Source organism: Hyperolius riggenbachi, chromosome 12 (genome assembly GCF_040937935.1).
Source record: "Hyperolius riggenbachi isolate aHypRig1 chromosome 12, aHypRig1.pri, whole genome shotgun sequence".
NCBI lineage: Eukaryota > Metazoa > Chordata > Amphibia > Anura > Hyperoliidae > Hyperolius > Hyperolius riggenbachi.
This window is the reverse complement of record NC_090657.1, coordinates 219054238-219317146: the sequence shown is the minus strand read 5'-3', so window position 1 is coordinate 219317146 and position 262909 is coordinate 219054238. Positions and strand designations below refer to the sequence as shown.

Here is a 262909-nt window from a genome sequence, read left to right as displayed (position 1 = left end):
GTTTAGGAAGTAAGTAACAGTTCTTTATATTAAGTCTCGCAGGGTCACAGTGTGTGGTCGTCCTTCAGGACAAAGAAGCTGACTGCCCCAGCGGGAAACATAGAAGGACAAAGAAAACCCCTTTCCAGGTTTTATCTATACAGTCTCTGAGGGTGGCCAGGTCTGCTACAGGCAGTGGATAAATTTGTCCAAAAGGTACCGTATCTTTGCCCCAGGCAGCAAGACAAGACAAGACAAATAACATTTATATTGCGCTTTTCTCCTTGCGGACTCAAAGCGCCAGAGCAGAGCAGCAGCCACTAGGGCGCGCTCTATTGGCAGTAGCAGTGTATAGGTCCATACTCACGGTAGACGGCTGTCGCCGCAACCGTGTGGCACACGCATGTTGCGGCGACAGTTCGCCCGTGTGTATGACGCGCGCGCCCCGAACCGTCGCCCGTCGGAGCTGTCGCCAGGCGATTGACATGTTCACCTCGCCGCAACTGTCGCTAATCCCGCATGTGTATGCGGGCTAGCGACAGCTACCCACACACAGCACACGGAGCTTCCGGCGGGGGGGAGGAACCTCGGCGACAGCTTCCGCCGCATCGCTAATCCCTCTGCTGCCGTGTGGATGCAGAGGGACTTGGCGACGAGCTGTCGCCGAAGTGTCGCGCACACGCTCCCGTGTGCAGCGACAGCTACAATTGTCCCCCCGTGAGTACTTAGCTTAAGGGAGACTTGCCAAAGGTCTCCTACTGAATTAGTGCTGGCTTACTGAACAGGCAGAGCCGAGATTCGAACCCAGGTCTCCTGTGTCAGAGGCGGAGCCCTTAACCATTACACCATCAGCCAACTGCTTGTCTGACAATCCAGCAGCATTGTCAGACAAACGTAAAGCTGAATATTCACCTGATGAAGGAAGATGGATTACAGCGATGTCCCACCACGATGAGCGCTAGTCGATCCATCTGCCTGCTGGTGTCTATGCACAACGTTACACAACGGGAGCGAACGGAAAGTCAAGCGATCGCGGTACTTTGTGCAGAGTCGACGCACGTTAGTAAACATTGTTAGCTGAACGTACGCCTGTACCCATGTCGCAAGGTCGTGGAAAAGACTATTTGTGGCTCAAAACAATCAACGGGCGTTGGGAAAATTGTCAGAAAATCGTGAGGTGTGTACGGCCCTTAAAGAAAACCTGTACTGAAAAAAAGTTCCCCCAGAGGGTACTCACCTTAGTAGGGAGAAGCCTCTGGACCCTATCGAGGCTTCCCCTGTCCTCCTGTGTCCCACGGCGGTCTCGCTGCAGCCCCCGGAACGCACAGGCGACAAATCCGACAGCCTGTTCAATATTTACCTTTCCAGCCTCCAGCGGGGGCGCTGTTGCGGCTCTTCTGACGGAGATAGGTGAAAATAGCCGATCTCCGTCGGGACCGATCTACTGCGCAGGCGACTTGCGCCTGCGCAGTAGAGCGTGCCATCGGAGATCGGCTATTTTCACCTATCTCCGTGGGAAGAGGGGATACTGCACCTGCGCTGGAGCCAAAAGGTAAATATTTACATCGCCGCCGCTCCGGGAGGACTTTCTCCACCGCTGTGGGACCGGGGAGGACGGGGGAAGCCTTAATAGGATCCGGAGGCTTCCCCCACCCGAGTACCCCCCAGGGGAGTTTTTTTCATTACAGATTTTCTTTAAATGCGATGGTGGAATGGCCAAACCACAAAACATTTATATTGCTCTTTTTTTCTGGCGGACTCAAAGCGCCAGTGCTGCAGCCATTCTGCAGCCATGCAGCCTACTCTGAAGGCAGTAGCAGTGTTAGAGAGTCTTGCCCAAGTTCTCCTACTGAATAGGTGCTGGCTTACTGGTCTGGAAAAGCCAAGATTCGAACCCTGGTCTCCCGTGTCAGAGGCAGAGCCCTTAACCAGCACACTATCGATGACAACCTTCTTGTCAAAAACATCCAGGTAGTCATGGTACACTGGTGGCATCAATTCTTTTTGCTCATTTTCCATTTAGAGATAGATTTGGGGAAGCATTATTGTTATTATGTTTTATTTATATACAGTAGCACCCCGGGGCCTAGCAATAGCCATAGCAGATGCAACGGGGCCCTGGAGCATAGGGGCCGGAGCATAGGGGCCCAGGTGGTACTTAATGTATTAACCATTAACTCTCTGGTGTTTCTCTACCCTCTGACTTTGTCTCAGTGCCCATGAACTGTGTGCAGTGTAAATTGCATGAGAATGGAAATTGCCCAATTAACTAATGCTGGGTACACACGGTAAGATTTTCCGTGCGATTTTGCGACCCGATCGTTTTTCCCGCAGGATTCCACACTCGATTCTGCGCTCGATTCTCTTAACTTCATTCGTTTTTCTGATCTTTTTCCATTCACCGCTATGAGAAATCGAGCGCGGAAACAATCGGGAGCAATATTGGACATGACGGATTTTATCTAGCGGATCCATCTATCGCACGGAAAATCGTACCATGTGTATTTATGCCTAATATCCAGAGGGTAGGAGCAGATGGCATTGCTTAAAGCGGTATTGTCACCATAAAAATCAAATTTCAACAGCAACTGGTCTGAGTGTATTAAGTTATAAAGATGCTAATCCTGCATTCAAAACTTTCAAAACGTTTTCTGCTGTTATGATTTGGAGTTATCATATACCTTAGGCCTCGTTCACATCAGGGCCGTTTCTGTGCGCTTTCCACAGCGCACTGCCCTGTGCGTTCAGCAAGGTATTGATTTTTCCATGTAACTAAATGTAGCTGGTTCACATCTATGCGCTGCGCTGAGCAGCGTTACAGAAACGTAGTGTTGCAGGCATTTCTGTGCGTTGAGCTGGAAAGCGCACAGCAATGCAAGTGAATGGGTCCGCTTTTTTAGCGCATAGAAGCGCGTACAAGCGCATAGAAGCGCATGCGTTTTTTACCCCTAATTGGAGAAAAAAATACATTTACATACAAAAACAAAGTTTTATTGACAACTGCTGCTGCTACAGTAAGCAAAACGTGCTTTAAAGAAGCGCAGCGCAACGCACAGAAACGCGGACTAAAGCGCGCACAAGCGCATGCGTTTTTTACCATGCGCTTTAACACGTTTTTCAGCGCAGCAGATGTGAACGAGGCCTTAGGAGCACTGGCTCTTTAGTAGTCGGTGCCAAAGAATTGCATGCTGGGCGTTCTTTTTATCTATAATATATTCCTCCTCTTCCCTTTATTTCCCTGTCTGCTGCTTATCTGAAACCTGATCCCCTACTCACTTGTATTTACAAGCAAGGCTGAGGTGACTCAGTGATTGGAGGAGACAAGAAAAAAAGTAAAGGGCAGAAATGACATCACGAGTTAGCCTTAACTGTGGGCAAAAGACATGGCCCCCACCAGGAACAGAATTCTCATCATTTACTATATAACATTCACTGAAATCAAAACGTGGACAGTACAATACATGTGTTATGTAAGTAGATCAAGTATTTATCTACTTATATATGTGTTTTTTTTCCCTGGAATAGTATGGCTGATCCTACTGCTTTAACCTGTTCAGCCTTCAGTCATTTTTCACCTTATGCATCCGAGCAATTTTCACCTCCCATTAATTCGCCAATAACTTTATTACTACTTATCACAATGAATTGATCTATATCTTGTTTTTTCCGCCACCAATTAGGCTTTCTTTGGGTGGTACATTTTACCAAGAATTATTATTTTCTAAATGCATTTTAATGGGCATATTAAGAAAGAAATGGAAAAAAATCATTATTTCTTAGTTTTCGGCCAGTATAGCTTTAAAATAATACATGCTACCATAATTAAAATCCACTTATTTTATTTGCCCATTTGTCCCAGTTATTACACCGTTTTCATTATGCAAATGTTCAAACAAATGCATTCACAGATTCACTCATCCAGGCACCACTGTTATCCCTACAGCTGAGTTAAAAGCCGGGGTCTTAGTTCACAAAGGAATGCATTTTCTTGCTTAGTCACCTTATGCTGGTGTCTGTGCATGGTGCGCATGGATACATTACGTTAGCTCCCTTGTGCGATTGGTATGATGCACTATCTGTCCCAGGAGAGGACGTCAGGATGTGTGCTCCTAATCCTTAGATGGGTTTGATGCAATGAATGTTTGCATGTCTGCACTATGCATGTTACAGGGCCAGAGTTAGGACACCTACGTTTACCTGGGTACTTCTGCGCAGTGTAGGTGACTAAGCAAGAGAATGCATTCTTATGTGAACTAAGAACCCGGCTTTTAACTTAGCTGTAGGGATAACAGTGGTGCCTGGATGAGTGAATCTGTGAATGAGTTTGTTTGAACATTTGCATGCGAGTGTGCGAAGGGTTACAGATTTATGCTGTTTCTGGCCACACCCCCTTCAGCACCTCCCTTTCCTTAATCACTTATTTAATGTCCTAACTAGAGACGATGTGCCTGGATATATGTGTTGTTTTCTTGTTACTGACCCCTGTGGCTAGGGTCTAATCCAGTGCACTCCCTCCTTCCCCTGCATGTGTTTTTGTCAGCATGCACACAGCTTATGCTGGTGTATGTGCATGGTGCGCATGGATACATTACGTTAGCTCCCTTGTGCGATTGGTAAGATGCGCTATCTGTCCCAGGAGAGGACGTCAGGATGTGTGTTCCTAATCCTTAGATAGGTTTGATGCAATGAATGTTTGCATGTCTGCACCAGGGCCGGCCTTTGACCTGAGCGACCGGTGCGATCGCTCAGGGCGCCGGCTTCCAGGGGGCGCTCCTGCCGCCTGTGTTTTAATTTGGAAGCTGCGCCCCGGCTGTGTCCGTCTCGCATAGCCCCCCCCCCCCTGCCGCTGCTGGGCAAACATGAATGATGCGGCCACCGTGATGGAGGGGGGAGCCGCGGGGAGGGCAGCCCGTCCTCTCCCTCCCTCCTCTCCGGGCGCTCTCCGTGCTCGTGCTCCCCCCTGCAGCAGAGAGAACAACTCACCTCCCTGGTTCCGATCGGCGGCGCCTCTCACTTGCCGCTGGTCTCCTCTTGTACATTGTCACTGATACACACTAAACTTCCTGCTTAACAGGAAGTTTAGTGTGCATCAGTAACTATGTACAAGAGGAGACCAGCGGCAAGTGAGACACCGTGAGAGGCGCGCGATCGGAACCAGGGCAGGGAGGTGAGTTGTTCTCTCTGGCTCTGCTGCAGTCTGCATCGGAGGGGGGAGCACGGAGGGTAGCCCGGAGAGGAAGGGAGGGCTGCCCTCCCCGCGGCTCCCCCTCCAGTATGAGGGGAGGGGGGGGGGCACCTACCTACCTACCTACCTACCTACCTAATCTATACTGGGGGGGCAGCTACCTATCTAATCTATACTGGGGGGCAGCTACCTATCTAATCTATACTGGGGGGCAGCTACCTATCTAATCTATACTGGGGGCACCTACCTATCTAATCTATACTGGGGGCACCTACCTATCTAACCTATACTGGGCAGGGGGGGGTCTACCTATCTAATCTATACTGGGGGCACCTACCTATCTAACCTATACTGGGGGGGAAGCTACCTATCTAATCTATACTGGGGGCACCTACCTATCTAACCTATACTGGGGGGGAAGCTACCTATCTAATCTATACTGGGGGCAGCTACCTATCTAACCTATACTGGGGGCAGCTACCTATCTATACTATACTGGGGGAACCTACCTATCTAACCTATACTGGGGGGGCAGCTACCTATCTAAACTATACTGGGGGCAGCTACCTATCTAACCTATACTGGGGGCAGCTACCTATCTATACTATACTGGGGGAACCTACCTATCTAACCTATACTGGGGGGGCAGCTACCTATCTAATCTATACTGGGGGCAGCTACCTATCTAAACTATACTGGGGGCAGCTACCTATCTAATCTATACTGGGGGCAGCTACCTATCTAAACTATACTGGGGGCAGCTACCTATCTAACCTATACTGGGGGGGCAGCTACCTATCTATACTATACTGGGGGAACCTACCTATCTAACCTATACTGGGGGGGCAGCTACCTATCTAACCTATACTGGGGGCAGCTACCTATCTAACCTATACTGGGGGGGGGGGCAGCTACCTATCTAATCTATACTGGGGGCAGCTACCTATCTAATCTATACTGGGGGCAGCTACCTATCTAAACTATACTGGGGGCAGCTACCTATCTAACCTATACTGGGGGCAGCTACCTATCTAACCTATACTGGGGGCAGCTACCTATCTAACCTATACTGGGGGCAGCTACCTATCTAACCTATACTGGGGGCAGCTACCTATCTAACCTATACTGGGGGCAGCTACCTATCTAACCTATACTGGGGGCAGCTACCTATCTAACCTATACTGGGGGCAGCTACCTATCTAATCTATACTGGGGGCAGCTACCTATCTAATCTATACTGGGGGCAGCTACCTATCTAAACTATACTGGGGGCAGCTACCTATCTAACCTATACTGGGGGCAGCTACCTATCTAACCTATACTGGGGGCAGCTACCTATCTAACCTATACTGGGGGCAGCTACCTATCTAACCTATACTAGGGGCAGCTACCTATCTAACCTATACTGGGGGCAGCTACCTATCTAACCTATACTGGGGGCAGCTACCTATCTAACCTATACTGGGGGCAGCTACCTATCTAATCTATACTGGGGGCAGCTACCTATCTAATCTATACTGGGGGCAGCTACCTATCTAATCTATACTGGGGGCAGCTACCTACCTAACCTATACTGTAGGCAGATCCCCCCCTTTAATGTATATAGGCTTAGGCTACTAGTCTTACAGTCGCAGATCTCCTTTTAGTGTATTTAGGCAGCAGATCCCCCCCCCCCCCATTAGTGTATGTGTGTGGTGCGCTCACACGCGAAGAGGATTAATTTGGGGGGGGGGGCACCAAAATCTGGTTACGCTCAGGGCGCTGTGAAACCTAAGGCCGGCCCTGGTCTGCACCATGCATGTTACAGGGCCAGAGTTAAGACACCTATGTTTACCTGGGTACTTCTGCGCAGTATAGGTGACTAAGCATAAGAATGCATTCTTCTGTGAACTAAGACCCCGGCTTTCAACTTAGCTGTAGGTATAACAGTGGTGCCTAGGTGAGTGAATCTGTGAATGCATTTGTTTAAACATTTGCATGCGAGAGTGCGAATGGTTAATAGATTTTTGCTGTTTTCTGGCCACACCCCCTTCAGCACCTCCCTTTCCTTAATAACTTATTTATTGTCCTAACTAGACTTGTTACTGACCCCTGTGGCTAGAGTTTTAATTTAGTGCACTCCCTCCTTCCCCTGTTTGTGTTTTTGGCCTCAATTCACTAAGCTTATCTCCTGTCTTTAATAATTTTTCTAGAGTTATCACCATGGTGATGAGGCATGGAGTATTCAGGAAACATTTTACCTCAGGCAAACCTAAAGTTAACTCTTCTGTCTTTAAGTTAACTCTTCAATCCTTAAAATAACTCCAGAATTCTAAAGTTAAAGACAGGCTGTTAATTAACTGCGCGTGAAAATAACTACAGAGGAGGTAACTTCACTACAGAGGAGGTAACTTAAGGAATGAAGAGATAAGATAACTCTCTCACTGCGTGTTGGCAAGTTTACTCTTGCCTTAGGGCTGGTTCAGACAGACGCTTGCGGAGCGTTTACCGCAAGCGTTCGGACCGTCACGGTAAACGCTCCCATTCAAGTGAATGGGAGCGTTTACACCGCGCTTTTGCGCGCTTTTACCCGAACGCCGCGTTCGGGTCCCGATTTTCGCGAGTGTTCGGGCTGCCCCTGGAAGCAACATGTAGCTTCCAGGGAGCGGCCAACCACGACGGCTAATGTTCCCCTATGGAAAAAAAAAACCGCGACCGCATCACGACGCGACCGAAGGCTACTGAAAGCCTGACCGCGCAGCCACCGCAACGCCCCCAGACGCGACGCTACGCAGACGTCCGTCTGAACCAGCACTTATTATCTCCAGCATGATCTTAGTGAATTGAGGCCATTGTCAGCATGCACACAGCTTATGTTGGTGTATGTGCATGGTGCGCATGGATACATTACGTTAGCTCCCTTGTGCGATTGGTAAGATGCACTATCTGTCCCAGGAGAGGACGTCAGGATGTGCACAGCTTATGCTGGTGTATGTGCATGGTGCGCATGGATACATTACGTTAGCTCCCTTGTGCGATTGGTAAGATGCACTATCTGTCCCAGGAGAGGACGTCAGGATGTGTGCTCCTAATCCTTAGATAGGTTTGATGCAATGAATGTTTGCATGTCTGCACTATGCATGTTACAGGGCAAGAGTTAGGACACCTACGTTTACCTGGGTACTTCTGCGCAGTGTAGGTGACTAAGCAAGAGAATGCATTCTTATGTGAACTAAGAACCCGGCTTTTAACTTAGCTGTAGGGATAACAGTGGTGCCTGGATGAGTGAATCTGTGAATGAGTTTGTTTGAACATTTGCATGCGAGTGTGCGAAGGGTTACAGATTTATGCTGTTTTCTGGCCACACCCCCTTCAGCACCTCCCTTTCCTTAATAACTTATTTATTGTCCTAACTAGACTTGTTACTGACCCCTGTGGCTAGAGTTTTAATTCAGTGCACTCCCTCCTTCCCCTGTTTGTGTTTTTGGCCTCAATTCACTAAGCTTATCTCCTGTCTTTAATAATGTTTCTAGAGTTATCACCATGGTGATGAGGCATGGAGTATTCAGGAAACATTTTACCTCAGGCAAACCTAAAGTTAACTCTTCTGTCTTTAAGTTAACTCTTCAATCCTTAAAATAACTCCAGAATTCTAAAGTTAAAGACAGGCTGTTAATTAACTGCGCGTGAAAATAACTACAGAGGAGGTAACTTCACTACAGAGGAGGTAACTTAAGGAATGAAGAGATAAGATAACTCTCTCACTGCGTGTTGGCAAGTTTACTCTTGCCTTAGGGCTGGTTCAGACAGACGCTTGCGGAGCGTTTACCGCAAGCGTTCGGACCGTCGCGGTAAACGCTCCCATTCAAGTGAATGGGAGCGTTTACACCGCGCTTTTGCGCGCTTTTACCCAAACGCAGCGTTCGGGTCCCGATTTTCGCGAGGGTTCGGGCTGCCCCTGGAAGCAACATGTAGCTTCCAGGGAGCGGCCAACCACGACGGCTAATGTTCCCCTATGGAAAAAAAAACCGCGACCGCATCACGACGCGACCGAAGGCTACTGAAAGCCTGACCGCGCAGCCGCCGCAACGCCCCCAGACACGACGCTATGCAGACGTCCGTCTGAACCAGCATTTATTATCTCCAGCATGATCTTAGTGAATTGAGGCCATTGTCAGCATGCACACAGCTTATGTTGGTGTATGTGCATGGTGCGCATGGATACATTACGTTAGCTCCCTTGTGCGATTGGTAAGATGCACTATCTGTCCCAGGAGAGGACGTCAGGATGTGCACAGCTTATGCTGGTGTATGTGCATGGTGCGCATGGATACATTACGTTAGCTCCCTTGTGCGATTGGTAAGATGCACTATCTGTCCCAGGAGAGGACGTCAGGATGTGTGCTCCTAATCCTTAGATAGGTTTGATGCAATGAATGTTTGCATGTCTGCACTATGCATGTTACAGGGCCAGAGTTAGGACACCTACGTTTACCTTTTCTGCGCAGTGTAGGTGACTAAGCAAGAGAATGCATTCTTCTGTGAACTAAGACCCCGGCTTTTAACTTAGCTGTAGGGATAACAGTGGTGCCTGGATGAGTGAATCTGTGAATGCATTTGTTTGAACATTTGCATGCGAGTGTGCAAAGGGTTAATGTTTTTTTCTAATACAAGCCGTCGGTCTTTCTAACGGGGACTTAAATCAATGAATGGAACTGCGTTCCTATTCATCGATATCCGGGCTAACGGCGGCGGCATAGGAGTGCGCGGGCGCGCGCATGATCGGCCGCAGGAGCACGTAGCAGCGCAGCAGCAGCCTCTTGGACGTAGCAGCTACTTCCAAAAAGCTAAAGTAGTTAAAGAGAAACCATAACCAAGAATTGAACTTCATCCCAATCAGTAGCTGATACCCCCGTTTACATGAGAAATCTATTCCTTTCATCACATAGATCATAAGGGGGCTCTGTATGGTTGATTTTGTGGTAAAATCCCTCCCACAGTGTGATGTCAGGACAATGGTCCTGGCAGTTTCCTGTCTGTGAACCTCATTGCATTGTGGGAAATAGCTGTTTACTGCTGTTTACAACTGCCAAAAACGCAAGCAGGATCTCCTTCCAGTGACAACACCTGCCAGCAGTAAAAATGTCACCATGTGATAAATGTCAGAATGTAAATCAGGGAGAGGAAAGATTTTACAATGGGCAAACACTGACTAAATCATTTATACATAATAATTGTAAAAATGAAGCACTTGTTTATTGCATTATTTTCACCGGAGTTCCTCTTTAAGTTATCCCCCTATACATTCCTAGTAGTTTGAGTCACCTTGAGCTGCTTGGTTACTCTTTAAGTAAGAAGAGGGAAGCCCCTGAATCCTGTCGAGGCTTCCCACTGTGACCTCCGGGCCTCACCAGCTGCTGCCCGGAACCAGTGGCAGCTCCAGCTTCAAGTTTTGGGGAGACACAAAGGTCCCAATTGGGTGGTCAAAATCGATGTTTGTATGGCAAGCATTTTAGATTTTTTGCTTAAAGAGACTCTGAAGTGAGATGAAAAATGGCTTTTTAGCTTATATTCTACATGGGCATGTTTGCCCCAGCTAAAATGCCGCTATCCCGCGGCTGAACGAGGGGTCTTTACCCCCCAAATCCCCCCCTGCAAAATCCACGACCAACTTGGTCATAGATTTTGCTGGTCATGGAGGTAGAGCTTTCGGCTATAGCTCTGCCTCTCAGCGTGTCTCTCAGCGGCGGATCTCCTCCTCTCCCCGCCCCTCTCAGTGAAGGAAGACTGAGAGGGGTGGGAAGAGGCGGCAATCAGCGCTGATAGACGCGCTGAGAGGAAGAGCTATAGCCATTAGCCCTGCCTCAACAAGAAGCGCTCCCCGGACACCATGGAGGGGATTTGGGGGGTAAAGACCCCTCGTTCTGCTGCGGGATAGCAGCGTTTTAGAAGGGGCAAACATGCCCATGTAGAATATAAGCTAAAAAGCCATTTTTCAACTCACTTCAGACTCTCTTTAACTCAGGTGATAATATTAATGCTAACTAGTAACCAAATGTAAATATCACAAACAGAACTCAGATTGAAGAAAAGTTACCTACAGATGTACTTGGTTAGTTGGTTGGCATGCTAGGACCGGGGGATTTTCCAGTGATCGGTGCTGCGTGGGCTCTCCAGCCCGCAACACCAATCAGGTATGTGGCAGGGCGATCAGACTTCCCCCCTTTTTTCCCCACTAGGGGGATGTCCTGCTGGTGGGGTCTGATCGCCGCCGGCTATTATTGATTTGCGGGGGAGGCTCCTCAAAGCCCCCCTCCACAGCGTTTTCCGCCCTCTCCTAAGTTCCCTCCCTCTCCCTCTGTGCTGCGCAAGACGGATATCCATCCTGCGCCTCTTAGGATAGGCTTCTGCCTATCAGATGCCGGCGATCCCCGGCCAATCAGAGGCCGGGGATTGCCGATCTGCCTTACGGCGCTGCTGCGCAGCAGCGCCGTATGGTGTAAACAGCGGGGTGAACTGGCATGGAAAGTTTCCATGCTATACCACTAACGACCCGCCGACACCTATCGGCGTTAGGCGGTCATTAAGTGGTTAATCCTTACTTGCTAACAAGCTGCTACTGCGGGGACAGATCACAATCGGATGTTGGCGTTATCTGCATTACTATGCACTGCAGATCCCATTCACTACAGTGAATGGAATCTGTGCTGCGATTCCCGACAATGCGCATATGATGGGAACAGTAGAAGGGCTGTCTATGCCCTTATACCGTTCTTGCGCGTCGCACACTATACATGCTGCCAAAATGTGCACAGCAGCGCGCATAGTCTGAACGAGCCCTAAGCTTTCAGCCTTTAACACCTTTTTTATCATTCAGGACATTTCTATAGCACATGAAAAATGCATGCCGACAATCTGTTTCATTATTAACCACTTAAGCCCGAAGGGTTGACATTTTTTTACATCCGAGCAACTTTCACCTCCCATTCATTTGCCAATATCTTTATCACTACTCATCACAATGAATTGATCTATATCTTGTTTTTTCCGCCACCAATTAGGCTTTCTGTGGGTGATACATTTTGCTAAGAGCCACTTTACTGTAAATGCATTTTAACAGGAACAATAAGAAAAAAACGGAAAAAATTCATTATTTCTCAGTTTTCAGCCATTATAGTTTTAAAATAATACATGCCTCCATAATGAAAACTCACGTATTGTATTTGCCCATATGCCCCGGGTATTACACCATTAAAATTATGTTCCTATCACAATGTATGGCGACAATATTTTATTTGGAAATAAAGGTGCATTTTTTCAATTTGCGTCCATCACTATTTAGAAGCCCATAATTTATTAAATCATATAGATATACTCCTTTGACATGCATATTTAAAAAGTTCAGACCCTTAGGTAACTATTTGTGTTTTTTTTTTTTTTTTTATTATTGTAATTTTTTTTTTTTTTTTAATTTAAACTTGTATGTGGGTATTTTTTGGTGTGGGAGGTAAACAGGGAATTGTAAATGTTTGTAAATGTATTTTATTCAGGTGTAAGTGTTTTTGGTGTAGTTAGCTATTTGGCCACAAGATGGCCACAATCAAAAAGTCCTGGGAGCGATCGATCTCGCTCCCAGGCAGAAGAAAGAAGACCAGAGCTCAGAGGGGGGGGGGGTCCGATCAGCGAAAGGGATTTATAATCCCTTTCACTGATCGGTGGGCTAGTGGCCAGCAGCGGGGGCGCGCACGGAGGGGGGCCCGCAGGAGAGCGCGCGACCCGCGGGAGTGCGCGCAGCCTAACTGGACGAAAATTTTCGTCCAGTTAGGCTTAAGTGGTTAAAATAAACTTTCATTTTACCTTGTATTTTACATTCAAAGTAGATTAATTACCCTGTTTCAGCAGGGCTGCCCAGCCGTCCACAGCCGTAGAGCTTTCAGGTTCCTAATTGTTTTATTGGGCTAATTACCAAGAGGTAAACAACGCTATTAGCCAACAAAGGGGGTTAGTAATTAGGACTGTTTCTTCAAAGACCTAGTTTGTGTCAATGTGTCAAGATAGCATCTCTGACTTCTGTAAATAAGGAATGTGAGAAGGGGAGGGGGAACATGGCAGCTTCTATGCCAGGAGAAATTCCATTGAAAGAGAATGTGCTCAGTTCCCTTTAAGCCTCCTTCAGACTCTATCCCTGTTGACTGACAATGCTAGAACATGCAATCAAAAGGAGATAAAGAGTTTTTTTTTTTTTTTTGCAAATCGAAGTGTCATTCAGATACATTAAAGGGACACTGTAGGGGGGGGGTCAGGGGAAAATGAGTTGAAGTTACCCGGGGCTTCTAACGGTTCCCTGCAGGCATCCTTTGCCCGTGCAGCCACTCACCGATGCTCTGGCCCCGCCTCCGGTTCACTTCTGGAATTTCAGACTTTAAAGTCTGAAAACCACTGTGTCTGCGTTGCCAGGTCCTCGCTCCCGCTGATGTCACCAGCAGCGTACTACGCAGGCCCAGTATGGTCTGTCCCTGCGCCGTGCGCTCCTGGTGATATCAGTGGGAGTGAGGACAAGGCAACGCAGGCGCAGTGGTTTTCAGACTTTAAAGTCTGAAATTCCAGGAGGGCCACTCAGGGGGATTCTGGTGGGGGGGGAAGGGGGGGGAGGGCTGTGCCCCAGTGTAGTGCAATTCATGCCAAAGTTTGAATCCACGCTCCTCTTTGTGAGCGAATAGTTCCGGCGCACTACGCAGACTCGTGCACGGCAGGGAGTACGGCCATGATAACATATCCAGCAAGCTCTTGTCAAATATGTTTCAGGGGTCCGCACACAACAACAGTGAGGGCCAGGAGGACGTAGGGAGCCTCTTCTTAGGTAAGCATCTTTTTTTTCCTATGCACCGGGCACGCTTTAAAGAGGGACTCTAGTGAAAATAACATAATGAATACAATTGCTTATTATTTACAATATTCATTGAGGGCTGGAACCCACAGGAGCGCTTTTGGCAGCGTTTTGGCAGCACTGCGATACGCTAGCAGTTTGCCAAAACGCTGGGCTAATGTTAATGGATGGGGCAACTTCCACAGGAGCGTTTGCGTTTCTCAGAAACGCAAACGCAGGACGTGCAGCATTTTGGGAGCGTTAGCGCTTCAATGTAAAGTATTGAACCGCTAGCGGAAACGCTCAGCAAAACCTAAACTGAGCGGTTTTGCTAGCGTTTTGCGGTTCAGCACACTGTCTGGGCTAGTGCACACCAAAAACCGCTAGCAGATCCGCAAAATGCTAGCAGATTTTAAACGCTTTATCTTATTTTTCTGTAGCGTTTCAGCTAGCATTTTGCGGTTTTGTGAAGCGTTTTTGGTGTAGTAGATTTCATGTATTGTTACAGTAAAGCTGTTACTGAACAACTACTGTAACAAAAAACGCCTGGCAAACCGCTCTGAAGTGCCGTTTTTCAGAGCGGTTTGCGTTTTTCCTATACTTAACATTGAGGCAGAAACGCATCCGCAATCCAAAATCTGCAGCAGCCCGGGAGTTTGCGTTTCTGCAAAACGCCTCCCGCTCTGGTGTGCACCAGCCCATTGAAATACATTACCCAAGCGTATTCGCAGCCGCAAGCGGATCGCAAACCGCAGCAGAACCGCTCTGGTGTGCACTAGGCCTACCAAAATGAAAAATAATTCACAGGACCAATCAGGATAAAAACGCAAAACGCAAAACGCTAGGCACCCGCTGGGGAAAAAAATACAATGTTGCAAAACACGACCAAAAACGCGCATGAATCCGCTTGCAAACCGCTCAGACAAAACGCTAGCGGTTGCGTTTTGCGTTTGCGGTTTTCAGTGGGTTCCAGGCCTATAAGATTATTTAGTCAGGCCTGGTGCATACCAAAAACCGCTAGCAGATCCGCAAAATGCTAGCAGATTTTGAAACGCTTTTTCTTATTTTTCTGCAGCGTTTCAGCTAGCGTTTTGCGGTTTTGTGTAGCGGTTTTGGTATAGTAGATTTCATGTATTGTTACAGTAAAGCTGTTACTGAACAGCTACTGTAACAAAAAACGCCTGGCAAACCGCTCTGAAGTGCCTTTTTTCAGAGCGGTTTGCGGTTTTCCTATACTTAACATTGAGGCAGAAACGCATCCGCAATCCAAAATCTGCAGCAGCCCGGGAGTATGCGTTTCTGCAAAACGCCTCCCGCTCTGGTGTGCACCAGCCCATTGAAATACATTACCCTAGCGGATCCGCACCCGCAAGCAGATCGCAAACCGCAGCAGAAACGCTCCGGTGTGCACTAGGCCTCAGTGTTTGCCCATTTGTAAAATCTTTCCTCTCCCTGATTTACATTCTGAAATGTCTCAAAGGTTCTGCAAGGTACCATACATGGTACAATTTTATCATTTTTTTTTCAAAATTAAATATTTTTTTTCGGTTATTCTTTTAAATCGAATATAAAGATTTTTCCAGCATGTCCGATCGGATTTTTTATTGAAAAAACGGGATAAACTATTCTATTTTCTTGATTGAAAAAAATATTCTTTTAAACTTTCATTCCATTCGATCGTTTTGGTCGAATAAACAGGAAAATTGAATGTATTATTGTACAATGTATGGACACCTTTACTGAGAGTTCTATGCACAGATACAGAGGGAGATACTGCTTGCACTGCAATTGGAACAAAACGTTATTTTCCACAATGCAACGAGTTTCACAGACAGCAAACTGTCAGGACCAGGGTCATGACATCACACTGTGGGAGGGGTTTCACCACAATATCAGCCATACAGAGCCTCCTGATGATCTATTAGAGAAAAGGAAAAGATTTCTCAGGGGAAAGGGGGTATCAGCTACTGATTGGAATAAAGTTAGTTCCATAGTTAAAGTTCCTCTTAAAGTTCTGCTTTAACTATCAGGGAAAGTGATAGTGTGGGCTTTGAAAGCAGCTAAATATCAGCTGAAATTGCCTCTAGGTAAGCCTGCAGACTGGAAAACACTTTAGCAGGAAGCAATGTGACGGGAGCCTGTCTAGCCGCAGACGCGCGTCTGTTTATCGCTGTACCTTATGTGAAAATCATCATGCAAATTGTCCCGGAATGCCGGAGTTATTTGTGTTCCGATTTGGCTAAATCTCCCATTGTCTGGATTCCTGGAACAACCGGCCCATTATGCAAAAAACATATATATCCCTGACCTTCGCAGCGCTGCACTTTGCATGTCTGGTTTTGATTTGGAGGTTAAACCTGAGATATGACAAAGATTGGAAGATACACAGGCTGACCTGCACTAGGGGGAACCCGAATCCCTCAAAAATGGTGTACGCAATCGGGGAAAGGGACATTATCAAACATCCTACAAACATTTATCAATGCTGTTCAAGACTTTTATTTTAAAGCAATCCCTTACTGAGCATGTGCAGTCGGGCTCGTGCAGCTACTGTGCGGCCACACTGCAGGAAGAGGAGCTGCGCGACCCCGTTATGCAGGGTCGGACTGGGCCACAGTAGTACAGTTTTTTCTCTCGGTGGGCCCCGCCTCCACGTCTCTGGTGGGCCCCCCCTCCTTGTCTGACAGCTCCAATTGCTGCCTGCAGCACAAAAATTCTCTTCTCAGTGCTGTAATCACTCATGCTGAGAGCAGTGGCGTAGCTAAGGAGCTATAGGCCTCGATGCAAATTTTACAATGGGGCCCCCCAAGCACTCTATACATAACAAATGATATGACGCACCAAAACCTGCCAATGGCAACTACAGTGTCAGAGGTGCAAGAAAAGGATGTAAAATAGCTTGTTAATGATTACCACTGTTCAAAGTATCTATAGAAGTGATTATTATGAGCAAAGGACCAATAGAGAGGTAATACTGTAGTTGAGGGAGGCCCAAGGGCCCCGATGCGGTCTCAACCTCTGCAAAGTAGGGCATTACTTTATATTGAAGGAGGGGACTCTATGCAAAGTTTTGCTGGGCAGCAGTGTCTCTGAATTACAATGCTGCTAAGATCATGTACATTTGGCCCTGTCCATAATACATCATGACCACACCCACCTTCGGGTGCATGGTCACACCTTTTTCCCCCCGCAATCATGGGATGTGTGGGCCCCAGATTGAAATTTCTTTGGTGGGCCCCCAGTGTCCCAGTCCGACCCTGCCGTTATGATTAGTAACAATGCCCTGTCGCTAATCTTCCGGGGCGGTGCGCTCAGCGACGGGGGACACCAGAGCAGGGAGGGAAGCCTCAAAAGGATCCTGAGGCTTCCCTCTCTTTAGGTAAGTATGTAATATTTTACCCGAGCTTCGGCTCGTGTACAATTTTACCACCTAAGTGGTTTGAGATGTTATATCTAAGTCCCACAGGACTTCAGTTCATGCTCAGGGACGTAGATATTCACCTATTGCGCGGTTACTTGTCGCCGCCCCCGTTAGAGGGGAGATGAGTTACTCTAGGTCCTCAGGTCAATGATTGCCAGCATCAATGAGATACCGCGATCATTTGTAACTTCCGAAGTAAAATGTCCCCTTATTACTTACTGTTAGCGTATGTATAGTATGCTAATAGGAGATAATGCGCAATGACATCTTGGGCTCGATTCACAAAGCGGTGCTAACCCAGTTAGAGACTTTAGGCGTGATAACCATTGCACCACGCTGGTGAAAACACAGTTTAGGCGTGATAAGTTTAGGTGTGATAAGTTTAGGTGTGATAAGTTTAGGCATGATAAGTTTAGATAAGTTTAGATTGCACCACGCTGGTGAAAACACAGTTTAGGCGTGATAAGTTTAGGTGTGATAAGTTTAGGTGTGATAAGTTTAGGCATGATAAGTTTAGATAAGTTTAGATCGCTTACAAAGTCCCGCACGCAAAGCAGCGCCATTAAACTCTATGCACAGTGCACCAGACTTTGCTAGCGCAAAACTTTTGATCAGCTGTGCACTGCGGTGCTAACGCAGTTAGTGCTTAAACTTATCATGCCTAAACTTATCACACCTAAACTTATCACACCTAATCTTATCACACCTAAACTTATCACGCCTAAACTTTTAGGCGTGATAAAGGGCTTTTCACCAGGGTGCTAACTGTTAGCACCGCTTTGTGAATCAGGCCCCTTGTGGCCAAATAGTAAAATTACACCTACATTCATTTAGTTTAATAAAAAGACCCATATATACATTTAAAATTAAGCCCATACCTCCCACCGTTTCCCATAGTCACCTAAATAAATTGCATGCATATAAAAAAAATGAAAAAAAGAAAAATGCATAAATAGTTACCTTAGGGACTGAACTTTTTTGATATGTATGTCAAAAGGGTATATGAATGTCATTTATAAAATTATGGGCTTGTAATTAGTGATGGACGCAATGTTGAAAAAATGCACCTTTATTTAAAAATAAAATACTGTCACCATACATTGTACTAGGGAAATATTGTAAACGTTTAAATAACTCGTGACAAATGGGCAAATAAAATGTGTGGGTTTTAATTACAATATCGTGTATTATTTTAAAAATATAATGGCCGAAAACTGAGAAATAATTATTTCCAATGTTTTCCTGTTAAAATGCATTTAGGTTAAAATAATTCTTAGCAAAATGTACCACCCAAAGAAAGCCTAATTGGTGGCGAAAAAAAACAAGATATAGATCGTTTCATTGTGATAAGTAGTAATAAAGTTATGAATGAGAGGAGTGCTGACAGGTGAAAATTGCTCTGGTACAGAAGGGGAAAAACCCCTCAGTAGTGAGATGGTTAATGTTATTAGAAATATATATATAGAATGCTCAGAAACAGGGCTTGTTCTAAACACAATGGGGCCCTGGGCAAGTATTAAATGGGCTCCCCCCAAAAGCGACCTTAGGTAGCCCCTTTGTTGCTTCCCGGAAGCACACAGACTGATGGAGGAGCATACTGGCCAGACAGGTGGGATCGATCGGCTGCCAATACTCTGCCGGGGCTCTGGGAGACAACTATACACTTCAGAATCACCTTTATCCGTTGAGTATACCAAATGACATACCAGGAACTGTTTTTGGTGCACATGTTGATGGCAGTTTTACATAAGACACCGACATAGCATAGACAGCATGAGAAATGTTCATGAAACAGAAATAAGAAGCATTCATTCAGAGCAAAGGGGACAGGGGTTGGGTGTCACAATACTGTCCAGGGATTAGCGCGGCGCCGTCGGGCTGACCTGTCGGGGGTGGAGACCCGTAGGAGTACCACCTGGGGGAAGAAGGCGTTTTTGCGCCTAGTGGTTCTGGAGGGAGTGGCTCTGATCGTCCCGATGGGAGGAGCAGAGGAGCATACCAGATGAGGGAGGAGCAGAGGATGGATTTCACAGTAGCTCACGTGGGATACCAAATTTTTATCAGTTGGCACAAAAAGAATAACCGCTGCTATGCTTTCTTCTGAATGTTAGAAGAAGGCGCCCTGATATGAGGAGATTTGGGTGGGGGGGTCCCGTCTGCTGGATATTGGGGCTCTGGGCAATTGCCTCTATAAAAGTGCTTATCCTGGACAGAAATGAACACTTTCCTGCAGAGTCTTGGAGAGGCGGCCTTCTTACCGTGCACCTGAGATGGAGGAACAAGACTCTTATGGCCCGTACTCACGGGCTGCAAATGTTGCCTGTCGCCAGCACACGTGAGCATGTGGGCGACAGGCCGGCGACAGCTCCTCGCCAGGTCCCTCCGCGTACACACGCGGAAGAGGGACCAGCGGCGAGGCGGAAGCTGTCGCCGACGTTCCTCCTGCCTCCGCCGGAAGCTCCATATACTTTAATGGAGGTTGCTGTCGCTAGTCCGCGTACTCACGCGTACTAGCGACAGTTGCGGCGGAGGTGCGGCGGCGACTGTCGCCATGCGATCGAAACTTTCAATCGCATGGCGACATGAGCGACGGGCGACAGTTCGGGGTGCGCGCGCGTGCAACGGCCCATACTCACGGGCGACCTGTCGCCGCAACACGCGCGCGCCGCGTGTTGAGGCGTCAAAAGTCCCTCGTGAGTATGGGCCATTACTTACCTGGAGCTTCTTCCAGCATCCGTGGTCTGTCAGATTCCTAGGGTTCCCTCTGTTGTGCTGCTGCAGCAAAAGTTTGCAACTGGCTGAATGTAAAGAATAGTATTTACCATGTGTCACGGACGGTTGCGGGGACGCAGGCGCGTCCTGGAACCGCCCGTGAAGAAAAGAACGATCGCACTCGATTCCTGCATCAATTGCGCCTCAGATCAATAGAACCAAGATTTGACGTGTAGTATCCCTATGCCTAGGAACAGCTGGGGGATCTGTCTTAGCTGAAGTGACAGCCTGGGGGGAAGGTGTTAATTAGCTTGGACATATTCCCTGTGGAAGGCACAATTTCCCTTTTGGTTCTGGGAACCAGGTGACACTTAGCTGATCTCATGGAGATGTTAATTAACCAAAGGATGCCTAGGTGCAGCCAAGCAGGCTACAAATCCACGGGAGGTCTTGACACTTTGCTCCCTAGTAAAGATCAAAGGAAAGTCAGCTGTTAGCAGCTAGAACACAACCTCAGTCTCATGGCATAATCCATAACTTCCCAGATCTGTCATATTTCTGGGGTTCCTGAGATGGCAGCTTCGCCAAACGTGGGGGAAGTGTAGCATGAGCCCCGGTGCTGGTTCTGAGGAAGTTTCAGAACATTCTGAGGTAAGGACTGCCAGTTAGGCAGTTTGAAAATGCCCTGATGATACCACAGGGGTCCCACCCCTCATGTCTGGTATCAGGGCGCTGGGTAAATCGAGACAGACCTGAAAATGTTAATAAATCTGCCCTGACCTGTACGGTTCTGTGAGATAGAGCCCATATATGGGTAGATATGATTTCTAGCCCCAGTACAAGGGGAGGGCTCATCTCATCTTTGAAGGGGGTGTATGGCTCCCCGCCCTCACTCCCTCCTACTGAAGCAGGGGCATAAGAATGGCTGAGGACCCAAACTCAGTGTCCTCCACACTGAACCATCTTGAGGATATGCTGGCATCCACCTGGTCTGAACTCTGAACTCTGGACTTTGAAACCAAGAACTTTATGATTCTTCCCACAATAAGGACATCTTTCCAGGAACTAAGTATTTTTCTCCCTTCTTTTATTTTTCATACTGGCTATTACTGTTTTAATAATTGTTGATTTTAATAATTGTCTGTATATATTAATTATTTATATTGCTGTGAATAAAAGACTTCCTCCAAGTCATTCACTGTTTCGCTACCCTGCTTATCAGCACACACAGAAATGATCCCGGGTCTCTGAAGATACGCTACTGTTTGTTTGTTGTTGGCTAGACAGAATATCGTGTGTTTAACCGTTTTATCCGCAGGATTAGTCAGTCAGTTAGTGGGCCCCACGGTCCCATGATAACCGCGGTGGTGGCAGTTTACTCTGAACCAGTGGATGAAGTGGTAATCACCCGTGTCTCACAGGCTTCCTTCTGAGTTGTCTGCGGCTAATTCTTAACGGTTCCTGCGCATTGACTGCGACCAGAGTTCGCACGATCTGTGCGCTGGCACCGTTTAGAAGGCTAAGTGCGGTCAGCCACTAGGGCTCCTGTGACAGTGTTAGGCAGCGGTTGGGACCTGTGTTGTGCTGAAAGTATCTACGATAGCGCTAGCGCTATCGAGAAACGAACTAATTCGTTGGTGTAGCTGGAAGGCAATATATTTTTTATATATACAGAGAGACTGTGTAGCCAGTACCCCTCCCCAAAAGTTTTATTTTATTTGGCGTGAAAATGTCCGGGAACTACAAGAAAATGTGCCTGGCGGACCTGCAAAATCTTTGCCAAGAGAGAGGCATTGATGTCGGCCGCAAGAAACAAGGGGACCTGGTAACGGAATTGTTTCAATGGGATACCCAGCAACTGCAGGAGCTGGATGTGTCTGCTGAGGTAGTCACTGACCCATCTGACTCAAGGCAAGGGGAACCAGAGACTGAGACTCCTGACCGTACAGAGGTTGTGCATCCTGAGGGCCCTGCATCAACAGTTACGCAGGAGAATGTCAGTGTGGACCCCAATCCCAGAGTTTCTGAAAGTACTCGCCTGGAACCGGCCAGTACTGGACTGTCCGTTTGTACTGATCCGCTAATGCAGCAGGCATTACAAAAGCTGATGGAGACTGACCTGGACAAGTACCTGCAGTACATGCGTGAGGAACGCCAATCTGCAGAACGCAAGGCTGCTGCTGCTGCTGCAGAACGCCACGCGGAGAGGGATGCCGCTGAGCGGGAACGCCAACGACAGCATGAGCTAAACATGGCAAAAGTGCAACAGGCCAGCCGGAGTTCACCGCCCAGCCTCCCTGCTGAAGGAGCTGCACCACCCGTAAGTGCAAAGTTTAAATTTGCTAATATTGAAAAAGACACAGACATTGACTTGTTTTTGCGGTCTTTTGAAAAAGCATGCCGTCAGTATCGTCTGTCCCAAGACCAGTGGGCCAGACATCTGACACCTTTGCTGCGCTACAAAGCGCTTGATGCCTTCGCAGAATTGCCTGCGGAGAAGGATAATGATTATGCTGCTATAAAAGACGCTATCATTACTAAGTACCAGCTGACGCCAGAAGCCTATCGGAAAAAGTTCAGGGCCTGGCAGAAAAAGTCTTCTGATTCGTACCGAGATGTGGTCAGCAGCTTGCTCACCACACTCCGCCAGTGGACACTAGGCCTCACCAAAGGGTCTTATGATGTCCTGGAGGACTTGATAGTCCTGGAACAATTTCGGAACATTTGCCCTGCTGATGTACGCCAGTTTGTGCTAGAACGCAGGCCGGCTTCAGCAACTGTCGCTGCAGACCTTGCTGAGACTTTTGCAACTACCCGGGTGGCTGATACCCGCAGGACTGTCCCATCCAGCTGGAGAGGAGGTCAGCCCAATACCTCGGCAGACCCTCCTGCCCCTGTGAGCCGTCCGCCACAGAGGCCACCCAGCGCAGCTGCTGCACCCAGGCCTGCAGCGCCTGGAGAGGTCACCTGTCACTACTGCCGCCAGCCCGGACACATGAAATTCGACTGTCCGGAGCGGAGACAGACACCACCAGCACCTGGATCATCTGCATCACCTGTACCTCACCCACAGCAGAGGCAACCCGCCAGCGAACCACAGCCTGGATCATCAGATTTTGTCCTGTTTGCCCGCGGAAAGGAAATCCGCGACCGAACCGACCAGCAGCAACTTGTTAGAGTGAACGGCAAAGTTGTCACCGGATTCCGAGACACCGGAGCTGACATCACGTTAGTTCACTCACACCTTGTACCAAAGGAGAGCATCAGCTCCAGCCGATCCCTTGCCCTTACTGGAGTAGAGGGCACCCTTTTCCACATAGCCCACGCAAAAGTGAAGCTGGATTGGGGAGTGGGAGGAGTCCAAGAACGGGTTGTTGGGGTTATGAAGGATCTCCCAGTCCCTGTGTTGCTAGGGACTGATTTGGGCAAGCTTGTGTCCTACTATGAACCTGCCACGACCGCCTTGTCGCTCACGGAAGGAGACGGACTCTCCACCCACCACCAGGTACTTTATACACTTGGGGGAGCACCAGGGGGAGGTGGGTTGAATGTGCCCAGTTCAAGGGTACCAGGTTCAATAGTGCCTGCTTCAAAGGCACCTGAGTTTGATGTACAGACTGTCTGTTGTGATGATGCTGTAGCTGTACCTGAGTTTACTGTACAACCTGTCTGTAATGAAAAAATGTCTATACCTGTCAATGTCATTACTGCATGCAATGATGATTTGAGTAATGTCCGTCTGTGCCATTCTGACAGTGTACCTGTGCTAGCAGTACCGCGCAGCTGCACTGCTCAGAACCCGAGCTCAGAACAGGTGGAGGGGGTTCCGGCCTCCTCCCCCTCCTCTGACCGCAGGGATGAGACCTTTCAGCCGCTGGCCTCGTGTGACATGAGCCAGTTGGCTGAAACTGACAGCGCCATATTCTCAGCCGCACTACAAAGTGACCCAAGCCTGGAGGTATTCAGGCAGCAAGCCGCTGAGCCCCTCGCAGACGGGGCCGCTTTCAAGGTGTACTGGGAAGGTGGGAGACTGTACAGTGAGTCTGTACAGCCCCCTACAGGTAGATCCCACGCGAATACCAAGTGGCTTGTGGTCCCGAGTGCGTTCAGGGGACATGTGCTGAAATCCGCACATGGTAATCCTCTGACAGGGCACTCGGGTCTCCGCAAGACACTCGCCGGTATTCGGAACCAGTTTTATTGGCCCCGGATGAACAGGGATGTAGCAAACTACTGCAGGGCATGTGCCGTCTGTCAGGAGCTGGGAAGGTCCAGGGATTCCCGCGGGGTTCCCTTAGGTCCACAGCCACTCAGCAGGGGAACCCTGCGTAGGCTGGCTGTTGACCTAACCAACCCACTGCCCGTTGTCAGCAGTCCCGGCAGACACCACGTCCGACTGCAGTGGCGCAAACGCCCTGTCCAGAACGGTCCATGTTGGGTCAACCCTGAGGGTAGCAGACCGCGACCGGTCCAGGGGAACCGAGCCACAGGCTCCAATAGGTTTTCCCGCCGTACCGGCAACTCGAGGCCCGTCAGCCAGGTTAGCGGCGCCGCCACACATCGTGCGGATGAGTGGCTAAGCCACGGACAAGGGGGAGGGCTGTCACGGACGGTTGCGGGGACGCAGGCGCGTCCTGGAACCGCCCGTGAAGAAAAGAACGATCGCACTCGATTCCTGCATCGATTGCGCCTCAGATCAATAGAACCAAGATTTGACGTGTAGTATCCCTATGCCTAGGAACAGCTGGGGGATCTGTCTTAGCTGAAGTGACAGCCTGGGGGGAAGGTGTTAATTAGCTTGGACATATTCCCTGTGGAAGGCACAATTTCCCTTTTGGTTCTGGGAACCAGGTGACACTTAGCTGATCTCATGGAGATGTTAATTAACCAAAGGATGCCTAGGTGCAGCCAAGCAGGCTACGGATCCACGGGAGGTCTTGACACTTTGCTCCCTAGTAAAGATCAAAGGAAAGTCAGCTGTTAGCAGCTAGAACACAACCTCAGTCTCATGGCATAATCCATAACTTCCCAGATCTGTCATATTTCTGGGGTTCCTGAGATGGCAGCTTCGCCAAACGTGGGGGAAGTGTAGCATGAGCCCCGGTGCTGGTTCTGAGGAAGTTTCAGAACATTCTGAGGTAAGGACTGCCAGTTAGGCAGTTTGAAAATGCCCTGATGATACCACAGGGGTCCCACCCCTCATGTCTGGTATCAGGGCGCTGGGTAAATCGAGACAGACCTGAAAATGTTAATAAATCTGCCCTGACCTGTACGGTTCTGTGAGATAGAGCCCATATATGGGTAGATATGATTTCTAGCCCCAGTACAAGGGGAGGGCTCATCTCATCTTTGAAGGGGGTGTATGGCTCCCCGCCCTCACTCCCTCCTACTGAAGCAGGGGCATAAGAATGGCTGAGGACCCAAACTCAGTGTCCTCCACACTGAACCATCTTGCACTCATCAGATGCCAGCTTGAGGATATGCTGGCATCCACCTGGTCTGAACTCTGAACTCTGGACTTTGAAACCAAGAACTTTATGATTCTTCCCACAATAAGGACATCTTTCCAGGAACTAAGTATTTTTCTCCCTTCTTTTATTTTTCATACTGGCTATTACTGTTTTAATAATTGTTGATTTTAATAATTGTCTGTATATATTAATTATTTATATTGCTGTGAATAAAAGACTTCCTCCAAGTCATTCACTGTTTCGCTACCCTGCTTATCAGCACACACAGAAATGATCCCGGGTCTCTGAAGATACGCTACTGTTTGTTTGTTGTTGGCTAGACAGAATATCGTGTGTTTAACCGTTTTATCCGCAGGATTAGTCAGTCAGTTAGTGGGCCCCACGGTCCCATGATAACCGCGGTGGTGGCAGTTTACTCTGAACCAGTGGGTGAAGTGGTAATCACCCGTGTCTCACAGGCTTCCTTCTGAGTTGTCTGCGGCTAATTCTTAACGGTTCCTGCGCATTGACTGCGACCAGAGTTCGCACGATCTGTGCGCTGGCACCGTTTAGAAGGCTAAGTGCGGTCAGCCACTAGGGCTACTGTGACACCATGGTGCCAGGCTTCAGACACAGGAAAATATGTTATAGGCACAGTATGCTTATTGTGAGGGTGCCAGACCATGGATTTTTTTAAAAAAAGAGTTTAAAGGGGCACTATGGTGAAAAATTTTAAAATTTAAAATAGGTGCAAACATAAACAAATAAGAACTACATTTTTTTTCCAGAGTAAAATGAGCCATAATTTACTTTTCTCCTGTGTTGCTGTCACTTACAGTAGATAGTAGAAATCTGACAGAAGCGACAGGTTTTGGACTAGTCCATCTCTTCATGGGGGGAATCTCAGGGATTTATTTATTTTCAAAAGCACTTAATGAATGGCAGTTGCTCTGCCAAAAAACTGTGTAGGGAGCAGGGAGGCTGGCCAGCCTCATTGTTTAAATCCTTTTTAGAGAATATCTTTATGAAGAATAAAAGCCTTGCTGAGAATCCCCTATGAAGAATGGACTAATCCAAAACCTGTAACTTCTGTCAGATTTCTACTACCTACTGTAAGTGGCAGCAACATAGGAGAGAAGTCATGTATGGCTCATTTTACTCTGGAAAAAATGTACTTCTTATTTGTCTGTGTTTGCACATATTTTACATTTTACAATTTTTCACCAGAGTGACACATCTGTGCTTGTTGAAAATAAAAAAAATCCACTTACCTGGGGCTTCCTCCAGCCCCTGCCAGCCGTCCTGTGCCAACGCCGCAGCTCCGCTCACTGCCAGTGGCCCGGGGTCCCCTCCGGTGCAGGATGTCCACTGCGCCTGCGCGAGCAGCTCTCAGAGTCGCAATTACATCATCCAGACTGTACTGTGCAGGCACAGATGTTCACAATCTAATGTCCCTGCAGCAGTCTAGGGCCAATGTTTTGGGGATGCAGTTTCACCTTTCATACTGCTTTTTTGGGGGATTTAGTAGGAAACCAAAGCACCCTGAGGAAACTCTGCAGACACGGATCAGTTCATTTCGGCGCGCGGCTCTGAGAGCAGCTATGCTATGATGCGCGCCCCACGTAGCGGTAATTTGGTGCTCAGGCGGCTGCCAGAGCCCTGTATTTAACGCCACCTCGGAGTTTAGCGGCAGTGGGGAAAGCCGCCATTCGGCTCTCCCCGTGCTGAACTGAGCGGCGCCAACATAAAATGCACCCCTGCAGACATAAGGAATCTATACTAATGTTACAAGAAGAATTGGTCAATAAGATGCTAATTATTTGGAGTTGATGCAATTTAGATTTTTTTTTTTTTTGCAGCTATGAAATTCAACCAATGAAATGTGTAAAAAAAGTAACATAAAGTTGACATCAACCTGAGATTATTATAGCATATCACTGACCATCTGGCAAGATGAGAGAGTATAGTAGAGTACATGCTGCTCTCTTCCTCTCCCCGCAGCCGCAGTACTGCATGTCCAGCTAAATATCAGTCTGTTATAACAGGTCAACTGGTTCCCTCCCAAATGTCGTTTTACGTTTAGTACACACCCATTTAAAGAGACCCTGGAGGGGATGGCCCAATCCACGAGAGGAGGGTATATAATCTGGAGGTGTGTCAAATTTTAGCAGCTATGATTGAGAACCAGTCTGGTTCGAAACATGTCAGTTGTATGATGTGGTGATTTGGATACGTCCATAATAAAATTATTTGTCTTTTATGGACATTGTGCGGACCTTCCCTTGTTTGACATTTAAAGAGACACTGAAGCGAAAAAAAAATTATGATATTATGATTTGTATGTGTAGTACAGCTAAGAAATAAAACATTAAGATCAGATAAATCAGTCTAATTGTTTCCAGTACAGGAAGATTTAAGAAACTCCAGCTGTGAGGCCCGGTTCACACTTGCGGTTCTCTGCCAAACGGACCAGATGACCTGACTGGATCCGGACCGGATCCGGATCGGAACCGTACGGTTCTGATCCGGATCCGATCCGGATCCGGTCAGGTTGCATCAGGTGTTCATCAGGATGCGATCCGGATCCGTTTGGCAAAAGTTAGTACAAACCAAATAAAATGTTGGGGTCTGGGAGGTCAGCAGAAGGGGGACCTGTGGAATCAGGCCCTCCGCTGTTTAGCACTCACCTCCACCTCCGACATGCTGCCAACATCTCCAGCTCGTTTAAAGCCACTGCTGATCCACTCCAAAATGCTTGCCCATGTGTCCCCATCCAAAATCCCCGCTACAATACGCATAGGAAGTGGGGTAGAACATCCGGATTTTTAGCCAGTGTGTTGTGCGCTCTCCGGTTCTCATTGCTTTGTATTGGCCGGATGGTGCAGTCCGGCTCCGCCCCGGATACGGCTGCCAGAGGAGCCGGACCAAAAAATAGCGCATGTTGGGTCTTATGCCGGAGTCCGGATCCGGTCCGGATCCGGTTCGGACGAAACGGACGCATGTGAACGCACGCATAGGCTTTCATTGCTATGCCGTGCGTCCGTTCCGTCCGTCCCGCATGCGGTCCGGCTCCGGCATGGCGATTCCGGACGGCGCCCGCTAATGTGAACCGGGCCTTATCTCTATACAAAAAAGCCATTAAGCTCTACGACTTTCAAAGTCGTGGAGAGGGCTATTTTCTGACTTTTATTATCTCAACTGTTAGTTAATTTCTTACTTTTCCTCTGCTAGAGGAGAGGTCATCAGTTCACAGACTGCTCTGAAAGAATCATTTTGAATGCAGAGTGTTGTGTAATCTGCACATATTATAGAATGATGCAATGTTAGAAAAAACCTATACCTGAAAATAAAAAATATGAGAATATTTTCTTTGCTGCTAATCTTCTAGTAATTATTCATAGTACACAACCAATTCATTATATCATATTTTTTTTTTTTCGCTTCAGTGTCTCTTTAATAATGGTAACTTATGATCATTATTGACCTTAGGAACAAGCTCTGTACAGATAGGCTGTTTGGGTAAGTGGTGTGTTCTGCTGTATGAAGAGGGGAGGGGGGAGAACTCACTAATGGCATCATGGAGAGTTCCTTCCTTTGAAGTCCCAGAATTAACAACAGGTGGCAGGTATCTGCCTGGACAAAGCACTACAGGGGAGACCAGCGATACTGTACACAAAGTAGACTTGGAGCACAGAGGCGCCTGGTGCATCCCTGACCCTAGGCTGTTTATACTCCTTTTTATTGCCTGAAGAAGCAGGATTATACCTGTGAAACCCATTGCAGCACTTTGTAGAGTATCTAATAAATTTATGTCATTTTGAAATTGACAGTTTATGTGTCTACTTTAAAGCGGAATATAACCCTGCATTTCAACTTTGCTCTAAAATATTATTTACAGCATATTATATTCAAAAAGTATTTTTTTTTACTAGACCAGCATTGGAAGGGTTAAACACAGAGGTTTCAAGTTCCGTGGAGAGATATGCAGAAGTTCAGATTGCTACATTCTATTTAGTTAGATGTATCTATTGATAAATGTTACACACTCTTTGGCTGTCCTCCAAGCTCCTTCTCAGTCATAGAGAGTGAGTCACATTCAACACTTAGATACATTTATGTAAACAAAATGTATCTATTTCAGCTTCGGATACGTCTGCAGAAATCTCCAGGAACTTTAAAGAGGATCTGTAACATCAAAAGATCCCCTGGGGGGGTACTCACCTCGGGTGGGGGAAGCCTCCGGATCCTAATGAGGCTTCCCACGCCGTCCTCTGTCCCACGGGGGTCTCGCTGCAGCCCTCCGTACAAGATGACGTCATTATTTACCTTCCCGGCTCCTGCGCAGGCGCTCTGACGGCTGTCGGCTCCGAACTACACGGAAATACCCGATCGCCGTCGGGTCTGCTCTACTGCGCAGGCGCAAGTTTCCGGCGCCTGCGCAGTAGAGCGGACCCGACTGAGATCGGGTATTTCCGTGTAGTTCCGAGCGGAAAGCAGCCACAGCGCCCCTGCTGGAGCCAGCAAAGGTAAATATTGATTTTACAGTCGGGTCTGTCGCCGGCTGTTCGGAGGGCTGCAGCGAGACCCCCGTGGGACAGAGGACGGCGTGGGAAGCCTCATTAGGATCCGGAGGCTTCCCCCACCCGAGGTGAGTACCCCCCAGGGGATGTTTTTGAGGTTACAGAGTCTCTTTAAAGCCCTGTGTAACCCTTCCAATGCTGGTCTAGTAAAAAAAAATGCTGGTTGCATATAATATACTGTAAATAATGTTTTAGAGCAAAGTTGAAATGCAGGATTATATTCCGCTTTAAGGAGGTAAGTCCAACACTGCCTTCCAAGCGATTTTTAACAATTTTAGCTCATTTTTACTCTTTTGCCGCCTCTGTTTATTACATTGAACAAAGTAAACCTGAGATAATTTGAAGGCCACCATCCAGCTGGGTCGTGGACAACTGCGCATTGCGCGGTACCGGCCGCACGCACCACCCCATCACGCCCCCATAACAGTTCTGCATAAGTGCAGTTGCAGGCTTCATTAACTGCGCATGCGTTGCACTCTCCAGGCTACAGGAGCGCGATCCAGTGGTGCGCATGGCTGGGACCGCGCATGCGCTGGGGCTGACAGCTGTGCAGCTGAGGAGACCGAAAAGATGGCGAGGGGACAGATGGATTATAAGGGGCTAGGAAAATCCTTTTATCCTATCCTCACAGGTACACTTTAAAGGGGACCACTAATGATACAATTTCCAGATCGTTTATGAACAATTTTTCATATGAACGATCTAAATTATAAGTTTGGGACCACTAATGGACAAAAATCACCTAACCAATCTGAACGGATTAATGAAATAGATTCGAATTTCGGATCAATTTCATTAATCTGATCGGATTGTTAGGTGATTTTGTCCATTAGTGGTCCCAAACTATTATTTCCGATCGTTCATACGATGAATCGTTCATAAACGATTATTCAGGAAATTGTATAGTTAGTGCCCACCTTAAAGCGGACCCAAACCAAACATTTTTTTAATTCAAAATATTTAGTTGCACCACTCTGACACATACAAATATAAATAAACACTTCTTCAAGCCTATGAGCATTTCAGTGCATGCTTGTCACCCTTCTCTTTGCATAACTAGGGTTATACAGGTGGCAGCCATTAGCAATTCCTCCTTTGCCAGACACCTGCTACTACTCCAGTCTGCCGGATACTGTCCCGGCAATATGAAAGGAAGAGAGCGGTTTCTCCAATAAATGTAAAATATTATATATTTTGTCATCATGCAGCTGAAAAAAGGCTGCTATTTATTATTATAATTTAGAAAATAGATTTTATTTCTGAAATCTTGTATTTTTAATTTGGGTCCACTTTAAGGCTTGGTTCAGATGTGATGGCTGTCAGCGCCTTTTCTGCTACTGAGATGTTCAGCATTGGTTACTGGCGTTTTGTCATCACACTGCACTTGGAGACCATAGGGGGACACGGAGGTGCATCAACGCAGTCGTCTTGGATGCTGCTACATGCAGACAACGGGATCATGGCTGTATTTGTACTCTTTAGTGCCCAAGGCCACTGTTAGCAGCAGCCCCCTTCAGTATAGATAGCCAGATGACCCCCCCCCCCTTCCCAGTATAGATAGCCAGATGACCCCTCCACTTCCCAGTATAGATAGCCAGATAACCCCCCCCCCCTAGTATAGGTAGTCAGATGACCCTTTCCTCTCCCCCCAGTATAGGTAGCCCACGTTGACCCTTTCCCATCCCTCCAGTATAGGTAGCCCATTGACCCTTCCCCCTCCCTCCAGTATAGGTAGCCCATTGACTAGAGATGTAGCGAACGGTTCGCCGGCGAACGGTTCCAGGCGAACATTGGGGGTTCTCGTTCGCCTGCGCCAGGCAAACCTTTGCGGAAGTTCGATTCGCCCCATAATGCACTATGAGGGTCAACTTTGACCCTCTGCATCACAGTCAGCAGGCACATTGTAGCCATTCAGGCTACAGTAAGCCCTGGAGCCCCACCCCCCCTTATATAAGGCAGGGTCCGGCGGCCATTACACTCACTCGTGTGCCTGCTATTAGACAGACTAGGGCGAGCTGCTGCAGACTTGTTCTTCTAGGGACAGATTAGTTAGGTTCTTGGCTACTTAGTTTGCTCCTGGCTGATTGTTATTGCTTTTATAGCACCCCTCAATAGCTCTTGTCAGAGCTCATCCTGTACTTTATTTTTTTTACTTTGTCAAACTGACACTTTTGTTGCATGCACAGCCTTGCTAATTGATAGTGTGTGTGCCACTGCCAGCAGCCCAGCACATTCAGTGACTGACTGCCTGTGTGTGTGACAGGGAGCTGCACATTGTACTACCCAGTACTGCATATACCCCCAGTACCTGTTGTGTTTACTTAACCCACCTCATCACTGCATATACCTAGCTTTGTGTTGAGTGAACCCAGCTCACTGCATCCTACTACTACCTGTTGTGTTTACTTAACCCACCTCATCACTGCACATAACTACCTGTAGTGTTGAGTGAACCCAGCTCACTGCATATACCTACTACCTGTTGTGTTTACTTAACCCACCTCATCACTGCACATAACTACCTGTTGTGTTGAGTGAACCCAGCTCACTGTATATACCTACTACCTGTTGTGTTGAGTGAACCAAGCTCACTGCATATACCTACTACCTGTTGTGTTGAGTGAACCCAGCTCACTGCATATACCTACTACCTGTTGTGTTTACTTAACCCGTTGCTCAGGCTCCACACCGGATTCAAACCCCTCATTCCCCGGCCATTACCCGGGGTCACAATGGCAGACTTGCCCGCCTCCACAGGATTCTCATTGTAGCGGTACTGAACAAGTACACAGCAAGTAGAAAATGTAATTTAAAAACAAAACGTAAGCTTTCTAACAATGCCATGGAAAGTTGATAAGGCAGTCAGACATTACCTGACATCACTGAGTGAGGAAGAGCAATCTCGCCATGGTGCGCACCAGTCCAGCATGGCCGTCACTACACAAACAGCTGTTTGCGGTGCGTTACACAGTGAGTTTGGTGTGTCAGTGTGAAGCAGTACTCTAATTACACTCCCTGATTGATGTATACACATGCAAGATGTTTGAAAGCACGTTAGGCCTGCAATTTAGCATTCAATGTGATTTCTGCCCTTAAAACGCTGCTTTGCGTCACATCCGGATTTTTCCCCGGGACTTTTGGCATGTATCCCACTCCGCCATGCCCCCCTCCAGGTGTTAGACCCCTTGAAACATCTTTTCCATCACTTTTGTGGCCAGCATAATTTTTTCTATTTTTCAAAGTTCGCCTCCCCATTGAAGTCTACTGCGGTTCGCGAACTTTTCCGCGAACCGAACCTTCTGCGGAAGTTCGCGAACCCGGTTCGCGAACCGAAAATCGGCGGTTCGCGACATCTCTACCATTGACCTTTCCTCCTCCCTCCAGTATAGGTTGCCCATTGACCCTTCCCCCTCCCTCCAGTATAGGTAGCCCATTGAACCTTCCCTCTCCCTCCAGTATAGGTACCCCGTTGAGCCTTCCCTCCAGTATAGGTAGCCAGATGACCTTTCCTCCATGCTCCTCCAGTTTAGATAGCCTGATGACCCTCCACTCTCTCCAGTATAGGTATCCTGATGACCCCTCCCCCCCTTTCCTCTTGTATAAGAAGACAGATGACGCTTCTCCCCCTTCCGTATAGAAAGCCTGATGACCCCCCCCCTTCCTCCTATATAGGTAGTGTTATGATCGCTTCTGCAGCGTTTACTGCTGACTGCAGTGGTATTGCAAACCAAGCAGTTCTAATGTCATTACATGCATTTGCTTGCATAGTTTGGTTTGCACTTAAACTGGTTGCTGATTCCATCTGCAGTCGCTCTGAAGTTGATGACAGTTTAATATGCTTTTGTGTAAACAAACATTGTCTGCTGCAGTGGAGGGGCGGTCCCTTTCCTGCAGGCTGCATATCATTGTCTGCCTTTTCCTGCTATCAGCCTGTGATTAATTACCATTCACTTGTGTGGGAATCTGCAGGTCTGCTCCCATTGGATGACCTCAGTATAAAGAACTGCTTCCTGCAATGCCTCATGGGCTATCATAGTCTCAGATTGTATCTGTTACTCTGCTCGTGCCCCACCTCGTTCCTGGTCCGTGTGGACTGCGCTGACTCCTGCGAAGGGGTCAGCGAGTCCTCCTAGTTCTGCTCTTGTTCTAGAAGTTGCTACTTGCTTGTCTTGTGTCATATATTGGTTCATCGTCAATATATACGCATACTTGCGCATTTTGTTATTTTCCTTGTATTTGTGTTACGTTGATATATCAGTGTCGCTGATGTATACGTACACGAACTGTTTGTTTCCTGTGTTCAGTTGGTCAGTTTTCCAGCACGTTTTGGTAGTTTGCGCGTACCGTGAACACCCGTGCTGAGCTAGTTATCCTGTTCCTGGTCCTGTTTGTGGATTGCGTTCATCTCTGCGAAGAGATAGCGAATCCTTCTGAGTCCTGTTCCCTGTATTACTCCAGTCCTAGTCAGCGTTCCTGCTTGTGTCGTGTATCGGTTCATTGCCGATGTATACATATGTTAGTCAGACCTTACAAAGGGTTTCATTGATAGCTGTAATTGTAATACGCTAGGAAAACATACTTATTGTATGTTTATCTGTGTTACGTTCATCTGTCTCGATCCTGCTGTTTTCTGGCTGTCCTGTCCTGTCTTTGTGAGGCACGCCATCGCCGCAACGCATTGGCTGCCTCATTCCAGTCTGTCTGGTTTTGGACGCTTGCTGTCGCTAAGTAGCCGCTAGCTAGCAAGCGTTCATTCTGTCTACTTGTTCTGATCTCCTCAGTCCTGGTTTATGCGCTCAGCGCTACTTTGCGCTGAGACGTTATTACGAAAGTGTTGTTTGTGGCTGTTCGGATCTGCACCGGCTCTGTGCGCCACAATCTCCTATTGGAGTCAGTCCTCTCCTCCACTAAACTAGGGATAGCCTGTTTCCTGGTGCTAGTGTGTGTACCTCCTTCACGTCAGCTTATGTGTTGTATGCTGACTGTGGAGATTACACCTCCAAGCGTGACAGGTAGCCAGGTGACCCTTCCCTCCTCTTCCCCCTAGGATAGCCTGCTGCCCTATCGCCCTTGATCCTGTGGTGCCCTAGGCCATGGAATATGTGGCCCTGGCTTAAATCCGGCCCTGAACGGGATCTACCGTGGCATTTATTCAAACACCGGAAAAATCTGTACCCATACTTTACACTTTCACACCTTTGAATGGGCAGTGGCTGATCACTTTGAAATATTGCTTTGAACCAGCTCTTATATCAGGAACATTTTCTTCCAGAAGATGAAAAATCAAAATTGTATACATAGCTTTAGATTATGGAAGGCAAATATTATGAGCTCCTTTGAGGGAAAGTCGCTAACATGACTATATACTTTGCAAAGTGCTGCAGAAGATGTGAGTGCTAGATAAACAAATAATCTAGTAATACTATGATAGGACATTAGACTATGGTAGGATTAGATTGTGAGCTCCTCTGAGGACAGTCAGTGACTTGACTATGTACTCTGTAAAGTGCTACAGAAGATGTCAGTGCTATATAAATACATAATAATAATAATAATAATATGATAGGGACATTAGACTATGACTGTGGTAGGATTAGAGTGTGAGCTCCTCTGAGGACAGTCAGTGACATGACTATGTACTATGTAAAGTACCACAGAAGATGTCAGTGCTATATAAATACATAATAATAATATGATAGGGACATTAGACTATGACTATGGTAAGATTAGAGTGTGAGCTCCTCTGAGGACAGTCAGTGACATGTAATATGGTACACCTGGCTGTGCAGTAATAAGGCACACCTGGCTGTGCAGTAACAAGGCACACCTGTCTGTGCAGTAATAAGGCACACCTGGCTGTGTAGTAATAAGGCACACCTGGCTGCGCAGTAATAAGGCACACCTGGCTGTGTAGTAATAAGGCACACCTGGCTGTGCAGGAATAAGGCACACCTGGCTGTGCAGGAATAAGGCACACCTGGCTGTGCAGTAATTAAGCACACCTGGCTGTGCAGTAGCAAGGCACACCTGGCTGTGCAGTAACAAGGCACACCTGGCTGTGTAGTAATAAGGCAAAGCTGGCTGTGTAGTAATAAGGCACACCTGGCTGTGCAGTGATAAGGCACACCTGGCTGTGCAGTAATAAGGCACACCTGGCTGTGCAGTAGCAAGGCACACCTGGCTGTGCAGTGATAAGGCACACCTGGCTGTGCAGTAATAAGGCACACCTGGCTGTGCAGTAACAAGGCACACCTGGCTGTGCAGTAATAAGGCACACCTGGCTGTGCAGTAGCAAGGCACACCTGGCTGTGCAGGAATAAGGCACACCTGGCTGTGCAGTAATAAGGCACACCTGGCTGTGCAGTAATAAGGCACACCTGGCTGTGCAGTAACAAGGCACACCTGGCTGTGCAGTAATAAGGCACACCTGGCTGTGCAGTAGCAAGGCACACCTGGCTGTGCAGTAACAAGGCACACCTGGCTGTGTAGTAATAAGGCACACCTGGCTGTGTAGTAATAAGGCACACCTGGCTGTGCAGTAATAAGGCACACCTGGCTGTGCAGTAATAAGGCACACCTGGCTGTGCAGTGATAAGGCACACCTGGCTGTGTAGTGATAAGGCACACCTGGCTGTGTAGTGATATGGCACACCTGGCTGTGTAGTAATAAGGCACACCTGGCTGTGTAGTAATAAGGCACACCTGGCTGTGCAGTGATAAGGCGCACCTGGCTGTGCAGTGATAAGGCGCACCTGGCTGTGTAGTAATAAGGCGCACCTGGCTGTGCAGTGATAAGGCGCACCTGGCTGTGCAGTGATAAGGCGCACCTGGCTGAGCAGTAACAAGGCACACCTGGCTGTGCAGTAATAAGGCACACCTGGCTGTGCAGTAGCAAGGCACACCTGGCTGTGCAGTAACAAGGCACACCTGGCTGTGTAGTAATAAGGCACACCTGGCTGTGTAGTAATAAGGCACACCTGGCTGTGCAGTAACAAGGCACACCTGGCTGTGCAGTAATAAGGCACACCTGGCTGTGCAGTAGCAAGGCACACCTGGCTGTGCAGGAATAAGGCACACCTGGCTGTGCAGTAATAAGGCACACCTGGCTGTGCAGTAATAAGGCACACCTGGCTGTGCAGTAACAAGGCACACCTGGCTGTGCAGTAACAAGGCACACCTGGCTGTGCAGTAACAAGGCACACCTGGCTGTGCAGTAGCAAGGCACACCTGGCTGTGCAGTAACATGGCACACCTGGCTGTGTAGTAATAAGGCACACCTGGCTGTGTAGTAATAAGGCACACCTGGCTGTGCAGTGATAAGGCGCACCTGGCTGTGCAGTGATAAGGCGCACCTGGCTGTGCAGTAATAAGGCGCACCTGGCTGTGCAGTGATAAGGCGCACCTGGCTGTGCAGTGATAAGGCGCACCTGGCTGTGCAGTGATAAGGCGCACCTGGCTGTGCAGTGATAAGGCACACCTGGCTGTGCAGGAATAAGGCACACCTGGCTGTGCAGTAATAAGGCACACCTGGCTGTGCAGTAATAAGGCACACCTGGCTGTGCAGTAATAAGGCACACCTGGCTGTGCAGTAATAAGGCACACCTGGCTGTGTAGTGATAAGGCACACCTGGCTGTGTAGTGATAAGGCACACCTGGCTGTGCAGGAATAAGGCACACCTGGCTGTGCAGTAATAAGGCACACCTGGCTGCGCAGTAATAAGGCACACCTGGCTGTGTAGTAATAAGGCACACCTGGCTGTGCAGTGATAAGGCACACCTGGCTGTGCAGTGATAAGGCACACCTGGCTGTGCAGTAATAAGGCACACCTGGCTGTGCAGTAATAAGGCACACCTGGCTGTGTAGTAATAAGGCACACCTGGCTGTGTAGTAATAAGGCACACCTGGCTGTGCAGTGATAAGGCACACCTGGCTGTGCAGTGATAAGGCACACCTGGCTGTGCAGGAATAAGGCACACCTGGCTGTGCAGTAATAAGGCACACCTGGCTGTGCAGTAATAAGGCACACCTGGCTGTGCAGTAATAAGGCACACCTGGCTGTGTAGTCATAAGGCACACCTGGCTGTGCAGTAATAAGGCACACCTGGCTGTGCAGCAGTAATAAGGCACACCTGGCTGTGCAGTAATAAGGCACACCTGGCTGCGTAGTCATAAGGCACACCTGGCTGTGCGGTAATAAGGTACACCTGGCTGTGCGGTAATAAGGCACACCTGGCTGCGTAGTCATAAGGCACACCTGGCTGTGCGGTAATAAGGCACACCTGGCTGTGCGGTAATAAGGCACACCTGGCTGTGCGGTAATAAGGCACACCTGGCTGTGCAGGAATAAGGCACACCTGGCTGTGCAGTAATAAGCTCCTCCAGTTTAGATAGCCTGATGACCCTCCACTCTCTCCAGTATAGGTATCCTGATGACCCCTCCCCCCCTTTCCTCTTGTATAAGAAGACAGATGACGCTTCTCCCCCTTCCGTATAGAAAGCCTGATGACCCCCCCCCTTCCTCCTATATAGGTAGCCAGGTGACCCTTCCCTCCTCTTCCCCCTAGGATAGCCTGCTGCCCTCTCGCCCTTGATCCTGTGGTGCCCTAGGCCATGGAATATGTGGCCCTGGCCTAAATCCGGCCCTGAACGGGATCTACCGTGGCATTTATTCAAACACCGGAAAAATCTGTACCCATACTTTACACTTTCACACCTTTGAATGGGCAGTGGCTGATCACTTTGAAATATTGCTTTGAACCAGCTCTTATATCAGGAACATTTTCTTCCAGAAGATGAAAAATCAAAATTGTATACATAGCTTTAGATTATGGAAGGCAAATATTATGAGCTCCTTTGAGGGAAAGTCGCTAACATGACTATATACTTTGCAAAGTGCTGCAGAAGATGTGAGTGCTAGATAAACAAATAATCTAGTAATACTATGATAGGACATTAGACTATGGTAGGATTAGATTGTGAGCTCCTCTGAGGACAGTCAGTGACTTGACTATGTACTCTGTAAAGTGCTACAGAAGATGTCAGTGCTATATAAATACATAATAATAATAATAATATGATAGGGACATTAGACTATGACTGTGGTAGGATTAGAGTGTGAGCTCCTCTGAGGACAGTCAGTGACATGACTATGTACTATGTAAAGTACCACAGAAGATGTCAGTGCTATATAAATACATAATAATAATATGATAGGGACATTAGACTATGACTATGGTAAGATTAGAGTGTGAGCTCCTCTGAGGACAGTCAGTGACATGTAATATGGTACACCTGGCTGTGCAGTAATAAGGCACACCTGGCTGTGCAGTAACAAGGCACACCTGGCTGTGCAGTAATAAGGCACACCTGGCTGTGTAGTAATAAGGCACACCTGGCTGCGCAGTAATAAGGCACACCTGGCTGTGCAGGAATAAGGCACACCTGGCTGTGCAGGAATAAGGCACACCTGGCTGTGCAGTAATTAAGCACACCTGGCTGTGCAGTAGCAAGGCACACCTGGCTGTGCAGTAACAAGGCACACCTGGCTGTGTAGTAATAAGGCAAAGCTGGCTGTGTAGTAATAAGGCACACCTGGCTGTGCAGTGATAAGGCACACCTGGCTGTGCAGTAATAAGGCACACCTGGCTGTGCAGTAGCAAGGCACACCTGGCTGTGCAGTGATAAGGCACACCTGGCTGTGCAGTAATAAGGCACACCTGGCTGTGCAGTAACAAGGCACACCTGGCTGTGCAGTAATAAGGCACACCTGGCTGTGCAGTAGCAAGGCACACCTGGCTGTGCAGGAATAAGGCACACCTGGCTGTGCAGTAATAAGGCACACCTGGCTGTGTAGTAATAAGGCACACCTGGCTGTGCAGTAACAAGGCACACCTGGCTGTGCAGTAATAAGGCACACCTGGCTGTGCAGTAGCAAGGCACACCTGGCTGTGCAGTAACAAGGCACACCTGGCTGTGTAGTAATAAGGCACACCTGGCTGTGCAGTAATAAGGCACACCTGGCTGTGTAGTAATAAGGCACACCTGGCTGTGCAGTGATAAGGCGCACCTGGCTGTGCAGTGATAAGGCGCACCTGGCTGTGTAGTAATAAGGCGCACCTGGCTGTGCAGTGATAAGGCGCACCTGGCTGTGCAGTGATAAGGCGCACCTGGCTGTGCAGTAACAAGGCACACCTGGCTGTGCAGTAGCAAGGCACACCTGGCTGTGCAGTAACAAGGCACACCTGGCTGTGCAGTAATAAGGCACACCTGGCTGTGCAGTAATAAGGCACACCTGGCTGTGCAGTAATAAGGCACACCTGGCTGTGCAGTAACAAGGCACACCTGGCTGTGCAGTAATAAGGCACACCTGGCTGTGCAGTAGCAAGGCACACCTGGCTGTGCAGGAATAAGGCACACCTGGCTGTGCAGTAATAAGGCACACCTGGCTGTGCAGTAACAAGGCACACCTGGCTGTGCAGTAACAAGGCACACCTGGCTGTGCAGTAGCAAGGCACACCTGGCTGTGCAGTAACATGGCACACCTGGCTGTGTAGTAATAAGGCACACCTGGCTGTGTAGTAATAAGGCACACCTGGCTGTGCAGTGATAAGGCGCACCTGGCTGTGCAGTGATAAGGCGCACCTGGCTGTGCAGTGATAAGGCGCACCTGGCTGTGCAGTGATAAGGCGCACCTGGCTGTGCAGTGATAAGGCGCACCTGGCTGTGCAGTGATAAGGCGCACCTGGCTGTGCAGTGATAAGGCGCACCTGGCTGTGCAGGGATAAGGCACACCTGGCTGTGCAGTAATAAGGCACACCTGGCTATGCAGTAATAAGGCACACCTGGCTGTGCAGTAATAAGGCACACCTGGCTGTGCAGTGATAAGGCACACCTGGCTGTGTAGTGATAAGGCACACCTGGCTGTGCAGGAATAAGGCACACCTGGCTGTGCAGTAATAAGGCACACCTGGCTGCGCAGTAATAAGGCACACCTGGCTGCGCAGTAATAAGGCACACCTGGCTGTGCAGTGATAAGGCACACCTGGCTGTGCAGTGATAAGGCACACCTGGCTGTGCAGTAATAAGGCACACCTGGCTGTGCAGTAATAAGGCACACCTGGCTGTGTAGTAATAAGGCACACCTGGCTGTGCGGTAATAAGGCACACCTGGCTGCGCAGTAATAAGGCACACCTGGCTGTGTAGTAATAAGGCACACCTGGCTGTGCGGTAATAAGGCACACCTGGCTGTGCGGTAATAAGGCACACCTGGCTGTGCGGTAATAAGGTACACCTGGCTGTGCGGTAATAAGGTACACCTGACTATATGGGCAGTGGGCACAGCGTGTCTGTGGATTGTTAGGGGGCGGGGCTTCTTCTGGCATCACACACCGCCAGGCGCTGCTCTCTCCGCTCAGTTTTGTCCGCCTGTCGCTGTTTCAATAAAGCTGATTGAAAGTTTCCGCAGCGTCAGGAATCATGGCGGCCAGCGGGGCCGGTGTGACGGTGTTGGCCCCCAATGGGAGGCGGCACACCTGGCTGTGTAGTAATAAGGCACACCTGGCTGTGCAGTGATAAGGCACACCTGGCTGTGCAGTGATAAGGCACACCTGGCTGTGCAGGAATAAGGCACACCTGGCTGTGCAGTAATAAGGCACACCTGGCTGTGCAGTAATAAGGCACACCTGGCTGTGCAGTAATAAGGCACACCTGGCTGTGTAGTCATAAGGCACACCTGGCTGTGCAGTAATAAGGCACACCTGGCTGTGCAGCAGTAATAAGGCACACCTGGCTGTGCAGTAATAAGGCACACCTGGCTGCGTAGTCATAAGGCACACCTGGCTGTGCGGTAATAAGGTACACCTGGCTGTGCGGTAATAAGGCACACCTGGCTGCGTAGTCATAAGGCACACCTGGCTGTGCGGTAATAAGGCACACCTGGCTGTGCGGTAATAAGGCACACCTGGCTGTGCGGTAATAAGGCACACCTGGCTGTGCAGGAATAAGGCACACCTGGCTGTGCAGTAATAAGCTCCTCCAGTTTAGATAGCCTGATGACCCTCCACTCTCTCCAGTATAGGTATCCTGATGACCCCTCCCCCCCTTTCCTCTTGTATAAGAAGACAGATGACGCTTCTCCCCCTTCCGTATAGAAAGCCTGATGACCCCCCCCCTTCCTCCTATATAGGTAGCCAGGTGACCCTTCCCTCCTCTTCCCCCTAGGATAGCCTGCTGCCCTCTCGCCCTTGATCCTGTGGTGCCCTAGGCCATGGAATATGTGGCCCTGGCCTAAATCCGGCCCTGAACGGGATCTACCGTGGCATTTATTCAAACACCGGAAAAATCTGTACCCATACTTTACACTTTCACACCTTTGAATGGGCAGTGGCTGATCACTTTGAAATATTGCTTTGAACCAGCTCTTATATCAGGAACATTTTCTTCCAGAAGATGAAAAATCAAAATTGTATACATAGCTTTAGATTATGGAAGGCAAATATTATGAGCTCCTTTGAGGGAAAGTCGCTAACATGACTATATACTTTGCAAAGTGCTGCAGAAGATGTGAGTGCTAGATAAACAAATAATCTAGTAATACTATGATAGGACATTAGACTATGGTAGGATTAGATTGTGAGCTCCTCTGAGGACAGTCAGTGACTTGACTATGTACTCTGTAAAGTGCTACAGAAGATGTCAGTGCTATATAAATACATAATAATAATAATAATATGATAGGGACATTAGACTATGACTGTGGTAGGATTAGAGTGTGAGCTCCTCTGAGGACAGTCAGTGACATGACTATGTACTATGTAAAGTACCACAGAAGATGTCAGTGCTATATAAATACATAATAATAATATGATAGGGACATTAGACTATGACTATGGTAAGATTAGAGTGTGAGCTCCTCTGAGGACAGTCAGTGACATGTAATATGGTACACCTGGCTGTGCAGTAATAAGGCACACCTGGCTGTGCAGTAACAAGGCACACCTGGCTGTGCAGTAATAAGGCACACCTGGCTGTGTAGTAATAAGGCACACCTGGCTGCGCAGTAATAAGGCACACCTGGCTGTGCAGGAATAAGGCACACCTGGCTGTGCAGGAATAAGGCACACCTGGCTGTGCAGTAATTAAGCACACCTGGCTGTGCAGTAGCAAGGCACACCTGGCTGTGCAGTAACAAGGCACACCTGGCTGTGTAGTAATAAGGCAAAGCTGGCTGTGTAGTAATAAGGCACACCTGGCTGTGCAGTGATAAGGCACACCTGGCTGTGCAGTAATAAGGCACACCTGGCTGTGCAGTAGCAAGGCACACCTGGCTGTGCAGTGATAAGGCACACCTGGCTGTGCAGTAATAAGGCACACCTGGCTGTGCAGTAACAAGGCACACCTGGCTGTGCAGTAATAAGGCACACCTGGCTGTGCAGTAGCAAGGCACACCTGGCTGTGCAGGAATAAGGCACACCTGGCTGTGCAGTAATAAGGCACACCTGGCTGTGTAGTAATAAGGCACACCTGGCTGTGCAGTAACAAGGCACACCTGGCTGTGCAGTAATAAGGCACACCTGGCTGTGCAGTAGCAAGGCACACCTGGCTGTGCAGTAACAAGGCACACCTGGCTGTGTAGTAATAAGGCACACCTGGCTGTGCAGTAATAAGGCACACCTGGCTGTGTAGTAATAAGGCACACCTGGCTGTGCAGTGATAAGGCGCACCTGGCTGTGCAGTGATAAGGCGCACCTGGCTGTGTAGTAATAAGGCGCACCTGGCTGTGCAGTGATAAGGCGCACCTGGCTGTGCAGTGATAAGGCGCACCTGGCTGTGCAGTAACAAGGCACACCTGGCTGTGCAGTAGCAAGGCACACCTGGCTGTGCAGTAACAAGGCACACCTGGCTGTGCAGTAATAAGGCACACCTGGCTGTGCAGTAATAAGGCACACCTGGCTGTGCAGTAATAAGGCACACCTGGCTGTGCAGTAACAAGGCACACCTGGCTGTGCAGTAATAAGGCACACCTGGCTGTGCAGTAGCAAGGCACACCTGGCTGTGCAGGAATAAGGCACACCTGGCTGTGCAGTAATAAGGCACACCTGGCTGTGCAGTAACAAGGCACACCTGGCTGTGCAGTAACAAGGCACACCTGGCTGTGCAGTAGCAAGGCACACCTGGCTGTGCAGTAACATGGCACACCTGGCTGTGTAGTAATAAGGCACACCTGGCTGTGTAGTAATAAGGCACACCTGGCTGTGCAGTGATAAGGCGCACCTGGCTGTGCAGTGATAAGGCGCACCTGGCTGTGCAGTGATAAGGCGCACCTGGCTGTGCAGTGATAAGGCGCACCTGGCTGTGCAGTGATAAGGCGCACCTGGCTGTGCAGTGATAAGGCGCACCTGGCTGTGCAGTGATAAGGCGCACCTGGCTGTGCAGGGATAAGGCACACCTGGCTGTGCAGTAATAAGGCACACCTGGCTATGCAGTAATAAGGCACACCTGGCTGTGCAGTAATAAGGCACACCTGGCTGTGCAGTGATAAGGCACACCTGGCTGTGTAGTGATAAGGCACACCTGGCTGTGCAGGAATAAGGCACACCTGGCTGTGCAGTAATAAGGCACACCTGGCTGCGCAGTAATAAGGCACACCTGGCTGCGCAGTAATAAGGCACACCTGGCTGTGCAGTGATAAGGCACACCTGGCTGTGCAGTGATAAGGCACACCTGGCTGTGCAGTAATAAGGCACACCTGGCTGTGCAGTAATAAGGCACACCTGGCTGTGTAGTAATAAGGCACACCTGGCTGTGCGGTAATAAGGCACACCTGGCTGCGCAGTAATAAGGCACACCTGGCTGTGTAGTAATAAGGCACACCTGGCTGTGCGGTAATAAGGCACACCTGGCTGTGCGGTAATAAGGCACACCTGGCTGTGCGGTAATAAGGTACACCTGGCTGTGCGGTAATAAGGTACACCTGACTATATGGGCAGTGGGCACAGCGTGTCTGTGGATTGTTAGGGGGCGGGGCTTCTTCTGGCATCACACACCGCCAGGCGCTGCTCTCTCCGCTCAGTTTTGTCCGCCTGTCGCTGTTTCAATAAAGCTGATTGAAAGTTTCCGCAGCGTCAGGAATCATGGCGGCCAGCGGGGCCGGTGTGACGGTGTTGGCCCCCAATGGGAGGCGGCAGACGGTGAAGGTGACGGCGGGGACCCCTCTGCTGCAGGTGATGGACAGGGGGGCGGGGAATTGTCTCTTCATGAGAAAAGCACCTCTGCCTGGAGACCGCTCCATGATAGCACTACTCCTGCGGCTAGGGGGAGGCACACTCTTCTGTCAGCCCTGCTCTGCGGCACAGTGTATCTGCTTGCCAGGAATCCTCCTTCACCTAATGACTGCTCACGAACAATGATGGGGCCAGAGGCTATACAGTGACATTGGCCCACCCCCTGCTGATTGCCTGTTTGTTTTGTGTGATGCTTTCCTGGAGGTTGGGGGTCAAGGCCCCCTTGACGCTTGACAGGCCCTAGGCACATGCTTAGTCGTATGGTGGTCGGGGGAAAATTAGTTGAACTTACCTGAGGCGTCTAATGGTCCCCCGCAGACATCCTGTGCCCGCACAGCCACTCACCGATGCTCCGGTGCTCCAACACTTTATCCTACACGTCGAAATAACCTACATCCCATAGACTTTTACTATCCCTTCCCCTCCCCCAACCCCAACCCTAACCCTAACCCTCCTGCTATACGTTTGATAGTGGATGTAGGCAAATTCGACGTGTAGGTTATCACGTCGGAACACCGGCCCCGCCTCCGGTTCACTTCTGGAATTTCAGACTTTAAAGTCTAAAGACCACTGCGTCTGCATTGCCGTGTCCTCGCTCCCGCTGATGTCACCAGGAGCGTATTGCGCAGGCACAGACCATACTGGGCTTGTGCTATACACTCCTGGTGACATCAGCGGGAGCGAGGACATGGCTACGCAGGTGCAGTGGTTTTCAGACTGAGATTCCAGAAGTAAACCGGAGGCAGGGCCAGAGTATTGGTGAGTGGCTGCGCAGGCATAGGATGGCTGCGGGGGACCATTATGCTGGATACACACGTTGAGATTTGCCGTTCGATTCCCGGGATCGAATCGATTATTTCCAACATGCTCGATTCGGATTTCGATCGTTTCTGCCGTCGATTTGGCATACTTAACATGCAAATTGACAGCAGAAACGATCGAAATCCGAATCGAGCATGTTGGAATTAATCGATTCGATCCGTTTGATCCCGGGAATCGAACAGGAAATCTCAACGTGTGTATCCAGCATTAGAAGCCCGGGTAAGTTCAACTAATTTTCCCCCAATCCCGTACAGTATTCCATTAAAGTACACCTGTAGTGATAGTTGCGTATGTGTGTGTACAGGAGAGCCTCTGGATGCTCCAGGGGCTTCCTTGATATCCAAGACCATTCTCTTGCACTTCATCTTTACGGCTGCACTGCACAGGCGCCAGTAGGATATGCACCCGTGCATGAGCACAGAGCCACTTGTGCATAAGGAGCTATTGGCACAGGTGTGGGTACCTGCGAGAAGCAGACAGTTTGGGTGCCACTATTGAGTATCTATTGAGTATAATGTTTATTGGCGGCAGCTTGTTGCGAAGACATAAATTTGGGCGCACAGAAAAGTTAGTGTCTACAGAAGTAGATAGTGGATACAGCACACTTGGTACAGGTGTTAGGTGTACGGGGGGTGGGTTATTGCTAGGCATAGGTGGGGTAGCTTAGGGTTAGGCGTAGGTGGGGAGTTAGTGCTAAGCATAGGTGGGTAGGTTAGTGTTAGGTTGAGGCGGGGGTTAGTGATAGGTGAGGGGAAAGGAGTAGGTTAGATGTAGGGGGGCTGCAGTTAGTGGTAGATGCGGGGTTAGGGGTAGGACAGTGTTAGGTCTACATGGGGGTTAGTGCTAGGCATAGGTTTGGGGGAGTGTTAGTGTTAGGTTGAGGCGGGGCTTAGTGATAGGTGAGGGGATAGGAGTAGGTTAGATGTAGGTGGGGCTGCGGTTAGGGGTAGGACAGTGTTAGGTCTACAGAGGGGTTAGTGCTAGGCATAGGTGTGGGGGAGTGTTAGGTTGAGGCGGGGCTTAGTGATAGGTGAGGGGATAGGAGTAGGTTAGATGTAGGGGGGGGCTGCAGTTAGTGGTAGGTGGGGTGTTAGGGGTAGGACAGTGTTAGGTCTACATGGGGGTTAGTGCTAGGCATAGGTGTGGGGGAGTTTTAGTGTTAGGCATAGGTTGGTATTATGGGTAGGTTGGTGTAAGGTCGGGGTGGGAGGTTGAGGGTTAGTGTTAGGCATAGGAAGGGATAGGTTATTGTAGGTTATTTAAGCACTTGAAAAAGACCTTTGTGTCAAAATGTTGTGCTCTGCACTGTGGTATCATAATAAACAGGCCAAGTGGCCGCTAAATCCAGGTTGAGACCCAGTTTTTTTCTGTCTGCATGTCGAAGTCACCCTGTGGTGGGTAAGGGTTTTGACTGGTTGACTCCCTGGTGCTATAATTATAGGGTTGTAGTGTTGAGCTATTTACACTGTTATTGTAAGAGGAGGGTCAGGTAAAGTTATAGTATCAGTAAAATTACCGATATTCTACTATTGGTGTTATCCAGCGCTCAATAGTAGAGTATCAGTAATATTAGTATCTCCGAAAGGAGAAATATCTGTCCAGTGGGTGAACAGATCTCAATTAAAATGTACTCAGTAGTGTGGAGGACCCTATCGTGGAAACTTTGGATAAGTTCATATTGCTGTCGGGTGTTCTGTTGAGATGTTTCTCTGGATACTGTCCTTTTCACAGGAACTAGAATAGTGCAAAGGGGCTACTCAGAGTTGGAATCTGTTCACACTGTGTGTGAAATCGAACCGCGTGTATTTTGGTGATTGCAAGGGCACTGTTATTAACAACAACAACAACAAATAACATTTGTAAAGCACTTTTCTCCCGTAGGACTCAAAGCGCATAAGCATGGCTCAGACCATTGTGGTACAGAGGAAGAATTTTATAAATCTGGAAATGCCAGGCTAAACAGGTGGCTTTTCAGTCTGGATTTGAATAGCTCCAGGGATGGTGCTGTCTTTACTGGGTGTGGCAGGGAGTTCCAAAGAGTAGGGGCAGCATGACAGAAGGCTCTATCTCCAGATTTTTTGAGGTGCACTCTGGGAGTGACCAAGTTTATAGAACTTGCTGATCTGAGGTTGTGAGAGATGTGGTGCAGCTTTAGCAGGTCCTTCATGTATCCAGGGCCCAGATTGTGCAGGGATTTGAATGTCAGCAGTACATTAAGGCTGGGTCCACTCTTTCTTCCACATAAAGCGTCAGCGTTTTTTTCTATAGATCATTTTCCGCATTTAGGGCTTGTTCACACTATGGGCTTGATTCACTAAAACTCATATCATGGCCGTTTTCACGCGCATTTTTGCGTGCGATCGGGAATTTTCATGCGCAATCGTGAAAAATCGTGTTTTTGTGAAATTCGTGATCACGTGAAAATGCGAGTGAAAAACGACCGTGATAGGAGTTATCACGGTTTAGTGACTGCAGCCCAATGCGTATTTTTTTCTTAAGCGCTGGTGATTTTAGAAATCCCCTAAAAGCGCTTGTGCAATGATTTCCTATGAGAGTGTTCACAGCTGAGCGGTTCAATTCCGATCCGCTTACCAGAGCGCTGCCTGTAGCATTTTCTGAGCATTTTTGGTCAATGGAAGGTGTAGGGAAATCGCTAAGCGCTTTGTATAGCGATTTCCTGAGTGCTTTTAAGAATAAATACAGAGGGCCTGATTCACAAAGCGGTGTAAAGTGTTTGCACGCCTGTAAAAAGCCCTTTATCACACCTAAACTCAGTTTAGGCGTGATAAAATGAAACGTGCGCAAAATTCCAGCGCGTAAAGTCTTGCGTGCGCAATCGCGCGGCGCACGGGGCAGTACGTGCGATGCGCCCATTAATCCCTATGGGCGCTGTGCGTGGAATTGCGCGATTGCGCGCAGGACTTTGCGCGATAAAGAGCACAAAGTGGTGCTAACTCAGCGGTGCAAAGGTTATCACGCCTAAAGTCCTTTAGGCGTGATAACTGAGTTATCACCACTTTGTGAATCAGGCCCATTGTATTTATTCTTTTCCGGGTCAAAGAGATCACTTCCTGACTTGCATTAGGAAGTGAAAATCTCAATCGCTAATCAAAAGCGCTTACGCAATATCGCTCAACGCTCAGAAAATGCCGGGAATTGCTTGAAAAAATTGTGCACAAAAGCACTAAGCCCTTGCGATCATGCTTGCGATTTATAATGTGAACATAGCCTAAGTGTGCATTTTAATGTGAGCGTCGCTTGCCGGCAGTCTGTGGGAATTGCACATGGTGTGTTATTGTAAGTGGCAGGGCTGCAACACTTTCAAATGCATGAGAACCACACAAATGAAATGTACACATCCTGTAAGGAAGCATTACATGCAATTTCGCATTGCTGAGTGTGAATGTGGTGCAATGCAATTTTAACCTAGTCACAGAAGTACTGCATGGAACGTTTTCTTTCATTTGCAATTAAGTTAAATCAATGGCTTGTATGCATTGCTATACAATTTTTACATTTTTCTTTTTGCGATCTTCTATGTAAAATTCTCCTAGTGGAGATGGGAGGTCAAGCCCTACACAGCGCACTCAGGAGGAGGTAATCTAGTCCATCATGGGCCTATTCAAATAATTTATGTCTGGGTTCAGGGGAAAAACAAAACAGTGTTCCACGTGAACCTGTTTTGACTCCACTATGGAGACCGACATTGTTTCCTCCTCATTGAAATGTTAAAGGACACCCGAGGTGACAATATACTGATTAGATAAACAATTGCATCTATCATCCTCCTCCTAGAAATGACTTTTATAGATATCCCACAGTTTTATTTTATATTTAAGGTCGCATTCACAGTGGGACGTTGCGTTTTAATGCTACGTTAACGTCGCAGCGTGTCTATGTTAAGAGGTAACGCACTGCAAGCAGTGAGTTACCACAGCACAACATTTTTCAACGCGACTTTAACGTCGCACTGTGAATGGCAGATAGGATTAGCATTGCGGTAAGCTGCGTTATAAGACTTTATAACGCATGACCATAACGTCTCACTGCAGTGTTCTCCCCAGAATTTTTTCTAGCCGGGTGGCATGAAAAAGTAGCCGGGTGGGGCGAGATGAGAGAATGCAGGGCCGGTGCTTCTGTGTGCAACTCTGATTACAGAATAGGAGGAGGTGAGCCGATAACAGCCGGGTGCTCACCAAAACTAGCCGGGTGGAGCACCCGCCTAAAAGAGCCTGGGGAGAATACTGCACTGTGAATGCGAGCTTAATCTACTTTTTAAGTTTTTACTGTTGTTTCTGCTCAATGACACATTCACTGAAGTATGCCAGAGCTAAAAATCTATGAACCATTGATTATTTTAACTCTTTCCTGCTCCGAGAAACCATTTCCAGCAAGGAAAGTGTTTTATAATTGTAATTTCTTATCAGTGAGGGTCACACCTTAGTCTGACTCAGACAGGAACTGCCACTTACATACCTGATGTTTAAAGGGGAACTGAAGTGAGAGGGATATGGAGGCTGCCATGTTTATTTCCTTATAAGCAATACCAGTTGCCTGGCAGCCCTGCTGATCCTCTGCCTCTAATACTATTAGCCATAGCCCCTGAACAAGCATGCAGCAGATCAGGCGTTTCAGACTTTAAAGTCAGATCTGACAAGACTAGCTGCATGCTTGTTTCTGGTTTTATTCAGACACTAATGCAGAGAAATAGACCAGCAGGGCTGCCAGGCCACTGGTATTGATTAAAAGGAAATAAATATGGCAGCCTCTGTATACCTCTCTCTTCAGTTCCCCTTTAATTCTTTGAGGCAGAGAAAAAACAAACAAACAAATAAAAGCCCCACAGCATAGTTATTTGTGTGCTTGGCACTGTACATACACATCTATCTCGTCATGTCACATGTCACTTTGGGTATCCTTTAATTTATTGTTGTGATGGCCACTAGAGTTTCTAGTGTGCACACGAGGGAGTATGTGGATCAGATGGTCTGCTGTAACCATTTGGTCATATTAGTGTAGGCTCATTAACATGGAGAGCGTGGCCCTTAAGGCAAATTTCCATCGCTCTGCTGCAAAGCTGCAGACAATCGCTAAGCCTTGCCATGCACAGATATAGGGAATCCTTGTAAAATTCTGCACATTCTTCCGGATTCTGGTGTAGTGGAAATAGGCAGGTGTTTGTGTTGTCAGTTCACAGCTATCTCAGGCTGCTGCACAGGTGTCATCACCACTGCTTATGTTTGGTCACAGTGTTTGCCTTGCAGTGCAGATACTGGGGGGGGAAGATTCTGTGAAGATAGTAGAGGTGCGTACACACATGCGACTATAGTCGTTTGAAACGATCGTTCCCCGATCGTTTCAAACGACGATCGTTTAAAAAAAGCAGCCAACGACCATTAAGTCTAACGACGGACAAGCTAGATCGTTAAAAACAAATGATCTAGCTTGGCGGATTTTTTCCAACGACGATCGTTTGTAAAAGTAGTACATCGTTGGAAAACGGTGGTTCGTACTAGGCTTGACATGCGCATTTCGCTATTTCTCCATGGAACTTTTCATTTTTATGCGCAGGCGCAATAGTTGCTTTACGTGATGTAACGTTCGTTCTAACGATCAGTTCGTTACACGCTTTTAAACACTAACTTTACTTAGGTCGTTCTTTCGTCAATTAAAAGTTCGTTCGTCGTTCACCACGAACGATCGTTGTCCCAAGTGTGTACCTAGCTTTAGAAATGCATGGGGCTTGAGTCACAAAACCGTGATAACTCAAATATCGCACCTTATCACAGTTAACACGCCTTATCAGAGTAGCACAGCGAGCGCTATGAACTTATGCCTGCTAATTGGCAATGATGAGCGCTCCACTCGTCCTGCCCTGAGCCCCTGCGGGTTCTTAGTGCTCGTTATGCTACTCTGATAAGGCATGTTAACTGTGATAAGGTGTGATATCTTTGATAAGGTGTGATATTTGAGTTATCAGTTTAGTGAATCAAGCCCCTTGAGTGACTGTTTTGTGTGTTGAGATTTTTATCACCTTTGCCACACTGTTGTCACTTTTTCAACTGCCTGTATGTACCTGATCATTAAAGGTGTCCACACATCAGACCATGTATGGGCAGATCGACCAAGAGACAGATCTCTCTCTGAGCAGTGTTCTCCCCAGAAATGTTTTCCAGCCGGGTGGCATGAAATAGTAGCCGGGTGGGGCGAGATGAGAGAATGCAGGGCCAGTGCTTCTGTGTGCAACTCTGCTTACAGAATAGGAGGAGGTGAGCTGATGACAGCCGGGTGGTCACCAAAACTAGCCGGGTGGAGCACTCGGCTAAAAGAGCCTGGGGAGAACCCTGGAGAGAGATCTATTGTCTGTACTTCCACCTCAGGCCGATTCCCAATCGATTTCAGCTTGAAGTCTCTCGGGAATCAGCCTTGTGATTTATAATCAGTATTTGATTTATAATGTTTCCAGGCATAAGCCGCCATAATACAGTTCAAACTGATACTTGTAGTATTCATTCATCAAATTGTTGTCTTTATTTGCTCATCTAACACAGTAACCAAGCTGCTCGGGGTGGCCCAAACCACTAGGAATGTTTTAGGGGCATAAAAGAGACGGAAAAGCCCTCCTACTAATAAGCAATGCTTGGTAATAAATTGGTCCCAGTCACTTCTCCATCAGGGGTTTTATTGTTGTGTTTTGGTTTGTGTCTGTATGATTAATGGGCACTCATCCCCTTTTCTTCCTGCTAGCAGTCACTAATCCGCTCTTTCAGATGAGTTGCCCATCAGCAATGTTTGACGCGTGCTTTGTGGGTTTTCCATTGCAGGTGCTGGAAGAGGTCTGCAAGAAACAGAATTTCAATCCCAGGGAGTACAACCTCAAGTGAGTACAATCTGCATTATATGCTCATCTCGCATCTCAGTGCCCGGATCTTCTCCTGAATACAGACTGTGTGCAACTTGTATAAAGTCAGGGCTGTGGAGTCGGAGCAATTTTGGGCACCCGGAGTCTGAGTTGGAGTCGTGGTTTCATAAACTGAGGATTCGGATGATTTTTGTACAAAATCCACAGCCCTGTTAAGTATTAGACTAAGGAGTCGGAGTCGAGGAGTCGGAGCCATTTTGGGTACCCGGAGTTGGAGTCGGAGTCGTGAAGATTTTTGTACCGACTCCACAGCCCTGTATAAAGTCTCCCACATTTCGGTGCTGCATCTTGGAACTTTCTGTTTTTGCTGTGAATGATCGATATATTTCCCAGCTCTATTGCAATTGTAGGCAAACAATTCATCTTGGCACTTAGAAATTTTTGCTGCGAGTGGTCAGTATATTTCCCAACAGGTAAAATTGTAATTGTATTAAATAAAGAATAGACAAGCACCATATAATTTCCATATTACATAAGTAATCAATCTAGGCATATACTTGAGGCAGGGAACACACTTGTCTTTCAGTTTTCTGCGCGCGTTTTCCTGCATACTTTTTCTGCACACCAAGTGTGTTTCCATGCAGGAAAACGCGCGCGTTTTTTCACAGCAGCTGATGTAATTGATAGAGAAAACTGACATAATGTGCAGAATCAGGATGCAGAATGTCAGTTTTTTTTCTGCGTGCGAACAACATATTAAGTGTGGACTAGCCCATTGATTAACATGAGTTCTCAGTTTTTCTGTGCAGAAAACGTGTACGAAAACTGCCAAGTGTTTTCCCTGCCTCAAGGTGGGAGGTATAGGCCTGATAGGCCTGGTGCACACCAGAGGAGTTTTTCTGAGCGTTTTGAGTTTTTGAAACCTCCTGCTAATGTTATCCTATGTGCTGCTCGCAGCATCAGCGGTTTTAGACATACCTTCTGCACGAGTCCGATGTCTGCCAGCTTGTGTGCACGGCATACTTCCTGGTTCCTGTATGTCACATGACATACTCACGGGCACAGAGGCGTATCTAGAGGGGTGCAGGCAGGGCTCATGCCATGGGCGCCACAGCACCATGGGCGCCATGCCTGCCCCTCATGCCTCCCCATCACTCAGACCTCCAATCAGATTCTTACTGTTATCTGGGGAACATGGCTACTTAACCATGTAGGGAGCACTTAGCTTAGTGTTAGAACAGAGGACAAAGAGGGAGTAAGAAGACATTTCCCAGAAAGTAACTTCAGCAGTACCTTGAGCAAAAAAACACAGTCAATCATAACACCTGTACATGAGAGAATTGAAAGGATGCTACTTTCAGTGGGGATGGGGGGGGGGGGGGGGCACAATTTCAGTGTTTGCCATAGGCTCTATATTACCCAGATACACCCCTGCACGGGCACAGAGAAGAGAGACCCAGAGCGGGTACAGATAAATGGCACACAGACACAAAGGGGCAAAAAGAGACACAGAGGGTGCACAAAGATAGATGGGGACAGAGAGGCACAGAGGGGAACAATGCTTGATTTGAAGGTAATCGTGAATTGAATGGAAATCGCGATTTTTGGACAGAAAACGCTCAATGCAATTTTTTTCCTAAAATCGCTCAGGCCTACTCCCCACCCCCTCCCTAATATCTAGCTTAACACCAACCAGTGCAAAAATACTACCCTCTCCTCCAAGCCTACCATCATCGCTCACTTTCCCCAGTGCTAAATACATTTCCCCCTCCAAAGTTGACAACATTCCCGTTACCCGGTGCTAAATGTAATTCTCCTGACACCTAACCATAGCCAAGTATTTTATGTTGGCGCCGGTCGCTGGGTGGTACCCTGTGATGGTCGCACGTGGCCACGCCATGAGTGTGACTTTTCCTCAAAGGAAATCGATTCCGGACGTTGGCAGATCGGGGGAGTTTAGTTCTCCCAGATGCCTATCTTCTGATTAGTCTGACCTGCCGAGAATCATGGCAATCCATATTCATGAATTTCATAGCTCTTGGCAGGTGGTTCCCGGAAAGATTTTACACGTGCGTCACGCGGACATGTGTTTTTTCAAGTCTGATGTACAGAAAATTCCTGCCCGCCTAATCAGTTACTAAGGTCTGTTACTGCCATTTGTAGCCGACAGTTCAATGAGTTATTTTCCACTTTTTGAAAACGAACCCACCTAGTTTTCAAGGCTGAAGATTAAAACCCCTGCTATGTAAGAACTTTATACGCAAAACTCAATTCCAGAAGCTGTTTTCACTTCTCCCTTCAAATGAAAAATACAGCTGTGGTGGCTAATATCATTTTTTATTTTTTTTTTTATTGCGGGGTGGGGGCTTACAAAGTTACAAATGATTTCATCTTGATTTCCTTAAAGCGGGACGAAACTCAAAATCAATTTTTTTGCACGTTATTAAGCACAGTAAAAAAAGAATAAGAAACGGTATAAGACCGATCTGATGCGATTTGAAGGCATGTTTATACTTCACTGAGGCTAACTAATAACATTATTGCCGGTTTCAGGACAAATCAGATTAACTTGTAATTACCGTATATACTCGAATATAAGCCGGCCCGCGTATAAGCTGAGATACACACTTTTATCTCAGAAACCAGGAAAAAGTGATTGACTCGCGTATAAGCCCCTATCCAGTATAGCTCCTTCCACAATAGCCAGATGTGCCCCCAGTGCAAGTCAGCCCCCCTCCCTATAGCCAGATGTGCCCCAAGGATGATAGAGCTGTGTCTTAAGATGCCACTAGATGGCGTCATAGATATGAGACAGAGATTGTCACACAGGAAGAATCCACGATCATTGCACACCGCTGACACGTTACCTGCACACTCTGCTCCACAAGCCAGGGGACACAGGTAGTCTTGAGCAGCGCACTCTGCACACCATGTTGCAGGGGATGGGGGCACGGACACAGCAGGGAGCCAGCTGGCAAGAGCAGGATCACTAGTGCACGATCCTTACACTCCTCTGCCAGTAACAACCTGCTCCACCATCCATTCTGCTCCACTGACTCACATATAAGCCGAGGGGGTAACTTTTCAGCACATTAGGCTTATACGCGAGTGTACACAGTAAGTAATTACTGAGCCAGTAAAGGAGAGACAAATGTCTGCTTCCCCCACCTGGGTACAGCAGAAACGTTAAGGTTCATGCACACATGCGACAGCTCATCATACACATGTTGTAAATGTAAACAATAATCCTCACAACGGATGTGACAACATGGATTGGGGGTTTTGAGCTGAGAATTCTCGCTGGAGTTACCTTTGCACTTTGTTGTCAGCAATAGTCATATGATCTGTCGTTCAGTGGATGTTTCTTATGACTTTAGTCTGGTGTGTGTATAGCTTTAGAAGCCCACTTTAAAGGGAACCTAAACTGAGAGGGATATGGATGTTTCCTTTTAAACAATACCAGTTGCCTGGCAGTCCTGCTTATCTATGTGGCCTCAGTAGTGTTTGCATCACACACCTGAAACAAGCATGCAGCATTCCAGTCTGACTTCAGTCAGAGCACCTAATCTGCATGCTTGTTCAGGGGCTGTGGCTAAACGTATAGAGACACAGGATCAGCAGGAGAGTCAGGCAACCGGTATTATTTTAGATGGAAAAATCCATATCCTTCTCAGTTTAGGTTCCCTTTAAAGAGGAACTGTAGTAAAAATAACGGAATAATTGCGCTTTTTTTTTTTTTCTCCTACAATATTAACGTATAGATTATTTAGTCAGTGTTTTGTCCATTGTAAAATCTTTCCTCCTTTCTACATTCTGAAATTTACCACAGATGGCGACCTCTTTAGTCCTGTCAGATGCAGCTGTACGGAATGTTTGTTTGTTAGAATTTCAAAGCCAGAGAATATAATGCCTAGTCTCCCATAATGCTCTTGGAGGAGAATTCCACAGAGCTAAGCAGCCTAGGCTAAACATCACTGGGAAAGCAGGGCTACATATCGATATTCAGCAATATACAGTATAAAGTGTTTCAGATGCTGAAACCAAGATAATTGCTACAAAAGTAGGCATCTTGAATAATTTTCTGCATTTCTGCTATATGTCACTACAGGTCCTCTTTTTAAAGTGGGCCTGAACTCAGAATGTCCTCTCTGCTCTAAAAATAAATACGCAACAGCATAATACACTTTAAGGAAAACATTTCTTTCTTACAGCTGATAGAAATTCTGCAATAACTTTGCAGTGTGTTTATTTCCTGTTTTCATGGAAGCAGACAGAGGGTTAACCTCCTGTGTTTACAAATCAGCTGCTCTGCAATGGCAGAGTAGGTTCCTGAGCTGACACAGCTAAGGGATCAAATTACAGTGGTGATTAGCCACAGATGAGGGGTGATTAGACAGGCTAAACTCTCTAAATACATACAGGGTGTATTTCTCTGTTTTCCTTCAGTCCTGTGCAAGAGTTCAGGTCCTCTTTAACACGCATGAATATTGTGTATAAGAGACATAAGATGACAGCCATATTGTAATAAGAAATGGCTTGGAGGGGAGGGTATGGAATATCAGTTCTGGGCACCACATTACAGGAAAGATATATTGCAGTTTTAGAGCAGGTGCAGGGACGAGCTACAAAATTGATACGCTTACCCAGAAAGGTTAGATAAAATGGGTTTATTTAGTCTTGAGAAAAGACGCCTTAGAGGAGATCTAATTAACATGTATAAATACATCAGAGGGCAATATAATAGCTTGGCGGATGAGCTTTTTGTCCCTAGGCCTTCTCAAAGGACTAGAGGACACGATCTGCGCATGGAGGAATAACATTTTAGCCATTTATTTAGGAAATGGTCCTTTACAGTAAGAGTGATTAAGATGTGGAATGCATTGCCACAGTAAGTAGTTATGGCAAACTCTATACCTGCAGTTAAAGCGGGCTTAGATGTTTTCTTTGCATTGAAAGACATCCATGGCTACAATTACTAGGTAATGCCTAATGATGTTGATCCAGGGATTTTATCTGATTGCCATCTGGAGTCGGGAAGGAATTTTTCCCTTTTGGGGCTAATTGGACCATGCCTTGTAAGGGTTTTTTCGCCTTCCTCTGGATCAACAGGGATATGTGAGGGAGCAGGCTGGTGTTGTACTTTGTTCTCTGGTTGAACTCGATGGACATACCGGTATGTCTTTTTTCAACCAAAATAACTATGTAACTATGGTATTGCTGTTAGTTATGAAATAGTTTCCTTGTGTCTCAGGTTTCAGAGGACAGTGCTGGATCTCTCTCTGCAGTGGCGATTCGCTAACCTCCCCAACAATGCCAAGCTGGAGATGGTGAGCCGCTCCACACAGCGGGCCGAAGCAGAGACTGCGGTGAGTCCCAGTCTCCGGAGGGGGGGGGGGGGGGGAGGCTGGGGGTTAATGTGCACAGTGTGCTGACAACTGTTTGTAGGATTATCACGGGGCTCCTCTGGAAAGTGCCCACCCCTGCTGAGGGTCCTCCCCTAGCATCGTTCATGCTCCATGGAAAGTGCCCACCCCTGCTGAGGGTCCTCCCCTAGCATCGTTCATGCTCCATGGAAAGTGCTCACCCACGCTGAGGGGCCTTCCCCAGCATCGTTCATGCTCCATGGAAAGTGCCCACCCCCGCTGAGGGTCCTCCCCTAGCATCGTTCATGCTCCATGGAAAGTGCTCACCCACGCTGAGGGGCCTTCCCCAGCATCGTTCATGCTCCATGGAAAGTGCCCACCCCCGCTGAGGGGCCTTCCCCAGCATCGCGCATGCAACGCTCCACACAGCGGGCCGAAGCAGAGACTGTGGTGAGTCCCGGTCTCCAGGAGGGGGAGGGGGGAGGCTGGGGGTTAATGTGCACAGTGTGCTGACAACTGTTTGTAGGATTATCACGGGGCTCCTCTGGAAAGTGCCCACCCCTGCTGAGGGTCCTCCCCTAGCATCGTTCATGCTCCATGGAAAGTGCCCACCCCTGCTGAGGGTCCTCCCCTAGCATCGTTCATGCTCCATGGAAAGTGCTCACCCACGCTGAGGGGCCTTCCCCAGCATCGTTCATGCTCCATGGAAAGTGCCCACCCCCGCTGAGGGTCCTCCCCTAGCATCGTTCATGCTCCATGGAAAGTGCCCACCCCCGCTGAGGGTCCTCCCCTAGCATCGTTCATGCTCCATGGAAAGTGCTCACCCACGCTGAGGGGCCTTCCCCAGCATCGTTCATGCTCCATGGAAAGTGCCCACCCCCGCTGAGGGGCCTTCCCCAGCATCGCGCATGCAACGCTCCACACAGCGGGCCGAAGCAGAGACTGTGGTGAGTCCCGGTCTCCAGGAGGGGGAGGGGGGAGGCTGGGGGTTAATGTGCACAGTGTGCTGACAACTGTTTGTAGGATTATCACGGGGCTCCTCTGGAAAGTGTCCACCCCCGCTGAGGGTCCTCCCCTAGCATCGTTCATGCTCCATGGAAAGTGCTCACCCCCGCTGAGGGACCTTCCCCAGCATCGTTCATGCTCCATGGAAAGTGCCCACCCCACTGAGGGACCTTCCCCAGCATCGTTCATGCTCCGTGGAAAGTGCCCACCCCCGCTGAGGGACCTTCCCCAGCATCGTTCATGCTCCGTGGAAAGTGCCCACCCCACTGAGGGACCTTCCCCAGCATCGTTCATGCTCCATGGAAAGTGCCCACCCCACTGAGGGACCTTCCCCAGCATCGTTCATGCTCCGTGGAAAGTGCCCACCCCCGCTGAGGGACCTTCCCCAGCATCGTTCATGCTCCGTGGAAAGTGCCCACCCCCGCTGAGGGACCTTCCCCAGCATCGTTCATGCTCCATGGAAAGTGCCCACCCCACTGAGGGACCTTCCCCAGCATCGTTCATGCTCCATGGAAAGTGCCCACCCCACTGAGGGACCTTCCCCAGCATCGTTCATGCTCCATGGAAAGTGCTCACCCCCGCTGAGTGTCCTTCCCCAGCATCGCGCATGCTCCATGGAAAGTGCCCACCCCCACTGAGGGACCTTCCCCAGCATTGTTCATGCTCCGTGGATAGCGCCCACCCCCGCTGAGGGACCCTCCCCCGCATCGTTCATGCTCCATGGAAAGTGCCCACCCCCGTTGAGGGACCTTCTCCAGCATCGTTCATGCTCCATGGAAAGTGCCCACCCCCGCTGAGTGTCCTTCCCCAGCATCGTTCACGCTCCCCAGCATCGCGCATGCTCCGTGGAAAGTGCCCACCTCTGCTGAGGGACCTTCCCCAACATCATTCATGCTCCATGGAAAGTGCTCACCCCCGCTGAGGGGCCTTCCCCAGCATCGTTCATGCTCCATGGAAAGTGCTCACCCCCGCTGAGGGACCTTCCCCAGCATCGCTCATGCTCCATGGAAAGTGCCCACCCCCACTGAGGGACCTTCCCCAGCATCAGCATCGTTCATGCTCTGTGGAAAGTGCCCACCCCCGCTGAGGGACCTTCTCCAGCATCGTTCATGCTCCATGGAAAGTGCCCACCCCCGCTGAGTGTCCTTCCCCAGCATCGTTCATGCTCCATGGAAAGTGCCCACCCCCGCTGAGGGACCTTCTCCAGCATCGCTCATGCTCCATGGAAAGTGCCCACCCCCACTGAGGGACCTACCCCAGCATCGTTAATGCTCCATGGAAAGTGCCCACCCCCGCTGAGTGTCCTTCCCCAGCATTGTTCACGCTCCCCAGCATCGCGCATGCTCCATGGAAAGTGCTCACCCCCGCTGAGGGACCTTCCCCAGCATCGCGCATGCTCCATGGAAAGTGCCCACCCCTGCTGAGGGACCTTCCCCAGCATCACTCATGCTTCATGGAAAGTGCCCACCCCCACTGAGGGCCCTTCCCCAGCATCGCTCATGCTTTATGGAAAGTGCCCACCCCCACTGAGGGACCTTCCCCAGCATCGTTCATGCTCCGTGGAAAGTGCCCACCCCCGCTGAGGGACCCTCTCTTGCATCGTTCATGCTCCATGGAAAGTGCTCACCCCCGCTGAGTGTCCTTCCCTAGCATCGCGCATGCTCCATGGAAAGTGCCCACCCCCGCTGAGGGGCCTTCCCCAGCATCATTCATGCTCCGTGGAAACTGCTCACCCCCGCTGAGGGACCTTCCCCAGCATCGTTCATGCTCCATGGAAAGTGCCCACCCCCGCTGAGGGACCTTACCCAGCATCGTTCATGCTCCATGGAAAGTGCCCACCCCCACTGAGGGACCTTCCCCAGCATCGTTCATGCTCCATGGAAAGTGCCCACCCCCACTGAGGGACCTTCCCCAGCATCGTTCATGCTCCATGGAAAGTGCCCACCCCCGCTGAGGGGCCTTCCCCAGCATCGTTCATGCTCCATGGAAAGTGCTCACCCCCACTGAGGGACCTTACCCAGGATCAGCATCGTTCATGCTCTGTGGAAAGTGCCCACCCCCGCTGAGGGACCTTCTCCAGCATCGTTCATGCTCCATGGAAAGTGCCCACCCCCGCTGAAGGACCTTCTCCAGCATCGTTCATGCTCCATGGAAAGTGCCCACCCTCGCTGAGGGACCTTCTCCAGCATCGCTCATACTCCATGGAAAGTGCCCACCCCCGCTGAGGGACCTTCCTCAGCATCATTCATGCTCCGTGGAAAGTGCCCACCCCCGCTGAGGGACCTTCCCCAGCATCATTCATGCTCCGTGGAAAGTGCTCACCCCCGCTGAGTGTCCTTCCCCAGCATCGTTCACGCTCCCCAGCATCGCGCATGCTCCATAGAAAGTGCCCACCCCCGCTGAGGGACCTTCCTCAGCATCATTCATGCTCCGTGGAAAGTGCCCACCCCCGCTGAGGAACCTTTTCTAGCATCATTCATGCTCCGTGGAAAGTGCTCACCCCCGCTGAGTGTCCTTCCCCAGCATCGTTCATGCTCCCCAGCATCGCTCATGCTCCATGGAAAGTGCCCACCCCCGCTGAGGGACCTTCCTCAGCATCATTTATGCTCCGTGGAAAGTGCCCACCCCCGCTGAGGGACCTTCCTCAGCATCATTCATGCTCCGTGGAGAGTGCCCACCCCCGCTGAGGGGCCTTCCCCAGCATCGTTCATGCTCCATGGAAAGTGCTCACCCCCGCTGAGGGACCTTCCCCAGCATCATTCATGCTCCATGGAAAGTGCCCAACCCCCGCTGAGGGACCTTCCCCAGCATCGCTCATGCTCCATGGAAAGTGCCCAACCCCTGCTGAGGGACGTTTCCCAGCATCATTCATGCTCCATGGAAAGTGCCCAACCCCTGCTGAGGGACCTTCCCCAACATCATTCATGCTCCATGGAAAGTGCCCACCCCCGCTGAGGGGCCTTCCCCAGCATCGTTCATGCTCCATGGAAAGTGCTCACCCCCGCTGAGGGACCTTCCCCAGCATCGCTCATGCTCCATGGAAAGTGCCCACCCCCACTGAGGGACCTTCCCCAGCATCAGCATCGTTCATGCTCTGTGGAAAGTGCCCACCCCCGCTGAGGGACCTTCTCCAGCATCGTTCACGCTCCCCAGCATCGCGCATGCTCCATAGAAAGTGCCCACCCCCGCTGAGGGACCTTCCTCAGCATCATTCATGCTCCGTGGAAAGTGCCCACCCCCGCTGAGAAACCTTTTCTAGCATCATTCATGCTCCGTGGAAAGTGCTCACCCCCGCTGAGTGTCCTTCCCCAGCATCGTTCATGCTCCCCAGCATCGCTCATGCTCCATGGAAAGTGCCCACCCCCGCTGAGGGACCTTCCTCAGCATCATTTATGCTCCGTGGAAAGTGCCCACCCCCGCTGAGGGACCTTCCTCAGCATCATTCATGCTCCGTGGAGAGTGCCCACCCCCGCTGAGGGGCCTTCCCCAGCATCGTTCATGCTCCCTGGAAAGTGCTCACCCCCGCTGAGGGACCTTCCCCAGCATCATTCATGCTCCATGGAAAGTGCCCAACCCCCGCTGAGGGACCTTCCCCAGCATCGCTCATGCTCCATGGAAAGTGCCCAACCCCTGCTGAGGGACGTTTCCCAGCATCATTCATGCTCCATGGAAAGTGCCCAACCCCTGCTGAGGGACCTTCCCCAGCATCGTTCATGCTCCATGGAAAGTGCTCACCCCCGCTGAGGGACCTTCCCCAGCATCGCTCATGCTCCATGGAAAGTGCCCACCCCCACTGAGGGACCTTCCCCAGCATCAGCATCGTTCATGCTCTGTGGAAAGTGCCCACCCCCGCTGAGGGACCTTCTCCAGCATCGTTCATGCTCCATGGAAAGTGCCCACCCCCGCTGAGTGTCCTTCCCCAGCATCGTTCATGCTCCATGGAAAGTGCCCACCCCCGCTGAGGGACCTTCTCCAGCATCGCTCATGCTCCATGGAAAGTGCCCACCCCCACTGAGGGACCTACCCCAGCATCGTTCATGCTCCATGGAAAGTGCCCACCCCCGCTGAGTGTCCTTCCCCAGCATTGTTCACGCTCTCCAGCATCGCGCATGCTCCATGGAAAGTGCTCACCCCCGCTGAGGGACCTTCCCCAGCATCGTTCATGCTCCATGGAAAGTGCCCACCCCCACTGAGGGACCTTCCCCAGCATCGCGCATGCTCCATGGAAAGTGCCCACCCCTGCTGAGGGACCTTCCCCAGCATCGCTCATGCTTCATGGAAAGTGCCCACCCCCACTGAGGGCCCTTCCCCAGCATCGCTCATGCTCTATGGAAAGTGCCCACCCCCACTGAGGGACCTTCCCCAGCATCGTTCATGCTCCGTGGAAAGTGCCCACCCCCGCTGAGGGACCCTCTCTTGCATCGCTCATGCTCCATGGAAAGTGCCCACCCCCACTGAGGGACCTACCCCAGCATCGTTCATGCTCCATGGAAAGTGCTCACCCCCGCTGAGTGTCCTTCCCCAGCATCGCGCATGCTCCATGGAAAGTGCCCACCCCCGCTGAGGGGCCTTCCCCAGCATCATTCATGCTCCGTGGAAACTGCTCACCCCCGCTGAGGGACCTTCCCCAGCATCGTTCATGCTCCATAGAAAGTGCCCACCCCCACTGAGGGACCTTCCCCAGCATCGTTCATGCTCCATGGAAAGTGCCCACCCCCACTGAGGGACCTTCCCCAGCATCGTTCATGCTCCATGGAAAGTGCCCACCCCCACTGAGGGACCTTCCCCAGCATCGTTCATGCTCCATGGAAAGTGCCCACCCCCACTGAGGGACCTTACCCAGCATCAGCATCGTTCATGCTCTGTGGAAAGTGCCCACCCCCGCTGAGGGACCTTCTCCAGCATCATTCATGCTCCATGGAAAGTGCCCACCCCCGCTGAGGGACCTTCTCCAGCATCGTTCATGCTCCATGAAAAGTGCCCACCCCCGCTGAAGGACCTTCTCCAGCATCGTTCATGCTTCATGGAAAGTGCCCACCCCCGCTGAGGGACCTTCTCCAGCATCGCTCATACTCCATGGAAAGTGCCCACCCCCGCTGAGGGTCCTTCCTCAGCATCATTCATGCTCCGTGGAAAGTGCCCACCCCCGCTGAGGGACCTTCCCCAGCATCATTCATGCTCTGGAAAGTGCTCACCCCCGCTGAGTGTCCTTCCCCAGCATCGTTCACGCTCCCCAGCATCGCGCATGCTCCATAGAAAGTGCCCACCCCCGCTGAGGGACCTTCCTCAGCATCATTCATGCTCCGTGGAAAGTGCCCACCCCCGCTGAGGAACCTTTTCTAGCATCATTCATGCTCCGTGGAAAGTGCTCACCCCCGCTGAGTGTCCTTCCCCAGCATCGTTCATGCTCCCCAGCATCGCTCATGCTCCATGGAAATTGCCCACCCCCGCTGAGGGACCTTCCTCAGCATCATTCATGCTCCATGGAAAGTGCCCAACCCCTGCTGAGGGACCTTTCCCAGCATCGTTCATTCTCTATGGAAAGTGCTCACCCCGCTGAGAGACCTTCCCCAGCATCGGTCATGGTCAGTGGAAAGTGCCCACCCCCGCTGAGGGACCTTCTCCAGCATCGTTCATGCTCCATGGAAAGTGCCCACCCCCACTGAGGGACCTTCTCCAGCATCGCTCATGCTCCATGGAAAGTGCTCACCCCCGCTGAGGGACCTTCCCCAGCATCGCTCATGCTCCATGGAAAGTGCCCACCCCTGCTGAGGGACCTTCCTCAGCATCATTTATGCTCCGTGGAGAGTGCCCACCCCCGCTGAGGGGCCTTCCCCAGCATCGTTCATGCTCCATGGAAAGTGCTCACCCCCGCTGAGGGACCTTCCCCAGCATCATTCATGCTCCATGGAAAGTGCCCAACCCCCGCTGAGGGACCTTTCCCAGCATCGCTCATGCTCCATGGAAAGTGCCCAACCCCTGCTGAGGGACGTTTCCCAGCATCATTCATGCTCCATGGAAAGTGCCCAACCCCTGCTGAGGGACCTTTCCCAGCATCGTTCATTCTCTATGGAAAGTGCTCACCCCGCTGAGAGACCTTCCCCAGCATCGGTCATGGTCAGTGGAAAGTGCCCACCCCCGCTGAGGGACCTTTCCCAGCATCGTTCATGCTCCATGGAAAGTGCCCACCCCCGCTGAGGGACCTTCCTCAGCATCATTCATGCTCCGTGGAAAGTGCCCACCCCCGCTGAGGGACCTTCCTCAGCATCATTCATGCTCCGTGGAGAGTGCCCACCCCCGCTGAGGGGCCTTCCCCAGCATCGTTCATGCTCCATGGAAAGTGCCCAACCCCTGCTGAGGGACCTTTCCCAGCATCATTCATGCTCCATGGAAAGTGCCCAACCCCTGCTGAGGGACCTTCCCCAGCATCGTTCATGCTCCATGGAAAGTGCCCAACCCCTGCTGAGGGACCTTTCCCAGCATCGTTCATTCTCTATGGAAAGTGCTCACCCCGCTGAGAGACCTTCCCCAGCATCGGTCATGGTCAGTGGAAAGTGCCCACCCCCGCTGAGGGACCTTCTCCAGCATCGTTCATGCTCCATGGAAAGTGCCCACCCCCACTGAGGGACCTTCTCCAGCATCGCTCATGCTCCATGGAAAGTGCCCACCCCCGCTGAGGAACCTTCCCCAGCATCGCGCAGGCTCCATGGAAAGTGCCCACCCCCGCTGAGGGACCTTCCCCAGCATCGGTCATGGTCAGTAGAAAGTGCCCACCCCCGCTGAGGGACCTTTCCCAGCATCGTTCATGCTCCATGGAAAGTGCTCACCCCGCTGAGGGACCTTCCCCAGCATCGGTGATGCTCCATGGAAAGTCCCCACCCCCGCTGAGGCACTTTCCCCAGCATCGTTCATGGTCAGTGGAAAGTGCCCACCCCCGCTAAGTGTCCTTCCCCAGCATCGGTCATGCTCCATGGAAAGTGCCCACCCCCGCTGAGGCACCATCCCCAGCATCGTTCATGCTCCATGGAAAGTGCCCACCCCCGCTGAAAGAACTGTACAGCGTAGCAAGCTCAGGGAACAAAGGGGGACATTTATTTAGGGCTCGTTCGGACTATACGCGCTGCCGTGCGCATTTTGGCAGCGCGTATAGTGTGCGATGCGCAAGAACGGTAGAAGGGCATAGACAGCCCTTCTACCATTCTCATCATATGTGCTGTGCAGCAGCGCAATTGCGCTGGCGCCTGCTGCATGCATTTTTGGGAATCGCAGATCCCATTCATTGTAATGAATGGGATCTGCAGCGCAGCGCATAGTAGCGCAGATGGAGTGCGATCGGACGTGTTGCGTTCCGATCGCACAGCCATCTGCGCTAAATGATGTGAACAAGGCCTAAGAGTGTCTGAGAAATCCGTGCAGAACTGTCTCAGGCATCCTGACAAATCACTAGTGCAGTTTCCTTTTTAAGCTGTTCTTAAAGGACCAATGTCTTGAAAAGCTCAGCTCGGGATTACCGCCAGCGGGGTTAAACTCTTCTTAATCTGTGGCAGTTTAGGGATGGATTTGCACTTTTCTTAACTGTAGTGCAGCTCTAGAAATTCACGCAAAACTACATCTATTAAGTAGAATTTAAAGAGAACCCGAGGTGTGTTTAAAGAATGTTATCTGCATACAGAGGCTGGATCTGCCTATACAGCCCAGCTTCTGTTGCTATCCCAAACCCCACTAAGGTCCCCCTGCACTCTGCAATCCCTCATAAATCGCAGCCATGCTGTGAGGCTGTGTTTACATCTGTAGTGTCAGTCTCAGCTGCTCCCCCGCCTCCTGCATAGCTCCGGTCCCTGCCCTTGTCCCTTCCCTCCAATCAGCAGGGAGGGAAGGGATGCAGGCGGGGACTGGAGTTCTGCAGGAGGCGGGGAGAGCAGCAGACTGACACTATAGAGATAAACACAGCCAGCTCTGACAAGCTGTTTGTCAGCAGCGTGGCTGTGATTTATGAGGGATTGCAGAGTGCAGGGGGACCTTGGGGGGGGTTTGGGATAGCAACAAAGGCTGGGCTGTATAGGCAGATCCAGCAGCTGTATGCAGATAATATTCTTCAAACCCACCTCGGGTTCTCTTTAAGAAGTTTCTTAATATCATGCAGAACAGTTCCCCCTGCTGGTTAGTACAGTTTAAGAAGAAAATCTGGCCCACACGCTGCAACTTCCTGCGAGCTGATTGGTAGATGTGAGTTATATGTACAGTGTATAGGTGGGCCATCAGTAACATGCTTTGTGCCGCTCTGTGTTCCTGTGCAGAAAGTTCGGGTGGCCCTGCAGCTGGAGGATGGAGCCAGGTTACAGGATGAGTTTTTATGCAGCCAGACCTTCTGGGATGTTTTGGTCCACTTTCCACAAATCAAGTGAGTTCTAACAAAATTTGATTAATAAAACCTTATATATTATAATGTTACAATAACAGGCGGGGCTTGAACAGCTCAGAGAACTCCGGCGGTACTTAACCTCCCTGGGGGTAATCCCAAGCTACGCTCGGGCTAGCAGGTATTTTTACTCACCTCCCAGGGGATCCAGACATCGGTAGCCGTTCTCCTTCCTGCCCTCGAGGCTCTGAACCACTCTGTGGAGAGATCAATGATGACTATCTCACCAGAGTTACAGCGCCACCCGGAGGCCGAAGGTAAAATTGCAGCGCTGGAGCCCAGGAAGGTGAGTGAGAGCTTAGACTGCTGCAGCCATTTTGGCGACTTGATTTTTTTTTTCTTGATTTTGGGGTCTGAACCGTTTTTTTTTTAAAAAGACCCAAAAATCCGCAAATAAATATACCGCCGAGAGGGGGTTAAAGTGGCTATACATCAGGAAACTTGGCGGCTGATCGACTATCTAATTCAATTATTATAATCGAATGCCAAGTGCATGCGTGATTGACGATGTGACCAATTCTGGCCTGAAATTGGTCGCACAAATTGGCTGGATGTGCTGAAAGATGTAGGGCTGACTGCGAGCGCTATCAGGACGAGTGATGAACGCTACGAAACCCCCAACAATGTCCCTTCTAATGTTCAATGTGAACCATCATCCAATCGGAGAAATCCCAAATACATAGCATTAGTAAGGAGGCTTTTTGGCCTCTTTGTAACCCCTTACACACGCTCCCAGAGTTCTGGTTCATTATTCTATCTTTCGTTGTGTACGTAGCTTGATAGATGCTGTTGTGGCAGCTCTCCAGCAGATGCCACAGAGATGCAAGGTGGAAGACCTCATGCGATGCCATCACCAGACCTTCAGGGAGGTTTAAACTTAAAGTACTATTTGGAGGCTTCCTTAAAGAGAATCTTTATTGTTAAAATCGCTCAAAAGTAAACATACCAGTGCGTTAGGGGACATCTCCTATTACCCTCTGTCACAATTTCGCCGCTCCTCGCCGCATTAAAAGTGGTTAAAAAACAGTTTTAAAAAGTTTGTTTGTAAACAAACAAAATGGCCACCAAAACAGGAAGTAGGTTGATGTACAGTATGTCCACACATAGAAAATACATCCATACACAAGCAGGCTGTATACAGCCTTCCTTTTGAATCTCAAGAGATCATTTGTGTGTTTCTTTCCCCCATGCACTGAAGTTTCAGGCTGCTCTTTTCTTCCTGCAAACAGCTTTGCCCTTGTTTGTAATTCCTCAGTATGTGAAAGCCCAGCCAGCTCAGAGGACGATTTATCCAGCTTGTAAAAGATAAGAGAGAAGAGAGAAGCTGCTCTAATCTAAATAACACACAGGCAGTGTGCAGAGAGGGGCCTGGAAGGGTGAGTTCATAGCAGAACCACAACACTGAAGAACTTGGCAGCCTTCCAGACACAGGCCGACAAGTCTGACAGGGGAAAGATACGTTGATTTATTACAGAGACTGTGATAGTAGAACGTGCTGCAGTAAGCCAGAACACATTAGAATAGCTTTTGGAACTTGTAGGATGATAAAAAACAGGATGCAATTTTTGTTACGGAGTCTCTTTAATATAAAATACTTAAAAGCTGTTTACAAAGTAGAGGCAGTGTTGGGCTTTCCTCTCCAGAAGAATCAAGTCCGTGTTGACTGGGAAAAAGGTTTCTATACAAGCACTTAGAGACTCTGAAGCCTCTTAACATTCATCTTTTTATTTAACAATCCCCATCTACACTATCGCCCTATCTAAAATGCCGCTATCCCGCGGCAGAACGCTGTGTTTAACCTCCCCTCCCCCCAAACACCGGGGCAAAAATCCTTTTTTCTGGTCGCAGATTTTGTTGCCCGGGGAGGCAGAGCTTTGAGCTGTAGCTCTGCCTCCATTCGCGTCAATCAGCACTAATCGACGCCTCTCCCCCGCCCCTCTCAGTGAAAGAAGACTGAGAGGGGCGGGAGAGGGGGCGATCAGCGCCGATTGACAGGAGTAGAGGCAGAGCTACAGCCCAAAGCTCTGCCTCTACTAGGAAGCGCTCCCCCAACATTGCCCCGGGGATTTGGGGGGGGGGTTAACACATTATGCCGCGGGATAGCTGCGTTTTAGATAGGGTGATAGTGTAGAAGGGGATTGTTAAATAAATAAAGAGGAATTTTAAGGGGCTTCAGACTCTCTTTAAAATGTACAATGCGTTTCGCTGCATCTTGTCTGCTTCTTCAGGTCAATCTGACAGTAGTGGCTTACAACTCGGTTAAGGAGCGTGTGCGCCCCAATCAGGGATGTTTCAATCATCTGATCTGACTGCAGTGCATTAATATTTGTTTGGCTGCTGTGTCTTATATCATCATTTCTTATTACGCAGTCTAATAGCGTATTCAGTTTAAAAAAACAAGTGAGGTGCGACACCGCTGGCTGCCCTTCGCGCTCACGATGTGATGCCGTCTGCTTTTCAGGTTTACAATTGTTTGTGTTTTTCAGGGCGTGTCTGGACGAGGTCCCTCCTGGAAGCGTTGCTGTTTGCATTTATATGCGAGATGAGGTAAGACTATCTGCTGAGCGGAGAAGACGGGAATCCAGACAGCTCATTAATGATTCACCGTTTCCATCACTCTCAGCTCGTACCTCCTGTGTCCTCTCCAGTAACCCGCGTATTAGGGCGGATGCAGAGACCACCACCCATTCCCTTTCATGTGGCCATAAAAGATCACCTTTAGGAGGGCCTGGAAAAGAACACAAGTGACTTCACTAGAGATGTCAGGGTGTTATGTAACGGCACAAAAAAATGTTTTCCAGCAGCCTTAAAGAGGAACTCCAGTGAAAATAATGTAATAAAAAAAAAGTGCTACATTTTTACAATAATTATGTATAAATGATTTAGTCAGTGTTTGCCCATTGTAAAATCTTTCCTCTCCCCGATTTACATTCTGACATTTATCACATGGTGACATTTTTACTGCTGGCGGGTGATGTCACTGAAAGGAGATGCTGCTTGCTTTTTTTGGCAGTTGGAAACCGCTGTAAACAGCTATTTCCCACAATGTAACGAGGTTCACAGACAGGAAACTGCCAGGACCATGGTCCTCACAGTTTCCTGTGGGAGGGGTTTCACCACAATATCAGCCATACAGAGCCCCCTGATGATCTATGTGATGAAAGGTAAATATTTCTCGTGTAAAAGGGGGTATCAGCTACTGATTGGGATGAAGTTCAATTCTTGGTTACGGTTTCTCTTTAAAGCAAACCTGAACCGAAAAATAAAAGTCCAAATAAACCTACACAGGTCATACTTGCCTCCAATGTAGTCTACTCCTCAATCCCTTTCTCCTCTCCTGCGTCTTGTTTGTCCACTGTGATCAGTGGATTTCTCCGTCCTTCATTGTAAAAATGGCCATTACCACTTCCTGGGCAGCACACTGTTTAAACTGTAATATCGCCATATAAACATGGACATTGCTCATCGGTTTTCAGTTTCAGTTATAACTGACAGGCCTCGTTCACGTTACACGCGGCAACGTGTGCAGGAGGCAGAAATGCAAGACATCAGAAGTGCATAGACTGCACTGTCTCATGCTCACATTGCATGCGTGGCGGACCAATGCGGTCCACGAACGCATGCTGCAAGCATTTTTTGCCCAAGCGCATGTCTGTCAGCCACACAACGCATGCAAATGCAGATGGCGTGCATTCGTACGCATTGCGGTTCCGATCACACGGCCATCTACATTGGTAATGTGAATGGTGCCTAACTGATATATAACTGACAGCAACTGGTATATTTCAGTTCTGACAAAATCTTGTCTGAACTGGAAGGGATTGTAAGAAGAAAATAGTGAGCTTCTGAGAGGAACTGGCGGGGAGGTTAGTATGTAATCTTCATTTGCGGCTACGTCATGTGTTTATTTTAAATACTTTTACTCGGTTCAGGTTTCCTTTAAAGGGCAACTGAAGTCACTCCATGGAAATCTCTGAAAAAAAAGTCTAACCTCTGCTTTGAACTGAAATGTGAAAATAAATCTGCCACTTGCATGATATATTTCAAAAATCACATTGAAAAAGTTATGAGTAGTCAGCATCACTGCTTGTACATAATATACAGGGCGGTGGGAGGGGCAGGACTGACATCATGTCTTGCTGGTGGAAAGCTCCCTGTAGGCGTACAGGTGAAAAGCCGGGGGAAAACTTGGTTGCAGGGTAAAGGTGTGTGTGTGTGTGTGCGTGCGTGCGTGCGTGCGTGCGTGCGTGGCCCTGTTCCCAAATTTCCCCACCGCCTTTCACAGTGTGCTCCACCACAGCTGTAATTCACATTGCTGCCTATGGCGGTGCACAAATTTACCGGTTCATCTAGCAGTACCTTTTCATGGACTGCAAAGAGGGTGTCGGTCTTGGTTCAACATCTGCACAGTACAAGTGACACTAAACGGTAGTGGGCATATCTGGTGAGGGGCCCTCCCTTGATGGACTCCAGTACCTGAAGATAAAACAGAAAAAAAACAGGAGTGCTCATATACTGTAGTATTTATAGAACAGTGGGATAAGCAAGCAGAGTGCTACTTACAAAGGTGGGTTGCTAATAGTGACCACAATGAAAGAGGTCTACAAATCGCATAAGCTGTACAGGTTCTATCACAATTTATTAATCAGGCTTGGGCACTTTTCCCTATAAGGCACTCACACAGGTGATAGCAAAAATTCAGTTTTGGGGTATCCAGGAAGCGTAGAGAGCCAACTAAATCCAAGCTGTACATGGAGAAAAAACAACAACAAAGATATGTTTGCTCTATCCAGGTTCACCTGTCTATATGCTGGCTGCCTAATTGAAATGGCATAGCAAAATAGCATCCCTTTGCCAGAATACGCAGGGTCTAAAACCAACTTACCAAATCCCTGCAGGAGTTGGTGCACGCAAAGTCCACTGCTTCTCAACAGGGGTGTTGCGTGTAGGCCTCCTATGCCCCCAGGACTGGCCAGAGCCTAGGGGGGACCATCTGCGCGGATCCCCAAAGGAAAGACTATTTGCAATTTGCATATTGCCCTTGGTTGCAAGATGATGCATGTCCTGGGCGGGACCACACCATAATGTGAGGCAGTGGGGAGGGAAGGCGCAGACAGGCCCCTCAAGTGCTGCCACCACTGGGGGTACCACCCTTTCCCCCAAAAAGGGAAAGAATTGCAACTGCCCATGGAGAAAAAATTAGTTTTGGGGTATCCCGGAAGTGTAGAGAGCCAACTACTGTAAATCTAAGCTGTACTGTTAATTATAGGTGGATTTTTAATTTCTTCAGTCCATAGATAGCTGCTTATGCTAGATGCCTGTCATCTGCCAGAATCCACATTTTAATCATCTCTTATCTCTCAGGTGATTGGGGAAACATCATTGAAGCAAACAACCCTTCAGTCTTTGGGACTCACATGTGGAAGTGCCATAGTCAGGTAGGCGAGATGGAGTTGACCTTCTTTATAAGACTTTTCACTGAGTACGTTGCCAACACAGCCATTCAGATTTCCTTACATGCAAAATCTGATTGGTGACTATGTAGCCCATGTTTCTTGCCTTGGACACTTTGATAACTGAGATCTTCCATTCCACTTTTGTTAGCAGTTTCTAATTCTCATACAATTTTTTTTTTCAAGGTTCGTAGTGCGGAAATGTGACACACCTCAAAGCAGACCGCCTTCAACAGTGCGGGAGGGTGCAGAACGACACTTGGATATTAACCCCAAGACAGAGTCTCGAGGTCCTTCAACAGAAGAAGTAAAGTCTGTTGTAAGCCAGGAAGCAAGGACATCTTTAGACACAACAAAAGGAGAATCTACAGTAAAAGCAGCTTCTTTAGAGCTTACTGCAAAAGACAACCTTCCTACAGAATCTGCATCTGTTGAGGCTATAAAACGAGAAGTCTCCATAGAAGTTCCAAGTTCTGAAACCACAAAGCAAGAACCTTCTGAAGCCACAAATAGAGAACCTTCTAAGGTGACAAAGATTGAGTCCTCACCGGAAGCTGCACCTACAGAATGGACTTCCTCTGTACAGAGAGTACAGCCCAGCATGGACAGTGTCAGGCCAAAGTCTTCATCATCACAATTAGCACAACCCCCTTCTGTACCGCAAGCGACTGCCTTTATCCCATTCCAAGGAGGAGGCCATCGACTTGGAGGTGCCAATGTCCCTGGGACTTCATTTGAAGCCGATTTTCAATGTGCCACCGGTCATGAGCCTTTCCAAAGTCCAGAACATTCCAAGCCAAAGAAATCGAAGACTGACCAAGAAGATGATTGGTCAAAGGTGAGAAAGTCACTAAGAGTACAACCATAGTCAGCCTGCTAACAGGTCTCCTTCCCAGAGAAGCAGCTCTATGGTCACATTGTGTTCTTTTTACAGAAGAATACAGCATTAGTAGTTTTTAACCTTATTTTTAGCCCCACTTAGTTCTTATTTTACTTATTTCACTAATATTTACTGCACACAAATGTTATCATAGCTGAACTGACCGACTTGAGATGGGATTAGAATAGCTCTGATATGTCACTGCTGTGTTTCTATCAGGTCATCAATGAGATGCTAATGATTTCGTATTGCATGCAGATTTAATTGACGTAGTAGCACAGTGGCGTAGCGCATAGCACTTTTGCAGGATTCCTGTCGGTCCGCACATGCGCCCCGCGACGCCCCGCACTTCATTGTTTAGGTTTACTGCGTCGCTCCAAGGACGTGTATTGCTGCATGATCAATGCGGTAGCCACGGATCATGCGGCAACACTGCAGGCTGTGCGTCGGGAGTGCGGTGGGATTAACACTTCCAGTGCACGGCAGTAAGTGTAAAAGGCCCCATTCACTTGCATTGCTGCGGTAAAACAGGGTAGCGCAACGCACACTTGCAATTCAAGTGTAAAAGGGTCCTCAAGGGGTGTACATATACCATATTTTTTGGACTATAAGACACACCTAGGTTTAGAGGACAAAAAAGATATACTAAGACATAAGCGATAAAGAGGAAAAAAAATATATACTAAACCTGATGCAACCATGGTGAAAGGGCATATTGTGGATTATACCCCCTTTGTACCTCTTGTGTCACCCTGTGTCCTCCTCTTTCCCCCCTTGTGTCCCCCATATGTCTGCCTATGTCTTCATTGTGTTCTCTTCTATGCCCCTTTGTGTCCTTCTCTATGTCCCTTTGTGTTTCCCTGTGCCCTCCATTTTTCCCCGTGTCTTCCTGTGTCCTCCGTTTGCCCCCCATATGTCCGCCTATGTCCTCATTGTGTCCTCTTCTATGTCCCTTTGTGTTTCCCTGTGTCCTCCGTTTGTCCCCGTGTCTCCCTTGTGTCCTCCGTTTGCCCCCTTGTGTCCTCCTATGCATGGGCACAGTACAGGGAGTCCCTGCATTTGGGCTATAAGACGCAGCTTTCGCCACTTTTGGGTAGAAAAAGTGAGTCTTATAGTCCAAAAAATACAGTATGTGCGCCGCCATTGAGTTGGGTGCAGGGTAAGACAAATTAAGTCTCGCCCTGCTGTCGCTCACATTTCCAGCGGCATTAAATTCTATTCCCCCACCGAGTCGTAGCAACTCGGAGGGAGATGTAATTTGAGGTCCGCCGATTGCCTGAACCCCGAAATACCCCTGCGTACTATTGCATTACCATACCTCCCCAACTTTTGAAGATGTGAAAGAGGGACACTTAAGCCACGCCCCCTGTGTGGCCTTTAGCCACACCCCTGCTTTTGCAGGAGGGTGACAATGGGAGCAAAGAGTTTGTGGAGGAGGGTGCCAGTTGGTGGGAGAGGATGACACTGGGTGGAAAGAGGTGGGTGCCAGTGGGTGGGGGAGGAAGGAGCCAGTGGGTAGGAGGAGGGTGATAGTGGAAAGTGGAGGGTGCCAGTGGGCAGGGAGGAGGATGCCACTTGGTAGACGGAGGGTGCCAGTGGGTGGGGAAGAAAGGTGCCAGTGGGTAGGAGGAGGGGGTCAGTGGGTAGGAGGAAGGTGCCACTGGGTGGGGAAGAAAGTGCTAGTGGGTAGGGGTGTTAGTGGTGGGGAAGTGGGTGCCCGTAGGTGGGGAGGAGGGTGCCACTGGGTGGGGGAGAAAGGTGTCAGTGGGTGGGGAGGAGGGTGACACTGGTTGGGGAGGAGGGTGTCAGTGGGTAGAGAGGAGGGTGACACTGGGTGGGGAGGAGGGTGCCAGTGGGTGGGGAAGAAGGTGCTAGTGGGTAGGGGGGTTGTCAGTGGAGGGGGGAGAATGCCCTTGGGTGAGGAGGAGGGGGCCACTGGTTGGGGAGGAAGGTGCCCGTGTGTGGGGAGGAGATTGCCCTGGGCAGAGAAGAGATGAAAGAAATGATCGAGGAACCAGCCGCGTCAATAAGGGATGCAGGAGCCGGCTTCATTCCTCGCTCCCTCCCTCTCTCAGAATGCCCACCTACTGTGAATGCGTGTCCCCCTGTATGCAGCGTTTGGGCAGCGGAGCGGGCAGTCATCTTACCGTTGATCCACGCGTAACGGCAACTGGAGTCTCTGCTTCCTGTTTACTATGACGTCACAGGAAGCAGATTGAAGATGGATGCCGGTACGCATCGATCAACGGTAAGATGACTGCCCGCTCTGCTGCGCAAACTCTGCATACAGGGGGAGACACATTCACAGTAGGTGGGCATTCAGAGGGAGGGAGCGAGGAATGAAGCCGGCTCCCGCATCTCATTGGCGTGGCTGGCGCCTCGATCATTTCTCCACAAGGGATACAAGGGGGGGAACCCGGGATAGCCCCCCCAAATCGAGTTAGTCCCGACTAATCCGGGAGGGTTGGGGGGCATGCATTACTGCTATTGCGGCACCTGTTTTCGGTGCCTTGTGCTGAAACTGCCTGCTTTGCTCAAGGGACCTTGTCAAATAGATTACTATATCATCAGTTTACTGTACTATATCAGGATTGGTCATACATTGTATATTCATACAGCCACATGGTTGGAATCCGGGGACTGAGATTACTATATCAGGATTGGTCATACATTGTATATTCATACAGCCACATGGTTGGAATCCGGGGACTGAGATTACTATAGCCAGGTTTACTATATCAGAGAAATTCGACTGTAATAATAATGGAATGCAAATTATATGCAGCTTTCAATGCACCAGATACATTTCCTGATAGTCATTGGCCCAGTTCCAAGTTGCATACAATTTGCAGTAAGATCTGCATGAGTTTTGGAGTTATTAGCATGTTATCGACCATCTCTAGTTGCTGATTTTTATAGAAGCTCTATTGAATTTGTAATTGTACGGAGGTGCTGGCTCTTGTAAGGAATGTGTGCTGTAGAATCCTCCAGATGCTGGCAGAGCTCCTTCTAGAATAGCCACACACTCTCATACCCTCTTTCCTTGAAATTAAAGGGACTCTGTAACAAAAAAAAAAGTCCCCCCCCCCTCCCCCCCCCTTTTGGCCTAACCTCGGGAGGGGGAAGCCTTATGCTGCGTACACACTGGCGACTACGGTCGTTTGAAACAGCTAATTAACGATCGTTCCGCCGACAATCGGGAAAAAAACTTTACCCAACGATCATTAACACGAACGACATCGGGAAGATGGAAATATCCAACCTGACGGATCGCATCTACCGACAATCGTTACAAAACTATAGTGTGTACAGACATCGGCCGAGAACGATCGTTACAAGGGCCAATGCGTTGAATTCTGCCCAGCTTCCGTACTTCCTTTGTAGCGCGGCCCGTAAAGATTGCTACATTGCTCATTTCAATTAAACTTTCAAGTTAAAGAGACTCTGTAACATGAAAAACCTCCCCTGGGGGGTACTCACCTCGGGTGGGGGAAGCCTCGGGATCCTAATGAGGCTTCCCACGCCGTCCTCTGTCCCACGGGGCTCTCGCCGCAGCCCTCCGAACAGCCGGCGACTGTGCCGACTGTCAGTTCAATATTTACTTTTGCTGGCTCCAGCGGGGGCGCTGTGGCGACTTTTGGCACGGAAATAGACGGAAATACCCGATCTCCGTCGGGTCCGCTCTACTGCGCAGGCGCCGGAAACTTGCGCCTGCGCAGTAGAGCAGACCCAACGGCGATCGGGTATTTCCGCCTACTTCGGCGCCGACAGCCATCAGAGCGCCTGCGCAGGAGCCAGGAAGGTAAATATTGCGTCACCGCTGTACGGAGGGCTACAGCGATACCCCCGAGGGACGCAGGACGGCGTGGGAAGCCTCATTAGGATCCTGAGGCTTCCCCCACCCGAGGTGAGTACCCCCCAGGGGCCGTTTTGTCGTTACAGTTCCTCTTTAACAATCCTATATTTGTACCTATTGTAACTCCATGTCAGTGTTTTTTTTTTTTTTTTTTTTTTATTTTATATAAATATGTACGCAACATTTCCTTCTGATCGTTCTTTTCTGCGAGAACTATCGTTAAAATGTGTATGATGATCGCTGCATCCCATCGCTGCATTCCAATCTTTCCAATATTGTTTGTCTGGTAACCATCGTTCCTTGCAAACGATAGTTATCGCAAGTGTGTACGTAGCATTAGAGTCCCAATGAGGTTTCCCCCCTCCCTGTAGCTGCAGGCAATCCAGCTCGACAAGCTACATTTATTTACCTTCCCTGGCTCCAGCGGGGGCGCTGTTGTGGCTTTCAGCACGGAGATGGGCAAAATTAGCCGATCTCCGTCGGTTCTGCTCTACTACGCAGGCGCAAGAGACTTGCACAGTAGAGCGGACCGACAGCGATCGGCTGTTTCCACTTAACTCCGAGCGGAGAGCCAATACTGCGCTGGAGCCAGGAAGGTAAATATTTACATCCCCGCTGTTCCAGGAGCTTTTTCGCCGCCGCAGCGGGACACAGGAGGACGGGGGAAGCCTTGATAGGATCCGGAGGCTTCCCCCACCCGAGGTGAGTACCCCCAAGGGGAACTTTTTTTTCTCGTTACAGGTTTTCTTTAAGACATCCCTAGAGGGAATTTTAAGCATGCTCGAAATATAAGCCCTACCCCAAAAGAAAGGCTTAGCAACTGTAAGGGGAAAAAGGTATGGCAACTTGTGTTATTACTGGAGCTGAAGTTCTTGCGGGTGGGACCAGACTCCATCTTTGGGCCAATCCCTGCACTTGCTGCTACTCAGTGAGTGGCCCAGTAACACAGCCATGGTCTAGGAGATCAGCTGCTCCAGCAGAAACAAGTTGCTGTACTTCCTAATAGGCTGAAGATCAGGAGCTCAGCGCCATGTAGCTGGGAGTAAGAGCAGGATGCAGGAAAACACAGCAGTTGCTATGCCACCCAAACTACAAATATGAATTGTTTAAACCTGCCTATAAAAACTCTGATTTACCCAGGCTGTGGTAAATCAAAAGTTCATGTAACATAGTCTAAAAGTGAGAGGAATACAAAGGCTGTCCTCTTCATTCTCTAATTAATAAACCGCACCAGGGCCCTTATTCAATTCACTTTTTATTCTAAGTTTTCTCCTAGGAGATACAGTAATTTTTCTTCTTCTGTTTAAAATAACTTAAAATAATAGTGGAAAGAACAAAGTGTGCAATCGGAAATGCCTTTTTATAGCTTTGGATAAATTGTTTTATATAGGACGACGTATATGCGAATAGGGGGTAGTCCATGTTCAGCTTTTGCCCTAAAACCTGTGTCCTTTTTATTTGCTATTTCTCTAAGGGTAAGCCTTGATCATCCACTGGCCAGCGAGCAGAACAATAGGCTTAAAGGGACCCCGAGCAGTCAATAAAAAATGAAATTGGTACTTACTTGGGGCTTCCTCCAGCCCACCGTAGACCGCGAGGTCCCCTGGCGTACTCCTGGCTCCTCTCCCGATGCTGCTGGCGGCTCCGTTACCAGTGACTTTCGCACACAGCACATGTACGGTTATCTAATTCTGAATCGCGCATGCGCAGGACTGTCACACCGGCTGGGATGGCGCGTTGCGGCCGGTGTGATGAGTCGTACCATGCCCATCCAGGAACTGTACTGCCGACATTCAGCCCGAAAGTAGCCGGTAATGGACCTGCCAGCGGGACCGGAAGAGGAGCCAGGAGGATGCTGGGGGACCTCGCTGCCTACGGTGGGCTGGAGGAAGCACCAGGTAAGTACCAGTTTCATTTTTATTGACTGTTCAGGGTCCCTCTAAAGGATACCTGTCATCGAAACATAAATACTGTGTTAAATCTGTACCAGATTGCTCCCTGATCTTAAATGCAATTATCCTGCATTGCTGATTCTGCTCTTGTGAAGGAACCAGATCCTACAGCTTCCTATTGTTTACATATACTTCTCCACTGTGGCTTGTATACAATGTGTTGCTATAATATCTGCAGTCAGACAGCAACCCTCGTCTCAGTTTCTATAAAGTCTCCACCCCTGCTCATCTCTGTGTGAAAGCCTTATTCGCTTATCTGTAGTCAGATTTGATAGTTGTTTTGTCAAAATAATTTCCTGTTCCTATCTTTGCTCAGGAGCAGATGGGCGTTTACAGGAGCAGGAAGTACAGAGCAATGATCACACCTGATGAGCAAGTCATGTCAGTAAAGCTGTCACACAGGGGAGCGGATATGCAAGAGCTGGTGTACAGTGTGCACAGTATACAGTACAGACAGGAAGGACTCTATGCAACTTTCAGATATGCAAGGGCTGGTGTACAGTATACAGTACAGACAGGAAGGACTGCACTGAGCAATGATCACACCAGATCTACAGGTCATGTCAGTAAAGCTGTCACACAGGGATGCAGATCTGCAAGAGCTGGTGTACAGTGTGCACAGTATACAGTACAGATAGGAAAGACTGCACAGAGCAATGATCACACCAGATCTACAAGTCATGTCCGTAAAGCTGTCACACAGAGATGCAGATATGCAAGGGCTGGTGTACAGTGTGCACAGTATACAGTACAGACAGGAAGGACTGCACAGAGCAATGATCACACCAGATCTACAAGTCATGTCAGTAAAGCTGTCACACAGGGATGCAGATATGCAAGGGCTGGTGTACAGTGTGCACAGTACGCAGGCTGCTGCACAGGGAAAGGGTTTGTAAATAAGACTGCCAGGGGTCATCTGTCTTCAGTAGAGTAAAATATATTGTGGTTCAGCCTGTTTTTGATGCTTGGTTTTCCAGCCAATAGACAGAGAGACCGCTGTGTGCCATATGGATCTGGACCAGAACATCTACGCCAATACCCAGGAGCTGCCCGATGACTTTTTTGAGATCACGGTGGATGACGTGAGACGGAGATTTGCTGAACTCAGGAAGGAAAGGTAATAACGAGGAGGCCATGCGTGGCAGCCACGTCGCCGTGTCCTGTGTGTGTGTCTGCTGCCGTGGGTGGGCGTCTGAATGTTTTGTACATACTCGATGGGGTAATGCAGAGGTGAAGAGCGTGAGGTATGGTCCAGCAGCTGTAATCCAATCCTAGAAGCAGAGAGAGGTCACAGGGGGGAGGATCATTGATGATATGAATTGATCTATTTAATATTTCTAATGTATGTGTTATTTTTTTAATACATAATTTACATGACCCAACAATAGTTTCTTCCAGTCTACTTTGATTCAGTTATATAACTCTTTAGGGTGAAGCGGGTCATTTTAGTGCATGCACTGCACCGCGTTGCGCCTGACTTTGGTGCAGCCATAGACATAATGTCCATGGCCACGCAAGGGTAATTCAAGGATCCCCCGGACCCCAAATTACTTCTCCCTCAGAGTTCCTACGACTTGGAGGGGGAAATAGCAATTACCGCCGCTGGGCACCCCCTGCTCCAAAAATGCATATTGGTGTGTAAACTCCCTCCCCCCCAAGCATTTTGGAAATCCAGGGATTATTTTCTCTGGCTTTGGAATTCTGCGAAATGAACATTCAGAAACCATGCACCTGGCAGGACTAAAGCTGTTGCCATTTGTGATACATTTCAGAGTGTAAATCAGGGAGAGGAAAGATTTCACAATGGGCAAACACTGACTAAATAATTTATAAATCATAGTAAACTAAGCAATTGTATTAATTATGCTATTTTCACTACTGTTCCTCTTTCAGTGTCCTTTGTTAAAGGGAACCTTAACTGAGAGTGATATGGATACCAGTTGCTTGTCAGTCCTGCTGATCTCTTTGGCTGCACTTGTGGCTGAATCACACACCTGAAACAAGCATACAGCTAATCCATGCACACCTGATCTGCATGCTTGTTGAGGGGCTGTGGCTGAAAGTATTGGCAACACAGGATCAGCAGGAGAGTCAGGCAACTGGTATTGTTTCAAAAGGAAAAATCCATTTCCTTCTCAGTTTAGGTTCCCTTTAAGGGCTCATTCACACTTACTGTATTTTTCGGCTTATAAGACGCTCCGGAATATAAAACGCACCTAGGTTTAGAGGGTAAAATCCAGGGGTAAAAAAAATATATATACTAAGCCTGGTGCTAGTCCCTGAGCGTCTTGTAGATCTCCCCCAATTATTGTGTACCCAGTGTGTCCCCTTCCGTCTCCAGTGTCCACCCCCCGTGTGTCTCCTGCTCCCCTGAGTATAATTAGCAGTATCGGCAGAGTGTCTCGCCTAATCCATGGCTCCAGCGGTGATCGCAGACCTCTTCTCTCCCGCACTGCTCCCGTAGTGCCGGCTTCTGCTGATGACGCGATCACTAGGGGAGCAGTGCGGGAGAGAAGAGGTCTGTGATAGCCGCAGGAGCCATGGATAAGGTGAGACACGCTGCCGATACTGCTAATTATACACAGGAGAAACAAGGCAGGGGGGGAGCCAGAAACACATGGGGGGACAATACAGGAAGTCCTCGATGTCGCGGTGGGTCGGTGGTTGTATTGGCATGCATTCGTAAGTCGGGGACTCCCTGTAATCTGCATATAAGATGCAGGAACTTGTTCTCTACATCTTTTTGGGGAAAAATTGCATCTTATATCCCGAAAAATACAGTATGTGCATTGCTGTCCATTATAACACACCGCACACAGTGCCTGTAATGCAGGTAGCATGAGTCTTATTCACCTTTATGCTACCACTCACACTACAGTGTGCATTCCTGTGCGCTGCATTAGAATGTATTTTTTCAATGCATGAAAGCCCCCGACGTATGCGTTTTAGCACGTCGTGACGCGTGCTTCCCTGCCTTGCAATACATGCATAAAAATCGCGTTCATGCATGGGATGCCCAGTGTGAATGAACCCTTAATAAAATGAATAAGACAGGGAGAGGCTATGACTTGCCTGTAATCTCTCTCTTGTATCTGCTCAGACAGCGGCTGGAAGAAGCTCCGCTGATAACGAAAGCTCTGCGGGAAACGCAAATGAAGGAGAAGATGGAGAGGTACCCGAAGGTAAGGAATCTGACCCTGACACATCCCAGGCTTGTGAAATCCCTGCTGTTTACATTCTTTATCTGAAGACTGTGTGAGGAAATTGGCAGGACGCTGCTGTGGATTATCCCGCAGAACAAGTGTGGGAGGATAATGCAGAGAGCAGCGCAGGAAGTCAGCTGGGAAGCCTTTGATTTGGAAGGCCGAGGCTCTGCTCTGGCTGTCATGAAGCTGGCTTGGCTGAGGTGGGGGGGATTCTGGGACTCGCCAGCCTGGAACAGAGGAGCAGGCCGCAGCCTGAACTGCGCAGGAATGCCTTTCAGAATCAGACGTGCTCTGCTGGAATATGGGAATGTTTCAGGACTTAAAGGGAAACGCCATATTTACTAGAAAGTTGCCTTAAAATGTACCCGAGGTGACATGTGATAGGAGATAAACGTGTATATGTACAGAGCAAAACCGATTAATAACCAGGCTGTATTACTTGCTTTATTTTGCTGCTTGGAATAGTTTAATTTCTAGGCATGAAAGTGACAGCTTCTGTCTTGTCAGAAATATAGTGAACATCACTGATAAGCAAATTACAGAATAGTTGCCGTGGCAGAATATAACTTCCGAGGGCAGGGCGAGATGAAATACATGAACTATTGACCTTCTTTTCTAACTCTGGGACACTTAATAGGCTGCCACTCATTAGAAGACCTTAAAACATTCAACCTACTTTATAAGTGTTTAAATATAACCCCCCCCCCCCCCCCTTAAAAAAAAAAAATTAAATACAAAAAAAAACACTTTTAGGAGTAGGAAGATAAATATAAAGGTTTATCTCATCAGCTTATTTTCACCTTGGGTTACCTGTAGTGGGGCAAAGAAGTCATATTCACCTAAGAGGTTAGGCTCAGGATCCCATAGAGCCTTCCTGGTCCTCTCTGCTCCCCCCCCCCCCCCGTTCCACTACCACCCCCTGTTGCAGCATAAGCAGTTAAAATCTAACAGAACTGACAGGTTTTGGACTTGTCCATCTCCTTATGGGGGATTCTTGGGGTTTTCTTTGTTTTCAGAAGCATTTCCTGAACGACCGTTACCAAGTCTAATTTCCAAAATAGTGTGCAAGTGAGTAGGGAGGCTGGCTGGTTTCTTATTATTTTGGCAGTTAGACTGATGTTTAGGAAGTGCTTTATAAAAACAAAGAAAACCCTAAGAATCCCACAGGAGGAGATGGACTAGTCCTAAACCTGACGGTTCTGTCAGATTTTACCTGCTTACTTTTTTTTCGCTGGAGTGGTCCTTTTAATGTCCAAGAAGCCTTCTGGTCTGAGTATTTCCCAAGACGAGCAAGCGTAAATCCGTACTGAAGCTTGCCCGAGGAGGAGGAGAAGATGCAGCTGGTGGCAAATTTTGAACGGGAGTATATTGGGGTAACGAGGAGACTGTGAAAGCACTGTGAAGATTCTATAGGATCCAGAGCCTTCCATCTCCATAGGTGAGTATCTAACTTAAAGTGATTTTCTTCACTTCACTTCAAGTTTGAGAAGCTCGGGTTCAAAACTATCACCATTTAGAGAGTGAAGCCTCCGAAACCTAACGAGGCTTCCATCGGTTATTCCAAGCCCTCCGTTGCTGACTGCGTGGCCCCCCTTTTCATCAGAGCCATGCAGTTCCTCTTCCTGGGTGAAGTGCGTGCAATGGCCACGCGAGCCCATGCGCAGGAGCACGTTGCCCACACGGGCAGGCTCAGTCGGCCATTGCGCGCACTTCAACCAGGAACAGGAACTGCGCGGTCCCAATGTGATTAGCGACAATGCTATAGTCGATAATCTTCCGGGGGGACCGCGCTCAGCGATGGGGGACCACAGAAGAGCGAAGGAAGCCTCAATAGGATTCTGAGGCTTCCCTCTCTTAAAGGGACTCCGAGCACCTCTCATGGGCATGCCTTTAAAGAGACTCCGACCAGAACTGTAAAGTATTTAAACATGCATACCGTTCTGTAGCTTGTGCTCTCCTCTTTTATTTGATGCCTGAATTGCCATTCTACACCAAATAGTTTTTGTTCAATTTAAAAATCGCTGCTGCCATCTTGGCTATGTTATAAGTTCTGGGTCACCCCTGTCTTCTCTGTTAGAGAAGTGCATCACTGAATGAAGCAGGAAGAGAAAGTGACACACATGGCCATTGCAAGAGGCTCCTCCAGAGGGGTCCTAGCTTTGTTAGCTAGGTTCTAACTTTGTTGGAAGTCGTCTGCCTTAAAGAGGAGCTGTTAGCTATAGGGATTTAGAGAAAAAAAAAACATATCAGTAGCTAAATATTGGCTTTTCTTGCATTACATATGCATTTCACTGTCCACGTTTGGATTTCACAGAATTTTCATATAGTATTTACAGAGATTGATGCTCCTGACAGCTCATGGCAGGTTCCATGTTTGTCTGTCTTCTATGAAGCCAATTGTGATGTAATACCCTCCCTTACCTTGCTTCCTGATGTTTAGACTCACAAAAAAGATCAGGATCAAAGATCCTAATGGTTCATGATCTGGACAACACTACTGTGCAGTGAATATTAAGTAGCCATGTGGCTAGGAACAATAGCGGACTCATGCAGTATACGCTAACAACATGTGCCCTGTGATTTTTCAGTACTGTGAGTTAGGCTGCTGTAGCATGAGCCTGTAACTTCCCACTGTGAAAGCAGCCTTAGGGCAGGATAGGGAAATGAAGGGGATGACCCAAGGTACTGCAGTGGGGAGAAGAAGCCGCCCCAGAATGCTTTGCAGTATCTGTTATGCGTCCTGCCGGCCTCCTTAGGAGCTTGGGAATAACAGCCTTGCTGTTCAGCAAACCTCAAAGTAAGAGAGATTTTTAACTTCAGTATTGCCTTTTTGGCTTCCTTCTAAATTGTTTAACACAGGAGAATAGAGATTTAAATTAGCTTTTGCAGCCTGACAGTTACTCTTTAAAGGCATGCCCATGAATGGTGCCCGGAGTCCCTTTAAGATAAGTAACTCATTTTGTGTACCTGAGCTTTGGCTCGGGTACACTTTTTAAAGAGGCACTGAAACGACATATACCGTAGTAGAATGTAATACATTATTCAGGATACCAAATTTTATATTAGTTTCAGCTTCAGAAACACTTCCTATATCTATCTATCTATCTATCTATCTATATCAATCTATCTCTGTATATTGGTATGTAACCGCGCCCTCCCAGTGATGTTTTGACCTGGAGGAACCTCGCCACGATGAAAGGGTCTAGTACAGAATGCCTTTGCATGAAAATCATTTTGGAAGCAAGCATTCTCCATTAAAGGCCCATACACACATCGGATTTCCGCGAACGACGGGTCGTTTGCACGGCCCGTCGTTCGGCCGCTAAATCGGGCGTGTGTACAGACTGTCGTTCGCTTGATAAGGGTGAGTTTGCGGATCGCTCAAACTCACCCTTATCAAGCGAACGACAGTCTGTACACACGCCCGATTTAGCGGCCGAACGACGGGGCGTGCAAACGACCCGTCGTTCGCGGAAATCCGACGTGTGTATGGGCCTTAATGCACTGAATGCAGATTAATTCAACTGCATGCTAATTTCATGCAAGTTGTTTTTATCATTACTAGAGTTCCTGCTTGTTGGGAGTTTCTGTGTGCAGAGGGTAATCACTATTTGTATGTAAATTGACCACTCCCCTCAGCACCTCCCTTTCCCATTTAATTCATGGGCTCTCAATAGGATGAGCCCAGCTTCCCATGCTTGTGTGTAGATTCTTGGCAGTGATGGCTCTGACCTGCTGCTTCCGCCAAGTTTAGTCTAGCATAAATACAAGGCTCAAATCTAAGCAAAGGGAGAGGGAGAAATGCAGAGGGAACAAAAACAGATGAGGGGAATAAGGTTCTCCCGATACAATACGTCACACTGCTCCTATCCCACCAGGACAGGCTGAAGGTAAGCACAGACAGGCTGGAAGTAACCATAGACATTTGTACAGGATGAGGTCAGGGTAGGCTGAAGGTAAGCAGAGACATTTGTACAGGATGAGGTCAGGGTAGGCTGAAGGTAAGCAGACATTTGTACAGTATGAGATCAGGCTGAAGGTAGGGAGAGACATTTGTACAGGATGAGGTCAGGGTAGGCTGAAGGTAAGCAGAGACATTTGTACAGGATGAGGGCAGGATAGGCTGAAGGTAAGCAGAGACATTTGTACAGGATGAGGTCAGGCTAGGCTGAAGGTAAGCAGAGACATTTGTACAGGATGAGGTCAGGCTGAAGGTAGGGAGAGACATTTGTACAGGATGAGGTCAGGGTAGGCTGAAGGTAAGCAGAGACATTTGTACAGGATGAGGTCAGGGTAGGCTGAAGGTAAGCAGAGACATTTGTACAGGATGAGATCAGGCTGAAGGTAGGGAGAGACATTTTGTACAGGATGAGGTCAGGGTAGGCTGAAGGTAAGCAGAGACATTTGTACAGGATGAGGGCAGGATAGGCTGAAGGTAAGTAGAGACATTTGTACAGGAAGAGGTCAGGCTGGAGGCAAGCAGAGACATTTGTACAGGATGAGGTCCGGCTGAATGTAGGGAGAGACATTTGTACAGGATGAGGTCAGGCCGAAGGTAGGGAGAGACATTTGTACAGGATGAGGTCAGGGTAGGCTGGAGGCATGCAGAGACATTAGTACAGGATGAGGTCAATGTAGGCTGAAGGTAAGCAGAGACATTTGTACAGGATGAGGTCAGGGTAGGCTGAAGGTAAGCAGAAACATTTGTACAGGATGAGGTCAGGGTAGGATAAAGGTAAGCAGAGACATTTGTATAGGATGAGGTCAGGCTGAAGGTAAGCAGAGACATTTGTACAGGATGAGGTCAGGCTAGGCTGAAGGTAAGCAGAGACATTTGTACAGGATGAGATCAGGCTGAAGGTAGGGAGAGACATTTGTACAGGATGAGGTCAGGGTAGGCTGAAGGTAGGGAGAGACATTTGTACAGGGTGAGGTCAGGATAGGCTGAAGGTAAGCAGAGACATTTGTACAGGATGAGATCAGGCTGAAGGTAAGCAGAGACGTTTGTACAGGATGAGGTCAGGCTGAAGGTAAGCAGAGCCATATGTACAGGATGAGGTCATGGTAGGCTGAAGGTAAGCAGAGACATTTGTACAGGAAGAGGTCAGGCCAGGTTGAAGGTTAGCAGATACATATGTACAGGATGAGGTCAGGCTGAAGGTAAGCAGATAAATTTGTACATAAGGTCATGGTAGGCTGAAGGTAAGCAGAGACATTTTAAAGGAAGAGGTCATGCCAGGCTGAAGGTAAGCAGAGACCTTTGTAAAGGATGAGGCCAGGCTGAAGCTAAGCAGAGACATTTGTGCAGGAAGAGGTCAGGCTAGGTTGAAGGTAAGCAGAGACATTTGTACAGGAAGAGGTCAGGCTAGGTTGAAGGTAAGCAGAGACATTTGTACAGGATGAGGTCAGGGTAGGCTGAAGGAAAGAAGTTAAGGTTGGGGAGTTATTCATAGAGCACAGCAGACTGCTTTGTTGTTCACGATTATTGTTCTGTTGAGGAATAGATATGGCTGTTCTATAGAGCAGGGGTCCCCAACCTTTTTAAGCCCGGGGCCCACTATCCTGACCAAACTTTTCTCTGGGGCCCCCTGGGGGAAGGGGGGGCGTGGTTAGTGGCGGCGGCAGCACCCCATCTTTTCCCTGATTTTGAGTGTAGTGTATATACTGTAGGCAGGCCCAGATTTACATCACAAGAGCCTTTAGGCACAGATGTCCTGGCACCTTAGACTTCGCCCTCCATGAATCTACAAACCCCCACCGAACCGCATGGAAAAAATGTGCTGGCTGTCCTCCCTTACTTCCCTTGCCCGTCATAGGTAACTACAAGTGTCTCTTAGCATTAGGTAGCCAGAGGTACCCTCAGTGTTAGGTAGCTAGAGGTGCCCCCAACTGAAGGGGGATCTCATCAGTGGAATGCAGAAAGTTACACTGTCATTTACACATTTACATTGGGACTCTGCACAGGGAAGGTGGCACTCAAGGAGGGGAGTGAACCGCCTTTCCATCATCAGGCGCCTGTAGGCACTTGCCTACAGTGCCTTATGGTAAATACGGCCCTGACTGTAGGTAAGTAGGTATCTAGGTATAGTTGCCCCCAGTATAGGTAGCTAACACAGTTGCCCCTGTATAAGGACTATAGTTGCCTCAGTATAGTTAGTTAGGTAGTATAGTTACCCCAATATAGTTAGTATAGTTACCACAGTATAGCTAGTACAGTTACCACAGTATAGCAAGTATAGTTACCCCAGTATAGCAAGTACAGTTACCACAGTATAGCAAGTACAGTTACCACAGTATAGCAAGTACAGTTACCACAGTATAGCAAGTACAGTTAGCCCAGTATAGCAAGTACAGTTAGCCCAGTATAGCAAGTACAGTTAGCCCAGTGTAGCAAGTACAGTTAGCCCAGTATAGCAAGTACAGTTAGCCCAGTGTAGCAAGTACAGTTAGCCCAGTGTAGCAAGTACAGTTAGCCCAGTGTAGCAAGTACAGTTAGCCCAGTGTAGCAAGTACAGTTAGCCCAGTGTAGCAAGTACAGTTACCACAGTATAGCAAGTACAGTTACCACAGTATAGCAAGTACAGTTACCACAGTATAGCAAGTACAGTTAGCCCAGTATAGCAAGTACAGTTAGCCCAGTATAGCAAGTACAGTTAGCCCAGTGTAGCAAGTACAGTTAGCCCAGTGTAGCCAGTACAGTTAGCCCAGTGTAGCCAGTACAGTTAGCCCAGTATAGCAAGTACAGTTAGCCCAGTGTAGCAAGTACAGTTAGCCCAGTGTAGCAAGTACAGTTAGCCCAGTGTAGCAAGTACAGTTAGCCCAGTGTAGCCAGTACAGTTAGCCCAGTAGTTACCCCAGTATAGCTGCCCCAGTGTAGCTAGCAGAGGTGCCCTCTCCCCCCCCGCGGCCGCCGCTCCTGTTACCTTATGAGCGGGCGTCCGCTTCCTTCCTTATATCCCTCCAGCCTCGGCTCTCCTCTTCGCAGCATGTCGTATTACAATTACAGCAGCGCTTCCTGCACGGCTGCTGTAAGGAGGAAAGGAGGTGGGGTAGCGGCTTCCTGTAGCGGCGATACGCATCACCGTTACTATGGGAACCGCTGTCCCGGCTCCCTTGGCTCCTTACAGCAGCCGTGCAGGAAGCGCTGCTGTAATACGACAGGCTGCGAAGAGGAGAGCCGCGGCTGGAGGAATAGAAGGAAGGAAGCAGCGGCCGCGGGGGGATAGGGAGAAGCCGCGGCCCCCCAGAAATCTGCCCAAGGACCCCCAGGGGGCCGCGGCCCCCAGGTTGGGGACCCATGCTATAGAGGGAATGGGAAGGTGACTGGATTACATAAGGTTCACCTTTTTATGTTGATAGTAATATACATCCCTGATCAGAGTGTACTGTATTTTTCGCTTTATATTAAGGATGCTCTCCAAACAACCATTGCTTGTGTTGCATGGAAATCTATACAGTATATTGTATGTATATTCTGTTATATGGGAGAAAGTCATAGGGTCCTATTTCTTTGTATATATTTTTTTTTACAGTTTTTCTCTACTGTATTAACCCCCTTGGCGGTATGAAAAATAGCGCCAGGGGGCAGCGCAGCAGTTTTTTTTAAATTTTTTTTTTTTTAAATCATGTAGCGAGCCCAGGGCTCGCTACATGATAGCCGCTGCTCAGCGGCATCCCCCCAGCCCCGCCGATCGCCTCCGGCGATAGGCGATCAGGAAATCCCGTTCAAAGAACGGGATTTCCTGGAGGGCTTCCCCCGTCGCCATGGCGACGGGGCGGAATGACGTCAGCGACGTCGGGACGTCATTGGGAGACCCGATCCACCCCTTGGCGCTGCCTGGCACTAATTGGCCAGGCAGCGCAGGGGTCGGGGGGGGGGGGGGAGGGGGGGGCGCGCGCGCCGCACCGGATAGCGGCGATCGGGCGCGCGGCGGCGGCGATCGGGGTGCTGGCGCAGCTAGCAAAGTGCTAGCTGCGTCCAGCAAAAAAAAAATTATGTAAATCGGCCCAGCAGGGCCTGAGCGGCACCCTCCGGCGGCTTACCCCGTGTCACACACGGGGTTACCGCCAAGGAGGTTAATGTTAAAACTGTGTCCCTCAATAAAGGTTCTTTTTGAAAAGTATTTTCTGGCAGATTATAAACCATTAAAGGAGAGTTTCAGGCTAAACAAACATACTGTCATTAAAGGAATACTATCGATTCACATATTTTTCCAATTGACACAGGAATTGTTTGGGAAGTGCTGCTAAGTACTGGTGTATACATTTTAGTAGCAACCTCTTTGTTTACTGTTATCAAAATACATTCAAACTTTACTGATGCCAAAACTGACCTCTGACTGAGCCATGAGGAGAGGGGAAATTCCCCTCACACTTGATCAGTTAACTCTATGTGTAGCTCTGTGTGTGACAGAGAGAACAGCTGCAGCTCCTGTGTCCTGTGTTTCTGACTGACATGACTGAAGAGAGCAGAGGAAATGTAACTAATTGTCACAGCTTTTCATACTGTTTTTTTTCCTTTCTGAGAGTCCTCTGTAGTCTGATATGCAACTCTGGCTGTGCATTGTAGCAGACACCCCTTCTGCAATTGATTTTTCCCAATATAGCTAAATACTACCCTCAATAAATTACAGCTTTTGCCTCTGATATTTAACATGAAAAGTAGGAAAATGTTTACACAGCTACTTAGACATTATTTGCACACTGTAATTTTAGAACACTTGGGTATCGATAGTATTCCTTTAAGTTACATTAGTTATGTTAATTTAAATAGATGGGTAATATACTCTCTTACCCACCCTGTTTTAAAAGAACAGGCAAATGTTTGTGATTTATGGGGCCAGCCATCTTTGTCCTGGGGGCAGCCATGTTTTTGGTTGAAAGGAGGTGACAGGGAGCATGAGACACAGTTCCAACTGTCCTGTGTCCTGGTCACCCCTCCCTGCTTTGCACGCTAGGCTTCAAATCTCAAATTAAAAATAAATTGCACCAAAACAGCAGAACGAGAACAACGTCATCAGAAATCCCATCATGCTTTGCACAGCATCAGGGGAAAATGTCTGGGCAGTGTTGTTCTGCGCAGCTAAAAATGAGGCTTGGGTAAGAAAAACAAAGTTCTGATGCAGTGAAACTGTTAAAGTGTAACTGTCGGGCTTAAAAAAAATTTCAATTCTTAATTTTTATCTGGTAAACAAGTAAGTAATAAGAATGCTAACCAGGCAATCCAAAAGTTAAAATCTCTATTACTTTTCTCTTTTTTTTATAAATGATCATTCCCCAGTTTACCTGACTCTTATTTGGTACTTTGCCACACAAAAGAAGTTGCAGGGCATGCTGGGTTGTCTTTTTTTTTTTTTTTTTCCCTCAGACATAACTTATGTACAGTAGAAAAAAAGGACAACCCAGCATGCCCTGCGACTTCCTTTTGTGCGGCAACGTACCAAGTCAAGTAAACTGGGGAATAATAATTTATAAACAAGAAAAGTAAGAGATTTTAACTTTTGGATTGCCTGGTTACCATCCTTATTACTTGTTTACCAGATAAAAATAAAAAATTGATTTTTTATTTTTTTTGCCTAACAGTTACACTTTAAAGAAACACCAAGCCTTTTCAGTGCTGCTGAGTAGATTTTTAGTCTGGAGGTTCACTTTAAGTATTTACCTGTTTTGTTTTTTTTCCAGTCTCTCTAAAAAGTTAAGGCAATTCATTAATCTCGTTTTCCTAATGCCTTCCCTCCAGCGGGGGAAATTGACCGGAGAGCTGTAAGTTCCTGGGGAATTATTGATCCCTTGATCAGTAAGCAGCTTGTGTGCAGAGACACAGGCAGCAGGCTATAGCTGCGGCTTTCCATTCATGATAGGCGTTTGATTTCCAGCGACGGCCGGTGTACACACAGCATTTGTGCCACTGGACCCGGGGGCAGCCCCGACATCTCTGCAGCCTCTCTGAGCTCCGGCCAGCATGTGAGGAAAGATCTACAATGATGTGTGTAAAAGGCAAATGCTGGAAATATGTTCCGGAGATGGAATGACTCTCAAACAGCCCTGAAAGCCCGGCAGTGTTGGTGCACAATCGCAGCAGTCACATGTCTGTAAAGGGACACATCCAGAGATGTCATATCATAAGTTCTACTATTTCCAGCACATGGAGGGTGGATTATGGGGGGAGGGGATTGTAGCTAATCTGCCTTATTGTTGCCAATTCATTTTGTTTCCTGAAGCTCAGTCTATAGAAGTTGTACACTGAATGGTCTACTCTACACCACAGGTGTCAAACTCTGCTCTTCAAGAGCCATATCCATGCCAGTGTTTACAATGGGCTGATGAATGGACAAATGTACTTGATGACCACACCTTTCCTGATTCAGTGCCAGCAATTAATTTAACTACTTCCAGACCACAAGGCTCTGTTGTCTTAAAGGAACACTATATCGCAAAAATCCTAAAATTTTAAATATATGTAAACGCATAAAAATAAGTATGTTTCTTCCAGAGTAAAATGAGCCATAAATTACTTTTCTCCTATGTTGCTGTCATTTACAGTAGGTAGTAGAAATCTGACAGAACTGACCGGTTTTGGGCTAGTCTTATCTCTCCATAGGGGATTCTTAACATGGCTTTTATTCATTATAAAGACATTCTCTAAAAAAAGATTTATACAGAGATGCTGACCAGCCTCCCTGCTCACTGTACACCTTTTTGGCAGTTGGACGAAGCAACTGCCATTCACTAAGTGCTTTTGAAAATAAAGAAAACCCTGGGAACCCCCCAATGGGAAGATGGGCTAGTCCAAAATCTTTCGGTAATGTCACATTACTACTAGTTACTGTATGTGACAGCAACATAGGACAAAATTAATGTATGGCTCATTTTACTCTGGAAGAAACGTACTTCTTATCTGTATGTGTTTACATGTATTTTAAAGCTTTAAGATTTTCACGATAGTGGTCCTTTAAGGACCAGAGCCTTTTTTTTCATGCAGCCGGTCTGTGATTGGCTAACAGTGATCACAGTGATCGCCTGGTAAGAAGCCAATGAAAGTGGCTCCTTACCAATAGGAGGAAGCTCGGCTGTCATATGACTGGGGGCACCTATATGTGGCTACCTGTACTGGCTGCACCTATACCTGGCTACCTGTACTGGGGTCACCTATACCTGGCTACCTGTACTGGGGGCACCTATACCTGCCTACCTGTACTGGGGGCACCTATACCCAGCTACCTGTACTGGGGGCACCTATACCTGCCTACCTGTACTGGGGGCACCTATACCTGCCTACCTGTACTGGGGGCACCTATACCTGCCTACCTGTACTGGGGGCACCTATACCTGCCTACCTGTACTGGGGGCACCTATACCTGCCTACCTGTACTGGGGGCACCTATACCCAGCTACCTGTACTGGGGGCACCTATACCTGGCTACCTATACTGGAGAGCACCTATACCTGGCTACCTGTACTGGGGGCACCTATACCTGGCTACCTGTACTGGGGGCACCTATACCTGGCTACCTGTACTGGGGGCACCTATACCTGGCTACCTGTACTGGGGGCACCTATACCCAGCTACCTATACTGGATACACCTATATCTGGCTACCTGTACTGGCTGTACCTATACCTGGCTACCTGTACTGGGGGCACCTATACCCAGCTACCTATACTGGATACACCTATACCTGGCTACCTGTACTGGGGGCACCTATACCTGGCTACCTGTACTGGGGGCACCTATACCTGGCTACCTGTACTGGGGCACCTATACCCAGCTACCTATACTGGATACACCTATATCTGGCTACCTGTACTGGCTGCACCTATACCGGGGGCACCTATACCTGGCTACCTGTACTGGGGGCACCTATACCTAGCTACCTATACTGGATACACCTATATCTGGCTACCTGTACTGGGGGCACCTATACCTGGCTACCTGTACTGGCTGCACCTATACCTGGCTACCTGTAATGGTGTAATGGGAGCACCTATACCGAGCTACCTATACTGGATACACCTATATCTAGCTACCTGTACTGGCGGCATCTATCCCAGGAAATTCATACAGTATCTGGTATTGTTGCATTTAGCAGAATCAGGGCTTTTACAAACCGTAACATTTTTGTCAGTAAATGTAATTCTTTGGAAAAAAAAAAAGCACAACAGAAAAATATAAAAAAAATTTTTTTTTTTCATTTTTATTTTTTTTTTTTTTTTTACATATTTCACTCAAAAATTTTATCTCCAGAAAAAGCACATTGTTTGTGTTCAAACCCAATTCATCACGGAAAAAAAATATATAATATGTCCTATTTCATGTAGGTTTTCTTGTCAAAAATTCTAAGTAAACCTAATGCGTGTAAATTGTCTAAAAACTGCTTGGCAGTAGAGGTTCTCGTTTAGGACAAATTGACTGGCAGGGAAAGGGTTAACCAGTGGTTGTGTTAATAATCCAGGCATTTGCTAGCCCAAGCTTCTGCCTCCTGGGTGAAGCTAATTAGCCAGTAAGGATTTTTTTTTCTTTCTGATCATTATCTGTTAGCATCAACAGGGAGTACTGCTGAGAGAGGTCATATTAAATACCATGCAACCATACCAACCGTTACGTACAAAGCGACGTACTACAGGGCCTCTTTAAATTCTGCTCAGGTGGATGAAAGTTACAGAGAATGTTTGTGTTAAGGTTGTTTTTGGTTCTGTTTTGACCTTTTCCAGCCTTGTGTAGAGAGGAAAATCGACACATGACCGCGCTCACGACATTCTAATTCTGCTTCTTCCAGGAGATATGAAAGCGGCCCTGTAATCCAGACAAATGACTGTTTCCACTCCACAATCCCTTTCATCTTCCCTCGCTGGAACCTTTTGTATTTACGTTCTGTTTTTCCTGTAATTCCCAATGTCGTTACTGCTAAACTGGGAAAGGCGTGCCGTCATGTTAAATGTAAAGCCGAAAGGGGGGGGGGGGGGGGGGTTACAGAAGGGGCTTCACATCTCCTGGGTATTTCTGGGTCTCTGTAATTAGGAATGATACTTGTTTTGTTGCTAAATCCGCTTGCATTGGCTTTCAGACAGCCTGCTGTGACCTGTGGTCTTAAAAGGTTTTATTGGTACTAAGAGGCTCACTGAGTCGCCCCGACGCCATCTGGACTGTCCTGCGCAGGCTCAGAACTACTACGCCTGCGCAGTACAGTTCGGATGACATCAGCGTGACTCTGAGAGCCGCTTGCACAGGCGCAGTGGATCTCTTGCGCCGGAGGGGACCCCGGGCCACCAGCGGGGAGCGGAGCTGCGGCAAGGGCACAGGACGTCTGGCAGGGGCTGGGGGAAGCCCCAGGTAAGTGGATTTTTTTTATTTTTAATCTCGGATGTGTCCTTTAAGTGAGAGGTATATGATGACTGCCATATTTTATTTCCTTATAAACAATACCAGTTGCCTGGCAGTCCTGCTAATCTCTTTGGCTGCAGTATTGTCTGAATCCTACACCTGAAATAATCCAGGCCAGTCAGACTTCAGTTAGAGCACCTGATCTGCTGCATGCTTGTTCAGGGTCTTTGGCTAAAAGTATGAGTGGCAGAGGATCAGCAGGACAGCCAGGCAATGTGCATTGTGCAAAAGGAAATAAATATGGCAGCCTCCATATCCCTCTCACTTCAGGTGTGCTTTCAATCATCACAGATGTGTTTTTTTTTCTTAAAGGACACCTGAGGCGAAAATAAACTAATAAAATAAATGATTATATCTATCTTCCTTCTCCTAAAGATGACTTTTTAAGATATTCCACAGTTTTATTTCATGTTTAAATCTACTTTTTAAGTTTTTTTTTTTTTTAACTAATTTGTTTTTGCTCACTGACACATTCATTGAAGTATGCCAGAGCTAAAATCTATGAACTATTGACCCTTTTTATCTCTTTTCTGCTCTCATAAGCCATTTTCTGCTAGGAAAGGGTTTTATAGTTGGAATTTCTTACCAGTGAGGGTCACACTGTAGTCACTTCCTGTCTGAGTCAGGACTGAGTCAGCCACTTACATACCTGAAATTTAACTCTTTCAAGCAGAGAAAGAAAAAAAGGAACACAGCCTAGTTATTTGTGTGCTAGGCACTGTACATACCCATGTATAGCTCATCATGTCACATGTCACCTCGGTTATCCTTTAAAAGACAGGGGTCTGTGCACCGGATTTCAAACTTGATTGACGCTGGAGTGCTATCTGCTCAATACAGTCTCAGAGCAAATTAAGTAGAAAAAGTAGCTAAGCACATCCAGTCTAAATCTCTTGGTTTATTAGAAAATATTAAAGTTCCACGCATACTTCGCAAGGCACAAAAACATGGAGAGAGGGTAGGCATGTTTAAGAGTCTACAGCCGTTTCGCATCAAAATCTGGGGTGCTTCATCAGGACATCAGCCTCCCCCCCCCCCCCCCCCCCCCCCCCAGTTAGTATCCCCCTTTTACATAATCCACTTACCAAATGCAGACACACTAGGACGCTGGCCCCGCATGCCGGGCACCACCATCAATGACTTCCGGGACGTTCCAACAGGCAGAAACCGGAAGCTGTCACTATCTACAGGCGACAAATCAGGAGGCAGGGAACCTGGCGGCCGGAGCCTCCCGCTCTAGTGTGTCTGCATTTGGTAAGTGGATTACAGGTACTCCCCGACTTACGACCGCCCAACTTACGAATGACCCGCCGATACGCACGCCATAGATTCTGTGTTTCCATGGGAACAAGTAAAAAAAAAAATTCAAATTGGACTTGTAGTTTTTGAGAAAAAACGATTTTAAAAAATTCAAAGAAAAAATGGCTTTTAAACTTGTATAAGCAGGTACAGAGAACAGAGGTGACACAGAGGGGGACACTGGAGGCACAGGGGGGGCACATAGGAGGTACAGGGGGCAGAGATGGCACAATGATCCGACTTAAGAACAGATTCAGGTTAAGAATGAACCTACAGTCCCCATCTCGTTCGCTAACCGGGGACTACCTGTATGTATAAGGGGAATACTAACTGGGGGCGCTCAATGTCCTGATGAAGCACCCCAGATTTGGATGTGAAACGGCTGTAGACTCTGAAACATGCCTACCCTCTCTCCATGTTTTTGTGCCTGGCGAAGTATGCGTGGAACTTTAATATTTTATAATAAACCAAGAGTTTTAGACTGGATGTGCTTAGCTACAGATTTAGGCCTCAATTCACTAACATCATGCTGGAGATAATAAGACAAGTGGTAACTTACCACCACACAGTGAGAGAGTTAACTTATCTCTTCATTCCTTAAGTTACCTCCTCTGTAGTTATTTTCACAAGCAGGTAATTAACAGCCTGTCTTTAACTTTAGAATTCTGGAGTTATTTTAAAGGGGTTCTGTGGGGGTTGTGGAAGAGAAAAACGGACACTTACCTTGGGCTTCTATCAGCCCCGTGCAGCGGTAATGTCCCACGCCGTCCTCCTCCCATCTGCCGTTCTCCGCCGCCGGCCCTGGTCTAAGGGGCATGGGATCCAACTGCGGCTGCGCTAGAGTGGCCGCGCACCCGCTCGCTTCCGCCTGCGTCATCGGAAGCTTACTGCGCAAGCGCAGTACAAGGCTCCATTGTACTGCGCCTGCGCAGTAAGCCTCAGATGACGCGAGCGGAGGAACGGCAACGCGCATTATTCGTCTGTATGTCAGACGAATAATAGCCCGGTGCCGGCTGCGGGGAACGGTGGATGGGAGCAGGACGTCGTGGGACATTACCGCTGCATGGGGCTCATAGAAGCCCAAGGTAAGTGGCAGTTTTTCTCTTCCACAACCCCCACAGAACCCCTTTTAAAGAGAACCCGAGGTGGGTTTGAAGAATATTATCTGCATACAGAGGCTGGATCTGCCTATACAGCCCAGCCTCTGTTGCTATCCCAAACCCCCCTAAGGTCCCCCTGCACTCTGCAATCCCTCATAAATCACAGCCACGCTGCTGACAAACAGCTTGTCAGAGCTGGCTGTGTTGATCTCTATAGTGTCAGTCTGCTGCTCTCCCCACCTCCTGCAGAACTCCAGTCCCCGCCTGCATCCCTTCCCTCCCTGCTGATTGGAGGGAAGGGACAGGGGCAGGGACCGGAGCTATGCAGGAGGCGGGGAAGCAGCTGAGACTGACACTACAGATGTAAACACAACCTCACAGCAAGGCTGTGATTTATGAGGGATTGCAGAGTACAGGGGGACTTTAGTGGGGTTTAGGATAGCAACAGAGGCTGGGCTGTATAGGCAGATCCAGCCTCTGTATGCAGATAACATTCTTTAAACACACCTCGGGTTCTCTTTAAAGAGAACCCGAGGTGGGAATTACTTTTACTATTGGGGCACAGAGGCTGGTTGTGCGCACTAAGACCAGCCTCTGTTGCCCCATCGTGTGCCTCCATGTCCCCCCTGCTCGCCGCTATACCCCCCGCATTGCTGGCTGTGTCGCCAGCTCAATGTTTACCTTGCGCTGTCAGTCAGCGCCGCTCCCCCGCCTCCTCCGCATCGGCGCCACCCGCCGCGTCACTTCCCTCCTATCAGCCGGAGGGAAGGGACACGGGCGGGTGCGCCGATGCGGAGGAGGCAGGGGAGCAGCGCTGACTGACAGCGCAAGGTAAACATTGAGCTGGCGACACGCTGCGTGTCGCCAGCAATGCGGGGGGTATAGCGGCGAGCAGGGGGGACATGGAGACACACGATGGGGCAACAGAGGCTGGTCTTAGTGCGCACAACCAGCCTCTGTGCCCCAATAGTAAAAGTAATTCCCACCTCGGGTTCTCTTTAAGGTTTGAAAAGTTAATTTAAAGACAGAAGAGTTAACTTAGGTTTGTATGACGTAAAATGTTTCCTGAATACTACATGCCTCATCACCATGGTGATAACTTTAGAAACTTTATTAAAGACAGAAGATAAGCTTAGTGAATTGAGGTCTTAGTCTAGCAATTATGATCACATAACTTTCCCCCCCTGTACACATCACTATAAACCTGGTCCTACAGGAGAAAAGCACTTTACAAATGTTTTGTTGTTGTCGTCTCCTTATGTCCAGCCCCAGTGGCGATAAGAGCAGTAGCCTGGTTCACATTAGCGTTCGCTGTCTGGATTCGCCTAATCGGATCTGGACCGCATACTGTACAAACGGAACGTACGTTCCGCATAGCAATGCAAAGTCTATGCGGACGTTCACATGCGTCCCTTCCGTACAGAACAGAGCCGGACTCCGGACACTTTTCCAACATGCGCTATTTTTCGGGTCCGGTCATCCGGCCCACGCACCCGGGCCGGATCCTGACCCACCACATGCGGCCATGCTGTGCAATGAGAAACGGATGTTTCTCATCACACTGGCAATAGGACCGGATGCTTCCAGCACCAGTCCTATGCCACTTGGGGGGCCCGGACTACACGCCGGTATCCCCCATGCTTGCGGTGCCTTTCTGGCACTGCAAAGTATCTAGTTCCGGCTACTTTATTGTAGCCAGAACTGATACATTCCGGATCTGCAACTGGTGGCAACTTGTGGCCACCGCAGAGACCCGTATGGTCTCTTTGCGGGACCCGGACACTTGCGGACTTGAACCGCAAGTTTGACTGGGGCCTTAGTCCAGGAATATAGCCGGTCATCTGGGTAAGGGCATTCTATGCACGCAAAGTAAATAAAAATTAATTTGCGAGTTTTCCATTCATCTGTCCCCTCTCCCATTTACAGCTCTTATGTAACTCCTCTGATCTCCTTGTTTTCATTTGAACCAAATAAAAGACTTTGAGCAATGTGAAACCAATTACATGTTTATAGCTCGCAGCTCGAGGAATGTTCATCCTCATTTTCTGCTGATAAGACTCATCGGAGCCCATGAGTACGTCCGCTACAATGGCTGTTTAGTCCGGCTTCCTGATCGAGCCTAAAATCTGTCATTTATGTGAAGCGGGCTAACCACATGAGAAGTTCAGCGGAGAATCCCGTGATTTTCATCCTTTTAGATGTGCACCTGTGAGATTGCAAGGGAGAGATTAATAATTCCGAGTTGATCTAACTTTATGTAAATTCATGGCGTACATGCAAAATAGAGGGGGAGGGGCAACAACTACACTGTGAGCTGAAGCCACGCCTTGCTGCTAGAGCATACATGTCAAACTCCAGCCTGCGGTCCAAATCTGGCCCTCAGAGCCATTACATTAGCCCCCCAAGTGGTTTCCCCACTTTGCATTATGTTTGTTCCACTCTAGACCACCAGGGAAGTTATATTGGGGGTGAAGCCCTAGATCACCAGGAAACCTTATGAGGAAGTAGGGGAAAGCACTAAACACTAGTGCATTGTATAGGGGACGGTGGGGGCCACTAGACACCAGGGAACTGTATCGGGGATGGTGGGGGCCACTAGACACCAGGGAACTGTATCGGGGATGGTGGGGGCCACTAGACACCAGGGAACTGTATCTGGGACAGTGGGGGCCACTAGACACCAGGGAACTGTATCGGGGACGGTGGGGGTCACTAGACACCAGGGAACTGTATCGGGGAGGGAGGAGGACCACTAGACACCAGGGAACTGTATCGGGGAGGGCGGAGACCACTAGACACCAGGGAACTGTATCGGGGAGGGTGGAGACCACTAGACACCAGGGAACTGTATCGGGGAGGGTGGAGACCACTAGACACCAGGGAACTGTATCGGGGAGGGTGGAGACCACTAGACACCAGGGAACTGTATCGGGGAGGGTGGAGACCACTAGACACCAGGGAACTGTATCGGGGAGGGTGGGGGCCACTAGACAACAGGGAACTGTATAGGGGAAGGTGGAGGCCACTAGACACCAGGGAACTGTATAGGGGAAGGTGGAGGCCACTAGACACCAGGGAACTGTATCAGGGAAGGTGGAGGCCACTAGACACCAGGGAACTGTATCGGGGAGGGAGGAGAATCACTAGACACCGGGGAACTGTATAGGGGTTGGAGGGAGGCCATTAGACACCAGAGAACTTGGGAGGAAGGTGGCCAGTAGACATTGAGGTTGGCCCGCGAATAGGTCCCAGGGTTCAATTTCGGCTCACTTTGTATTTGAGTTTGACAACTCTGTGCTAGACTGTCAGTTTGTAGTAAGGAGGCGTGTCTTCAGTCTGATTGGGAGCAGAGAGTGAGCAGGCAGCTAAAGATCGCTGAGGAGAAGAGGAAAATCTGTGAATTGGGGAATCCGGTTTTCTTTTAAAAAGCTACAGTGTTCTTAGGAAACTTTTTTTTTTTAAAGAATTGATTTATCGTAAATTAAAGAGGAACTTTTTTTTTTTTTTCTTCCCATATCCATTTTTAAATAAAGTCATTTCTTGCCCATTGTAAAATCTTTCCTCAGCCTGATTTACTGTATATTATGACATTTATCTCAGGTGCAGTTCTGCAGAATTTTTGTTTCTGAAAATTTCCGAAGTCAGTACAAAATATACCTGATCCCCCAGAATGTTCTGCAGGGCGGAGAATCATGCATAGCTAAACAGCTTAAGCTGTGACATCACTGGGAGGGTGGGGCTAGAGACCAATATACAGCAATCTCACTAATATTATAAATGCAAAAGTTTGGATGTTTGTTACTCAATCACGCAACAATAACAATGGCTTGACGGAATTGAATGAAGTTTGGCACACACGTAATGCATTACCTGGAATAACATATAGGATACATTTTATCCCCATAACTGAAAAGTGGGTGGAGACAAATACACATTTCACTGGGAAAATGTAAACTGCAGGCCTTCTTAGGCTCCCTGCACACTGCATGCAATTCCGATTCCGATTTTTTTATCGGTTTTTACATCCGATTCCGACTTTTAATCGTTACTGCATGCTGCGTTTTTCACTCCATTTTTCTGTTGATTGCATTCAGGGAAAATCTGAATTTCAAATCGGAATCTGAAACGAAATCGGAAAACGGATTTGCAGTGTGCAGGGAGCCTATCACTGTTAATGGCAGGGTTCTCAAACTTTGCACAGTTGGTCACTGAGTGACTGGGATTAATATTCTGAAAAGTGGGTGGAGCCTACAAAAGCCAATCAAAATTCAACTATTGATTTTCAAGGGAAATATGTAATTGCTGCCATTCTTGCACTGTTAATGGCACAAGCCTCAAACCTGGTACAGTTGGTCATTGAGTGACTGGGGTTCAAATTCAGAAAAGGAGGTGGAGCCACAAACCACCAATCAGATTTGTTTCATTTCATTGCAAATGATTGAAGCCAAAGCTCACAAACTTGGTCATTGAGTGTTTGTGTGTTAGGGTTAGAAAAAGTGGGCGGGCGCCAACACCAGCCAAATGCATACCCGGGCAACGCTGGGCAATCAGCTAGTATATAGATACAGGAAGTGTTTCTGATGCTTAAACCAGGAAAATTTCTGTAAACTTGTGTATCCTGCATAATTTACTGCATTCTACTATATGCCACTACAGGTCCTCTTTAAGCATGACTGAGCATTTAAAAGGATTCAGGGCTATGCAAACATCGACCATTTTGATGCCTAGAATAATGTGAGAATTTTTTGGGGGGCAGACGATCTGTGTGTACAAGATCTGACTTTTAAAGCAGGTCTCTGGTGATTATTAATCTGAGGTTGTGTTTTTATGCTCGGTACACACCTCCAATTTTGATTGTCCAATTTTACCTCCATGTAGTATAATGACCAACAGTTTTTTGAATACTATGAGCAGGCTGAGCAGGTAAGCAAATTGGTCATTCAAAATTGGATGTGTGTACCAGGCTTAACTGGCAAATTGTGTATGCTATGTCCCCCGAGTCTAGTTTTAACCGGGCTCCAGCATGTAGCCCCGCCTCCTTGAAGAAAAAAGAGCTTCAACACGCCTGTATCTCCAGCACTGGATAGGTCATGGCCATTTTCTTCAAGGGGCTGGAAACTGGCTGATATAGGGTTCTGGTGACACGATACGTCATTTGCTGGTATAACTCCTAACTCAACCTGAATAGAGGATTGAGTAGTTTTACATAGTCAACAGAGTTGTGCCTTAAAGGGAACCTAAACTGAGAAGAATATAGATTTTTCCTTTTAAAATAATACCAGTTGCCTGACTCTCCTGCTGAGCCTGTGTCTCTAATACTTTTAGCCACAGCCCCTGAACAAGCATGCAGATCAGGTGCTCTGACTGAAGTCAGACTGGATTAGCTGCATGCTTGTTTCAGGTGTGTGATTCAACCACCACTGTAGCCAAAGAGATCAGCAGGACTGCCAGGCAACTGGTATGGTTTAAAATGAAACATCCATATCCCTCTCAGTTAAGGTCCCCTTTAAATGGATGCCTAGGAGTCCAGCCCCCTGCCTGTCCTCCCCTTTCTGTAGGACAGAACATGCTGTCGCTGAGCCCACTGAGTGCAATGCCATCATGTTGTCTATCTGTGCAGGCTGCTGAGTTCTTGCTTCCCCTCTCCAGAGGACAGCACAGGTTACTTGCTGAGCCCAGCATATGTGACTGTCTGTGAACGCAGACTGCTGTTTGATTGGGTCTCCCTCTTCTTGCAGGTTGTACTTCGAGTTCTCTTCCCAGACCGCTACATGCTGCAAGGATTTTTCAGAGTGACAGAAACCCGTATGTCTTTTTTTTTTTTAATCCTTTGTCTATGACCTTTCTTGTTCCTTAGTTGTTTAGTCTATTGAGTGGTCATTTTTCTTTTCTTTTTGCAGTGGGATCAGTGAAGGAATTTGTACGAAGCCACCTAGCTGAGCCGGAGACCCCATTTTATCTCTGTACGTTATTTTATATAATGCATGTGCCGTGTATTGTAAATAATAATTACAATTATTGTAAGCTCTGTCGGCTGCTTTATCAGGAAGCTCTATAGCAGTGAGTCTGCTCAAGCCCGCCCCCTCTCTGCCTGTGTTCTCCCTATGTGTGAGAGCAGTCTGCTCGAGTTCACCCCCCTCTCCGCATATGTTCTCCCTATCTGTGAGAGCAGTCTGCTCAAGCTTGCCCCCCTCTCTGCCTGTGTTCTCCCCATCTGTGAGAGCAGTCTGCTCAAGCTTGCCCCCTCTCTGCCTGTGTTCTCCCTATGTGTGAGAGCAGTCTGCTCAAGCCCTCCCCCTCTCTGCCTGTGTTCTCCCCATCTGTGAGAGCAGTCTGCTCAATTTTGCCCCTCTCTGCCTGTGTTCTGCCCATCTGTGAGAGCAGTCTGCTAAAGCCCGCCCCCCTCTCTGCCTGTGTTCTCCATATCTGTGCACAGAACGGCATCACAGAGAGCAGTGCCTGTGTAGAGTAATGCTGGGTACACACAATGCGATTTCCCGCTCGATCCGCGGGATCGATCGATTATTTCCGACATGTTCGATCTGGTTTCTATTGATACAGCAGTCGATTTTGCATACTTAACCCAATCGAATATGTCGGAAATGATCGATCCAGCTTGGTAAACCTAGATTTATTTATCTACCCAGATAAGTGTCCTAGCCTGAGTTACACACTTCTCTCTCCCCATCTGAGCCTGGAACATATAGGGACACTACCCTACTGCTCTGATGACTGTACACACATCCAGAAGCAGACAGCGGCCATATTGGATTTTAGACAGGATAAAAATGAAAAATTAAGATTGAAATGACCACAGGAGAGCAGCATAAATTACAGGAATAGCCTGTGTTTGGCTTACACTTTCGGGGGATATGTTTATTTTAAAAGTACCTGCTCATATCGGGTTTCCTTTAATTACTGTGTTTCAACATTAATACAGAGTTTATGGTAAGTATACAGTGTGGAGTACAGCACTGTTTTTGTTTGTTTTTTTTAGCTAGGCCTATTTTTAACATTGACTCTTTAAAGAGAACCCGAGGTGGGTTTGAAGAATATTATCTGCATACAGAGGCTGGATCTGCCTATACAGCCCAGCCTCTGTTGCTATCCCAAACCCCCCTAAGGTCCCCCTGCACTCTGCAATCCCTCATAAATCGCAGCCACGCTGCTGACAAACAGCTTGTCAGAGCTGGCTGTGTTTATCTCTATAGTGTCAGTCTGCTGCTCTCCCCGCCTCCTGCAGAACTCCAGTCCCCGCCTGCATCCCTTCTCTCCCTGCTGATTGGAGGGAAAGGACAGGGGCAGGGACCGGAGTTTTGCAGGAGGCGGGGGAGCAGCTGAGACTGACACTGCAGATGTAAACACAGCCTCACAGCACGGCTGTGATTTATGAGGGATTGCAGAGTGCAGGGGGACCTTAGGGGGGTTTGGGATAGCAACAGAGGCTGGGCTGTATAGGCAGATCCAGCCTCTGTATGCAGATAACATTCTTTAAACACACCTCGGGTTCTCTTTAACCAACCAGAAACGACTCTTATCCAGCATCAGCCAATCCCTGTTGGTGACGGATGATGGGAGTTTTACTGTGGTGGGGTACATAAAAATACAAACATAATACAGAAATGGTAGACCATGTAATTGACCAGTCTTTCTTAACCAGGGATCCTTGAGCACTTTCAGGAGTTCCCTGGATATTTTACCCTTTGAGATGAGCTGCCTCAGCTGGCGGGTTGAGAAAGTTTTAAAATTACGTCCCTAGCTTCTCTGTGTCCTCTTCACTCATTTTCTGCCCATCCTGAATTCTAGCTTCCCTGCTTATTCATCACTGGTGCAATGGCCATGTGACTGTTACGACACATTATTTGATGATAAATAAATGTGGTTCGCTAGATCTAAGGATGTGTGTACTGAGTGTTTCAGAGGTACTGGCTCTGCCTGTGAAGCATGAGATCATGAGTTAGACTACTGGGTCAGGGTAGTTAATGCAAATTTTATGCAGATTGATACAGTGCTAATCTCAAGTGGTGGTAGAACTGCATTTGTCTGGCCCATTTCGAAGCTGCATACAGTTAGCATTAAAGCAAACCTGAGACATAAAAAGAAAAAGTGACATACTTACCTTGGTAGAGGAAAGCCAAAGCCACATACTTACCTTGGTAGAGGAAAGCATCTGAATCCTCCAGAGATTTCCCCATCTCCTGTTGCTGTGCCAGTGCTGGTGACCCCCAACTTCCCCCCCCCCCTTCCTTCCAGAGGCTCGGCTACGCTCCCATAAGGGAATAGGATGACATGGAGCTGCCGCTCGGGCTCGCCGATAAAAAGGGCGAGCCTGTTCATCACTGTGATACTGCGCAGGCATGAGTCATGTGCGCAGTGCGGCCATGCTCCATTGACGAGGGCATTGGGGCGCCCAGCACTGGAACAGCCAAATGGAGGGAGACCCAGAAAGGCTCTGAAACAGTGATAGGGAACCTATGGCTTGGGAGCCAGATGTGGCTCTTTCGATGGCTGCATCTGTCTTACAGACAAATCAGTAGGGGTTGATTCACTAAGCTGCACTGCTCAAGCAAATTAGGCAAGATACTGCTGTAGCATGTACTACTAACGTACTCACACTTCACCCAAAACTAACAGCTGTTCCAATTGACCCACTCTGGACCCTGTCAGGTCAAGTGACTTTGTAAGAGGAGATCCCCGCACTTTGGCCGAGTAGGCTGTCTGGCACTTTACAAGCAGCCTATGGGGCCAAAGTGCGGGGATCTCATCCTACAAAGTGATTTAACCCCCAAGTCAGCTAGCTAATTGTACAAGCTGTTAGTCTGTATTTCTCCTGTCTGGCTCTCGGGGAAATTGCTGATGTTGCTGAAACCCAAGAGAAGCTGAAGATGTCTGACACTTCCGCTGCCCGGCGGATCACCAGTTTAAAGCCTATTGTATGGCTCTCACGGAAATACATTTTAAAATATGTGGCGTTTATGACTCTCTCAACCAAAAAGGTTCCTGACCCCTGATCTGAAGGATCCTGAGGCTTCCATCTACTTAGGTAAGCACCCAACTGGGCACATTTTTCCTTCAGGTACAGCTTTTAAAATTACGCGCAAGCGAGTATTATTAGTACCTCATTGACCATCTCTGTCTGTCGCTATGGTAACTGCACTTTTTTTTCCCAATGAAGTACAGACTGCCCAGAAAGGATGTCACCTGAGTCATTGTATATAGGTTGTAACACGTGGTGTTCTGTCTTCCTGCAGTTATCACACCCCCTCGCACGGAGCTGAAGGATGAATCGCAAAACCTTTTCGAGGTAAAAGACATTTTAAAAAAATCTTCAATCAGAGCAATGTTCAGAAATAAAAAGTATCACTAAATTCTATTGCCATCATATAATAACCATCATTTATCCTCTAGTGGTGCCTGACATCCTTTTGCACCAGAAAACGTCATTTAATATTTAATGGTGATACCTGCTAGTGGATGTAGGAATGACATCGGTATTATACACCATTTCTGCCAAAGTAAATTATGTAAAGAAGCCAAGTGATAGAATGTGTAAATGATTAATATATGGTAGATCTAGCACAAATTGGAATGAGCACTTAGTAGACTGTGTTTCACTTTGCTCAGAAGCTTATCAGTTACATTGCTTACTGATTGCTATAGAGAGGACTCTGCGCTGTGGTTTGTACACATGTCACCTGTCAGGGCCTGTACAGATGCGTGTCTGCTATGCTGCTGATGGTGCGTTCTGTTGCTATGCGGGGGGGGGGGGGCAGAGGGACGACGGAGCAGCGCGTGTGATGTCACATGGGGGAGTGGCACAGCCGATGCAATTGACCTTCGCAGGGGTGCGTTGATCCGCTGCTCAGATTGCTCGCAGGCTGGGGGTCAAGGGTCAGCAGCTGCTGTGCACACGCCTATCTGCTGCCTTAGTCAGTGTGTACAGGCCTATAAAGGGCACCTGAGGTGAGAGGGATATGGAGGCTGCCATATTCATTTCCTTTTAAACAATACAAGTTGCCTGGCAGTCCTCCTGATCCTCTGCCTCTAATGCTGGATTTCGATCGTTTCTGCCGTCGATTTGCATGTTAAGTATGCCAAATCGACGGCAGAAACGATCGAAATCCGAATCGAGCATGTTGGAAATAATCGATTCGATCCGTTCGATCCCGGGAATCGAACGGGAAATCTCAACGTGTGTATCCAGCATAATACTTTCAGCCATAGACCTTGAACAAGCATGCAGCAGATCAAATACTCTGATTCAGGATTTACTGGATTAGCCATATGTTTGTTCCACGGTTTTGACTCACACTACTTATGCCAGAAATTCAACAGCGCTGCCAGGCAACTGGCATTGTTTACAAGGAAATAAATATGGCATCCTACATACCCCTCTCTCACCTCAGGTTCCCTTTTAAAGAGAACCCGAGGCAGGTGCTAAAGAAAAAGATATACTTAAAGTGAACCTCCAGACTAAAAATCTACTCAGCAGCACTGAAAAGGCTTTGTTTCTCTTATACAAGCCTCATTTTTAGCTGCACAGAAGAAAACTGCCCGGGCATTTTTCCCCTGATGCTGTGCAAAGCATGATGGGATTTCTGATTTTGTTGTTCTCGTTCTGCTGTTTTGGTGCAATTTTTTTTTCTTACATTTTGAATTTGACATTTGAAGCCTAGCATGTGCAGCTGGGAGGGGTGATCAGGACACAGGACAGTTGGAACTGTGTCTCCTCTCCTTGTCACCTCCTTTCAACCAAAAAGATGGCAGCCCCCATGACAAAGATGGCAGCCCCCATGACAAAGATGGCAGCCCCCATGCATCACAAACATTTGCCTGTTCTTTTAAAACTGGGTGGGTAAAAATTTTTTATATTATCTATTCTAATTAACATAACTAATGTAACTTAATGACAGTATGTTTGTTTAGGCTGAAGTTCCCCTTTAACTAAGAAGAGGGAAATCTTTCGAACCTCCAGAGGCTTCCTGTGTCCTCTTGAAGACCACTGCCACTGCCAGAGACCCGCTGGAAGTTTGCGACCACAAGCTCTTGTGAGATATGTTCCGGGGGTCTGCCCGCAGCAGTGGCGGGGGCGAGGACATGGGAAACCTCCGAAGGGTCCAGAAGCTTCTTCCTTCGTAGGTGAATATCTGTCTTAATCGTTGGCAATGAGCTACATACACACTCTATCTTGAACTTGGCTGTGACGGGTGATAATGACCGTGTCTGCCAGGAGTCTAGTGTTTGTACACTGGCCCCCGAACCCCACGCAACCCCCTGGAGGTTAATAATGCATCTGTACAGCCCTAGCCCTGCACGGTCATCTGCGGGATCAATTCCCGATCCCTTCTGGGCGACATGTCTCATACCTACGTGGATTCACCCTGTGCAGGATTCTATGACTGCAAGTAGAGAGAACATTAGTTTTCCTCACTGAAAAGCTTTTTGGGTAGTTTTCCATTAGCCAGGCGCATTCACTAGGTGGCGTTAATTACTATTCCCCCTGCAGGCCGCCATGGATAGTAGGGAAAGATGTAATTCTGGTGGAGTTTTATCGCCACCTAATGGATGCGCCGTCTAATGGAAAAGTACCGCTTTTTGAATGAACTTGATGATGTAACCATGCAATGGCATCTCCCAGTGTTTCTGTATCCTGAAACTGGGGGGGAAGGGGGAGGGCTTGTGATTTTTACACAGATGACATTACTCAGGGACAAATGTAAGAAGAATACCTATTTGGCAGTACCGAGTAGGGAAAGCAGTTTTCATTGCACGTTATGTCGGACTGTAATTATAAAGTGCGCCTAATCATTGGATTTTGAGTAGCAGTATTACATGGAGACCACTTCTGGATGCAAAGTCTGGCTTCACAAAAGCATGAGTCTGGATAGTTTAATGATGTTTCTTTATTCTTATATTTCTATTCATATAAACTTAGGGCGGACCTGAACTCAAAACGTCTTTTGCTCTAAACGATAATAAACAGCATAATAACCTTTTAAAGAAAAATATTTCTTTGTTACAGCTGATATAGATCATGCAATAAATATGCAGACATAGGGTTAACATCCTGTGTTTGCAAATTAGCTGCTCTGCATAGTCACAGATGAGGGGGAATTAGACAGGCTAAATACGGACAGGAGATATATATTATACACAGTACAGACCAAAAGTTTGGACACACCTTCTCATTCAAAGAGTTTTCTTTATTTTCATGACTATGACTAAACTAGCTAACTGTGGCCCCCAAGTCCCCCGGCACCGGTCTGACCCCCCCGATGGCCTCCGGCAACACTCACCCGTCCGCTATCCCGCAAGAGCTTCCCAATTCGCTTCACTCGTCGCTATGGCGGAGGATCTAATTCGCTATGGGGAGGATCGGAACTGCGCATGACGTCATGACGTCCAGGACGTCATGTGTGACGTGGACATGACGTTCTGGACGTCATGCGCAGTTCCGATTCTCCCCATAGCGAAGCCGGGTGCTGATTGTGATGCTGCGCCATCGCGGGATCCCTGGGGGGTATGTATAGCGGAGAAGATTGGCGGCGATCAGAGGGGACCGGAGGCACTTGGGGGACATGGTTAGCTAGTGAATCGCTAGCTTAACCACATACAACTATTTTTATTTTAAAAAAATGCTCCCGGGGCCATGCGATCCCCTGCGGCGGCTAGCCCGACACTGTGTCAGGCTTACCGCCAGGGAGGTTAAGATTTGAAAATGACGCCTCTGGTTCTCTGCCTCTGACACAGGAGACCTGGGTTTAAACTTGCCTCTTCGAATTTCAGTAAGCCAGCACCTATTCAGTAGGATTTCTTGGGCAAGACTCCTAACACTGCTACTGCTTACTGAGCGCGCTCTAGTGGCTGCCTCACAAGCGCTTTGAGTCCGACAGGAGAAAGGCGCTATACATTACTGGAGTTTTTAATATTATTTTGAAGTTTTGTTTTTTGCACATTTAAAATGAGCATAGCGGTTTTTAGCAAAAGGGCTTTTAAGTCCCCATCAGTCCTTTACAAAACCCTAGTTGTTCAGGTACATCATTATTAACTAGGTACGTGAATGATAAGTGCATCCCTCTGGCCCGCTGCTGTGAGGATCCTGTTGATGATGGTGATGATCTGCATGTTCTTGAGGTCTTCCCTGATCTTCCAGGCAGGTCTGGCTGCTCCTCCAGCTCTTCAGAGAGGTTTGTTTTCAGTAGGACACAGCTGCTCAGGTCTCCTCATCCTCCTACAGTAGTAACCTGAGCCCCCCAGGCTTAGTGTGCTCAGCCCCGGCCCAGGTTCCTGGGAGGAGAGGGGGGGCTTTGAGCTTTTGGCAGCTTGTGAAGGGGTCTTTCTTCTCCGTAACGCTCAGCCAGCGGAGCCTCTCCTGCTTCCTACTTTCATCTTGCTGGCCGCTCTGTTATTCTTGGCCGCTTTTCCATGACTGCTGTTCCTAATAGAGAGGCGCTTCCACTGAACCTTGAACCACTCCATAAAAGTGTCACCGGAGGAGGGCGGTCCTTCCCCAGGGCCCACAGGGCAATAAGACGTATCCTGTGGGTTGGAAGGCTGTGTACGTTGGGGGGGGGGGGGGGGGGGAGGAGGGTACTTAGATCTCCAGGAGGAAGGGCAGACGGCAGCCAAGGCGTAACTGACACAAGACTTCAATCCTCTCATCCCTGGATGTTTGTTTTCCTCTTGGTTGGATACCTTATCGGTCTCTTTAGATCTTCTAATGGGAAACAAAACAGACATATCATCCCCCCCCCTACACTGTATATATTTTTGTTTTCACTAACTTAAATTCAAAAGAGAGCCAGCAATTATCAGATTGGCACCAGGGCCGACTCCACAAAGACTGGGGCCTTAGGCAAACACTGAGTACTCTATCCATCACTCAGCCTGTTGCAGCATAGCCCTTTTCCACTGGCAGCTTCCCCATCCGAAAAATCAGATTGGAAGCGATTTCCAGAGTTTTCCAAAATCGCCAGGGCTTCATGAGTATCGCTTTAATTATATCGTCCCTTTTTCATTGGTGTGGTCCCGGCCGATTCTAGAATTATCTACCCCCCTCCCCCCCATTTGGAATGATCGCCCAGCACCCCACAATTTACTCTACTTCATTTAATGTTCTCACATGACATTCTGCAGTCTGTGGCAAACAAACTGCTCACCCTCAGCCACTCCATTCCTCCTCAGTCAGTACAGCAGTGCCACCTCCTCCCTTCTGCTGTGCGAGTCAAATGAAACACTGCTGAACGCCTGCCTCTCCCCTCCTCACTCACTGTCAGACTTCTCACACAGCACAACAAGCTGCTTTTCCCCAATGATGACCTCTTCACCTCACTCTCCTCTCACTTCCTCTCCTACTCTGACTGCATGCTGTTAGTGCAAACACAGTACTAACATGCTGCCCTGTGATCTTTGCGCCTGATGAAAATGTTTCACCTTGCCTCATGATAGAACCGGCCCTGGGTGTGGTATGAGTGAATGGTAAAGTTCTTATTTATTGTGTATTGTTCATTACTGATAAGTTAACCTATATTATAACTTATCCTATTTTAATATTGATATCGGATGATATCTGCTGCTCTCCTACTTGGAGTATAAATTAGTAGTTGACCTAAGCCCGTTTTAAAAACGAGCTCTAGGTCTCTTCACGCTGCCAGTCAGTGCGCGCGTGCACCCGAAATTGGTCGCTTTGTCGATAGCACCTGCTGCAAGATGTCGGGCCAAAGTTTGTTGGTCGGGTGTGCGGCGGGACCAGCGTGCATTTTCCCGATTATCGACTCAAGTATCCGCCTCCTCGCCGATGTGCCCTGCAGTGCCGAAGTGTATACATTACCTGTCCATGGCCTCCGCTTGTCCCTCGCTGCTCCGGGAGCATTCTCCTCTTCCGCATACACGCACGCCCCACGTGGTTTCCTGGTAAGGGAGCACGTGTGACGTCACACACGCACGCCCCTACTAAAAGACCACATGGGGTGTGCGTGTATGCGGAAGAGGAGAATGCGCCCGGATGGCAGCGGGAGACAAGTGGAGGCCACGGACAGGTAATGTCTACTGGCATTAGGGGGGCACAGCAGCGAGGCAGCGCACAGGGCCGATCCCGGATCGATTTAAGCATGAAATTCATCGGGAATCGGCCTGTGGTGTTTGGGCAGCTGACAGATCTCGCTCTTAGATTCAATAAGGAGATTTGTCTCTTGGTCTAATCTGCCCATACATCACTAGATTACTATTGCTTTTAAAAATAAAGAAAACCCTGAGAACCCCCCCTACGAGAAGATGGGCTGGTCCAAAACCTGTCGGTTCTGTCAGATTTCTACTACCTACTGTAAGTGTCAGAAACATAGGAGAAAAGTAATTTATGGCTCATTTTACTCTGGAAAAAATGTACTTCTTATTGGCATGTGTTTTAAATTTTAATATTTTTGCGACCGTTCCTCTTTAAGGATTACCGCTATGCAATGCACATATAAAGGTGTTTATTACCAACATAGCATCAATGCAAAAGCTAATAAGATGGATGAAGGGCCCATAGTGGGCCCCTCTGGTCTTTTAGCCCGGTGCGGTCACCCCCTGTTGCTACGCCACTGATTGCTTTCCAATACAAGAGATGGGAGCGCTGCAAAATCTCTTTTCAAAAGCAATTTTGCAGCAACTTTGTGGGCGATTTTTTTCTTGTTTAAAATAAGGTTTTAACTACCTGCCGGGTGTCCGCCGGCTTGCGGTGCGTAGGCCTGTCGCCTTCCACAGAAGGTCATCAGCACTTCTCTGTTTGGAGGTAAAGAAGTGCCGATGACCTTTCATGCTATGTGCTGGAAGGACGGACCACAGAAGACCCGGAATGTACTTCAAACTTTAACACAGGATACAAAAACCAAAACACACATCTCAAGCGCTGTACAATCGCTGGCAGTAGATTGTACAGCACTTCCAATCGCACCACCAATGTTGCCAGAAAATGCTCCACAAAGCACTTGTGCTCTGTGACCGACCCCTGGCCTCGGTGAGTTAAAGAGGAACTTTTAACCCAGGATTGAACTTTATCCGAATCAGTAGCTGATACCCCCTTTCCCACGAGAAATCTTTTCCTTTTGTCCAATAGATCATCGAGGGGAGTCTGTATGGCTGATATTGTGGTGAAACCCCACCCACAGTGTGATGTCATGACCCTGGTCCTGACAGTTTGCTGTCTGTGAACCTCGTTGCATTGTGGGAAATCAAGGCTTTTTCCAACTGCCAAGCAAGCAATCAATAACTACCTCTGTCTCACTAACGAACATTCCGTACAAATAAGCAATTGTTGAAAACGGAAGTGCCAGATAAAGATAAAATAGTTCAAAACCATTTAAAAAGGGGGAGGTAGTGTGGTGGACTTTTACACTTAATCAGTTGCTCTCAGTTAAAACTGAAAGAAAACTGATTTTCAAAGTAATGCCCATGTTTTCCTATGGCACTGTTCACACTATATGCATTTTAACTGAAATCTTTTTCACAATGCACTTCTAGGGAAAAAACGCACACTAATGCGTACCAACTTATTAAAGGGAACCAGAGACGAAGCATAGCTAAAAAAATGGAAAAAGATTTTATACATACCTTGGGCTTCCTCCAGCCCCATAAGCCTGGATCGCTCCCACGGCGCCATCCTCCGCTGCCTCTATCGCCTGTACCGGGTCCCGTCACTTCCGCCGGACGCGACCAGTTCTACGCATGCGCAGGGGCTCCCTCCGGCTTTGTACGCATGCACCTGCGCAGTACGGAGGGAGCGCACTGCGCTTGCGTCGACTGGCCGGAGTTACGAGACCCGGTTCAGAGGCAGCGGAGGATGGTAGCGTGGGAGCGATCCAGGCTTTATGGAGCTGGAGGAAGCTCCAGGTATGTATAAATCTATTTCTTCTACGTCTCTGGTTCTTTTTAATTGTAAACGGGCCCTTACCTCCCACAAGTAGACACACGATCTGTTATTCACTGAAAGATATCTTTATTCAAATAGACTCCAGAGTGATAGCAACGCGTTTCAGGGGTTACATCCCGCTTCATCAGGCAGTATATGGAGCTTTTCAAAGATCCAGACCAGGTATGGGACCTGGTCTGGATCTTTACCAGCTCCATATACTGCCTGATGAAGCGGGATGTAACCCATGAAACGCTTTGCTATCACTCTGGAGTCTATTTGAATAAAGATACCTTTCAGTGAATAACAGATCCTGTGTCTACTTGTGGGAGGTAAGTCCACCACTACCTCCTGTTTACATTTTTTAAAAACCATTTTATCCTTATCTGGCGCCCCCATTTTGAACAATCGTTTATTCTGAGTGTCCACCCTTCGTGGAGGGGTGTTGCCCCCCCCTTTCTTCTACATAAAGCAACATTTTTAACCTGAGTGGGGTTGGGTCTAATCTCCCCTCCTGCCTACTGAGTGGTTACCAGAGGTAACCCACCTTTGTGATTATATTCTCATATATTTACTTTTCTGACCAATTGGTTTGACATACTGCACTATTGGGGCTCTCGATCTGCTTTGTTTCTCCAAGAACAATCCGTACAGATCACCTGGCAGGACTAAAGAGGTTTTACAATCCGCAAACACTGACTAAATAATCTGTAAGGCTATGTTCACATTATAAATTGCCAGCACTACTTCAAGCGCTGAGCAATTTCTAGCGATTTTTTTTTTTAAATCGCCTTTCCCTACGCTTTCTAATCGCTTTTGCAGAGCCCTTCGTCTTTTTACTTCCTGACGTCAGTCAAGATGGGAACTCTTTCACCCAGAAATTAGTAAATACAGTGTGTCTATTCATAGAAGCGCTGGGGAAATCGCTATACAAAGCACTTCTTCAAGCAATTTGTGATTTCCCTATACCTTCCATTATAGCCAAATCGCCTCGAAAATGGTGCAGGCAGCGCTCTAGTGAGCAGATCGCAATCGAAGCGCTTACATGTGAGCACTCTCATAGGGAATCATTGCACAAACGCTCATAACGCTCATCGTGTGAATAAGCCCTAAATAAGTATTGTAAAAAATAAGCCATTTTATTCATCATGTTCTTTTCACTACAATTCCTCTTTAAGGCTGTTTATAGGTAGACATCAGGTCCCCGTTACCGCCGTGCGGATCATCGTCGCTCCCAGCGCTGCCTTATTAAAGTCCACCGTGTCTCCGCTGCCCCGTCTGTCATCTGGAGACACCCGCGTGTCTCTCCTCTTCACAGGATGCTCTTGTCAAATCTTAATAGTTCTTTTTTTAAGAAACAAAAAATCATTAAAATGCTTTGAGTCATGTGAAGGTCTCCCTTGGATTCCCCCATAATTACAGCTCTGATGAGCGTGGACGCCTGCGATCCCGTGCTCTGGTTCCTCTCCGCCGTTTCGCTGGTGGTTCCTTCCTGTCTGGAGGGCTTTTGATCTGTGCTGTGTGAAGCCATCGCTCAAGCCTTTAACGTCATTTCAAAGCTGGCTCACCCCCCCCCCCCCCCCCTCTCTTTTTCTGATCCTTGGATGTGTCTCGCAATGTTTGCTTTTTCTGGGCTCTGCCACTCATCCTCGCTGGTGCTTTGAAGTGCTCTCTGCTCTCATTGATCTTTCAACATCAAAAAACCAAACAGACCTGTGGCACTTCAATCACTTCCCATCCTGCGTGGAAAAAATGCCTCGCATGCCACCAGCTCCTCGCCCCGCCACAGCTCACGGACACTTGATTGTATTATTGTTCTAGTACATCAGAGCTGTTTACATCTGCAGAAACAAACATATATCTGCTGACAGATCTACAGACTACTGCCGCCCCGCTGACTTCTCTTTTTTTTTTTTTTTAACTCCAGGTTTTTTTTTTTAGTTTACCATAGCTTGAAAGGGTTTGAAACCTCTTTTGGGGTTTACATTGCTGTCTGTGTATCTGTTGGGGTGATATGCACACCTCCTGTCTTTGAAACTTCCACAGACCTCTTGATTTTAAATAAGAACTTAAAGGGGCACTATGGCGAAAAATTGTAAAATTGAAAATATGTGCAAATCTAGACAAATAAGAAGTATGTATTTTCCAGAGTAAAAGGAGCCATAAATTACTTTTCTCCTATGTTGCTGTCACTTACAGTAGGTAGTAGAAATCTGACAGAAGCGACAGGTTTTGGATTAGTCCATCTCTTCATAGGGGATTCTCAGCAAGGCTTTTATTCTTTATAAAGATATTCCCTAAAAAGGATTTAAACAACGATGCTGGCCAGCTTCCCTGCTCGCTACACAGTTTTTTGGCAGTTGGACAGAGGAACTGCCATTCACTAAGTGCTTTTGAAAATAAATAAATCCCTGAGAATCCCCCGTGAAGAGATGGACTAGTCCAAAACCTGTCGCTTCTGTCAGATTTCTACTACCTACTGTAAGTGACAGCAACATAGGAGAAAACTAATTTATGGCCCATTTTACTGTGGAAAAAAATGTACTTTTATTTGTATATGTTTGCACATATTTTAAATTTTACAATTTTTCGCCATAGTGCCCCTTTAAAGAGAATCTGTATTGTTAAAATCGCACAAAAGTAAACATACCAGTGCGTTAGGGGACATCTCCTATTACCCTCTGTCACAATTTTGCCGCTCCCCGCCGCATTAAAAGTGGTTAAAAACAGTTTTAAAAAGTTTGTTTATAAACCAACAAAATGGCCACCAAAACAGGAAGTAGGTTGATGTACAGTATGTCCACACATAGAAAATACATCCATACACAAGCAGGCTGTATACAGCATTCCTTTTGAATCTCAAGAGATCATTTGTGTGTTTCTTTCTCCCTGCATCTCTCATGCACTTAAGTTTCAGGCTGCTCTTTTCTTCCTGCAAACAGCTTTGCCCTTGTCTGTAATTCCTCACTATGTGAAAGCCCAGCCAGCTCAGAGGACGATTTATCCAGCTTGTAAAAGATAAGAGAAGAGAGAAGCTGCCCTAATCTAAATAATACACAGGCAGTGTGCATAGAGGGGCCTGGAAGGGGGAGTTCATAGCAGAACCACAACACTGAAGAACTTGGCAGCCTTCCAGACACAGGCCGACAAGTCTGACAGGGGAAAGATACATTGATTTATTACAGAGACTGTGATAGTAGAAAGTGCTGCAGTAAGCCAGAACACATTAGAATAGCTTTTGGAACTTGTAGGATGATAAAAAACAGGATGCAATTTTTGTTACGGAGTCTCTTTAAACCCAGGATTGAACTTTATTTCCAATTGGCAGCCAATACCTCCTTTCCCATGAGAGATATTTACCTTTCCTTGAATACATCATCAGGCACCCTCCGTATGGCTGATATTGTGGTGAAACCCCTCCCACAGTGTGATGTCAGGGCCATGGCTCTAACCGTTTCCGGTCTGTGAACCTCATTGCATTGTGGGGAAATAACGGTTGTTTCCAGCTGCCAAGCAAGCAGTATATCTCTCTGTGCATAGAACTCTCAGCAAGCGAATATTCCGTACAGATCACCTAACAACTAAAGATGCTACCACCAGTGATACATTTCAGAATGTAAATCAGGGAGAGGAAAGATTTTACAGTCGGCAAACATTGACTAAATATTTTGATAATAAGTGATTATGGTAAAATAGAAGCAATTTTATCTGTGTTGGCTAAGGGGGACAGGGGACGCAAGTAAACTGGGAAGCACGCAGCAGCCAGAGTGTAGGATTACGATAGGTCCATTGTAGATATCCTAGTTGGTACACCTGAGTAGGTACTGTTGAGGTCTATTTGCAACCTTGCATTGGGAACATTGACCCCTGGTGACATCTTTTCAGTGCACGGTGTAGTCTGTAGGAAAGCTTTTGTTGCTGATATTTTGGGGTGACAGTACGCGTGAGATGGTGAAAGGTAAGGGTAGGTTAATGCTAAGTGTTGGGTGAGCAGAGGTTAGTGCTGGGCATCAGGTGATGCTAGGAGGGTGCAAGTAGGAAGTAATAGATGTTTGGTAAGGTTAGGTCATTGTTGTACATCAGTTGAGGGTAGAGAAATAGATGTTGCCAAGTGTAGGCCAATGTTGAGCATTAGTTGAGGATAAGAATGTTAGGTTAGTGTTGGGCATCAGGACAGGGTAAGAAGTGATGGATATTGGATCAGGATAGGTTAGTGTTGGGCATTAGTTGAGGTTAAAGAGAATCTGTATTGTTAAAATCGCACAAAAGTAAACATACCAGTGCGTTAGGGGACATCTCCTATTACCCTCTGTCACAATTTCGCCGCTCCTCGCCGCATTAAAAGTGGTTAAAAACAGTTTTAAAAAGTTTGTTTATAAACAAACAAAATGGCCACCAAAACAGGAAGTAGGTTGATGTACAGTATGTCCACACATAGAAAATACATCCATACACAAGCATGCTGTATACACCCTTTCTTTTGAATCTCAAGAGATCATTTGTGTGTTTCTTTCCCCCTGCAGCTATCTTCCACTGAAGTGTCAGGCTGTTTCTTCCTGCAGAGTGCAGACAGCTCTGCCTGTATGTAATTCCTCAGTATGTGAAAGCCCAGCCAGCTCAGTGGAGGATTTATCCAGCTTGTAAAAGATAATAGAGCAGAGAGAAGCTGCTCTAATCTAAATAATACACAGGCAGTGTGCAGAGAGGGGCCTGGATGGGGGAGATGCATCACAGAACCACAACACTGAAGAACTTGGCAGCCTTCCAGACACAGGCCTGACAAGTCTGACAAGAGAGAGATAAGTTGATTTATTACAGAGACTGTGACAGTAGAAAGTGCTGCAGTAAGCCAGAACACATTAGAATAGCTTTTGGAACTTGTAGGATGATAAAAAACAGGATGCAATTTTTGTTACGGAGTCTCTTTAAAGAAGTATTAGACATCAGAAGAAGGTAGGTTAGCTTTGCACAAGTATAGGTTAATATTGGGAATCAGTTCAAGGATATGTTAGAATCCGGTACTATAGGTACTATTAAAGGGAACCAGAGACGAAGCACCCTTATGTATTTTACCATATAGATCAGTGGGAACATTAGAGAAAACACCTACCTTGCTTTCTGTTTCATTCTGCACTGCACAGCTTGTTTCTAATCAGCCCTGATAAAATCCCCAACTGAGCATTCAGTCTGGCTTTGTTCAGGAATATTTATAGCTCAGTCTGTGTTCTCTCATGTCTTTTCAAGTCCAAGCCTGCCCCCTGCTGGCTCTGCTCAGGAATCATTATAGCTGAGTCATTATAGCAAAGCCAGACTGAATGCTCAGTCTGGGATTTTATCAGGTCTGAAGAGAAACAAGCTGTGAAGTGCAGAATGAAACAGAGAGCAGGGTAGGCGTTTTTTCTAATGTTCCCACTGATATATATGGTAAAATACATGAGGGTGCTTCGTCTCTGGTTCCCTTTAAGCTCTGGATTAGGGTCGGATAAGGTTAGGCTTCAGTAGAAGCTAATCAGTTCCCCACCGCTGATGCACATTCTATGCCCCTAGGAAAAGCAGTAAAAAAATAAATACGGCATTTAAAAGAAAATACATAGGGACTCAGCTTTTAATATGTTTATTATGAGTTTATATTCCTGTTATTTTTGCAAATAAGAGCTTGTAACTACTGATAAACTGTAAACAAACACAAAATGAAAAAAATGCACCCAATAAAATATTGTCACCATACATTGTACTAGGGACACCATTTAATAATGATAATAATAAATAACCAGGACCAATGGGCAGATTGTTAGAAATAATGACTTCATTTAGTTTTCTTCTTCTTTCCTTTAAAATGTATAGGAAGTAAAATAACAATATTAATGTGATTCTTAGCAAAAAGTACCACCCAAAGAAAGTATAGTTTGTCCTGCAAAAAAATAAAATAAAAAAGCTATAGATCATTAAGGTGTGATAAGTTGCTATAAAGTTATTGGCAAATAAATAGGAGGAACCTGAAATGTTAACATTGCTCTGCTTTTTAAAGAGACTCCGTAACAAAAATTGCATCCTGTTTTTTATCATCCTACAAGTTCCAAAAGCTATTCTAATGTGTTCTGGCTAACTGCAGCACTTTCTACTATGACAGTCTCTGTAATAAATCAATGTATCTTTCCCCTATCAGACTTGTCGGCCTGTGTCTGGAAGGCTGCCAAGTTCTTCAGTGTTGTGGTTCTGCTATGAACTCCCCCTTCCAGGCCCCTCTATGCACACTGCCTGTGTATTATTTAGATAAGAGAGAAGAGAGAAGCTGCTCTAATTAGCTGGATAAATCGTCCTCTGAGCTGGCTGGGCTTTCACATACTGAAGAATTACAAACAAGGGCAAAGCTGTTTGCAGGAAGAAAAGAGCAGCCTGAAACTTCAGTGCATGGGGGAAAGAAACACACAAATGATCTCTTGAGATTCAAAAGGAATGCTGTATACAGCCTGCTTATGTATGGATGTATTTTCTATGTGTGGACATACTGTACATCAACCTACTTCCTGTTTTGGTGGCCATTTTGTTTGTTTACAAACAAACTTTTTAAAACCGTTTTTAACCACTTTTAATGCGGAGAGGAGCGGCGAAATTGTGACAGAGGGTAATAGGCGATGTCCCCTAACGCACTGGTATGTTTACTTTTGAGCGATTTTAACAATACAGATTCTCTTTAAAGAGAATCTGTATTGTTAAAATCGCACAAAAGTAAACATACCAGTGCGTTAGGGGACATCTCCTATTACCCTCTGACACAATTTCGCCGCTCCTCGCCGCATTAAAAGTGGTTAAAAACAGTTTTAAAAAGTTTGTTTATAAACAAACAAAATGGCCACCAAAACAGGAAGTAGGTTGATGTACAGTATGTCCACACATAGAAAATACATCCATACACAAGCAGGCTGTATACACCCTTCCTTTTGAATCTCAAGAGATCATTTGTGTGTTTCTTTTCCCCCTGCATCTCTCATGCACTGAAGTTTCAGGCTGCTTGTTTCTTCATGCAAACAGCTTTGCCCTTGTCTGTAATTCTTCAGTATGTGAAAGCCCAGCCAGCTCAGAGGACGATTTATCCAGCTTGTAAAAGATAAGAGAGAAGAGAGAAGCTGCTCTAATCCTAAATAACACACAGGCAGTGTGCATACAGGGGCCTGGAAGGGGGAGTTCATAGCAGAACCACAACACTGAAGAACTTGGCAGCCTTCCAGACACAGGCTGACAAGTCTGACAAGAGAGAGATAAGTTGATTTATTACAGAGATGGTGATAGTAGAACGTGCTGCAGTAAGCCAGAACACATTAGAATAGCTTTTTGAACTTGTAGGATGATAAAAAACAGAATGCAATTTTTGTTACGGAGTCTCTTTAAGGGAAAATAACATGTGGTAGGGAAGAAGTTAATGTAGTATTTGGCTTTAGTTGAGGGTAGGATAATGTTTATCCACGTGATTCGCGCGGTGGAGCGCACAAGAAGCCAACCCGGGACCCGACCTGGCGAGGTCGGGTTCTGCAGCGGAGAAGACCGGGAGTCACTGGAGCTGCGGCGAGGGCACAGGACGACTGCCACGGGCTGGAGGAAGCCCCAGGTAAGTGGATCTTTTTTTTTTCGTAGCTTGGATGTGTCCTTTAAGGGTAGGTTGGTGTTGGGCATCTTTTCCAGAATTGAAAGTGAAAGGTAGGTTAGAGGTAGTTGCTGGGTGAGGGTAGGTGATGGATTAGATTTAGTTTAGCGGTAGGTGTCAGGTTAGGGTAGGTTACAGTAACTGTAAGCTAGAGTTGGGAATACGGAAGGTTTGAGTAAGTCAGGTGTTAGCGAAGTGTTGGGTGTCAGGAGAGACTAGGTTAGTGTTAGGAATCAGGTGGAGATAGATTATTGTTCGGTGTCTGGTGATAGTTTTCCTGCAGCTGCTCAGATTGTTCGTTAATCACTGATTGCTGTAGATAAGACCAAGCAAACCCAGAACAGAGTTTTTCTGAGCACGATTCATTGGCTGTAATGAGAAGAGATGATTTTCATGCCTAAAGGGCTTTTTGAATTATAACTTGTTGACATAGCCTATTTATGCAATGGCATCTCCCAGTATTGTTGCGCTGTGACCTAGGGGAAACTTGGGATTTAGTAATTTTGTTTTACCCCAATGACATTGTAGGGCAAATATCTGGGCACTGAAGGGTAGGAAACGTGTTTTTTTTTTTATTTTTATTTTTATTATATGCTATGCCAGATTGTAATTCCCCTTTAATGCAAGAAAAAAAACAAAAAACAAAAATAAAAGGGCCAGTGTTATACCAGAGTATAGCGTTGTGGTGAGATGCTCCACCCCCTCACATCGCACCGTAACGCCAGAAAATAAATTCATGCGACCCTGTGGCAGGTTGCGCCAACAGGGTGATATGCATAGCTCCTCCCCCCGCACGCCGCTTGCATGCCCTTTGCCGCGCCTCGTCCAGCAACTGGACATAAAGTATGTCACTGGGATTCCCAGCTTCGTATTTGCGTTGTTGCGCGCATGCACGTCGCACCTCCGCCAGCAAATTAAGAATGTCTGGGTTGTACAGTGACTTCAATACATTCCACCGCTGCTGCTTGTCTGCGGAAGTCTGACAGTAATGTGCTGTTGACTTTGTGGCGCGTCGGCGGCGAATCGGATACTTCCGACGGACTCTTATAGTGTACTGGGCCCCATACACTTCTCTGTTGCGGTACCCTGCATGCAGAAAGCGTACCGCAACGCAAAAAAAGGTGTAAGTGTAAAAGGGGCCTCATGGTCGCCAAATAACACATACTGGTCACCCAAATACATCATAAGCATAAAAAGAAAACAAAGGTGTCATGTGAATCATCACATAGACTAGATAATAATACTTAAAGTGATACCAAAGCGAAAAAAAAGTATGATATAATGACTTGTATGTGTAGTACGGATAATTAACCACTTAAAGACAACTGGATGAATATATTTGTCCAGTGTATTTGTGAAGAGGGCACCACCAGGTTGTTACTAAATGAGGCACATGTGGTATCATTTTAACTGTGACGAGTTGTAGAATACATTTTGGTGTGTCTAAAAGCTGTGACCCACTTCACATGAAAAATAGGTAGGGACAAACTCCATCAAACATAAAAACTCATTTTCAGAATTGTGATCAAACTTGGGAAAGTTTTAGCAAAACTACAAGAGACATATGTGGTAACATTTTAACCGTGATAGGTAGTAGCATAGAGTTTAAAGAGTTTTAGTGTTGAGGCCCATGTCTCCTGTATTCTTTTTAGTCACAAACTGAATGAAAAGCAATTACATTTTCGCATATTCTGTACCAGAATAAAAGACTTGTAAAATGAAAACAAAGTGACAGAATATAAAAGAAAAAACAAAGTGACAGAATATAAAAGAAAAACCATATATTGTTACCTTAGGAAGCTGGCTTTTTAAATATGTATGCCATGAGGGTATATTATTATTATTTTTGCAAATAAGCTCTTGTAATCATCAATAGTGTACAAAGAGAAAGCAAAAAACAGAAAAAAGATACCTTTATGTCCAAGTACAATATTGTCACCATACATTGTGCTAAGAACATAATCTATATGTTGCAATAACCAGGCTGGATGGGCAAATACAATTAATGGGTTTAACTCCTATTCAGCACTGTTTAATGTAAAGCTATAATGGATGTAATTGGAGAAATAGTTTGTCTTTTCAATGTTTCCCTTATTTTCGCTTTAAAATACTTAGAAAATAAGGGGATTACTAAACAAACTTAAAACACACTAAAAGCCTAATTTGTCCTGAAAAAAACAATATAAAGATCATCTAGGTGTGATAAGTAGTAATCAAGTTATTGGCGAATAATTGGGATCAGCGCCTATATGTGACTATTGCTCTCGGGCTGAAGTGGTTAATAGAACATTAGTAGCAAAGAAAAGTTTTTCATATTTTTTTTCAGTTATATAGCTATTTTTATAACATTACATCATTGACCTCGATTCATAAAGCATTACCTTATGTGGTAATGCTGAAAACAGCAGACTTTCCCGAGCACTTAGCAAAGTGTCAATTCATAAAGGCTGTTACCGCATGAAAAGCTGACATTACCGACCAGGGAGATAAATTACCGACTTGGCTGTAGTTACCTCCAACACATGTCAGTAAATTGTCAGCAAATGTCAATTCATAAAGCCTGCAACAAGCGGTAAGCCTGACGGTAGTTACCGACACCTCTGGTGAGACATTAACAAGTTACCAAAACCTCTGATGAATGCAAAGTGCAGAGAGCCGAAGTCTGTTTGAGTCATCTGTGCAGAGAACCAGACAGCCGTCTGTGTGAGTCATTTGTGCGAGTTATTTGTGCAGGCAGGGAAAGTCTGTGCGAGTCATTTGTCTGCGTCATTTGTGCAGGCAGGGAAAGTCTGTGCGAGTCATCTGTCTGCGTCATTTGTGCAGGCAGGGAAAGTCTGTGCGAGTCATCTGTCTGCGTCATTTGTGCAGGCAGGGGAAGTCTGTGCGAGTCATCTGTCTGCGTCATTTGTGCAGGCAGGGGAAGTCTGTGCGAGTCATCTGTCTGAGTCATTTGTGCAGGCAGGGGAAGTCTGTGCGAGTCATCTGTCTGCGTCATTTGTGCAGGCAGGGGAAGTCTGTGCGAGTCATCTGTCTGCGTCATTTGTGTAGGCAGGGGAGGTCTGTGAGAGTCATCTGTCTGTGTCATTTGTGCAGGCAGGGGAAGTCTGTGCGAGTCATCTGTCTGCGTCATTTGTGCAGGCAGGGAAAGTCTGTGCGAGTCATCTGTCTGCGTCATTTGTGCAGGCAGGGGAAGTCTGTGCGAGTCATCTGTCTGCGTGATTTGTGCAGGCAGGGGAAGTCTGTGTGAGTCATCTGTCTGCGTCATTTGTGCAGGCAGGGGAAGTCTGTGCGAGTCATCTGTCTGCGTCATTTGTGCAGGCAGGGGAAGTCTGTGCGAGTCATCTGTCTGAGTCATTTGTGCAGGCAGGGAAAGTCTGTGCGAGTCATCTGTCTGCGTCATTTGTGCAGGCAGGGGAAGTCTGTGCGAGTCATCTGTCTGCGTCATTTGTGCAGGCAGGGGAAGTCTGTGCGAGTCATCTGTCTGAGTCATTTGTGCAGGCAGGGGAAGTCTGTGCGAGTCATCTCTCTGCGTCATTTGTGCAGGCAGGGGAAGTCTGTGCGAGTCATCTGTCTGCGTCATTTGTGCAGGCAGGGGAAGTCTGTGCGAGTCATCTGTCTGCGTCATTTCTGCAAGTCATTTGTGCCGGGCAAAAGAGAGAATCGCCACACTGCTCTACTCTACCGCTCAATGGGCTGTGGTAATTTACCGACCTCCAAAGGCAGCTGGGGAAATCTTTATGAATTAGCACACAGACCGGGAGAATACCGAGTGCAGTATTTTCCCGACAAGATTTTTTTTTTTATCGCACTGCTTTTTATGAATCGAGGCCATTCTGTCATATTTGCAATTACAAACAACACTCTGTATTTTAAACTATGAAACAGAGCAGAGCTAATCCTTTGAACTCCCCTGCAGCAAAAACTTTTATGAAGCTGTTTTCACTGTTTCTTTGATGTAAAAAGTGCTCCAGAAAATTGGACTATCTCAGACCCAACTTTTCTGCATAAATAACTGACGTTTTAACTCTTCCAGTACTGGAAACAATGAGACTCTTTCCATTGCTACTAATATTCTAATTCTTAGCTGTACTACACATACGATTCATTATAAAAATAAGTTTATTTTCACTTCATATTCTCTTTAATTGGATTAGGTGATAGATCTACTATATCCATTTTTGTAAGTATTATTTGTAGTCCTATTCAGGCATTTCTTGATGTTGCCCAGCTATACAGCAAATACTAATTGATTACTGCTCACTGAGGTTTTGGACTATGGGTGGATGTTTTTTCTTTATTTGCAACAATGCAATCATCTCATGTATGTGTGTGTAAGTGTACTTTCTATTTCCTCCTCCCTCCCCTATTTTCTCTATAAATAGCTATAGTTATACTTTCCTGTGGCTATCGGACTAAAAGTGGTTAGATGCTGGCAGATTGCCACCCGATTACACCAAAAGATAGATCAATCTCTTTTTTTTTTTTTTTTTGCCTTTTTTATTGTTTTTAAACAACACAATAATATAAGAGCTAGCATTAATATAAGAGCTAGCATTAATATAGATCCATCTTTTATCGAAATCTTATCAGATACAGATTACTACTGCCACACATGGTTCCCATTCATTGATCTAAGTCCCTGGCAGAAAAAACAGGTCTTTATGCACAAAAAAATGTTTCCCGTCCTCTTTATGGTTCCTGTAACCGAGAGCGTTCCCTTCCAAGAAAAAAAAAAAATTCACTGTGGTCATCATGTGGCTAAATAGTAAAAATACACCCACATACATTTTTTTAAAGTAAATAAACATATATTATTACATTTAAAATTACCCAAATAAAATTTTTAAGTAAAAAAAAAATGTACAATAAAAAAAAAAACATAAATAGTTACCTAAGGGTCTGAACTTTTTTTAATATGCATGTCAAGAGAGTATATTACTATGATTTTTTTTAAATTATAAGCTTGTAAATAGCGATGGACGCAAATTGATAAAATGCACCTTTATTTCCAAATAAAATATTGGCGCCATAAATTGTGATAGGGACATAATTTAAACAGTGTAATAACCAGGACAAATGGGAAAATAAAATACATGGGTTTTAATTACGGTAGCATGTATTCATTTCAAACTATAATGGCCAAAAACTGAGAAATATTTTTTTTTTCAATTTATTTCTTAATCTTCCTCTTAAAATGGATTTAGAATAAAATAATTGTTAGCAAAATGTCCCACCCAAGGAAAGCCTAATTGGAGTGGTTAAGGTGCCCATACTGGGCAGATCGACCAAGAGACAGACCTCTCTCTGAGTAGACAGAGACCTGTTGCATTGCCCATGCACTGCAGGCTGATTCCTAACCTCTCAGGAATCGGCCTTGTGACACCGCATCCACTACCTTGCCGACTTTTCTGCATCTTCCCCAAGTGTAACATGGTGCCCTGTGCGTGAAGACTTTACCTGTCGTCGTGGAAGACGCTCACAGGTAAAGTATTCCCAGCATGGGACACCGGGGGGGGAAAGGCACATTTTTACACTAGGGGGGAAAGCACCAGGGGTTCTGTCGCGTTTGTCACACATCCGGATATCACATGCCGTTACCACCATGCATCGGATCGAGCATGTCGACCCTACATCTTGCAGTATGTCCTACTGATTTTACAATGGGCAAACACTGCCTAAATCATTTATAAGGAATTATTGTAAACATTAAAGTGAACCTCTGGACTAAAAATCTACTCAGCAGAACTGAAAAGGCTTGGTGTTTCTTTAACAGTTTCACAGCACCAGAACTTTGTTTTTCTTACCAAAGCATCATTTTTAGCTGCATGTTTAGCTAAGCTCCACCCATCAAAAAAAACTGCCCGGGCTTTTTTTCCCTGATGCTGTGTAAAGCATGATGGGATTTCCTATGTTGTTGTTCACGTTGCCTAGCAACTAGGAGGGGTGATCAGCACACAGGACAGTTGGAACTGTGTCTCATGCTCCCTGTCACCTCCTTTCAACCAAAAAGATGGCTGCCCTCATGAAATCAAACATTTGCCTGTTCTTTTAAAACAGGGTGGGTAAGAGATTATATTACCTATCTATTTTAATTAACATAACTAATGTAACTTAAAGGGAACCAGAGATGAACGTTTCACACAAAATAAACATATCAGTTGATAGCTTGTAAAGAATAAATGCTCTACCTGATAATTTCGCCGCTCTGGTGTGCTTTTTTAGTGCTTTTTATCCATTATTGCTCCAGGAAAAATCAAATATGGCCGCCGGCTCATATCCCTTCTCCTTCCGGGTTATCAGTTGTTCTGGATGTGCTGTGTAGGCTATATGAGACTATGCTGTTATCTAGGCTAAATGCAGCCTTTCATCTATGTGCTTTCATTTTGGTATGATGTACAGCTGCCTGTAGGAAGTGTCTCTCATAGGAATGAAACTGCCGTTATTATCAGTATCTAGTGCACACAGAGCACACAGGGATCATATTACAGCCACAGAGCTTCTCTCTCAGGAGCAGCAGCCTCTCCCATATCCTCACAGCTCTCAGTATGCAAAGCAGGAAATCTAAGCCAGGAGAGGGGAAGGCTTGGGCTTGAAAAGACTCCACAGAAGAGTGACTCAGCTATAATGATTCCAGGTCAAACCTCGACTGAATAGTCGATGGATTCTTATCACAGTTGCTAATAGACTAATTAAGCAGATAACAATGAAACTAAAAGCAGGGTAGGTGTTTACTGTCATGTTCCCACTGATAAATGTAATAAAATACATGAGGGTGCTTCATCTCTGGTTCTCTTTAATGACAGTATGTTTGTTTAGGCTGAAATTCCTCTTTAAGCATTTTTTTTCCATTACGTTATTTTCACTGCAGAAGCTCTGGTAAAAAAGAGATATTTACTTAAACAGAGGGAAGCCTCCAGATTCTAGTGAGGCTTCTCTCTGCAATCTGATGTCCCCCTTTATTCAGCGCCGCCCCCCCCCCCCTCCACATCGGGGCCGCGCTGCTTTCTTGTTACGCGTGCAGCTCTGCAGTAGCCATGCATGCGCAGTGGCACAGAGCGGTTCGTATACGAGCGGCCCTGGCTTACTGCACATGCACAGGCATGATTGCGCGGCTACTGCGCTGACGTGCTGATGGAAGAGAAGGTGCGCGGTTCGGGTACACTTACATAGGGATCAGATATAATCCCCTTACATCTAAAGGTTTGTACACACATCCAACAAAGTGCACAACCAACACCACGACAAACTGTTTACATGACTTGTATTTTCCATGCACAAACCAACTGAATGACCAACCCATTAACATACTGCGTGCAAACGAAACAACTGACTGCAACACATAGCTGCATGCAAAAGAATTCTGCATGGTCTTTGTGTGTGTGTGACCCTGATGTTACACAGGACAGAATTACAGTGGAACTGAACCTGCATTGCTTCCACTTCACGTTCATTTTACAGAATAGAGAACTGATACTAAGGGGAAGCCAATGGTACCTTAAAAATGCATACTTGGTTCCTGTTACGATATCTCCCTGGGTTACAGGCTGGAGCTTATGATAGTAATTTGGTGCTGACCGTGGCATGCGTCTGTGTCATAACCCATGCCCTGTAGCCTGCCGAGGCATTTAAATTCCTTCCCATCTATTCCAGTCATCGGCGTGCCAATCCTAAGGGCGGAGACTTGGGAATCTTATAGCATCATCCCTTGCATGATCCTCTGGAGGAGATCCTAAATCATCAGCTGGCCACTTCTTAAAAGTAAGCCTGGAACCTCCAGCCCCCTGCAGTGCGTGGGTTCCATTGGTGTCCTCCCAGCTCACTCCAATGTCCTACTGTCAGCCCTGGTAGTCGAAGACTACGTCGCACACACGGCCCTCCTTGGTTGCGCTTCCATGGCTGGAAGCGGTCTGTGCCTGCGCAGTTAATTAAGGCTTGTAATGCGCAGTAGTCCCTGACTGGCTCATATAGGGACTTTATCTGGGCTGCCAGAAGTAAAATGGAAGGGGCCAGGAAGACACTTTGGTAGGCTGGAGGATGCCCCAGGTAAGTAAAAATCCTTTTTGTCTTCTTATTTCCACCCTTTGTTCTCTTCTGTATATTCTCTTTCACTGACTTCACCTAAACCTCTTCCCTTTCACTGACTTCACCTCATCTCTTCTTCTTTCCACCCTTCATTCTCTTCTGCATCTTTTCTTCCATGGACTACCCCTTTCCTCTTCTTCTTCCTACCCTTTCTCTTCTGCATCTTATCTTCTATTGACCTCACCTAATTTTCCTCTTTACCTCCTTCATTCTCTTCTGTATCTTCTCTTCCACTGACCTCACCTAATCTCTTCTTCTTTCCAACCTTAAAGAGAATCTGTACTCTCAAATTCTTACAATAAAAAGCATACCATTCTATTCATTATGATCTCCTGGGCCCCTCTTTTCCATTTCCGCCGCAATCCTGGCTTTTAATCGCCAGTTTTAGGCAGTGTTTGCAAACAAGAAACATGGCCGCTAACCAGGAAGTGGTGTGTGTGTGTGTGTGTGTGTGTGTGTGTGTGTGTGTGTGTGTGTGTGTGTGTACGTACAGTGGTGTGAGAAACTATTTGCCCCCTTCCTGATTTTTGCATGTTTGTCACACTTAAATGTTTCTGCTCATCAAAAACCGTTAACTATTAGTCAAAGATAACATAATTGAACACAAAATGCAGTTTTAAATGATGGTTTTTATTATTTAGTGAGGAAAAAAACTCAAAATCTACATGGCTCTGTGTGAAAAAGTGATTGCCCCCCTTGTTAAAAAATAACTTAAAGGTAGTTTATTACACCTGAGTTCAATTTCTGTAGTCACCCCCAGGCCTGATTACTGCCACACCTGTTTCAATCAAGAAATCACTTAAATAGGAGCTATCTGACACAGAGAAGTAGACCAAAAGCACCTCAAAAGCTAGACATCATGCCAAGATCCAAAGAAATTCAGGAACAAATGAGAACAAAAGTACTGTAATTGAAATCTATCAGTCTGGTAAAGGTTATAAAGCCATTTCTAAAGCGTTGGGACTCCAGTAAACCACAGTGAGAGCCATTATCCACAAATGGTAAACACATGGAACAGTGATGAACCTTCCCAGGAGTGGCCGGCCGACCAAAATTACCCCAAGAGCGCAGAGAAAACTCATCCGAGAGGCCACAAAAGACCCCAGGACAACATCTAAAGAACTGCAGGCCTCACTTACCTCAATTAAGGTCAGTGTTCACGACTCCACCATAAGAAAGAGACTGGGCAAAAACGGCCTGCATGGAAGATATCCAAGGCGCAAACCACTTTTAAGCAAAAAGAACATTAAGGCTCGTCTCAATTTTGCTAAAAAAACATCTCGATTGCCAAGACTTTTGGGAAAATACCTTGTGGACCGACCAGACAAAAGTTGAACTTTTTGGAAGGTGCGTGTCCCGTTACATCTGGCGTAGAAGTAACACAGCATTTCAGCAGAAGAACATCATACCAACAGTAAAATATGGTGGTGGTAGTGTGATGGTCTGGGGTTGGTTTGCTGCTTCAGGACCTGGAAGGCATGCTGTGATAGATGGAACCATGAATTCTACTGTCTGCCAAAAAATCCTGAAGGAGAATGTCCGGCCATCTGTTCGTCAACTCAAGCTGAAGTGAACTTGGGTGCTGCAGCAGGACAATGACTCAAAACACACCAGCAAATTCACCTCTGAATGGCTGAAGAAAAACAAAATGAAGACTTTGGAGAGGCCTAGTCAAAGTCCTGACCTGAATCCTATTGAGATGTTGTGGCATAAACTTAAAAAGGCGGTTCATGCTAGAAAACCCTCAAATAAAGCTGAATTACAACAATTCTGCAAAGATGAGTGGGCCAAAATTCCTCCAGAGCGCTGTAAAAGACTCGTTGCAAGTTATCACAAATGCTTGATTGCAATTATTGCTGCTAAGGGTGGCCCAACCAGTTATTAGGTTCAGGGGGCAATTTCTTTTTCACACAGGGCCATGTAGGTTTTGAGGTTTTTTTCTCACTAAATGATAAAAAACATAATTTAAAACTGCATTTTGTGTTCAATTATGTTATCTTTGACTAACAGTTAATGGTTTTTGATGAGCAGAAACATTTAAGTGTGACAAACATGCAAAAGAATAAGAAATCAGGAAGGGGGCAAATAGTTTTTCACACCACTGTATACCCTCTTTCCCTGAAAATAAGACTTACCCTGAAAATAAGCCCTAGCTGGAATTTTGCGCATGCTTCAAATATAAGCCCTGCCCCAAAAATAAGCCCTAGCGGGAGTTAAAGTGGAGGAAGAGGCAGCCAGTAAGTGGGGACACAGTGGTGCAGTGCCAATCGGGCACTGATCCTGTCACCCCAGCACCCAGCAAGGTTTTCAGTTGTGCAGGGAAGACAGGACAGGTGCCTGATCAGTACAGTAGCATTACTTTCAAATCCATGAACATCACAGTACAAAGGAACAGGAAATGTTCTGCTGAGAGACTCTTCCTAATAGAAATATAAGACATCCCCTGAAAATAAGCCCTAGCACATCTTTTAGAGCAAAAATTAATATAATACACTGTCTTATTTTCGGGGAAAGACGATATACACACACACGCACGCACGCACGCACGCACGCACGCACGCACGCACGCACGCACGCACGCACACACACACACACACACACACACACACACACACACACACACACACACACACACACACACACACACACATATATATATACATTGTATATTATCATGTTACAGTGTTCTAGTTTTTATTACATAGTGAATTATTTGCACTCCAGTCTGGATTTCTCACAGTTCTCTTCTTCTTCGTCTTCTTTTTCTTCTTCTCCTCCTCCTCCTCCTCCCCCCCTCCTCCTCCTCCCCTCACATTCCTCCCACCTTCCTTCAGCATGCTGTCAGTTTTACATTTCCTTTTAGGCTATGTGATTTTAATTCTTTATGCAAATTAAAATGTGTTCCATTACCAGGCACTATCTCTTACTTTAAAGGGGCGCTATGGCGAAAAATTGTAAAATTTAAAATATGTCCAAACATACAAATAGGAAGTACATTTTTTTCCAGGTTAAAATGAGCCATAAATTACTTTTCTCCTATGTTGCTATCACTTACAGTAGGTAGTAGAAATCTGACAGAAGTGACAGGTTTTGAACTAGTCCATCTCTTCATAGGGGATTCTCAGGGATTTATTTATTTTCAAAAGCACTTAGTGAATGGCAGTTGCTCTGTCCAACTGCCAAAACTGTGTAGGGAGCAGGGAGGCTGGCCAGCATCATTGTCTAAATTATTTTTAGGGAATATCTTTATAAAGAATAAAAGCCTTGCTGAGAATCCCCTATGAAGAGATGGACAAATCCAAAACCTGTTGGTTCTGTCAGATTTCTACTGCCTACTGTAAGTGACAGCAACATAGGAGAAAAGTCATTTATGGCTAATTTTACTATGGAAAAAACGTACTTCTTATTTGTTTGTTTGCACGTATTTTAAATTTTACAATTTTTCAGCCTTGTGCCCCTTTAAGGGCCTGAGCCCGCTGATGCAGTTGTGTCCACTTTTCAGTTACACATCAATGTTACAGATGCTGAAAAGCGGAGAGAAGCGGACACAACTGCGTCAGTGGGCTCAGGCCCTCACTGTATGTTTAAAGAGGAACTCCAGCCTAAACAAACATACTGTCATTAAGTTACATTAGTTATGTTAATTAAAACAGATAGGCAATATAATCTCTTACCTACCCTGTTTTAAAAGAACAGGCAAATGTTTGATTTCATGATGGCAGCCATCTTTTTGGTTGAAAGGAGGTGACAGGGAGCACGAGACACAGTTCCAACTGTCCTGTGTCTTTAGCACCTCTCCCAGTTGCTAGGCAATGTGAATAACAACATAGGAAATCCCATCATGCTCTGCACAGCATCAGGGAAAAAAAGCCTGGGCTTTTTTTCTTTGATGGGTGGAGCTTAGCTAAATATTCAGCTAAAAATGATGCTTTGGTAGTGAAAACAAAGTTCTGATGCTGTGAAACTGTTAAAGAAACGCCAAGCCTTTTCAGTTCTGCTGAGTAGATTTTTAGTCCGGAGGTTCACTATAATATTTCTAGTATAACAGTTTCAGTATTTCTGTGTTTGGAACCAGAATTTGAACAGGCTAATATGCTGAAGTTCCCCTTCCTATGCAATTAGCAAAATCATCTGGCTGCAAAGAACCCTTCCTGTGCTGATGATGGACGCGGAAACATACTCAGCTAATGTCCATTTGTTGTAAGCAAGCCACACAGTGGTCGGTAAAGCCTGGTACTCGCATCCAATTGTGATTGACCAATTGAAACTGTCACAAAGCATGAGGGCCAACAGATTTTGAATACTATTATCAGATTGTGTAGGTAAACGATCATACTACATGGAGGTGGTACAATTGGCCAATTGCTGACAAAGTTGAAGGTGTGTGCCAAGCTTAACAGCTGAGCCAGCAAGCGGTTGATCACTGCCTGATCGGAAGTCGATTGGGTACTAGTGATTGATGTTCCGCCTTGCCCTTAACAATCAAATTTCAGCAGAAACCCCATTGAAAATAAGCTGAACCGGTGCTCCGAGAAATGGGTTAAGGTAATGGGGCTGTGGGCATAGTGACCATGCTGATCTCCCCTGCTTTGCACCTGGTGTTTTTGGTTATGTAAGGTGGTGGGGCTCAGAGTCTGTGGCAGGGAAGCTGCTGAATAACTCGACACTAGGCACATGCCTATGTTGCCTTGTGAATGGTCAGGCTGTGGCTATCTCTGCGAGCTTTATTCCACTAGATGCAGAACAAAGCTACAATGCATGAAGTCCCCCAACACACCTTGAATGGGGCAGATCTGATCAAAGTGATAAAATCTGCCAAATATAATGACCTGTTTGTGGCCACCTTAAAGAGCACCTGAAGTGAGAGGGATGTAGAGGCTGGCATATTTATTTCCTTTTAAACAAGGCACATTGCCTGGCTTTCCTACTGATCCTCTGCCTCTAATACTTTTAGTCATAGACCCCGAACAAGCATGCAGATCAGATGTTTGTCTGAAACCTAACTACATTTGCTGTGTGCTTCAGATACTACTGCAGTAAGGAATATCAGCAGGACTGCCAAGTAACTGGTATTGTTTAACCACTTGGGTCTATCTGGACGGATGTATCCGATCAGATCGCCTGCCCTGCTGCCGATGAGGCGGGCACGCGATCATGCGTGCTCCCGCTGCCTTCTGTTAGCCCAGAGATCAATGAATGGGAACACAGTTCCATCATTGATCGAAGTCTCCTTATGAAAGACTGACACCGTCAGCGAGACGGCTCCGTCTTTCATAAATCCCCTTCTGCCCCATCCACGCTTTACTTCCGCTTGCTCCCATTCATTCGATAACTTTTACTACTTATCACACCTAAATGATCCATATATTGTTTTTTTCAAGACAAATTAGGCTTTTAGTGTGTGAAAATTTTGTTTAATAATTACCTTATTTTCTATGCATTTTAAAAGGAAATTGAGGTAAAAAAAAAAAGAAAAAACACACTATTTCTCCTTTACATCCATTATAACTTTACAATAAACAGAGCTAACTAGAAGTTAAACCCACAAATTGTATTTGCTTATCCATTCTGGTTATTGAAACATTTGGTTATTGCAACATTTAGATTATGTCCCTAACACAATCTATGGTGACAATATTGTATTTGTTTTTTTGTTTCTCCTTGTACACTATCAATAATTATGAGTCCTTATTTGCAAAAATAATAGTAATATACCCTCATGGCATACATATTTAAGAGTTCCTAAGGTAACAATACATGTTTTTTCTCTTCTATTCTATCACTTTGTTTTCATTTTACAAGTCTTTTATTTTGGTACAGAATATTTATTTATTTATTTATTGTATTTATAAAGCGCCAACATATTACGCAGCACTGGACATGAATATATGAAATTGTAATTACTTTTGATTCAGTATGTGACTAAAAAGAATACACAAGACATGGGCCTCAACCCTAAAACGCTCTAAACGCTATTCTACAACTTATCCGGGTTAAACTGTTACCACATATGTCTCTTGTAGTTTTGCTAAGACTTTGCCAAGTTTGATCATAAGTTTAAAAATTACTTTGTTGGATTAAGTTTGTCCCTACCAATTTTTTATGTGACGTGGGTCCTAGCTTTAAGACACACCAAAATGTATTCTACAACTCCTCAGGATTAAAATACTACATGAGCCTCATTTAGTAAAAAAAAAACTTATGGTGCACTTTCCACAACTACACTGGACAAATATATCCGTCCAATTAAGCTTAAGTGGTTAAAGCTAAACACAGATGCTGGTGAAGTGCTGCACAAAATAATCTCTTGTGATTGCCATAGTGGACCGTTTACTCGTGATCCGCACAGATGTGATGTCAGATCCTGCTGATTAATCTACGCTGTCCTATGGAAAGGGGAGGGGGAACAGGAAGTACACATTAGCGTTTAGCCGAGTATTTAATCGGGGGGGGGGGGGGATTGGGGAGGAGGAGTGGGAAACCTTTACTCATATAATATTGTCACCCAAGACAATCCACAAATGTTGATTAAATTCTATCACGTGAATAGAACTTTATGCTAGGCACACACTGAGATTTTCTGGCAGATTTTATTTATTTATTGAATTTATAAAACCCCAACATATTACGCAGCGCTGGACATTAGTTTAGGTTACAGACAATATTTAGGGGTGACATACAGCAATACAGGAATACAAGAAAAACCAGATCACACAGCACAGTATGAGTACAAGGTAATATGCTTTGTCAGTCATTGGATGGGAGCATGGAGATTAGGCAAGTTAGGTTCACTCAGATGCATAGAGCATGGGTGTACAGTAATGGAGGCGCATGATCAGGTAGGACACAATAGGAGGAGGACCCTGCCCAAAGGCTTACAATCTAGAGGGAGAGGTAGGGACACAAAAGGTAGGGGACCAGAGTTCAGGTGCGGGTTTAGAGCACTTGTGAGGGGTAGTAGGCCAGAGTGAAAAGGTGAGTTTTGAGGGCCTTCTTGAAGATGTTGAAGGAGGGGGCTGACCTAATGGGTGGAGGTAGGGAGTTCCATAGTGTTGGAGCAGCTCTTGAGAAGTCCTAGAGGCGTGCATGGGATTGGGTGATGTGGGGGCGGTCAGGCGAAGTTCATTATTGGAAGAGCGGAGTGAGCGGCTAGGTGTGTACCTCTGAATAAGATCGGAAATGTAGGTTGGACAGGTTTTGTGGACAGATTTGTAGGTCAAACACAATATCTTAAATCTGATTCTGGACTGGATAGGAAGCCAGTGGAGGGATTCACGGAGGGGAGCCGCCCTGGTGGAGCGATGGGAGGAGTGGATAATTCTGGCTGCCGCATTCATGATGGACTGCAGCGGGGCTATATGGGTCATAAGGAGACCAGACAGAAGAGCATTGCAGTAGTCAAGCCGGAAAATTATGAGGGCATGGATGAGGAGTTTGGTGGTGGCAGAGGTCAGATCGATTATTTCTAACATGTCCGATCTGATTTCCGAACGATTTCCAATGGGAGTGAATCGAAATCGATCGGAAATCAGATCGGACATGTTGGAAATAATCGATCTGACAGTAAATCTGCCAGAAAATCTCACAGTGTGTACCTTGCATAATGCAATACCCTCTGGATGAAAACCAGGATCCTTTGCCAGTTCTGAATATTTACCATAGATTTACTTCTACACGTGGATGCTGAAAGCTCTGCTACCCTTTAAGCCATTCTACCTCCCATCTCCCCCATTTAACCATTTATCGTTCCACTTTTCCCTGCCGCGACTTTATCCTCTGTGCGCCTGGCTCAATGTCGCTCTGCTGTCTCTGTGCTCCCCTTGCTGGCTGCATGTTCGGCCCATTCCTCCCTGCATTGAATTCTTCATGACCCTCAGGGCCTTTTTTCCGCTCGCTAGGCTTTGAAGTGTTTGCCCGGAGATTGACTGACAAGGAAGTTTTTTAGCAGCGGCACCAGGGGGAACGGACAAGGGGTGGGGGGGAGTGGGGGAAAGAAAGGGCACCGGCTTTGAACTAAAGATCTTTGAGTTTGGGAGATGCTGGATTCAGTTATCTCCTTCACTATGTTAATTATTCACCACGATAATTGGGGGGGGAACACTAAAGAGGGGAGAGGAGGTTATTAAAAAATTCCAGCACTAACACGCTACACAAACCTCATTTTTCCAGAGCGCATAAAAGAAAGACTGTGTTTAAAAAGGGGGCTAGTGTGTTTTCAGGGAGGGAGAGAGAGAGGGGCCCTGTCTAAGCCGTTTCGCTTTTTTGTTGTTTTTTTTTTTTCTTTCTTTTTTTTCCTCTAAATAGTGAAATCTGTACAGATGAAACATCAAAGTCCTGGCTGGTGTCCTCTCCCCGAGTTTTGACCATGTCTGGTACTCCGTAATTAAACTCTACGGAAAGCTGTCTTTTGTTTTCTCGATGGCATGCAACCTTACACAATACAGAGTGAGGGAAGAAAATAGCGAATGTTAAAAGCCCCCCCACCAAAGAGACCGCTGTCCCGTTTTCAAGGGCTGCTCTCATCTGACCCGTTAGCGCCGGCCGCAGCGTCAGCGGTGACCAGCGTAATTAGCGCAGCCTTTGAGCTGCGGGCCAAGTATACCCCTTATTACTGTGAGAGACAGAGGTTAGGGCTCGATGATTAAAAGACTGATGTAATGGACGGTTTTAAATGAAGGTTGGTTCCAAACGATCTGCCGCTGGATCGAATTGGGTGAAAAGCGAGATCTAATCCTTATGTAATGGAAGAACCTTAAAGGAAAAAAAAGCACTGCACAAATCGTCCTGGCACTAACTGTAAAGATGCAACTGCTGCAACACTACAAGGCAACCATTGTTATGCTAATCGTTCTATTGTCTGGGCTCATTGGGTAGCTGTCTAGTCTAAATGCTCATAAGTGTGAACTTATTTGGTCAAAAGAAAAAAAAATTCTGTATGATGGGGACTGTCGGCTTCCACGGTGGGAATTCTGTAAATTGCATTACATGCACAACTGATATTGCTTAAAGAGAATCTGTATTGTTAAAATCGCACAAAAGTAAACATACCAGTGCGTTAGGGGACATCTCCTACTACCCTCTGACACAATTTCGCCGCTCCTCGCCGCATTAAAAGTGGTTAAAAACAGTTTTAAAAAGTTTGTTTATAAACAAACAAAATGGCCACCAAAACAGGAAGTAGGTTGATGTACAGTATGTCCACACATAGAAAATACATTCATACACAAGCAGGCTGTATACACCCTTCCTTTTGAATCTCAAGAGATCATTTGTGTGTTTCTTTCCCCCTGCAGTTCTCATGCACTGAAGTTTCAGGCTGCTTGTTTCTTCCTGCAAACAGCTTTGCCCTTGTCTGTAATTCTTCAGTATGTGAAAGCCCAGCCAGCTCAGAGGACGATTTATCCAGCTTGTAAAAGATAAGAGAGAAGAGAGAAGCTGCTCTAATCCTAAATAACACACAGGCAGTGTGCATAGAGGGGCCTGGAAGGGGGAGTTCATAGCAGAACCACAACACTGAAGAACTTGGCAGCCTTCCAGACACAGGCCGACAAGTCTGACAGGGGAAAGATACATTGATTTATTACAGAAACAGTGATAGCAGAAAGTGCTGCAGTAAGCCAGAACACATTAGAATAGCTTTTTGAACTTGTAGGATGATAAAAAACAGGATGCAATTTTTGTTACGGAGTCTCTTTAATGACCGCTGCAGATACTAAATGACTATCTGTGTCTCTTCTGCTCTTCTGCCAGACTCTAGGTTAACATAAGAGGGGCACAACAGTGTTAGACAGTCATGCAGTGCTGTCAACTTTACAGAGACTCGATAGGGAAAGAGAGCTGTAGCTCTGCAAACAAATGTTGAATGAAGTTTTTAAGGAGAACTCACTCATAGCTGCAATTTTGCAGCACTTCCTGAGTTTAGGTACATTTTATTATTCAGGTTCCCCCACATTGCCTCTATGCCCAGTCTAGCTAAATGAGCACTTTTGCATCACAAAATCTGAGCCAGGGCGCACTATCTGCATGGAGTTATTATTTTATTTTTATTAGCTGCTTGTGTAGCCCTCTGTCCCTCTAAAGGCTCATACACACGGGGTACGGCCGTCGCCGCAACCACGTGGCACGCGCGTGTTGCGGCGACGGTTCGTCCGTGTGTATGACGCGCGCGCCCCGAACCGTCGCCCGTCGGAGCTGTCGCCAGGCGATTGACATGTTCAATCGCCGGCTACAGTCGTCGCCGCAACCTCGCCGGAACTGTCGCTAGCCCCGCATGTGTATGCGGGCTAGCGACAGCTACCCACACACACCACACGGAGCTTCCGGCGGGGGGGAGGAAACTCGGCGACAGCTTCCGCCGCATCGCTAATCCCTCTGCTGCCGTGTGGATGCAGAGGGATTTGGCGACGAGCTGTCGCCGAACTGCCGCCGAACTGTCGCGCACACGCTCCCGTGTGCGGCGACAGCTACAATTGTACCCCCGTGGGTACTTAGCTTAATGGTCACTATCACATCCACGGCTGGCCACACTTCAAAGGTCCCATGTCTGAATCTTGCTCCTGGCCTCAGTGCATGCTGGCAGTTGTATGCAGCAATGCATGCCTGGAGCTGTAGTCTGTAGATGTGCATGCCTCTTGCACTGGGGAAGATGTGCATACTACCAGAGCTGGATTAAGGCTAAATGGGGCCCTAAAGCAAAGTAACTGATTTAGAATGGGAAGATGCAGCTGCTGTGTGCACAGTAACATGCCGGACACACCGGGGCAGCCACTCTACTGGTTGCTATGAGCAACAGCCCGCTTTCCTCTGCGGGTGCACAATGCAGGGAATAGCAGCGCCAACATGCAGAGGGAGAGATGAATGGCCGGGACGTTGTCACTCGGGGCACCCCTGTAAAGACTGCGCCAGATATCACAGACAGCAGCAGCACTTTCCCACTGCATCTCCAGCCTGGCAATAACAGAAAGCTCTGGACACCGCCAACCCGGAAGCCGCCCCCCAGACAGAATTACATAACCCCCCCCACCAAACAACCAATTTCCTCCCAAACTAGACAGCCACCATGCAGCCTCCAACCCCGTGAATACGGTAGTCTTGCAGAGAAGGGCAGCTGCAGCGGGGGAGAATGACAGCACCAGATGACTCACATTCACCTATTGCGATCCAAGCAATAAAGGTCCCGTCATCCGAAGCCCATCAGTCTACTATAGAGTGCCGCTGCTCTGTTACTACTTCCTACTTCCTGTCTGATCTGTGAATCAGGAAGTTCAGAGCAAGCAGCAGCACCGTAGAGGAGACAGATGGGTTTCGAATGATGGGACCTCTATCGCTTGTATCACGGATAGGTGAGTGGACGTCTATCATCTGCTGCTATCATTCTTGCTGCAGCTGTGGCTTTTGGTGGGAAGGGAGGGAGGAGCGGGCAGCAGCAGAGCGCACAGTAGCAGGAGAGGGACCCAGGAGGAGAGCCCGGCTCTGAAGACGGTCAGCAGCGGGCGGCGTCCTTTGACAGGATGGCGAGGGCTGGATTATGTGCTGATGGGGCCCCTTTGACTCTGAATGGGGCCCCAAGTGACTGCTTCTGTTTCCTGGTCGGTAATCCGGCCCTGAGCTCCTAGCATGCATTGCAGCTGGAAGCGAGCTTCAGATGCGGTCCTTTGAAGTGTGGCCAGCTGCAGACAAGATGGCGGCCATCACAGGTTGGGGGGGGGGGCTAGACAAGCAGCCCTCCCCCTATAGGTAACCAGTCATGCTCGGTGTTAAAAACCTCCCTTATGGGGGAGGTTCAACGTCAAGTTTTTTTTTTTTTTTTTTTTTTTACTCGACTTCCTTTATTGGCTGCCTCAGCTGGGGGGGGGGGGGGGGGGGGGTGTCTAGAGCATGGCTTTTCAACCCTGTCCTCAAGTACCACCAACAGTGCATGTTTTGCAGAAAACCACAAACCTGCACAGGTGAGGTAATTAGTGTCTCAGCAGAGCTGATTAGCTACCTCTGTGGATTTCCACAAAACATGCACTGTTGGTGGTACTTGAGGACAGGGTTGAAAAGCCCTGCTCTAGTGTGTGTTCAGTTATGGCATGTACACACTTGAAAGATAAATGAAAGATCTTAGACCAATTTTACCACCTTCCATGTAGTATGAGAGCCATACTCTACACAGTCTATTCTATTTAGCTGAACTCCACATCAGATAAAAACCTTTGCAAGATGCTGTACACATTCAAAAGATCCGTTCCTGCAAAATGCATTCATAGTCTATGAGATCTGCAGATCATCATACACACCTTGTTTAACGGACATTCATCTGCAGATCAGATCCACCAGGATGGATCTTCAGATCTGCAGATGATTGTCTGATCTGCAGATGAATGTCAGTTAGGGCTCGTTTCCACTATCGCGAATCTGCATGCGTCCAACGCATGCAGATCCGCACATGTAATACAAGTGGATGGGCCTGTTTCCACTGTAGCGTTGTTGAGGTGCGTTTTTTTCAGCGTGAAAAAAACGCACAAAAGAGCCAACGATTTCGCCTGCGTCGGGAATCCGTGCGAATCGCCGCTAATGTATTTAATAGTAAAAACGCATGCGTTTGTTACATGCGTTTTTACCCGCGATTTCGCGTGCGATTTCGCACCTTTTTCAATTTTATTTAGCCCTGGCAGTGTCATGGTTAATTTCGCATGGCACCCTGCCATGCGAAATCGCGGGTAAAAACGCATGTGGAAACGCATCCGCATGCGTTTTTACAAGCGTCGGAATGCGGCCGAAATCGCGTCGCAACAGTGGGAACGAGCCCTAAAACAAGGCGTGTATGAGGATCTGCAGATCTAATAGACTATGAATGCATTTTTTTTTAAACTCTGTAAAATAGCATTTTGCTGCAGTACACTATGCTATATAGCGACCACTTCAGAGTAATTTGTGTATTACAGTCATCCCTAGGAAGATGGGGCAGAGGTGGTAAATTGTAAAGGTACCAAAAAGTAGGTGAAAAGTGTTTTGCTTGCTAGTGGTTTAAAAGGAAAAAAAACTAACTGACAAAAAGTGAATTGAATAAGGCTGTGGGAATTTAGAAAAGATGACTGTTCATAGTAATTCATACGTGACCTATATGTCTCTTCTCCTTTTCTCAGGCCCAGCTGTTTCCCGCTGCCGTCATTCATTTCGGATCACAGCAGAACCGGGGTAAGCCCACCATCCCACTTGTGGCCAAACTGTGCAGGTTCCTTATGGTATCCAAGTAATCTGACCACCTTCTATACTGGCTGACTGCCCGTAATACTGATCCTCTGCCCATTAGGCTTATTTCACGGGGATGTTTTAGTGCAGGATTTCTCATCTCAGTACTAAAGTTCTCCCAACAGTGCATGTTTTACAGAAAACCGCAATCATGCACAGGTGGGGTAATTAATAATAATATTTGTATAGCGCTTTTCTCCTGTCGGACTCAAAGCGCTCAAGAGCTGCAGCCACTGGGACGTGCTCAAGGGGCCACCCTGCAGTGTTAGGGAGTCTTGCCCAAGGACTCTTTACTGAATAAGTACTGACCCTAGCCAGGATTAGTGTCTCAGCAGAGCTGCCCCAGTATAGGTAGCAGGTATAGTTGCCCCAGTATAGGTAGTAAGTATAATTGCCTCCATAATATAGGTAGCAGTATTAGGTGCCACTGCTAGGAGGGGGGGGGGGGCGATATCCTCTCTCCCTCCACATGAGCCTCCATCCTGTGCCCCCCCCCCTCCCCCTCATGGCTGGTGCGTTGTGTAATTACTCACCCGATGTTGGCATGTTGGCTCCATGCGGTGTCTCCGCTGGCAGCAGGCTCCTCTCCCGATCTCTGTATGACGTGTGATTACTACGCGTCATACAGTGGAACAGGAAGTAGAGAGGAGGGAGCTGCCGGCGGGTAACATGCGGCATGGAGCGAGCGATCGGGTGAGTAATTACACAACGCACCGCTCCAGCCATGCAGGGAGGAAGAGGAGGGGAATGATGTCAGCGCCCCCTCCCCACTGCTTCCTGCGGGAGAAAATGCCAAGTAAGGTACTAGGTACGTTTCTGGCAGTTAGAGCCTTTCCTAATCCAACATACCTAGTATGTGCTTGGCAGGAGAAGGGTTAAAGAAAAACATTTCTTTGTTACAGCTGATACAACTCCTGCAATAAATCTGCAGTGTGTCTGCTTCCTGCTTTGATGGAAGCAGACATAAGGTTTACATCCTGTGTTTATAAATTAGCTGCTCTGCCTAGGCAGCCAGCCGACACAGCTGAGGGATCAAATTACAACTTGTGATTAGTCACAGGTGAGGGGGAATTAGACAGGCTAAACTCTCTAAATACATACAGGGTGCATTTCTCTGTTTTCCTTGTGTCCTGTGCAAGAGTTCAGGTCCAGTTTACTTGCCTCTGTGGATTTCTACAAACCATGCACTGTTGGGGTTACTTGGGGACTTGGTTCAGAAATCCTGTTTTAGAGGGCAGTAACTGTGGGCACTTTAGCCAATCGAAAACCTCTGGCCCAAATCTTTATAGGCTGATTGATTGCGCTCCTGATTGAACCTGCATGCAAAGTTTGGGAACTGCCTGTGTTTAGAGCGAGTGGGTTTATAGGTGCCGTCTCCTGCTCACGGTCCCTGTTTTTAGAGGATTTGGCCTGTAAACTGCTTGTGTGTATTCAGACTTTCTCCATCCCTAGCGTGGAAGACCTAAGTAGACCTGGTGCTCTAAATTTCCCTGGCTTCTTGCTCACCTGTGCCAGGGAAGTAAGTACTGAAGCCAGAGGATCACCACAATCACTAGGACAGCTAGGCAACTAGCATTTTTTTTTCTTTATAGAAAGGCAGCAATGGAAGACTCCACATAATCTATCATGAGCAGTGACCACATGCGGATACCCGAAATGACATGTGACATGATGAGCTAGACATGTGTATGTACAGTGCCTAGCACACAAATAACTGTGCTGTGTTCCTTTTTTACTTTCTCTGCCTGAAAGAGTTAAATATCAGATATGTAAGTGACAGTTTCTGGCTGAGACAGGACCGGGTCAGATTATAGTGTTACCCTCACTGATAAGGAATTAAAGCCATAAGACACTTTCCTGATAGAAAATGGCTTCTAAGAGCAGAAAAGAGATAAAAAGGGAAAATAGTTGCATAGATTTTAACTCTGACATACTTCAATGAATGTCTGATTTCAAGAAGAAAGCAAAGAGCATGCACGCGTGACACAGTGGAACGCGTGACCAAGCGTCGCATAGACGCGAAACGGCCGTCGCCTCCCCACTCTTAGCCGGGCACCCACCTCCAGCACCAGCCACCGAAGGTTTCTTTGCCGGTCACGTAAGAGATGTCTGACAAGCATACTTTATGCCATACTGTATCGATATGAAATGCCTGCACGAATTTACAGATTGTCTTCACTGCCATTAAACAACACTATTTAGACGGAAGGTGCATGCTCTTTGCTTTCTTCTTGGAATCAGATATTGATGTGAGTTTCTTCTTTGATGAGCTGTGCACACGTCTGAGTGGCAGAATTTGGCAAATCTAACAGCAAGCATATACGGTATCTGAGGACGCTGGAAAGTCTGTTTTGCTATGTGATTACACTTTGTTGCTCTTTGAGGTTTCCAATTGATGGGATGTGCCATACACACACCTTTTTCTCCTTCTTGAAGTGATACTTCAATGAATGTGTCATTGAGAACATGCCATGAAACAGTAAAAACGTAAAAATTAGATTTAAAATAAAACTGTGGGATAGCTAAAACATCATTTTTAGGAGGAGGAGGATAGCTACAACTCTGATGTCCTTTAACCACCCTGGCGTTCTATTAAGATCGCCAGGGCGGCTGCGGGAGGGTTTTTTTTAAATAAAAAAAAAACTATTTCATGCAGCCAACTGAAAGTTGGTTGCATGAAAGCCCACTAGATGGCTCTCCGGAGGCGTTCTTCCGATCGCCTCCGGCGCCCAGAATAAACAAGGAAGGCCGCAATGAGCAGCCTTCCGTGTTTGGCTTCTCCTGTCGCCATGGCGACGAGCGGAGTGACGTCATGGACGTCAGCCGACGTCCTGACGTCAGACGCCTCCGATCCAGCCCTTAGCGCTGGCCGGAACTATTTGTTCCGGCTGCGCAGGGCTCAGGCGGCTGGGGGGACCCTCTTTCGCCGCTGCTCGCGGCGGATCGCCGCAGAGCGGCGGCGATCGGGCAGCACATGCGGCTGGCAAAGTGCCGGCTGCGTGTGCTGCTCTTTATTTCAGCAAAATCGGCCCAGCAGGGCCTGAGCGGCAGCCATCGGCGGTGATGGACGAGCAGAGCTCGTCCTTACCGCTAAGATGGTTAAGTGTGTCTAATAAAAACCTAATCATGAAATGTATTAGTATTAGTTGCTCCTTTCCCCCACCACCTTTAAGATACTGGAATTTCACCTCCAGTGGTAGTTTGTGGTTATACTGATAACCTCATTCCTCTCACCCACTTGCAACCAAGTTGCCCTTTAAGGTTATTTATGCTGTTGTGTATCTTTTAGAGCAGAGAGGAAGTTCTGAGTTCAGGTCCTCTTTAAATGTGAAGCAATGTTTCTCGCGTGGAGCCTTCTGTGAGAGAAATAAGGTGTCTCAGAGGGCAACTGAAGCAAGAGGGATATGCAGGCTGCCATATTTATTTCCTTTTTAACAATGCACATTGCCTGGCTGTCCTGCTGATCCTCTGCCTCTAATACTTTTAATCATAGCCCCTGAACAAGCATACAGCAGATCTGGTGTTTCTGTCATTGTCCGATCTGACAAGATTAGCTGCATGCTGGTTTCTGGTGTTATTCAGATACTACTGCAGAGAAATAGATCAGCAGGGCTGCCAGGCAACTGGTATTGTTTAAAAGGAAATAAATATGGCAGCCTCCATATTCTTCTCACTTCAGTTCCCCTTTAAGTCTCACTTCAAAGTGTGTTTGTCGTACGGAGTCACTACATGTGTTTGCCATGTGCCCGGGACCACACTGGTGTTTTGTAATAGCAATTTAGGCTTCTTCCCTGAGACACGCCAGTGAGTTCATTGCTGCCTACAATTGTTTACGTAGAAATCGCTCGTGACCGACTTCAGAAAAAAAGCTCAGCGAGCAGCCAGACGCGAGCTCTTATTTATAGAGGCGACCGTCCCAAACTGGCGGATCTGTGACTGACGCGGCCGCCAGCCCAGCTATGAGCGTCCGCTGGTATCTGAGCGGCGGGACTCTTACTGACGTCTTCTGACATAGTTAACATTAAAGGAGAATTCCACAACGTTGTAAAATGTGTCGGCCAAGTGATGTCACTTGCTGCTCTTTATTTTTATAGCCAACCTGTGAGGCGAAACCAACCCATAAAAACCTTCTGTGTGCTGCTATCTTATAACTGCTTCAGGTTTGGCTTCAGTGCTGTTTTTCTTTTTTTTCTTAAAGAGCAATTCCAGCCTAAACAGATACTGTCATTAAGTTACATTAGTTATGTTATATAATCTCTTACCCACACTGTTTTAACAGAACAGGCAAATATTTGATTTCATGAGGGCAGCCATCTTTTTGGTTGAAAGGAGGTGACAGGGAGCATGAGACACAGTTCCAACTGTCCTGTGACCTGAGCACCTCTCCCAGTTGCTAGACAACGTGAATAACAACATAGGAAATCCCATCATGCTCTGCACAGCATCAGGGAAAAAAAGCCTGGGCTTTCTTTCTTTGATGGGTGAAGCTTAGCTAAAAATGCAGCTAAAAATGATGCTTTGGTAAGAAAAACAAAGTTCTGATGCTGTGAAACTGTTAAAGAAACACCAAGCCTTTTCAGTGCTGCTGAGTAGATTTTTAGTCCGGAGGTTCACTTAAACCACTTCAACCCTCAGTGTATTTTCCCCTTATGGACCAGAGCAATTTTCACATTTTAGCGCTCCTCCCATTCATTTGCCAATAACTTTACCACTTCTTATTACAACAAAATGATCTGTATCTCTTTTTTTTCCACCACCAATTAGGCTTTCTTTGGGGTGTACCTTTTGCTAAGAACTATTTTTTTCTAAATGCATTTTAACACGAATATTAAGAAAAAAAATCGAAAAAAACATTTTCTCAGTTTTCAGCCATTATAGTTTTAAAATACATGTTACCATACACCCACGTATTTTATTTGCTCATTTGTCCCAGTTATTACTCCATTTAAATTATGTCCCTATAACAATGTATGGCGTCAATATTTTATTTGGAAATAAAGGTGCATTTTTTTTAGTTTTGCGTCCATCGCTATTTACAAGATTATAATTTAAAAAAATAACAGTAATATACCCTCTTGACATACATATTAAAAAAGTTCAGTCCCTAAGGTAACTATTTATGGTTTTTTTTAATTGTAATTTTCTATTTCGAAATGCAAAAGTTTTATTTGGGCATTTATGGCAGAGTGTGGGAGGTAAGGGGTTAATTTTAAATTATATGTAGGACTCTTTATTAAAGTAAATGAATGTAGGTGTAATTTTACTATTTGGCCACAAGATGTCATCATTTATTAGCTTCCTGCACGTGCTTTTAGTACACAAACAGGAACTAATACGTGTAAGTGTAACTTACAGTGTTTACAAATGACTGCAGGCATCTAATTGATGCTGTGATAATTGACACGGGAAGTAGAACAATGGCTGGGAACCGTGTTTCCCGTTCATTGATCTCCAGGCTAACATGCAGCAGCGAGAATGAGCACATTAGAGCGCGCACAGCAGCGATTGTGGCAGATTTACGAATATCTACTCCCCTGAGGCTTAGATGAAGTTTTTAGGGGATTAGATAGACTGTACAGTAAACATTAAAGGGAACCAGAGAGGATGAAGAAAAGCTTTTATACATACCTGGGGCTTCCTCCAGCCCCATACGCACGGATCGCTCCCACGCTGACTGGGATCGCTCCCACGCTGACTGGATCCGCCGGTACCGGGTCCGGTCATTGCCGCGAGTCGGCTGGCGGACGCGGCCAATTCTCCGCCTCACAGAGGGCTCCCTCCATACAGGTACGCGTGTGGCTGCTTACTGCGCAGCCGCATGCGTACGGGTATGGAGGAAGCCCCTGTGATGCGGGCAATTGGCCGCGTCCGCCGGAAGTGACGGGCCCGGTACCGGCGGATCCAGGAAGCGGAGGATGGCGGCGTGGGAGCGATCCAGGCTTATGGGGCTGGAAGAAGCCCCAGGTATGTATAAAATCTTTTTTCTATTTTAGCGAAGCATTCCTCTCTGGTTCCCTTTAAGTGGTTTTTAAATTGCCTTTTGTACAGAACGAGACTTTAACCCGCCCCCTCTGCTCTCATTTGCAAATGACTCCCTTTGGCTGGCTATCACCATGTCATGTGATACCAGTGACAGGATTAGCGGGCACCTGTCTTCAGCTAAAGCAGGGTCTGAACTCAGAACTTCCTCTCTGCTCTAAAAGATGAGCAATAGCATAATAATCTGTAAAGAAAAACATTCCTTTGTTACAGCTGATACAAATCCTGCAATAACTCTATAGTGTGTCTACTTCCTGCTTTCATGGAAGCAGACATTAGGTTTACATCCTATGTTTACAGATTAGCTGCTCTGCCACAGCTGAAGAGATCAAATTACAGTTGTGATTAGTCACAGATGTGGGAGAATTAGATAAGCAAAACAATATAAAAACATACAGGGTGCATTTCTCTTTGTTTTCCTTCTGTGCAGGAGATCGGGTCCACATTAACTAAAGCTATATATATCTGCAAGATATCTGTGAAAATAATGTAAAAAAAAAACAAAAAAAAACCAACCAACAAAAAGCAGACACAACACGACTGTACATTCAGTCTATTTATTAACGAACTCCAGATAAAACAAAGCAACGCGTTTCAAGGGTCAGCGCCCGCTTCCTCAGGCAATAGAAAAAGGAGTTACAACATCTAGCAAAACAAACAACACTCCTTGCCGAGGTGCCGAGTGTTGTTTGTTTTGCTAGATGCTGTAACTCCTTTTTCTATTGCCTGAGGAAGCGGGCGCTGACCCGTGAAACGCGTTGCTTTGTTTTATTTGGAGTTCGTTAATAAATAGACTGAATGTACAGTCGTGTTGTGTCTGCTTGGAGGAGGTAAGTCCACCACTACCTCCTCCTAATTACCAAATTTTTGGCTTTTAAGCTTTAAAACCCCTTTTATCCTTTTGGTGCCTCTGTTCTCTCCTATATAATATTGTATTTACCCTGGGTGGAGGGTTGCGACCCTTTCTACTATCTACAGAGAGCGACTTCCTATTCCTGAGTGGGGTCAGGATAATCTCCACACCTGCCTTTACAGTGGTTGCCTATTGGTGACTCGTTGCCTATTGGTGACTCGTTCTTCCCCTCGGCAGTCAGTCTCCTTAACTCTCTCCACATTCTACCAGCAAAGCAAGCCCCAACGAGCGGTGATGCCGGCTGAACTATGGCTGACCAGTCAACCAGCCCATAAGACTAACTATTAGACATCTCAGTGACACACTGGGAATGTGGTGTATATTACAATGTATTGTCAGTGCAGTTTCTAGGCTAAAATGCACCCAGGGCGAGGGTGTAAAAATTGCGCCCCCCCCCCCTCCGCGAGCAAGGTATGGGTGCCCGCAGTATAGGTAGTTGCACTTAGTATAGGTCCCCCCAGTATAGGTAGCCAAGAATAAGTACCCCAGTATAGGTAGCCAGGCATAGGTGAGCCAGTATAGTTGCCCCCGCTATAGGTTAGCCAGGTAGGTGCCTCCAGTATAGGTAGCCAGTATAGTTGCCCCCAGTATAGGTTAGATAGGCAGGCGCCCCCGGTATAAGTTAGATAGGTAGGTGCCCCAGTACAGGTTATTTAGGTAGGTGCCTACAATATAGGTAGCCAGTATAGTGGCCACCTGTATAGGCTAGCTAGGTAGGTGCCCCCAATACAGGTTAAATAAGTGCCCCCAGTATAGGTTAGATAGGTAGCTGCCCCCCAGTGTAGGTTAGATTAGGTAGCTGCCTCCCAGTGTAGGTTAGATAGGTAGCTGCCCCCCAGTGTAGGTTAGATAGGTAGCTGCCCCCCAGCGTAGGTTAGATTAGGTAGGTGCCCCCCCCAGCGTAGGTTAGATTAGGTAGGTGCCCCCCCAGTATAGATTAGATAGGTAGTTTCCCCCCAGTGTAGGTTAGATAGGTAGCTGCCCCCCAGTGTAGGTTAGATAGGTAGCTGCCCCCCAGTGAAGGTTAGATAGGTAGCTGCCCCCCAGTGTAGGTTAGATTAGGTAGGTGCCCCCCAGTGTAGGTTAGATTAGGTAGGTGCCCCCCAGTGTAGGTTAGATTAGGTAGGTGCCCCCCCAGTGTAGGTTATATTAGGTAGGTGCCCCCCAGTATAGGTTAGATTAGGTAGGTGCCCCCCAGTGTATGTTAGATTAGGTAGGTGCCCCCCAGTGTATGTTAGATTAGGTAGGTGCCCCCCAGCGTAGGTTAGATTAGGTAGGTGCCCCCCAGTATAGGTTAGATAGGTAGCTGTCCCCCAGTATAGGTTAGATTAGGTAGCTGCCCCCCAGTGTATGTTAGATTAGGTAGCTGCCCCCCAGTATAGGTTAGATTAGGTAGGTGCCCCCCAGCGTAGGTTAGATTAGGTAGCTGCCCCCCAGTGTAGGTTAGATTAGGTAGGTGCCCCCCAGTGTAGGTTATATTAGGTAGGTGCCCCCCAGTATAGGTTAGATTAGGTTGTTGCCCCCCCAGTGTATGTTAGATTAGGTAGGTGCCCCCCAGTGTATGTTAGATTAGGTAGGTGCTCCCCAGCGTAGGTTAGATTAGGTAGGTGCCCCCCAGTATAGGTTAGATTAGGTAGGTGCCCCCCAGTGTAGGTTAGATTAGGTAGGTGCCCCCCAGTGTAGGTTAGATTAGGTAGGTGCCCCCCCAGTGTAGGTTAGATTAGGTAGCTGCCCCCCACGTAGGTTAGATTAGGTAGGTGCCCCCCAGTATAGGTTAGATTAGGTAGGTGCCCCCCAGTATAGGTTAGATTAGGTAGCTGCCCCCCAGTATAGGTTAGATTAGGTAGCTGCCCCCCAGTGTATGTTAGATTAGGTAGCTGCCCCCCAGTATAGGTTAGATTAGGTAGGTGCCCCCCAGCGTAGGTTAGATTAAGTAGCTGCCCCCAGCGTAGGTTAGATTAGGTAGGTGGCCCCAGGATAGGTTAGATAGCTAGCTGTCCCCTATAGTGGAGGGGGGAGCCGGAGCCGCGGGGAGGGCAGCCCGACCTCTCCCTCCCTCTCCCGGGCGCCCTCCGTGCTCCCCCCTCAGATGCAGAGCGAGCAGCCGGGAAGCGCTGTTTGCAACTCACCTGCCTGGCTCCAAGCGCTGCTCTCTCGCCGCTGGTCTGTCTCTCTTCTCTCTGCATACATGCTGATACACGCGGCTTCCGGCTAAACAGGAAGCCGCGTGTATCAGTACGCACAGAGAGAGGAGACAGACCAGCGGCGAGAGAGCAGCGCTTGGAGCCAGGCAGGTGAGTTGCAAACAGCGCTTCCCGGCTGCTCGCTCTGCATCTGAGGGGGGAGCACGGAGGGCGCCCGGGAGAGGGAGGGAGAGGTCGGGCTGTCCCCCCCGCGGCTCCGGCTCCCCCCTCCATTATAGCGCCCCCCTCCTAACAGCGCCCCGGGCGGCGGCACGCCCCGCATGGGGGTAGAAACAGCCCTGTGTATTGTTAACCTGATTTGCCTGTTGTTCACTGCTGTCTCTCTCTATGTACTCTTCCTGAGCTTTTTGTACTGTGCCAAAAACAATTCCGGGCATGACCCTTCATGCTTGACGAGATAAACTTCTGATTCTGAGTATAACAACTATTACTCTTTGTCATTATCCCCTTTGTTAATACATACTACACTATTGGGGCTCTTGCTGTTCCTCTGTTTAAACCAACAAAAAAACATTTTTATTCATTACAATATTCATTTATAAAATATTGAGTCAGTGACCTCTTGTCAGAAGACAGGAAGTGAAACCTCTGCGGCGGTAATTCAGGCAGCAGTAAAGACCTAACAGACCTACCAATTCTCTCACACTTTATAATTTACTGGAGTCACATTATATGTTTACTAAAATCTCTGCTCTTCTTTTCCCACTTTACAGATCATTATTTGCAGCAGAAGCTCCTAAGTGATCCAATGGCTCCCTCTCAAGCGGACGCATTAGTCGCCAGGTAACACAGCTGACGATGGAAGCCATTTTTAATGTACTTATTATCTGAACAAGGCAGCAGGCGGAGGCGGCCATTACATTTATCAAGCATAAAGGACCAGCACAGCAAAAAATGTTGACTAAATATGGTTTAAATTCACTTAGACATGTTCAGTGAAAAATATCGGGTTGGTAAAATACCGCATTCAATATTTTGAACTCCTCCCCCCTCCCCCCCAATTTACTAAGATTTTCACATACCCTTCCATACACCGATATCAGACGCCTCAACAGACTTAAATCTAGAGTGTGTACATAGCTTAAGTCTGAATTTTATAAGTGAACTACAGGGATCCTTTAAAGGACAAACAATCCCAGGACAAGTTGTGGAGAAGCTTGTCCCCCCATCCCCACCCCTACACACATTTTGTATATATTAATTGTAATCAATAAAGTTTAATTTACAGGACGCCTAAAGTGACAGGGATGTGGAGGCTGCCTTATTTCCTTTTTTTAAACAATCCCAGTTGCCTGGCGTCCTGCTGACCTTTCATGCATCAGTAGCATCTGTATAACAAATGCAACAAGCAGCAAATCCAGTCAGACTTCAGTCAGAGCACCTGATCTGATGCATGCTGGTTCAGGGTCTGTGGCTAAAAGTATAAGAGGCATATAATCAGCAGCACAGCCGGGCAATGTGCTTTGTTTAAAGGGAAATAAATATGGCAGACTCCATATCCCTCTCACGTCAGTTGTCCCGTAAATAAAACTATGATTATTACATACAAAATATGTAAAAAAAAATGCTGGCATTTCTCTTTTAAAGCTATATAGACTATAGGCAGAACACTCTGTTAATTCTGCAGTAAATGCATAAAAAGTGTCCTATTCATCTGATTTGTGTTACACACTAATATGGTAATGCCAATATACTTTGTGAAAGGCTCACCTGAGGGACCAATTCATAAAAAAGCTTCTCCTCAACTTGTCCAGGCATTGTTTCATACTGTTCTCTCTCCTCACTGCTAGTAAGAATGCCCTTCCCCCTAGATGAGGCCAGGTATTGGATGGCTCCCCAGGCTTCACTGTTCACACTGTGATGACAGCATGGCATGATTTGCTTTGAAGTGAGACAGATATGGAAGCTGACATATTTATTTCCTTTTAAACAATGCACATAGCCTGGCTGTGCTTCCGATCCGCTGCCTCTAAGGCCCCGTTCACACTGCACGCGTTTCCAGCCGCGTTTTGGAAACGCGTGCAGGTGGCCGACACGCACGACATCAGACATTGCATAGAGTGCAATGTCTGATGTTCACACTGCATGCGTTCCGGACCTGTGCCGTCCGGGAACGCATGCTGCACGCATTTTTTGTAAAAACGCGTGGCTGTCCCATTGACTTTTCGGAGATGGGATCAGCCACGCAACGCATACAAACGCAGATGGCGTGCGTTCGCATGCGTTGCGTTCCGCATGCCTGGCCATCCGCGTTTGTGATGTGAACGGGGCCTTAAACTTTCAGCCATAGACTCTGAACAAGCGTGCAAATCAGGTGCTCTGATTTAAAGGGGAACTGAAGTAAGAGGTATACAGAGGCTGTCATATTTATTTCCTTTTAATCAATACCAGTTGCCTGGCAGCCCTGCTGGTCTATTTCTCTGCAGTAGTATCTGAATAACACCAGAAACAAGCATGCAGCTAGTCTTGTCAGATCTGACTTCAAATTATGAAACACCTGATCTGCTGCATGCTTGTTCAGGGGCTATGGCTAATAGTATTAGAGGCAGAGGATCAGCAGGGCTGCCAGGCAACTGGTATTGCTTAAAAGGAAATAAACATGGCAGCCTCCATATACCTCTCTCTTCAGTTCCCCTTTAAAGAAAAACCGTGACCAAGAATTGAACTTCATCCCAATCAGTAGCTGATCCCTCCTTTCCCATGAGACATCTCTTCTTTTTCTCAAACCAAACGGATCATCAGGGGGCTCTGTATGGCTGATATTGTGGTGAAACCCCTCCCACAGGAAACGGTGTGGACTATGGTCCTGGCAGTTTCCTGTCTGTGAACCTCTTTGCATTGTGGGAAATAACAGCTGTTTCCAACTGCCAAAAAAGCAAGCAGCATCTCCTTCCACTGACATCACCTGTGAGCAGTAAAAATGTCACCATGTGATAAATGTCAGAATGTAAATCAGGGAGAGGAACGATTTTACAATGGGCAAACACTTACTAAATCATTTATACATAATTATTGTAAGAATTAAGCACTTTTTTTTATTACTTTATTTTCACTGGAGTTCCTCTTTAAGTCTGACTGGATTAGCTACATGCTTGTTTTTGGTGTGTGAATCAGACACTACTGCAGCAAAAGAGATCAGCAGGGTTGCCAGGCAACTAGTATTGATTAAAAGAAAATAAATATGGTAGCTTCCATATACGTCTCACTTCAGGTGTCCTTTAACCATTATAAATATGTATAACTAGCAATAGGACATTGTTTACTTTTATGAAGTCCAAACTCTGGCAGTCTTGATGTTAGTTTGCTTCTTCTTTACCATTGACAGAGCGATGCCACGCGCCCCAGCCCCATCTACCTCCACCCCTCCAGCTGTGGAGCCCCTGGCAGAGGTGCCACGCAGAGCTCCAGACAACTACGAGGAGGAAGCTGGCATCTCTGATTCCCATCAGCAGGTTCAGAGGGATCACGGCAAAGTACCCAAATGGCTGAAACTGCCAGGTAATTGTTTTTCTTAGCGCCAACATCCCCCATAGCGCTGTACATGATACAAAACAAATATTGGGGAGCATGGGTGCATGAGAGGTTCAGAACTCCAGCAATAGAAATACAGACATTGTTGATGTGTGGTTAGAGACATCACCAATATTGGTACATGTTCATATGATAAATTACAGCAAAATAAGAAACACTAGGAGGGGGTCTCTGCCCTTGTGAGCTTACAATCTAGAGGGTAGTGGGCTGGAGACATCAAGGAAGGAGACACAGGTTAGCGGATGAGGCAGTGAACCTTCCGTGCTACCTGTAGCAAATTACAGGCTTGTCTGAACAGGGGTGTTTTGAGAGAACATTTGAAGGTTTACAGGCTCGGAGCATGAAGGACAAGCTGGGGGGAGCGCTCCAAAGGAGAGGTGATGCTCGTGAGAAGTCCTGGGTGCGGGAGTGAGAGGAGGGGACCAAGCTAGAGGGCAAGAGGGTCTCCTGGGAGGAGTAAAGGTTCCGGGTGGGGAGGTATCTGGAGATTAGTGAAGAAATGCAAGGTAGTGACAACTTTACGTAGAGCTTTGTATGATAGAGTGAGGAGTTTAAACTGGATCCTTTGGGTAATAGGCAGCCAATGGAGAGATTGGCAGAGAGGGGCTGTGCCAGAGGAGTGGGAGGAGAGGTGGATGAGACTAGCAGCAGAGTTCAGTAGAGACTGGAGACGTGCCAGTAAGACTAGACCCTCTGTCATTTGTACATATTACACAAGGCACAGGCTGCAGGGAGTACAGCCACATGGTCACTGCTATCCCTTGTGTCTTCCTACAGGAAAAAAATGAGAAATGTCCCTGCGTCCTTGGGAGGCCCCTGCTGTGACTCTGAGCGCTGCGTTTGGACTGTGGTTACTGGGGAAGGGTTACCTGTGAAGAGGTCTCGCCATCTCCTTTATGGATGAATTCTCACACAAGTGACTTCCATGCCAGGAATGTTTACCTTGACTGCTTCAGCTGCACTGAAGGTGCTGAGTAAACTGACAGGTGTTTGTTGTTTATTAAACTAGACCGCTAATGATGCTAATGATGTGCTGTCCTTCACCTTTCAACTGGAAATGAGAAGCTAACGTTTGTACAGCGCTTTTCTCCTGTGGGCCTAAAGCTATGGAGGGCTGCAGCCAGGGGCGTAACTAGAAATCATTGGGCCTTCCTGCAAAACTTTGGATGGCTCCCCCTACCCCCTGCACACGGAATAGGGAAAGTCTACAAATCTTTGACTACAAAACTTTGTATGGTTCATCATCAGTGGCTGAGCAGATGCAGTCATTAGAACAATTGTACAGAGAGCAGAAAGGGGGGTATGCTTGGTAAACTGCCCTGGTAGGCATTGTGGTGTGGCAGGGAGTTCTGCCCAATGTGTCCTTACTGGTTCCATTTAGGCTTTAGCAAGGGCTCAAGCCCAGGTCTCTTATGCCAAAGGTGGAGCCCTTAAAAGAATATTGAGATGAGGGAGAATTCATACATACCTGGGGCTTCCTCCAGCTCCCTTTAGACTTTTGGCTCACTTGCTGTCTCCTCCTGGGCTGCCTCAATCCTCAAATAGGGTCCTCTGAAATTTCTCCAGTCGGGCATGTACCGCACATGCTCAGCCGCGCACATCCACTGTGCTTCCATCGCCGGGAGTGTACAATGTACTACTGCGCAGGTGCAGAATTCTCCCAGCAATAGGAGCGCAATGGGGCAAACACGAACTGCGCAGGCGCCAACTGGCCCCGACTGGAGAAATTTCAGAGGGCGCTAGCGGAGGATTGAGGCAGGCTGAAAGGACGGTGAGAAGGCCAAAGGTATGTATGAATGTTCCCCCTCAACCCCATCTGCACACAATTGAAATATATAATACAGTTTTTCCCCAATCGCAACCTTCGGTCCTGCAGCATTTTTCTTGCGATTGACTTCCCATACAAAGTATAGAATTGCAGATAACTCCCAGAACACTGATCTGGCTGTTCATATTTTTTTTTTTTAACTGACCATTTTGTTTTCTGTCCTGTTCTGATCTGCAATTGCGCAATACACCCGTTGAGAAACACTTTTCTAGCTCCTTATCTAGTGTGTGTACCTTGCTGAAGATTGGTGGGGCAGGGAAGGAGAAATAAGACTCCAAAATTCCTGATGGGCGTTTCTCTACAAGATATATGGAAGCTGTTGAAATTGCTGATTGCCGGCTTTGAAGTCCACCATTGCCATCAGATACAGGGCTGTGGAGTCGGAGTTGCAGTCGAGGAGTCGGAGCCATTTTGGGTACCTGGAGTCGGAGGTTTCATAAACTGAGGAGTCAATCAGATGATTTTTGTACCGACTCCACAGCCCTGATCAGGTGTCCCTATCCTGTCTAAAGGTGCCCATTAACAGTACAATTTGTCCACCAATTGCGATGTTTCGATACAATTTTAATGATTGACTTGTATAGAAAATTTGCTGTTTACGAAGGCAATCAATAAGGAATGATTTTTTGGTCAATTGCTAAATAGGATAAAATCGATCCAAAAGTTGAATTTTATGATCTCATTTGGAGAAAGAATCTTCAGTAAATGTAAGCAATCGATAATTACCTTTCTTCTGATTGTTTTCGATTGTAAAAAATCGCATCAAAGGATTGCATTTAGAGAATGGCACCGTTAATGGGCACCTTTTAAGCCTGGTACTCGCATCCAATTTGCCACCTCCATATAGTATGGAAGCCAACAGATTTTGAATGCTATGGGGACCTCTCATCCTGGCTTCCTTCGGTTGACAGGAAATTACCTCACTGTTTACAGTCGCCAGCATGGACTGGAGCGGCACCTGGTCCCATTGGCCAGGCCTCTGCGTCAAGCCATCCCAGGTAGGGAGTCCAGTTTAGTTTTTGGACACGCTCTTGAGAACACAACACCGGATTGAAGTACTTTCAGTACAGTTCCACCAAGTGATTTAGAGGGGATTAAAGGTTGAGGAACCGGCGCATTAGCCATTGAAGTGGCGTTTGTGAAAGGAAGTGGGCGCCTTGAATATTCCCCTGACTTCGGGTTTCCTTTCACGCTGTCAGAGCACGAGCCTGACATTAAGCTCGGTGAGGAGACTCTTGTCTACCACACCGCTAACCTTCTATAAGTGGAAAAAATAACTGAACGGCTGCACATGTCCTTTCCCGGAGTTGTTTTCTGCTGCGGATAACGATCCAGAGTGATGCCTCGGCCGGCACAGCGCGGCCCTGTGCTGCCGACGCAGGAGACTACTTAATATGTCCAGGACCGCTTTGAAGTCCTCCACTTGGCTCTGATCTCTTTCCACTTCTGCGTATTGACTTTGCTAATTACTCATCCTCCGACAACAAGGAACTCCCGGCTGAAAAGGTCCTTTTCTACCTCCAGCTAGTCTGCGCTCCCCGTTTCCTCCACCCTGTGCTTTCCTTGGCCGGGGATTTTCCTGGGTTGAGATTGTCCTTTGTTGGCACGGCTTTCCCGGTGAGGTTGCGTCTGAGCCACACTTGCGATGCCGGGCCTGATGAATTTTGCGGGGCCTGATTTGTTTTTATTTGCGTCACTTTTGTAACTACAAAGTTTTGCTTTCATTTATCGCTTCAAAGTGGAGCTCAACCTTTCCACTTCGAGGTAAAAAAGTGTTGTTACTTATCCATATATAAATATATATATTTTAAAGAGGACCTGTGGTTCTTAAAGATCCTTAAGGTTGCATTCACAGTGGGACGTTATGGTGGGACAGTCTTATAACGCAGCTTACCGCACTGCAATGCTAATCCTATGGGCCGTTCACAGTGCGACGTTAAAGTCGCGTTACAAAATGTTGCGTTGTGGTAGCTCGCTGCTTGCAGTGCGTTACCTCTTAATCTCCCTGGCGGTCTATTAGAAACCGCCAGGGTGCAGCTCAGCACCATTTGTTAATTTTTTTTTTAAATCCTACATGATAGCCGCTGTACAGCGACATCCCCCCGCCCGCTTCGATCGCCTCCGGCGATCTTTGATCAGGAAATCCTGTTCAGGAAGGGGCCAAATAGTTTTTCACACCACTGTATATTCAGCAGGGGCATGTTTGCTATCCTGCGACATAACGAGGGTTCTTTACCCCCCCCCCCAAATTCCCCACCCCCCCTGCAAAATCCACGACTTTCTTGGTCGTAGATTTTGCTGCTCCTAGAGGCAGGGCTAACAGCTGCAGCCCTGCCTCACACGCGTCTGTCAGCGGCGGATATCCGCCTCTCCCCCGCCCCTCTCAGCGAAGGAAGACAGAGGGGCGGGGGAGAGGCGGAGATCCGCCGCTGATAGACCTGTGGAGAGGCAGAGCTGCAGCTCATAGCCCTGCCTCACACGGAAGCGCTCCCCGGAGGTAGCAGGGGGGATTTGGGGGGTAAAGACCTCTCGTTATGCCGCGGGATAGCGGCGTTTTAGCAGGGGCAAATATGCCCCTGCTGAATATATGCTAAAAAGCCATTTTTATTCTGGCTTCAGACTCTCTCTTTAAGGCTTGGTTCAGACATAAATCTGTACATTTCTGGTCCAGTCCAGTCCTATCCTGTCATTTTGCTTCAGTTTACCAGTTTTACCTGACAGGACTGGAAATGTACACCTATTATGTGTGAACCCAGCCTTACCCTCCAATTTTCAGTGTACGGGAAGAGTACACTCGGCATGAACAGCACAGGTTTGGGTGAACAAGCTAAATCACATAAAGCTACATGATGGATGGCTTTGTAAGCAGTTAAAATAAACCTTTGTCCATATAGTTATCATCTGATGTGTACACAGCTTCAGAGCGCTATCAACAGATTGTGTAAGTATGCTACATACTACATGGAGGAGGTAAAATTGGTCAGTGATTTTTACAATCAAAATTGTATGTATGTACTAGACTTAACTACAGCATACATACAGTGCTGCCTAAAATTATTCATACCCCTGGCAAATTTTGACTTGAAGTTACTTTTATTCAACCAGCAAGTAATTTTTTGGGTGGGAAGTGACTTACGGTAGGTGTCTCCCAAAAGGTAAGACGATGTACAGGAGGCATTATTGTGGAAAAAAAAACATTTCTCAGCTTTCATTTATATTTGAGCAAAAAGTGTCCAGTCCAAAATGATTCATACCCTTCTCAATAATCCATATTCCTTGCTTTTACTGAGGGTTAACACGGTACAACACTCTACTGCTTCTACAATAATCAATAGAAAAGCCTCTATTGGCTATTACAGCAATCAAACGCTTCCTATAATTGCAGACCAGCTTTTTGCATGTCTCTGCAGGTATTTTTGCCCCATTTATCTTTAGTGATGAGTTTCAAATCTTTCAGGTTGGAGGGTCTTCTTGCCATCAATTGCCAGATTCTCAATTGGATTCAAGTCTGTTCACTTAAACAATGAACGCAGCAGCCGTTAGTCATTAAAGGTATTACCTAAACAACTTTTATATGTCTTTAGGTTCTCTCCATGACTTACGCCTGGTACTCGCTATCAATTATGATTGGCCAAGCACTGGCCAATTTTACCACCTCTGTAGTATGAGGGAGTTACCGACACAATCTTCTCATAGTATTCAGCTCTCGGTGGTGGGCAAATTGACCAGTGATTGACCAATCAAAATTGGATGTGTGTATGCACCCTAACACTGAACCAACCCCCTAATTAGGGAATCTATTGAAAATCGATGTCTTGTTTGTGTGGTTTGAATTGTTTTTTCCTCATCAGGTGACAATCTAAAAGTGTATGGCCAGCTTTGAGCCTGGTACTCGCTTTCAAGTATGATTGGACAATCGCTGACCAATTTAACCACCTTTATGTAGTATGAGGGCCAGCAGATATTATATATTATGAGCAGGTTGTCTAGGTAACCCCTCCTACTACATGGAGGTGATAAAATTGGTCAGTGATTGGCCAATCATAATTGAAAGTGTGTACCAGGCTTTACTGTGCTTGTGGGCACCTGAGGTTTAATTCAGACCCTGCTACCTACCCATATATAAACTAAACTGACAATAAGTACAGGTGCTTCTGCTGGAACTCACAAATATGCCTGAGGGCCCGTTCTCACTGGGGCGATTAGCAGGTGATTCCCGCTAATCGCCGAAGTGCTAGCGCTTTTTAATGCTGACTTATAAAAACGTCCTGCTAGAGCCTCCTAATTGCTCCAGGACGTTTTTATAAGTCAGACAGAGCTGCTGCTGCTGTGCGCGTGCATGCTCCCGCGGGTGCACGTGTATCCCCATGCACGTGAAAATTGTAAGGGGGGGGGGAAAAAAACACCAAAAAAAAAAAATACACCTTGATTTCCAAACGATATATTGTCACCATACTTTGTACTAGGGACATAATTAAAATCTTGTGATAACCAGGACAAATAGGCAGATAAAATGTGTGGGTTTTATGCACAGTAGCAGTGTTTATATTAAAACCATAGGGGATGAAATTGGAGAAATCGTGTATTTTTTCATTTTTTCCTTGTATTTCCCTTTAAAATACATAGAAAATAAAGTAATTACTGAAAACAAATATCAACCCCAAAAAGCCCAATTCGTGGTGAAAAAAACAAGATATAGATCATTTCATTGTGATAAGTAGTGATGAAGCTATTGGCAAATGAAAGGGATGAGTACTGAAAGGTGAAAATCGCTCTTGTCCGTTAAGGTAAAAACCGCCTTGGGGTGAAGTGGCTAAAGTGTTAGCACAATACCAACCTAATGGCAGTGATCTCACTGCTGCGATTGCTGCTGACCGCAGATGATTCGCAAACAGCGGCAATTGCAAAATGCAGTGTATGCAGCATTTTACCGTGATGTAATAGTGATTGCGATACAGTGCTTAAAAAGCACGAATGGCTATCACTCAAAAATCGCAAGCATGTACAGTGATTTTACCTCACTAATCTCGGTGAAATCACCTGCACAAAACGTCGACGCTAAGCTCTAGCATTTTGCGTTTCCCAGTTTGAATGGGCCCTAATGATGTGTTTGTGCTACAAAACAGCCTGTGGATTGTGTCTGCACGGCCCGTACCCCAGGCATGTGGAAAGTTCATCATTGTGCTCCAGTCTTCCTGCTCTGGTGACAGTGACCGCTCCCGTCCCTCCAAACAAGGCCTAACATCAACTGAGGAGCATCAAAGCAACACATGTCTTTGTCTGTGGTCACTGGATGTTTTCACTTCATGCCTAATGACTTCCAAATGCCTGAAGCAGAGAAGGGGGTGGGGGTGCCCTGGAAGTCACAGTGTAGGCTCTGCTATGAGCTTGCAGAACATCGTTCGCCGGGCCTTTGGAGAAGGATGGAGTGTGGAGAAGACTAAGGGCGAGTTATAGAGGCAGAAAACTGTAACCAGCCTTTGGAATCTCGCTGGACAAAGCGGAGTCACTGAGTCTGACAGCCTGGGCCTGTTTTCGGAAGTTATTTCTCAAGACACTCATGAAAATGTCCCCCCCCCCCCCTTCCTCGTTTCCCAATTTACTCAATAAAGTCCTTTGAAGGATGGCCAGATTTGTAAACGATGAGCAGCATGTTCTCGCAGATGAGATAAGGAATTTGTGGTCCAGCGGTGGATTCCTCAGCCGGGGATTGAATTCATGTGGCGGGGTTGGGCCTTTCTGTGCTCGTGTCACAAACGTGAGCTGTGGGGACAGCCAGTGCCACACAAGGAAAAGGATTTGTATTCAGTCAACGATTAGTACAGGATAGACTGTGAGTGCTAAGTAATGATAAGCAGATTTGGTAGCGCAATATGGGATTTGGGACTGCTGTTTTTCTGGACAGACTGCTTTACATAACTAACAGCAAACCTGGTCTTATAGACCACCACCTCCTCAGCTGTGGACAGTTAACCATCAGAATCCACAAAATTAGTAGGCCCCTCTCGGGTGCTATGGTTGAGGTGACTCCTCCCAGGAAACAGTTCTCCAATCACAGCACCCTCTACAACATTAAGCACTATAATTGGCCGAATAGTATGGGCTAGTAATTAGTACAACCTATCTGAAACCTAAAGCTTAGCCTAGCTGTGCTGTCATCGTATTGTACTGGAGAACAGTTGAAACAGCAACCAATCACCAACATTACCGGAACTCCACAATGAGGCTTCCCAGTGGGTCACCTCAACCATACTAGCAACCCCTCTTGGATTCAGGCTCCTCGCTTGGTTCTGGTGGTGCAGTACTAGCTGTAGCGCCCCCCCCCCCCCTCACACACACACCCTTGATAAGGGGCCTGCATGGGGGTGGAGGTGAAATGTAGGTCCTCCTCAGACCCATCCAATGGAGAGTCTACTTTCCCTAACCGTCAGCGGAAGAGTTTCCGCGGCTGTTATTGAACTGATAAGAAAGCACACTTTTTTTCGGGATTGGAGTTAATGGATGGACAGGTGTACTTACAATTCTAGGAAGTTGTTGCTTTTCTGTAAGTTTTGTAAGATTCTGTTTTTTTTACATTTTTATTGAACAGTAGTCACAATATTGCTGAAACTTCATGGCAACTACAGCTAATGGAAAGATGATACTATTTACTGGTCATCTTTATAAAACTTAGAGTAAAATTGGCCAAAACGTCTACTTCAGATTTGTGTCTTACCTCTGAAAAGATGTTATCTCAACTTTGCAACCTTTTTTCTGTGACAAGGCTAGAGTCTGAAGAAGGCCTACCAACCTAATGGCTAAAGGCTAGTAGTACACACGTCCAACAAAGCACACGACCAACACAATGACATAACTACACCCCCACCAGTTGCAACCATAACTGTAGATAACACCCCAATAACCTCAACCACTTAGGCCCGATGCTTGGGGGTTATACTTGACTCAGAGCTCTCCTTTAAACCTCACATTGCCTCATTAACCACCACCTGCTATTTCCAGCTCAAAAATATATTCCGTATCTGTCCCTTCCTCACACAAGAGGCCACCAAAATGCTTGTTCATGCCTTAAAGAGGAACTGTAACGACAAAACGGCCCCTGGGGGGTACTCACCTCGGGTGGGGGAAGCCTCCGGATCCTAATGAGGCTTCCCACGCCGTCCTCCATCCGTCAGGGGTCTCGCTGCAGCCCTCCGTGCAGCGGTGACGTAATATTTACCTTCCTGGCTCCTGCGCAGGCGCTCTGGCGGCTGTCGGCTCCGAAGTAGGCGGAAATACCCGATCGCCGTCGGGTCTGCTCTACTGCGCAGGCGCAAGTTTCCGGCGCCTGCGCAGTAGAGCGGACCCGACGGAGATCGGGTATTTCCGTCTATTTCCGTGCCGAAAGTCGCCACAGCGCCCCCGCTGGAGCCAGCAAAGGTAAATATTGAACTGACAGTCGGCACAGTCGCCGGCTGTTCGGAGGGCTGCGGCGAGACCCCCGTGGGACAGAGGACGGCGTGGGAAGCCTCATTAGGATCCGGAGGCTTCCCCCACCCGAGGTGAGTACCCCCCGGGGGATCTTTTTAATGTTACAGAGTCTCTTTAATCATCTCCCGCCTAGACTACTGCAACACCCTGCTCTGTGGGCTACCAAAAAACAGGCTAGCACCTCTCCAATCCCTTCTAACTTCAGCAGCCCGCCTCATTCACCTTTCCACACGCTCTTCTGCTGCAGCCTCACTGTGCCGCTCTCTCCACTGGTTACCCATTACCCAGAGGATCCAGTTCAAACTCCTGACTCTAACATACAAAGCCCTCCTAATGTTTACTGCTTTGTCACTATATTTGTGCTGCTTGGAACTCTGCTGTACATTTTGTTAGTTTTATCTATGTTCCCCTTGTCGTCTTATCGTGCTTTGTAAAGCGCTGCGGAATATGTTGGCGCTATATAAATAAAAAAATAATATTAACTAACCGCACCACAAACTGTATTTACACATAGCCCAACCAACTAAATGACCAACTCATTTATATACTGTGCAGGCAAACGGAGTGACGGACTACACGATAGGGCTGCATTCAAAACAAGTACGAGTTGTTCAAAAGACTTGTACCCATGTGACCAACTGCATGATATCAGCACAACAGCCGTGTGAGTTGATCCGCCGGCTGGATCGGGCAAACTGCCTGTTATCAGTCGCTGTTCTAGTCATTTGCCACGCGTACACTTGCCCAACTATCATCCAACAGAACAAGTTGGAGCAGCTTTGGGGAGAATAGGATTCAGCGGAGAAGACCCTGGTGCTGGGGAAGAGCAAGGGCAAAAGGAGGAGGGGGTGACCGAAAACGAGACGTCTGGATAGTATCATGGAAGCAATAGACATGAGCTTGGACAAGCTTCGAGAGGCAGTAGAGCAGGGGTCCCCAACCACCGGGCCGCGGCCCACTGCCGGTCCGTTGGCAGTTTCCAGCTGGGCCGCGGCGGGTCTGTCATCTCCCCCCGCGGCCGCCGCTCCTGTCATGTTACCTTATGAGCGGCGGCCGCTTCCGGATTCCCCCCCCCCCCCCCCAGGCGCCGCTCTCCTTCATCCAGCATCTCCGATAACATGAGCAAAGACGCGCTGCTGTAGGAGGGAAGGAGGCGGGGAAGCAGTTTCCATCGCCGGTACAGGAAGCCGCTGCCCCGCCTCCTTCCTTCCTTACAGCAACGCGTCTTTGCTCATGTTATCGGAAATGCTGGATGAAGGAGAGCGGCGCCTGGGGGGGGGGGGGGGGGGAATCCGGAAGCGGCCGCTCATAAGGTAACAGGACAGGAGTCGGGGGGAGGGGGGAGATGACAGACTGAGCACTTTACTAGCTATAGCTGGGCACTATACTAGCCATACTGGGGCACTATACTAGCCATACTGGGGCACTATACTAGCCATACGGGGCACTATACTAGCCATGCTGGGGCACTATACTAGCCATACGGGGCACTATACTAGCCATACTGGGGCACTATACTAGCCATGCTGGGCACTACACTAGCCATACTGGGCACTACACTAGCCATACTGGGCACTATACTAGCCATACTGGGGCACTATACTAGCCATACTGGGACACTATACTAGTCATACTGGGGCACTATACTAGCCATACTGGGGCACTATACTAGCCATACTGGGACACTATAATAGTCATACTGGGGCACTATACTAGCCATGGGGCACTATACTAGCCATACTGGGGCACTATACTAGCCATACTGGGGCACTATACTAGCCATATTGGGGCACTATACTAGCCATGCTGGGCACTATACTAGTCATGCTGGGCACTATACTAGCCATACTGGGGCACTATACTAGCCATGCTGGGGCACTATACTAGTCATGCTGGGGCACTATACTAGTCATGCTGGGACACTATACTAGCCATGCTGGGGCACTATACTAGCCATACTGGAGCACTATACTAGCCATACTGGGGCACTATACTAGTCATGCTGGGCACTATACTAGCCATGCTGGGCACTATACTAGCCATGCTGGGGCACTATACTAGCCATGCTGGGGCACTATACTAGTCATGCTGGGGCACTATACTAGTCATGCTGGGGCACTATACTAGCCATACTGGGGCACTATACTAGCCATATTGGGGCACTATACTAGCCATGCTGGGGCACTATACTAGCCATGCTGGGGCACTATACTAGCCATACTGGGGCACTATACTAGCCATACTGGGGCACTATACTAGTCATGCTGGGCACTATACTAGTCATGCTGGGCACTATACTAGCCATACTGGGGCACTATACTAGTCATGCTGGGGCACTATACTAGCCATGCTGGGGCACTATACTAGCCATGCTGGGGCACTATACTAGCCATGCTGGGGCACTATACTAGCCATGCTGGGCACTATACTAGCCATGCTGGGCACTATACTAGCCATACTGGGACACTATACTAGCCATACTGGGCACTATACTAGCTATACTGGGCACTATACTAGCTATACTGGGGCACTACCTACCCATACTGGACAATATATTAGCTATACTGGTCACTATACTAGCTATACTGGGGCACTATACTAGCCATACTGGGGCAACTAAACTCCCTATACTGGGGCAACTATGCTAGCTATGCCCTCAAACCCCAGCCCCCCCCCCCCCCCAATAACCCGCTGCGCACAACACTGTCCACTAGGTCGCGCGCCCCCGAGCCCCCCCGACATCCCCCCCGGAGAAAAATTTGGTCAGAAAGTGGTCCCCGGGCCGGAAAAGGTTGGGGACCCCTGCAGTAGAGGATAGATGGACATGGCATGCTCCATGAGGTGACGAAGAGTCTCAAATGAATAGTGACTGAACAACTAACAGCTTGGGGGACTTAAAGAAAACCTGTACTGAAAAAAAAGTTACCCTGGGGGTACTCTACCCAGTAAGGGGAAGCCTCTGGACCCTATCAAGGCTTCCCCCGTCCTCCTGTGTCCCACGGTGGTCTCGCTGCAGCCCCCGGAACGCACAGGTCACAAATCTGACAGCCTGTGCAATATTTACCTTTTCGGGATCCAGCGGGGGCGCTGTTGCAGCTCTTCTGACGGAGATAGGCGAAAATAGCCGATCTCCGTTGGGTCCGCTCTACTGCGCAGGCGACTTGCGCCTGGGCAGTAGAGCGGCCCGACGGAGATCGGCTATTTTCGCCTATCTCCGTGGGAAGAGCGGATACTGCGCCTGCGCTGGAGCCAAAAAGTAAATATTTACATCGCCGCCGCTCTGGGAGAATTTTCTCCGCTGCAGTGGGACCGAGGAGGACGGGGGAAGCCTTGATAGGATCCGGAGGCTTCCCCCACCCGAGGTGAGTTCCCCCCAGGGGAGTTTTTTCATTACAGATTTTCTTTAAAGGCAGATTACTTGACGTCCTTCAGCCTTCCTTGATAGCCAAATTCAGGCACGTTGTACAAAATTGGCCAATCAAAACTGGGTGTCTTTACATATACCCTTAGGGTGCCCATAAATGTCCCCTTTTTTTTTCAGGCATCATATCTGTATGATTTCATCATGGCCACCCGATTGATCGTTTCGATTTCATGCTGAAATCGGTCAAATGGATCAATCAGGCATTCTGGAAAATCTAAAGTTGCAAAGACTATTGATCAGATGTGTGGAGGTAACGATGTTCGATATTCAGATGTCCAACAAACCCTTTCTTGTAACACGTGACACCGCAGCACGTACTGATGTCCCTGTATGCGCAGGTGTCACATGGTACAGATGCTCGCAGTGGCAATACGAAAACATGTTGGATGCAGTAGGAGGCGATTGGGGGGGGGGGGGGGGGGGTCAGAGGCAACGCTAGGACAATTTCTAGTGTGCAGTGTATTGGCATGCAATAGATCAGATTAGATCAGAGAGGAATCTATCTTATGCTGGGCATACACTGCTCGATTTTGCTGTTCGATTCTCCTGCTCGATGAATTCCCCGTTCGATTTCACAAGCGACTCTCTTATCTTCCGCTCATTTTTCTTATCTTTTTGCATTGTTTTCAGTGCGGAATCGAGTAGCGAAACGATCTGGCGGGAGATTGGACATGTCGGAAATTGTCAATCGAGCCATCTAAATGGCTCAGAATCGAGCCGTGTATTCCCAGCATAATGCTGGTTAATGGTGTATGGCCACTTTTACACCACCTGTGCTCACGTGAAGTTCCCTGCAAGACATGGTCGGTAGGACTTGAGAACAGACTTGGGGAAACCATTTGATAAATTGTAGAGTGTCACATTGCTGCTATTTTGTTAGCTCTACCAAGTATGATGATGTTGCCATCTACTGGCAGCATTAGCAAAATACCATCCTGGCCAAAAGTTTTGAGACTTTCAAAAATACTAGTTTTCACAAAGTTTGCTGCTTAACTGGTTTTAGCTCTTTGTTTCAGTTGTTTGTGATGTACTGAAATAAAATCATAAGCACTTCATACGTTGCAAAGGCTTATATTGACAATTGCATGAGATTTATGCTAAGAGTCTGTATTTGCAGTGTAGGCCCTTCTTTTTCAGGACCTCTGCAATTCGACTGGGCATGCTGTCAATCAACTTCCGGGCCAAATCCTGACTGATAGCAACCCATTCTTTCATAATCGCTTCTTTGAGTTTCTCAGAATTAGTTGGTTTTTGTTTGTCCACCCGCCTCTTGAGGATTGACCTCAAGTACCCAATGGGATTAAGATCTGGGGAGTTTCCAGGCCATGGACCCAAAATGTCAATGTTTTGGTCTCCGAGCCACTTAGTTATCACTTGCCTTATGACACGGTGCTCCATCGTGCTGGACAATGCATTGTTCATCACCAAACTGTTGTTGGAAGAGGTTGCTGTTGGAGGCTGTTTTGGTACCATTCTTTATTCGTGGCTGTGTTTTTTGGCAACATTGTGAGTGAGGCCACTCCCTTGGATGAGAAGCAACCCCACACATGAATGGTCTCAGGATGCATTACTGTTGGCATGACACAGGACTGATGGCAGCGCTGAAACAAGAAAACGGTGGGACTGGGAAAAAGGAAAGTGATTTCTTTTTTTCCATTACAGGTTTTCTTTAAGGTACCCATACACCTGCCACCGTATCGACCATCAGATAGATCACTCTCTGATCGAATCTGATCAGAGAGAGATCTGCCTGCCCACATACTGCAGACTTCCACCGCTTTCAGGGCCGCCCCACAAGTTATGTGTCGCCCTGCGTCTGTGGTGAGTGCAGAAGGCTCCCCTGTCCGCTGGCACACCCCTCCTGTGTACCACGTGACTCAGCACATGTAGTGATGACAGACACTAGAGGAGGCCAGGAATTGAGCCAGCATGTCAGATAGGACTTCAACACGTGGGGGGACATCGGCCGAGGGTCCATCAGTTGTTGGGAAAGTGAATGCCACTACTGCCACTCACCCCATCGAACACTTGTGATCAAGATTTTCCGCTAAGCCTTATCAACCCATTTGACTGATCCTCCAATCGATTTCCAAACAAAATCAATCGGGTGGCCATGTTGCAGCACAGATTCGAAAAAAATTATCAGATCAAAAGTTCCATTGGGACGCAAGTTTGGCTAATGTATGGGCAACCTAAAGCCTGGTACATACTTTCAATTATGATTGGCCAATCACTGACCAATTTTACCACCTCCATGTAACATGAGGGTCAACAGACATTGAATACTATGAGCAGATTGTGTAGGTATATCCTCATTCTACATGGATGTGGAAAAATTGGTCTGTAATCGGCCAATCATAATTGAAAGTGTGTACAAGGCTTTAGTTGATCAGGAGTGACTATTGGCTTGTGCGTGCGAGTCCTTGGGGGGGTCTGGCAGAGCAGTGTGCACTGCATAGCATGGAGCCCCTGGCAGGGATAGGGCACATGGGAGATGCCACACACTCCGCAGGCCCTGTTGCTTTTGGCAGAGGCAGTGATGCAGGAAAGGCGACAGACGCAGTCACGCATGTTTATTGCAAGGTCTTGGGTGGTGATGGTAAAAAGCAGGGAGGGCTTATGACAAGGCATTAGCTCTTGGCTGGAGACTCCTGAAGTTAAGTCTAAAAAGGCAAAACATCCAACGTGTGACAACAACGTCTTCCTGGAAAGGCTAAGCACACAAAGTAGAGCTTTAGAAGTCTGGAGAGGTGAGATCCAAGCTTTGATTCTTGCCCATAATGATGGGTGAAATGTTCTCCCAATTCACTCATTAGCACAGCAACTAACACAGCTGCTGGTTAACTACTGTATAAAAAGCTTCTAAAAAAAATAAAAATGAATTAATTGAATGGGATGATGTCATTTTTTGTGCAAGCGCGGGTCCTGCAGCATTTCTGAGGCAATGCAGCCTCAATCTTGGGTACAGTAAACTCCCCGATAACTGCCAAGAACCAGCAAGGAAGCAACAAATAGAGATGTCGCGAACCTCCGATTTTCGGTTCGCGAACCGGGTTCACGAACTTCCGCAGAAGGTTCGGTTCGCGGAAAAATTCGCGAACCGCAATAGACTTCAATGGTGAGGCGAACTTTGAAAAATAGAAAAAATTATGCTGGCCACAAAAGTGATGGAAAAGATGTTTCAAGGGGTCTAACACCTGGAGGGGGGCATGGCGGAGTGGGATACATGACAAAAGTCCCGGTGAAAAATCTGGATGTGACGCAAAGCAGCGTTTTAAGGGCAGAAATCACATTGAATGCTAAATTGGAGGCATAAAGTGCTTTACAACATCTTGCATGTGTATACATCAAACAGGGAGTGTAATTAGAGTACTGCTTCACACTGACACACCAAACTCACTGTGTAACGCACCGCAAACAGCTGTTTGTGTAGTGACGGCCATGCTGGACTACTGCGCAACATGGCGTGATTGCTCTTCCTCACTCAGTGATGTCAGGTAATGTGTGACTTCCTTCTCAACTTTCCATGGCATTGTTAAAAAGCTTACGTTTTGTTTTTAATTTACATTTTCTACTTGCTGTGTACTTGTTCAGTACCGCTACAATGAGAATCCTGTGGAGGCGGGCAAGTCTGCCATTGTGACCCCGGGTAATGGCCGGGGAATGAGAGGTTTGAATCCGGTGTGGAGCCTGAGCAACGGCTACCACTACACATCCAAGGAGGGCAGCGGGCAGGCATGCACGCCCGCCCGCCCCGAGGTAGTGACCAAAAATAACAATACAGGAGGAGGACTTTCGAGGCCCTGCTGTGTATTTGAAATGAATGTACTTTAAATCCTTTAACGAGAACCAGTTATGGCGGGCAAAGATGACACCACATTCCTTTCACGAGAATCATATGGAGGCGGGCAAGTCTGCCATTTGTGACCCCGGGTAATGGCCGGGAAATGAGAGATGGAATCCGGTGTGGAGCCTGAGAAACGGCTACCACTACACATCCAAGGAGGGCAGCAGGTAGGCATGCACGCCTGCCCCGAGGTAGTGATCAAAAATAACAATACAGGAGGCGGACTTTCGAGGCCCTGCTGTGTATTTGAAATGAATTAACTTTAAATCCTTTAACGGGAATCCGTTATGGAGGGCAAGTCTGCATCATATGCAGTGATGAGGTGGGTTAAGTAAACACAACAGGTACTGGGTAGTTAGATGCAGTGAGCTGGGTTCACTCAACAGTAAAGGTACTTAAAGAGTAACTGTCAGGCTGCAGAAGCTAATTTAAACCTCTATTCTCCTGTGTTAAACAGTTTAGACAGAAGCCAAAAGACATTACTAAAGATAAAAATCTCTCTTACATTTAATGTGTTCTTATCACCAAAGCTAAGCTCCTAAGCAGGACGCAAGCCGCATTCCATACTGCAAAGCATTCTGGGGCCCTCCCCTCGGCTGCTAAGGAGAAGACGGGATCAAGTTTCAGCAGCTTCTAAACTCACAGCACAGATAAATCTCCGGGAAGATTACTCTGCAGGAGTCCGCTATTGTTCCTAGCCACATGGCTCATTAATATTCACTGCACACTGTGTTATTCTGTATGAGCTGTTCTGTGATCAGAAGCAGGCAGGACATGATGACACATTTGGCTTCACAAACATGGAACCTCCCATGGGCTGTCAGGAGCATCATTCTCTGCATATACTATATACAAATTCTGTGAAATCCAAACGTGGACAGTGAAATGCATATGTAATGTAAGTACAGCCAATCTTTAGCTACTGATATATGTGTTTATTTTCTCTGAGACCTTATACCTAACAGCTCCTCTTTAAGATGCAGTGAGGTGGGTTCACTCAACACAAGGCTAGGTATATGCAGTGATGAGGTGGGTTAAGTAAACACAACAGGTACTGGGTAGTTAGATGCAGTGAGCTGGGTTCACTCAACAGTAAAGGTACTTAAGATGCAGTGAGGTGGGTTCTCACTCAACACAACAGATAGTTAGATGCAGTGAGGTGGCCAGGTGGGTTCACACTCAACACAACAGGTAGTTAGATGCAGTGAGCTAGGTTCACTCAACAGTAAAGGTACTTAAGATGCAGTGAGGTGGGTTCTCACTCAACACAACAGGTAGTTAGATGCAGTGAGGTGGCCAGGTGGGTTCACACTCAACACAACAGGTAGTTAGATGCAGTGAGCTGGGTTCACTCAACACCACGCTAGGTATATGCAGTGATGATGTGGGTTAAGTAAACACAACAGGTACTGGGTAGTTAGATGCAGTGAGCTGGGTTCACTGAACAGTATACAGTAAAGGTACTTAAGATGCAGTGAGGTGGGTTCTCACTCAACACAACAGGTAGTTAGACTTAGATGCAGTGAGCTGGGTTCACTCAACACAACGCTAGGTATATGCAGTGATGAGGTGGGTTAAGTAAACACAACAGGTACTGGGTAGTTAGATGCAGTGAGCTGGGTTCACTCAACACAAAGCTAGGTATATGCAGTGATGAGGTGGGTTAAGTAAACACAACAGGTACTGGGGTATATGCAGTACTGGGTAGTACAATGTGCAGCTCCCTGTCACACACACAGGCAGTCAGTCACTGAATGTGCTGGGCTGCTGGCAGTGGCACACACACTATCAATTAGCAAGGCTGTGCATGCAACAAAAGTGTCAAAAAAAAAAAAATGTACAGGTTGAGCTCTGAAAAGAGCTGTTGCTGGGTGCTTTAAAAGCAATATTAATCAGTCAGGAACAAGCAAAGCAGCCTAGAACCTAACTAATCTGTCCCTAAGAGAAAAAGTCTGCAGCAGCTGTCCCTTTCCTCTCTCTAGCAGGCACACGAGTGACTGTAATGGCCGCCGGAGGCTGCCTTATATAAGGGGGGGTGGGGCTCCAGGGCTTACTGTAGCCTGAATGGCTACAATGTGCCTGCTGACTGTGATGCAGAGGGTCAAAGTTGACCCTCATAGTGCATTATGGGGCGAATCGAACTTCCGGAAAAGTTCGCCTGGCGCAGGCGAACGCGAACCCCCAATGTTCGCCTGCGAACCGTTCGGTACACCTCTAGCAACAAAACCAAGAGGAGGAGAACCAAAGAATAGAGGGAATAACTGAGGTGTATCGGCCGCCTGTGGGGGATGAACTCCAGGTGGTCAACTTGACTGACGTCACCATTCCCCAGTTTTGCATCACCCTACTCCAAAAGGGTCTGGGCTTCTCACCGACACAGGGGTTTGATTATGTGGACTTTTTCATTGACCTATACAAGACCACAAGAAAAATGACGATAAAACAACTCTACCATCATGGGGAGGGTTCAAATGAGCTCCAAGGACAAGGTGATGGAGGCCCGACATCGGAGATAGGCCCCATGTCCACTTTGGGGTTCAGTCCCGAGGTGGACTGGGATGCCACCGAGATAGAGGCACTCCGGATATTGGAGGAGCTATTGGAGGAGGGAGGTGCCCTTGATATAGAGGATGGAGTGAGGCCCATGTGTGATCTATCACTTGGGGACCCCGGGAACTTTAGAGCCTGCAAGTCCACACGCTCTATACCCATTCCCCCTGGTTCACCTATTGATCAGTTTCTTCACCAGGTCGCGGCCGAAATGAAGGCTCTCTGCTATGTAGGAGCCTCAGACAATTTGAGCAAGGGTGATAGGGCAGCCATCAGATGGTTCAAGCAACACCGCGACCTGGTGATAAAACAGGCGGACAAAGAGGGGAATGTGGTAATCATGTCCACCGAGGTCTACACCAGGGAAGCCCATAGGCAATTAAGTAACCCAGAGTACTATACCAGGTTGAGTAGTAACCCCACGATTAAGTATCAGTCCACCCTGCGCACCTTACTCAGACGAGGAGTGGAAAAAGGGTACGTGTCACAGAGGTTGGCAGTTGATCTACTCCCCGTGTCCCCCCGCTATCCTGTGTGGTACCACCTTCCTAAGTTACACAAGTCCGCAAAACAACCCCCGGGAAGACCAATCGTCTCGGGGTGTGGCTCACTAACAGAACGTTTGTCCCGGTTTTTAGACCACCTGTTACGCCCGCTACTTGCTGGGGTACCGGCCTATCTGGCCGACACACTGGATACGATTAACCTCGTCGAAAGTGTGACGTGGAGGCCAGGGTATAAGCTGGTCACGATTGATGTAGAGAGTCTCTACAGCAGAATACCCCACGAGGATGGAATCAGGGCGGTCCGCAGGTTTTTAGACAGAACGAACAAAGATGAAGGATATAAAGACTTCCTGTGCGAATGTCTAAGATTCATCTTGACGCACAATGCGTTCCTTTTTGATGGAAGGTGGTACCACCAGACCTCCGGGACGGCCATGGGGACCTCTGTGGCATGTACCTATGCAGGCCTATTCCTGGGAGCCTGGGAGGAGGACTACGTGAGGAGTTCAAAGAACCTGTTTAGACACAATATTGAGACATGGGCCCGTTATGTGGACGATGTGCTGGTCGTGTGGCGGGGCGGAATGGATGAGTTTAGGGCGTTCATGGACCTTCTCAATGACAACCAAGTAAACATGCGCTTTACCTCTGAGATAAGCAACAAATCCATCAATTTTTTGGACCTGAAGATCAGGCCTGATGGAGCAAGGTTGGTTTGTGAAGGGTTCAGGAAGGCCACGGCTGTCAATTCTTTGTTGCACAGGAATAGTTTTCATCCAGAGCAGGTCAAAACCTCCCTGCCATACGGCCAGTACCTACGCCTCAGGCGGAATAATTCTAATCTGGGTACATTCGAGGAGCAAGCGCAGGAATTAACAGCACGTTTGCAAGCTAGAAAGTACGACAAACATTCCCTCCAGGAGGCACAAGATAGGGCCAGAAGTAGGGATAGAACCTCCCTCCTTTCTAGACCCCCACTTTCACATTTGATTATACCCCCATGTCAAAAAAACTAACCCAAACCATTAAAAAGAACTGGGCAATAGTAACCAGAGATCCAACCTTGCAGAAGGTGTTCCCTGATCCAGCCAGGGTAGCCTTCAGGAGAGCTCCAACGTTGGGGGATACCCTAACTAGGAGTGAGTTTCGTTCACCTCTACCTCAGAATTGGCTAACTATAAGACGCCCCAGGGGTAACCACAGATGTGGTAACTGCAAATACTGTCAAAATATGTGGGAGGGCACAAATTACCGTTTGGGTGGGATCCAATGGGAAGTCAGAGCATTCATTACATGCCAGACAAGTTTTGTCACTTACGTAATATTCTGCCCATGCCAGTTTTTCTATGTGGGCAAAACCACCAGACCCCTGAAGGAAAGGGTGGGGGAGCACCTCAAATTCATAAAATCAGGAAAGGGCTGTCCCCGACTAATTAAACATGTCAGGGAGACCCATGAGGGCAGAGCAGAATGCCTAAAGTTTGCCGGCCTTCTGCATGTAGTTCCGTCCCGGAGAGGGGGCAACCGAGATCAAGAATTGACCAGACGAGAGTCGAGGGTCATTTTACGCACGGAGGCGATGGGACCACTAGGTCTAAATGACAGACTGGAGTTGTCCTGCTTCCTCGACCCATGACCCCTTGGTTCCCCAGTTTAGAGGTACCAAAAAAATCTTCTTTGCAATAAAGTTCAGAATAATATCTAGACGCTTTTGGGCACTTACCCTGCTTCTTGCAACTTATATGTATTGGTTCATCTATGGTGCTTCGTTTCCCCGCTTTGGGCCCAGACGGATGGAGTGGGCTGGCGGGCGTCTCCCCACTGGATTACCCACGGGTGTAATACACACCTGTTGGCCGAGAATAGTCGACCAACAATGTGGGGTGGCAATTGGGGGAGGAGGGGGACAGTGGGAAAAAAAGGGAGAATGAATAAGCCCTATGTTCCTATAGGGCACTACTGAGTTATACTCGTAGAGAAAAGCTAATGGTTAGTGACTAGATGCATTATCTTCAGCTGTGGTAGCTGGAAGTGCGCCTGCTCCCGGTTTCCTTTTCCCCCTCCTCCTCCTATGATGGCCGCGAGGGACGCTTCCCCTTTTTTTGGGGGGCGCCCCTTGTTTGGTTATTGCCACCAGGCATGGATGACATGCCGCGACTTGGGGTGCCGCCCGCCCGCCTCGCTCCTCCTCGGGACCCCCCACGTGGTGCTTTCTCCTCTTCCTTTTCTATGTGCATAACAATCTCTTCTTTGGGTCCCTATCTTTGGACTTGGCTCCTGGCTCCCCCTACTCGGGTGGTGCTCTCTTGACCCCCCTTTCCTCGGGTACTCCTGCTCACTCCTTTGGGGTCCCCATGCTTCCAACTGGTGTTGGCATGTCCCTAACTAAACTGGAACACCAGTTATGTCTGGGCATAATCCAGCTGATTGGTATTATTCTGGCCTCCTGTGTTTGTAGATACGTTTGGTGCCATTCATTTAGGAACAAGGAGAATACACCTTTTAATTCGTCTTCTTGAAGAAGCAGTCCCTTCACTAGTCTTTTTTAGAGAAGGTTTTTAGGGGAATAAAAGTGGGGTCATCAATAAAAATGGAGGATTCAACGTATGCAATATACATGTCTATAATATGTAACGCAGTTCTAGATATGTAGAAGATACAGTATGTACTGTGCTACAGCCACGTGAATATAGGTGTGTTTCCGCGTAGGGTGCACTTATTTATGCACTTTAACTTACTTGGCACGATGGTTTGACACTTAATTTTGCACAACTATGTTTAATGTCTTAACCCAGTTTGCTATGTCATTATCACTTTTAAAAAAGTCATGTTTTTTTACATGTACAGTATTTGTTTCTAATGCACACTGCCCCTTTAACGCTGTGCCAGCAACTTTGCTGGCTCGTTTAAACGTACACTCTAGCTTCTCGCCGCTATGGCGAGTCTCCGCCCCTCCACCCCTCACCTCTCTGACATCACCACTCCACACCAATGGCGTACGCCGGAGGCGTGGCTTACAGGTCTCATCTGGAAAGCCGCGCGGCGCCGCCATCACAAAGGACGCAAGCACGTGAGCAAGCGCCAGCTGGGCGCGAAACGGCTGTAGTGCCGTCCACTATCCCCTGGTCACCAGCATCCCGCACTCCCCGGACACTCATCCATGCAGGTTTGATCCGTCCAATGTGAATTGATGTGAATGTACCACTGCAATGTCTTTTGGCAAGATGCTATATTAAAGAACGTAAAAGGGATTGGTGCCCGGTCTGTCTTCATGTATGTATACAGTAAACTGTGTGTCCAGGTCCCAGCCAAGCCCCATTATAAGTACTGTATATATGGGAGTTATGCCTGCTTCAGCAAAACGCCTCCCGCTCTGGTGTGAACCACCCCATTGAGATACATTGACCAAGCGTATCCGCAGCCGCAAGCAGCTGCAAAAATGTTAAAAAACCTGCTCGGTGTGCCCCAGCCTTAAGGCTACTTGCACACTAAGACGTTGCGTTAGGTGCCATGTGAAGGTCGCATAATGTGCACCTAACGCAAGGCCTGGTGTCTCTTCTATGTGGACGTCAGAGTGAGCCACGTTGTGCAGCTCACTCTGGCGTCCGTGATGCCGTGATGCGTACTCTTGTGCACATGCAGCATCACGTGGTCCCGCCGGCCAATCACCGCACAGAGCGGCCGCTCCAGGAAGTAAACACTGCACGTCACAACGTGCAGTGAATATTAATTAGCCATGTGCCTGGCCACTCTCCGCTCCTCCCCAACATGACTGCGCATGTGCAGACAGTCTAACGCGGCTTAAGCCGCTCTAACGCCGTAGCATGCTGCACTTTCGGGAGAACGTGCAGCGTTACATGTAACGCAACGTGGGCTGTGTGAACAGCCCACTTGTGTTACATTGCTGTGCGTTGGGGGAGCGTTACAGGCACACTAACGTGCGCCTGTAACGTCCCTGTGTGTAAGCAGCCTAAGAGTTGGTTCACACGGGCTTCTGGCCGGCTTTCAGTTCCGGTTGGCGTTTTCGTCTTTACAGGGGGAAATTAGCCGTGGCGGTTAACCGTCCCAGGACACTACAAGTAGCATCCGGGTCGCCACGAATGCCAGGGAAAAATCGGGATCTGACCGCTGCATTCACGCAAACGCAGGTAAAAGCCTGGTACAAATGCTCCCAATCACTTGAGTGGAAGCATTTAACGCCGATGGTAAACGTGGGGCAGACGCCCGTGTGAACAAGGCCTTAAAGGACATCTGAAACAAAAAAAAAAAAAAACGAAGTAAAATGCAGTACCTACTTTTGTAATGAATAGTCTCCTTTCTCAGGCTGTGTCCTTCTGATATTATTCATGACCTTTGATCTGGAATGAATGGGACCCGTGTATGCGCAGTAGTGGTCTTTGATGGTTTGGGGGCGTGGCTTCACATGCTCTGCTGTGAGAGTACCCCAGGCAGGAGCAGAGCCGTCTGCAGCAGTGAAGGGACGCTACGGTGCATGCGCAGGGGCCATTCCTTCCAAATCGAAGGTCACGACTAATAGTTGATGCCTGCAAACTGAGCACATAGTGGTGGAAAGGGTGGGAAATGAAGTGGGGGGCGCAGAGGACACAGCCTGAAGAAGGAATCAATTAAAGTGTACTTCCTCAGGGGAGTACTTACCTCAGGAGTGGGAACCCTCTGAATACTAATGAGGCTTCCCTCATCCTCCTCCTGGAAAATTGCGCATGCGCACTACAGCTTCCACCGCTGGGTACCCAAAACTGTGCACACTTCGCGCAGTAGCTAATTTCTGCTCTTGCGGAAATAGTCGAGCTTGATTGGTTCTGCTCTACTGCACAGGTACAGATGGCTTGAGTCTGGGCCGAAGAGCCACATACAGTTTTGTTATCATCCATTTAACACAATTTAACATTTTTTTTAAAATAAAATAAAAAGAGGCACAAACTGTTTAGCAAGATGCAAAGCATTCTAGCTTCCATGCAAATATAATGCAAATAGTATAAAGCTTGCAAAAAGGGCTAATCCAATGCGCTCCCTCATGCGCTCAATGCCAGGCTGCATACAATTTGTATTAGATTTGTGTGCAAGCTAGAATAACTAGCAGCTCGTTGTCTCTCCTGCTGTAAATCTCCAGGGTGCACCACAAGGATGAGCAGTGTCCCAACACAGAGAGAAAGGTCACCGGTAGGGGTGGCCGAGCACATTGCCCGAACGGTTCTCGGCAAATAACGACCATTCAATATTTGTTTTTACTACAAATTTTTGCTGTAAAAATTTGCATTCACGCTTAACATTGAAGTCAATGGATGCCGACTTTGGCAGTTAAAGCAGAACTTAAAGAGAACTTGAACTGAAAATTAAAAATCAAAATAACCATACACAGGTCATACTTACCTCCTGTGTAGTCTACTACTCAATCTCTTTCTCCTCTCTCGCATTCTGTTTGTCCACTGTGATCAATGGAATTGGCCATTACCCCATAACAGATTCCTGGTCAGCACACTGTTAAACTGTAATATCACCCACCTGAGCCATAGGGAAACATGGACATTACCTTGCACATTCAGTTGTAACTGACAGCAACTGCTATATTTCAGTTCTGACAAAATATTGTCAGAACTGGAAGGGATCACTGTAAGAAGAAAATGGTGCGCTTCTGAGAGGAACTGACGGCGAGGTAAGAATGTAATAATCATTTCGGCTGCATCATGTTTTTTTTTTTAAATAATTTTACTCAGTACAGGTTCCCTTTAAAGTAAACGCTCCAGTGAAAATAACATAATTATTGTAAAAAATTAAGCACTTTTGTTCATTATGTATAAATGATTTAGTCAGTGTTTGCCCATTGTAAAATCTTTCCTCTCCCTTATTTACATTCTGACATTTATCACATGGTGACATTTTTACTGCTGGCAGGTGATGTCAGTGGAAGTAGCTGCTGCTTGCTTTTTTAGCACTTGGAAACAGCTGTTATTTCCCCCCACGCAACAAGGCTCCCACAGTGTGATGTCAGCACCATGGTCATGACATTACACTGTGGGAGGGGTTTCACCACAATATCAGCCGTACAGATCCCCTGATGATCCGATTGAGAAAAGATAAAGATATCTAATGGGAAAGGGGGATCAGCTACTGATTGGGATGAAGTTTAATCCTTGGTTACAGTTTCTCTAGTATCTAAAAAAAAAAAAATTCACGTACCTGGGGCTTCTGTCAGCCATGTGCAATGGGGATAGCTGGGTGAACAGCATCACAGGCCTGACAAGCCTGGAACGTTGCCGGTGCCAAGTCTCAGCTGGATTGCTCACACAGCTTGCAAACTCACGTAAAAACAGAAAAGAGACGGCACACCACTGGCTGCAAAACTATTGCTGTGTTGAGTGGACAAGAACACTACATGTTACGGATAAAAATATTCTTCGTCAGGTGTCACCTGATCCTTCACCAGGTTGACACCTGATGAAGGATATTTTTATCCGTAACATGTAGTGTTCTTGTCCACTCAATACAGCAATAGTTTTGCAGCCAGTGGTGTGCCGTCTCTTTTCTGTTTTTACGCGGGCTTCTGTCAGCCCCCTGCAGCTGACCTGTGTCCTTGCCGGTCCCGAACAATCCTCTGTTCCCCCACCGCAGATCACTTTTGTTAACCCAATCAATGGCTACTGCGACCTGGCCGTTCGCGCTCAAGCTCCCGTCGCTGGGTGCATACTGCGCAGGCGCAGTAGAGATTGTCTGGTACTGCGCCTGCTGTGCAGGAAGCTCCTGGCTACAGGAACGCGTACAAGGATACATGAGGCCAGGGCAAAGTGTGCTTCCACTGTGTGAAGAAAAGCGGCCTGCAGCGGGAAAACGGAGGATCGTTCAGGAACGGCGCGGGCACAGGTCGGCTGCCTCAGTTCCGCTTTAATAGAAAAGTCCCCGTACGTGCTAGAATCACCAGAAGGGCATGTAAAAGAGAAAAGTGGGCACAACAGGCAAAACTTTACAAAAAGACCATGCAGTGTGGGAAAAAATAGATTTTTAATACTTCAAAGAAAAAATATTTTTTTAAAGTCATCAAAATGACATTCTGCAGCAGAGTTCAGGGTGTTATTTCTCTGTGGCTTGCTACACTGAGTATAGCAAGTCCAGGGCTCAGAATGCGATTGACGTGTACCATGCTGTCTGTCGGTCATCGGGGCATTTATGGTTACCTTTACCAAAAAACATTAAAAGGACTTGTGGTTGCGGTTTTATTTAGTTTTAACTCTTTGTGGGAATGGGTAAGGGATGGGGCAGGTATCTCGGTGTCCCCTTCTTAAAGGGGACTCCCAGATGCCGCCATGAACGCCCCACCTCCTTCTGGGCACTGGAGGTGGGTAGGCCTCAAGGGGGAGGTTTGGCCACCCCTCTTTCAGAGCCCCCCCCCCCAATACCATGGACCATGTGGTGTTGGTATAGCTCAGACTGCGGATGCCCACGCTGCACAATATCGCTATCCCAGCCTGTAGGAGTGTTAAAGTGAACCTCCGGACTAAAAATCGACTCAGCAGCACTGAAAAGGCTTGGTGTTTCTTTAACTGTTTCACAGCATCAGAACTTTGTTTCTCTTATACAAGCCTCATTTTTAGCTGCACAGAAGAAAACTGCCCGGGCTTTTTTCCCCTGATGCTGTGCAAAGCATGATGGGATTTCTGATGATGTTCTCGTTCTGCTGTTTTGGTGCTATTTTTTTTTTTTTTTTACATTTTGAATTTGACATTCAGCTGGGAGGGGTTATCAAGACACAGGACAGTTGGAACTGTGTCTCCTGCTCCCTGTCACCTCCTTTCAACCAAAAAGATGGCTCCCCCCCATGACAAAGATGGCAGCCCCCATGAATCACAAATATTTGCCTGTTCTTTTAAAACAGGGTGGGTAAGAGATTATATTACCTATCTATTCTAATTAACATAACTAATGTAACTTGATGACAGTATGTTTGTTTAGGCTGAAGTTCCCCTTTAAGGGGTTAAAGAGGCTTTTTATTTAACTGTGATGTGACCATTAAAAAGTTAAATCAAGAAAAATATTGGTGTGGGAAATGTTGCAGTCAGAAAAGTGATCTTCTTAGACATCATAAGAGCGTCCTTATTTGCGTTCTGAGTGTGGGAAATGTTTCAGTTGGACAGGTGATCTTCGTAGGCATCAGAGGAGCCAAACATATTAGCGTCTTAATTCATGTCCAGAGTGTGGGAAATGTTTCAGGTGGAAAGCTTATGCTGGGTACACACAGTATGATTTTTCGTGCGATAGATGGAAGCTATTGATAAAATTCCTCATGTCCGATATTACTCCCGATCTGTGCTCGATTTTTCATAGAAGTGAATAGAAAAAGATAAGAAAAACAAGCTAAAATAAGAGAATCGAGCGGAAAAAACCGATCAGGTCAGAAAATCGCACACAAAATTGTACCGTGTGTACCCAGCATACTACAGCAAAGTCCCCGTTATCCGGAACTCAGGCAACTGGAAGTCTCAGGGATTTTGCTTTTGGCTGGTTTAGAGGCTTTTTAACCACTTCAGCCTTCAGCATAGTTTCACTTTATGCATTCGAGCAACTTTCACCTCCCATTCATTCGCCAATAACTTTATCACTACTTATCACAATGAATTGATCTATATCTTGTTTTTTCTGCCACCAATTAGGCTTTCTTTGGGTGGTACATTTTGCTAAGGATTACTTTTTCTAAATGCATTTTAACGGGAATATTAAGATAAAAAAATTGAAAAAAAATCATTATTTCTCAGTTTTCAGCCATTATAGATTTAAAATAATACATGCTACCATAACTAAAACCCACGTCTTTTATTTGATCATCTGTCTCGGTTATTACACCATTTAAATTATGTCCCTATAACAATGTATGGAGTCAATATTTTATTTGGAAATAAAGGTGCAATTTTTTTCAATTTGCGTCCATCACCATTTACAAGCTTATGATTTAAAAAAATTATAGTAATATACTCTCTTGACATGCATATTAAAATAGTTCAGAGCCTTAGGTAACTTTTTAATTTTATTTGGGGTTTTTTGGAGTGGGGAGGTAAACAGATCATTTTAAATGTAATTGACTGTGTATATTTAAAAAAAAAAAATGTATGTAGATGTAGTTTTACTATTTGGTCACAGTCATTTTTTTTGTTTTTCATCCTGTAAGCGAGAGCTCTCGCTTACAGGAACTGAAGGGATGGCGTGAAACTCAGAAAAATTGCGGCTTTTCAGAGAAGCTGTCGGTTTTTCATATGGAAACATAGATCAATGAATGGGAACTGTGTTCCCATTCATTGATCTCCGGGCTAACCAAAGGTGGCGGGAGCGCACCCGGCTCAGCTGCAGCAGGGCAGGCTAAGTGGTTAAATACTTACCAAGCCTCCAGCTCTGTCTAGCAGCCTTTCTGAATCACCTAGCTGCTTTCGGCGAGTCAACGTATCACGCCAGCTTCTGTGCACAGGGGAAGCCTGAAAGCCGCTAGGACATTCAGAAAGGCTGCTAGACATAGCTGGAGGCTGGGTACGTATTTGGGGGGGAGGTTTTGTGCATTTTAGGCTCATGCAACCGGCAAGCACATGTATCCAGCATCACGCGATCCCCACCGGTGCCAGATACCAGGGACTGTTCTGTATGTCACATCAGGGAAATCACACAAGAGAGCGTCCTTACTCATGCCCCCAATGTGGGGTCCCCCATACCGAGCCTCTTTAACCCTTTGTCACCCATGCAGGCTGGGATAGGCAAATTACGGAGCCCAGGCTGCGTGGGGCCAGAGCCTGGGCTATACAAACTCATGTCCTCTCAATACCTCAATACAATACAGTGTCACAACTCTCTAGTATCCAACAAGAACACATGTCCAGTTAGGGCGATCGTTCACTTTAATGTGGATCCGCGATAAACTTTTACTCATTGCATAATAGTGTTCCTTACATATAGGTATATAGGGCATTCCTCAAGCCAAATACTTTTTTTGTTTTGTTTTAATACATTAATTTCCTATAAACTAAACAAGCCTCGCCCACAGCTCCTTTTGTGCCTTGGCACTGTAGCAAGGGCTTATGGGAGCTCAGTCTGGGCAGGAGGAGGAAGTTACTAGCCAGATATTTCAGAGGCAGAGGGGAGGAGAGGGGACTGAATTTGGCACAGGCTGAGGGCTGGAGATGCTATCCGCTTACATGTGTGTAATGTGACAAACAGAACATGGCTGCCCTCATTGTATCACATGAATAAATAATCATAAACTGTTGAAGCTGTTTGCAGCTAGATTTGCTGTGTAAATCTAGCTGCAAACTTTAGATAAGATATATAGACAAGTTACTTGTTATAGTTAGTTTTTAATCTTGGATCCGCTTAAAGTACAACTACATCGAGAAAAACAAAAAAACAGACAGAATGTACAGAAGTCCAGATCAACATTAGCCAACTTTTTATGCAGAATTGTGACTATCTACTGTTTACATTAAATCCAACAAAACATAGAAGGAAGTAGATATTACTTTTACAAGCTTGAAAATTCTTTCAAGTCCCCGTGTCCAGAAAGTAAAAAACAAAAAGTTTTGAATTCTTCCTGATGTGTGCACAGTGCTGACATTCCCAGCAAGATGGAAGCTCCCAAGCAGGAGAGGGAGAATCCGTTATGGAAAGATCCTTACTGTAAGCTGTAGACATTGTAACATTTATGTGACGTTTGCATAGAAGTAAACATAAGCTGCCCGTAGCAGAGTGGGCAGCAGTCTTCATGGTGGTAAAGACGAGAGGCAGTGTGCCCCGGCTTCTGTCTTGTTTGCTGGTGGAAGCAGCTTCAGGTAGACTGTCTCTCGGGGATCTCACCTAGAAGTCCAGTAACTGGAGAGAGAGGAAGAGGATGAGAATCAGAGAAACAGAACCAGCTGAACAGAATGTGGATGATGGGAGACATCTCACCAGCTGGGGGAGGATCTTCTCCACATGTTCCACATCCACCACCTCCAAATCCTCCGACTTTGCCTGACGAGCAGCACGGGCCGCTGCCTCTGCGAAACGCAAATTAAAATTTATTAGTGTGAAGCTGAAGTGCCGTGATGAGTTTAACACATGATACTAGCCCTACTAACACATTATGCAAAGTCCATTTCTGTTTTCCAATACAGGAAGAGTTAAAAACTAGATTGGTTATCTATGCAAAAGAGCTTCTCTGAGCTTAAGAGCTTTTCCTAGTCTGGTTTTCTGAAGAGCAAATAAAAGCTTAAACAGCCAAGAAACAATGAGAGACAGTTTGAGATAAGGCTTTACTGCAGGTAAGGCAAGTTCAATGTCATTATTTCTGCTTTGTTTTACAGCTTAAAAAGCCAAGTGTGGATTCTAAACGTCAACTCCGGCAGTCATTCTGAGACAAAATAAAGCTATAAAACTTAAAGGACACCGAAGGTGAAAATAAACTAATGAAATAAACAATTGTATCTATCTTCCTTCTCCAAAAACCCTATGTTAGTTACCTGGTAACTACCATTTTTGGTAACCTCTAGGACAGGTCCACCATGAGACGACATAGGCTCCTCCCAGGAACAGGAAACATCCAAATTGAGTACTCTATAAATTTTAACTGACACCCCATTCGCCAGTACAATACAAGGACTGTTTAGGTATACAATAAAAGGGTGTCACCACCATTATTATTATTATATATACAACATATAACATTTTATTAGGGTGGGTTACGGACCTGTCCTGGAGGTTACCAAAAATGTAGCTACCAGGTAAGTAACATAGGGTTTTTCTAGTAACCTCCAGGACAGGTCCACCATGAGAAGATCAGCAAGAATCTTACCATTTTAGGGTAGGTTAGCTGCCTGCGGAACTTTTCTTCCAAAAGACTTGTCTTGCAGACATCAGATTCACCCTGTAATGTCTTGAGAAGGTGCCAAGGCTTGTCCAAGTAGCCGCTCTACAAATTTCTTCCGGCGTAGCACCTGCTCTGTAAGCCGATGAAGTGGCTGCTGCCCTAGTAGAAGCCCTCACTGTACCTGATAGGTTAGAACCTGTCAACTTATAAGCTTCTTCTATGCATGGTTTTATCCATTTTGCTATTGTTCTTTTAGACATCTTCATGCTCTTAGAAGCACCTGTAGTATTTATAAATAAAGCTATAGATCTTTTAATATCTGCCACTGATTCCAAATAAGTTATCAAGCATCTTTTGACATCCAATGATGGTTCCGCGTTATAAGAAGGTAACACAATTTCCTGAGATCTGTGAAACTTTGTAGACACTTTCGGTAGGAATTCTTCACACGTTTTCAGAATTACTTTATCTTTGAAGAAAATACAGAAAGGTTCATCACAACATAGAGCCCCAGTTCACTCACTCTTCTGGGTGATGTAATGGCTATTAAAAATATTGTCTTCATTGTTAATAATTTCAAGGAAATGTCTGGTAGTGGTTCGAAAGGTTCCTTTTTCAACACACCCAATACTAAAGATAAATTCCAACTGGGAATTATCTTAGCTATCATTGGTTTCTTTCTTTCTATAGACCTACAAAATGATAATGGGGTCCTCTGCTAACCTTACATTCAAAAAGTTTGATAAAGCAGCCACCTGAACTTTCAAGGTACCGAGAGCTATATTATTCTCCATTCCATCCTGTAGGAACTCTAATACCATAGGAATAGTATCTCCTGAAGATCCTGAGTGCTCTTGCCACATATTAAAAGGCTTCCAATATTTTACGAGTTACTTTCTTTCTACAGTCTAATAATGTAGTAATAACTCTTTCTGAAAGGCCCCTCTTCCTTAGAGGAAACCTCTCAGAAGCCAAGCAGATAGATTTAGATTTGGTATGCAGCCTAACCCCTTTCCTGACCCCCGAACTACTGACTCCTTCTTTGGAAGTCTCCATGGACCGTCCAGTCTCATTTTTAGAAATATTGGATACCAACTTCTTCGTGGCCAGTCTGGGGTTATCATGATTACCGTAGTTCTTGACTGTATTAGTTTCTGTAATACCCGAGGTATTCATTGAATCGGAAGGAATGCATAGGCTTTCTTGAATATCCAATTTTGGCTGAGTGCATCCACTGCTTCTGCTCCCTCCCTGGGATTCAGGGAGTAAAATCTTTTGCATTTTGTGTTTCCTTCGCGACCCGACTACTTGACTAAGATTCTGAATATCTTGTTTGATATCTCCAGCTCTGCATTGGACAGTCTGTGTCTGCTTAAAAAGTCCGCCATGTTGTTTAGGGATCCCTTCAGATGAATCGCTGATAATGATAGATTTTCCTCTGCTAACATCAATATTTCCATGGACAGATCTAGAAGCTTCCTTGATCTTGTTCCACCCTTATGTATGCCACTGCTGTGGTGTTGTCTGTCCTGATCTGGACATGTTCTTTCACTAGGTGTAACGACTGTATCAGAGATTCCCTTATTGCTCTTAGTTCTCTGTAATTTGAGGACTGATCCCCCACTGTTCTTGGCCAAAGACCCTGAAGCACGTTTCCCTCTAAATGTGCCCCCCATCCGAGTAGGCTCGCGTCTGTGGTAATCACTCTCTGTGTGGAACAACTCCATAGTCTGCCCTCTGTGAGAACTTTTTCTGTCAACCACCAATCTAGTGACCTCAGGACTGCTTCTGGTAACCTTACTATTTTTTTTTCTAGATCCTCCTGTTTTTTTGCTCCATCATATTGTCTGGCTGGCGATCATGCTGTCAGGTGGGGGGGTGCAGGCGATCGTCCCGCATCGTTCATGATCCGGACAACACTACTGTGCAGTGAATATTAATTAGCCATGTGGCTAGGAACAATAGCGGACTCGTGCAGTATATAGCGGACTCGTGCAGTATACTCTAATGCAACGTGTGCACTGAGAACAGCACATTGATTTTTCAGTGCTGTGAGTTGGGCTGCTACAGGCTGCTGTAACATGAGCCTGTAACGTTCCACTGTGAAAGCAGCCTTAGGGCGGGATAGGGAAATGAAGGGGAGGACCTCCCTGCACTCCCTATGCAGTGGAGAAAAAAAAACCCTTCCAGCATGCTCTGCAGTATCTGTTATGCGGCCTCCTTAGGAGCTTGGGAATAAAGAGGATTGCTATTCAGCCAACAACAAAAGTAAGAGAGATTTTTAACTTCAGTATTGCCTTTTTGGCTTCCTTCTAAACTGTTTAACACAGGAGAATAGAGGTTTAAATGAGCTTTTGTAGCCTAACAGTTACTCTTTAAAGGATTTATTTGTATCAGCCATTTCCTGTTTCATAGCTGATCTAATTTCTTCCTGTAACCCCACTGACTGTTCCTGAATAAATTTAACTAGACAGGGTTGACAGAATTGTCTAGTATAAGTATGGGCAAGTTTAGTATCACAGAGCAGGATCCGCCTTCTTGTCCTTGAAGGGTCAGTAGAGTCTGTGCCCCATAATAAAACATATCAAAAAAGACAGCGTCCTCTATAGTCCTGTGATAGTAAAAAGGACACCCAGGTGAACCTTTGTCATGAAGTGAGAAATAAAACCAACACCCAGACAAGAGCATCAATCATTGCCTAGTTTGAAATAAACCTACTAAACTATATGCATTATTGAGGATCTGTAACATTATATCAGATATAACAGAGACTGATATTGTAAACATAGGGAATCCATCAATCCTATATAAGTATCTATATAAATATCTATATACTGGAACACATCCAACATACATAATATGATATAATCCTTCCATAATACTGTATACCAGCCCGTATACATAAATACCTATACACATATAACGTATTACATATAGCTATGTATATACAGTGGCTGTACATATAACATGCATACAGAGGATAAGACACTTATAGATAAGGGGTAATAATCAGACAGAACTCAGACAGACGCTAGATTAACCACCTTAGCGGTAATGACGAGCTCAGCTCGTCCATTACCGTCGCGGTGGCTTTCTCTGGCCCTGCTGGGCTGATTTTCTCAAATTTTTTAAACGCCGCTCGCCGCTGATCCGCCACGTAACAGGCCACGCCCCCCCCCCCGAGACCCCTGCGCAGCCTGGCCAATCGGTGCCAGGCAGCGCTGAGGGGTGGATCGGGACTCCCTCTGACGTCAACACGTCATCACAATCGTCGCCATGGCGACGGGGGAAACCAAACAGGAAATCCCGTTCTGAACGGCATTTCCTGTTTGCTCTGATCGCCGAAGGGGCGGGGGGATACCGCTGCTCAGCGGCTATCATGTAGCTAGCGCTAGGCTAGCTACATGATTTAACAAAAAAATAAATAAAAAAAATAGTGCTGCGCAGCCACCCTGGCGCAATCAATAGAACGCCAGGGTGGTTAAAGTACTCTTCTAGCAATATGTCATAGTCAAACGTAAACAGACCTCAGAAAAGACGCCAAGCAGGCGACTATACTTGCTGCTGAAAGTACTATGTTACAAAGACAGACCTCGGCATAAACGCGGCTTAAGGCGTACGGCTCATACCATAAAGGTCATCAAGCCTCCGCCGATCTTACCTTTCCTGGTTCCTGCTTAGCGTCCATCCCGCTCCACTCTCCAAACGAAATGGCCTATCCATGCGGGTTTCCGGCGTCTCTTCACCCACGCGACCGGAAGTGACGTTACGTAAGGGCGGAAGTACGCCGCCATTATAGGCAACATCCAGCCAACCTTCCGGAGGCTCAGGACTGCCCATTTCATCACTTCCGGTGCGCCAAACGGCCTCAGCCATGCGGGGAATCATGGACGCCGCACGCTTCAACCTGGATCCACCACACCAAGGGTAGCCGGGACAGCGTCTGGAGAAGGTAAACAGCCATCCTCTCCAGGCAGGAGAACAGAGGCGCCAAAAGGATAAAAGGAAGCTAAATGAGCTTAAAAACCAAATTCTTGGTAAATAGAGGAGGTAGTGGTGGACTTACCTCCTCCAAGTAGACACACAACGACTGTAGTAAACACAGTCAATATATTTTATTTATGAACTCCAAATATGCAACGCGTTGCGCAGGTTTGATCCCGCTTCATCAGGCAATAACAACGGAGCAATAGCATATGTGGTCAGTAGAAGAGCCAGGCAGTAGAAGAGCCAGACAGAGGTGCCTGGCTCTTCTACTGACCACATATGCTATTGCTCCGTTGTTATTGCCTGATGAAGCGGGATCAAACCTGCGAAACGCGTTGCATATTTGGAGTTCATAAATAAAATATATTGACTGTGTTTACTACAGTCGTCGTGTGTCTACTTGGAGGAGGTAAGTCCACCACTACCTCCTCTATTTACCAAGAATTTGGTTTTTAAGCTCATTTAGCTTCCTTTTATCCTTTTGGCGCCTCTGTTCTCCTGCATAATATTGAGTCCACCCTGGGTGGAGGGTTGAACTCCTTTTTCTCATCTACAGAGAGCGACTTCTTATCCCTGAGTGGGGTCAGGAAAATCTCCCCACCTGCCTTTACAGTGGTTGCCTAATGGTAACCCTGGTTTGTGAGTATTAATATTTACTCTATCTAGTAACCATTTACCAGTACATATTACACTATTGGGGCTCTTGGTGTTCCTTGTTTTTATCCTCTCCAGGCAGGTCCACCATACGCCGCCAACACAGTCCCTGGCACACCTGGCCTGACGGACCGGCGAGCGAGCACTCTTGTTCCCTGGAACAGGAAACGTCAACTGGCGAATGGGGGTGTCAGTTAAAATGTATAGAGTACTCAATTTGGACGTTTGCTGTTCCTGGGAGGAGCCTATGTCGTCTCATGGTGGACCTGTCCTGGAGGTTACTGGAAAAAAAAATGACTTAAAATATTCCACACTTTATTTTATATTTAAATCTACTTTTAAGTTTTTACTGTTTTATTGTTTTTACTCAATGACACATTCATTGAAGTATGTCAGAGCTAAAAATCTATGAACTATTGACCCTTTTATCTCTTTCCTGCTCTCAGAAGCCATTTTCTGCTAGGAAAGTGTTTTATAGTTGGAATTTCTTATCAGTGAGGGTCCCACTGTAGTCTTACCCAGTCCTGACTCAGACAGGAACTGCCACTTACATACCTGAAAGAAGAAAGGAGTAGGTCCGCTTCAATGTCTCAAAAGTTTAATCAGGACTTATCCCATTCAAATAGACCTAGTATGGTCCTTAACCTCCTCAGCGGTATGGACGACTATACACGTCCATCACCGCCGGAGGTCGCCGCTCAGGCCCTGCTGGGCCGATTTCCGTGAAATAAAAAGCAGCACACGCAGCCGGCACTTTGCCAGCCGTGTGTGCTGCCTGATCGCCGCCGCTCTGCGGCAATCCGCCGCGAGCAGCGGCGAAAGAAGGTCCCCCCAGCCGCCCGAGCCCTGCGCAGCTGGAACAAAAGTTCCGGCCAGCGCTAAGGGCTGGATCGGAGGCGGCTGACGTCAGGACGTCGGCTGACGTCCATGACGTCACTCCGCTCGTCGCTATGGCGACGATGTAAGCTCATTGCAGCCTTCCTTGTTTATTCTGGGCGCCGGAGGCGATCAGAATGACGCTTCCGGAGCGCCCTCTAGTGGGCTTTCATGCAGCCAACTTTCAGTTGGCTGCATGAAACAGTTTTTTTTCAATTAAAAAAAACCCCTCCCGCAGCCGCCCTGGCGATCTTAATAGACCGCCAGGGAGGTTAATCATAGCAACATAACACAGCAAAAAGATACAGTTTAAAAAGGGTCTAAGCTGGGAGGAGACGGCCGGACCCACCCAAAGGGGAGGGACCAATCGATACCCCCTCTCTATTGCTAATCTTCCATAAAAGTAATATCATAACAATATGAATAAACAAAAACTGTGTATATATAGGAGCTTACTTGGAAAATATAAAAAGTATAAAAACAGCAAGATAACATTAGTCTTAGGAGCAAAAACAATGTAAAAACACTACAAACAAAGCAAGCCGGGCGCTCCCCCAGAGGGTAGGCCCATAGTTGCGGGCATTGGCTCTTCGGGGGAGCGCCTTAAGGTAGCCATACACTGGTCGATTTGTCATTAGATCAACCAGCTGACAGATCCCGATCTGATAATGTATACGGGGGGGGGGGGGATGTAGTGTTTTTACATTGTTTTTGCTCCTAAGACTACTGTTATCTTGCTGTTTTTATACTTTTTATATTTTCCAAGTAAGCTCCTATATATACACAGTTTTTTGTATATTCATATCGTTATGATATTACTTTTATGGAAGATTAGCAATAGAGAGGGGGTATCGATTGGTTCCTCCCCTTTGGGTGGGTCCGTCCGGTCTCCTCCCAGCTTACACCCTTTTTAAACTGTGTCTTTTTGCTGTGTTATGTTGCTATGATTAAGGACCATACTAGGTCCGAAACATGTCAGGATTGTGCATGTCTATCTGTATGGGATAAGTCCTGATTAAACTTTTGAGACATTGAAGCAGACCTACTCCTTTCTTCTTCCAGCTTACCCTTTGGCTCAGGCCGCCCAGGTCCAGCTCTGTCCATTGCCGGAGTGTAGCGGTATACACATCCTTCCACTTACATACCTGATATTTAACTCTTTCAGGCAGAGAAAGAAAAAAAGGAACACAGCCTAGTTATTTGTGTGCTAGGCACTGTACATACACATGTCTATCATCATGTCACATGTCATCTCGGGTATCCTTTAAAATAAATGATCTGCTACTAATGTTTTATTTATTATCCATACTCGACATACAATTCATTATCACATAAGTTTACTTTTTTTTTTTCAGGTTCACTTTAAGTGATAGCAAGTTTACCCTCTCCACAGCTCTACAGAAATGTGGGGGAACGGAAATATTACACGACACAACTTGAAACCAATGGAAACTGAGTGGACTATAACAGTATAGGGCGGGGATACAGATGGTGAAAGAGCTTACACTTTATTAGGCTACAGAGAAGGGATGCAGAAGATGGAAGAGTTTACCATCTATTATATAAGGATATAGGATAGTTAGAACTAGAGAACTTCTATTCTTTTAGACGTAGTAATGTGTATGAACCTGTACCCGGGGTGCACAAACTTTCCTAGGATTGGGCCACATTCCTCTAGAATGTGGCACACTGCTATAGCAGCTCGCCATCCACCGATCTCTCTCTCGATGGAAGATTGGGGAGGAAGGGTTGGGCAACCCATGGATGCTCCGGAAAGCTTGAGTCTGCACTGGAAGCACTGGTACTGCAGACCTCTGCACTGTATAGTGGACCCCTGCAGTGTGCATGGAGACCCATGGGCTGAATTCATAAGGGGAGCCCAGGAAGTATCGCTAGTGGATCGAGCGGAAGAAGAACATTTATAGTCATAGCTCAGGAGCCATCTGTGACAGGGCTGGTGCACACCAGAGCGGTTTTTAAAACGCTTCCAGGGGGAAAACTGCTTGGCTAATGAAAGTGAATAGGCTGGTGCACACCAGAGCAGGTCGTTTTTTCCACAAACGCAAACTCGGGGGCTGCAGCATTTTTTAGATTTCTGAGGCATTTCTGCCTAAATGTCAAAGTATAGGAAAGTGGAAAACCGCTCTGAAAAACGCTAGATCAGAGTGGTTTTCCATGCGTTTTTTTTTTTTTTTTTTACAGTAGCTGTTCAGTAACAGCTTTACTGTAACAATATTTGTAATCTGCTACACAAAAACGCTCCAAAAAACGCTAGGCATGTTTAGAAAACGTCTTTAAACATGCCTAGAATTGCTCTGAAAATCTGCTTCAAAAACCTCTAGCGTTTTGCAGATCTGTTAGAGGTTTTTGGTGTGCACTGGGCCTCACACCTGTTCTGGATCTCTGGTCAGGGAATAGGGATGGTCATGGAGAAGCATGTGATCAGTCTGGTCAGGTGATAGATATGCACGTCTCTGATTTGCTAGTCATGGTCATGTGGTAAAGCAGGATGTGATCACAGCAAATCAGATCTTTGCAAATCTATCAGCTGATCAAACAAATCACATGCTTCTCCATGAGTTCTCCTAGACATGAGCATCACTATTAGGGAGTAGAGGGTGACATACACCTGCTTCAGAGTGTCAACTTTATAGTGACACTTAAGCCGACAAAAAAAAAAAAAAAAATGAACCTGGGGCTGTCCCTCCGATCCTCCTGTCCCCGCCGGCGGCTACTTCCGGTTTCACCGTCACCGGCCGTCAGGCTGGGAACGTGAATGGTTCTTCGCGTTCCCAGCTACAATAGCACCCCCTATACTGCTATTGCGGCAAGGAAGGCCGCAATAACAGCATAGGGGGAGATATTGTGGCTGGGAACGCGAAGAATCACTCGCGTTCTCAGCCTGATGGCCGGTGACGGCGAAAGCAGAAGTAGCCGCTGGCGGTGACAGGAGATTCGGAGGGACACGGCGAGGGCACCGATCAGCTGCAGGGGGCTGAGGGAAGCCCCAGGTGAGTAAAACTCATTTCTTTTTTGTCGGCTTAAGGTTCACTTTAACTGAGAAATCTAATTCATTGTACAACTGCGCCACTTAGGCCCCGTTCACATCACAAACGCGGATGGCCATGCGTGCGGAACGCAACGCATGCGAATGCACGCCATCCGCGTTTGTGTGCGTTGCGTGGCTGATCCCATCACTGAAAAGTGAATGGCACAGCCACGCATTTCTGCAAAAAATGCGTGCAGCATGCGTTCCCGGACCGGAACGCATGCAGTGTGAACATCAGACAGTGCACTCTATGCACTGTCTGATGTCGTGCGTGTCGGCCACCTGCACGCGTTTCCAAAACGCGGCTGGAAACGCATGCAGTGTGAACGGGGTGGCAGAGAGTAGTCATGCATTCTGTAAGAACTACACTGTCACTGCTGGAGATGGATTTGGGCACCCATTTTTATTGCGCTTTTTTAGCTGTTTCGTTCCCTGGAGAAGAACAGGTGGAGGTTCGTCTTACCTTGAACAAACACTCTCAGCAGCTCTGCGACCACCAGCAAGGCGTCTGCGCTGACTTAAAAAGAAAAAGCACAATCAGAGAACTCTATGCAAGGACAGGCATTTTTATGTTATGTTTACCATAAGAAAGGAATGCGTCTAAATTTCCCCAAGCTCTGAAGGTGCCCATACATGACCTGATTTCCGGTATCGTTATCCAGTCATTTAGATCATAATGATCATATCTTCCAGAAGTCGATGCCGCAACATGGACACCTAATGGATTGTTCTGAGCGATATCAGCCAAATCCACTGGTCAGTCTCTCCCCTCCCCACTAGTGGCGCAGGCTCCCGTCATGCCATCACTACATATGGCGGTGTCAGGTAGTACAGATGCTTGCAGTGGCAATTTAGAGCACAGAAGGCCAGGAGGTGGGCCAGTGTGACAGATTAGCATGCAACACTCACCATGGGCCCGGGGGTTGGTTTAGGAGGGTGAACACATTACATGGAGGGGGGTTGTTGGGCAGAGCCAAGACAATTTCCAATAGATTTCATGCTAAAATCTATTGGAAAGATGTCTGCAGTGAGTAGGCAGTTAAAACAAATACACTTGAAATAAATAACAGATGAGTCATACTGCTGTTTTTTTTACTTACCCGGGGCTTTCTCCAGCCCCATAAGCACGGATGTGTCCGACCTCCCGCAGTCCTCACTGAATCCTCCGTTCAGCCGCAATCAACCCCCGCTACGCGGCTCAGTCTGACTCAATGATGCCAGCCGGGGTCTTCTGCGCTTGCGTAGGGGGTCCGCGCATGTGCAGAAGGCCCCCTGCTGACGTCACTGAGCCGCTTAGCGGAGAAGATTGCAGCTTAACGGAGACACTAAGGATGACGGTAAGGGACACACCCATGCTTATGGGGCTGGATAAGGGTAAGTAAAACAAACAGCAGCATGACTCATCTCTGAGTCTCTTTTAGGGCCCTTTTCCACTAGCAATCGCTAGTGTTCGCGCTAAACACTAACAATTGCGATTCAGCAAAGTTACAAATAAAAAAAAAAAAAATAATCGCTCTGCAGCATGATCGCGCTTAAGTAAAAAAAGAATCGCGGTAGTGGAAATTACCTACCGCGATTCCTATGTTGTTAGGCAAACCGCAGCGATTTAAAAATCACTAGCGATTTGCGATTCAGCATAGCAATAGCCGCTAGTGGAGAAGAGCCCTAAACAAAAACATTTCTTTGTTACAGCTGACAGAAATCTTGTAATAAATCTGCAGTGTGTCTACTTCCTGCCTTCATGGAATCAGGCATACGGTTATTATCATCCTGTGCTTTCAAATTAGCCTCTCTGCCATGGCAGTCAGCTGACACAGCCGAGGAATCAAATTACAGTGGTGATTAGTCACAGATGAGGGGGAATAAGACAGGTTAAACTCTCTAAATACATACAGGGTGTATTTCTCGGTTTCCTTCAAACCTGTGAAAGAGTTTAGGTCCACTTTAAAGGGAACCAGTCAGTGTTCATGCACTTTAGGCAGTTAAAGCGGATAAACGTTAAAGAAATACCCTTTTATAGAAAAACATTTCTTTGTTACAGCTGATAGAAATCCTGCAATACATCTGCAGTGTGTCTACTTCCTGCTTTCATGGAAGCAGACATAGGGTTAATATCCTGTGTTTACAAATTAGCTGCTCTGTAGAAGGAGCCCAGTTTCCTGAGCTGACACAGCTGAGAGGTCGAATTACACTTGTGATAAATCACAGATGAGGGGAATTAAAGAGACACTGAAGTGTCTTTTTTTTTTTACCTGATTTTATTATTCAGTCTGCTTGAGCAGTAAATTCCAAGCGGATTCGCCGCATTCCCGCGGCAGAACGAGTGATTTATGCCCCAAAAAAGGACAGCAAAGTTCTAAGACTTTGCAAGTTGTACATTTTGCAGCCCGGGGGAGGCAGAGCTTTGCGCTGTAGCTCTGCCTCCTCTCCAGTCTATCTCCGCCTCTCCCCGCCCCTCTCAGTGAAAGAAGACAGAGGGGCGGGTAGAGGCGGAAATTGACTGGAGAGGAGGCGGAGCTACTGCGCACGGCTCTGCTTCTACCAGGAAGGAAGATCTGCCAGCCCTGGAACTTTTCTGGGCTATTTCTTAGGCATAAATAACTCGTTTTGCTGCGTGAATGCGGCAAGTCCACTTGGAATTTACCGCTGAAGCTGGCTGAATAATAATAAGGTTAAAAAAAGACACTTCAGTGTCTCTTTAAACAGGCTAAACTCTCTAAATACATACAGGGTGCATTTCTCTATGCTTTCCTTTTTGTCCCGTGCAAGAGTTCAGGTGCACTTTAATAGATCCCTCCCCGATCAGATTGGAATCTATCTGATGGTCGATCTGGTGGCCACTGCCTAATGTATGGCCGCCTTAACAGATATATCACACCATAATAAGAATCAAGCTGTAAGGGATTTATTGCTTTACAGTTGTAAAAAACTGTGATAACACTGTCATGTGATATGATATGGAGGGTCTTTCCAGCCGCCTTAGCACCTGGGGGAGTCTCACGCCTCATACACATACACAAGGCAGAGATCAGAACTCAATCCTGTACAGACCCATCGCTAGCCTGCAGGCTAGCAACGCGTTACATAGTTATTTTGGTTGAAAAAAGACATACGTCCATCGAGTTCAACCAGTACAAAGTACAACACCAGCCTGCTCCCTCACATATCCCTGTTGATCCAGAGGAAGGCGAACAAACCGTTCTGTTGCTCTGTGAGGTGGAGGAAGGCCAATGGAACTGCTGTAGACATGCTGGATTCTCTGCAGAGGCAGTCATTATCTGCTGCCTCAGCCAAGTTTCATCTACTGTGTGTCCACAGCATCAGGGCTCTAGAGGTCAGTAATGTACCTACATGAACACACATTGATAATGCATCCAAAATACAGAATACTGAATTGTGAAAGCCCAAGAACCAGAGAAGAGGTTATACAGATGCCTCATGAAAGGTGATTTTGGGCAGAAGGAGAAGTATGAAGAAATGTCATGCTGTGCCTCCTTCCAGCCTGGCTGCAATGCGGAAAGCCAGGAGATGTGACATAGCATTACCTGGCCAGAAGGGGGCAGCAGGAAAATTACAGACCACTTACACAAGTTGCTTTCAATGAAAAAAAAAAAAAAAAAAAAAACAGGCATGAAATTTGTTTTTTTGTTTTTTTTACAAACTAACCAATCTTTGGGCCTGTCTCCACTCATCAGTTTTTCAGCATGACTGGTCTGACAGTTTTGCATTGGGGTCAATTGTTTCTCTGCATGTGAAAAACGCATTCAAGTGTGAAGTAGCCCATTGATTGACATTGGTTGCAGTTTTCCTGTGCAGAAAATGCACAGAAAAGCGGACGAGCGGAGACAGGTCCTTTCACACGATTGGCTGTTGGAGTGGAAAATAGGCAAAGGTGAGATAAAATAGCAGGAGAACTGCTTATAAAGTTACCATTGTTGCAAAGAGCAATTAGTGCTCACTGTCAGAAACGGAAATTCTGAGCCAGCTGCAGATATAAAATGGAAAGATCATTTATATCATTAACCCCACAGGCTATTTTACCCATTCTGCCAAGAGCCATTTTCCCCATCAGTGCTCCTCCCATTCATTTGGCCACAACTTTATCATCATTTATCACACCTAAATTATCTATAGCTTGTTTATTTTTTGTACTACAAATAAAGCTTTTGGAGGGTGATACTTGTTATCAGTAATTACTAACTATGCATTTTATAGGGAAGTACAAGAAAAATAAATGAAAAAACCCACCATTTCTCCAGTTCCATCCCCTATAGTTTTAAAATAAACAATGCTACCATAGATAAAAACATCCAGTTTGAGTTAACAAGTTAAGGGCCCTTTTCCGCTACTTAACGGGATCACGATGCCAATCTCGCTGGACAATCGCGGTACCTTCAATCAGAGCAGGGACAAGGTCCTCCAGCACCCAAGGCTGAGACACCAAAGTGCGCCCCTCCATCCCTGCCACTCGAGCCATCAAACACTGATTGATATTAGACTAAGAGGCGCCACAGGGCCCACAATCTCCCCAACATCTTAATATCTAGTTATCTGGCTTGCAGTCACTGCCATGTGTCCCCTTTTCTTATTTCTTTCTCCTTCAAACACAATCAGAAATGACAGCTGAATGAATTCTGCGCCCCCTCTTACACTGTGCCCTGAGGCTGGAGCCTCTCCAGCCTATGCCTCGGCCCGGCCCTGCCTTCAATTTCCACTATACCCTCGGGTATACAAGCGCAACTGCAATGAAAAAACATGCAGGTCGTCGTTTGCTATTGGGGAAAAAACAGCTCAGTGATCTCCACGTTAATCACAGTGCTGTTGCGTTCAGCAAAGGGCCACAATCTGCTTTTTGAAGTGGGTCGCAGCCTAGTGGAAAATAGCCCCAAATGAGAGAAAGACTTGTGCAGTACTGATGTATGCCAACAACAATTTCATAGCGACAGTGAGATCTCCCTTGCAGTTTGTTTGTTTACCTTTTGTCTTGCCTTCCTCAAGGTGCAAGTGCATCAACTTGGAGACCAGTTCCTGCAGTCCAAATAAATAGAATGTCAGTATTTTGGGGGCGAACAAAACCCTCTACCTAGAATAACAATTTCTGAGCTGGGCGCTCCTGATTGGCTGCGGTGCTCTGTCCGCAGCCAATCAGGAGCTCTACACACGGCCCTCCTGATTGGCTGCGGTGCTCTGCACACGCCCCTCCTGATTGGCTGCGGTGCTCTGCACACGCCCCTCCTGATTGGCTGCGGTGCTCTGCACATGCCCCTCCTGATTGGCTGTGGTGCTCTGTCCGTCCGCCCTGTATATTAGCTGTCCTCCTGCCCCGCTGTGATTGGCCACATTGCAAGTCAGATACTCGCCTCTGTAGCGGGAAAGCTCTGGCTCTCATAGAACCCTCCCTGTCCTTTCGGTGTCCTCGGTCCATCACTTTTCCCCGTTCAAATTTGCCCCCTCTGGGAACTCTCGGAAGCACTCTGTACTGCACATGCATAATTATCTACAGTACAAAGCCATTCGTCTTCTTCAGGAGCGCTCGGGGGAATTACTGCTTCTGAAGCCTTGCAAGGAGCACCAGAGCGTACGAGAGGAATCGGCGCGGGAGACTTGGGCGCAGGATACAGCTGGTATATGGCTGATCCTGCTGCTGCACAAGTTCCCGGCGGTGTTAAATACTATTCCCCCTCCAGGCTGCCATGGCTGGTGGGGAATGATATAATTGCTGGAGGCCGAATTATAGTGTTTTAAAAGTAACTTCAGCTCCGTCTTCTGACAGGGCCGAAGTTACTCACTGAGCGCCACTATAGCTGTAATTCCTCTTACGGCCTATGGTGGCGCCGGTTGCGCCCAAATCTCCTGCGCTAGAAGTGTTCGAGCACCAGAGGCTTATTTAACCAGTTGGGTGAATACCTGCAACACAGAGAGGCATTACAGGATCCAGAGCCCTCTCTCTCTCTCCCGTGAGGGAAAATTCAGATATTTCCCTCGGCAGAGAGGAGCCTCTGGGTCCTTCAGAGGGTTCCCACATCCTCCTTCAGACCTCAGCTTCTCACCAGGACCCTCTGAAAGTTTCTGGCCGCGCTCCATCACCAAGCCCTTATCGAGAAGGTTCAGGAGGTCCCAGGGCTGGTGCAGCAACTCAGAGGGGGAAGACTCTGGATTATTCAGACGCCGGTGTACTGACATTTTTGCAACTTTATAAGATTTTGCAAACGGTTGCAATAATTTATAGGTATACAACAGGCCCAGATTTATATCACAGGAGCTTATAGGCACAGATGTCCAGGCACCTTAGACTTCCCCCTCCATGAACCTACAAAACTCATTATGGTAAATCCGGCCCTGGGTATACATAACGGAAAATTGAATACTTACCTTCCGTAATTTTCCTTTCCTGGATCAAACGATGGCGGCATACCTATGGGTATTGGCTCCGCCCCCAATCCCGATAGGACAGATCATCTATAAATTTTCAGCGCCCGCCCCCTCCAGCCATTCTGGTCTAAATCAGTCCTCGAATGGACAAGAGGGAGGGATTCGTATGCCGCCATCGTTTGATCCAGGAAAGGAAAATTACGGAAGGTAAGTATTCAATTTTCCGTTTTCCTGGACCAAACATGGCGGCATACCTATGGGATATAACAAACCACACTTGAGGGAGGGAATGCTGCCAAATATACGTATTTATTTACACCGACAACACAGCTCTTCCAAACTCGACAGAAGACAAAGAGGCAGGATCAACATGATAGTGCCTCAAAAACGTATTCACAGAAGACCAACTGGCAGCTTTACAAACAGATTCTACTGACACTTTTGAGAAGCATGCCCAAGAAGCAGCCATGCCCCTGGTAGAATGCGCATGGACCTCCTTTGGGGCAGGCAGCCCCTTAACAGTATAACATTTCTGAATAATTCTGACTAGCCATGAAGCCACCGTTCGGGTAGTTACAGGAAGGCCCTTTCTTGGACCTCTGAAGTTGACAAATAAGCGATCTGAGTTTCTGAATGAAGCTGTAGTCTCTAGATAAGACTTAATAGATAGGCCAACGTCCAAAGGATGACATTCCCCCTCTGAGGTGAATGTGGGCAAGGAAAGCTCTTGGTTAATGTGGAAACCAGACGCTACTTTTGGTACAAACTGTAATACTAGCCTAACTACTACCCTATCCGGGAAGAATTCCAGAAGGTTACTCGAGCAACCTAAAGCCTGGAGGTCTGACACTCTCTTCCCAGAAGCTATAGCCGTTAGGAACACTGTTCTTAAAGTCAAATCTTCCAGAGAGATAGACTGTAGCGGAAAGAAAGGTGGGGAAGAGAGGACTTCCAGCACCATAGGCAGATCCCACTTTGGGAAAAATGGCTTTCTTGGAGGGCGAATTTTAAAGACTGCCTGCACAAACTGTACAATCAAGGGATTGTAGGCCCACTTCTGGTTTGTCAAAGCCGAGAGTGCTGATATTTGAACCTTGATAGCTGCCACACTAAGACCCTTTTCTACTCCTGACTGAAGGAAGTCCAGGATGTTCTGAACTTCAGGGAACATACTATCGAATCCGTTTTCTAATGCGAAGAAAATGAATCTTTCCCAAATGCGGTAGTAAGTTGAGTTAGTGGAAGGCTTTCTTGCTCTTAGGAGTGTCTCTACCACCTGACTGGAACATCCCATGTTTGCATATTTTTGCCTCTCAATTTCCAGGCCGCTAAACACAGGCCTTTGACTCCCGGATGAAGGAGGTTCCCCTGAAGTAGAAGGTCGTGAGTCGCTGGTAACTTCATTGGCTCCTCTATGCTTAGGAACATTGCCAGAGGAAACCATGGCCTCCGCGGCCAAAAGGGCAGGATAGCAATGATCGTGCATGATTCCCTGCACAATCTCTGCAGAAATCTGGGGATCAGTGGAACTGGGGGAAAGGCATATCCTAGCAGGAAATCCCACTTCTGGACTAGACAATCCACTCCTGCTGAGGTGGGATGCTGGTAAAGTGAAAAGAACTTCCGAGCCTTGTTGTTCTGCGGGGAAGCCCATAGATCCACCTGCGGCTGACCCCACATCACGACTATCTTCCTGAAGATCTTTTCGTTCAAGGACCACTCGTGGGGACTTGCGAACCTCCTGCTCAACTGGTCCGCTAACACATTCATTTCCCCTGGAAGGTATGATGCCGTAAGATCTGACAGATTTCTCATAGCCCAATTCATTATCATAGTAGATACTTGGAGCAATGACTGACTCCTCGTCCCTCCTTGCCTCCTGATATAGGCTACTGCCGTGATGTTGTCTATCCTCAACAAGACCGATCTTCCATAGATGAGATGACGAAAAGCCTTCAAGGCCAAAAAGGCTGCCCTCAACTCCAGGAGATTTGAGGGTACACCCCTTTGCACTGTTCTCCACCTCTCCTGCACTCGGATCCCATTGCAGTGTGCACCCCAACCCTTCAAACTGGCGTCCGAGGTGATGACAATTGGAATCTCTGTCTGAATCTGACAACAGTTTCTCAAGTTCCGTTCCGTGGACCACCACAGAAGTGAGTTCTTCACAAGCAATGGGAGATGAAACTTCTGAAGCATGTTCCTCTTGTTCCAACGATGCAGAAAGAATATCTGAAACTCCCTGAGCGCCCAATGAGCCCATTTCACCATTGGGATACAAGATGAGAAAGTCCCCAACAGGCTCAAACACTCTCTGGCAGACAGGGACTGACAACTCAAGGCCCTTCGAATCTTTCCCCGAAGTGCTGTAATCTTCTGCTCGGGGAGGCACACTTGATTCTGGACTGTGCGAAACCTCGCTCCCAGGAAGACCAAGTCCTGAGACGGCACCAGCTGGCTCTTCTTGAAGTTGACTAGCCATCCTAGGTGTTGCAGTAGCTGAAGCAGCCTGAACTGGTGTTGGATCAACTGCTTCTGATCCTGGTGGAGTAGCAGAATGTCGTCCAGGTAGTGGAATATCCTCAGACCCTGGAGCCTGAGATATGCGATGACTGGTAGAAGTACCTTGGTGAATGTCCGTGGAGCGGTCGACAGACCGAATGGCAGGCACTGAAATTGATAACCTCTCCCCTCTACCGAGAATCTGAGGAACTTCTGAAAGCTGGGCTTTATGGGAATATGCAGGTAAGCATCTGCCAAGTCCACTGTTGTCATCCAGTCTCCAACACTTATCATTGGGATGATGGATTGCAGAGACTCCATCTTGAAGTGCTTCAACATTATGTGTCTGTTCAAATATTTCAGATCGAGAACTGGTCTCCAACCCCCTGATGCCTTTTCCACCAAGAACAGAGGAGAAAAGATTCCTGCCCGGCATTCTCTTTCTGAAAGTGGGATGATTGCCCCTTGATCCAGCAACGATCGTACGTAATCTTTGAGGGCAAGATTTTTCTCCCTGTGTTGCGGCACTCTTGTCGGCATAAACTTGAAGCGTGGGGGTGTTCTTTTGAATCTCCAAGAATGTCCCGTCTTCAAGGTATTCAACACCCATGAATCTTCCACGATTCCCACCCAGGACTTCCAAAAGAGGCTCAGCCTGGACCCCACTTGGCCGTCCTGAGTGGACGTCCCATCAAAAGCGCTTCTGGTTCTGCTGCGCATCAGACGAGATCTTGGACTTCATCCCCTTTCCGAAGGTGGACTGAGTCCCTTTCCAGCTTCTGTCAAACTGTCTGCCTGGCCTGTAGGATCTTGACTGTTGAAATCTACTGCCAAAACCTCTCCTAGAGGTTTGTTGCCTGGAAGATCTCTGCTTCCTGTCTTGCGGAATTAATCCCGACTTTCCTCCTGTCACTTTTGAGATGGCATTGTCCATTTCGGGGCCGAACAAATGAGCTCCATCATATGGGATTTTGCACCAATTTGACTTTGAAGACTGATCGGCCGACCAAGGCTTCAACCACAAGGCTCTCCTGGCTGTTACACTACACAGCATAGACCTGGCTGCTAGTCTGATTATGTCAATCGCAGCCTCTCCCATGAAATCTCCCGTCAGCTTTAACTCGTCCAGGGCCCTTATGATTTCCTCTTTATCTGCCCCTGAGTTCAACGCTGTCTCTATGTTGTCCACCCAGACACGAGACGCTTTAGCTAAAGAGGTTAGGGCAATAGCCGGCTTACATGCAGCTCCCGCATTCAGAAAGGCTCTCTTAATATCCGTATCAATCTTCCTTTCAGACGGATCCTTAAAGGCAATGGCATTTTCCATGGGCAGAGTCACGTGTTTAGTTAGTCTCATCACCGAAGCGTCCACTGCTGGTGCAGCGTCCAGCAGTTTGCAATCCTCTTGCCCCAGTGGATACAGTTTTGATAATCTGTTGTTCATGGAGGGCTTCTGCTCCACCTTACTCCATTCCTTAAGAATTACCTCTTTTATGACTTTCATGAATGGAAAAACCTGCGGTTGTTGGTCTAGGTGCGGGTAATATTTATCTGGTTCTGGGACTGAACCTCCCTCATCCTGCCACTCTATTGCCGACCTGATAGCTGTCAGGAAAGCAGGTACTAGAGCAAAACTAAAACCCGCTGCTGATACTTCCCCCGGCGTGAGGGCATCCTCCCCTGGCGCCTGCGGCATTGCCGCCGCCATAGGTTGTGGAGGAGTCATATTCTGAAAAGTCTCTTTCACAGCTTGCTGGATAAAGGCTAACACTTGCTGGTTATCTGTGTCTCTCTCTCTACCCAGCTCCGCAAAACAGACCTCGCAAACTCTTTTGCCTGGCATTGCCGGCTGAGTGCAAGACCAACACAAGTTCTGAACTGGTCTCTGAAAAGGTTCCAAAGGCTCAGAATCAGGGGAAATGTCCCAGTCTCTTCTGGTCCTCCTAGGGGACCTATCTCTTCCTCGATATTGCCTGCGAGGGGAATAGCGCTCCGAAGACCGTCTCCTCCTCCTGTCACGGGAACGTCTACGAGAAGACCTGGACCTGGACCGGTGCCTTCTCCTAGATGAGTCCCTGTAGCGTCTCCTACTTCGGGACCTGGATCTATAGTCCCTTGAAGATCTCCTCTTGTCCCGAGAGCGATGACTTCTACTTCGTTCCCTTGATCGAGGACGGGACTTCTGTCTCCCCGTTGAGGTAAGACGTTCCTTAGGGACCGCCTGACCACTTCCTCCTTCCCCTGGACTGTGGAGACATAATATAATGTTCCACTGTCACATCCACCATATAATTTATAAATGGGGAATACTAGCACTCTTTTTCCCACAGGGCCTGTGCAAAGGATAAACTTTAACAACAAACACCAGGTGCATAAGGTCAGAGAAAGGCTGCATTTAGCCGCCTGTTACCTGACAGGGACCACCTCCTCCTCATGCTCAATAACCTCCATTCTCTATTTAAGAGAAAGATAGACAGAGCCATCAATAAAAACAGAGCAACCGAGCTTCAGCAATCAATAAACCTTGCAGAGCAAGGAACATTACATACCTGCCTCCAGCAGACCAGGACCGGGCACAGTAAGGAACAGCTTCCCAAGTAATTTCTGGGCTGACAGCGTGGTACCAGCGCGGAAACACGCTACCCACCGCTATCACGCCAGTAACAGCGTGCATAACTCTCTGCACTTCCTGGAGGCCTGAAAAACACTCCCCCTGGCCAATCAGCGCTTGCCAGCGCGAAATCTCGCCTCTCGCGAGACTTCCAGCGCTGCATTGCGCAGGACATGATGCGGAGGGGTCCGGCGGCCATCTTGCCTGAGGGCAGCCACCACACAGCCAGAAGGTTGCCATGCACCTTGGAGTCGCCGTTCGCCCTGTTTAAGGGCTAGAGACGCTCCAACCAAGCGGGAGAGGCTGAACCCGCACAGGTAACCCACATGAGGGGAAAGAGGGAAAGCAAAAAGGACCTAAAACAAAAGGAAACAAAAAAAAAAAAAAAAAAAAAAAAATTAGCACAACTATATAGACGAAACTGTCCATTCGAGGACAGAAAAAAGAATGGCTGGAGGGGGCGGGCGCTGAAAATTTATAGATGATCTGTCCTATCGGGATTGGGGGCGGAGCCAATACCCATAGGTATGCCGCCATGTTTGGTCCAGGAAATCAGAAATTGCAACCCAACCATTGACTTTAATGTAGTAGTATCAGAAAATGCAACCCATCCTAACCCTGACTTTTCATACAGAACCCTCCTCTGGTGTGCAACTAATACCCCCCCCCTTCCCCGAGGGAAGTAATAACACCCCCTTGACGGGCAACTTATAACCTTCACCTCCCTCGGTGGACAACTCAAAACCTCCCCAGGGCAAATAATAACACCGCCCTTCCCCCCAGAGAGGACGTATAACCCCCTCACTTGGCGAGCAATTTATAACCACCCCCCTCCCCGAGGAAAATATACACCGGCGGTTGCAAATTCTTACAGCCGGGATAAATAAAAGATGGCGCGCATGCGCTGTATGGCACGTTGCAAATTCGTATAAGTTGCAATACCTTTCATCACACCTGTGCTAGTCAACTCATCAGCACACCTCATAGGAAGTCTGCTAATGCGATTAGTTGGTCGGCACCCTCTGAAACTGCTAGGTTTCCAATAGGTTGCACTGAACTACGCCCACCGTATTCAGCCAATCACAGCGCTTCATGCTGTAGCATGTGCTGTGATTGGAGAACTGTTCCCGGTTAGGTCTCCCTGTTGGATCCCTTAAAGCAGGGGTGCCCACACTTTTTCGGCTCGCGAGCTACTTTTAAATTTGCCGAGGCCAGGAGATCTACCAACGTCTCAAATGCTAAGCACGCCCCCCCCCCCGCGTAGGTTAGCCAGGTATATGTGCCTGCAGCATAGGTTGCGTGCTCCCTCAGTGTAGGTTAGCCAGGTATATGGGCCCTCAGTGTAGGTTAGCCAGGTATATGGGCCCTCAGTGTAGGTTTGCCAGGTATATGGGCCCTCAGTGTAGGTTTGCCAGGTAAATGGGCCCTCAGTGTAGGTTTGCCAGGTATAGGGGCCCTCAGTGTAGGTTAGCCAGGTATAGGGGCCCCCAGTGTAGGTTAGCCAGGTATAGGGGCCCTCAGTGTAGGTTAGCCAGGTATAGGGGCCCCCAGTGTAGGTTAGCCAGGTATAGGGGCCCCCAGTGTAGGTTAGCCAGGTATAGGGGCCCCCAGTGTAGGTTAGCCAGGTATAGGGGCCCCCAGTGTAGGTTAGCCAGGTATAGGGGCCCCCAGTGTAGGTTAGCCAGGTATAGGGCCCCCCAGTGTAGGTAAGCCAGGTATAGGGCCCCCCAGTGTAGGTTAGCCAGGTATAGGGCCCCCCAGTGTAGGTTAGCCAGGTATAGGGCCCCCCAGTGTAGGTTAGCCAGGTATAGGTCCCTTCAGTGTAGGTTAGCCAGGTATAGGGCCCCCCAGTGTAGGTTAGCCAGGTATAGGGCCCCCCAGTGTAGGTTAGCCAGGTATAGGGCCCCCCAGTGTAGGTTAGCCAGGTATAGGGCCCCCCAGTGTAGGTTAGCCAGGTATAGGGCCCCCCAGTGTAGGTTAGCCAGGTATAGGGCCCCCCAGTGTAGGTTAGCCAGGTATATGTACCTGCAGGCGGAGGAGAAGAGGCGGCGAGGAGAGACTCTGGCAGGCCAATGGGATGTAGGAGAGAAGCGGCGGCGAAGAGAGAGGCGGCGCGGCCGCTACGTCATGGCTGGGGGCGGCGCCGGGCACGTTACACACGCACATTACACAGGCTGCCCGCCGCCGCCCCCAGCCATGACGCAGCGGACGCGCCGCCTCTCTCCTCCCTCTCTCCTCGCCTGCATGCATTCTTATTGGCCAGCAGCTAAACACGAGCTGCTGGCCGCAACAAACATTAACGAGACGCGGCCAAGAGGCCGCGATCTACCAAGGAGGCGGTCGCGATCTACCGGTAGATCGCGATCGACCTATTGGGCAGCCCTGCCTTAAAGGAATACTGTAGGGGGGGTCGGGGGAATATGAGTTGAACTTACTGGGGGCTTCTAATGGTCTCCCGCAGACAACCTGTGCCCGCGCAGCCACTCACCGATGCTCCCAGCGGTTTACTTCTGGAATTTCAGACTTTAAAGTCTGAAAACCACTGCGCCTGCATTGCCGTGTCCTCGCTCCCGCTGATGTCACCAGGAGTGTATAGCACAAGCCCAGTATGGTCTGTGCCTGCGCAGTACACTCCTGGTGGCATCAGCAGGAGCAAGGCCACGACAACGCAGGCGCAGTGTTTTTCAGACTTTAGTCTGAAATTCCAGAATTGAACCGGAGGCGGGGCCGGAGCATCGGTGAGTGGCTGCACGGGCACAGGATGTCTGTGGGGGGGGGGGGGGGGCATTAGAAGCCCGGGGTAAGTTCAACTCATTTTCCCCCGACCCCCCTACAGTATTCCTTTAAAGCAGTGATCTGTAAACTTGGCTCTCCAGCTGTTAAGGAACTACAAGTCCCACAATGCATTTGCCTTGATGAATCATGACTGTGGCTGTCAGACTCCTGCAATGCATTGTGGGACTTGTAGTTCCTTAACAGCTGGAGAGTCAAGTTTGCAGATCACTGGCCTAAAGTAGTTTATTGCTGAGGTAAGTATTGATTTGAGGTACTATATTTCCCTAGGCTACAGGTAAACAACGGCTCCTCTACCTTCCATAGCTTCACTCAATACAGCACTGCAGTAAGGAGAGATCCTGTGTTGTAACCTATAGCAACCAGGTGGCACTGCTTGCAGTCACAGGACGGGTTGCTATGGGTGACAGAACTTGACCTTATGCCCACCCCTTTCCCCATAGCAACAAGCAGCACTCGCCTTGCGGAACCCCGCCGACTCCTCTTCCTTCTCCATCCCGCCGCTCTGCGCCGCGCGACCGCTCCCCGCCCTGCGAGCCGCTGATTGGCAGGCAGGGCGGTGACGTCACCCAGCTTCGGTTCGTATCCAGCGTTCCGAACACAAGAGCGCGAGTTGCGCTGCCAGTCTGTCCGCAGCTGGAGGTTATTGTTCCCTGCCAGCGGACATTTTCCCTGAGACCGAAGACTCTTCATTCCCCTGATACCGGCCACGCAAAAATGGCGCCTGCGCAGAGGACACGTCAGCGCTCTGCCGCTTGTGACTGCCTTTGAATTGACAGGCTGGCCAGCAGCGGCTTCCTGGTTACAAGTTGTGTATGGAGATTGGAGAAGAGGGTGAGTACTGGGGAGAGGGCTGTGCTACGTTCTATGACCAGAAAGAGATAAACACAGCCAGCTCTGACAAGCTGTTTGTCAGCAGCGTGGCTGTGATTTATGAGGGATTGCAGAGTGCAGGGGGACCTTAGGGAGGTTTGGGATAGCAACAGAGGCTGGGCTGTATAGGCAGATCCAGCCTCTATATGCAGATAATATTCTTCAAACCCACCTCGGGTTCTCTTTAAGCAAGTTGAGCATCCTGCTGATACTCTGCCTCTAATACTTTCAGCCACAGCCCCTGGACAAGCATGTAGCGGATCAAGTGTTTCTGACGGAATTCTGACTGGATTAGCTGCATGCTTGTTTCAGGTTGTGTGATTCATATACTGCTGTAGCCAAAGAGATCAGCAGGACTGTCAGACAACTGATATGAGGGAATAAATATGTCAGCCTCCATATCCCTCTCACTACAGGTGTACTTTAAATAATCTGATTTATTCAAAGCTCCCACCATCATCACTGCCAAGGAGTAGCTTACTCTATGAGCATAGCATTGTAAATGGGGCAGGTACCCCTGAAGTAAGAGGTATATGGAGGCTGCCATATTTATTTACTTTTAAAAAATACCAGTTGCCTGGCAGTCTTGCTGATCTCTTTGGCTGCAGTAGTGTCTGAAATAAGTTTTGTAGCTAATACAATCAGACTTTAGTCAGAAACACCTGATCTTACTTTGTACAATACATGTTGGCGCTTTAAAAATCAACACTAATAATAATCTGCATGCGTGTTCAGGGTTTATGGCTAAAATAAATAGAGGCAGAGGATCAGACGGGCAGCCAGGCAATGTGCATTGTTTAAAAGGAAATAAATATGTTAGCCTCCATATCCCCCTCACTTCAGGTTCCTTTCAGAGAAAATCTTACATAAATAAACGTACCAGCCTATTTGTCTTCTCCTAGTCCCCTCTGTGATGTTTTCGGCGCTCCCCGCTGCTTACTTGGTGATAAAATCACTGTTTTATTCATTGTTTTTGTAAACAATGAAGATGGCCGCCAAACAGGAAATACATCATCAGAGCAGGTGCTTGTTTGCAGTGGCTCCTCTCAAGGCTGACTTAACTGCTGGAATGTCACTTGTTGCTTTAGCTGCTTGTCTGGGCTTTGAACTGATCCTTCTGCACTCACAGCTGTTTGAAATGTCACAGCTCCGTGAGCCTCGCAGACAGGCTGGCTGTGAGCAGAGACCTTGCCTGACTCATACACACAGCACATAGAAGAGCAGAGGGGGGGGGGGGGGGGGGGTGCATAACTTCTCCCTATAACAGCAGAGGCAGCACATTCCTCTCTGGGTCCACAAAGCTTGACAAAAAAAAGATTAGATATATTACAGAGACAGTGCAACTAGAAAAGGTTGCAGAAATCCAGACCACATTAGAACAGGTATAGGAACTTATAGGATAGAAGAAATAAGGCTGAACATTTTGTTACAGAGTCTCTTTAAGCCCCTTTTACACCTGCTTTGCAAGTGTACTTTGCATTACCCTGTTTTACCGCAGGGTAACACAACGACAATGCAAGGCAATGGGACCTAGCACTCTTACCGCGTCGCGTTGTGCCACCGAGCCGATACAAAGTCTGCAGCGCGTTACTGTATGACTTCCGCGGCAACAGAAGTCAATGGGTGATGCAGGAATTACGTCAACGAGCGTGCACATGCGCAGACCAATGGGAATCCCAGTGATGTACTTCCTGCCGGCAGGGAGTACTTTACTAAGCAAGGAAGGGCCCTATGCATGCGATCCTGTCGGCGCACTTTGCTGCAGGGTCATATGTTTGTCATTTTTTGCATTCAGTGGGATGCAGCAGCAGCATTGCATCCCCGCTGCAGCGCAAACAAACCAGGAATACATTTTCTGTGCTATTGTTTATTGAAGGAGTTGGAAATGGCGCTCGATATTGCGTTGGCTGAGTATATGTGGGCCATAACATCTTTTTTTAATAACCTCAAAATAGCGTATAAAGACATAACCATACATAAAATGAAATCAGAACTGCTTATCTGTATCTGGAAGCTGGGTTCCTGTGTTCTCTGGCAGCTCCTTCAGTTAGCATTAAAGGGGAACCTGAAGTGAGAGTGATATGGAGGCTGCCATATTTATCTCCTTTTAAACAATACCAGTTGCCTGGCTGTCCTGCTGATCTATTTGGCTAGAAAAGTGTTTGTATTACACCAGAAATAAGCATGCAGCTAATTTTGTCAGGTCTGACAATAATGTCAGAAACACTTGATCTGCTACATGCTTGTTCAGGGGCTATGGCTAAAAGTATTAGAGGCAGAGGATCAGCAGGGCTGCCAGGCAACTGGTAAGTAAATAAATATGACAGCCTCCACATCTCTCTCACTTCATTTGTCCTTTAACACATATAGTAAATGCCACCTTAAAGAGGAACTCCGGTGAAAATAATGTAATAAAAAGTGATTTATTTCTACAATAATTATGTATAAATGATTTAGTCAGTGTTTGCCCATTGTAAAATCTTTCCTCTCCCTGATTTACATTCTGACATTTATCACATGGTGACATTTTAACTGCTGGCAGGTGATGTCAGTGGAAGTAGCTGCTGCTTGCTTTTTTGGCAGTTGGAAACAGCTGTAATCAGCTATTTCCCACATTGCAACGAGGTTCACAGACAAAACACTGCCAATACCATGGTCCTCACAGTTTCCTGTGGGAGGGGTTTTTAACACAATATCAGCCACACAGAGCCCCCTGATGATCCAAAGGAAAATATTTCTCATGGGAAAGGTGGTATCCGCTACTGATTGGGATAAAACTGAGATCATAATCTTCACGCCCCGCTTTGCACCACCCCTCCCAGATATTCATGTCACTATCAACAGCCCTACCACCCGCCTTATCTCCCAGGCCCGCTGCCTGGGCGTCACCCTAGACTCTGCCCTCTCCTTCAGTCCACACATCCAAAATGTTACCAGAGCCTGCAACTTCCACCTTCGCAAGATCTCTAAAATCCGCCCCTTTCTGACCCCGGACACTACCAAGCTTCTCATCCACTCCCGCCTTGACTACTGCAATGCCCTACTATCTGACCTCCCCTTAAAACGCATTGCAACCCTTCAATCAGTCATGAATGCAGCAGCTAGACTCATCTATCTTTTCCACCGCGCTGCTTCCACTTCTCCCCTCTGCGAAGCCGTACACTGGCTCCCTATCAGCTTCAGGATCAGTTTTAAGGTCATGTGCCTTACCTAGAAATCTGTGCACAAGACCTGCCCAACCTACATTTCTGAGCTCGTCAACAGATATATACCTGCTCGCCCCCTCCGGTCCTCCAATAATCTCCGCCTGACCTCCCCGCTCATTTCTCATTCCCATGCACGCTTACAAGACTTCTCAAGATCTGCCCTCACCCTATGGAACTCCCTTCCACTCCCCATCAGACTCGCTCCTTCCTTCAACACCTTCAAGCAAGCCCTCAAAACACATTTCTTTAAAATGGCCTACCCCACATGTAGCACACTCTAACTCTCCTAGTCGACCACCTTTTCCACAGTCCTACCTTCTGTGTCCCTCCCCCACCCTTTAGATTGTAAGCATTTGGCAGGGCCTCCCACCTCGCTTAGTGTGTCCTTGTTAATTTTGCTACCCCATCAATGACGCCCTTCTCGTGGACTGCTCGGACTTGTTTTGCCGAATCTCTGTAAAATGCTTTTTATACCCTGATTGCATGTATAACCTTCTGCTATGTTCTATAACCGTGTGCAACCTCTCTGTCTGTCACCCCTTGTTGCAATGTATGCATCCCTATTTATTGTCCAGCGTTGCGTAATATGTTGGCGCTTTATAAATACAATTCATAATAATAAGTTCAATTCTTAGTTACATATTCTCTTTAAAGGGATACTGTAGGGGGGTCGGGGGAAAATGAGCTGAACTTACCCGGGGCTTCTAATGGTCCCCCGCAGACATCCTGTGCCCGCGCAGCTGCTCACCGATGCTCCGGTCCCGCCTCCGGTTCACTTCTGGAATTTCTGACTTTAAAGTCAGAAAACCACTGCGCCTGCGTTGCCGTGTCCTCGATCCCGCTGATGTCATCAAGAGCGCACAGCGCAGGCCCAGTATGGTCTGTGTCTGCGCAGTACACTCCTAGTGACATCAGCGGGAGCGAGGACACGGCAACGCAGGCGCAGTGGTTTTCTGACTTTAAAGTCAGAAATTCCAGAAGTGAACCGGAGGCGGGGCCGGAGCATTGCGGAGTGGCTGCGCCAACACAGGATGTCTGCGGGGGACCATTAGAAGCCCCGGGTAAGTTCAGCTCATTTTCCCCTGACCCCCCCTACAGTATCCCTTTAAAGAAAACCTGTAACGTCAAAAAGTCCCCTGGGGGGTACTCACCTCGGGAGGGGGAAGCCTCAGGGTCCTAATGAGGCTTCCCACGCCGTCCTCTGTCCCTCGGGGGTCTCGCTGCAGCCCTCTGAACAGCGGCGATGTAAATATTTACTTTTCCAGCTCCTGCGCAGGCGCTGTGGCGACTGTCGGCTTCGAAGTAGGCGGAAATACCCGCTCACCGTCGGGTCTGCTCTACTGCGCAGGCGCAAGTTTCCGGCGCCTGCGCAGTAGAGCGGACCCGACTGAGCTTGTGTATTTCCGCCTACTTCGGAGCCAAAAGCCGCCACAGCGCCTGCGCAGGAGCCGGGAAAGGTAAATATTGAACAGGCTGTCGGCGGCTGCTCGGAGGGCTGCAGCGAGACCCCCGAGGGATGGAGGAAGGCGTGGGAAGCCTCATTGGGACCCTGAGGCTTCACCTTCCCGAGGTGAGTAACCCCCAGGAGAACTTTTTGATCTTACAGAGTCTCTTTAAAGCAAACCTGTTAGGCACTTACCAAGGTAGAGGAAAGCCTCTGGATGATATAGGGGCTTCCCATGTCCCCCTAGACCCCACCGCTGCTTGCCGGGGTTCTCTTCTGCGCAGAAGTCACGAGGACTGCGCTCCCCTTGAGTCTTGGCCATGCCTGCGCAGTAGCTTGAAGCTGCTTATGTATGGAGGAAGGTTGTGCACAAGCGGCTCTGCGCTACTGCACTAGCTCATCCAGGACTGGTGCAGTGCGGCTGCACACCTACTCGGAGGGACGCGTGTCCGCAGGAACAAATCCAACAAGCCCTTGATTTGCTTAGAGCAGTGATGGCTAAACTTGGCACTCCCGCTGTGACAAAACTACAAATCCCTTCATGCTTCTGCCTCCCCGAGTTATGCTTAGAGCTGTCAGAGTATTGCAAAGCCTCATGGGACTTGTAGTTCCACCACAGCTTACACTGGCTTAGAGGGTCGTAACGATGGATCAGTGGGGTTGAAGATGAGGAGGAAGCCTCAGGGCTATGCAAAGGCTTCCCTCTACTAAGGTAAGTAACTTTTTTCAAAATCTGACTTCAGGCTTACAGTAGTCCTGTTTTTCTGTGTCTGCCGCAGGATCGTACATGTCTACGCCATTCCCTTGAGTAGTTACTTTGCAGTGAAGCTGCAGTGATGGATGAACTGAAGAGGTTGTATCTCCGCCTGTGCCAGGAGAAGGGCTCAGAACCCCAGGAGGCGGTGCTGAGGGAACTGCAGGAGGTTCGGGAGACCTCTACAAGAGGGCGGCTGGATTTATCCACTCTGAGTCTCTCCAGAGAGTCCTGCCAGGTTCTGGGCCTCCTCCTGGAGAATGATACCACCTTCAGCCATGTCCTCCTCAGTGACTGCATGCTCAGCGAAGAAGGTACCCGTGTTTTGAAAATAAGACAGTGTCATATTCAGCTAAGGCTTATTTTCAGTGGATGTCTTATATTTCTATGAACACACAAGTTCCTGTGTTGTGTCGTCCTGCCTTCCCCACTGTGCCACCTCTTCCTCTGCTGGATCCACCTCTTGTGTGCCCCTGTGTCCCTCTTGTATCTTCAGTGTCCCCCTCTGTCCCCTTTTCTTCTGCGTCCCCCCATGTCCTCTGCTGTGTCTTCCGCTGTCCCTTATGTCATCGCTGTGTCTTCCGATGTCCCCACTGTACCGCCTCTGTCTCTGCTGGATCCACCTCTTGTGTGCCCCTTGTACCTTTAGTGTCCTCCTGGTGTATCCCTCTGTCCCTGTGTCCTCCTCTATCCCCTGTCCTCCTATGTCCTCTGCTGTGTCTTCCACTGTCCTCCGTGTCTTCCGATATTCCCCTGCAGCCTCTTCTGGGAAAGAAAAAACTCCATGCTGCTGTGTCCCGGATCTTCACATACTTATAAAACTGCCGACCAGGAGATTTGGGCACAGGGTGAAGCTGTTAAAAGGCTTACCCTGCTCCTGCAGAAGTCCCGGTGGCGTTAATTACTCCCTCTCTAGGTCCATGTGGATAGTGGGGCGTAAGATGTAATTTGGCTTCCAGCTATAAGCTCCATCTTGATTCTATCTGTGCTGCTGCTCAGAGTACCCACAGTAATGTCTCATGTCCCTAGCCGATCTCGCAATGGATGCTGAGAGATGTTGTTTATTAATGTGATTACATCTCCCGTCCGTGAGATGTATTTACATGTATGGGCTACATCTCCTGGCATTCATTGTGGTGGCACGACATCACCGCGGGTACTTCAAGCTGCTGTACAGTGGCACAGGAACAGAGAAGATGGGGGGCTACGGTGGATACGTTTGTACAATTTGGTGCCAAGTTCCCAGTGGTAGAATCCTGGGTAACACAAACGAAGCTTGTAAGAACCCCCATGACTTAAAGTGGATCCGAGATAAACTTTTTCTCATTGCATAATTGTGTTCCTTTCGTATAGTTTATAGGGCATTCCTCAAGCCAAATACTTTTTTGTTTTAATACTCTAATTCCCTATAAACTAAACAAGCCTCGCCCACAGCTTTTCAGAGTGCCTTGGCATTTTCGGACAGTAGCAAGGGCTTATGGGAACTCAGTCTGGGGAGGAGGATGAAGAGGTTACTAGCCAGAGATTTCAGAGGCAGAGGGGAGGAGGGGGAATTAGGTTTTCACAGGCTGAGGGCTGGAGATGCAGATCAGCTTGCCTGTGTGTAATGTTTACAAACAGAAAATGGCCGCTGTCATTGTATCACAGGAAGAAATAATCATATACTGTTGAAGCTGTTTGCAGCTAGATTTGACAATATCTAAACTTTAGATAAGGTATATAGACAAGTTACTTGTTATAGTTAGTTTTTCATCTCGGATCCGCTTTAAACATGTTTTTCAAACGTGACGAATACCTGTGATTTAATGACTATATATAAGTGACAGGAATTGTTGCAGCCAGCTGATGGACCCTGGAGGGTCTGTCTGTGATTGGTTGAACCGTTTGCCTGATCTGGATAAGGCCCTCAGTCTCAGGCAAAAACAGTGCAGGAAATTTGAGAACATCAGGCACCGCTATAGGCTGTAATGGGAATTACGTCTATAGCAGCACTCGGTCAGTAAATTATGATAAAAACTGCATATTTTGGCCTCCAGCAATAGCTGAATTACGTCTTACCCCACAGTCCACAGTGGCCTGTAGGGGGAATAGTAATTACCACCGGGACTTTTGCAGGAGCAGGGTGAGAAGTTTTACACCTTCATCCTGTGCCCAAATCTCCCGGGGCCTTAATTACATGTATACCTCAGTCTCGTTCATTAGCATGCTTTCTGTAGATGACTGAGGCCGTCACTGTATTTCTGCTCTGATGTGACAGGTGCCAAGCATATTTTACAAGGCCTCCGTACCAATGCCGCGGTGAAGCACTTGGATTTGAAAGTGAGTTTGACTTTAAATAACTCTTTATTTTGTTGTAATTCTATTATGTCTTCTCCAATCTAGACACAGTTGCTTTCCTAGTGTTAGGGCTCTTTCACATTAGGGCAGATTTTCTGCCTATCAACGCAAAGGATAAAGTTTGCGTTACCCAAGGTGAAATGAAAGTCCATAGACTTTCATTTTAACTTTCACATATAACGCAGCCTTTTTGTGCGTTGCGTTACACTGCACCCAGGCGCAGTTTTTTGGCCGACGCTAGCTTTATGCGTTACAATGTTAGTCAATGTAAAACGCACACTATGCGCGTTTTTAATACGTTAACGCAGGCAATCAGTCCCAGAATGCAACAGAGGAACAATGTAGAAAGTTGAAAACTAAAAGAAAAAAAAATTACCTGCGTTTTTCTATGTCCTGTAACGCATTGAAAACGGATTACAAACGCACACTCACTGCAGTGCAACGCATATCAAAATGCATTAAAACGCATACAACAAAATGTATGCTTTGAGCGTTCTCCAACGCAAGCTCTGATGTGAAAGAGCCCTTACTCATGTTTAACCAACGTGTACCTATGAAAGCGCCACCTGTAGAAATGGGCGCAAAATAACGGAAATATAATATCAGTAATTTCACCAATATTGTATTATCCACGATAGTAGAATATCGATAATTTTACCGATATCTTACTATGTCCTAAACTATTCTCACATAGAATCCCCCCTCTTAATGTCTAACACTAACCTCAACCCCCCACCATGCCTAACCCTCAAAGTGAACCAGAGACAAAGCACCCTCATGTATTTTACCATATATATCAGTGGGAACATTAGAGAAAACTCCTACCTTGCTCTCTGTTTCATCCTTCACTGCACAGTCTGCTTGTTATCAGCCCTGATAAAATCCCAGACTGAGCATTGTCTGGCTTTGCTCAGGAATCATTATAGCTGAGTCATTATAGCAGAGCCAGAAGGGGGCAGGATTGGGCTTGTAAAGGCATCAGAGAAGACAGACTCAGCTATAATGATTCCTGAGCAAAGCCAGACTGAATGCTCAGTAGGGGATTTTATCAGGGCTGATAACAAGCAGGCTGAGCAGTGAAGGATGAAGCAGAGAGCAGGGTAGGTGTTTTCTCTAATGTTCCCACTGATATATATGGTAAAATACATGAGGGTGCTTCGTCTCTGGTTCACTTTAAGACCACCCCACACACACACCTAACCCTTAAGATCACCCTCCCTTCATACCTAACCCTTAAAGGGATACTTAAGTCAAAATTAAAAAATGACTTTTACTCACCTGGGGCATCCCTCAGCCCCCTGAAACTGGATGGTGCCCTCGCAGCCCCGCTCCGATCGTCCTGTCCCCGCCGGTGGCTACTTCCGGGTTCGGCGACAGCCGCCGACAGGCTGGGAACGCGAGTGATTTTCCGCGTTCCCAGCCGCTATATCACCCTCTATGCTGCTATAGGATATATATATATACGCTATAGCAGCATAGAGGGTGATATAGCGGCTGGGAACGCGGAAAATCACTCGCGTTCCCAGCCTGTCGGCGGCTGTCGCCGAACCCGGAAGTAGCCACCGGCGGGGACAGGACGATCGGAGCGGGGCTGCGAGGGCACCATCCAGCTTCAGGGGGCTGAGGGATGCCCCAGGTAAGTAAAAGTCATTTTTTAATTTTGACTTAAGTAATCCTTTAAGACCCCCTCTTACTTTTATCAGGAACCCTGTGCCCATTAAAATATCACTATTTAGGGTAAATACGGGCACCCGATAAAGCGCTGCGCCAATTGCCACTAATGTAATTTATCCGCTGTAAGCACAATGCAAGCGATTGCGCCACGCCCAAATTTAACAGCATGCTCCAGCATAGTCCTTATAGTGGATAAATTACATGAGCAGCATGCCAGGGCCAATTTCCTTGCGGCTTGATTGCTGTAACCGACTTTGTGGGTAACCATGTGTTTGAGGTGACAGATTTTGAAGGCTCGGATTTGCTGGTTATGGTCATGTGTTGCCTCTGTCCTTGTCTAGGATGGAGCAGGAAGTGATTGCAGCAAATCCAGAGTCTTGCAAGTCTATCACCTGACCAAAATGATCTACATTATTCCTTCTACCCACCAGCAACACTAGTTCCTGAGCAGCGCTGTTGCCAAGCATGCAGGCCCGTATTTAACCCACAGGAGCCTATAGGCACAGTTTTAGAAAATGATAAATCTTATTTAAACAAAGCTAAATTAGTATTTTAGCAAATGAAAAGCAATAGTAAATGCTTGGAAATTGTTTAGAACCAATAATCATGTACTATGATTAAATATATATTTGTTAAGAGATACTTGTGATAATGCTTACTATGCTAGGGGGTACTTGGTGATTATGAGGTTTTAAAAGGGGTACATGCCAATAAAATGTTGAGAAACACTGCTCTAGTACCTCCGTATTATAGTTCCTTAGGTAAGTTTGTATGTATTAGAGTAACTATGTCTGCATAAGAGAAGAATAGTACAGGTAGTCCCCAACTTATGAACGTCCGACTTACAAGCGACCCAGCGAAACAAATGGCATAAATTCTGTGGGAACAAGTAAAAAAAATAATAATTTCAAATTGGACTTTTTTTTTCTTTCCCAATTAAATCAATATAAAAAAAATTAAAGAAAAAATGGCTTTTAAACTTGTATAAGCAGGTACAAGGGGCAGAGGTGACACAGAGGCAGGCACTGGAGACACAGGGGGGCACAGAGGAGGTACAGGGCACAGTGTTTCGACTTAAAGGATACATCCAAGCTTTAAAAAAAAAAAAAAAAAAAGTTTTACTCACCTGGGGCCTCATCCAGCCCCTAAAAGTGTGTGAGGTCCCACGCTGCGGTTCCGTTGTCAGCCAGGGCTCCCGATCTCCCCTCTGGAAAATCACGACCTGCGGCCAGAGCAGGATCTCCTGCGCGTGCGCGGTTGCACCGAGTGGCTACCGAGATTACAGTCGGTGCTGAGTGCGCTTGCGCAGTTCAGTAAGAATTTAAGTGCAAGAGCGCTCCTGGCATCGGCAGCGCAATGACGAGAGGTGCACAACACGCCCGCACATACACAGAGGAACCCAGCTCAGCGGCAGATATGGAAGGAATACCGAAGGCCTGGCTCACGGTGGAACCGCAGCGTGGGATCTTTTTTAAATCTAGTTCTTGGATATGTTCTTTAACAACAGATTCAGGTTAAGAATGAACCTACAGTCCCTACCTCTTTCGTTAACCGGGGACTACCTGTAACTGTGCCTGTATTAGACTAACTGTGTCTGCATTAGATAACTATTAGGGCCTATTTCCACCACACGCGGATTCTGGTTGCGAATTTCCGCATCCAAAATGCAACACATATTTGTGGATGGCGCTATTTCCATTCAATGCGAATTTTTGGACATGATGCGGAAGAAATCTGTATGGTACATTGCATTTTTTCGCATGGCTAATGTAAGTCAGTGGGGCCGCATATATTCGCGTTTCAAATGCGGAAATTCACGTTTCCGAACGTGAATTTAACCAGCATGTACAGCGTTATTTCCAAGTTAATTATGCAAATTACTGGGCAGTACACATGACATATTATGTTGCTAGGCACTATTCAAATCGCAACGCCAATTTTTGCATGATAACGCGTATGCGCTTTTAGAAACGCATTAAAAATTGATGTGAATTTCAGTATGAGATTCAAGCGCGTGCTAGTGGAAATAGGCCCTAAGAATAACTGTGTCTGTATTGGAGAAGCATTGGAGTAACTGTGCGCGCATTGGAGTAACTGTGCGCGCATTGGAGTAACTGTGCGCGCATTGGAGTAACTGTGCGCGCATTGGAGTAACTGTGCGCGCATTGGCGTAACTGTGCGCGCATTGGCGTAACTGTGCGCGCATTGGCGTAACTGTGCGCGCATTGGCGTAACTGTGCGCGCATTGGCGTAACGGTGCGCGCATTGGCGTAACTGTGTGTGCATTGGAGTAATAACGGGCTCATTTTACATGTTTTGCAGGGCAATAATCTGCGTGGTGATGGTGCAGAAGCTTTGGGGAAGCTCTTGAGACACAATTCCTCTCTGAACAGGTACTTGAACAGGAATCTAGAAAATTGTATTGATTCTTTTTTCTCGCAGGAGATTTTCTCACACTTTATCAGCTCCCAGCTAGTAAAAAAAAATCAAAAATCAAATTGTGTGTCTCATAATAACCTATTTAAACAATGCAAACCAAAGCTACGCCTCAAAAACATGCACCAAACTGGTATGTTATTCAATCATAAATCAAAACAGCCTCTTTATTTAACAACCACAACGATAAAAACACAAAGCCAAGCAAGGCGGGTCCATCAATATGTAATATCATGGTGAGGATGTAAAAATACTAACAAGAGGTATATTGGTAGGAAATCCAAAAAGTGCTTAGTGCAATGATCCACATATGACAATAAATGCATACATGGTAATAATAGAATAAGGGCTGAGAAAAACACTCTGTATCATCAGCCAAAGAATTTGAAAAAAAAATCAGTGCAATAAAGATCCCAAAGAGGAAAGAAAAGCATACTCGTGTCATACCAACAGTGAAGGATATGTGCCTGCAAATACCTCATATACTCGTGTATAAGCCTAATTTTTCAGCACAAAAACTGTGCTGAAAAGCTACCCCCTCGGCTTATATGCGAGTCAGTGGAGCAGAACGGATGGTGGAGCAGGTTTTGTTACTGGCAGAGGAGTGTAAGGATCATGCACTAGTGATCCTACTCTTGCCAGCTGGCTCCTTGCTGTGTCTGTGCCCCCCATCCCCTGCAACATGATGTGCAGAGTGCGCTGTTCAAGACTACCTGTGTCCCCTGGCTTGTGGAGCAGAACATGCAAGCAACGTGCCAGCGGTGCAGTGATCAGGGATTCTTCCTGTGTAGTAATCGCTGTCTCATATCTATCACGCCATCTAGTGGCATTTTGAGACACATCTGTATTATCCTTGGGGCACATCTGGCTATGGCAGTGATCCGCAAACTTGGCTTTCAGCTGTCAAGGAACTACAAGGCCCACAATGTATTTGCCTTTATGAATCATGACTGTGGCTGTCAGACTCCTGCAATGCATTGTGGGACTTTTAGTTTCTTAACAGCTGGAGAGCCAAGTTTGCAGATCACTGGGCTATGGGGAGGGGGGCTGACTTGTACTGGGGACACATCTGTTTACTGTAGAGGGGGTTATACTGAGGGGGCTTATATGCAAGTCAATAACTTTTTCCTAGTTTCTGAGGGAAAAATGGGTTCCTCGACTTATATGCAAATATATATGGTAGTGAATGAAAATAGCAGAAACCGCCAAGGATCCAACATGCAAGGTAAGTTGAAAACAGCTAATGCAAGGAAAGTGCAGAGTGCAATCGGGGTATTCCTACCAAAGTAAGTATCAGTCTCCGTTCGGGTGCCCACTGCTGATCCGTCGCAATTCGCCGAGATAGGCTTCCTCAAGGAGCATATTAACCTATTATCTATATTACTTGTCTTCTCTACTTTTCTGTAGCAGGGTGCTGAAAATAAAACGAAAATTCAGGAGAAAGGTTTATTGAATTTAGGTAAATTTGTCTTTACAAGAACAACTTAAACATGTAGCGTAGAAGGTTTGCCAGTTTTTGATAAATCGTTGTTCTATTCGTTGTAGAAATAATGTAGGTTTCACTTTATTCTTGCTTATTTTCCATTGTCCTTCTCTTCCCATTTGCAGACAGCAGGTTGAGCTCTGCTGCAGAAACTGACTGAAGTCTTTTCATTATAGCCCTTTCTCAGTAGAGACCATGTAGTCTGATAGTGTACAGAATTCTGTAGCACTGAACCTATTGTTAACGGCTGCCACTGCACAGGGAACTACTACTCTGCTTTGCTATTGAAACACCCATGATGCTTTGCAGACTGATTTAACATGGGTACACCATGCATTAACCAGTACATACAGGTTGCCAGAGAGTCCCCCCCCCCCACCCCCGTATAAGTAGACAGTGCCCCCCCCCCCCTTTCCCTCAGCATAGTTAGCCAGAGAGTCCCCCCTCCCACTCGATTATAGGTGGCCAGTGAGTACCACTTCCCAGTAAGTATACTGTAGTTATTCGGAGAATGCCCCCCCCCCCCAGTATAGGTAGTAGCCAGAGAGTGCCCCTCTCCAATAATGGTAGCCAGAGAGTGCCCCCCCCCACTAAAGGTATTCAGAGAGTGCCTCCCCTCCCCCTCCCATTAAGGTAGCTAGAGTGCCCCCCCTTCCCACTAAAGGTAGCCAGAGTTCCCCCCCCCCCCCCCCCCCAGTATAGGTAACCAGAGAGTGTGCCCCTCCCTGATTTGAGGTGATGGAAGGAGCTGATTGGTTGAACACAGGTATGAGTCTGTGCACCGGACACTGAAGAATTATACATTTGCCATTAAAAGAAACCTGAAGAAGAATAAAAAAAAAAAGTTTCACTTACCTGGGGCTTCTTCCAGTCCCCTGCAGCCGCCGTGTGCCTGCAACGTTACCAAATGATCCTCCGTTCCCCCGCCCCGGCTCACTTTCGGTTCTGGCAGCCGCCGTCCACTGCGCCAACGTGGACCTGCCCGTGCACGTCTTCGTTGTGCTCCTGCCACCGGGAGCGTCGTACAGCTCCTGCGCAGGACGCTCCTGGCCAAGGGAGCACATATGAGGATGCGCGTGGCCAGGGCCACGCAAGCCCAGTGGACGTCAACTTACAGGTTGGCGTGAACGAAAGTGAGCCTCGGCGGGGGTGCGGAGGATTGTTTGGTTACGTCGCGGGCACAGGGAGGCTGCAGGGGACTGGCAGAAGCCCCAGGTAAGTGAAACTTTTTTTTTTTTTTTCAAATTTTCTGGTCCGCTTTAAACTTGTACACGTTTCCAACAATTAAAATGTTGCTGCATTCTTTAAAGGAGAACTGTTGTGAGAGGTATATGTAGGCTGCCCTATTGATTTCATTTTAAGCAATACCAGTTGCCTGGCTATCCTGCTGAGCTATCTGCCTGCAGAATCACACCAGAAACAAGCATGCAGCTAATCTTGTCAGATCTGACAAAAATGTCAGGAACATCTGATCTGCTGCATGCTTGTTCAGGGTCTAGGACTAAAAGTATTAGAGGCAGAGGATCAGCAGGGCTGCCAGGCAACTGGTATAGCTTAAAGGAAAATCAATATGGCAGCCTCTATATACCTCTCACTACAGTTCTCCTTTAAAGAAATGTATGAAGATAATGATGATGATTTTCCTGTAACTCTCTGCAGCCTCATCCTGGAATGGAACAGTCTCGGCATGTGGGAGGACGGATTTTCCTTATTTTGTGACGGGCTGAGCTGCAACCAGAGTCTGCAGAAATTGGATCTCCGCAACAATCAGATCAACCACAAGGGGGCAGAGGAACTCTCTATGGCCATAAAACGCAACTTTACTCTCCAAGAATTAGGTACCATAAGAAACGCCTAGTGGTTACTAAAATTTGTGCATCGTTTTTATTCAGCAAGCACAAATAATAAAAAAAAAATCTCTACAACAGGTGAATATGAAATGTTACCTGTGAATATTTTATATGTTCCGGTAGCCCTGAGAGGAGCTCTGGACCAAGCAGTAGTATTATAGATGCTTGTAAAAATTGCCGCTGTCCTTAAATCACTACATGCTGCAAGCAGAGGTCCCCATCCTCGTTTAATGATTTTATGTCTGGGGTGCAGAGGGTGCCTCCAGGCATGTAGACATGTGTTCATTCAAAATCCATTATAGTGAGGGGGACATGGAGGCTGACATATTTAATTCCTTTTAGTTTGAAAACATTTTTTTATTGTCAGAAAGATAAAAATAGCACAAACAAAACATAGTATGTCATAATAATGACAGCAAAATAATAGTATTTGTTATAAATCTACAAGCAGGATGACAATAGAAGGACATACATGAACTGCCTGTATTCCCCCCCCCCCCCCCCCCATGTGTCTCCCACTCCCCTCCTCTGCCCCTGTGTTTAATTAGCAGAATTAGCAGCGTGACTCACCTGATCCATCGCAGACTTCTCCTCTCCTGCACTGCTCCTCTAGTGTCCGCTTCTGCTGATCGCATCATCAACAGAAGCGGACACTAGGGGAGCCGTGCAGGAGCGGAGAGGTCTGCGAGGGATCAGGTGAGCCGCACTGCCATTTCTGTTAATTGTGACACACAAGGCGGATAATGCAGGGTGGCGGTGGGTTGGCGGTTCGTATCAGCGAGCGTTTGTATGTCGGGGGCTCCCTGTATTCGGTATATGAGACGCAGGGACTTTTTCTCACCATTTTTGGGGGAAAAAAAGTGCATCTTATATGCCAAAAATACAGTATTTCAAACATTCCTGAATTATACAAAATAGAGCAGGCTTGTCTTTGTATATTTGTACAAACATGTTAAATCATCACAGTCAAGTATAATGGCAAAAAGAAAAAGAAGGTAAGGGTGCAGAGCACAGAGGATCTTGCAACTCTTCTTTACCACCTGCAATAGTCCGCTATCTGTAGCCCACCCATCTAGTATATACAGTTAGGGACCATGTGGGATGGCTGTGTCTGATCCTGCAGTTACAATCAAGGTTGAAAATGTGTTAATAATGATTGCAGTAATCTTTGTGATGTACAGATAAGAAATTAGGGGATTTTTTTCCCTGAATAAAAATATAGTTTAACGTTTCCATAAAGTTTGTTTGATACAGCAAACGTATAGAGAACCTGAGATGAATGGTATGGAGGTAGGTGAGGGGAAAGCCTGCGCATCCCTAAAAACATGTTGCAATTGAATAGTTAATCGCACAGGCATACACCGCCTCTGCCAGACTCAAAAATGCATGCCCTGCATCCAAGGCAAGTGCTAACATTTATTAAACTAATAAATGCAGGGCATGCATTTTTCAGTCTGGCAGAGGCGGTGTATGCCTGTGCGATTAACCATTCAATTGCAATATGTTTTTAGGGATGCGCAGCCTTTCCCCCCACCTTTCCTTAACATTGTAACTATGTAACTGTCAGGTTAGCTGCTCCCAGCCCCTCCTCCTGAGTTTCCTGTTTGCATAAGTGGTAGCAGATTTGCATATGATTTGCATCTGAATTGAATGCGAAGTGTGCAGAAAATCTATTTAGGTTCTGCACACCGAGCTGGTGGCCATTTCTGATGCAGCCTTAGTGGTATGCGCTGGCGTTCTCCTCGCTGTTCAACCAAATGCAAGGTATTTCTACTTACCTGGGGCTTCCTCCAGCTCCATTAGGTGCGTGGGGTCCCTGGCTGTCACCTCCGGCCGCTCCGTTCTCTTAAAATCCCTCCTGCGTCTGGAAAGATTGCCGGAGGGATTTACAAGAGAGCAGAGAGGACAGCCAGGGACCCCATGTACCTAATGGAGCTGGAGAAAGACCCAGGTAAGTAGAAATACCTCCATACCATTCATTTCGTGTTCCCTTTAAAGAGAACCCGAGGTGTGTTTAAAGAATGTTATCTGCATACAGAGGCTGGACATGCCTATACAGCCCAGCCTCTGTTGCTATCCCAAACCCCACTAAGGTCCCCCTGCACTCTGCAATCCCTCATAAATCACAGCCGTGCTGTGAGGCTGTGTTTACATCTGTGGTGTCAGTCTCAGCTGCTCCCCCTCCTCCTGCATAGCTCTGGTCCCTGCCCCCGTCCCTTCCCTCCAATCAGCAGGGAGGGAAGGGATGCAGGCTGGGACTGGAGTTCTGCAGGAGGCGGGGAGAGCAGCAGACTGACACTATAGAGATAAACACAGCCAGCTCTGACAAGCTGTTTGTCAGCAGCGTGGCTGTGATTTATGAGGGATTGCAGAGTGCAGGGGGACCTTAGGGGGGTTTGGGATAGCAACAGAGGCTGGGCTGTATAGGCAGATCCAGCCTCTGTATGCAGATAATAATCTTGAAACCCACCTCGGGTTCTCTTTAAAGTTAAACTTTAGGCAATTCTAAAAAAAAAATATCATTGCATAATCCAGCTCTTTGTTTAATAAACCAGTATTTATAGTGGAACTAAAACTGGGAAGGTCCTCTCTGCTCTGAAGGATTAGCCACAGCATGATAACCTTTTTGGGAAAAAATTTCTTCATTACTTGGTTTCACTTTTTAAGAAGGCACTGAAAGGGTTAAGCCTTTACTATAGTAGAGCTGCCTAGGCAGAGCTCTCCTGCAATCTATTCACAGTTGCTGATGAGAGATAATTGGACAGGTTGATCTGCCTTGACAAACACAAGACACATAGAAGTGAATTTCTTTAGCAACTATGTGTAGAATAATTACTTTTCATTGTGTGCTGTTCAATACTTCGAATCCGATTTAAAGGACACCCGAGGCGAAAATAAACGAATGAAATAATATTTTATATGATATTTTGTATAATACTTTTTATGATATTCCGCAGTTTTATTTTATGTTTAAATCTACTTTTTAAGTTTTAACTGTTTTATTGTTTTTGCTCAATGACCCATTCATTGAAGTATGTCAGAGCTAAACATCTATGAACTATTGACCCTTTTTATCTCTTTCCGGCTCTCAGAAGCCATTTTCTGCTAGGAAAGTGTTTTTATAGTTGGAATTTCTTATCAGTGAGGGTCACACTGTAGTCACTTCCTGTCTGAGTCAGGACTGAGTCAGCCACTTACATACCTGATATTTAACTCTTTCAGGCAGAGAAAGAAAAAAAGGAACACAGCATAGTTATTTGTGTGCTAGGCACTGTACATATACATGTCTATCTCATCATGTCACATGTCACTTCAGGTATCCTTTAAATACACTTTAAATTGCGGTTTTGATTGTGTCTCTTTCTCTATGCTCACAGATGGGAAGGAGGAGCCGGGGAAGGGAGGGTTGAATTAAAACCATGCCCACACCACCAAGGCAGGGATCACACTTGTAGGAATCGCGTTTGTTTTGCAGCGATGCGATAATGCGCGTAATGCTTTCCTATGGACCATCAAGTGTTACAACGTAATTTTTTTTTCAGCATGAGGGGAAAAAAAAGACCAGATTTGTTGCCTTTTCTTTTTTGCACACTTTGTGCTATTACTGTTGCAGACAGTCAGCTGCCTATCAGCTGAAGTGTATGGAAAACGCTACAAATTGTCCGGGAGACCGCACCCATTTTCCACGGACGTGTGATCCCTGCCAAAGCTTGTGCTCCTGCTGATTGCACCTTGACCTTTAGCCACACCCAGGCCTGGATTTACATCACAGGAGCCTATAGGCACAGATGTCCTGGCACCCTCCAGGAACCCACACCGAACCACACTACTGTCGCTTCTTCCTTACCCGTCATAGGTAGGTAGATGTCCCAGTGCTCTCCCCAGAAATTTTTTCCAGCCGGGTGGCATAAAAAAATAGCCGGGTGACATGAAAAAGTAACCGGGTGGAGCAATATGAGAGAATGCAGGGCCGATGCTTCTGTTAATAACTCTACTTACAGCATAGGAGGTGGTGAGCCGATGACAGCCGGGTGCTCATCAAAACTAGTCGGGTGGAGCACCCGGCTAAAAGAGCCTGGGGAGAACACTGTGTCCCGTAGCATTAGGTAGCTAGAGGTGCCCCTGACTGAAGGGAGATCTTGTTAGTGGAATGCTGAAAGCGGGATGAGTAACCTCTCATTTACACTCCGCTCGGGACTCTACATAGGGAAGGAGGGAGGAGCTAGGTGGGGGGAATGAACCGCCTTTCCATCATCAGGCGCCTGCAGGCACGTGCCTACAGTGCCTTATGGTATATCCAGCCCTGGCCACACCCCCTCCATGCAGTACACTGGATGGGTGTGGTTAGTGGCGGTAGAAGGCCACATACTCCCTTCAGTATATCAGAGGAGTAGAGGCTGCCTGGTGCATCTGCCTCACACCCTGCCAGAAATTGTGCACCTCGGCCATACGCCCCCATGTGATGTCATCACTGGAGTTCATAGAGATTTAGTCTGTATGTTGGGAGTTTTGGGGAGGGGGGAGCAGAAGGTTGGTGGAAAAAGAGAGGAGTTGGGTGGCTTTATTATCACTCTTGTGTCTGCTCCAGACTTGCGGTGGAATAATGTTGGACTCCTCGGGGGCAGGGCCATCCTGGACTGCTTACAGAACAACCGAAGCCTGATCAAGTTGGAGCTGTCCGGCAACAATATCCCCAGCGACATCCTGAAGACCATCGGTAAGTAAAGAATGTGGAACCATACAGGGACTTCTCTCTGCTGCCTCCTAATACTGGGGGCTGGTGTTTAAGAGGGGGTGCACCACAATGCCACGAGGAATATTAAAGGAACCTCTTATTGCAAGAGCGTTGTGTGTTTAGCTTCTGATGGAAGCAGCTATTCTCTTGAATGTATTTACAGGAATTAAAAAAAAAAAGCAAACTGGTGCTTACAAATACATTAAAGTGTAACTGAAGATAAAAAAATAAAGAAAGAGTTTCACTTACCTGGGGATTCTGCCAACCCCTTGCAGCCGTCCTGTCTTGCTCCGGTCCTCAACAATCCTCCGTTCCCCTGCCGCCAGCTTGTTTCGGTTTCGCTGACGGGCCACTGCCCCTGTGCGGTTCTATCTTTGCTTGCATTTCCCTCCGCAATAGTGTCCTGCGCTAGCGCAGGATGCTATTGCAGAATGGAGCACAAACAAGGCTACGCGTGGCAGGGCTGCGCAGGCACAGTGGCCCATTGACTTACAAGTTGACCGAACTGACACTAGCTGGTGGCAGGAGAACAGAGGACCGGCGCAGGACAGGACGGCTGCAAGGGGCTGGCAGTAGCCCCAGGTAAGTGAAACGTTTTTTCTTTTTGTTTTTTTTTAGGCAGAGGCGCTGGGTGTTATATCGACATATGACTGTCAAATACTTTTTTTTTATTGTCTGATGAAGCAGGACTATACCTGTGAAATGAGTTGCAACATTGGTTTGGAGTATATTAATAAATGTATGTATTTTTGAAAATTGGCAGTTTTATGTCTGCTTTGGGGAGGTAAGTCCACCACTGCCTCCTTAGCTATTTTAACAATTTTTTAGTATATTTTATTCTGTTGGCGCCTCTGATCACTGCATACAATACCTGTGTCCACCCCTGGTAGAGGGGTGCTATACCCCCTTCTTCTGATCTACATAGAGCAACTTCTTAATCCTGAGTGGGGACAGGTCTAAATCTCCCCACCTGTTTTTACAGTGGTTGCTTAAAGGGTAACCCTGGTTTGTGACTTTATTTTACTTACACTCTCCATCTTACTCCAGTACTTACTAAACTATATTGGGCTCTTGGTGTCCCCCCCCCCCTCCGTTAAGATTTAAACCCTGGGCTCCTGCGGTTTATAGTGGTATGACGTGGCTTGCAGCGCTCAGGAACTGTTAGTCCTGGGGTGGGGTGGGATGAGCAGTTATAGTCCTCCAGGTTATGCCATTGCCTCTCCCCCCATCTTGTGCCTTAGAGCAGAGCATTGACCACAACCAGGACAGACAGACGGTGAGGATTGATCACTTGAACCAAAGGCAGATCCTGACTAAGGAAGTCCAGAGTCTGAAGCAGGAGAAGAACAAACAGGTGGGTGATGGACCTTCTTCAGTTCAGCTCTGTGGAGCGCTGGACTCTGAATCCTCTGTAATCTGAATCCTCTGCTGTCTTCTGCAGTTCCTGGATTTAATGGGCACCATCGACAAACAGCGAGAGGATATTGGTCGGACCGCACGGTTGGTTCTGGAGAAGGTAGTTTGCAATCTTCTTCTTTTCTGCTATACTCGCCTTTTAATGCTCTTTTCCCCTCTCTTTGGAACAGGACATCAACACTGCAAGTCGGTAAACTTCAGGAAGCGCTGGAAGACAGGAAGTCTGTTGTAAATTCACTGACAACCAAGTAAGGGCTGCTGTGAGTCGTGTTGTACACGGGCCTCTCTCTGAGACACATTCGTATCATGATGTTGATTGGGGGATTTAATTGAACACGGGAAAAGAAAATTAAATTGTTTCAATCAGACAGCCTTATTTCCTTCTAGAGGACATTTAAAGAAGAACTTTAGCAAAAAGGGGAAAAGAAAACAATCAAAGCATTACAGAGTGAGAAGTAAAAAAAACAGAAGACAGATCATCAAATGATTGATATTCGCCATGTAATTTGTTCATATTGTTTGATCCCCCAATCAGCCTGTACGTCATCTTTACTACTGGCAGACATGCAAAAAACTAGACAGCACCAACTGCCGTTATCTATAACCACACCCACTAACTTTGGGATAGGCCAGTGATCTGCAAACTCGGCTCTCCAGCTGTTAAGGAACTACAAGCCCCACAATGCATTTGCCTCTGAATCATAACTGTGGCTGCCAGAATCCTGCAATGCATTGTGGGACTTGTAGATCCTTAACCTCCCTGGCGTTCTATTAAGATCGCCAGGGCGGCTGCGGAAGGGTTTTTTTAAATAAAAAAAAAACTATTTCATGCAGCCAACTGAAAGTTGGCTGCATGAAAGCCCACTAGAGGGCGCTCCGGAAGCGTCATTCTGATCGCCTCCGGCGACCAGAATAAACAAGGGAGGCCGCAATGAGCAGCCTTCCTTGTTTTGCTTACATCGTCGCCATAGTGACGAGCGGAGTGACGTCATGGACGTCAGCCGACGTCCTGATGTCAGCCGCCTCCGATCCAGCCCTTAGCGCTGGGCGGGCGGCTGGGGGGACCCTCTTTCGCTGCTGCTCGCGGCGGATCGCCGCAGAGCGGCGGCGATCAGGCAGCACACGCGGCTGGCAAAGTGCCGGCTGCGTGTGCTGCACTTTATTTCATTAAAATCGGCCCAGCAGGGCCTGAGCGGCGACCTCCGGCGGTGATGGACGTGTATATTCGTCCATACCGCTGAGGAGGTTAACAGCTGGAGAGCCAAGTTTGCAGATCACTGGAAAAGGTTAAAAGGTTTTCTTTTTATTGATATACAGAGGGAGACACTGGTTGCTTGGAAGTTGAAAACAGCCATTATTTCCCACAATGCAACAAGGAACCCACAGTGTGACCTAGGTCCTGACATCACACTGTGGGAGGAGTTTCACCACAATATCAGCAATACAGATGTCCCAGATGATCTATTATAGCTAAGGTAAAGATTTCTCCTAGGAAAGGGGGTATGAAGGGTCATAGTTCCTTTTTAATCACTAGTACAAATGACTTCTTGGGAACAAATTAGGTGAAAGGAATGCCGAGAAGTTTGTGTGCAGATAATTCACCTAGGCAGATATTACGTGTTCAAGTTACCAGACTGAAGGTGTGTATTGTAATTAAAGAGCAGTCTACGTTGCTGATGAATGGTGTCAAAGGCCCCCTCCCTGGGACAGTTGTTAAACAGAGAGGATTTTTCTTGTTAAAGAGCACCTCCAGTGTAAATTACACATTCAATCGATCGTCTTCTAATATAAAGTTATCTAGAGAAAGCGACGCGGCCCTTTTCTGCAAGGGGGCGGGTAATAGGAGGGGCTAGTAATTGAGTGTCAAACCTTTGCTGTCATAGAATCTCAGTAATGGGAGGGGCCAGGGCTACGTAGTGACAACCCTATGCTGTCATGTGACTGAGGTCATGGGAGGGGCTAGGGTTAGAGTGAAAGTGATGTACTTGTGATCAGGGTAATGGGAGGGGCCTGAGCTAAAGAGTGACAGCCCACTACTACTAATGCAGTAGACTCTCATTATAGTAAACGTCTGATATAGTAAAGTCATTTTTCTGGTCCCTTGATGTCTGCAATAAAAGGAATCTACTGTACTGCACTGACCAGAACTTTGAGCCTTGGTAATGAACAGTATGGAATGTTTTCTGCAGTTTCCACTCCTGGTGAAAAATGTATTGTACTTACACTTCGCCGGTACAGATCATGTGGCTGACATACTTCTCTCTGCAGGCTACACATGGCTGATTCTGCCTTGGCACTTTCCCAGCAGAAGGCCGAAGACCTGGAACTGATCTTAACTCAGACAAAGCGAGAGAGCGCCACCTTGAGGGAACATCTTGCTAAAGATCTGCGCAAGGAGAAAGAGGTCTGGTCAGGCATGTGTGTATCGGAATGCTGTAGTGAGAGGCATAGAGGTACTATACAGTGGGCAGAAGGCAGATTGCAAGCAAATACCGCTCTACCTCAATGCAATATGCAGGGACGCTGCTTAGGTTTTCGTGGCCCCAAGTAGCACATAATTTGTGCCCTCCCCCCAGTCAGAGGGCCCTTCTCACATAATATTAGGTAGCCAAAGGTCTCCCTCCCCCTTACCCCCAAAAAAGTAGTTCTCAACTATAGGTAGGTAGCCTAAGGTTCACCATTCCCATAGCTCCCAAGTATCCCTCTTTGGGAGCCCTGTCCCTCTTTCCTCCTCATTGTCCCTCTTTCAGGACTTTGTCCCTCTTTCTATGAAAATATATATATTTCTCTAAACATTATTCCCATCTTTTAAATTGATATATCTCTTATTTTCAAATGTTAATACGAAGGAAAATGCACCAGGATAGAGAAGACCAGTGTATTGAATTATTAAACAACATATTTTTCTTATGAAATCTTTATGGTATGCGTAACTAGAGGTGTGCCGGGGGTGTGATCAGGGGCGTGGTTTAAGTGTCCCTTTTTCTCATCTTAAAAAGTTGGGAGGTATGCATTCCTCTGCACATTTTGAGATAAGAAAGACACGCCCTGCCACATGTCCAACCACACCCCTCACCATGCATATCACAAAAAATTAGAAGCAAAAGATGTAGTTTTATAATTCAAGCCACACTGGTCCTTCCTATCCTCATTAGTTTTCTCTCATTTTAACATTTTAAAATAAGAAATATATCAATTTAAATGCTGGGAATAAAGTTTAGAGTCAAACACATTTTTCAGTAGAAAAATACACATTTTACATAAATCTGTACATTAGTCCTGAAAGAGGGACAAATGGGGGAGAAAGAGGGACTGGATTCCCAAAGAGGGAAAGGGACCCTCCAAAAAAAGGGACTGTTGGGAGCTATGGTGCACCCCTCCCTTTCTCTACTACCCCCTACAGTATAGGTAGCCACCTTCAGTATAGTAAGCCAAGATGTGCCCCCCCCCCAGTAAATATGGCCACCCCCAGTATATTTGTGTCCCCCGCCCATCACCATATAGAACACTGGTGTCAGTGGGGGGGTGTAGCTACCTGCTGCCTCCCCATTCCCAGCACTCATAGACCTGCAGAACAGTAGGGAACTGAGGAGAGCAGCGCACACTAACCGTGTGGCATACTTCAAATACAGGAAGTGGGCAATGACCTGACTTTCTCATCTGATGTGCACTCCGCAGTCACTGCGCCGCTCTCTCTGTTCAAGTTGCCACTGATCTGAGGTCTGTGTGTGAGTGACGGGGAGGCAGTGGATGCCATCCAAGTCACAGGACAGACATAGCAGCATGAGAGACCCATGCTGTGGGCGAGGCCTCAAGCGACCGATTGGTTCGTCTAGGGGCCTAGCTGCACCCCTGGCAATATGCCTGTGGTTCCTCAAACCCCTCTGTGGTCCTGTAATGTTTTTATACATTAATAATGACAGTTGGCTCACTGTATACCTGCAGGTTCAGAAATGGACACTACAGCTTTCAGCATCACAGGGAATTGTTGTAATTGGATTCTACAACTGATGTCCGTAATGTGCTGTACACAAGAGCCGTGTTGTGCTGTCTGACAATTATTACTGCTTGCAGTTTTTCCGGTCAGAGAAAGCCCACGCAGATCCGTAATTATTTACTTGTTTTGTTCCAGGATTTTGTGACCCGTGAAATGAGGCTTCGACAGGAAGTGGCGTCTGCCAATGAGAGAGGCTTGGCTTATCGCAGTAAGGTGGGCAGAGGACTACTGAATATGGCCACACCCATGGGGGAGGGGAAAGGGAGGTGCATTGTTCTATAATAGTGGAATTCTAGCTATTGGCTTTGCTTTCATTTGTCGTTCTGTTGTTTTCCTCCTAGAGACACCACAGGCAGAAATAGCAACCTGACAGCTGTTCTAACTTTGACACAACTACTGATTCACAGATAGTAGATTTAGTGTGGCCAGTTTCCCCAACATGGACATCTATTCTCTCATCCTGTGCTGTCACCACTTTCAGGATGAGACAGAGCAAACCGGCACAGGGAAATTCGGGCGCACCATACGCCGCCATAGGCTGTAATGTGAAATATTGAAAGTGTAATTCACCCACCAGCAATAGCTGCCAGCCGAATGACGTCTTTCCCCCTGAGTCCATGGCTGCCCGGAGGGGGAATAGTAATTAACGCAGCCGGGACTTTTGCAGGAGAAGGGTGAGCTGTATTTCAGCTTCACCCTGCGCCCAAATTTCCTGGCACCGTTTTTGCATTTATGCCTTTCAGGGGGCCAGCAAAACTCTCCAAATGTCATACAAGGAAAAGTTACCCTGCTAGATTTTAATTGCTGTGTCACTGTTGGACAGATTCGCCCACTTCCTCTTTCTAAATCAGAGGCCGCCTGCGAATATTGCAGCCAGCGCTATTTTCTTAGCCGCATGCGATTTCAGATGCAGCTTATTGATTTCAATAGGCTGCGATTCCGCCTCCGAAATGGCGTGCGTTAAAGAGACGAGATTCTCGGCTAGTGGAAATAGGCCCTGAGAGTCGAGCCGATTGCTATATGTCAAATGTTTGCGTTTTCGACAATTACCTTTATGCTAAATACACACAATGCAATTTCCCTTCCAACTGATGGGAATCTGAAGATCATTTCTGGCATGTCCGATCTGTGCCCATTGATAACGGCATTAATTATCTGAAGTTATCATGGGAAAATCGATTGTGTTGTCGATCGGGAGCAGTTTGGACATGTATATGTTACGGCCAGAACCCAAAGTCTGGCCTCTTCGGGTTCTGGCCGGTCACAATGCGAAGTGGCCGCCTGATGTGGCCAATGTACAAAATGCTGCACAATTTCGGACTTTGGCCGGCCAGAATGCGTTCTGACTACATGTGGCCGGCCAAGTCCCGAAGCTCACCTATTTAGTGCTGTGCCGCTGTCCCCCGCTCTGCGTTCAGTCCCGCTGTCCCCCGCTCCGTGTCCTGCTGGCTACTGTTCTCCGTTCTTCCGCTTTTCCCTAGCTGCAAGGAACTTTGTCTGCGAGGACCCGGGGCTGCCTATATGCTGCCGGCTGCAGCTGATTTCACCGTCGCCTTCCTTCCCCAACTTTTCCCTGCTCCGCTCAGCTCAGCGCTCTGCAAGTACGCGCTGTCCCTGCCGCCTTCCCCGTAGTCCTCCTCACACCTCTCCTGCAGGTGGCCTGTATGGTGCCAGCTGCAGCTAATTCCACCTCCGCCCTTGCAGCTCTCCACGCCACATTAAGGTGGACCTGAACTCTTTCACAGGGTAAAAGAAAAACAGAGAAAAGCACCCTGTATGTATTTAGAGAGTTTAGCCTGTCTAATTCCCCCTCCTCTGTCACTAATCATAAGCCCCCCAGCAAAGCACCCACAGCCATGCAAAGCACCCAGCAAAGCCCCCCCCTCCACCCCCAACAAAGTGCCCAGCAAAGCAAAAAAGACAAAGACAAACACTTATATTGCGCTTTTCTCCTGGCGGACTCAGCAAAGCACCCAGAAAAGCCCCCCAGCCATGCAAAGCACCCCCCAGCCATGCACCCCCCCCCCCCCTCATCTGTGACTAATCACCACAGTAATTTGATCTCTCCCCTGTGTCACCTGACTGCCACAACAGAGCAGCTAATTTAAAAGCACAGGATGTTAACAATATATCTGCTTCCATGAAAGCAGGATGTAGACACACTGCAGATTTATTGCAGGATTTGTATCAGCTGTAACTAAGAAATGCTTTTCTTTCAAAAAGATGATTATGCTGCATCTGTAGCAGAGAGGAAGTTCCGAGTGCTATTCATGGTGCTGGACAGGACCCAGGATGTTCCGGGATTTGTGCGTTTTGGATCCTGTCCGTTTATAGAATGTCAGAAATTCCCAGCATTTTGGACTTTGGCCGACGTCAAATCGGCCAGTTCTAGAATTGGCCGATTTCTGGTTTTGACCGTAACATATACACAATACAACCAGGGCCGGCCCGCTCATGAGGCGGGGTGATACGTTTGCCTCAGGCGGCAAACTTCTAGGGGCGACACCCGCCCGTCCGTGGGTTCGGGGGGGGGGGGGGGGGGGGGGGGCGGCCGCCGAGCCGAAGGGGTAGTGGGCAGGACGGGGGTATTGGGCCTAGCGTGTGCTCCCTGACGTCCCTTCCTGCAACGCCGTCCACTTAGAATACAGTGGGCGGCGATGCAGGAAGTGACGTCAGTGGAGCGCACGCTGGAACGCGGAAAAGGTGAGTCCTCCCCGCCCGTGCCTCTTACTATTGGGAATCCGCTGCTTCCTATTTAAGCTGGAGGGGAGCGCAGATCGGGGGACCCAGGCGAGGGAGGGGATCCGACCCCCCTCCCCACCGCTAGGCCCAATACCCCCGTCTTGCCCGCTACCCCTCCGGCTCGGTGGACCCCCCCCCGGGGGGGGGGGGGAGGGGGAGTATGCGGCGGCAGCGGCAATTTTTTTCTAAATTTGCCTCAGGCGGCAAAAAGTCTAGGGCCGGCCCTGAATACAACTTCCTGTCAGATTACTTGTCGATCGGACGGGAAATTGAATTGAATCGTGTGTACCCAGCATTAAAGGGGAACTGAAGAGAGAGGTATATGGAGGCTGTCATGTTTATTTCCTTTTAGACAATACCAGTTGCCTGGCAGCCCTGCTGATCCTCTGCCTCTAATACTATTAGCCATAGCCCCTGAACAAGCATGCAGCAGATCAGGTGTTTCAGTGGTTCAGACTTATAAGTCTGATCTGACAAGACTAGCTGCATGCTTGTTTCTGGTTTTAATCAGATACTACTGCAGAGAAATAGACCAGCAGGGCTGCCAGGCAACTGGTATTGATTAAAAGGAAATAAACATGACAGCCTCCATATACCTCTCTCTTCAGTTCCCCTTTAAAGGGAACCTGAAGTGAGAAGGATATGGAGGCTGCTATATTTATCTCCTTTTAGACAATACTAGTTATCTAGAATTCCTCATTTCCAGTGTCACCTGTAGTGAATTGCATGTGCTTAGTGCCCCCTGTAGTGTATTCCACATTTCCAGTGTCCCCTGTAGTATATTCCACGTTTCCAGTGTTCCCAGTAGTGTATTCCACATATTTAGTGCCCCCTGTAGTGTATTCCACGTTTCCAGAGTCCCCTGTAGTGTATTCCACATATTTAGTGCCCCCTGTAGTGTATTCCACATATTTAGTGTCCCCTGTAGTGTATTCCACATATTTAGTGTCCCCTGTAGTGTATTCCACTTTTCCAGTGTCCCCTGTAGTGTATTCCACATATTTAGTGTCCCCTGTAGTATATTCCACGTTTCCAGTGTTCCCAGTAGTGTATTCCACATATTTAGTGCCCCCTGTAGTGTATTCCACATATTTAGTGCCCCCTGTAGTGTATTCCACATATTTAGTGCCCCCTGTAGTGTATTCCACATATTTAGTGCCCATGTAGTATATTCCACATATTTAGTGCCCATGTAGTGTATTCCACATATTTAGTGCCCCCTGTAGTGTATTCCACATATTTAGTGCCCCCTGTAGTGTCTTCCACATACTTAGTGTCCCCTGTAGTGTATTCCACATATTTAGTGCCCCCTGTAGTGTATTCCACATATTTAGTGCCCCCTGTAGTGTATTCCACATATTTAGTGCCACCTGTAGTGTATTCTATGTTCCCAGTGTCCCCTGTAGTGTATTCCACATATTTAGTGTCCCCTGAAGTGTATTCCACATATTTAGTGCCCCCTGTAGTGTCTTCCACGTTTCCAGTGTCCCCAGTAGTGTATTCCACGTTTCCAGTGTCCCCTGTAGTGTCTTCCACATATTTAGTGTCCCCTGTAGTGTCTTCCACATATTTAGTGTCCCCTGTAGTGTATTCCACATATTTAGTGTCCCCTGTAGTGTATTCCACATATTTAGTGTCCCCTGTAGTGTATTCCACATATTTAGTGTCACCTGTAGTGTATTCCACGTTTCCAGTGTCCCCTGTAGTGTATTCCACGTTTCAGGTGTCCCCTGTAGTGTATTCCAGGTTTCCAGTGTCCCCAGTAGTGTATTCCACGTTTCCAGTGTCCCCCGTAGTGTATTCCACATATTTAGTGTCCCCCGTAGTGTCTTCCACATATTTAGTGTCCCCTGTAGTGTCTTCCACATATTTAGTGTCCCCTGTAGTGTATTCCACGTTTCAGGTGTCCCCTGTAGTGTATTCCAGGTTTCCAGTGTCCCCAGTAGTGTATTCCACGTTTCCAGTGTCCCCTGTAGTGTATTCCACATATTTAGTGTCCCCTGTAGTGTCTTCCACATATTTAGTGTCCCCAGTAGTGTATTCCACGTTTCCAGTGTCCCCTGTAGTGTATTCCACATATTTAGTGTCCCCTGTAGTGTCTTCCACATATTTAGTGTCCCCTGTAGTGTATTCCACATATTTAGTGTCCCCTGTAGTGTATTCCACATATTTAGTGTCCCCTGTAGTGTATTCCACTTATTTAGTGTCCCCTGTAGTGTATTCCACGTTTCCAGTGTCCCCTGTAGTGTATTCCACGTTTCAGGTGTCCCCTGTAGTGTATTCCAGGTTTCCAGTGTCCCCTGTAGTGTATTCCACATATTTAGTGTCACCTGTAGTGTATTCCACATATTTAGCGTCCCCTGTAGTGTATTCCACATATTTAGTGTCCCCTGAAGTGTATTCCACATATTTAGTGCCCCCTGTAGTGTATTCCACATATTTAGTGCCCCCTGTAGTGTATTCCACATATTTAGTGCCCCCTGTAGTGTATTCCACATATTTAGTGTCCCCTGTAGTGTATTCCACATATTTAGTGTTCTCTGTAGTGTTAAGTTAGTGTAGTGTTAGTGATAAGATTCGCTTCTATAGTTGATTTGAATAGTAGTGATCATGAACATACAGTTTTCCATCCCCTTCTTGCACCTCTGACACTGGTTGTCCTTGATTGGTGTTGATGTGTTGTATCCATTGTTATCCATAGCATGCTTGGGGGCCCCAATGCTAAACTTGCACTGGGCCCATGGCTTCTTAGCTACGCCACTGACTCCTAGGTCAAAGCTATTGTAGTTTCTCTAGCGGGGAAGATGTCTTTCCTTGGAGACCAAATAGTTCAGAAATTGCTGCTAATACCCTGAGAACAACACCGAATCCTGATGCCAGGGCCCATATGCAAAAAAACTTTATAAATCAACAGAAAGCAAAAAAATACTCTAGTACTTTTTTCTACCTACCTTTTGATACTTTTTCCATTGCAGAATGTTAAAAAGTTATTGTAAATCGAAGATAAAAATGATCTCCTAGGAGAAGACTCGGAAGAAAAAGTGAATTGCATATGGGTCCTGGTGTCAGTCTAAAGCAGTGATGACAAACCTTGGCACTCCAGCTGTGATAAAACTACAAATCCCATCATGCCTCTGCCTCCCCGAGTTATGCTTAGAGCTGTCAGAGTATTGCAATGCCTCATGGGTCTTGTAGTTCCACCACAGCTGGAGTGCCAAGGTTAGCCATCACTGGTTTAAAGTGACAATGGAAGGAGAGGCATAGCATTATCTTCTGTTTTCCTCTCAACACAGGAAGTACCACCATATTGGGTTTTTTGTGTGTTTGTTAGTTATTTTGCAACTTCTGCTGGAAAATACATTGGATAACAGATAAGCGATGGTACAACAAAACACATATGAATGCAACAAGTGTAAATACTGTGGCAGGTCCTCTTTCAGCATACTGGAGCATGATTGGCTGTTCTGTGATCTCCCAGGTGGAGGAGCTGGAGAGGAAGTGCTCGGTGCAGCAGCAGCAGCTGTTTGAGCTGAAGCAGGAAATGACCAACACGAGCGCAGATCTGAAGCTGCGGGCGGTGCAAGCAGAAGGTAGGGGCTCATTGTTAGAAAACCGTCATGGTCTTTCAAACATAAATGACATGGTGTATGCTAAGAAGGTGTAAGAAGCTAGAAGAGGTTGGTACAGGCTCTGCTGCCCCCTACTGATTGCCTGATGTCCTGGCTGGGCTTAGGCAGGCAAGAACTCAGACGGTTTTCTGCAAAGTCTACAAAATGTGTGTATGAGTAGAGGTGCGAGGAACAATGGGCGCCGGGTGAAGCTGATATAAGTGTAAACGATAAATACCATTGTGAATTGGGCGCCAAATGAAAATGAAAAAATATTTATAGTGGTAATGACGATAGTAAAACAGTGGTAAATGTTACCAATATTTTACTACAACTAAACCTCACCTTACTCTCACACAGAAACTCCCTCTCCCCCCCCCCCCCCCCCTTTCCGATGTCTTTATAACATAATGGGAGCCACGTCTCTTGACTTGGTGCCTGTGGCTACAGCGACCCCCAGAGGGAAACTCCGCATCCTACCTAATAACACCCCTGTGTCTCTCCGTCCCATGTCCACGTGTGTGTGTTTTTGCACTCTGCGCATGTGCAGGGACGCAGAGACACTGAGGGGGAGTGACGCGCGGCTTGCAGAGGCAGATGGGGCCTACGGGCGGGTGTGTGCGCGGGGGGCGCAAGCGCAGTGACATGCGGCGGTGACCGACCTAGAGCCTGTTTTTAAACGGGCTTAGGTCAGCTAGTATTGATATAAAATGTGTTGCTGTGGAGCGGACCGGAAGTCATGTCTATGGCGATGCGGGGATTTTAAAAATGTTAACGGTGGTTGTGTGGCGACGTTGCAATGCGCATGCATGGAAGCATACTTTTACAATACAGCTCCATGCACTTCCGTATACCTAAAACAGGAAGTGCCGCACCACACCACTGATGCCAGTATACAGTGTGAAGCCGGCCTCAGGCTCGAAAATGTGCCTATACATCATTGGCCTTAATTCACTAAGCTTATCTCCTGTCTTTAATAACTCTTCTGAGCTGTTTCTATCACCATTATATCACCATGGTGATAACTGTAAAACAGCTCAGAAGAGTTATTAAAGACAGGAGATAAGCTTAGTGAAAGTATGAGCAGATCACCCAAGAGACAGATCTCCCTCTGATCGGAGAGAGATCTGTTGCATTGCCCATACACTGCAGGCCGATTCCCCATCAATTCCAGCATGAGATCGTGCACCCGAACGAGCATGTCAGCCCTGCATCTTGCAGAATGTCCGATCAATACATGCCACCAATTTCTGCCCGAAGTTGGCTGCCTCGGCGATTGGGCATGCTCTTGGCAGCACTGATTTTCATTTGGTTGTAATAACCGCATTGGATGGTCAATCGGCCGCCAAGTTTCCTGCTGTATGGCCACCTTTACTGTGTCTGGCCTCTCCTTTGTCTTGTTGCGGTAGCCTCTGTTTGGTATGTCCATGGCGCAGGCACAGTCCATCCACGCACTCTCTGTACGCGCTCTGGCACCGCTATTTGCAGCTGCAGCCGTTGCAGGCTCCGCCCTAGGCTTGTACAGTTCCAATTTTTTTCCGAACTGCCCGTTCCCAGGATGCTCTCGGCCATGGCTGCTGTGCACAGCCATGCAGGAGCTACGAATGTTTGCTACAGCGGCAAGACAGAGGGGGCTGGACAAGGTGGATTTAGGAGAGCCTATCCATTAGCAAGGTTAACCCCTTTCCCCCCTCAAGTACACTTTAAAGGGCAACAGAAGCAAGAGGGGTATGGAGGCTGCCATATTTATTTTCTTTTAAGCAATACCAGTTGCCTGGCAGCCCTGCTGATCCTCTGCCTCTAATACTTTTAGCCATAGCCCCTGAACAAGCATGTATCAGATCAGATGTTTCTGACATTCTTGTCAGATCTGAAAGATTAGCTTCGTTCTTGTTTCTGGCATTATTCAGACACTACTGCATCCTAATAGACCAGCAGGGCTGCCATTCAACTGGTACTGTATAAAAGCAACTAAATATTGCAGCCTCCATGTATTTCTCACTTCGGTTGTCCTTTAAGGTGAGAATAAGCAATAAATAGGTTTCACTTTGTCTGGACGACAGAGAGAAATGATCTATTACAGTGGTCCTCAAACTAAGGCCTGTGGGCCGACTGTGGCCCCTTGAGGCTTTTGTACCGGCCCCCCACACACAAAATGTATTATAGATGTGGTCAGCTACATCTTTAAATATTGGTGGTCCGCATATAGAATGAAGCCAAAAAGCAGTAATTCACTGGTTTCCAATCAAATTCTACATCAGGTGACACTGCTGTCCAATTGGAATGCAGGTTGTCATCTGGGTATGCTTCACTGTCTGGCCCGCAAAGATTTCTACATCATTTTATGTATACTCCGGCCCCCCAGCAGTCTGATGTATGTTGACCCAAAACATTTAAGGAACCAAGATCTATTACATTACGTTATTAACCCATGCAACTACAACTGGAAAAGGGAGGTAGGCAAGTTCTGAATATTCAATCAAATCAGTAAATTTGGCTTGTTTTTTTTGTTTTCCTGTACCAGAGCGCTTGGAAGCAGAAAAGAGGCGATTCCGGCAAGCGCAGGATGACGCCAGCGTACTGCACCAGAAAGAGGTAGGCTTCCCGACTCTGGCCACCTCTGCTGAGAGGTACATGCCAGGAAAATAAGAAGGAAAAAAGTAAGCTTAAAGGAGAACTGTAGTGAGCGGTATATGGAGGCTGCCATATTTATTTACGTCTAAGCAATACCACTTGCCTGGCTGTCCTGCTGATCCTCTGCCATTAATGCTTTTAACCCTAGACCCTGAACAAGCATGCAGCAGATCAGGTGTTTCTGACATTGTCAGATCTGACAAGATTAGCTGCATGCTTGTTTCTGGTGTGTTATTCACACTACTGCAGGCAGATAGCTCAGCAGAGCTGCCAGGCAACTGGTATTGCTTAAAAGTAAATCAATATGGCAGCCTCCATATACCTCTCATTACAATTCTACTTTAAAATGCATACAGACTGCCACTCTCCTTCCCTTCATCAACAAAGGATTCTGGGATCACAGTGCAGTGTGGGAGTGTCCTAAGGGATGAGGGGCATCCAGACAGCAATAAGGGGAAAGAAGGTGTTCCCCCCACCCTCCCTAATAAAGACTTTATTTGAACTATACAATATCTTTGTAAACAATCTTGCAACATATTTACAAAGGTTGGTGTAAAGGCAAAATAAGAAATTGTTTGATGCAGAATCACTTTGATAATCTGCAATATAACAATACAAAATAAGGCTGCTTTTACACTGCTGAGAAACATTTTCAGCTTATCGGAGCAGACGGAATGCAAAGCAATAGGATCTTCTCACATAAGTATTTTCGTAATGGATCCCTTTGTACAGCAGGGTTGTGGGGTAAGCGGTAATCCCGGATACGGATCGCCACTGACGTAGAATCAGTGGAAGCCTACGGCCTCGTTTCATAAAAGGTTGTGCGATTAAAAAAAATCTTGAAGTTAAAATACCGCATTTGGTGTTTTAGACTTTTGTGTGCTAATTCATAAAAATGTTCACACATGCGTTAGATGGAGTAGTGACCCTACAAGGACAACTTGGGTCACTACTCCATCTGGCCCACTACCGGCGCTGGCAACTGCAGCTCTCAGGTTGTACCTTTGATGAGACGTATTCTACTGGGCTTTACACCAAACCAGATGCTGGTCCTTTATTTTTATCCAGTAAGTGCATGTCTTTTTGCGCATTTTTATTCATTTTAAGTTAACACACTACGGAGCGATTACAACAGGCCAATGGGAATCTTCTCTCCCCAGGGAGAATTCTCATTGGTTCACTGAGTGGTGAACCAATCAGAATCCTTCCTGGTGCTCAAGGAGGATTCCCATTGGTCAGTTGCAATCCCATGGGGAGCCCCATATGCTTCTGCCGGGGCACTGATCTGTATGAAGGAGCTTCTCCTGTGCAGCGGAGCTAACCGGCGGTAGCGGCAGTGAAGCCAAATGTGACAGCAGCAGGTGAACTGGATTGGTGGCCATGCGACCGGACCAGATGTACAACTAGAATCGTTACTCAAAGAAAAGGGACTAGCACCATCACAAAAAAGGAATCTACAAGCTATTACAAATAAATTCATCAATGCAAGGCTGTGTGCAGAAGAGATCAATTTGAGCTAATGGACCACAAAAAAGAAAAGGTAGATCCCAAAAGACCACACCACAGCAATCAATATATCAACAATAGCCTTTTATTAATATATATGACATGAACAGCAAAGGATAAAACACCATTAAAAACAGGATATCCATAGTAAATCACTGTCAGAAATGATATAAGGTTATACCTCACAAATACTCCATATATAACCTATCTAGTGTATCGACCTGCCAGTACCCACACTGGTGTCTAATGCTCCCCGCTCCTTCCCTTGCCTGCCGGTAAGCCCTTTTTACACACACTGGGCCAGATTTATCAAAGCATTACCGACAGTGTTTTCTCCTTAAACAGTTCTAACCAGCAGCGGGAACAGTTCTGTATGATAAGATACTTCTTAAATCCTACATAATAGCGGCAGTTTAGTGTGAATTTCTAGAGCTGCACTGCAGTTAAGAAAAGTGCATATCCATCCCTAAACTGCCTAAGATTAAGAAGTGCTTAATAGCACTACTACAGATTGTGCAGCAGTGCAGGCTAGGCATGATTTGTGAAGTTCTCCTCCCCCTGCTGAATTCCTCCTCAGAGCCTGCCGCTATCAATACAGCAGATGTGTTAGTTACCTCAGCAACAGCAATTCCCTCATGCACTGCACTGAGAGACCTTCCTAACTCCTCCTATTTTACAACAGCTTTAGAAGGAAACTGCACTATTTGGTGATCTCTTAGGATGTCTGAGACAGTTCTGCACGGATTTCTAAAAACCTACTAATATTTTGTCTCAGACACTGTTGATAAATGTCCCCCACTGTGTTTGCTCCAGCGGCCTCCTGCCATCTTCTCACATCATTCCCCATCACTTCCATTTCCAGCTATCTGGTCACCCTTTCACGGATCTTTGTGTTTTGCAGCCTATCTGGGGTCTGCTGCTTACACTTCATCTGTGCTACCTGCACGTTCTTTGCACCTTTCTTCAAACGGCACTGGCACTGTATTCATTTCTGCATTATCTGCTCTTTTGCACATTTATTACCCTGGATTGATTTTCTCATTTTTCATATATTGCACGTAGCACTTTTTGCCCTACTGGCAGGTCAATACACTATATAGGTTATATATGGAGTGTTTGTGAGCTATAATCTTATATCATTTCTGACATTAGTGATTTACTATGGACGCCCATGTGATATCCTGTTTTTAATAGTTTTATCCTTTGCTGTTCATGTCGTATGTATTAATAAAAGGCTATTCTTGTTGATTATATTAATTGCTGTGGTGCAGTCTTTTGGTGTCTTTTGTTTTTTGAGGTCCAGATGTACAACTACCGGTAAGCGTATCTGAGGTGCGGACTCTGCATCAGACCGCAGCGTATTCTCCGTCATCAGCCGCAAGTCATACCTATTGCCACGCCCCCTTTAACCATAAAACAACCCATTCTGGCTGATCTATAAGGTCAGTTGTTATCGGCTGATCAATATTCTCATCCGGCAGCCATGTTGGGGCATCAGTCTTCAGCAGATTCGCACATCTGCCGAGGAAAAACGTATAGCGAATGAGCATCTTCAGCCAAGAACAGCAGCTTTTGTAATCCGTTCTACAAAAACCGCAGGGCTTCTCGGCAAAGGCTGCTCTTGGAGGTTGATTCACAAAAAAGCAACGCACCCGTCAGTGCGAGCGCACACTATGCCCGGTCCTGGCAGCGTAGCGTGCGCTCTTTAGTTACGGCCAATCATTCTAAATGCAGAGCGATAGTGACGTAGCGAGACCGGAAAACCTCACTAACACGGCCACTACTGTGTTAATGAACGTAGTGGCTGCGCTACGCCACCGTCGCGCTGTAACTACGCTGCCAGAACTCGCTCGTTACAATGAACTCGCGCTGACGGGTGCGTTGCTTTTTGTGAATCAGCTTGTTTGTGTCATCCTGATGACAGCCGTACAGGAAATATGAATGAACATTCCTGGACTCTGGCTATTGGCTAGCATAGGTTATATGTTTGTACTCCAAGCAGCAGTTGTGATGTTTGTGTGATGGCAGGTGGAGCACATGAGTCGCCACCTGGAGGACAGCGAGAAGGCGGCGCAGGAGAGGCTGCTGCGAATCGAAGCCACCAAGCTGGCTCTTGACGAGGTGAGATTTATGTTCTGTAAAGCAATTCTGAGAGGAGTGTGATGGCTGAGAGATGCTAATGACACGGGAATCATTCAGGCTTTCATGCAAATGATATGCATCTTGGAACTGGAGTTGTAAGCATCCGAATGGCTCAATTCCAAGCTGCATACAATTTGCATGCTAGCAGAGATTATGAGCAACTCATTGACCATCATCTCCACTGGTGACCAAAGAGCAGCTTCTCTTAGTAAACTATCAGAAATCATTCCGCTGGTGTGGAGGGCTTCCTGTAACTGTTAGAGGGAGATGGAGGCTTTCCTGTAACTGTTAGGGGAAGATGGAGAGCTTCCTGTGACTGTTAGGGGAAGATGGAGGGCTTCTTCTGACTGTTAGGAAAAGCTGGAGGGCTTCCTGTGACTGTTAGGGGGAGATGGATGGCTTCCTGTGACTGTTAGGGGGAGATGGAGGGCTTCCTGTGACTGTTAAGGGAGGATGGATGGCTTCCTGTGACTGTTAGGGGGAGATGGAGGGCTTCCTGTGACTGTTAGGGGGAGATGGAGGGCTTCCAGTGACTGTTAGGGGGAGATGGAGGGCTTCCTGTGACTGTTAAGGGGAGATGGAGGGCTTCATGTGACTGTTAGGGGGAGATGGAGGGCTTCCTGTGACTGTTAGGGGGATATGGAGGGCTTCCTGTGACTGTTAGAGGGAGATGGAGGGCTTCCAGTGACTGTTAGGGGGAGATGGAGGGCTTCCTGTGACTGTTAGGGGGAGATGAAGGGCTTCATGTGACTGTTAGAGGGAGATGGAGGGCTTCCTGTGACTGTTAGGGGGATATGGAGGGCTTCCTGTGACTGTTAGGGGGAGATGGAGGGCTTCCTGTGACTGTTAGGAGGAGATGGAGGGCTTCCTGTGACTGTTAGGGGGAGATGAAGGGCTTCATGTGACTGTTAGAGGGAGATGGAGGGCTTCCTGTGACTGTTAGGGGGATATGGAGGGCTTCCTGTGACTGTTAGGGGGAGATGGAGGGCTTCCTGTGACTGTTAGGAGGAGATGGAGGGCTTCCTGTGACTGTTAGGGGAAGATGGATGGCTTCCTGTGACTGTTAGGGGGAGATAGAGGGCTTTCTGTGACTGTTAGGGGAGATATAGGGCTTCCTTTTGACTGTTAGAGGGAAATGGAGGGCTTCTTCTGACTGTTAGGGGGAGCTGGATGGCTTCCTGTAACTGTTAGGGGGAGATGAAGGCCTTCCTGTGACTGTTAGGGGAAGATGTAGGGTTTCCTGTGACTGTTAGGGGGAGCTGGAGGGCTTCCTGTGACTGTTAAGGGGGTATGGAGGGCTTTCCATGACTGTTAGGGGGAGATAGAGGGCTTCCTGTGACTGTTAGAGAGAGATGGAGGGCTTCCTCTTACTGTTAGGGGAAGATGGAGGGCTTCCAGCGCTAATCTACTATTGGGGACCAAGCAGGAATCCTCATAGGGAACAGTTCTCCAATCACAGTACCCTCTTACAGAACAAAGATTTGTTAATGGCCAAATTGTGTGGGCATAGTTTACTACCACCTGCGGTATCTGAAACCTAGCAGTTCCAGTGTGTGCCGTCCCACCCAATCACTTAGCTAAATTTCCCTATGAGGTTTCATGCGAGGTCCCCTAAAGTAGATTAGTGTCGGGCTTCCAGTGACTGTTAGGGGGAGATGGAGGGCTTCCTGTGACTGTTATGGGAAGATGGAGGGCTTCCTGTGACTGTTAGGGGAAGATGGAGGGCTTCCTGTGACTGTTAGGGTAAGAGGGAGGGCTTCCAGTGACTGTTAGGGTAAGATGGAGGGCTTCATGTGACTGTTAGGGTAAGAGGGAGGGCTTCCAGTGACTGTTAGGGGGAGATGGAGGGCTTCCTGTGACTGTTAGGGTAAGAGGGAGGGCTTCCAGTGACTGTTAGGGTAAGAGGGAGGGCTTCCAGTGACTGTTAGGGGTGGAGATGGAGGGATTCATGTGACTGTTAGGGTAAGAGGGAGGGCTTCCAGTGACTGTTAGGGGGAGATGGAGGGCTTTCTGTGAACCTACCAAGGACTCTGACCTGTCCAGGGTTGCTGGTCCCCACTGCAGTCACTCTTTACTAGATCAGCCTTGAGTCTTGCAGATGTGTCACTCCTCCTTTGATTGAACTGACCCCTCTCTGCAGGAGCTGAGTAGGATGAAGATGATGTTGGCCAATGAGCGGGCTCAGGCAGAAGAAGAGATCCAGAAGGCAAGGAGTGCCGCTCAGCAGGATGAGGTGAGGCTTTTCATATGGGGATGTGCGCACGTGCCGGGGAGCGCAACCGTGCGCACGGCGGGGAGCGTGGGCGGGTGCCCTGTGGAAAGGGGGCGCGTCCCAGCCCTAGCACCCGTTTTTTAACGGGCCGGCTAATAAACTAGTGCTACTATAAAACTGTTTTAAAATTAGTAATGCAAATAACTGAATTAGTGGTCAAAGTCTATAAGTTAAAGGATTTATCCTTACTTGGGGCTTCCTCCAGTCCCCTGTGGTTCATTAGCATCCTCTATGTCAGTCTAGTCCCCTCCGTTTCGCCGTTGTGAAGTCCATGTGACTGTTGGGAGGTGATGGAGTAGGTCACTGCTCATGCTCGTTCCCGGGTGCGTGTATTCCCTTAGCACAGTTAAAATGTTAATGAATTGTGCATGCGTAGGTCACTCCTGGAAACGGGAGCTCGATCCGGGGTGCAGGAAACCAGGGAAGCGCATGCGCAGTAGTCCCCGACTGGCCCGGTCGTGGATTTCACTGGGGACACAGTGGTGCAATGGAGAAGACGGACTATAGGAGGCTGGAGGAAGCCCCATGTTAGGCCTAGTGCACACCAAAACCGCTAGCAGATCCACAAAACGCTAGCGGTTTTGGGTGCGGATGACAGAGTTTAGTCCCAGTGCACACCGGGGGGATCTTGATGCGATCCGCCGGGTGTTCACCGGCCGCATCCGCATCAGCATCCGCATGGCTAATGTATCTCTATGGGCTGGTGCACACCGGCGGTTTGAGGTTTTAAGCAAACCGCAAACTTGCAGCAAGAGGCACGTTTGCGGCTTGGTAAAAACCTCAAACCGCCGGTGTGCACCAGCCCATAGAGATACATTAGCCACACGGATTTTCAGGCGGATTTGGCCGGCGGATCCGCCCGGTGTGCACTGGGCCTAAGTATTTACTTTACTGTCTCAGGTACACTTTAAAGTGTAAAAACTTCCCTTGTCGTTGCTTCTCAGGAACCTCGCACAGACGCACTACCGGCTTTCCGCCTTGGCCCCGCTGGAAATAGCTGAGCCTAATCAGGTCCGCTCTATTGTGCATGCGCGTGTTGTCTGCACGGTAGAGGTGACCTGATGGGGCTTGGCTGTTTCTGTCGGAGCCCAAACAGAAAGCCGCTAGTGCACCTGGTTACACCACCGTAAGTGCTGTTATTATCATTTGGGGGGGGGGGGGGGGGGGGCTGGGGACATATGGATGGGGGAAGCTTCATTAAGATCCAGAGGCTTCCCCCTCCCGATGTAGGTATCTGTTTTTTAGTTCACAAATGACCCTGATCAAACGTTTACATACCCTGGTAATTTGACCTGAAACCTTGCACCGAACTTTACATAAACAGGTTGTAATGGCTATAAAAGGGAATCCTATGAACCTGTGATCTGTTTGCTTGTAATTATTAGGTGTGTATAAAAGGGTCAGTGAGTTTCTGGACTCTTTGACATACCCTTGTATCTTTAATCCAGTGCTGTACTGATGATTTTTGAATTCAACCTCATGGGGGAAGCAAAAGAAATGTCAAAGGATCTGCGGGAAAAGGTAGTTGAAGTCTATAAACGCTATAAAACAGGAAAGGTATATAAGAAAATATCCAGGGACTTTAGAATGCCAATTAGCAGTGTTTAAACTCTTATTTAAGAAGAGGAAAATGTTGAAACCAAACCATGGTCATGTAGACCAACTTGAATTTCAGCCAGAACTGCAAGAAAAAATAGTCTGGATGCAAGGAAAGCTCCACAAATAACTTCAGGTGAAATACAGTGTGATGAAGATGTACAATAAGGAAGCACTTGGAGAAAGATGGGCTATATGGTCGAGTTTCCAGAGTCGCCTGTGAAACATGGTGGTGGATTGCTGATGTTTTGGGTATTTGTGAGCTACAAAGACACAGGAAATTTGGTCAGAATTGATGACAATATGAATGCAGTAAGTTATCAAAAATTACTGGGGAACAATGTGCACTTATCAGCCAGGAAGCCGAGCTTGGGACGCACTTGGACATTCCAACATAACAATGAACCAAAACGCAAGGCCAAGTCGACCTGCTATTGGCTACAGCAAAATAAAGTGACGATTCTGGAGTGGTCATCTCAGTCATCTGACCTCAATATCATTGAGCCACTCTGGGGAGACCTCAAACCTCAAAAAGTTCATGCAAGACAGCTCAAACATTTATGGGACCTAAAGGCTCTTTTCCAGGAAGAATAGGCAGCTTCACTGTCAGATGAGATAAAGAGCCACATCCCCAACTACCACAGAATACTTCAAGCTATCATTTATGTTAAAGGGGCAAACACTCGGTATAAAGTACGGGGGTATGTAAACTTTTTATTGGTGTAATTTGGGTAGTTTGTGGAGTGATTATGATTTTAAAAGAGTGAACACAGTTGTTTGGCAATAGGTGGTTTCAGCCAACCACTAACCATGAGTGAAAGACAAGTTTTTGTGTTATCATTCATATTCTATAAAACATGGTTAAGAAATTCTTCTGGAGTATGAGCTTGTCTGTACATTAGCACTTATTCTCTGTAGCTTCCTATGTCTCTGCTGTACAGTAATGCTTTACACACATGATTCTTGTCATTGGGTTGATCTCCTGTGAGCAGCAGCAGAACGCGGCAGTCCTGCAGGACAAGATCCGCACCCTCACCCAGTCCAGGGACCAGGCCCAGAGCCAAGTCGTGCAGCAGAAGCAGCTGGTGGGGGAACTGCAAGCCCAAAACAACCAACTCTGCTTGGAGATGGAAGGTCTGAAGAGGCGGATCGACGGAATGCAGCAGGTAGATGTTTTGTAACAGATGTTATGCAATTAATCTGCAGGAACAGGTGAAGGGAATGTGCAGAATTGAAGGGGGCTGAGAACACTCCCAGAGGTAAGCTTTGCTGAGCTCTGCTAAATGCTTTCTTAAAGTGAACCTGAACTCTTGCACAGGACAGAAGGAAAACACAGAGAAATGCGCCCTGTATGTATTTAAAGAGTTTAGCCTGTCTAATCCCCCCTCATCTGTGCATAATCACAAGTTGTAATTCGATCTCTCCCCTGTGTCACATGACTGTCATGGCATAGATGGCAGATGAGCTCGTTTGAAAGCACGGGATGTTAACAAAATGTCTGCTTCCATGAAAGCAGGAATTAGACACACTGCAGATTTATTTTTTGGGTTTGTATCAGCTGTAACCAAGAAATGTTTTTGTTTAAAGGTTATTATGCTGTTGCATATCTTTTAGAGCAGAGAGGAAGTTCTGAGTTCAGGTCCGCTTTAAGACTAACCTTTATCAGGGGGGTAATAGAGGTGGAAAGCCTTTAGGAATTGGAAGACTGTCAGTGAGTTGAGGTTACTACGGTATAGCTTGACTGATTTCTGTGGGTTTATCACTGCATAACCCTACGTGTATGTCTATTGTTCCTACAGGAGATGTCTAGGAAAGAGCAGGAGAAGGTGGCTGAGATGACGAGGATTCGGGTGGAGTTACAGGAGCAGATCGGTCACCTGGAATCTCAACTGACCGCTCAGGAAGGTCTGAGAGAGAAGATAGCGGCTCTGGAGAGACAGCAGAAAGGTACAATAATGTCAGCGCCTCAACAGGATGCCCATTAAACTTCCAGATGTGGTGCTTATTGACTACATGTGTGTGTTTAATAGAATGGCACAAAAGTTTAGCTTGGTGGGCAAAAAGTGCAGGGCAGAGGCGAGAGAGGCTCCAGCCTCAGGGTGCAGTGTAGGAAGGGGCGCAGGCCGAGACAGAGGCGAGAGAGGCTCCAGCCTCAGGGCGCAGTGTAGGAGGGGGCACGGCGAGACAGGGGCGAGAGAGGCTCCAGCCTCAGGGCGCAGTGTAGGAGGGGGCACGGCGAGACAGGGGCGAGAGAGGCTCCAGCCTCAGGGCGCAGTGTATGAGGGGGCACAGGCTGAGACAGAGGCGAGAGAGGCTCCAGCCTCAGGGCGCAGTGTAGGAGGGGGCACAGGCTGAGGCAGAGGCGAGAGAGGCTCCAGCCTCAGGGCGCAGTGTAGGAGGGGGCACAGGCCGAGACAGAGGCGAGAGAGGCTCCAGCCTCAGGGCGCAGTGTAGGAGGGGGCACAGGCCGAGACAGAGGCGAGAGAGGCTCCAGCCTCAGGGCGCAGTGTAGGAGGGGGTACAGGCTGAGACAGAGGCGAGAGAGGCTCCAGCCTCAGGGCGCAGTGTAGGAGGGGGCACAGGCTGAGACAGAGGCGAGAGAGGCTCTAGCCTCAGGGCGCAGTGTAGGAGGGGGCGCAGGCCGAGACAGAGGTGAGAGAGGCTCCAGCCTCAGGGCACAGTGTAGGAGGGGGCACAGGCTGAGACAGAGGCGAGAGAGGCTCCAGCCTCAGGGCGCAGTGTAGGAGGGGGCACAGGCTGAAACAGAGGCGAGAGAGGCTCCAGCCTCAGGGCGCAGTGTAGGAGGGGGCGCAGAGCTCACTCAGCTATCATTCCCCTATTGTGTTTGAAGCAAAGATAAATAAGAAAAGGAGATACATGGCAGTGACTGCAAGACAGATAACTAGAGATTAGGGTGTTAGGGGCCTCTTAGTCTAATAGCAATCAGTATGTGATGGCTGGGGTAGGAGGGATAGAGGGGGGCACATTTGGTGTCAGCCTTGGGTGCTTGAGGACCTTGTCCTGGCTCTGAAAAAGTGAACTGGCCCTATTGCACATCACTGTCTCATGCAATACAGCTATGTAAATGTAAAATAATAATCAGATGATCATAGCTGTAGCAATTTGTAGGATGAATCCTGTTGCTGAGCACACACTGTACAGAGGTCAGGTTTTTCCTAAGTCATCTTGTATCTCACCTCTGCAGCACAGGCCAACACCCACCGCGAGATGCTGCTGGATAAAGAAAGTGAGATCTCCTCCCTGGCAGAGAAGCTGAGGCTGAAGGAGGCGGAGATCCTGAGAATGAGGGAGGAGGAGGCCCAGAGAGCCAGCCTCCTACAGAGCGCCATCCTCAGCTATATAGGCTCCCCGCTCGGCTCGTCTGGCGGAAGGAAGTAAGCAGAGTGACCCGACTGGTTTCGTCTCCTCACTGAGAGCAGAAAGCCCCGACCTCTTTCACACACCATGACAGCCTCATATGAATAAAATGCAACTGATGTCAAGTCAAGATGTACAAGACTAGATTGAAAGTCCAGAACACATGAGGGCTACAACAAGTCGTATAAATTGTCATCAGTGTTGGAACCATGACATCCCCAAATGGTCCCCTAGTCACATGACATGCAGGTCTGCCATCCACTGATCATCTGTTACCAAGGAGATCAAGCAGGTCCAATCACTGAGTTTGTAGCTTCTGACTAAATAATATTAATAAAATGCTTGAATAGGAACTAAACCCAAAACTGAACAAGGCAAATTCCCAAAGCAATCATGTTGGTTAATATAAATCTGAAGTATTTGCTTTGGATTTGAACTTTATAGCAAATCTGAAATTAAAATTAACGGTATCAAATATATCAGTGCAATGCAAATAATTCTGAGTAGATGTTGGATTTATGCAGTTTACAAATGGAGTGAAATGCACCTCGGTTTCATTTGATTGGTCCATTTTCAAGTTGCATAAATTTACATAATCCATTTAAAAATGCAGAATTTATTTTTATCTCATTGACCATCTGTAATCCCAAATAGGACTTTACTGGAGTCCCATATTCTTAATTTTAGCTTTTAAAGTGGTCCTGAACTCTTGCACAAGACAGAAGGACAACCTAGAGGAATGCACCCTGTATGTATTTAGAGAGCTTAGCCTGTCTGATTCCCCCCTCATCTGACTAATCACAACTTGTAATTTGACCTCTCAGCTGTGTCAGCAGACTGCCATGGCAAATAAGCTCATTTGAAAGCACATGATGTTAACAATGTCTGCTTCCGTTAAAGCAGGAAGTAGACACACTGCAGATTTATTGCAGGATTTGTATCAGCTGAAACGAAGACATTTTTTCTTTAAAAGTTATTATGCTGTTGCGTATCTTTTAGAGTAGAGAAGCAGTTCTGGGTTCAGGTCCGCTTTAAGGGTTGAAGTTTACATAGGATTTTAATATCACACAGACATGGCTGTTTATTTAGGTCCCACACAGAATAATGATGACCGATTTAACTTTTCATCATCATCCTGCTATAATAATTGTGCATAGACACAGAAAGGTGTTATGACCTCGAATTAGTTTTCCGGAAAGCTGCAGCCACAGTTTATTCTGACTGCAGAGATAAAGCACTGGCATAGCAGCCCTTTCAATGAAAAGGGAACACAGAGAAGTTTTAAGTAGGATTGGTACTTTATGTTCACTTGTTTATCTCATCTTGCCACTACAGCAACCCATTCATTCAAAAACAATTTGTACAGCTCTGCTTCCCTGCAGCTGTGCACCTCTCTCTGGGCCAGATTTATCAAAGCATTACCGACAGTTTTTTTTCTTCTAAAACTGTTCTAACCAGCAGAACAGTTCTGCATGATGGTAAGAAACTTCCCAAAGCCTATGTAATAGCGGCAGTTTAGGGTGGATTTCTAGAGCTACACTACAGTTAAGAAAAGTGCAAATCCATCCCTAAACTGGCGCAGATTAAGAAGTGCTCATTAGCAGTTCTACAGATGCAGGCTAGATGTGATTTGTGGAGGGCTCCTCCCCCTCACTCAGAGCTTGCTGACAGCAGGTGTGTTGGTTACCTCAGCAACAGCAATTCCCCTCACACACTGCACTGCCTGAGAGACCTTTCTAGCGCATTCTATTCTTTACAGTTTAAGAAGGAATCTGCACTATCTAGTGATTTCTTAGCATGTCTGAGAGAGTTCTGCACGGATTTCTAAAAACCTAATTTTTTTGTCTCAGACACTCTTGATAAATCTGGCCCTCTATACATATTTTAGGACCTCTAGTGTCTGAACGGTTTCCTGTAAGCAGGTAGTAGTAGTTGTTGTTCACCACCTACCTCCTGTAAACAGAACTCTTGTAGAGGGCGCAGAGGTGCTGGGAAATGTAGCCTGGCATCTACTGTACTGTTCTTCCTGTTCCAGGTGTCACATGGTCACACAAGGTAGCCCCACCCAGCGGCTGCATCTAGAGGGGAAGAGGAGGAAAGCTTCAGTGGAGTTTGGCAAGCACATGCGCCTCATAAAATTACTAATATGATTCTCCCCATTGCTTTATACACAGTTTACAGTCCCGTATCCACTTGATCGCTGTTAGAATTTGCCTTTTTAAGTTTGGGTTTAATGGTTCTTTATTCTGTAATTCCAAGTAAAATGAGAGACTCGCACTCCTAGAGATGCTGAACGAGATGCAGATTTCTGGCACGCTGGATGCTGTTTGGAATTTGTCACAATCTTACACCCATTCTGTCACTACTGGTAGGTTCAGTTTCAATTTGCATTAGATCTGCATGCAATTATAAATTATTTGCATTTCTTTGACCACCTCTCTCTTGTCCTTAAAGAGGAACTGTCGCGAAAATCTTAAAATTTAAAACGCATACAAATAAGAAGTACATTTCTTCCTGATTAAAATGAGCCATAAATGACTTTTCTCCTATGTTGCTGTCACTTACAGTAGGTAGTAGAAATCTGACATTACCGACAGGGTTTGGGCTAGTCCATCTCTTCATGGGGGATTCTCAGCATGACCTTTATTCTTTACTAGTGACTTAGCCTGTTTAAAAACGGGCTAGGTCTGTCCCTAATGCGGCCCATGCATGCGCGCGCCCACCGCACACCCATGCCCGCACGACGCGCACACCCCCACCCCTTCTGGCCCCGTCCTCCTCCAGCTCTCAGCAGTGTCTCTGCATCCCTGCACATGCGCAATGCACAAAAAGCACGGACGCATGCACATGGGACGCAGGGACACTTGCCTTTTATTAGGTAGGATAAAGACACTCTCTGAAAATGATTTATACAAAGATGCTGGCCAGCCTCCCTGCTCACTGCACACTATTTTGGCAGTTGGACGGAGCAACTGCTATTCACTAAGTGCCTTTAAAAATAAAGAAAACCCTGAGAACCCCCCTATGAAAAGATGGACTAGTCCAAAACCTGTCGCCTCTGTCAGATTTGTACTACCTACTGTAAGTGACAGCAACATAGGAGAAAAGTAATTTATGGCTCATTTTACTTTGAGGGAAATGTACGTCTTATTTGCTTATGTTTACATGTACCGTATATTCCGGTGTATAAGATGACCCCCCAACTTTTCCAGTTAAAATATAGAGTTTGTGATATACTCGCCGTGTAAGTCTTCCAACACACACCAAATAATAATAATTAAAAAAAAAAACATCATATACTGGTGCTATATATGATCAGATACTGGTGCTGTACTGTATGTGGTAGCCAGTATATAACAGTATACAGGCGATTGACTAGTTGGATTGGTCAACTCTCCCTGTTTATCAGAGCGGTATGGAAGAATAGATCGCTGCGTAATATGTTGGCGCTTTATAAATACAATAAATAATAATAATAATAATAATAGATCGTGCTGTGCCCATAAAACACGCCTCTTTCACCCGTCTGGCCCCGCCCTTGTATCCTATTTACCTCCTTCTCTGCCTCTCAGATCTCACACATGTGCTCCTGCGCTGCTTCACTACAGTCCTCAGCAGCGAGATCTGAGAGGCGGTAACAGGATAGGGCGGGCCAGATGGGTGGAAGAGGAGTATTTTATGGGCACAGCGCGATCTCTTTCTTTCATACCCTGCGCGTCCCCGACCTTGCAGTGTGACCGATGAGCTCTCCCCCAGCATGTGCGGCGACCATCGAATCTCCAGCACCCGGTAATTAATCATTAGCATGTCGCATATGCACATCACGTAAACATCAGCCTGTCCCGTATGCGCATTGTGCATCAGCATCATGTATCACCCGGCATCAAAGACATTCGGCGTTTAAAACGCCCGACTTTTCAGAAGATTTTCAAGGGTTAAAAAGTAGTTTTATATGCCAGAATATACTGTATTTTACATTTTAAGATTTTCGTGACAGAGGTCCTTTAAAGGGATCCTAGAAGCTTTTTTTTTCATGCAGTTTGTCCTGGTTTATAACAGCTGTAAGAGCTGCCATTCCCACCCTCCCCTTCCTTTTGCCCTTATTTATCCAGGGGAAGGTGCAAAGCTAATCAAGTGTGACTTCTCTATACTGTTTGAAACATTGTGACTATCTTCCCACCAATGCTGATGAAAGCTTTGGTTTGCTCATTGTTACTGCTAATACCAGCAATCTTTTATCTGCCTGCTCTTTCTGTGGATGGCAGGCCTCTGAATTAGGAGAATTTTTTTTTTAGTAATGAGCCACATTGTCATCATGCTTTTTAAATGTGCTATTGAGATACCCTGGGGGCAAAAAATGCTGCTTGGTTCACAAAGTAAGGAATATGGAGGCTGCCGTATTTATTTACTTTTAAACAATGCAGATTGCTTGGCTGCTGATCCTCTGCCTCTAATACTTTTAGCCGTAGACTCTGAACAAACATGCAGATTAGATGTCTCAGACTGAAGCTGGGGCCCATTACAGATCGCCAATCACTGTAACAAGCGTTCAACATTTTTGCAAGTGTGCGGCGATTGGAAGTGCTGTACAATTTACCCACCTTTAGTATGCTGTGTAAATAAAGTTTTAATACAACTTGTTCAGTGTCAATTTCTTCTGACACTTGGCCCCACCCCTTACACAGAAGGTCATAGGTGCTTCTCTGTCTCCAAACAGAGAAGCAGTGATGGCGTACTGTGCAATGGGGTGGGGCTAAGCACTGGAATTGACATTTGTAGACCTGGCAAGTCGTTTAAACTTTATTTAGAACATGAAATGGATTTTTGTGACGGCGCTCCTTTCTTTTGCATTGAAGCGCAACTGCTCCAAAAATGCTGCAGGGCCCACGGTTGTGATTTGTCCGCATCGCAATCGCTCCTGTGGGTAGGGATGGTCAATG

General features: G+C 47.2%; 3 protein-coding genes across 4 annotated transcripts; 2 read left to right on the top strand and 1 right to left on the bottom strand.

The window, feature by feature from the left end:
* The first annotated feature begins 45263 nt into the window (after positions 1-45263).
* Positions 45264-158613, top strand: ASPSCR1 (ASPSCR1 tether for SLC2A4, UBX domain containing). 2 transcript variants are annotated; one of them, XM_068262229.1, is made up of 16 exons: positions 45264-45395; positions 53102-53157; positions 58391-58505; positions 67805-67908; positions 70413-70473; positions 73291-73364; positions 73566-74217; positions 81045-81184; positions 83168-83249; positions 104791-104857; positions 104953-105015; positions 108304-108356; positions 144795-144846; positions 154770-154839; positions 157382-157554; positions 158365-158613. In XM_068262229.1, exons 1-16 carry the CDS (start codon positions 45306-45308, stop codon positions 158373-158375), a joined length of 1863 nt encoding a protein of 620 aa, XP_068118330.1. In that variant the 5' UTR covers positions 45264-45305; the 3' UTR covers positions 158376-158613. The 2 variants fall into 2 exon arrangements, with proteins under 2 accessions (XP_068118330.1, XP_068118331.1); XM_068262230.1 differs by lacking the exons at positions 58391-58505; positions 67805-67908.
* A 28922-nt stretch (positions 158614-187535) lies between these two features.
* On the bottom strand, positions 187536-212453 carry CENPX (centromere protein X). The gene is made up of 5 exons (XM_068263649.1): positions 212347-212453; positions 202585-202636; positions 198072-198125; positions 188145-188233; positions 187536-188066 (listed from the first exon to the last, which is right to left on the bottom strand). The coding sequence occupies exons 1-5, from the start codon at positions 212380-212382 to the stop codon at positions 188052-188054; spliced, it is 246 nt and encodes an 81-aa protein (XP_068119750.1). The 5' UTR covers positions 212383-212453; the 3' UTR covers positions 187536-188051.
* A 28-nt stretch (positions 212454-212481) lies between these two features.
* LRRC45 (leucine rich repeat containing 45) lies at positions 212482-258094 on the top strand. Its single transcript, XM_068263646.1, has 18 exons — positions 212482-212720; positions 218189-218477; positions 220421-220482; positions 224497-224567; positions 227753-227931; positions 232532-232660; positions 233920-234032; positions 234120-234178; positions 234265-234342; positions 236363-236498; positions 238227-238304; positions 244312-244423; positions 246966-247036; positions 250610-250702; positions 252864-252956; positions 255584-255757; positions 256391-256538; positions 257797-258094. Exons 2-18 carry the CDS (start codon positions 218246-218248, stop codon positions 257988-257990), a joined length of 2022 nt encoding a protein of 673 aa, XP_068119747.1. The 5' UTR covers positions 212482-212720; positions 218189-218245; the 3' UTR covers positions 257991-258094.
* The last annotated feature ends 4815 nt before the right edge of the window (positions 258095-262909 follow it).

What these genes read in the sequence shown, in the direction of transcription:
- ASPSCR1 (XM_068262229.1), top strand. Translation starts at nt 45,306, where the DNA reads ATGGCGGCCAGCGGGGCCGGTGTGACGGTGTTGGCCCCCAATGGGAGG. An exon ending in GTCCACTTTCCACAAATCAA is followed by an intron (nt 67,909 to 70,412) that starts GTGAGTTCTAAC and finishes TGTGTTTTTCAG; the next exon opens with GGCGTGTCTGGACGAGGTCC. An exon ending in TGTGGAAGTGCCATAGTCAG is followed by an intron (nt 73,365 to 73,565) that starts GTAGGCGAGATG and finishes TTTTTTTTCAAG; the next exon opens with GTTCGTAGTGCGGAAATGTG.
- CENPX (XM_068263649.1), bottom strand. Translation starts at nt 212,382, where the DNA reads ATGGAGAAGGAAGAGGAGTCGGCGGGGTTCCGCAAG. An exon ending in AGTCGGCGGGGTTCCGCAAG is followed by an intron (nt 202,637 to 212,346) that starts GCGAGTGCTGCT and finishes TTTGGACTGCAG; the next exon opens with GAACTGGTCTCCAAGTTGAT. An exon ending in GCTGAGAGTGTTTGTTCAAG is followed by an intron (nt 188,234 to 198,071) that starts GTAAGACGAACC and finishes TGCGTTTCGCAG; the next exon opens with AGGCAGCGGCCCGTGCTGCT.
- LRRC45 (XM_068263646.1), top strand. Translation starts at nt 218,246, where the DNA reads ATGGATGAACTGAAGAGGTTGTATCTCCGCCTGTGCCAGGAGAAGGGC. An exon ending in ATCTGCGCAAGGAGAAAGAG is followed by an intron (nt 236,499 to 238,226) that starts GTCTGGTCAGGC and finishes GTTTTGTTCCAG; the next exon opens with GATTTTGTGACCCGTGAAAT. An exon ending in GTGCCGCTCAGCAGGATGAG is followed by an intron (nt 252,957 to 255,583) that starts GTGAGGCTTTTC and finishes TCCTGTGAGCAG; the next exon opens with CAGCAGAACGCGGCAGTCCT.